At 45.1% G+C, this 243793-nt stretch overlaps 6 protein-coding genes across 22 annotated transcripts; 4 read left to right on the forward strand and 2 right to left on the reverse strand.

Annotated features, from left to right (window-relative positions):
• The first annotated feature begins 9234 nt into the window (after window positions 1–9234).
• SFMBT1 (Scm like with four mbt domains 1) lies at window positions 9235–129812 on the forward strand. Of its 9 annotated transcripts, XM_055558846.1 has the most exons (23): window positions 9235–9385; window positions 10817–10938; window positions 20684–20755; window positions 75064–75218; window positions 84568–84662; window positions 90031–90271; window positions 95984–96072; window positions 98622–98868; window positions 99591–99682; window positions 100543–100644; window positions 101954–102104; window positions 104309–104391; window positions 108144–108270; window positions 109530–109643; window positions 111400–111442; window positions 112282–112346; window positions 114894–115033; window positions 115781–115890; window positions 116617–116792; window positions 120592–120770; window positions 120953–121198; window positions 122075–122203; window positions 123345–124388. In XM_055558846.1, the coding sequence occupies exons 4-23, from the start codon at window positions 75191–75193 to the stop codon at window positions 123483–123485; spliced, it is 2598 nt and encodes an 865-aa protein (XP_055414821.1). In that variant the 5' UTR covers window positions 9235–9385; window positions 10817–10938; window positions 20684–20755; window positions 75064–75190; the 3' UTR covers window positions 123486–124388. The 9 variants fall into 9 exon arrangements, with proteins under 9 accessions (XP_055414821.1, XP_055414819.1, XP_055414826.1 ...); XM_055558844.1 differs by lacking the exon at window positions 10817–10938; XM_055558848.1 differs by lacking the exons at window positions 9235–9385; window positions 10817–10938 and adding an exon at window positions 9431–9549.
• Window positions 129813–131713: 1901 nt separating this feature from the next.
• Window positions 131714–185318, forward strand: STIMATE (STIM activating enhancer). 2 transcript variants are annotated; one of them, XM_055558621.1, is made up of 9 exons: window positions 131714–131732; window positions 131971–132007; window positions 167108–167156; window positions 168962–169057; window positions 172358–172479; window positions 177549–177661; window positions 178670–178747; window positions 179502–179651; window positions 181904–185318. In XM_055558621.1, the coding sequence occupies exons 2-9, from the start codon at window positions 132004–132006 to the stop codon at window positions 182018–182020; spliced, it is 729 nt and encodes a 242-aa protein (XP_055414596.1). In that variant the 5' UTR covers window positions 131714–131732; window positions 131971–132003; the 3' UTR covers window positions 182021–185318. The 2 variants fall into 2 exon arrangements, with proteins under 2 accessions (XP_055414596.1, XP_055414595.1); XM_055558620.1 differs by lacking the exon at window positions 131714–131732 and having other exon boundaries at window positions 131739–132007.
• A 1783-nt stretch (window positions 185319–187101) lies between these two features.
• Window positions 187102–188473, forward strand: MUSTN1 (musculoskeletal, embryonic nuclear protein 1). 2 transcript variants are annotated; one of them, XM_055558623.1, is made up of 3 exons: window positions 187102–187391; window positions 187797–187929; window positions 188136–188473. In XM_055558623.1, the coding sequence occupies exons 1-3, from the start codon at window positions 187383–187385 to the stop codon at window positions 188240–188242; spliced, it is 249 nt and encodes an 82-aa protein (XP_055414598.1). In that variant the 5' UTR covers window positions 187102–187382; the 3' UTR covers window positions 188243–188473. The 2 variants fall into 2 exon arrangements, with proteins under 2 accessions (XP_055414598.1, XP_055414597.1); XM_055558622.1 differs by lacking the exon at window positions 187102–187391 and having other exon boundaries at window positions 187499–187929.
• Window positions 188474–188600: 127 nt separating this feature from the next.
• Window positions 188601–218298, forward strand: ITIH4 (inter-alpha-trypsin inhibitor heavy chain 4). 4 transcript variants are annotated; one of them, XR_008706363.1, is made up of 27 exons: window positions 188601–190945; window positions 192105–192271; window positions 194314–194418; window positions 194565–194727; window positions 194866–194976; window positions 195460–195588; window positions 196254–196370; window positions 196633–196801; window positions 196883–197008; window positions 197193–197374; window positions 197473–197658; window positions 199294–199433; window positions 199645–199799; window positions 200075–200101; window positions 200378–200428; window positions 200865–200981; window positions 201873–201914; window positions 202111–202137; window positions 202223–202339; window positions 203130–203304; window positions 204853–205007; window positions 205142–205238; window positions 210315–210588; window positions 212136–212239; window positions 213053–213164; window positions 213881–214702; window positions 217128–218298. XR_008706363.1 is itself a non-coding variant. In XM_055558614.1 (23 exons), the coding sequence occupies exons 1-23, from the start codon at window positions 190859–190861 to the stop codon at window positions 205692–205694; spliced, it is 2751 nt and encodes a 916-aa protein (XP_055414589.1). In that variant the 5' UTR covers window positions 188601–190858; the 3' UTR covers window positions 205695–208766. The 4 variants fall into 4 exon arrangements, 2 of the variants coding, with proteins under 2 accessions (XP_055414589.1, XP_055414588.1); XR_008706364.1 differs by having other exon boundaries at window positions 213994–214702; XM_055558614.1 differs by lacking the exons at window positions 210315–210588; window positions 212136–212239; window positions 213053–213164; window positions 213881–214702; window positions 217128–218298 and adding an exon at window positions 205625–208766 and having other exon boundaries at window positions 201837–201914.
• Window positions 209398–223239, reverse strand: ITIH3 (inter-alpha-trypsin inhibitor heavy chain 3). 4 transcript variants are annotated; one of them, XM_055558615.1, is made up of 22 exons: window positions 223147–223239; window positions 222473–222493; window positions 221332–221498; window positions 221138–221242; window positions 220712–220874; window positions 220060–220173; window positions 218898–219023; window positions 218478–218594; window positions 218111–218279; window positions 217400–217525; window positions 216958–217139; window positions 215066–215251; window positions 214770–214909; window positions 213946–214100; window positions 213312–213329; window positions 212236–212259; window positions 211968–212003; window positions 211698–211811; window positions 211005–211209; window positions 210147–210319; window positions 209843–209954; window positions 209398–209527 (listed from the first exon to the last, which is right to left on the reverse strand). In XM_055558615.1, the coding sequence occupies exons 1-22, from the start codon at window positions 223237–223239 to the stop codon at window positions 209398–209400; spliced, it is 2676 nt and encodes an 891-aa protein (XP_055414590.1). The 4 variants fall into 4 exon arrangements, with proteins under 4 accessions (XP_055414590.1, XP_055414592.1, XP_055414591.1 ...); XM_055558617.1 differs by lacking the exon at window positions 213312–213329 and adding an exon at window positions 213780–213790 and having other exon boundaries at window positions 212236–212257; XM_055558616.1 differs by lacking the exons at window positions 212236–212259; window positions 213312–213329.
• Window positions 223240–230612: 7373 nt separating this feature from the next.
• On the reverse strand, window positions 230613–243061 carry ITIH1 (inter-alpha-trypsin inhibitor heavy chain 1). The gene is made up of 18 exons (XM_055557585.1): window positions 242900–243061; window positions 242255–242368; window positions 240047–240172; window positions 239846–239962; window positions 238995–239163; window positions 238780–238905; window positions 237698–237879; window positions 237251–237436; window positions 236187–236326; window positions 235268–235422; window positions 235156–235170; window positions 234698–234718; window positions 234057–234137; window positions 233833–233946; window positions 232630–232831; window positions 231588–231760; window positions 230914–231025; window positions 230613–230758 (listed from the first exon to the last, which is right to left on the reverse strand). The coding sequence occupies exons 1-18, from the start codon at window positions 243044–243046 to the stop codon at window positions 230629–230631; spliced, it is 2310 nt and encodes a 769-aa protein (XP_055413560.1). The 5' UTR covers window positions 243047–243061; the 3' UTR covers window positions 230613–230628.
• Window positions 243062–243793: the final 732 nt, after the last annotated feature.

Below are 243793 nucleotides of genomic sequence, written 5' to 3' on the forward strand. Positions count from 1 at the left end.
CAGTCACTAGCTCCTACCCAAGAAGTAACTACTACTATAGCCTTCTGACCTCCATCATCAGAAATTAGTTTTGCTGTCCTGCAACAAGTGAATGTGGCCACATAGCATGTTCTTTTTTTATGTCTAGCTTCTTTTAAAAAATATTTATGTATTTATTTGGCTGTGCCATGTTTTAATTGCAGCACATGGGATCTTCGATATTCCTCGTGGTGTGCAGGATTTTTAGTTGTGACATGTGAACTCAGTTGGGAGTGAGATGTGGGATCCAGTTCCCACACCAGAGATCAAACCTGGGCCCTCTGCTTTGGGAGCTCAGAGTCTTAGTGGAGCTAAGATTCAGGTACTGTGGACCACTAGGGTAGTCCTGAAGTTTCTTTTGATCAGCATGAAGTTTTTTAGATTCACTAGTTTTGCTGTGTCTAACATTTGTTCATTCCTTTTTATCGCTGAGTAGTACTCCATTGTGTAGATATACCACAAGTTATCTATGCTGTTGACAGGCATCTGGGTTGTTTCCAGTTCATCTATTATGAATAGAGCTGCTCTGAATATTCTTGTGCAAGTATCTGTGTGTGGGTGTGTTTTTATTTCTCTTGGGTAAATTTAACCGTAGAGTAGAGAAACTGGATCACAGGGTAAATGTGTGTTTAGCTTGATAGGAAACTGGCGATAGCAGTGGATGCGAATTCCAGTTCTTCATCTTGGAGGCTTCTCTGCTCGAGATGCTTGGTTGCCTCAAGGAACCCACCCCATTTCCCTTCTATAAGTGAGCCTGGCTTCTAGAGGTGGCAGCATCCTCTGGGAACCCAGAGTCCTGCTGCAGTGGAGGATCTGGCTGATGTGGGAGCCAGCAGGTGAGAAGGGAGCTCACATGTGGGACGCACCACCTACAAGCTGGGCACCACACAAGGCTTTTACTTGCCTGCTTTGACTTAATCCTCTGGTTGCTGGGGTCTCGCCAAGAATGGTGCACAGACGTTTACTACCTGCAGAGAGCCTGTCCCTACCTGCCAAGGTTGCCTGTCTCCAGCAGTGCCTCCTGGCTACCATATTGAGTCTTTTAGAGGGCCCAGTACAAAGGCACTGGGAGGGTCTGCAGAGTGTCTCCCTCTCCCCAGCCTGCAAGAGGAAAAGCCAGGCTCTGGGAGAGAAGGGACAAGTAGACCCTGATTTCCTGCTCCCAGCTCAGGAGAGGAAATCAGGCCTCCTTCTTTGGAGATAGGCCCTTTCTAGGACCCCGTTTCATTGAACCAACCAGGAGTTCACTTGGCTGGGAGCATTTCTGGGTTGGCCATTTAGTAGATCTGTGTGGGCGCCTCGGTCCCACCTGTGCAGGCACACAGCCAGCATCAGTGAGAGGAGGAATGCGTGAGTGATTTAGTCTGACTCTGCCACTTGGAAAGCTCCTTATCTGAAATAGTCACAATCGTGTTCACAACCCAATCCTAGATCTTAGAGCTGAAAAGAACCTCTAGGCATCTTTGAGTGTGTTGATCTACTTTCAACAGCCCAAATGTTACTAGCCACATTTGAAGAATAAAGTCACTGATATCAGGAAGTTAAAAGTAACTGTCTCAGTTTTGTGCTCCAGAACTGACTGAAGACAGTGAAGAACAGAAACCAGAGGCCTTAGGAGCAAGACCCAACAGGAATGAAGACCACACATCTCAGGAATCATAAAGTAAGTAATGAGAAAATTAGAATTCAATTGGTTACACTTCATTTTTGTACAAAGCTTCTGGGTAGAGCAGGGTCCACTGGAATTTTCTCCGATGTTGTGTGTATTATGCAGAAATCTCTTTTCACCCAAATCCACTTGGTGCTGACTAGCCGGAAACCAAGTTGGGGGCCTAGAAGTGGCACCATAACATCTGGCTGGAAGCCCAGTCAGGTAAGCAAGACTCTTGTTTATCAGGGAGATTAACCTTCCCTGTTGCTGTAACAGGTATCAAACAAACATAGTAAATGTCCCTGTTAACGTTTTATAGATTGACACCCATATCCTAATAGTTATTGAATGTAAGCCATATATTAATTTTAAAAAAGGGGGGGGTGGGAAATGGCAGCGTGGGAAGAGAACAAGGAGTGCACTGGAAGGCTTGGGACAGGAGGGAGCTCTGGTCCCCAGTTATGGCAAGCAGGTGGGGGTGGAGAATAGACAGGGCATCAGAAGGATGCAGGCCACCCTTGCCCAAGTCCAGCAGATGGCTTTGGGGAGAGGCTGGGAGGGTCCCATGTCATGTCTCCCTTTACTTTTTCCTCTCCTGGTGGGCTTGCCCTCCTAATTCCCTTCCAAGGGCCCAGTGACCATTATCTTTCATGAACCTCCCACCTCTGATCCTCCAGGAGGCCACAACAGGCTTGGAGAATGTTCTATGGCTGAGTTGGCCCTAATCTCTATTCCCCTGTGGCTCCTAGGCTGTAAGCAGCCAAATACAGGAGCCCTCGGCCAGCATAGTGAGCCTTGGTGTCCTGCTTCCAAATGCCAGCTCCTCAGCCCCAACGTGGACCCCCAGGTCTTGGAATTGGTCTCGCTGGGGTGAAGCCTGGGTGACTGCTTCTTTTTCATGTGATATACAGAACAAGTTGGTAGAGGACCACAGGGAATGAAGACTAAATGTCCCATCAAAGACATATGCGTTAGATAAAAGTACATATGAGTGTTTCTGTATTTACATATATACGTATGTGTGTGTTTTATGTATATTTATATATACTTTTTAATATGTATGACTGATGGGACATTTATTATATATTTTAATTTACATGTTATACATTACACATTTCAAATCACACATACATATTCCTATACATTTAGTATTTCATCTTGTTTTTTTATATGTTTTCATAGATCATATGTTATATTGTGCTTGTGCTAAGTCACTTCAGTTGTGTCCAACTCTTTGCAACCCTATGAATGGTAGCCCACCAGGCTCCTCTGTCCATGGATTTTCCAGGCAAGAATACTGGAGTGGGTTGCCATGCCTTCCTCCAGGGGATCTTCCCAACCCAGGGGTCAAACCAGCATCTCTTCTGTCTCCTGCATTGGCAGGCAGGTTTTTTACCACTAGTGCCACCTGGGAAGCCCCATATGTTACATTACTAATTAATAATTAGGAATATTTCTAATACATTTATTACATAATATATATGCTGTTAACAAAGAGGACTGAAAACAGACGTCCACAGATGGACTTATACATGAATGTTCATAACAGTGTTATTCATAATAGCTCTAAATTGGAAAGGATGCAAATCAACAAAGAGATGGATAGACAAATTGTGGCATATCTGCACAATAGAATACTATACAGTAAGAAAAAGGAATGAGCTACTGTTACATGTAACAACGTGGAGGAACCTCAGAATCATTATGCCGTGTGAGACTACCAACTATATAATTCCATTTATATAAAATTCTAGAAAAAGCAATCTAACCTGTAGCAACAAACGCACATCGGTGGCTGCCTGGGGATATTGGCAGAGAGAGGGCTGGATTGCAAAGACATGTGAAGAAACTTTTGTGGGTGAGGAGAATATTTGTTTTCTTTATTGTCATGATTTCTACATATATTCATATGTCAAAACTAATTGAATTATTAAACATGTAGTTATACTTCATCAATGTAAAAAAAGAAGCATTCTTAATCTCATTCCTTTTTAAAACAATGCTATTATTTTTAATATGATATATTTATTCAATATTGTTAAAATAATAATTTAATACTGTTTTGTGAGGACCAAAGTGATGCTACTCCATTGATAAAATGAAAATTATTTAATGTTTTTAATTATTTTTATTTTACTTTTTAAAAAAAAGATAGATGGTGCTTTTAAAATTAACTGATTTATTTGGCCGCATAGCATGTGGGATCTTAGTTCCCTGACCAGGGACCAGATCTGTGTCCCCTGCAGTGGAAGTGCTGAGTCTTAATCACTGGACTGCCACAGAAGTCTCTGAAAAGTATTTTAAAGTAGTATTTATCTTATCATTACTTCTTCCTTTAAAAATTTTTATGTATTGTATATGTTTATATTGCATGTCATATTTTACTAGGTAGACTACTATGTATGTATAAAATAATGATTTAAACATAAACATAGTGGAGGGTTTATGCTCAAAACTTCACTGATGCAGATAAGATGTTTTGAAGAATGGCACCCCACTCCAGTACTTTTGCCAAGGAAAATCCCATGGACGGAGGAGCCTGGTAGGCTGCAGTCCATGGGGTCGCTAGGAGTCGGACACGACTAAGCAACTTCACTTTCACTTTTCACTTTCATGCAATGGAGAAGGAAATGGCAACCCACTCCAGTGTTCTTGCCTGGAGAATCCCAGGGACAGAGGAGCCTAGTGGGCTGCCGTCTATGGGGTCGCACAGAGTCGGACACGACTAAAGTGACGCAGCAGCAGCAGCAGAATAGAGGTGCTGAATCTTCATTCCTTGGGCATTCTGTGTGATTAAAATAATGGTATTTAACCTGAAATAAAGGAGCAGTTGACCATCAGAGGAAAAAAGGAATAATCTTCTGATACACGTAACAACATGATGAATCTCAAAAACAGACACAAAAGGGTATTACTCTATGATGAAATTTTTTAAGAAACAGACAACACTAACTATGGAGATAGAAATCAGATCAGTAGTTGCCTGTGGGCAGGGGAATCACTGGAAGAGGACAGAAGGAACTTTCTGAGTGATGGAACTCTATGTATCTTGATTGTGGTGGTGGTTACCTCTGTCAATACTCAGAGACTACACACTTATAAAATGGGTACATTTTATTGTATGCACGTTATACTCTCCCCAGGAAAAGAATATTGCAAAAAGCCTCATTGTGCAGATCAAGGAAAGCACCTTTTGTCCTTGGTACCAGTCACTGCAAACTTTAATCATTCAACTTTTAAATTGAGATATTATTCACAAGGGCTTCCCTGGTGGCTCAGTCGGTAAAGAATTCACCTGCCAATGCAGGAAATGTGAGTTCTATCCTTGGGTCAGGAAGATCCCCTGGAGAAGGAAATGGCAACCCACTCCAATATTCTTGCCTGGGAAATCCCATGGACAGAGGAGCCTGGAGGCTACAGTCCAAGGGGGCGCAAGGGTCAAACATGACTTAGTGACTAAACCACCACCACCATTACTCACATACCTAAAATTCACCCTTTTAAATAAAGTTTACAGTTCAGTAGTTTTTAGTATATCATGAAATTATGCAACCATCACTATAACTAAATTTTTAGCATTTCACCACCCCAAAGATAAATGCCATCTTTGTTTTCCCTGCATTACTGAGTGTCCTTGGTTGCCTATTCTGTGCCCTTAAGCTCTTGTTAGCAGATAAGAAGTTGAAGAGGCAAAAGGTTTAGGGAAACTGCATGGCCCAATAATATAAAATTGACAACATTGTGCTAATTCATTTTTTCCCCTACATGAATTGGGAAAAGAGGGCAGTGGAGGTACAGAGGGATCCCAGGGCTTGTGACACTCAAGGATGGAAATGGGGTCAGGGAGCCTGTGGTTTTCCCAAGGTAGGTGACTGGGGAAAAGCAAGCTTAGTGCCTTAGGTAGACAGAGAAGGAAGTGGAAAAATCTTGGGAGGCCTCCTGGAAGAGGTGGCTTTGGACTATGCCAATTATTTCTCAAAATTCTGCTATGCTTATAGTTGGCAAAGAGTATTTGTGAAACTTCTGGTCTTGGATTCTTAGAAGCCAGCAAGATAGGCGTCTTTATTTGCATTTTTATAGAGATGAGGAAATTGAGGCCCAGAGAGATGAAGGGTCCCATATAGGACATATTATTGGGGAATTTCCCTGGCAGTCCAGTGGTTAGGACTCCATGCTTCCACTGCTAGGGACCTGAGATCAATTGCTGGTTGGAGAACTAGGATCCTGCAAGTCACATGGCACCACCAAAAATGAATAAATAAAACTCAATTAAAATTTAAAATAGTACATCTCATAAGCAGTGACTCAATCTGAACTTGACCCGCAATTGTGGGGAGAGAGAATCTTTTTAGGTGAAGTGGGCAAGGAAGACTTCTCTAAGGAGACCGCCTTCTTAAAAAATACTGGAACAATGAGATGGTACCAACCATGTGAAGGGCTGTGCATGAGGGGTGCGATGGAGAGTATCCCAGGCAGTGGGAACAGAGTGTGCAAGGGTCCTGAGGTGGGAAGGGCCTTGGCATACTTTAGGAATGGAAAGGTACAGGTGAACTGCAACAAGCAAGACAGGTGAGTAGTCCTGGTGAGTTTGTAGGATGACCAGAGCCAGTTTCAGAGGCCAAAGTATGTCTTTTGACTTTTTCAAAGTGCAATAGGAAGCCCGGGGAGGCTTTTGAGTAGTGGTGTGCCATGATCAGAAGTCAGTTTCCTCTAGCTCCTCTAGCACTGCCTCTGTGAATAACTACCATCCGAATTTCCAAGCAGCAGAGGGGTTGAGGAGCTGGCCCACCTAGTTTGTGTTCTAGCTCTGCCTCTCACTGAGTGATCTGGAAGCTCCCAGTTTGTTCTTTGTCCTTAAGAGAATGCCACGACCTATGCTGGGGGATGTTGCAGAGAGTCAAGATTTCCTGTATGTGCACACATGCCCATACCTACACAGGGCCCTGCACAAGCCAGACTTTTTTTTTTAATTTCATTTATTCCTTTTTGGCTGCGTTGGGTCTCTGTCGCTGCTTGTGGACTGTATCTAGTGGCGGAAGACTCAGGATTTGTGGCACAGGGGCTCAGTTGCTCCAGTGACATGTGTGTTTCTCCCAGACCAAGGATGGAACTTGTGTCCCTTGCATTGGCAGGTGGACTCTTAACTACCAGACCACCAGGGAAGTCCCACGTCAGACTCCTAAATGCTGTTCCTCGTGGCTCTCTGCTCTTCCTGTTCCTCAGGAGCAGTGGAGAGAGGCTGGAGTCAATGAGGAACCTCACTTCTGAGTTTTAAAATATTTGGATAAATGGAAAGATAGCACATGTCCTGGTTGGGAAAATGAAATAATATGAAATATTTGATCTGTTTAAATGAATTCATAGGTTTAATGTAACCCTATGCAAAATCTCAATTTTTTGCAAATATCAGCAATAGCTGATATTTACTGAGTATATATATGAATATGTTATACACATACATATTATATGTTATACACATACACACACACACACACACACACACACACACACTATGTGCTAGGCATCATGTAGCTTGTGAGGCATATGTTACTTTTATTCCGATTTTATAGACCAAGACCCTAAGGCCTGGGAATCATAAGCAACTTGCCAAGGTCACAGGACTGGTGAGTGTTGAAGCTGGATGATCCTGTCTCCAAAGTGAGCACTCTTAATTCCTGTATGATGACCCTAGAATGTGTATGGATTTATACCATTCTGTATATCAAGTGGTAAGTCTGAATGAAAGAAGACCCTATGAGGGGGGATTCTAGCCCTGCCAGATGTGAGAACCTATTTAAAGAGCCAGTATTTAACTCCACATGCTATTTCCTTAAACCAAAGTCTATGAAAGCAAATGGAGAATTCAGAAGTAGACCAACCAAAATCAATAGCCTAGCATGAAAGTAGATTTTACTAAGCAAAGGATAAGGGAAGAATTATTTAATAAGTGGTGATTGCATGAAGAACTGGTGATGACGGTGGTTACTTAAAATCCATATTTTACTCCCACACAGCAAAATAAACTTGCCATGGATAACCACCAAAGAATTAAAAATAAAATTTTAGAAAACTAGCAGAATGCAGACTATCAGATGGATGGAATAAAGCTCACTTTGTCAGCACTGAAGCAATTAAAAAAAAAAAAATCAAAAAGGACCAGAATGGTAGATTGAATAAAACAAAAAAGAACAATGGACTGGGAAATATTTGAATCACTGATGACAGAGGAGTAGCATCTGCAACATAAAAATTTCTTATTCAAAATTAGAAGAGGTTCAAGTCCCCAAAAGACAAATGGGTATGAACAGATCATTTACAGAAAGGGAAATTTAGGTAGTAAATGCATGGAAAAACATTTTAAAGTCACCTAAGAAATACTGAAGTAATCTTGAACTACCAGTAGACACTGCTAAAATAAAGGAGGAGAAAAGATGGTATCCAATACTTAGAAATGTGTATTGAACTCTTTACACTTGTTCTTGGCAGGTGCAGAATGAGTGGGGCTGCTGTTTGGAAAGCTCTGTGGCACTGTGGGCTAAGATAATCCTGCTGTTCCTTAACCTTCCACCTGGTTATTCAACTGCCAGGAGTTTGTCTAAGTGCTGAACTAAGAGATATACTAGCAAACAATTATCAGGGACCAAAGTAGGCAATATTAGGAGACAGAGTGAATGGATGACAATAATTGCACACATGAAAAATGAATGTGAACAAAACAAAAATGTTAGTGATGATAGCAAACACGAAAGAGGATGTGTGGTTGCAACTATGTAAAGACTTGCATATAGGTGGAAGGTTTCATGTTTGAAAAGTTGCATTTTGTAGTAGTATTACGGATACGACTTCGTTCTTTTTGCTTTTCTTCCTGGTTGTCATATTGTCTCTTCAGTGGCATTAAAAAAAAAAAATCTAGATTCAAATCTAGCCAGTGGCGTGACTTTGAGCAACATTGTTTGTGAAGTAGGGTAATATTTCCCAGCGCAGTGGCTGAGGTCTTTGGGAAGTGACTTGAGCCGCATTCGGCACCCTAGACCTCCTTCTTGCTGTGGGGGCGCCTCTTCCTTTCTGAAAGACAGGAATCATCAGAGCCCTGTCAGAGACCTCCTCCCAGGGCCCGGGAATCCGGGCACTCCAGGGTTTCCGTGGTGCAGGGAATCCCTTCTGCAGGGAACTCTACAAAGCAGGTGGGGATCCGGGTGTCTCACTAGCACCTGCCCTCGCTGGGGAAGGGGCGAACTCGGGGAACACAATCGCCCGTGGGCACCTCGGGTTTCGGGGCCGGCTTGTAGCCACCTTCGACCTTCTGTCCCAGCCCGGGGCCCCCTGCTCTCCCGCCGGAATTCGGCAGCCGTCTTGTGCCCCCTCGCTGGGGCCCCCGAGCGACAGGAAAACTAGGATTTACAGGGTGCCTCCTGCGGAAGCCCGGAGACACCCGGTGCGCCGGGAGCCCAGGGTCTGACTTCGCAGACAGGGGGCACTTGGGTGCTTTCCAGATCTCACGGGAAGGTCCCCGACGTGGGCCTGGCGGACGGACGCAGCCCTCTCCCGCGGCGACACGCGCCGATCTAGCATCCAGTTGTCGCTCTGTCCGTTCCTCCGCTAATGCCATCTTGCCGGAGGCTGTCACGTGCAGACGACAGCATCGCGCTTCACCTCGGACGCCAAAAACGATACCAGGACGCCACCAAGTTCCCTGGAGTCCGTCCTCAACCCGAGGTGAGGCGCAGGGGCCCTTCCCTCGTGGGTCGGAGCAGGGATTCGGTGGGTGCTGGGTCCCTGGGGCGCGCCTTCCCGTCGGGGCCAGTCCGCGCCAGCCTGCAACGCCGTCGGAGGTGGGGACGCAGCCGTTAGCTCTGCGCCGCGGCCTCGAGGTGTCAGCTGTAAGTTGTGGGCTGGGGGCACGAGGGGCCGGGGCGGCTGCCGGCGCGGGTCCCCCAGGACCCCCGTCTGCTGCCGCCTCGTCTCCCGTACTGACCCAGCTGGGCCGGAAGACGAGCGAGCTAGCTCGGTGAGGCCCGGCAGGGGGGCGCCACGCGCGCCGCGCGAGGGGCGCGGGCTGCCGGGAGGAGCGCGGAATGGGGGGGGGGGGGGGCGCGGGCGCATGCGCCCTGCGCCCGTGCCATATTGGAATGAGTCGGAGCGCGGAGCGCCGCCGCCGCCGCCTCCGCCGGAGCGCGGGTGGAGGGGGGCGGGGAGAGCTGCCGGCCGCCCCGCTCCGCGGAGCCCAGCAGGAAGGAGGGCGCGAGCGGGCAAGCGCGGGCGGCGCGAGCGGAAAAAGCTTCCGCGCGGAGGGAAGAAAAGAAGGAAAGAAAGAAAGAAAACGAGCGCGAGAAGGGAAAAGCAAGCGATTGAGCGAGGGCGCGCGCGAAAACTCCCGGCAGGTAAAAAAGCGGGGCCGCCGGCTGGGCCTTCCCGCGCGGCGGCCTGAAGGGGCGGCGGCAGCGCCGGGGCGGTGGACCGCGCGGCGGCCCCCTCGAGGCGGCCGCGCAACTTTGCCAACGAAAATCCACCGGGAGCCGGAGGGCGGCCGGCGCGCGGGCTGAGGCGCCAACGGGCGGCGGCGGCACGTTGGGGGCGGGGGCGGGGCGCGGGGTAGGGGGGGGAGCGCGGCGGCCGCGCGCGGCCTGGCGCGGCCCCGCGCGGCTGCCGGCCGGGCGGTAGGAGCGCGCCTGGGCGCCTCGCTGAGGCGGCGGCGGCCGGCAGTCCCGGGCGGACTCGCGCGGCGGGCGGCAACCTTCGGGCGTGAAAGGAAAGTGGCCGGGCGGCGGTACCGCGGGCGCCCAAGTTCCCCGGCGCGCTGGGCCCCTGGCGCGCCCCTCCCCGCGCGTCCCGCGCTCCCGCCCGCCGAGCCCCCGCGGACCCGCCCCCCGGGCTCGCTCCGGGCCCGGGGCGCGAACCCGCAGCAGGACCCGGGGGCGCGCCGCCCGCGCGGCGATCTGAACTTCGCTGGGCCGAAGCGGCCGCGGCGCGATGGCTGAGCGTCTAGCGGCCGCCGCAACCGGTTGCTTCGGGCCAGCGTATCGGAGTGCGCCGGGCCTCCCCAGCGCCGATCGAGCGGGCCGTGGGCTCGCCGGGAACGCGCTGCCCGACCCCAGGCGGACCTGCCGCTCCAGAGGTCCGTGACCGTTTCGATTTCTGTTCTTAAAGTCTCGTTTTGGACCCTGAAAAGGAGACTGGAGAGGCGAGCCGAGTGTCCTGAGAAGGCAGGCCTGCTTTGTGGGGAGCAGAAACGCCTTGTGAGAACGGAGATACATTCCCGCGGAAAGGATGTATGTTAAGTTTTTCACAAAATGTCAGCTGCTCACTGGGGTCTAAAACTGAGCCGTTAAAGGACAGGTCACCTGCACGTCTTGTTATACACCGGCAGTGGGGTAGGACACCCTTGCCAAGGACAGGCTTTTTATTTAGTGGGGGATATTCCCAGCGGGTCTCTCAAAGCCATGCGGGTGGACTGCCCCGAGCGAGGTTTCGTGAGCCCTACTTAGTCCTGAGAACCAAGAAACCATCAAAAAGATTGGAAAGGTAATAAGATGGATTTTATCAATCCCTGCAATGCCTTCTTCTCTGGAACCCCATTTTTAAGATGTCACACTTGATTGCATCGCAAGTAAAATGCCTGAAAACGTACTTGTTCGTTTGTCGACTGTCTTGAGATGAGGAAGGAAGATGAGTGTACTCTTGAGTACACTTTGGGGCCTGTCGGCCTGGTATTTTAAGGTATGTAGAATCTTTCTAGGCCACAGGTAGATTCGGAGTTGAGATTTGTTTACAATGTCAGAAAAGTAACGGCTTGGTGGAAACGGGAGTGGCCCCAGATCAGGAAACAATTCTGTTACTACTGTTGTCATTGACTACTGCCTTATCTTGGGTAAGTTTCTTTACAGATTTGTTTTTGTTTCTTTGCAAAATTAGTGGATGAATAGATGATCATTGTGCGTCCTTTCAGTTCTGGAATTTGGTGACTTCCTAAAGAGAAAGATTAAAAAAATTTAGGTTTGTACTTTGAAAGGTTGTACAAAGAAGTGCTCACAACCTGCATCTCTATTAAAATACATTTAGAAAAAAATACCTTGAGAGTTGTATCTTGGATGATTTTATATAACATTGTCTGGAAAGATAGTTACAAATGCATTTTAATATGTTTTAAAATTATATATTTTCATTTATTTATTGAAGCCTAATTTATAATAAGATCTCAATTTATGTACATAGAGTTCAGTGACTTTTTCATATGTATATGCGCTGGTAGCTACACTCAGATCAAGATATAGAGCATTTTTAGCTTCCCAAAGGGCTCTTTCTACATTTCTCCTTTTCAGTTAACAGTTTCCCTCCCCCAGGGTGACGCTGTACTGACTTTATCACCACTGGTGAGTTTTGCTTTACAGCACAACCCTTTTCTGGGTGAATGGGGGTAATATTAGTAAACTGAAGAACAACACATCTGTTAACTGGAGTTATGGTCATGGTCATTTTCTCCATGATCCTCATGCTTTTTATAACAGTTTTTACATTTTTATACTATTTAAAATGACTAAAATTTCTGACCTGGGAGACCTCTTAGTCAGAAGGTCACTTTTTAGTTGAGGCAGTACTGTGCACGTTGGGATCTGTGGTTCCGGGAATCCTTGTGAACATGGGCCCTGTATCAATCTGCTACTTCCCGTTTTTGGAATGCAGATATATTTGCAGACAGTAGGTTTAAAGGATGAATCATGAACTTTTCCCACAAGTCAGGTTTAAGTGTCAGTAGATGAATCAGTTCCTTAAAGCCTAGAATTTGCTGAGAAAATTAAATGAAAATTGATTTTTTAAAAGTTCATTGAATTAAAGAATGTGGGCATAAAGCTTTAACAACCTTTTAAATGACAGCAATTAACTTGATTTATATATGCAAGATATTCCCCTGGTTTGTCAGATCATTAAAACTCTAGCAGTGAAAGCAAAAACAAAAGATAACTAAAAATTATGTCAGGTGGTTTTTAATTTTTGTTTGGTTTTTGCTTTTTGTGTTAGACTTAGGAAGTTGGGCTTTTTATGTTTCCCACTAAAGCAAGAACTTCAGCAATTTACTTATCTTTCCCAAATGCCTTTTAGTATATTCTTGTATCCTTTCTTATTTCTGTTGCTAAAGGAGAGGAGGTAGAGGTTGTAACTGAATTCTTGTTATTTCTCAGGAAGGTCTGTGTTTTTTACTGCAAGGCTGTAGAAAGCTGAGAACTAAGTCCTGTGGTAGGGATGCATGGGGCATAGTCCACGAAGTTCAAAGGTTTTATTTTGTGAGATGATTCTGCTGAATAATTCTGTTTTTCTGTGACTGAGTCAGACAATTGGCCAAAAACTAAGCTGAATTTGCTACCCTAAGATTCATAGCATCATTAGCAAAGAAAGTAATTTATCACTTAGTTATTATTGATCCACCCTTTTTTCTCCTTTCTTCCTTCCTCCCTCCCCTTTTTTGGTGGCTCTTTTTAGATTTCTTAGCTTTTGCACTATCAGATATTTAACTTAAAATTTGTTAAATTTTTGAGCGATGTAACTAAAGAGATACAAAATGAGAAAACATTAAAGTGAATTCCGTCTTTGCTATTTATTTTTCTGTAAACTTTGATTTTTCTCTTTAAAAGTGCTTTTCTTACCTATAATCTTGCTGCTTCTCTAGGGTACTTTTGCTTTCACAGTGGTAACTAGACTGGTCTTTACTATAGAATGATGATGTAGAAGCTGCTGTCTTTTGACTCTCTGAAGTCTGTGGAAAAGCTGAATTGTCCAAACTTCATTGGCCTTTTTATTATGACTTCATGTCAGTGAAGTCGCTGAGTCGTGTCCGACTCTTTGCGACCCCATGGACTGTAACCTACCAGGCTCCATGGTCCATGGGATTTTCCAGGCAAGAATACTGGAGTGGGCTGCCGTTTCCTTCTCCAGGGGATCTTCCCAACCCAGGGATCGAACCCCAGGTCTCCTGCATTGCAGACAGACGCTTTACTGTCTGAGCCACTAGGGAAGCCCGACTTCATGTCATGTTCACATTAAATAAAGGAATACATCCAGAAAGCAGAAGACGTAAGGCAGACACTGTAAATGCTAAATATTTTTTATTAAAGCTTTTCTCTCTTGTAAATTCTTAAAACTTTTCTTTCTGAAATTATTTGACTGTTACCCAATGCTTCAGAATAATTTAAGTGAGAATGAAAAGATATGTAATCAGTAAATGGTATAACTTTCTTACGGGAGAGTACTTTTATTTCTGTAAATGGACTTTGTTTTCTAACTAGAATGTTTTGTAATTGAAAAAAATATTTCTTTTTGTACATAGTTGTTAAATGGGTGAAGCTCTCTGGGGATTTTGGTTACCTGGGAGATTTTGAACCATTAGACTTCAGGGAGTGGGATTTTGGTATGACTCTATACTTCTTCAAAAGGAATTGGCAAACAATTAAACATTGGAAAATATTTAAAATAGAAAGGATGTGGTCAGGTTGTTACAAGTTCATTTTTAAGCTTTACAGGGGTGGAAGAGAGGATAAGAAGGCAGGTTATTAAAAGAAAAATTATGACTTTACTGTAGAGGTTTTAAAATGTTTGATTGTAAACCTTTGCCTGTTGCTCAAAGGCACCTAAAGATTTGTAATTATTTTCTAGTCTCTTTTACTTAAGAGGATGTTTATAAATTTATTCAGCTCTCTGTATTTTTAAAATATTTTATATCCATATATATCTGCATTTTTACTTATTTGGCTGCACTGAGTCTTAGTTTGGGCATGTGTACTCATAATTGTGGCATGTGGGATCTAGTTCCTTGACCAGAGATGGAACCCGGACCCTCTGCATTGGGAGTGGAGTCTTAGCCAAAGACTGCCAGGGAAGTCCCTCTCTTTGTCTTTAGATCATTGCTCAGGGACATCGTTAAAAAAATGTTGTCTATATATTATCCTAAAGGTATTAGGTCCCCGCTGACTTCATGGTTTGATGGTTGAGTAACTTCAGAGCCAAGCACTGTGGATAAATACTGCATGGTGGCATTTCTAACATGGTGTATGTCCTGCATGCAGGTTCCTTTCTGACTTTTTTGCTTAATCTGGAGAAAGGTTAATTACTAGACTGATTTGGGGTGGATCAGGCAGTTGACAGTTACCTGCTTGGTCTGGGAAAGTTAGTTCTGGGATGAGATGATATTTGGAGAGGGTCTTAGATGAGAGATGGAGGGTGGTTTGTCAGCAGTTACAAGTACAGGTTGATTGTTTCTGGAATGACAACATGAGAGGACTGAGAAATTTAGTAATCATTAAAATACCTCAAGAATTTTTCCTGCTGAAAAATTAAGTTTAAAGTGTTAACCAGCAAGTACTTCGATTTGAATTCCAAATTACTATAATATTTTTCCAGAATAGGTTTTATTTGACGTGGCTGCTATGTAATATTTGCTCAGTGGTAAGGCCACCTGTGAGTTATCACTAATTTTCCATGTTAATTTCATGTTCATTCGGTACCCAGACTAGTGCTTTCTTGTCTCAGTTTTTGCTAGTGTTCTTTCTTGTTTGAAAAAACAAGAATTTTCTTTGTTTTTGAAAAAAATGTTTTTTCATGTTTCTTGAAAAAACATGCATTTTCCGTGTTAAACATAGTGCATGTTACTTTGGAATCATAATTTTAAGCCACTTTGGCTTATTTTTACTCATATCATTATAAAATAACCTTGGGGTGATCAATGATTACACAGATGCACTGACTATATCATTTCTAGAACACAGTAATTAATAAGGAAGCAAACTTACATTAATTTAAAAATATTTAATTTTGTAAGTTGTGATAAAATATACACAACATAAAATTTGCCATTTTAATGGGTACAATTAAGTGGCATTAAGAACATTCACAGTGTTGTGCAGTGATCACCACTGTCCATTTTGGCAACTTTTTCATCTTCCCAAACTGAAAGTCTGTATTATTGACAATAATTCCCCATTCCTGCCTCCCTGCAGCCCTTGGTGACCAGCGTTCTGCTTCTGCCTCTGTGAATTTGACCATCTGGCTATCTCATATAAGTGGAATTTTACAGTATCTGTCCTCTTGTGAGTGGTTTATTTCACCGTAGCGTAGTGTCCTCAAGGGTCATCTGTGTTGTAATACATGTATCAGAATTTCCTTTTGACAAAATACATTTCCACAGCAGGTAAAATAGGTCCTGGAACCCTGTATATGAGGGCTTGTTACCTCCTTTGGAGGAACTTGGTAGGTGCCAGCAGAACTGTGAGAACCAGATACCTTTTCCTTAGATATAGTTCTGACGTACATGGTTATTGGAACGAGAGAGGGATGGAAGCAGAATATGATGACAGGGAAAGTGTAAAGCAAAGGTTGCTACAGTCTTGGATTTCATTTGGATGAGGACAGAGCTTTGTGGGTCTTCATATACCCCCTTATTGTGTAATCACTGATGTTCACAGTGTTGGTCTGAGTCAAGTGTTTGGTCCAGAACAGTTAACCAAAAGAGTTTATGCGTTCTAAAGTTGTAAATAAGCCTTTGAGTATCTGAGAGGCATGATTATTCTGTGACTCATTCCCTAGCTGTTCTGGTTAGTTGAGGTTTTAACTGTATTTCAGTCTCATTTCTGTATTAATGGAAAACTAATTGAATATTTAAAGAGGCTTAATAGTTTACATAATAATGATACCACGTAATTAGTGCTCTATATTTTATGTTTTAGCTTTATTGTATTACTGTACCTCTGGATTTGAGAAATACAGATGTCCAGTCATAGAGAGAAAGCAAGTTGGGCACAGAGTGTGAGTTGAGCAGTTAGCCCTTTCAGAATAGCTAAACAACTGAGCAACTAAACAACAGCCAACATGTGTAAGTGTTTTTTAACACGCATGTACACCTGTGGCTGATTTATATCAATGTATGGCAAAAACCACCACAATATCATAGAGTAATTAGCCTCCAATTAAAATAAATTAAAAAATTATTGTTTACTGTTATTATTACTATTTTTAATTGATGTGTAGTTGATTTGTTGTGTTAGTTTCACGTGTACAGCAAAGTGATTCAGCTGTATGTGTGTATGTGTATATTCATTTTCAGATTCTTTTCCATCATAGATTATTATAAGATACTGAATCTAGTTCCTGGTGCTATATACGTCTTTACTGTTATTTTTGATTCCTGTATTAGTAAACATGGGGTGACTTTCCTGAATACTGTTTGTTCCAGGGTGGTGGGGGGACACTTTAGAGCATCTTTTCATCACCCCTCCTCCCCAACTTACTTCTTGACAAGGAGTGCTTTTGACTATCTTTGTGACAGTGAATGTTATGAAGCCTGATTTTTTTTTTTTTTTTTTTTTTTTGGTGCTTTAAATAACTGCTCAGTTCTTAAAATCAGAGTGATTAGTTGTTTTCTAGAGTTACACTGTTAGACATAATTTTCTTTAAAAAAACAATAGGTAGCTGTTCTTTCCAGGAATGTAGTTTCCTTTTGATTACTTTTTGTTTTTATTATTGAGCAAAATGGGCAGGAGTAGGTGATCTAGTAGCTAAACCTAGAAATATGAAAAACTTTGGGTATTTTGTTGTTATCATTTATGGGCTTTCCTGATAGCTCAGTGAAGCCTGCCAGTACAGGAGACATGGGTTTGATCCCTGGGTATGAAGATTCCCTGGAGAGGAAAATGGCAGCCCCACTCCAGTATTCTTGCCTGGGAAATCCCATGCATAGAGGAAACTGGTGGGCTACGGTCCACGCGATTGCAAAAGAGTCAGCCACAATTTAGCAACGAAGACAACAACATGGTCGTTTATGATTGGGGAATCCCTTCACCTCTTAGTGTAGTTGTTCAGTTGCTCAGCCGTGTCTGATTCTTGTGACCCCATGGACTACAGACCCTAGGCTTCCCTGTCCTTCACTGTCTCCTGAAGTTAGCTCAGACTCATGTCCATTGAGTCGATGATGCCATCCAACCATCTCATCTTCTTTCGCTCCCTTCTTCTCCTGCCCTCAATCTTTCCCAGCATCAGGGTCTTTTCCAATGAGTCGGCTCTTGGCATCAGGTGACCAAAGTATTGGAGCTTCAGCACCAGTCCTTCCAATGAATATTCAGGGTTGATTTCTTTTAGGATTGACTGGTTTGTTCTTGCTGTCCCAGGGATTGAATCCAGGTCTTGTGCATTATAGGCAGATTCTTTACTGTCTGACCCATCAGGGAAGGGCTTCTTTATTTTTGGCTGTGCTGGTCTTTGTTGCTGTGTAGGCTTTTCTCTAGTTGCAGTGTGCGGGCTCTAGGGTATTGGGCTTTAGTAGTTGCGGCACGTGGGCTTAGTTGCTCTGCAGCATGTGGGATCTTCCCGGATCAGGGATTGAACCCGAGTCTCCTGCATTGGCAGGTGAACCCTTTACCACTGAGCCACCAGGGAAGCCCAAGCATTTCTTAATGTAGGGCTGATGTTCATTACTTTCATTTTGTTTCCATTTTGAAGTTGATTTTAATCCTCAGTCATGGTTCATATTTGCATTTGAAATGTACGGAAGTTTTTATTATTGTTAATACAAGTAATACCACATGCAGACTGGCAAACAGAATCTGCTGTTTGGCGTTACTGCATCTGGTTTTCCGTAAGGGTTCCTGGGTGAACTGAGAGAAACTTTAAATGACTCTGCTGCCAGTAGTAGCTGTGACAGGGGACGCAGAGAGCTGGAGGGGCTCTTCTGGCCTTGCCTTCTAGGGTGGCTCTCCCTTCTTGCAGTGAATGCTTGAGGGCTCCAGGACTTTTGCAGCCCTGTCCAGGGCTTTGAGGCACAACAGGGTTCTGAAAACAGTCTCCTCCCCGCCCACCCCTTGACCTTTACCCTGATTTTGGCTTCCTATTAACTTTGAGAGGAGCTCTTTTGAAAGCAGCTATACTACTGAAATCTCAGGTTCTGTGGTGGTATTCTTTTTCCACAAGCTCTTTGAGAGGCTTCCCTACTCTCCCTGTCTCATCTTTGACCTTACTGTGACCTCCTTTTCCTCTCAAAGAGTTTCAGCCCCTTTGGGCCTGGACCCATTGTCCAATCTTTTGTTTGCTTCCTGGCCAGTACCCTCTACCCTGGCTCCTTTGCCCTTCTGCAGCTTCTGCTCTCTGGAGCACCACCCCGTCAGTCCAGCCTGTGCCCTGTTTGCTGTGGACACACCGCCTGGAATTCAGGGTCTCCTCTTGAAGGGGCCCTATTTGTGGCTGGTTCCACACAGTATTAACTTGAAGCAGACCCTTTTCTTTTTGCCTTCTGTGACCTTTGCAGCTCCTCCATTGTTCCTCTGTTTGCACCTCCCTTGGGGGATCCCCCCACCTTTCGACTTCATCTAGCCTGTGTGCCCCCCTAAACCTTTCTACTGAGCTTCAGGTCCATATATCCTCTCTCTCTGGGCCTGTCCAGTTTGGAGTTCCGCTGGCCCTTTAATCTACAGGTCCCAAACAATTCCTTAGTCTGCTTTAAAGTTACTCCTCTAGCCGACTCATCTGCCTAGGTCTCTTTTTCTTTACCTTCCTTCTTGGTGATGGTGTCCAATTTTTCTCCTGACAGCTTTTTTTCTCCCCACAGCTTTCCTGTGGAACTGAGCCGCCTTATTGAAAATTACCAACCTTTGACTTAAGAATGTGCTGTTCTGACTTCTTGGTTTTCAAACATTTTTATAAGCTCTGGGGCCCTTTGTTAAGTGAAATCTTTCCAGGAGGCCCAGTATGTAAAATAAGAAAGACTGGAGTTCTGGTGGAAGGGGAATGAAGGGCCAGCATCCTGTCCTGCCACTTAGGCCTCCCCATGCTGCCCTCTTCCTCCTCCGAGGCAGAGCTGGTGTCTGGTCCTCGGCCTCTGTAAGTGGAAGTCCCTGCAGTTAGTTGCTCAGGACTGCCTGAGGGTACTCTGCTTGTCCGAAAACCGCTTTATCTGTTCTGCACCCCGCCTCTTTCTCATTGGTTTTATTTTGTGACTGGTAAGTATAAAATTAATGCTGTGATGAAACTTGCCAAGGAAAAGCAGTGCCACTTTGGAAAGTGAAACTAGGTGGTAAAAAGAGCCAGCTCCTTTAAATGCTGAAAACCTCAGAAATGCCCAAGGGTTCCTTTCAACTTCTACAGAAGTGTTTATTGACTCTTATCTTTCTCTAAAGCTGCTCTTCTACAACATGAACATTCAAGTAAACTTAGTTTAGTTTTACTGTTTTTGTTTTGTTCATTTGCCAGTATAGCAGATTTGTTCAACATATATAACCAAAATGTTAACCATTTGCAGTTAAAAATGTGTTCTGTTGCCTCCAAATGGTTGTCCATCCCCTTTACCCCACCCTTCTCTGACCCATCTGATACACTGTGGACAGATAGCTCTTTTTAAACAAACTTGATTTTATCACATAAATTTATCCCGCTGCCAGCAGGGTAAAGTCCAGGCTCCTCAGGAATGTGCACAGAATCCTTGAGCTTGTCTGGTCACCTGCCCAGCCCAGCCCCCTCTCATACGTGCCCTCCCTCCAGCATTGGCCAGACCCTGGTCCTCCCCACATCCTCTTCTCCGCATGTCCAGTGTGTCCTCCACTAACATACGGCTCCTCAAATGTCAGTCTGGCATATACCAATCTCATACTTCTGGCCCTATTTGACTACTATAATTATTCTTTTAATATTTTAAAAATTTACTTCAAATTTGGACTTTTTAACTGAAATTTTATAAAGCATTATTACATTTTAGAAATAAAAATAATGAAATACAAATAATAATAAATTAATCATTTTATTAAAATACATTCCTTCAGTAAGTTTCTCTGTCTCTTTTCTTTTTGGCTGCACCACGCAGCTTATGGGGTCTCAGTTCCCCGACCAGGGATTGACTCTGGATCCTGGCAGTGAAAACCCAAAACCATAATTACTAGGCCACCAGGGATCTCCGAAAATTCTCAACTAAACCTTTTGTACTTAAAACTTTTAAAAACTGTGTACTTCTTAATAGGTGATATTAAGGAATTTTTTTTTTTTTTTTAGGTATGATAATGACATTGTGACTATATATGAGAATGTCCTTTTTCTTGGGAGAATCAAACTGAAGAGTTAAAGGTGAGGTATCATGATGTTTCAGCACTTTTAAATGGCCCATAAAATATGTATGTGTGTAATATGTGCACATATATATGGAAATATATATGCAGATACATATGCACATATATATGGAAAAATACAGCAAATCAGGAAAATTTTAATAACTTTTGAATCTAAGTGGAGAGAATTTGGAATTTTTTCAAAATCTCTGTGTTTGAAAATTTCGATAAAAGCTTGTCTTGGTTTAAGTATAAAAATGGCTTCAAAAGCTGCAAAAAAAGATTAACCCCAGTACACAGCGGGTAACACACGTGCATACACACACACACACACACACACATACATATACACGGAGAGCACAGACCCATTTGTTGAAGTGACATTTAGACTACTGTGTTTTCAATGTTGTGGGAAAACCAAATGCTAGTGAAGGGTTTTTTAAATAACTTTTAAAATTGAGGTATAATTGATATATACAGCATTATATTAGTTTTAAGTATACAACTGATGATTTGATATTTGTATATATTGTAAAATGATCACAATATGTCTAGTTAACATCTGTCACCATATCTAGTTACAAAATTTTTTTCTTATGACTTTTAGATACACTCTGATGACTTTTAGATACTTTCAAATGTGCAATACAGTATTATTAACTATAGTCATTGTGCTATACAATACATCTCCATGACTTACAATAGAAGTTTGTACCTTTGAAGTTCCTAACAAATCCTGTGTAAGCAATACCTGTGAAGTTGCAGTTGCATATTTTCTATGTTAACTCTTTTTTTCCCCATTCCACCTTAATGATGCTACATAAATTCTTTAAAAGAAAGTCTTTAGCAGCCCCTAAATTTTCTTATGTTCCAGCAGGGGTTTTTGTTGTATCTAGGGGACGACACTAAGGAGATTTCTTGTTTGTCCTGTAAGACTCAGGTTTCCTGTGGAGTTTTCCTTCCTGGACGCCTCCAAGCCAGGTTAACTACCCTTTGCCCTGGGCATTCAGCCTTCTGCATATTCTCCTCTTGTGAATGTTATAAATGTAATTACTTGTTCAGTGTCTGTACCAGATTGAGAGCTGACTGTGAGAGACCTTGTTATTCCTCATTGATACCCTGGATACAACATAGCAGAGTAGACAGTAGATAAATTATAGCTGAGAAAAGGCATAGAGGCAAAACTGCAGCAGCACCATTTGTAGCTTTGTTTCTACTCCAAAATGTATTATATTCTAAACAAAAGCTATGATGTTTAATCAGATCTGATCTAGTGACTCCTTGGTTTAGAGCCTGCCATTGGCTTTCTATAGCAATTACAATAAAATCCAAACTTCTCTTGTGGTCTGTAATACCCTTTGCAATTTGTTCCTTGCCCACCTCTGCCACTTTTCTGCCTGCTTTTCCGCAATCCGCTATGCATCTTTTCTGTCCCTCCAAGTACAGCAAAGTTTGTTACATTTAGTTCCTTTTCATCAGAGGGGTTAGCTCAGTCATGAACCCTTCCCTCAACATCCTTACCTCCACTCCCCTGGCTTTCCTGTCTCTTTACTGTTTGCTTTTCTTCATGGTGCTTATCACTTAATGAAATTATCTTACTTTTAGTTCATTTTAATACTTAAATTAAAAAATTTAATTTATCATTGATTGCTTTAAAGTCACAAGGTAGAGAACATTAAAACCTACTCCAGGACTGTTTCTCCTTGTTGTTCCTTGTGGGAAAACCAAACAGGGCACTAATGCACTGTTCTTGTGTTTACTGTTGTAAACTCTGTGAAGATAGGAACCAGTTCCTTTAATCAGCATGGCATCCCTGCACTAAGAATGGTGCATAGCAAATATATGTATGTTGAGTGGAGGTGTGAATAAACAACCAGCTTGTAAATGATCTAAGAAAAAAAGTTTTTTTTAAACTCCAGAGATTTGGGGGCAGTGTTATAGTTTAGCTCTGCCTGTTCTGAATTTTTTTATGAGAAGTCAATACTTTGTCATATTTTGCTGCCTGGAGTGCCTGTTTATTGTTCTAGGTGAGCATAATTCCTTTCTTCAACTTCTTTTTTTTTTTTAATCACATTAACTTATAACTTCACTTTTTTGAGGATAACTGCTCATCTTTAGATCTTCAACAAACGCATTCCTTTTCTTAAAAAATAATTTTATTTTTGACTGTGCTGGGTCTTCATTGCTGCTTGGACTTTTCTTTAGTTGTGATGAGCAGGGGGCTACTCTCTAGTTGTCGTACTTGGACTTCTCATTCTGGTGGCTTCTCTTTTTGCAGAGATCAGGTTCTATGGTGTGCCTGTGTGTATGCTCAGTCGCTTCAGTTGTGTCTGACTCTTTGTAACCCTATGGATTGTAGCCTGCCAGGCTCCTCTGTCCATGGGATTCTCTTGCAAGAATTCCCATGCCCTTCTCCAGGAGATCTTCCCTGACCCAGGGATCAAAGCTGCATCTCCTATGTCTCCTGCATTGGCAGGTGGGTTGTCAACCATTTAGCCACCAGGGAAGCCCTTACAAATGCATTTCTATTAGTAAACATCAAATTGAAGGGCATTAGCTCCAGTCATTTGCTTTTCTTTTCATGAAAGTAGTTCCAAAGAGGCAGTTACCAATCTGGTTTTTTATGGGCATGGGACAGGGCAATTCTACTTCCTTTGCCCTCATGTTCCTCGTGAGAACCTGTTATTTGCAGGTGTATGAGGCCCAGGTTGATCTGCAGAATAAAATCCAGTGAATCCGCTGTCTTCCCACCATTGTTAATTGAATCGACGTTCTTACTGTGGTGGGAGTGCAGATGATGATGTATCTGGATGGGAATGGGGGTCCCTGAGAACAGGGGAGGCATCCAAAGAAGGGAAATAGGGTTGACCAGACTTAGACTTTGCCTATAATCCCTCCCACCCCCTCCTTAGTCCTGGGAAATGGAAAAGCTTTGGAAATTTTGAAGCTATGGAGAAAAAGAAGCCCTCTAGTTTTTAATTAAAAAATTTTTTAAACAAATTTTTGAATTAAAAGTTTCTTTGTTGTTGTTTAATATATTTTGTTTGATATATTTTGGTATATTTTGTCCTGCTTCCATGCACAAACGAAAATGAGTTAGTATTCTAGTTTTTTGCTTAATTGATTTTTGGCGAGAGTTTAGAAAATTTGGACTCTCAGGTAATCCTGAAGTTAGAAACAAAAAGATATTTTGTAAAACTGGTTACTCATATTATAATTAGTATGTGATACTAACATATAAAATGTAACAATTTTAGTTGCAGATTTATTAGTATATTTGAATCATTTAAACTTGGATTACTGTGGCACCAAACATGTAAGGGATTTTTCCATCTTGGTTTGAGGAGAACCTATACATTTTTTTAGCATGGTGGCAAACAGTTGAAAGTTACTGTGGGTAAAATGGACCTTTTCCTATACCACTCTTCCACCAACACATTTTACTGAGCTCAAATTTTGTCACAAATAATTTAGAAATAGGTAAGAAAAATGAGATGGCTTTTAATAGGCATCACTTTTTCTTGCATTGCTCTGTTTTTATCAAATCATAAACTTAAGTATCAATACTTAATCTTTTTTTTTTTTTTTGGCTATGCCGCATGGCTTGTGGGATCTTAGTTTCCCAACCAGGGATCAAACCTGCGTGCACTCCATGCAGTGAAGCCCCGAGTGCTAACCACTGGACCACCAAGGAAGACCCCTGGTTCCTTCTGTAGGTCACTGTTATTCCTAGTTTTTTTTGTTTTCTGCCAGAAAAATTCTATTTGTATAAAGATACATATTTCCCCACCCACTTAAAAAATCAGTTGATAGTGCTCTTTTCATTTAAAATATCTTGGATATATCAAAGTACACAGCAGTGTGCCTTGTTCTTTTAGTGATTGCCTAGTAATGTGTTTATACAGATGCACCGTAATTTATTCAGTCAGTTCTCTGTATACTTTTGGGTTATTTCCAGTTTTTTATGCTATAAACAGCGTTGTGCACTAATGATAACTGAATTTGCTTGGATTAAGACAGCTTTCTAATACTGAAAGCATTTTTTCCCCCTGAGTTTGAGTATTTGTATAAATACTGTTCACCAGCACTGGGTGTGGTAGAGTAAGGGGAGCTGGAGGTGAAGTCCTTGCCACCCCTTCCCCTTTGGTGGCATAGAAGGGGTGGAGGGGACAGAATTCCCAGCCGAGTCTTGGGAGACCGATGTGTCTGAAGATGTCCACAGACTGTGAGGTCTTAATCATGCCTTTAAAGCCCAAGACCCGTGTGTGTGCTGCTTGTTATCAAATGATATTTGTGTTTTAGTTTTGAGAAAACCACAGCAGCGTGGATCGACTAACAAATTATTTTACTTTCTGGAAATTTTTTTAAAAACACCTTTTTAAATTTTCTTGACTGTGTTGGTCTTAGTTGCAGCTCTTGGGTTTAGCTGCCCTGCTTGGGAGATCTTAGTTGCCTGACCAGAGACCAAACCCATATCCCCTGCAATGCAAGGCAGATTCTTAACTGCTGGGTCACAAGGAAAGTTCCTGGAAATTTTTTTTGTATTCTTTTGTTCATTGGCAGTAGACAGCTAAACTTTTTTCTTTAATTTGCTTTTTATCTGAGCTACTTGATAAATTTTAAACAGAATGCTCTGGTTCCAGTACAGTAACTTCTGAAGAAACTGAATTTGGAATCTTGAGGCATTATGTAGCTGAATCTTAGAGTGGTTATTATATTTCAATCATCTGAGTTTTTAGTTTTCATCCCTTTGCTGAAGAACTTCCCTTGGAGCATACATTCATAATACCATGAGGATCTCCTCTGCGTATTGCTATTGCCTCTAAAGCATTGTCCTCAAAGGATGGGTAATAGGGTGATGGGCGGGAGGTCCAAGAAGGAGGGGACATATGTATACCTATGGCTGATTCATGTTGATATTCAGCAGAACACAGCAAAATTCTGTAAAACAAATATCCTTAAGTTAAAAAGTAAATAAAACAAACAGAAAAAAAGATGGGTAACAATTGACTGTAATATATCCTAACCCGAGGCTGTCAGTGCTTGCACAGAGGGCGTGCACACCCAGCCAGCGGTGGGTGGATGGGCGCTGCTGGTCCGCAGGCTCGGCTGCCCTTCCCTGCAGGGACTTGTAGCTGCTAAGTGCATTACTGGGCTTTCCAGAGTCAAGTGTGTTTGCTTTGCTGTGGCATTCTTTCTGCCATTTATTTTGTGTTCTAATGAGTAGTTTTGACTCATGAAGGCAGACAAAAGGATGCAACTTGTAGACTTGGGATTGTGGCAAAAAAACAGTATCACAGAGTGTGGCAGAAAGCAAGTTTTTGTGCACTTATAAGGCGCCTTCAGAAAGTGATCTGAGAAGTGTAGAAATTGGCAATTAGGATTAGTCAAGTTCTTTGTATTGTGAATAGCATTGTGAACAACAGGGAAGCCTGGCAAGTTGCACCACTTAATGTTTAAAGAACAGGTGTAAGAAAATGGTTCGAAGGCTTATTTTAACGTCAGAGGATTTGAAGAGGATTGTAGAGCAAGCAAATTGCCTGTGGATAATGCCTAATAAACTCACACAGGAGTTCTGCTTTTACGCCCTCTCAGGTGAAAAAGGCACTCGAGGTTGGCCCTTGTGCACACCAGGACTGTCAGTGGTGCTGGCCTTGCGGCAGATGATGGGCACTGAATTTCCTTCCCTTATGAGAATGACATTACCCCTCCCTGGAGGCAGGAATGTTACTGCTGCAGTAGAAAGTTCTGGTGTTTTCCTCTCTAGTGAATTGGAGGTATCATGATCTATTGACATAGAAATTTATTCAGCAGACTGTATAAAGTGGTGATGCCGTGAGTTTAGGGAATGCAAAGATAAGGGAATTCCCTGCTCTTGAGGAGCTTATAGTACCATAAGATGATGCCACACAAAATAGCTAGTGTTTAAAGCTGTCAGAAAGGTACAGAGTGCCTCCTGTGGAAAATACTTTGACAGGGGTTGGTGAAGGGGCTAACATTTTTGTAGGGTGTTATTTTGAGAAACAGATTTTGTGGAATAATATTTGTGGGAGTAAAGGTCAGGGAGTGAGTGATCTTTGAATACTTACTCATATATCGTTATTGTTAGTGTAAGACTTTCTCAGACTTAAAATATTTCTGTTTTTAATGGAGAAAAGGCCCAGTGTAAAATAAGAACCCTGGACTTTTCCTTTTCAAATCTCTTTCTAAACCTTAATCTTTTAGTGCTACTTTCTCCTAAAGTTGTTTAACTTTGGTGAGGGTCTCACCCACTCTCCTTCTTTGAGAACAGCAGAAGCAGCAAAGAACTAGCTCCAGTGATTTGTCGTATCTTAAGCTGTGGGCAGGCTCATTGGGACCTGCCTGGAACTGCAGTGAGCAGCAGTCGGGATATGGGAAGGGAAGGGAAACTGTTAACTTGTGTCCATAAGCACTCAGCTTGGCAAAAATGACAGTATTTCCTCAGTGGGCCCCAAACTTTTTACTTTTTTATCTGTTGAGTTCCCCTAATTTGCTCTTTAATTGCTGAGGGAGGTTATTATGCTGAATTCTTACATGTGAGTCACTTGCTGTTTTGAGTTATTAAAATTTTTATAACCCTGGCCTGTTATACATTAGTTTTTCCTTGTATTGACTATTGCTGAATGTTAATTTGCAGTTATTATGTTTTCTTTGGCTAATTATATGCTCAGTTGGTAGGAGTTTCTATTGATGTGGATTTCAGCAAGATTCAGGGACCAGCCCCTGACTTTTTTTTTTGATATTCTTTTTTGTTGTTGTTGTTGACTTTTTAAGAATCAGATAAGAGTTAAAGATACGTTCAGAATCTGCTCACCATCCTTACTGTCATTTCTTTGGTCTTACCTGTCGTCTCGTCTCATTTGGATTATTACAGTAGCCTCCTAACTGATTCCCCTCCTTCTGCCCTTGCCTGCTCCAGTCTGCCCGTGATATAGTGAGATTCTGTTAACAGGTAAATCAGATGATGTCACTCTGCTGAGAACTTCCTGCTTTCACTCAAGTTTTCTTCCTATCTCATAAGGCTCCCATGGCCTAGCCTTCCCACTTTTTAAGACTTCCTCCCCTTTATCTGCTGTCCAGCAAGCCCAGGGGACTCCTTCCTACGGGCCTTTGCACGTGTTGCATGTGTTCTTGCCTGGAGTGCCTTCGTACAGGTGTGTGCATAACTAGCTCTCTCACTTTTTTGGGATCTTTCCCCAAAAATAAGCTCAGTGACCCGTGTGATTGATTTCAGCCCTCCTGTTATTATGCCCAGCGAAATAAGTCCATCAGAGAAAGACAAATACTGTATGATACCTCTTATATGTAGAATCTAAAAAATAAAACAAACTAGTGAGTATAACAAAATAGAAATAGACTTGCAGGTATAGAAAACTAGTATGGAGTAGGGCAAGATAGAGGTAGGTACAAATTAAGAGGTACAAACTATTATGCATAAAATAAATAAGCTATGAGGGTATATTGCCCAGCACAGGGAATATAGCCAATATTATACTAACTATAAACTAGCAATAATATATACTAACTATATATTATTTTAACTGTACTTTTAAAAATTGTGAATCACTGTGAATTACCTGACATTGTAAATCAAGTATACCTCAGTGAAAAAAAGAAAATTTCACTCCTCCTCCAATATTTCATATCCCTGCCTCTGCTTATTTTTTTCTCCTTAGCATTTATTATCTAACACTGTGTGTTTTACTTCTCCAGCCTCTGCATTATCTCTTTCCTTCGCTTGAATGCTAGGTCTTTGAGGACAGGGATTTTTGTCTGTGTAGTGTCTCCAGCACCTCAAACTAGGTCTTGTCTTTAGTAGGTGCTCAGTAAGTTGTTGACTGCATGGATGGATGAATGTTTCATACCATAGCTTCCTACCCTGGTTTGTGAATTGTGTAAATTCTGAATGTGGTAGGCTGTCAGACAATGTCTCATCAAGAAACCTCTCCTAGGTCTTTAGTCAAAAGGGGGCTATGAATCTGTGTTTAACAGTCATTTTGTTATACTGCACAGATTGGCACAACATTGTGCACAAATCAGGTATACTTCATTAAAAAAGGGGGGCGGCTATAATTCTGGGAATTGGATACAAAAGGAATGGCTGGAGGAGCAAAGGGGAAGGTGGTATTACACAGAATCCACGCGCCACCTTTTCCCACTTATACTGCTGTAGTTCACTAACAGCTGAGCAGAAACCTATACACCTGCCAGGGCTGCTGTCGGAGCAGAGTGAGAGCCAACGGTCAGGGGGGCTGGCCGTGCAAATTCACGCATGGGATTCAGGGAGAGTCTGGGAGGATAAGTGTGGGGCTGACATGTACCAACGTAAAGTATCCAGCACAGGTGGTGGTTATTTAATTCACGTGTGGAGATACACTTAGATGTAGGACAGACTAAATTAATAACACGGGGTAAGATCTGAGATCATGAGTGAAAGATTAGAAAGCTAAGAATTAAATTCCAGCTTAGCCTAGTCACATCCATATGTTGAACCACAAAACTGAACTCAGCCTCTTGAAATGGAACACGACAGGAAACATGTCTTCACTGTGGCCATGATCTCTTAGTGTGATTAAGTGCTCATTTCCGTGAGTTCAGTAAATCTGTGTTTAGGCCCATTTGTGTCCCAGATTAGATCTCTGTCACCTAGAAGATCACAGTGGCCTCTCTTATTCTGATTATAGTCCTTCTTCAGAGCCCTGTTGTCACGTAAGATTCCAAGAGGTGACAGGCTTGTGTTTATGGTACCTCTGACTGAGTGCCTCCTCCCTTTGCTGCTCAGATCATTCTCACCTCTCCCACCCGCTCCAGGACGCATTGCCAGCATCTTGTTGCTCCTCTTCTGCCATATGAACAAGGGTACCAAGGTCTGTTGCTGCTGCTGCTAAGTCGCGTCAGTCGTGTCCAACTCTGTGCGACCCCATAGATGGTAGCCCACCAGGCTCCTCTGTCCCTGGATTCTCCAGGCAAGAGTACTAGAGTGGGGTGCCATTGCCTTCTCCAGTACCAAGGTCTAAATATACTTTATTGCAAACTATATTCATGTTCGGTGCTCGTTAATATTTATGACTTGAATCTGTTACTGATAAGCTTATTTTTGATTACGGATGGCAGCATTTAAATCTCTCAAGATGTGAAGGAAGATCACAGTGGAAATGGTAGGAATAAGTGGGACTTCTGCTCGCCTTGCCCAGTTCCCTGCTTCTCTAGGCCCCAGTTAAAGTTGGCTGAGGGATTTAGGTTTGATGTCTGTTCCTTGGGTGTGAGGTCTCTTACTGATAGGTCACAAACTACTACTTCCAGTTAGCGCCCTCAAAACGCAAGACAAAATGAAATCCAGTGCAGTGATTACATTTATAGATTTGGAATTCTATAATTTATTTATTTATGAAATTCACATCCTTTTTTTCATTAAAACCTGAAATTCTCAGGGCTTTTAATGTTAAAAGTTATCTTCAGGGAATAATTTATCATGCTTTTGGGGAATTGAATAATTTATGTTCAAATGCTAGCTTATTTCATTCATCAGATTATTTTGGATTTCTGTAATGCTAATTATTTTTCTTAAAAGATGATCCTGTGCTACTTAAAAACTAAATGAGTCTTTCATGTGCCGGTTTGGATCTGTCTTATGTTCATGGATTCACTTGTAAGGATATAATCAGTCTTAAAATGTGACTAGCTGCAGTCCCTTACTTTCCTAATACAATTATTTTCTTCAGTCCAAACAAACTAGAAATAAATTTCTATTTTTTGTTTTCCCAAAGACCATCATTTTTCTACAGCAAAAAAAAAAAAAGCTACCACCAGAGCAGCTCACATTTTTCTGTTCTTTGTGCCACTTGATAAATGAGGCCTTCACATCAGCATCTCCACCACCACCAGCAGCAACATGTTACCTGATGTCATGGAGGAGTACTGGAGAGGAGGGCTGCTCCGGCTGGGGATGCTGGCCTCTGGTGGATTTGCATTTAGTCTTCTGTATGAGCCCCCTTCAGAATCTGAAGCACTCTTTAGAAAGAAATATTGCCTCATCCAGATTCTAGGAGAGAAGTATTTAAATTAAAGCAAAAATAATTTATTTTCCCCTATTGCATGCTTTCACTACTTCCCCCTTTTAAATGGTTTTATCACTTCCATAAAGTTTCTATTTTTGAGCTGTGGTTGTTAGAGAACTCTCATAGAAAGGTACTGGGCTGGAAGCTTGTGACACCGAGCTGGTGGGAGGGCCCACAGATGCTTCTGAGGAGCTGATGTCTCATGAAAACATCTTTAGAGACTGTTATCAATTCATTTAAATTAAGTTTCCAGTGGGCAACAGAGTGTACTTGAGCCAGGCAAGTATCTGTGACCCAGAGGTACTTACTTGGTTTTGATTTCCTAGAGGCATTTATTTATTTTACTTTGTATTATGGTAAATTTTAAACATACACAAAGAGATAATAACATAATATGTCCCATTTACCAATCACCCCTTATTAACATCTTGCTCTTCTCGAGGCATTTCTAATGCATTTAGGCATAAAATGCTTGCATTTTATAATTATGTTTTTCTCCTTTTGGCATTGTGTTTTAAGCAAAATTTTCTCCTTGTTTACATTGGCAAATTGAAATGTGCACTAGTTAACTCCTGAGACTAGTTGTAGAGAAGCAATAATTTGATCTTTCAATAGAAATGCACTGAATACAAAACAAACAGACTGCTGTTAGGGATGTTCTTTACAAATTGGTTAAGTTGTGTGTAAAATATTACTCTTGCACTCAGCTCAGCCAACAGTGAACCTCTTCTACTTTCACTTATAGCATGGAAAAATCTGGTATTATAAAACTCTGATGGAAACTTGGATATAGATGGGAAATGTTTTTTTTTTCCTTCTTGTCTCTCCTTCCTCCATCCTTGATTTATTTCTTCTTTCTGCTACTCATTCTACAAATATTTATTGGCATTGCAGATACAACGTAAACAAAGGGATGCCTATATTGTGGAAAAGTAGGAGGATAATAAACTAGTAAAGGAAATAAATAGGAGCTGGTATTTGTGATAAGTTCTTGCTGGTAGGCTGAGTGATATGTTAGAGAATAAAATGAGGACATACTCAATAGGGTGATGAGAAAAAAATCTTTCTGGACTGCTGACTTTGAGATTTACAGTGTGAAGGGTGAGAAGCAGCTTGGGCAGAGGGATAGTCCTCAGGAAAGAGTCTGTGGTAGGTGGGTTAGGAACCAACAGAGGGAGTATGATTGGAAGGAAGATGGGGTGGTATGTAGGGACCAGATCTTACAGGGTCTTGTGGATCCTGGTAAGGAGTTTGGAGTGTATTATTTAGGAAGTTAGTGAAAAGCTTTACATATGATTGTGACAGAATCTGCTTTGTCTTTTTGGGGGTTGGTGGTGGTGGGGGAGGTCTGCTACAGGGGCTTGCAGGGTCTTAATTCCTAGGCAGGGATTGAACCCATGCCCTCTGCAGTGGAAGCATGGAGTCCTACCACTGGACCGCCAGGTAGGTCCTGATGCAATTTTAAATCACCCTTAATTCTTAGGGGTTACTTTTTTGGGGGTCAATTCTTGATTTTTTATTTTTTGCTGTTTCAAGGTATATATGTAATTAAAAATTCTTCACAAGATTTTTAGAAGTCATGACTATATTCTAAAACAAAAGGTACTTTTTTGGCAATAGTAGTTTGTAGGAATGTTTCTGATCAGGGGCACAAGGAAATGATAATAAATGCAATGTTTTATTTTCCATCCTTTTGTTGAAAATCATTAATATGCCCTTGATGGAGAAAACTGCTTTTTTTTTTCTATAAGGTAAGAAGATATCAAGTCATTTTGTAACAAATGAGGTTTGCATCTTGAATTAATGACTCTATAATACTGTTACACTTTGAAAGGATTTAAGAATCTATAAGGGACCCGTTTTCCAGAATTTATCTGGTGGCATAGTTCTTGAATTATGTTTGGTATTATGAAATTCTAAAACAGTGGATTTTAGTGGAACACTGCCTCTGTTCAGCTTTGAACTCATCCGTATTTAACACCAAGAGTTGTGTTAATGATGACACATTCTACCCATTCTAACTTTATGTTTTACTTGTGGTCCCCTGTATAGAAGAGCTTATTCTTCAGATGAAGGATTGAATGAGTACTTTTATTATTTTTAGTACCAACTAATGCGCAAATTGTTATTTAGCAAGTTTTATGGTTGGCTGGGACTATTTCTATGTAAGGCTCAACACTGGAAACAGATGAAAAAATATTTTGCATTGAACTAGTTTTGCCAACATTATAATCAAATTCTATAGCATTACAGTTCCTATACGAAGTTTCTAGATTATTGTGATTAGCCTTGCTGATGTTTTCTTTATAAAACATGGTTTAGGATTTCAAAAAAGTATGGGAAATACTTTGTAATTTTTTTTGTAGCTTAACAATCTCTTTGTGTTTTTGTTATTGGTCTCTTAGCAGTCAATGTTTTTCAGCTAGAAAGAAGGTAGAATATGTTGCAATCAGTATATGTTAATTTGTTATATTTATAGCTGAACTCTATTAGTTGGTTATGGAATTGAGCTTGCAAAGACTAAAATATATCTGTCATTTTCCTTTAATTCTAGCACCTTGAATAACAAGACCTATGGGCCCTAACCTTTGACTTTTGGATTTGCTGGGCAGTGTTTTCCTAATTACCTCAGTGAACAAAGGACTGTGAGAACTGCCGGGCGTTGCCGCCCTTTTAAGGGGCCTTAAATCTTGTCTGTTTGCTGCTTGTTCATTTTACACCTAAATATACAGCTGCTTCCCATTCGCTGCATTCACTTTGTGTCTTCACATTCTCATCTCTGCCACCCACATCACAGCCTCTGCTTCTGCCACAGCTCTCACACGTGGCCAGTGATCTTTGTGTTGGCAAGTCCAGTGCCCTTTTCTCAGTCTTCATTCTCCAACGAACTTCTTTTCATATTTGTTTTTTATTAAAAAAATTTTTTAAAGGAAAGTTTTGTTTATTAACTTACTTTTTGGCTGCACCCCATGGCATGTGGGATCTTAGTTCCCTGAACAAGGATTGAACCGACATTCCATGCATTGGAAGCCAGATTTTTAACCACTGCATCACCGGGAAGTCCTGTTAGGTTTAGTCTTTCCTCACAGTTCTAAGGTCTGCTTCTCTGAGTCAAGCCCTCAGCCTTTCATCCCTGGGCTCTTTTCTGCTGGTCTACCTCTAGTCCTAATTATCCTTTAACTATGTATATGTCAGCTAACCGATAAACTTTAAAATGTAGTACTCTTCAAGTCTTTCCTGCCTGGTGCCTTTTGCGTAGTATGTAACTTTCTGTGTATATGTACACCCTTCTGTGTGGCCTTGTCCTGTGCATCAGCAAACTGAACTCTCCTGCCACCTTACATGCAAGCACAGCTTCCCCTAATACACTCACACACTCGCACACACACACACATACACACAACTGTTGCCAGCCCTGAGCCTGCCTTGCTGCCTCTTGCATTCTGTTTGCCCTGCTAGTAATGTCTTCTACTCTTTCCTGTACCTTTCCAAGATTCCTTCTATCCTTTGAGATGAAGTTTCTTTACTCTTGCATGCCACTTTTTTTTTGGTAGCTATCTTGACTTACGGTGAACTTTTCCTTCTCTTTGCAGCTGATTTTCTAATAACTTGCATTTCAGAAATTCCTCCGGTGGCTCTGTCTCTAACTGTAAAATCCTTTAGGGCAGGACCGACCTTTGTATCACAATCTTCCATCCCGAGTGCAGTGCTGGGAATGGAGGAGGTGCTCAGTAGTAGGTGGAGGTCAATTGCGAGAAAAGTTGAGAAACCCACATCGTAAACATGTGGATTTCTGATTGCGTTGGTAAATATTGAAAGACAGTTCTAAAGATAAAGATATAAAACATATTTATAAGGTTGGTGGTCTTTCCCGCACATGGTTTTTATTTTTTACCTGGTGTTGTTTTGTTGATGTGGTATAAAGAATATTGTGGAGTTAAAATTTAGTGGGGAAAATTTGAGCCAGGTATTTAAACACTATGTTTTATAAGGTATGTTCTATATACAGAGAGAGACTTATTTGCCATTTTCTCAGCTACTGTAAAGCCAATACTGTGCTGTAAATAAAACGTCATTAGCCAGACAGACTGTATTTTGGTTGTACAAATTAAGTGAATGTCATCTTCTTTTTGAAACATGGCTTCACTTTACCCCCTTGTGCATTTTCCCATCTAAGTTATGTAAAGAGAGTTAAGAAAAGTTCTCGTTGCTGTAATTAATTTTCCCAAAGCATCTCTGTAATAGAAGGGGGCTACCAGTTCTACAGAGGGTTAGATCAGGATCCATGAGCTATGTCTCCCTGGCCAGGTAGCTATGTCCAGTCACTGCCCAGCTTCTCCCTCTTGAAAGCTGCTTACTCTGCCTTCCCCTGGGCCAGGGGGGTTCTACCAGAAGCCCCCTGCGCTCCACGCTGTAGGAGCAACCGAGAGCTAGAAGAATTTCTGATTCTTCTCCCTTTACTCAAATGTGCCTTGTTGTTTACTGAGAAGACAGAACCTCTTCTCTGAGTTCAAAGGTTTCTTTTGTCCTTCTGCTCTAGGCCTTAAGACATCTCACCTTGATACTTGTCTTTTTCTCCTTTCCCACTGCTGCTGCTGCTGCTGCTAAGTTGCTTCAATCGTGTCCGACTCTGTGCGACCCCATAGACGGCAGCCCACCAGGCTCCCCCGTCCCTGGGATTCTCCAGGCAAGAACACTGGAGTGGGTTGCCATTTCCTTCTCCAATGCATGAAAGTGAAAAGTGAAAGTGAAGTCGCTCAGTTGTGTCCGACTCTTAGCAACCCCATGGATTGCAGCCTACCAGGCTTCTCTGTCCATGGATTTTCCAGGCAAGAGTACTGGAGTGGGGTGCCATTGCCTTCTCCCACTAGTTTGAGGCAAAGGGGTAATTTTTTTTTATCTTTGTAGCTGTTTCACAGTACAGCACAAGAACCAAGTATTTGTTGAATAAATAAGTGGTTCATGTGTTTAAAAGCCAAACTTTTTTCTCTTTTCTTCTCTCAAATTCTCAGCAGATTAACAGCTTTGTTGTCCAGACCCAGGGGTTCTTAAGCTTTTTGATATTCAAATACTCATGTGCCCCTTTGGTAAGCTGGGGTTCTGTGGTGGCTCAGTTGGTAAAGAATCTGCCTGCAATATGGGAGACCTGGGATCGATCCCTAGGTTGGGAAGATCCCCTGGAGAAGGGAATGGCAACCCACTCCAGTATTCTGGCCTGGAGAATTCCGTGGACTGTACATGGGGTCGCAAAGAGTCGGACACGACTGAGCGACTTTCACTTCACTTCACTTTGTAAGCTAGTGAAGCCTTTTGACCATTCTCAGACTGCTGATTTTAAATAAATAAAATGAGTTTCCTTGGTGGCTCAGATTGTAACAAATCTGCCTGCAATGTGGGAGACCTGAAGGAAATCTTTATATATATCTGTGTCATCTATAATACAAAAATATGTGTTCTTTCTGTGGTGACACAGTTAGTTACTGTTAATATTGCTGTGATTTGTTGCCTGTACTCGTATTTGAAGGAAATCTTAAATTTCCGTTTGAGATCAGTAAAAAAAGATCTTCACAACCAAGATAATCACAGTGGTGTGATCACTCAACTAGAGCCAGACATCCTGCAATGTGAAGTCAAGTGGGCCTTAGAAAGCATCACTACGAACAAAGCTAGTGGAGGTGATGGAATTCCAGTTGAGCTATTTCAAATCCTAAAAGATGATGCTGTGAAAGTGCTGCACTCAATGTGCCAGCAAATTTGGAAAACTCAGCAGTGGCCACAGGACTGGAAAAGGTCAGTTTTCATTCCAATCCCAAAGAAAGGCAATGCCAAAGAATGCTCAAACTGCCGCACAACTGCACTCATCTCACACGCTAGCAAAGTAATGCTCAAAATTCTCCAAGCCAGGCTTCAGCAATACATGAACCGTGAACTTCCTGATGTTCAAGCTGGTTTTAGAAAAGGCAGAGGAACCAGAGATCAAATTGCCAACATCCGCTGGATCATCGAAAAAGGAAGAGAGTTCCAGAAAAACATCTATTTCTGCTTTATTGACTATGCCAAAGCCTTTGACTGTGTGGATCACAATAAACTGTGGAAAATTCCGAAAGAGATGGGAATACCAGACCACCTGACCTGCCTCTTGAGAAACCTGTATGCAGGTCAGGAAGCAACAGTTAGAACTGGACATGGAACAACAGACTGGTTCCAAATAGGAAAAGGAGTAGGTCAAGGCTGTATATTGTCACCCTGCTTATTTAACTTCTATGCAGAGTACATCATGAGAAACGCTGGGCTGGAAGAAGCACAAGCTGGAATCAAGATTGCCAGGAGAAATATCAATAACCTCAGATATGCAGATGACACCACGCTTATGGCAGAAAGTGAAGAGGAACTAAAAAGCCTCTTGATGAAAGTGAAAGAGGAGAGTGAAAAAGTTGGCTTAAAGCTCAACATTCAGAAAACGAAGATCATGGCATCTGGTCCCCTCACTTCATGGAAAATAGATGGGGAAACAGTGGAAACAGTGTCAGACTATTTTTTTGGGCTCCCAAATCACTGCAGATGGTGACTGCAGCCATGAAATTAAAAGACGCTTACTCCTTGCAAGGAAAGTTATGACCAACCTAGATAGCATATTAAAAAGCAGAGACGTTACTTTTCCAACACAGGTCCGTCTAGTCAAGGCTATGGTTTTTCCTGTAGTCATGTATGGATGTGACAGTTGGACTGTGAAGAAAGCTGAGCACCGAAGAATTGATGCTTTTGAACTGTGGTGTTGGAGCAGACTCTTGAGAGTCCCTTGGACTGCAAGGAGATCCAACTAGTCCATTCTAAAGGAGAAGTGGAAGGACTGATGCTAAAGCTGAAACTCCAATACTTTAGCCACCTCATGCAAAGAGTTGACTCATTGGAAAAGACTCTGATACTGGGAGGGATTGAGGGCAGGAGGAGAAGGGGATGACAGAGGATGAGATGGCTGGATGGCATCACCAACTCTATGGGCATGAGTTTGGGTAAACTCCGGGAGTTGGTGATGGATAGGGAGGCCTGGCGTGCTGCGATTCATGGGGTTGCAAAGAGTCGGACATGACTGAGCAACTAAACTGAACTGAAAAAGAGAAGTAAAAACTTCCGCTTAGTCATAGTCATGCACCCCTGAATTCTCTTCACAGACCCTGGAACTCCAGGTAAAGAACCTTAATTTTTCTAAAGAGTAGAAATAAAAGAAGCTATGTAAGGTAGGAAGACATTTTAAGAAATTTGACACCGTTGCTGGTTTTTAGTAAGAACTATGATGGGGGAGATCCAACTAGTCCATTCTGAAGGAGGTCAGCCCTGGGATTTCTTTGGAAGGAATGATGCTAAAGCTGAAACTCCAGTACTTTGGCCACCTCATGCGAAGAGTTGACTCATTGGAAAAGACTCTGATGCTGGGAGGGATTGGGGGCGGGAGGAGAAGGGGACAACAGAGGATGAGATGGCTGGATGGCATCACTGACTTGATGGACGTGAGTCTCAGTGAATTCCAGGAGTTGGTGATGGACAGGGAGGCCTGGCATGCTGCGATTCATGGGGTCGCAAAGAGTCAGACACGACTGAGTGACTGATCTGATCTGATGATGGGGGAATGGACAGGATTATTGTAAATTGGTGAGGATGCTGATGGGCAAAGAGTTGGGGGTTAAATAATTTCTGTGTTATAGTGATGACATGATGGGAATGGTTTGCCTTTTGCCTTGCCTAAATTCAAGATCTCATTTCCTTATCTGTAAAGCAAGGGTATTGGAGTATAGGATCCTTAATATCCCTTTAACCTGAAAAGTTGTTTAATAGTAGGAAGCCTACTTCTTAGGCTCACTAAGATGTAACTTATTAACTAGATGCAGCCTGTAAATAGATTGCTTAGAATTGGGAGAGAAGTAGTTTTGAGAATCTATAATCTAGAAGGCATTCTTAAAGGTACCATCTTATTTCATCCTCAGAGCCACCCTGTAAAAAAGATGGTATTCCCACTTTATAGATTAGGGGATTGAGACCCAGACGGGTGAAAAATGTTCCAGAACCACAAATTCATAGGTGATGAACTGGAGTTTGAAGTTGAGTTTTCGATGTGGAAAGCCTGTTTTTGGCTTTCTTTTTTTGCTATACAACACTGTTCCATCCTACTTCCCTAGTGATCCAATGCAAGACTCAGTTAGTACTCGTCCTACAGACAGAACATTTTTGTTGGAAAGAATACATTTGTATCTGTTAAGATTATATTTATTACTTTCATTTTGGAAAGAAAACCAGTCATTTAAAAATATTTATTAAAAATGCGAGGCAACTGAAAACAGGGAAAAGCTCTAAGTACAGTAGAGAAAACGGTTGCCCAATCCAGAACCCTTGGCCATAGATTGTCCATCTGATGTTCCGTCACTCCAGAACACCCTCATGTTTTACTTCTACAGTGAGGACGTTCTTCTTCATAATAACAGAGTAACCACGATATCTGGAAAGTTAACATTGAACACTATTACCATCCAATACTCCTCAGACTCCATTCATGTTTGACCAGTTGCCCCAGTAAAGTCTCCCACCTCCCCACTGCCCCTGTTTTTGGAAAAAAGCAAACGGATCCAAGGGAATCGTGCTTCACATTTAGTTGTTGTCTTCAGCCTTTCTTTTGATTTTCATGATCTTGATATGTTTGGAGATTATAGGCCTGTTATAGAGTAAGCCTCAATTTGGGTTTCTCTGATGTTTTCTGAGGATTAAACTCAGGTTATATATCTTTGGCAGGAACATCACAGAAATAATGCTGTGTCTTATGTACCCTTTCAGGAGGTGTAGATTTCAATTTGTCCTGTTTTTGATGATCAGCTGTTTAAGGTGGCATCTGCCAGGCTTCCCACTGATAAATTACTCTTTCCATTTGTAATTAATTAGTATTTTGTGAATAAGTACTTTGAAACTATGTAACTATCCCATTCTTTGTCAGACTTTTAAATTTATTGATTTATTAGTTTATGTAAGTATGGACTTGTGGTTTACTGTTTTATTCAGTGAGCTACAGTCTTGTTACTGTGTGTGTAAGTTGTCCCAGATTTGGCCAGTGGAAGCCCCGTCAGGCTGGCTTCTTTCCCTTTTTGACCTCTGTCTGTCATTGTTTGGAACATTTTCTCACTTTCTGTCACCAAGTGTTCCAGGCCAGGGTTTTTCACCTTGGGTACTGTAAGTGCTCATATGCCTGGTTATTAATCTTAGTATTCATTCCATTCTTCAAGAAAATAGAACACTTTTGAAAAAATAGCTACCAAATGTCAACCTTTTTTGTATCCTTAGTGATAGTGTCACTCAGTGGGACTTTCTGATGCTTCTGTGAAGGGGCAGAGAACTGATTTTCCCTTTTGTGCATGTTTCTTTTCTCCTGCACAGGGGGGAAAAGAGGTGTTCTTGTCCAGGAACTGCCAAAAAGAGGTATTGTAATTGTCAAAAATTTTCCATTGTCAGCGCAAACATTAAACAAAGCAAAACAAAATAAACATTTCAGTGTCATTGGTACAAGAGGGGAAGAGGATCAACGTGCTCTTCAGTGATTTGCTTGCTCATCTATCACGTATTTAATGAATGGCTTCTGGTATCAAGTACTGAGCAGGGCTCTTTGCAATGTAGCTGAAATTCTAGGGCATCAGAAATCAGTGGTTCCTGCATAACCTCAAGGAGCTTGCTGTCTACTGGTTAAGAGATGAATAGTCATGAAAAAGAAAAACATGGACTGACAGACAGTCATACAAGGAAATGCCCTGAGCAGCAGTTCTTTACTTATGAAATGTGACAGATGTTCTACTTTACAGATTGCTCTGAGGGTAAAATGAGCTCATTTAAGTGAAAGTCTTTTGTAAACTGCAGATATCTTATATAAATGAAGTGTTTCTTTCCTGTCACTCTATCTTTTGGTATTTCTGGTCTTTTTAGAATCATTAAAGTAAGCATCCCTGATCTAGCTTCTAGGCTGTTCTTCCCCACTCCATCCTGAGCATCACTGCCCATCTCTCTGTATGGCCACCACCATTTACTTTCATGGCACTTAACCCTGTTCAGAAGTTGAGTGTTCCCATATTTTGTTCAAGTTGAAGTCCAAACCTTCGATAAATAAGGCGTCCAGGTTAGCATCAACCTAGCTTTCTAGTCTTGTCACTTGTGTTGAAGCCCATAAGCCAAACCATATCGTCATTCGCTGTGTCTGAGGTACACTTGCACTTTTCCATCTCTGTGCCTGTGCTTTTCCTTCTGCCTGGAGTTATCTTCATTTTCTTCATTTTTCACAGTTACTTCCTCATTTTGGACCTGGTTCAAACCAAGGCCTTCCTTCACTTTGCTTCTGTTGTGGTCTTTCCAGAGCACTGGTAGTCATCCTTTGCCTTCTTAGGTTGCTGTTAGGTTTTCCCAGATGGCATTACATGCTCTCAACATATAGGGACCATATTTAGCATGTGTTTATATTTCCCATATTTATGTAAATTTTTTTCTGTTTGATAAGAAAAGTGATTAATTCATCCCAGCTCCCAAGAATTTAAAGGCAAAAACAAAGTCTGACTTTTCAAAAATACCAACTGAGTTTGCACTGCAAAAAAATTATTACTCTGTACCAATTTTATGTTAAAAGTTACAACACATCTGACTTAACTCGTCCCTTGCCTCTGCAAAAGATGGATACCTTTGTTCTGTGAGTACACTGTTGTCAAGAAGAAGGGCCCATTTTGGTACCAGGGAGAGACTGCTTCAACTTAGCAGATGGATGTATTAGCTAGCGTCAAGTGGGTGCCCAAGGCGATGTCAGTGGCTGCTGGTGCTGCTGAAATGGGCTCAAGACAAGATGCAGTATTTCTCATCTGTACATGAATGATAAAGAAGTTGTGTCTCAAAATCTGAGGACTCTGCCATTTAATTATCTACCTTAATTAAAAATGAAAACCGAGTGAAACTACTTACATCATTAAAAGCAATTCATTCTATTAAAAAAGAAAAAAAAAAATGCCCCTGCATGCTATGAAGGAAAAGTGTTTCATGCTGTCAGAACAAAAAATAGGAGGAACCATGAGTTTAGGTTTTAGTAACTGAAAGTAATCTAATAATTAGTGATATCACATGTTTTTGAGTTAAAATTCCATATTATTCTAGATGGATTTTCAGTGATGGACCATTTCCGCCCGCCCTTACCACTCCAGCTTCAACATTTACTGTTGAAAGAATAGATTGTTGAAGAAAAGAATGGTCAGAAATTGGAAATAGATAGCAATGATGATCTTTTAGTTAATACATACATGTATTGATTTTCAGAAAGATCTCTAAAATACAGAATGCATTTTGGATGTAATTGTTTTGGAGGTGATGTCATATAATTTGGGATATTAGTCATGGGAGTCGCCTCTCATGCTGCCGAGAATGCAGCAGGTTTTTTCAGAGTAGTAGCATCCACGAATATCAGGATATCAGTTACTATGCACGCTTTTTATTTCTGTGTTTAAAGCAATTAATGCTGTTGCTGCTGCTTTCTTGTAGCCTCTAAGAAGGCTGATTATCACTATACTTTTTTTATGGTTTACTTTTCATTATGACAATATTCAAACATACATAGAAAGTCCCACTGCTCGGTTTCTACGATTGTCAACATATGGCTGGCTTTTTTTTAATCTATACTTTTTTTTTCTCTGATACACACAATTTTGCCTCCCTCACTGTTTTGTTGTACAAAAAAACTTGTGTATTTTATCACTTTGTAAATAGTTCAGTGTTCATGATAACTACAATGATGACTTTTAAAAACTGTAATGTGTTTATCATGTGTAAAAATCAGTTAATTCCTTAATGCTATTGAATATCCTGTTGGGAATATGATATTACTTGTATGTGGAATCTTAAAAATACAGGTACATTTGAACTTATTTATAAAACAAGAAGAGTCACAGACGTAGAAAACAGACCTATGGTTACTGGGGGGGATAAATTGTAAGATTGGGATTGACATATACACACCACTATATATAAAATAGATAACTAATAACGACCTACTATAAGCACAGGAACCCTACTCAGTACTCTGTAATGGCCTATATGGGAAAGGAATCTGAAAAGGAATGGATATATGTATATGTGTAACTGATTCACTTTGCTGTACACCTGAAACTAACACAACAATCTATACTTCGATAAATTTTTAAAAATATAATTGGTATTATCACTACTTTTAAGTTCTCTTCCATGTGAAGATTAGCATTTGACTTGTGGTGTTGGCTCTTATGCAGAACCTATTTAGTTTTTTCTTTTGAAGTTGAGATATAAAAAGAATAGCTCTGTTTCTGAAATGAAAATTTAAATATCATAATTTTGTAAAAATATTTTGAGTTAAGACCAAAAAAAGCCCAAAGAACAACCAGCCACTGAAAATCTGTGTATAACAATCTTGACTAAATTCACTTGAATTGTATTTTTCCCATTGCTTCGGTACTTCATGAATGCCACGCTGCTGCTGCTGCTAAGTCGCTTCAGTCGTGTCCGACTCTGTGCGACCCCATAGAAGGCAACCCACCAGGCTCCTCTGTCCCTGGGATTCCCGAGGCAAGAATACTGGAGTGGGTTGCCATTTCCTTCTCCAATGCATGCATGCATGCTAAGTCACTTCAGTTGTGTCCTACTCTGTGCGACCCCATGGACAGCAGCCCACCAGGCTCCTCCGTCCACGGAATTCTCCAGGCAAGAATACTGGAGTGGGTTGCCATTTCCTTCTCCAATGCATGCATGCATGCTAAGTCACTTCAGTTGTGTCCTACTCTGTGCGACCCCATGGACAGCAGCCCACCAGGCTCCTCCGTCCACGGAATTCTCCAGGCAAGAATACTGGAGTGGGTTGCCATTTCCTTCTCCCGAATGCCAGACTACTTGTTGGAAAAAAGAGGAGGCTGTTTTGAAAATGTGTGCTCCAGGTTTAGCAGGCTGCTGTCGCTGGGTGAAGAATTTGTCAGCGGTTCAGTCGGGGGCAGTCACTGGTCTTAGACTGGGATTTAGGGTGCTCAGGACAGGCATCCAGTTACTCAGTATAGTTCATTTTAGCAGGTGCTTAAATGAGCACTTGCTCTATACAAATTAAACATGAGAATATCTTAAGTACTGAATGCTGAGTTCACTTGAAATAATAATTCTCTTATTTCTGTCATAGTTCAGAACTATCACAATAGTGCAGATCATGTTTGAATCTTTAGAGGTATAAACTAGACTACCTTGTAGAAAACACGTGTTAAAATAGATTATGGCTTTATTTTCTGTGCTTGTTTCTTTCCTTAGCTGGAGCAGTGTTGCTCCTATTTTAGAAATGAAGAACTGCTTGCTGATGAGAGCAGTGCGAGCTGTATCCACTTTGTATGGGATTAGAGATGTTTGAAAGTGAGAGATTTTTCTGTTCAGGATGACCTGAGGATTTAAGAAAAATTAAGATTTCTGGAACCTTATTATTTCTAAGCACCCATTTCTGTAGTAGAGAATCCACTCACCCATGTTTTTATTATTAATTTGGGAAAGAAAGGAGGCAGATTATCACTTGTAAAGAATTGTGTCCTTCAAATTTTGTATGGTTCTTTTTAAGAAAACCTTTCTGTTCTGGAGAATTTTGAGTATAATAGTAGACAAAACAGTAAAATGAATATCCATATACCGATGTCCAAAGATTGCTTCTGCAGTGATCAATTCACAGCCAGTGGTATTTCATCTATACCCTCACCTGTTTCTTCCTCCCATATTTTTTTTTTCCATTTTAACTGTTTACCTTTATTTACCAAGCCACATATTTATTGGTAGGTATTTGAATAGTTTCTGAATTTTTGTTTAACTGTTACAATGTTATAATAAATACCTCTCTTTCCTTGCACTCTTCAGTGAGTTTCTTGAAGATAAATTCCCAGAAGGGAAGTTTAGTCAAAGAGTATGCATATTTTTTGTTTTTATAAATGTCCTTAGTATTTAAGATGTCATATCATTGTTTTCCAATAAACTCATACCAATTACCATTTTTTCTAAGACTCAAGTTCTCATTTTTAATCCTTAGAATCACCACTTGCTTTCCCTCTCTCTCTTATTTATATGTACATATATGTGTGTATATATACATAAAATATTTTATATAATCCTGAAACATTTGAGAATTCATTGCAGACCTCATGACACTTCTAATACCTCAGCTTACAACTCTAAGAGTAAGATGTTTTCATACATTCCCTACAATACACTTATAACATTTGGGGAATTTAGCATTGATAAAATGCTAGCATCTTATTTCTCCATGTTAGCATCTCATTTCTGTATGTCTTTCATAGTTTTTTTCCTTCCATTATCTAGCTAAGGATCATGCTTTACATTTGGTTGTCTTGTACTCCAAATATTATTTTTATAAGAATTCCAGATATGAAGTCATTTCATTGATAAATATTTTTATATGTGCTTCTAAAAATTAAGGACTCTGTTGTTAAAACATAAACACAATGCTATTATCAGTCTGTATTTTTTCTTAATAACATTAAAATCCATGCACAGCTCAGTTCTTATTGTTTCACACATGCTATTATTTTTTTTTTAATGTGTTGCACAAAAATGTGAATGTACTTAATGCCATAGAACTATACTCAACAGTGATTAAAATGATAAATTTATGTTATGCATATTTTACCACAATAAATACATTTAAAATTTTGCTTGCAGGATCCAAAAGACCCAGTGCATTGCAATTGGTCTCTTAATGCTTTTTAAAAATTGTTTTATTGAAGCATATTTTATACCTTAAGTGAACAGCTTGTTAAGTTTTAGTAAGATTATACAGTTGTGCAACCATCATTGAAACTTAGTTTTAGAATACTTCCATCATTCTCCAAATGATCTTTTGACCATTTACTGATAATCTTTGCCTCTGTCCTGGCCCCAGGCAACCACTGATCTGCTTCTTTCTCTACAGTTTTCCCTCTTCTACACATTTCATGTAAATGGAATCAGTCAGTATGTAGCTTTTTGTGTCTGGCATTATTTCGTTCATTGTGTTGTTTCTGAGATTCATTCCTATCATGCATGTATTAGTAGTTCGTTTGTGTTTTGCTGAGAAGTGTTCCACTGTATAGCTATACCACATTTTGTTTATCCTTTCACTAATTGATGGACCTTTGGGTGGTTTCTAGTTTATGGCAATGAACACTTCTGTAAATGTCTTTGTATGGATATATTTCCATTTATCTTTGGTAGATACCACGAGTGGAATTGCTGCATCTGACTTTTCAAGGAACTGCCAGGCTGTTCTCACAGTAGCTGTATCATTTTATATTCTTTCACGTTGGTACCAGTGTTGTGTGAGAGCTGCAGTTTCTCCACATCCATTCTTTTTTTTGTTTTTTTTGTTTTTTTAATTTTATTTTATTTTTAAACTTTACATAACTGTATTAGATTTGCCAAATATCAAAATGAATCCGCCACAGGTATACATTTAACACTTGGTATTGTTAGTCTTTCAGTTTAATAATCTTTGTTGGCGTGTAATGATATTTCATTGAGATTTTAATTAGCATTTCCCTAATGACTAATGAAGTTGAGTATGTTTTCATATGCTTGTCATTCATATATCTTTGTTGAAGAGTCACTTCACATCTTTTGTCTATTAAAAAAATTGGATTGTTTACTGAATTATAAGCGTTTTTATGTATAAATCCTTTATCAAACATATTTTGCAAATATTTTTCCTTCAGTTTGTGGCTTTTCTTTTTCTTAATGAAATCTTTGAGTAACAGACACTAGAACTTTGATATAGTCAAAATTGATTTTTCTCTTACCATTTGTGCTTTTTTTGGGCATCATATCTAAAAAATCGTTATCAACCTAGGTCAAAAACATATTCTCTTGTTTTTCTTAACATGTTTTAAAGTTTTAGCTCTTATATTTAGCTTTATGATTCCTTTTGAGTTTTTCTGTACAGTGTGTGAGGTAAGGGTCAGGTCACCGTGATGTTTACCATGTTCCTATGACTTCTCTGTTGGATCTAGAAGCTCAGTCTGATTCAGGTTTGGTTTTGCTTGCTTGTTTGCAGTATTGTTTTTTCTTTGCTGTTATATTCTTCCATTATCAGGCACTTTGACCTTTTAGGTTGTTTTTTGTTTTGTGGTTGATGTAAACTGTTTGCTGATGGTCAGCACTTAAATCTGTTAATTGATTGTTTTAGAGATTCTGCCATTCTTTCATCAGGATTGCTTTCTTTTAAAGAAATCCTTATCTTTTTTGTTATCCAGTGGTACTGTTGTCTATGACCTCTAGTTACAAATCCAGTGACTCTTGTTATTAACAAGTCGTTTGGGGTAAGTATTTTACCTCCCGCATCATTTCCCAGATGACTTGGCAGACAGAGTTTCAACTAATAAGCAAGTTTTTTTTTTTTCTTCCTCTGTCTCTGCATTAATGGCTTATGAACAAATCCTCTTGGAAACGCTGTATAGAAGTGTTCTCCCTGGCTTCTTTGTAGGCAAAAACTGTATGTATCCTGAATTATGCTTTATAAGAGAACATGGCAAGCTTAACCTTACCTTTTTCCAGCATAGTATTTTATGAAGAGTGTGTAGTAATTGCTTGCCGTTTTTTAAACAGCTTTGATTTATGATACTGCTGTCTCTTATGCTGCTTTATTGTTATGAAAAGGTTTTCTGTTCTTTCCTTGATCTTAAGTGTAAATAAGAAAAGTTTCAAAGTTGACATGCTATTGAGTTTTTACTATTTTTTTTTTTCATCTTTTGTACCTTGGTTATTAACCCTTTTTTCAGCATTCTTCCCAAATGGGATGATTTTTTTTTTTTTTGGCTGTCAGTGTATCTGTTTTAAATACTAATCTACTGTCACAGTAACTCTAAAGTTTTGTGAATAGATGTACCTCCTAATAGGAGCTATATGTAGCAGATGTTTACAGTGGTTAGAACTAAGTGAATGGATGGAGCCAGGGGTGGGGACAGTTTCTGTACTAATTGATCAGCTCAAATTTAGTGACTTTGTTACCTTCCTTCGGCTTATACTCAGAAGTGTAATTGCTGGATTGTATGGTAGTTTTTTGAGGAATTCCCGGGCTGTTTTCTGCAGTAGCTACACAAATTACATTCTCAGCAACGTGTACAGGGGTTCCCTTTTCTTCACATTCTGACCAGCACTTGTTATCTCTTGACTTTTTGATAATAGCTATCTCAGCAGGTGTGAGGTGATAAGTCATTATGGTTTTGATTTTAATTTTTGTGATGATTAGTGATGGTGAACATCTTTTCAGGTATCTGTTGGCCATCTGTAGGTCTTTGGAAATACATCTGTTTAGTTCTATGATTGGTTAAATTTAAAGAAATATAAGAAGAAAGGAACAGTTCTTTATTCCATCAAGACTGATTACCAAGCCCTCAGTATCAAGCTCTAATTAACTGAGCAAACTTAACTTTGAAATATTTTGCCTGGTCACGTAAGTGGTAGACTGTGTAAAGTGAAATCAAAATTGTTTGAAGGTTTTAATTCTTTTACATTCCGTTGCAATACAGACATGGAAATGTGTTTCAGAGGAAGACGGGGATGGTGAGGGAGCCCAGGACCTGTCTTAGGAAGCAGCGTTGGATCTTCCAGCTGTGAAGGGCTCTTGTGTGTGTGAAGGTGCAGTCTCATTCTGAATGGGCAACACCTTTGGGTAGAAGCCATTGGAACTTGAGGGTGGTTCAATAACAGAGTGTGTGGTGGAGCTGCTCAGAAGTAGAACAGATTGTCACAGATGGTATTCATGGGAGTTTTCTGTACTGTCGTTGATGGTGTTGCAATGCAGAACGGACAGCTTCCTCAGGAGTGAATGGGGAAGGACTTGGTAGAGAAGCAACATAGGTTAATGAAGAGATCTTATCTGTGGAAATATTGGGGCATTAGAATGGTGTATAATCACAAAACTATGAAGGTCATTGAACTAGATGTGACCTGTTCAAATTTTTTCTAACTTTTAGACTTAACTAATAACAGTTATTTAGTGAGACAAAGAAAGATTAAATAAAAAATCACCCAGGCAGTCAGTATTGTAAAAGTATAGTGCTAGGTATGGTTCCTGATGGCATTAAACAGATGCTTGAAAATGAGACAGTGATGTGAGCATAAAATATTTAATTGTTTGGAAAAAATGAGTAAAAGGAAAAATATTTAAATGTTGAACTTCATTACTCATCATTTGAATAGGTGGAAAAGGTATTTTATTCTCTTCATATGTCACCTCGCTCCATCAATATCCCTCCAAAATTGCAAAGTTGACCAGGTAAGCCCACAGTAGTAATTTTTATTTATTAGATTTATTCACATGTTTTACAAGGTGTGCTGATGTCAAAATTCCCAAGGCCAAAATTGCATGATGTTTACTTCTCATCATAATATTTGTTAAAATGGGAAAGGCTTTTCCTCTCTCTCTCTCTTGACAAGACTTTTTCATTAAGGTGGTTCTTTCCTAACTGGCAGTCTGAATTTGTTTGACATTTGTTAAAAGATTCAGGCAAGAATAGTACGGTTGGTGCTTGAATAGCTTATTGATTTTTTTTTTTTTAAGATTGCTCTGAGAGGAATTTGAAGTTAGCTTATGACTTTTGGGTAGTTAGATTTGACATTAAGCCTCTTCCAGCATTGGATTTTGTTCCAAGTCAGCAAGGATGGACTGAGTATCCCATCTGTCATCTGACTGGTGGGCATGAATTTCCTACTTGATATGTCTAAACTTGGGATAATCTTCAAATTATCACTTTTGAAGAATTGAATGTGAGTTTAAACAACTGAATTGAGTTCTCTTTTATACTTTAATGAAGAATAATACTGTATTTATAATCTCACATCTTACAAGAAAATACTGAAGAAGCCCTGTTAATGACTGATAGGGTGTGCTTTGAATTGTTATCTTTATGATGTTTTTCCTGAGTGAGTGACTGTGTTCTGACCAACTAGTTCATTTATTTTCTGATCAGTTTAAATACAGTTAAAATAATAACTTTGTCTCTCTCGCTCATCCCTCATCCTAAAAAAACCCACCAGCCTTTGTATCGTAAATCAAAACAGTTTTCATAGATGGTGCTGAAAATGTTTTCCTCTGAGAGCTACATTAATAATCAGTTATTTAACCCTAGCCTACCTTTTGTTAATTGGAACATAGTGAAGTTTACTTGTTGGCTTCTTTTGATGACTTAAGGTGCTTGTCTCTGTTTCAAACTTAAATTTTATATTTTGTAAAAACTTTTTTTTTCTTATAAAATATGAAAATTAGCATAGCATAGTCAGTGGTGTTAAAGATTGATTATTATGTAGATAATTTTGAACTACATGCTAATCTTAGAAAATTGGCAATCTTTTTAGTATCACATTTGTTGTTGTTCAATCAACAAACAACTCTGCAACTCCACTAACTGCAGCACGCCAGGATTCCCTGTCATTCAGTATCTCTTGGAGTTTACTCAAACTCATGTCCATTGAGTCAGTGATGCCATCTATCCAGTCTCATCCTCTGTCATAGTTAGGTTTATTTAAATAATAATTTAATGGCAGGAAAAATAACATTTTTAGGGAAAGAATAGAAAAGTGGGGGAGGAAGCATTGTTTTTGTTAAAAAGGTGTAGAGATTTAACCAAAAATCTCTATATATTTCACATAGGCACTTCTAGTTTTTAGAGGATGTTTCATTGTGTATATTAATATATGTGGGTATTGAAGTCGAGAACAACAAATAACAAGCTACAACTTAATTCTAATACTGACCAAACAGGCTGCCAGGCCTCCTGCTAAACTCTAGAAAGACAGGTATGTGGACTGCTCTGCCAGTTAAGGTTTTGGTTTTACGTCTTGCATATGAATTTAATTGGATTCCTCATTAGTTAGCATAATTTAGGCTGGTTGTTCTTCTTATGCCTGTTTAATACTTCGCACTGAGTTATTTTGTAAATCTAACATATTTGCAGCTTATCTCCAGTAGTGATTAGAGGTTTCCTCTTTTTTTGGAGGCACTTATTGTTAAAGCTGGTAAAGACTTATTTTATTTTCTAAATAATTTATGATTTTTCTAAATAACTTATACTTGTTCCTTGTATCACTGTTATTAAGTGTTCAGCATGCTTCTTAGGCTTGTGGACCGCAGCATAACCTTAAGGCCCAGCCCAGTGTTTGGTAGTAGACAGTCACCGTCAGGCTGTTGCCCTGGGATTCCTCAACGGACGTCAGCATTGCCCTGGAGTTGGCAGGTGTCCTTGAGGGACTGGTTTTGTCTGATAGAACAGTATGGGTGTATAGTGACTCTGAGGGGTTATAGCCTATCCAGAGTTACTTGGCATTTACAACTGATCATCTTTCAGGGCCTTAAATTCTTTTTAAAAATTCTAGTGAATTAATTGTACAGCACATGTGATTATAGTTCAGGAGTCTGTAGGGTTTGATGTAAAGCTTTTACAAATACCTGTGTGCTTAATGTTACAAAATAAAGCGGCAAACTTCCCAAAGCATCCTGCCTTATAATCATGCCCTCTGTTGAATGCTTTGAGGAGAAAGAGTAGGAGTTCAAGTTTGGTGAATGATTGGACAAAGACAGACTCCCAGAGGTCTGAAGACATCAATCACTGTAACTTGCCCTTGGTTCTCTTCTCGAAGGCCTTGGGGAGAGGCAGAAGCCTCCTTACTCCCTTAAGGCAGAGGCTTTGTTTGTGTGCTTTCCTACTGATTCTACGGTTTTTGGTGATGGCTGTTTATCACGGATTCTTTTTTAGCCTTTTGACTGTTCTCTAACTCAGTATCATTCCAGTCCATCAAAGAATTAATAAAGAAATATAATTTAAAAAAATGTGTACTGTATAACTTTGCTAGGAGTTGGGAGTATATGTAATAAGAAAAATAAAGAGTTTCAACTCTGTATGGTCTGGGAATCATTTTAGAAACCACGAGTATCTTCATTCTAGTAAAAGAAGCAATAATAGCTTGTTAAGCAATAATAGCTAATATTCTTTGAGGACTTACTGTACTGTAAACGTATTAATTGATTGAATAATCAAAGTATTAATAGCTTTATGGGCTAGCTGCTGTTGTTAACATCTCCATTTTACAGAAGAGCCTACTGAGGTATAAATTGATTCTGTATCTTGCCCAAGCCACACAGCAAGCAGGTCATGCATCTGTCAGCCCCTTAGTCTGCTTTTGAGGCCGCATGCTTTCTTATCAGAACGGTCTAGTTAGTTTTCATATGGTGTTGGTTATTCATATACCTTGATTTTCTCCTTTTTTACAGGCCTAAATTAACCAATGAAAATATTTTATAAAACTTCCTGAGCTTTTGAAAGTTGTAGTGTAGGTTCAATAGTCTCTACAATTTATGACCCCTTTAACTTCCTTAGCTGGAAAGACATGGTTGTATGGAAACATAGCTCTGATGTAACGGACAGGATTCATTAGGTACCTTCTGTAAGTGTAAATGATATGCCATATATATATTCCCTATTTAACAGATAAGGAAACTGATTTAGTAAGTGGTGAATTTAAGCTGGGTCTCATTTTTATAGTTAGTCTGGTCCATCATTTCACTACCTGCCATTCCCCAGCATGTGAATTTTGTTGTTCACTATTCAGAGACGCATTTGCCCAACTAATGGAGACAAAGGCACAAAGTCAAAGAAGAATTCTTTTTTGGGTACCTCTTTTGGTTTTACCCAGTGACCATTTTCAAGATATTCGTTGGGCCGAACTTTGGGTAGAACACGTTTAGGTATACTTGGATCATTGAAAAAGCAAGAGAGTTCCAGAAAAACATCTATTTATGCTTTATTGACTATGCCAAAGCCTTTGACTGTGTGGATCACAATAAACTGTGGAAAATTCCGAAAGAGATGGGAATACCAGACCATCTGACCTGCCTCTTGAGAAACCTATATGCAGGTCAGGAAGCAATAGTTAGAACTGGACATGGAACAACAGACTGGTTCCAAATAGGAAAAGGAGTACATCAAGGCTGTATATTGTCACCCTACTTATTTAACTTCTATGCAGAGTACATCATGAGAAACACTGGACTGGAAGAAGCACAAGCTGGAATCAAGGCTGCCGGGAGAAATATCAATAACCTCAGACATGCAGATGATACCACCCTTATCGCAGAAAGTGAAGAAGAACTAAAGCCTCATGATAAAAGTGAAAGAGGAGAGTGAAAAAGTTGGCTTAAAGCTCAACATTCAGAAAACTAAGATCATGGCATATAGTCCCCTCACTTCATGGGAAATAGATGGGGAAACAGTGGAAACAGTGTCAGACTTTATTTTTGGGGGCTCCCAAATCACTGCAGATGGTGACTGCAGCCATGAAATTAAAAGACGCCTACTCCTTGGAAGGAAAGTTATGACCAACCTAGATAGCATATTCAAAAGCAGAGACATTGCTTTGCCAACAAAGGTCCATCTAGTCAAGGCTATGGTTTTTCCAGTGGTCATGTATGGATGTGAGAGTTGGACTGTGAAGAAAGCTGAGCGCCGAAGAATTGATGCTTTTGAACTGTGGTGTTGGAGAAGACTCTTGAGAGTCCCTTGGACTGCAAGGACATCCAACCAGTCCATCCTAAAGGAGATCAGTCCTGTGTGTTCTTTGGAAGGAATAATGCTAAAACGGAAACTCCAGTACTTTGGCCACCTCATGTGAAGAGTTGACTCATTGGAAAAGACTCTGATGCTGGGAGGGATTGGGGGTGGGAGGAGAAGGGGACAACAGAGGATGAGATGGCTGGATGGCATCACTGACTTGATGGATGTGAGTTTGAGTGAACTCCAGGAGTTGGTGATGGACAAGGAGGCCTGGCGTGCTGTGATTCATGGGGTCACAAAGAGTCGGACACGACTGAGCGACTGAACTGATTCAGCTTCAGTTGATTTTTCATTCTCTTCAAGAGAATAGATGGCTTTTAATGATATATGATTGTCTTTTATGTTGCTTCAAACAGTTCAGGAGCCAGAGAATTTGCAAATATAAGATCTAAGGCAACTAGGAATTTAGAGTGAGAAAAAAGTGGACTGTCAGACAGTGGTTTGTTTTGGTCCGGTTTGATGTCCCTTTTTCTTCCTGACGTGTGTGTGCACTTGGTATCTTCTGTCTGTAGCTGAACTCTTACAGTTAAACTGTATTAGTGTCTCTGGTTTCACGATGATCTCTTTTAAGTATTACTCTTTCTTCTGGCCAGATTCCCTTGTTTCTTAATGTAAATTTGATCAAGTGCTGGGAGTTTTAGGCCATTCCTACCAGATGTCCACTTTATAGTCATGTGACCTATTCTTTTTGATCATGGTAATTGGAGGGAGAATAGAGGAATAAGGATACCAAAATCCATGAATAATTTAAAATATTCATGATTTTGTTCCTAGCTCCACTTTCCCTTTTTATCTCTCACAATAGTTTTTGCGTCTTACGGGAGCCAGAAATCAGATTTTAAATTTTGACTTAAATCTTCATTGACTACTTCACTGTACTTACTGTTCTCTTTAAACATACTCCTTAAGAGGTATAGCAAAATTAATACTGTAGGAACACTTTCTCTTCCACTTTATACACTCATATTTTTGAGAAATCTGAAGTTTTCCAGTTTGCGTATAATAAGTATGACACCTACCAATACTTATTAAATAGTCTCTGGTATCAAATATATATATATACACACACACAAACACACACACACATATTTTAGCTGTGTAACAAAAACTACTTTGTCGAAAGGTACAATAGATAAAATTATCTGAATAGATCAAATTGCTAACATCCCCTGGATCATCGAAAAAGCAAGAGAGTTCCAGGAAAACATCTACTTTTGCTTTATTGACTATGCTAAAGCATTTGACTGTATGGATCACAACAAACTGGAAAATTCTGAAAGATATGGGAATACCATACCACCTGACCTGCCTCCTGAGAAATCTGTATACAGGTCAAGAAGCAACAGTTAGTACTGGACATGGAACAACAGACTGGTTCCAAATTGGGAAAGGAGTACATCAAGGCTGTATACTGTCACCCTGCTTATTTAACTTCTATGCAGAGTACATCATGAGAAACGCTGGGCTGGAAGAAGCACAAGCTGGAATCAAGATTGCTGGGAGAAATATCAATAACCTCAGATATGTAGATGATACCACCCCTATGGCAGAAAGCGAAGAACTAGAGTCTCTTGATGAAAGTGAAAGAGGAGAGTGAAAAAGTTGGCATAAAACTCAACATTCAGAAAACGAATGGCGTCTGGTTCCATCACTTCATGGCAAATAGATGGGGAAACAGTGGAAACAGACTTTATTTTTTGGGGCTCCAGAATCACTGCAGATGGTGACTTCAGCCATGAAATTGAAAGACGCTTGCTCCTAGGAAGAAAAGCTATGACCAATCTAGACAGCATATTAAAAAGCAGAGACATTACTTTGCCAACAAAAGTTCGTCTAATCGAAGTTATTTTTTCCAGTAGTCATGTATGGATGTGAGAGTTGGACTATAAACAAATCTGAGTGCCAAAGAATTGATGCTTTTGAACTGTGGTGTTGGAGAACAGTCTTGAGAATCCCTTGGACTTCAGGGAGATCCAGCTAGTCAATCCTAAAGGAGATCAGTCCTGAATATTCATTGGAAGGACTGATGCTGAAGCTGAAACTCCCGATACTTTGGCCACCTGATGCGAAGAACCAACTCATTTGAAAAGACCCTGATGCTGGGAAAGATTGAAGGTGGGAGGAGAAGGGACAACAGAGGATGAGATGGTTGGATAGCATCACCAACTCAGTGGACCTGAGTCTCAGTAGGCTCTGGGAGTTGGTGATGGACAGGGAAGCCTGGCATGCTGCAGTCCATGGGGTTGCAAAGAGTCGGACATGACTGAGCAACTGAACTGAACTGACTAGATAACAGTTTCAGTAAACTTAATATTTTACAGTTTAAGAAGGTATTCTAAAAAGAAAAAACCCCAAATAATTTAATTCTACCAAGGTGTTATTTCAGTAATTAATCATTTAACTTTGTAGTTCTTTAATTCAACAAATATTAATTGAGTACCAACTGTGTCTTAGAAACAGGAATTTTAATGTCTGATTTGTTCATTATTCTACCCTGCTGCCCAGGACAGAGCCTGGCATGTACTAGACATTTGTCGTCATTGTTGAGTTGCCCAGTTAAGTCCGACTCTTTGTGACCCCATAGACTCAGCTTGCCAGGCCTGCCTATCCCTCACCATCTCCCGGAGTTTGCCCAAGTTCATTGCATCAGTGATGCTGTCCAGCCATCTCATCCTCTGACACCCTCTTCTCCTTCTGCCCTCAATCTTTCTCAGCATCGGGGTCTTTTCAAATGAGTCATCTGTTCACATCAGGTGGCCAAAGTATTGGAGTTTCAGCTTCAGCATCTGTCCTTCCAGTGAATATTCAGGGTTGATCTCCCTTAAGGTTGACTGGTTTGATCTCCTTGCTGTCCAAGGGACTTTCAAGAGTCTTCTCCAGCACCACAGTTCGAAGGCATCAATTCTTTGGTGTTCTGCTTCTTTATGGTCTAGCTCTCACAACTACACATGACCACTGGGAACTAATCGAGTGAAGCAATGCATGTTCTTGTGGAGTTTACTTTCTAGTGCATGCCCATATCTAGCACTGCAGGGGCTGTAAAAGAAGTAGAATACATAGTCTGTACACACTGTAGTGGGATGTGTGTGCCTACCCTAGCTGTGCCTGTCCCCAGTGCAAGGTGAACAGTGGCTAATATCAAAGACTACACATTTTGAAACTGTCTTGCCTCTCTTATTAGGAATGAAAATATAGTTCCCAGAAGCTCCCCAGTAAACTTTTTCTTTCTTCTTTTCGAGCCAGGACTGGGTCACATGGCCACAAGGAAGACTCAGAACACAATGATTATCTGACAGAGTGGATGGGATGAGACTGACTGAGCATAATCCATTCTGTGACCAAATGTGGGTATAAGGGCGTGGTGGAAGAGATGGAGGGAAAGACATTAGGCTGTACTAGTTGTGACCATTGCACAATTGGAGAGTTGAATTGGACTGGGCTTACCTTTGTACAGCACTAGTTTCTAGGTATATAAAGGAGTAAAGTGGGAATTTAAACCTACTTGAGAAAAAACTTCAATCTTAACACTTTAAGCAAAAGCCTCATAAATCCTCTTGTTTGGAAGTTCATTTAAAGAATAAGAAAATTATGACTTCCTTGGTGGCTCAGCAGTAAACAGTCTGCCTGCCGATGCAGGAGACATTGGCTTGATCCCTGATCGCGGAAGGTCACAGATTGTGGACCACAACATCTAAGTCCATGCACTGCAACTGCTCAGCCCTCATGCCCTAGAGCCTGTGCTCTGCAACAAGAGATGCCACCACAGTGAGAAGCTCAGGCACCTCAACAAAGAGTAGCCCTTGCTTGCTGCAACTAGAGAAAGGCTGTGCAGCAATGAAGACTCCGTTCAGTTCAGTTCAGTCGCTCAGTTGTGTCTGACTCTTTTTGACCCCATGAATCGCAGCACGCCAGGCCTCCCTGTCAACACCAACTCCCAGAGTTCACTCAGACTCACGTCCATCGAGTCGGTGATGCCATCCAGCCATCTCATCCTCTGTTGTCCCCTTCTCCTCCTGCCCCCAATCCCTCCCAGCATCAGAGTCTTTTCCAATGAGTCAACTCTTCGCATGAGGTGGCCAAAGTACTGGAGTTTCAGCTTTAGCATCATTCCTTCCAAAGAAATCCCAGGGCTGATCTCCTTCAGAATGAACTGGTTGGATCTCCTTGCAGTCCAAGGGACTCTCAAGAGTCTTCTCCAACACCACAGTTCAAAAGCATCAATTCTTCGGCTCTCAGCCTTTTTCACAGTCCAACTCTCACATCCATACATGACCACTGGAAAAACCATAGCCTTGACTAGACGGACCTTTGTTGGCAAAGTAATGTCTCTGCTTTTGAATATGCTATCTAGGTTGGTCATAACTTTCCTTCCAAGGAGTAAGCGTCTTTTAATTTCATGGCTGCAGTCACCATCTGCAGTGATTTTGGAGCCCAGAAAAATAAAGTCTGACACTGTTTCCACTGTTTCCCCATCTATTTCCCATGAAGTGATGGGACCAGATGCCATGATCTTCGTTTTCTGAATGTTGAGCTTTAAGCCAGCTTTTTCACTCTCCTCTTTCACTTTCATCACGAGGCTTTTGAGTTCCTCTTCAACTTTCTGCCATAAGGGTGGTGTCATCTGCATATCTGAGGCTATTGGTATTTCTCCCAGCAATCTTGATTCCAGCTTGTGTTTCTTTCAGCCCAGCGTTTCTCATGATGTACTCTGCATAGAAGTTAAATAAGCAGGGTGATAATATACAACCTTGACGTACTCCTTTTCCTATTTGGAACCAGTCTGTTTTTCCATGTCCAGTTCTAACTGTTGCTTCCTGACCAGCATACAGATTTCTCAAGAGGCAGGTCAGGTGTTCTGGTATTCCCATCTCTCTCAGAATTTTCCACAGTTTGTTGTGATCCACACAGTCAAAGGCTTTGGCATAGTCAGTAAAGCAGAAATAGATGTTTTTCTGGAACTCGCTTGCTTTTTCCATGATCCAGCGGATGTTGGCAATTTGATCTCTGGTTCCTCTGCCTTTTCTAAAACCAGCTTGAACATCAGGAAGTTCACGGTTCACATATTGCTGAAGCCTGGCTTGGAGAATTTTGAGCATTACTTTACTAGCATGTGAGATGAGTGCAATTGTGCAGTAGTTTGAGCATTCTTTGGCACTGCCTTTCTTTGGGATTGGAATGAAAACTGACCTTTTCCAATCCTGTGGCCACTGCTGAGTTTTCCAAATTTGTTGGCATATTGAGTGCAGCACTTTCACAGCAATTCCATCACCTCCACTAGCTTTGTTCGTAGTGATGCTTTCTAAGGCCCACTTGACTTCACATTCCAGGATGTCTGGCTCTAGGTCAATGATCACACCATCGTGATTATCTGGGTTGTGAAGATCTTTTTTGTACTATTCTTCTGTGTATTCTTGCCACCTCTTCTTAATATCTTCTGCTTCTGTTAGGTCCATACCATTTCTGTCCTTTATTGAGCCCATCTTTGCATGAAATTTCCCCTTGGTATCTCATGCAGCCAAAAATAAATAAATGCAATTGTTTTAAAAAAAGAAGAAAATTGTATTTCTTTTTTCATGTGTTCATTAATTCAGAGTTTTCAGGCTTTTATTCTTTCATATGAATTTACCTGGTTAAGGACCTAGTAGAGTAACATTTTGAGAGAAATTCATTGATGGCAACACCTATCTAGGTACCATCCAGATGCCTGGTTACTTACAATTCTAGTAGAGCAGTGAAGAATCTTGAAGTTAAATACATGAATAAACAGAAGGACTAGAGGTAGATCATTTAGGGCCATTGCTTTGTGGTGCAGGAGATAGACACCTCACAGTCATCCTGAGCTCCAGGAAAAGCTGGGAAAACCAGGGGAGTTCAAGCTCAGGAATCAGGCCAGGGTTCAGATGCTGCTCCTGATGTTTCCTAGCTGTATAAATTGACAGATTATTTAATTTCTCTGAACCTCAGTCTCCTCATCTGTAAAATGAGGTTATCATGTATGTGATAAGAAGATGGTTGGTTAGAATTAAATAAGATATAGTTTTAAAATAGTTAACACGTTTTCCAAGTAATGTTGGGCAGTGTTTTATTTACCATATAACATACCAAATAAGTGTTGGTCACACATGTAGTAGGTACTCAAATATTACTTCTTCCCTTTTTTTAAAAAAAGATAGATAGCTAACAGGCATTTGTTGAGTTGAAATGAAGTTTCTGATCTGTCACTTGACATGAGCAGGCTGAGAGACTGCAACCATGAAATGATAGATAGTTTCCAGGCTTTCTGTAACCAGACAGTCCCTTCCTGTAATCCTTTAATAAAATGATTGCAAGTGGTGTATTTTGACAGTTTGTGTTGGTGAATCAAGTACCTCTATTTAATCAGAGTAAAGACATATTGACTACTTTAACTTGTGCTTGTGCTACTGGCTTCCGTATTAAAGCCTGTAATCAATGAAAAATGTGATAATGCTTACAAGATAATATAAGGATAAAGAAATGATTTTTAAATGCTTCTGTCATATTTTGGTACAATGAAAGATAGTTTCAAAACCTTGATTTAGTATTCTTGGTAGCTGGAGTTGTGTAGGTGCTCAGTATCCTGGTAGTAATTAACAATTGCTGACGAAACAGGACTGCAGAGTAGCCGTACTTAACATCTATGAAAGGGATTTATAAATTGGTTGGCATGAAATTTCCAACCTCTTTATAGTATGATTCAGTTTTTAAAAATTGTTTATCTCTGAAATTTTTGAAAGATGTGCTTTAAGCAAGGCTTAGAAAAATTGACATTTTAAGTGCCTTTAATGGAAAATATCAATAACCTCAGATATGCAGATGACACCACCCTTATGGCAGAAATTGAAGAGGAACTACAAAGCCTCTTGATGACAGTAAAAGAGGAGAGTGAAAAAGTTGGCTTAAAGCTCAACATTCAGAAAACGAAGATCATGGCATCCGGTCCCCTCACTTCATGGGAAATAGATGGGGAAACAGTGGAAACAGTGTAAGACTTTATTTTTCTGGGCTCCAAAATCACTGCAGATGGTGATCTGCAGCCATGAAATTAAAAGACGCTTACTCCTTGGAAGGAAAGTTATGACCAATCTAGACAGCATATTCAAAAGCAGAGACATTGCTTTGCCAACAGAGGTCCATCTAGTCAAGGCTATGGTTTTTCCAGTGGTCATGTATGGATGTGAGAGTTGGACTGTGAAAAAGGCTGAGAGCCGAAGAATTGATGCTTTTGAACTGTGGTGTTGGAGAAGACCCTTGAGACTCCCTTGGACTGCAAGGAGGTCCAACCAGTCCATTCTAAAGGAGATCAGCCCTGGTATTTCTTTGGAAGGAATGATGCTAAAGCTGAAACGCTAATACTTTGGCTACCTCATGCGAAGAGTTGACTCATTGGAAAAGACTCTGATGCTGGGAAGGATTGGGGGCAGGAGGAGAAGGGGACAACAGAGGATGAGATGGCTGGATGGCATCACCGACTCGATGGGCATGAGTTTGAATGAACTCCGGGTGTTGGTGATGGACAGGGAGGCCTGGTGTGCTGCGATTCTTGGGGTCGCAAAGAGTTGGACATGACTGAGCGACTGAACTGAACTGAATGGAAAATTTGTGGGTATTGAAATTGAGGTTTTAAAATAAGATAACAGGACAGCATAAATTACTAAATGGGTATGAGGAGGTGCCTTCATGGATGATTAGTAAACCTAGAAAGAAAGGTGAATTGTAAGAGTGGTATTGAAGGTGACAAGAAGGTTCCCAAGGTATAAAATAAGGATTGAACCCATCTATCTAGCTGTTACAATGAGTTGTTACTTTGCTCAGATGAAGTTACAATTTATAAAGAAAATAGCTTATAAATTGGAAACACTTTAATAGTAATAATTATCCTTTTGTTGATTGAAAAAAAGTTCCCCAAACACTCAAAAGAGTGAACCTTTAATAATGAAGAAAGCAATCATTTTGCCCTATTTGCATTAAAACCCTCTGGATTTTTCTCCCTCAAACCACTCTTCCTTTAGGCTGTTTTTCCTTCAAGTAGCAATTTCCTCCTTTCTAGGGGCTTCCCTGGTAGTTCAGCTGGTCAAGAATCGCCTGCAATTCAGGAGACCCCAGTTCAATTCCTGGGTCCGGAAGATCCCCTGGAGAAGGGCATGGCAACCCACTCCAATATTCTTGCCTGGAGAATCCTTATGGACAAAGGAGCCTGGCGGGCTACAGTCCATGGGGCAGCACAGTCAGACATGACTGAGCCACCAAGCACAACATTGCTTAGATCAAAGACTTAGGTATCAGCCTAGATAATGCTCTTTCTCTCATACCCCACATCCAGTCTCTAATTTACTCTTCTCAATGTTTTTGCTGCTCCTTACCTGGAGTTAGCCACCAACACCTCTCACCTGGATTATTCTAGCATCCTTTAAATTGGTCTTCCTGCTTCTGCTCATGCCCTTTGACAGTCTCTTCTCAACATAGCTTTCCTGGTGGCTGAGACAGTAAAGAGTCTGCCTGCAGTGTGGGAGACCCAGGTTCGATCCCTGGGTTGGGAAGATCCCCTGGAGAAGGAAATGGCAACCCACTCCAGTATTCTTGCCTGGAAAATCCCATGGATGGAGGAGCCTGGCAGGCTACAGTCCATGGGATTGCAAAGAGTTGAACACAACTGAGTGACTTCACTTCACTGAACATAGCTGCAGAATAACCTTTTCTTTTTTTAAAGGTCAAACTCTCTCTCTCTACTCAAAATCTTCCAGTGACTTCCCCCAAACTAAAACCTTCACATCAGTCTGCAAGTGTATATGTGATGTGGCTCCCTGGTACCTTTGTAAACTCGTCTCCTAGCATCCCAGCCTTGATCATTGTGCTGCAACAGCATTGACCTTGGGTGTCCTGCACAAGGTCTCACTGAGGGTCTTTGCACTTATCTTTTTCCTGCCTGTAATGTTCTTCCCCAGGTACCCACTTCCTCCCTTTGCTCAGGTGTAGGCTCATGTCACCTCATAACTAAGATCTTAATCACCTTTTTGAAAATAGTACTCTCTGTCCTTTCTTGCTTCATTTTCCTCCTAACATTTTGTTCGGTATACTATACCCTTTGTTTTTCTTTTTCCCCACTCTGGACTGGGAGATTCATGAGGGCAGGGTTCCCCCCTCTGTTTATTTACCTAACACAATATGTGGCAGGTGGTATGCAGTCAGTAGATATTTATTGATTAATTGAGAAAGCAATTCCATGGCAGTTCATATCTCTACTGCTGATCTATAGAAGTGAAAGTCTCTCAGTCTTGTCCAGCTCTGCGACTCCATGGATGTAGCCTACCAGGCTTCTCTGCCTGTGGAATTCTCCAGGCAGGAATACTGGAATGGGTTGCCATCCCTTCTCCAGGGGGTCTTCTTGACCCAGGGATTGAACCCTGGTCTCCTACATTGCAGGCAGATTATTTACCAACTGAGTCGTGTGAAAGTGAAAGGTGCTCAATTGTGTCTGACTCTTTGTGACCCCATGCACCATACAGTCCGTGGGAGTATGGGTTTGCTTATTCAGTACATTGCATATAAATGGAAGCAGACAGTGTATGGCCTTTTGTGTTTGACTCCTTTCACTTGGCACAGTATTTTCTATGTTATCTGTGTTGTGGCATGTGTTAGTACTTTGTTCCTTTTTATGGCCAAATAATATTCCATTGTGTTAGATAGCTCACATTTTACTCATTCATTAATCAGCTGGTGGACATTTGGCTTGTTTCCACCTTTTGGCATTATGAAAAATGCTACTGGGTACATTCATCTACAAGTTTTGGTGTAGACATACGCTTTCAGTCCTCTTTTGAGTATATACCAAGGAGTGGAATTGCTAGGTCTCATGGTAAATCTGTATTTAACATTTTCAAAAATTGCCCGACAGCTTTCTAAAGGGATTTCACCACTTTCCATTCCCACCAGCATTACCTGTATGTTCTGCCACCCCCACCCCAGAGGAGTAGGGTTGTGGTAAATATCATGGTTCCCTAAGGAATAGGTGGGAGACAGTCACAAAGGAGACTGGGAGTGTGGCAAACAGTGTGAAGTAGATGACTCTCTTGCTTTTCCTTTGCTCTTGTTTGCTTTTGAGGCCTCTACTACCCTGGCTTCCTTGCTAGTCTTAGAACACAGCTCACATGCCCTCGTTCTAAGGTCTTTGTTCTGGGTTTTCCCTCTGCCTGTCAGACTCTTTCCTTCCATTTGTCCTTCAGGTCTTTGTCCATCGTTACCTTTTCAGTGATGCCCCCCCTCCACCCTGTGTAACTTTTAGCCTATGGGTCTCCCCTGCCCAGCTCTGTCAGTTACCATATTTAGAAAAATAGTGTACTTTTTCTCCTTCCCACTAAAACATATGCCTCATGAGGGCAGAGATTTTGGCAGTGTTCTTCACTGATAGATCCCTAATATTTTGATAGGGCTTCACACAGAGTGAGTTTCTGGTAAACATTTGTTGAAAGAATGAATAACTTTTCATATCAGTAAATGCATTTTTTTCTTAAAATAAAAATTTAAGTCATAGAAGTATACATTCTTAAAAAATTTTATTCAGTGCAGATAAAGTACAAATTTCCTTTTATCCTGTTCCCGAATCTCACTTTCCTAGAAGTAACCACTGGTAGTGATTTGGATGTGATCTTCCAAGATCATTTTAAAGGTATCTGTAGATATATAAAGAAATATATATATTATAGAAATAATGTAGTTTTGAATATGTTTGAGTATGTTTTATAAATGTGCATACACACAAAGACTTCTATCTACACCCAAAACCTTTTCATCACTCCTAACATAAACTCTGTACCCATTAAACTAGCTTGTTCTTTTTAACTCTCATCTTACATATGTGCCCTAATTTACTGATTGATACTGAGGATTCCAATTTTTCCTTACAAACATTGTTGAAGCACGCAATTAGGCTTTTACACTTGGTGTACCCATGAGGGTGTTTTCTCTGTTTATGCTCTGAAAGTGAGAACAGTTTAATCTCTTCCTTGAAATTGTTATGCTACCTTTTTTTGGCGGGGGGAATAGTTTTCTGAAATAGATATTGGAAATTGAATTGCTCAGAAGTAGAGAATGCAAGTTAAATTCTTTGATGGAATAAAATTCTTTAAGAGTCATATCCATTTGTGCTCTGTAACTGGTGATAGCAGCATTCATATCTTTGCCCATCTGTGAGTGAAAAATGCCTCATTTTAACTGTTAAACATTTTATATGCTTATAAGTCATTTGCATGTCTTTTATAAACCTCCTGTTTGTATCTATTTCACCCCTGTAAGGGTTGTTCTTTTATCTTTATTGATTTATAGGTATTTTCTATAATTATGGCTATTCATTTTTTGTCTATTATTTATAGAGGTGGTAATATTTTCTTCTTGTCTGTAGTTTGGCTTTGGAAGTGTTTTATGGCATGTTTTTGCTAATCAGAAGTTTTAAATGTTTATGTACTCAAGTATCCATTTTATAGCTTCCTTGATTAAGGAAGTCTTTATAACCATATTCTCTTGTGTTTCGCTTTTAATTTGTTTGGAGTCTTAATTTTCATGTTTTGCTCTTTTAATTCACCTGGGATTTATTTTTGTTGCAGCATGAAATAAGGGTCTAATGTTTTTCTTCCCAAAATGAATAGCCTTTTCTTTATTAGTTTGTTCATCCTTTCACAATTGATATGAGATGCCATTGTATCACAAACTATTCTCTCATATGAATGGATCTATCTCTCAATCTCGGTCTATTTTATTGACGTATTTGTCTTTTCTTGTACTAATACCACATTATTTTAATATTTTGATAGAAGGAACTAGCTTCGTCATATATCATCTTTTACAAAAATGTAGCTGGATTGTACATTTCCTCTTCTACATGCATTTAAAAATTAGCTCATCAAGGTGAATAAAATACCTTATTGGTATTTTAACTGGGAAGGAAAACTTTTCTCTAGCACAGTTTTAATGGTCAGGTAGTAATAGATTGTATGCTGCTGCTAAGTCACTTCAGTCGTGTCCGACTCTGTGTGACCCCATAGACGGCAGCCCACCAGGCTCCCCCGTCCCTGGAACTCTCTAGGCAAGAACACTGGAGTGGGCTGCCATTTCCTTCTCCAGTGCATGAAAGTGAAAAGTGAAAGTGAAGTCGCTCAGTCGTGTCCAACCCTCAGCGACCCCATGGACTGCAGCCTTCCAGGCTCCTCTGTCCATGGGATTGTATGCTTATGCCATATTTTACTTAAAAATTTCTCATTGTTAGACCAAAATAACCCTTTAAAAATATTACCTGGTAGTTTGACTTCTTAAAAGATTGAGATATAATTGACATAACATTATATTAAGCCAATATAAAACTGTAATTTATGTATATATACATATACAGTGCAAAATATATATTGCAAAAATGATTTAATTGTATATGTTCATATGTATACACTATATCTTCCTCATCTCTCCATAGACACTTAGGTTGCTTCCATATCTTAGCTATTGTAAATAATGGTGCAATGAATGTGGGGGTGTAAGATATCTTTTTGCGTTAGTGTTTTCATTTTTTTTCACTTCACATAACCAGAACTGGAATTCCTGGATCATGTGGTAGTTTTGTTTTTCAATTCTTCAGGAAACTACATATTGTTTTCATACTGTGCCTTGTTGTTTAGTCGTATCCAACTCTGCGACCCCATGGACTGCAGCAAGCCAGGCTTCCCTATCCATCACCATCTCCTGGAAGCTTACTCAAACTCATGTCCATTGAAACGGTGATGCCATCCAACCGTCTCATCCTCCGTCGTCCCCTTCTTCTGCCTCCAGTCTTTCAAAGTATCAGGGTCTTTTCCAATGAGTCAGTTCTTCACATTAGGCAAAGTATTGGAGTTTCAGCTTTAGCATCAGTCCTTCCAGTGAATATTCAGGACTGATGTCCTTGAGGATTGACTGGTTGGATCTCCTTGCTGTCCAAGGGACTCTCAAGAGTCTTCTCCAACACCACAGTTCAAAAACATCAGTTCTTCGGCACTCAGCCTTCTTTATGGTCAAACTCTCACATCCATACTTGATTACTGGAAAAACCATAGCTTTGACTAGATGGACCTTTGTTGGCAAACTAATGTCTCTACTTTTTAATATGCTGTCTAGATTGGTCATAACTTTTCTTCCTCAGAGCAAGCGTCTTTTAATTTCATGGCTGCAGTCACTGTCTGCAGTGATTTTGGAGCCCAAGAAAATAAAATCTGTCATTGTTTCTGTTGTTTCCCCATCTACTTGCCATGAAGTGATGGGACCAGATGCCATGATCTTCGTTGTTTGAATGTTGAGCTTTAAGCCAACTTTTTCACTCTCCTCTTTCACTTTCATCAACAGGCTTTTTAGTTCCTCTTCACTTTCTGCCATAAGGGTGGTGTCATCTGCATATCTGAGGTTATTGATATTTCTCCTGGCAATCTTGATTCCAGCTTGTGCTTCCAGCCTGGCATTTCACATGATGTGCTTTGCATATAAGTTAAATAAGCAGTGTGACAATATATAGACTTGACGTACTCCTTTTCCCAATTTGGAACCAGTCTGTTCTTCCATGTCCAGTTCTAACTGTTGCTTCTTGACCTGCATACAGGTTTCTCAGGAGGCAGCTAAGGGTCTGGTATTCCCATTTTCTTTCAGATTTTTCCATAGTTTGTTGTGATCCATACAGTCAAAGGCTTTAGTGTAGTCAATGAAGCAGAAATAGATGTTTTTCCAGAATTCTCTTGCTTTTTCTGTGACCCAGAGGATGTTGGCAATTTGATCTCTGGTTCTTCTGCCTTTTTTAAATCCAGCTTGAACATCTGGAAGTTCTTGGTTCATGTACTGTTGAAGCCTAGATTAAAGAATTTTGAGCATTACTTTACTAGCGTGTGAGATGAGTGCAGTTGTGCGGTAGTTTGAGCATTCTTTGGCATTGCCTTTCTTTGGGATTGGAATGAAAACTGACCTTTTCCAGTCCTGTGGCCACTGCTGAGTTTTCCAAATTTGTTGGCATATTGAGTGCAGCACTTTCACAGCATCATCTTTTAGGATTTGAAGTAACTCAGCTGGAATTCCATCACCTCCATTCCACTAGGTTTGTTTGTAGTAATGCTTCCGAAGGCCCACTTGATCTCTTACTCCAGGATGTCTGGCTCTAGGTGAGTGATCATACCATCATGATTATCTGGGTCATTAAGATCTTTTTTGTATAGTACTTCTGTGTATTCTTGCCACCTCTTCTTAATATCTTCTACTTCTGCTTTAGGTCCATCCCATTTCTGCCCTTTATTGTGCCTATCTTTGCATGAAATGTTCCCTTGATAGCTCTCATTTTTTAAAGAAATCTCTAGTTTTTCCCATTCTATTTTTTCCCTCTATTTCTTTGCATTGTTTACTTAGGAAGGCTTTCTTATCTCTCCTTGCTGTTTGGAATTCTGCATTCAGATGGGTATATCTTTCCTTTTTTCCTTTGCCTGTTGCTACTCTCCTTTTCTCACTTGTTTGTAAAGCCTCCTCAGATAACCAGTTTTCCTTTTTGCATTTCTTCTTCTTGGGGATGGTTTTGATCACTGCCTCCTGTACAGTGTTACGAACCTCCATCCATAGTTCTTCATGCACTCTGTCTATCAGATCTAATCCCTTGAATCTATTTGTCACTTCCACTGTATAATCATAAGGGATTTGATTTAAGTCATACCTGAATAGTCTAGTGGTTTTCCCTATTTTCTTCAATATAAGTCTGAATTTAGCAATAAGGAGTTCATGATCTCAGCCATAGTCAGCTCCCAGTCTTATTTTTACTGACTATATAGAGGTTCTGCATTTTTGGATGCAAAGAATATGATCAATCTGATTTAGGTACTGACTGTTTGGTGATGTCCATGTGTAGAGTCATCTCTTGTGTTGTTGGAAGAGGGTGTTTGTTATGCCAAGTGCGTTCTCTTGGCAAAACTCTGTTAGCCTTTGCCCTGCTTCGTTTGGTACTCCCAAGACCAAAGTTGCCCATTATTCCAGGTGTCTCTTGACTTCCTACTTTGCTTTCTAGCCCCCTATGATGAAAAGGACACTTTTTTTGGTGTTAGTTCTAGAAAGTCTTGTAGGTCTTCATAGAACCATTCAACTTCAGCTTCTTCAGCATTAGTGGTTGGGACATAGACTTGGATTACTGTGATATTGAATGGTTTGTCTTGGAAACAAAGAGAGATCATCCTGTCATTTTTGAGATTGCTCCCAAGTACAGCATTTCAGACTCTCTAGTTGACTATGAGGGCTGCTTTGTTTCTACTAAGGGATTCCTGCCCACACCATGCCTGCACCAGTGTTGATTCCCACCAGTAATGCAGAGCAGTTTCCTGTCCTCCACATCTTTGCCAACACTTGTTACTTTTTTCTTTTGGATGATAGCCATTCCAATAGGTGTGCTGTGAGAGCTCACTGTGGTTTTGATATCCATGTCCTTAGTGATGTGATGTTGAGCACCTTTTAAAAAAAGGGTATTCTTTAGGGTATTCTTTTCTCTTTTTATGAACTTTTTATTTTGTGTTGAAGTATAGTTGATTAGCAGTGTTGATGTGATAGTTTCAGGGGGACAGCAAAGAAACTCAGCCATACGTATACGTGTATTCATTCTCCCCCAAACTTTATCCCATCTAGACTTGCACAGAACCTTAGGGTATTCCTGAGTTGTGGCTTTTGTTGAAAGCTTTTACTGTTTTTGTAAGTTAATAAATATTGATTTGTTCAACTAAGGTAGATATGCCCTGTGTTGTGTTTACATAGTCATGAAAAGTTAAGTTAGTGTCAAATTTAATTTAGATGATCTGAGTGGCTAAGATTTGTCAACTTAACAGACTTATTTTTATGTTCCTCGTTCAACATGTAGCAGTGGGTGAAAAACAACAATAACAAACAACTTAATGAAACAATAGAAATTTTCTACTCCTGATAATCAAGTTACATTGACGTTTGACAGATGTAAGATTTAATTTACATAGCCTGTCAAATAGGATGTGCACAAGGTCAGGGAGTGAAGAGTATCATATCCGTTGTGGGGAGTGAAAGACGGACTGAAATCTGCACGAGTTGGGGGACGAAAATACAGTGACTGCGCCACTAGCGTCTGCTGCTGGGAGCAAGCTTACCTTTGCAAGTCTGCCCCCAGTGGGGCATCTGATTTGCTGAATTGTTTGCCATATTTACAGCATACTTGAAATTATTACTGACCTTCCATTTGTTGAGTTGAGGGAGAGGAATGCAAATTCAAACATTTCAGTGGGAATTTTCTTTTTAACTGGTAAATATTTACTGAATTAAAACATTTTCTTGTAGCCACCATAAATAATAGGTTATATCCTTATAGTCACACTGAGTTTTGTCCTTCCAAAGTGCTTTAAAAGTTGTGTCCAGCATGTTAAATCATTTGGCTGAGGACTTAAGCTATAGAAATCTCTCTGGCATTATTGTAACTTTTCTCTGCAATAAATATTCTTACTCAATGTTTAATCTTAGCCTTGAAAATCAAGTGCATTATCGTGGAGCCTAGTAGTATAAAGGGAAGGGGAAACATCATGTAGCTGTTTGTTGTTCAGATGACTTTTAGATCTTTTAAAAGACCTATTAAAAAGTAAGTATCCCATGGTGGTTTTGTTTTACATTGATGTATCACTAAAAATGAAATAGTTAAATTCAGTTTTATTCTGCCTGGGTTTTGTTGTTTCCTTTGTGTGCCTGTGTATGTTTGACTTCAGAGCTTGTTTTGTACAATTAATTTTGCTTTTTAAATTGTTATTTATATTTCTTAGAGGTGTTTCATATTTTAGAATAGCTATACTTTGGCTTCAGTCTCTTTTATTAGAATCTCCTGTAATAGGCTCCTGTTTAGTTCACTGAAATAATTTTAAATAAGATGAGCAAGATCAGATTAGTTAGTTTATGGGAGCTTATTTACATAAATAGCTGTTAATGTATTCTGGTCACCACAAGAGGAATTCTAATACCAAAATCAGCAATAAAATAAAGGCAATAAAATAATTTAACATGAATAGGAAATAAATGAAAAGTAAATTAAATTTTTACATGTTTCAAGCTCCTGGATATTTTACTGTTTTTTTTTTTCCCCTCACTGCATGAAAAGACAGCAGACTAGCAATAAAGAGAAGGATCTGCCAGATGTTCTACAGCAAAAGGCTTCATCACTTTATTTCTCTTGATCCTATTAAGACTATGAACTGACTGTTTATTGGTTAAAAATCTAAGTGATGTTTTAAGATTGAAAAAATCTCAATCCTTTTTCACAACTTTGCATGGTGACAGATGGTAACTGGTCTTATTGCAATGATCGTTTCATATTGTATAAAAAAATGGAATCACTACACCTGAAACTTAACCTAATATTGTATGTTAATTATAGCTCAATTTTTTAAATTTTGTATTCTTAGTTTCACCTGCGTAAGAGTTGCATTTCCCCCAACTCATATCTTTTTGGCTCTGAAGATTTACTTATAATAATTATTATTATTGCACTATGTGGCTCACTGCACAAAATATGGCGGTGTATTTCAAGAGTTGATGAGTGCAAGCAGTGGGTGCTATCTGCAAAGCCTTGTAAGCTGACAGAAAATTTTGTTGTATCAGACCCATGACGAAGTTTCAAGACTATATGTTGAGATGACCACTAAATTGTTGCCGTAGAAACTTAAAACTGTCAACTGCATAACATTAACTCAGCATTTGCTATGTAACTCTCTGGTAAATGTTTTTCATGGTTTATCCTACTTATCTTATCAGCCGATGAGGTAGGTACAATACTGTTAATCCCCACTTTTATAAGTGATATCATTGGCACAAATAAGGCATTTGTTGAAAGTCACATAGCCGAGTAAACAATGGACACAAGATTTTTAAAAGTTGATATAAATTATCCTTCACTTGCTTTTTTTCCACTGGGTGTAAAGATGACACTCCCATATGGTTTTATAAATCTACCTATATTCTTCTAATGGATACAGAGTATTTCCTAGTGTAGGTGTTTCATAACATGTGTAGCCATCTCATTCACATTTCATGGTTTTACAGGCTGTTTCTGGTTTCTCACTGTTACAGATAATACTAAGGAGATTGGACATATTTTTGTAAGTTTTAACTCTGATATTTAATGTGAGTTAATTACTTAATTATTAATATTTTGCCCATTTTTATTTTTTCTTGGTGAATTATAGGAACTTGTATTAATTAATCCATTATCTTACAGTTTGCTAATATTTTCATCTATCTCAACTGTCCTTTTGTTTTTATTGAATATTAATTGACATAACATTATATTAGTTTCAGACACATAGCATAATGATTTGATATTTGTATACATTGTGAATGATTACTGCAGTAAATCTAGTTACATCTGTCACTAAACATAGAAAAAAATTTTTTCTTGTAATGAGAACTTCAGAACTACTCTCTTATCTTTGAATTTTGTTTATGGTGTCTTTTAGAAATTTGATACTCTTATGTTTTTGTCTCCTTTATGGTTTCTCTTTTTGGGTCCAGAGTGATTTTTTTTTTTTTCCGGAGTGACCTTTTTTAAAACAGATTTGATCCTTTCTCTGCTTAAAAAGGGCTTCCCTGATAGCTCATCTGGTAAAGAATCTATCTGTAATGCAGGAGACCCCAGTTCAATTTCTGAGTCGGAAAGATCTGCTGGAGAAGGAATAGGCTACCCACTCCAGTATTCTTGGGCTTCCCTTGTGGCTCAACTGGTAAAGAATCTGCCTACAATGCGGAAGACCTGAGTTCAGTTGAATCCCTGGGTCTGAAATATCCCCTGGAGGAGGGCACGGCAGTGCACTCTATGGAGAATTCCATGGACAGAGGAACCTGGCAGGCTACCTCCATAGGATCGCAGTCGGACATGACTGAAGTGACTGAGCACACACACACTGCTTAATTAAAGAAGCCCTTGGTTGCTTCTCATTGAGAGGTAGTATATAGTATAGTGCTTGAGGAATTAGAATATGGATGCTTTGCTAGGTTTGAAACCTGATTTTCCTTCTTACTAGCTGTAGGACACTGGCAGGTACTGCTTGTTCTGTGCTTGTTTCCTCATGGTGGCTGTGGTTACCTTGTCCAGTTGTTGAGAGTATTAAATGGCTTAGTATGTTTAAGTGCTTTGGATAGTATCCACACATGGTAAATCCTCAGTAAATATCATATGTGTTATTTCTTCTCTTCCTGTCCAGTTTCCTTGTGTGCCACTTACCTGGTTGGTTCCGATGCTTCAGCCACAGAGGCCTCCTCTCAGTTCCTCCCTACCTTAGAGCCTTTGTGTGTACTGCTCCCTGTGCCTGGACTGCACTTTCTTTTCTGTCCTTTTTGACTCGCTGCAGTTTCCCCTTTGTTGTTGATCATTCAGTCGTGTCCAGCTCTTTGCAATCCCATGGACTGCAGCACACCAGCGTTCCCTGTCCTTCAGTATCTCCTGAAGTTTGCTTGAACTCATGTCCATTGAGTCGGTGATGCCATCCAACCATCTCATCCTCTGTCACCCCCTTCTCCTCCTGCTCTTAATCTTTCCCACTATCAGAGTCTTTTGCAATGAGTCTTTCTTCACATCAGGGGACCACAAGTATTGGAACTTCACCATCAGTCCTTACAGTGAATATTCAGGAAATGTTGGTTTCCTTTAGAATTGACTGGTTTGATCTCCTTGCTGTCCAGTGGACTAAGAGTCTTCTCCCGCACCAGTTAGAAAGCATCAATTCTTCAGCACTCAACCTTTAGTATCACCTTGAATATCCCCCTCAGCGCCCCCCAGCCCCCACCCGCCGCCTCCAACCAGGGACCATGTCAGTGTCCTCTTATTTTAGGTTAGTTCTGCCGTAATGTTCTGTTTTAGCACCCACTGCTTTTCCTTCTTAGCACTTTAAATAATTGTTTTAAATTGTTAGCTTAAATTTTCTTCCTCCCATTGAAAATAAGCGTCATAATGCAGAAACTAAGTCTCTCTTGGTTACTTTATCTTTACTCCCTGGAATAGTAGATGGTAATGAACTGGTGTTCCATAAATATGGGGAGTGAATGAATTATAGGTGGAATGGTACAGTTTAAATGCTTTGGACTTGGAGTAGAAAAGGAAGCTGAGAGAAGAAAGCTTGTGCAGGGGGTTTAAATCTCACTACCAAGTTTATACTCAGTTGTTCCTATCTGTGAAAGTATGAGTTTCAGTGCTTAAGCTGTATGAAAGGACTTTGGATAACTGGTAGTTACCTCAAATGGGATATCCATAGTATTAACAGTTATTAAGATTTTCTCTATGCCCAGTAAGAAATTTAGTTTTAAAATCTGAAAAGGATGTTATGCTCATTTTACAGATTTAAAAAATGGACATAATGTAGTCTGTATAAGATAGCATATTTACCGTGGGTGGAGCTGGAGCTAGAATCTGTTTAAAAGGTTTTTATGAGGATCCATTCCTGGGGATCGAATACAGATTCAGAATCTTGTTGACAGGTGCGGAGGTGTTTGCTCTTGGAGGTATCGCAGGCAGCTCTGGCTGCTGAGTTCCTGCCCCACCGTTCTGGTTTTCTGCATTGTTGTCCTTGTGGGCTGTTCACATGGTGCCTTCAGGCAGCAGCTTCTTTCCTCTTTCTACTCTATTAGGCATATGTAAAGGCAGTGTCTGAGATTGTTTTGCATGTAAGTAAAGCAGGAATAAATAGATTCATCCATGTGCAGCATGGATGGGCCTCAAAAACATGCTGAGTGAAAGAAGCGAGATACAAGAAACCGCATACTATATGATTCCATTACTGTGACATGTCCAGAAGTGACAAAATCTCTAGAGACAGAAAGTTGATCAGTGGTTGCCTGAGGCTGGGGATGGAACAGGGAAGAACTGCAGGTGGGAAGGAAGTTCTTTTCCAGGGGGATAGAAATGTTCCAAAATTGGAGTATAGTGATGGTTACACAACTCTGTAAATTTACTGAAGGTAATTGAATTGTACACTTAAAATGGAACATTTTGGCATGTGAGTTATAGCCCAATAAAACTCTTTTTTTTTTTTTTTTGAAGAATAAATGATATCAGCTTATTTTGGAAGAATTTTGGTTTCTTTGTAAGTGTAATTGTAGACAAATATAGTTCATACTTTTTGGTTCTGCATAATATTCTAGGTAAATGAGATGGGAAACTAGATAAAATAATACATTGTATCCTGAATCTTACTAAGACAGAGCTTTGAAAGCTAAACTCCTCCCCCATTCCCCAGAACTTCATTAAGAATTGGAGTTTTCGTGGATAGACCTGCTCAGTATTATAATCTAAGTTGAAGGGGTAGTGATTCACATATATATGTTTATTTGTTGTGACTTTTAGATATCAAGATCTTAATAGCTTGCTCTCTCTGTGTCTACACACACACACACACATACCTTCAAAATTAGAAAAGGTGTCAATTTTTGTCTCTAATTACATCTATGCTGCCAGTGTGTTTTTATCTGCCGTTTCAACCCACCAGAGTGTTACGTCTTATGAATGAGTAAACACTGGACTGCAGCCTGTTAATGTGTTCTTTTTGATTTTTCAGCACTTTCACTTGGACCCTTCGATGCCCATTGAACAGATGCTTGAGAATTGCAAGTAATCTTCAGATTGTAGCATAACCATAAGGCCTGTCCTCTGTGTGGGGAGGAGCTTACCCATGTGCTGTGGAAATGAACGGGGAGCAGCAGACTGATGCAGGTATCGGTTTTGCTGAGCGGAATCTGTTTTTCGGAGTGCAGAATTCCATTACTCACCTGTGTTACATTGTCAGGCTTATCTTTCTACCACTAAATGGGAAGCTCTTTGAAGATACGAGTTATCTTTCTTTGTACCTGGCACCAGGGGTGCTCAGCCTGTTTGTTGAAAAAGTAAATAACTTTTATGAGCAGACATCGTTTAAAAAAAAGTTAATTTGTTTTGAAGTAATTATCAATTCATAGGAGCTTGCAAAGATTCTGACAGTCTTCATGTACCCATCACCTAGCTTCTACTGTAAGTTACATCTCATTTAAGTATAGTGCAATATAAAAGCTGGGAAATTGATATATGTATCAAATGTATGTATTTCTCTATGATTTGTGTAAATTCCTGTAACTGCCACTTCAGTCAAGATACAGAACTATTCCATCGCCACACCGAGCTCCTTTGTACTGCCCCTGTACAGTTACATCAACTCCTCTTCCCCAGCATTCCCTAACCCGAGGTAACCATTAATCATTTCTTCATATCTATAATTTTGTCATTTCCAGAATGTTACATAAGTAGAACCACACAGTATGTGACTTTCTGAGATGGGCTTTTTTTCACTCAAAATAATGCCCCTGAGATCCATCCAAATTCTTGAATATATCAGGAATCTGTTCTCTTTTATTGCTTGGTAGTATTCCATGGATATACTGCCATTTGGTTAACCATTCATCTGTTGCAGTACATTTTGGTTGCTTCCAGCTTTTGGCTTTTATGAATAAAGCTGCTATGAATAATCATATACATAAGATTTCATTTTTCTGGGATAAATGCCCAGGAGCACCGCTACTTTCCAGTGTGGCTGTACCATATACATTCTTTCCAGCAATGTATGAGATCTGATTTCTTCACATCCTCACAGCCATTTGGTATTGTCACTATTTTTACTGAAGTCGTGCTGATAAATTAACAGATCATCTTGGTCTTACTTTGCATTCCCCTAGTGGTTAGTGATGTTGAACAGGTTCTTACTTGCCATCCCTACATTGTCTTCAGTACCGTGGCATCGTAGTTTTGGCTCATTTATCAGTCATATTGTTTGTTTGCTTTTTAATTGACAACTTTATTGAAGTACTTTTTTTTGAGATACAATTCACATACTATAAAATTTACCATTTGAAAATATACAATTCAGTGGTTTTTAGTATATTCACAAGCACTACTACTTAATTCCAGAACATTTTCATCACTCCTCAGAAGAAACCATTGGCAGTTATTTCTTGCTTAATCCAGCCTCTGGAGATCATGTCTACTTTCTGTCTCTATGCTGCTGCTGCTGCTAAGTCGCTTCAGTCGTGTCCGACTCTGTGCGACCCCATAGACAGCAGCCCATCAGGCTCCACCATCCCTGGGATTCTCCAGGCAAGAACACTGGAGATAGATTTTACCTATTCATACTCTTTTTTTATTAATGTTCCCATGATATATCCTTTTCATCCTTTCACTTTCAACCTCTGTGAATCATTATGTTTGAAGTACGTTTCTTATAAAACCATATAGTCATTAAAAATTGTTTTTCAGTCTTGTAATTGGTGTGTTTAGACCATTTACAGTTAATGTAATTGTCGATATGCTAAGGCTCATGTGTGCTTTTTTTTTTTTTTGAACATCTGCCGGTTTTGTTCATTTGTTTTCTCTATTTTTTGTTCCTTTTCCTATCTTCCTGTGGGATACTTGAAAATGTTTTTAGAATTTTGTTTTGATTTGTCTCTACAGTGTTGTTGTTTTTTTTTTACGATTTTGTTTGCTGGAGTCTTTGTTGCCGTGCAGGCTTTCTCTAGTTGCAGAGTACAGGGGCTGCACTCTAGTTGCAGTGCACTGGCTTGTCACTGGGGCGGCTTCCCTTGTGGCATAGCACAGCCTTTAGGCACACAGGCTTCAGAAATCGCGGCTTGCGGGCTCTGCAGCACTGGGTCAGCAGTTGTGGCGCACAGGCCTAGTTGCCCCATGGCATGTGGGATCTTCCTAGAGCAGGGATCGAACCTATATCCCCTGAGTTGGCAGGCAGATTCTTAACCAGTCTATCATCAAGGAAGCCCTGTATACTGTTCTTGAGTGTATCTCTTTGTGTAGCTTTTTTAGTGGTTGCTCTAGGTATTATGTATACCTAACATATCCCATCGGAGAAGGCAATGGCACCCCACTCCAGTACTCTCGCCTGGAAAATCCCATGGATGAGGGAGCCTGGTAGGCTGTGGTCCATGGGGTCGCTGAGGGTCGGACACGACTGAGCGGCTTCACTTTCACTTTTCACTTTCATGTGTTGGAGAAGGAAATGGCAACCCACTCCAGTGTTCTTGCCTGGAGAATCCCAGGGACGGGGGAGCCTGGTGGGCTGCCCCCTATGGGGCACCCCTATGGGGTCACACAGAGTCGGACACAACTGAAGTGACTTAGCATAGCAAGCAACATATCCCATTCTGCTGATGTTATCATTTTGTTAGAGTGAAGTGTAGAAATTTTACCTGCTTTTTCTATCTCCTTACCTACTCTTATTTATAATAAAACTTGTCTTAAATATTTCTCTACATATTTTGAGAACCAGATTAGATATTGTTAAAATTTGGGGGAACTTTCCTGGCTGTCCAGTGGTTAAGACTGCACTGAGATCCCACATGCCTTCTGGTATGGCCAAAAAAAAAATTTTTTTTTGGCTTCAGCTGTCATATATAGTTTAGAAAATTCAAGAGAAGAAGGAACATGTTTCATAATAATTTTTTCCACTATTTTTATTTTTTGTTCTTTATTAATTCCTGATTTTCCAAGATTCCTTCTACTAGCATTTCACTTCTGTTTATAGAATTTCCTTTAGCCATTTTTCTAGTGTAGGTCGGTTGGTGATAAAATTATTAGTTTCCCTGTCTCTGGTCACTTCCCTTAGAAGAGGTACTGTTTCTCCTGCTGCTTTCAAGATTTAATGTCTTTCATTTTCAGCAATTTGACTCTGTGTGTCTGTGTACAGATTTCCTTGGGTTTATCTTGTTTGGGGTTTTCTCAGCTTTTTAAAACTGTAGGCTTATGTCTTTTGACAAATTTGAAACATTTTAAGCCATTATTTCTTCTAGGACTTTTACTGCCTTGTTCTTTCTCTTCTTTTGGAACTCTGAAGACACTTTTGTTAAATCTTTGTTATTGTTGCACAGCTTTATGAGGCTCTTCTCATTGTTTTCTCTGTGTTGTTTAAATTGAAGTGTTTTCCATTGCTCTTTAATTTTAGTGATTCTTTGTTCTCCCCATTCTGCTTATAGAGCTTATCTATGGAGGGTTTTTTTTTTTTTTTGGTTATATTTTCAGTTTTAAAATTTCTTTTTTTAGCTGACGAGGAATGAGAAATGGGAATAGGTCCAACTTAAAGTGCCACAGTCCCACTCTTCTGACAGAGGTTCAATAACTTGTCTTGAATAGATGCTTTTCAGTTTGGGGTGTTTTTTTTTTTCCCCCTTCAGTTAATTTCAGAACTTTGAAATGGTCAAGTTTCATTGTTTAGCCAGTATTTATGCTGCTTTTCTGAAAGAGTAAGGTATTCACGTTGCTATTTAGGAAGTTGATTTGTTTTGTTTTAAATGTTGTCATTAACTCATACAGTATATATATTACATATATACTATATATTACATGTGAATTTAAATCCGTTGCTGTCATCATTCATTTGATGATCAAATTGTTCCATTCTCAAGCAGTGAGAGCTGTTTCAAATTGGTTCCTGTGTTCTTTGGATATGATGTCATTATATCTTTGATAGTTTTAGTCCTTGCTTTCTGGCATAGTAAAATTCCAAGGTTCCTCCTATACATTTCCTGCCCCAACTTTGCAATCTGACATTTCTCTGAGAAGCTCTTTTTTTTTTAAGTGGATATGATGTTTATCGGAGAAGGCAATGGCCCCTCACTCCAGTCAGTACTCTTGCCTGGAAAAATCCCATGGACGGAGGAGCCTGGTAGGCTGCGGTTCACGGGGTCGCTAAGAGTGGGACACGACTGAGCGACTTCACTTTCACTTTTCACTTTCATGCATTGGAAAAGGAAATGGCAACCCACTCCAGTGTTCTTGCCTGGAGAGTCCCAGGGATGGGGGAGCCTGGTGGGCTGCCGTCTATGGGGTGGCACAGAGTCGGACACAACTGAAGCGACTTAGCAGCAGCAGCAGCAGCATGATGTTTATAATCTACAGCCCAGATGCTGGAGTGCTCATTGATAGTAGCTTGCCTTTTCTTCTAGGTCTCATCCATAAACATAGCTGGAAAATGCACATCATTTTTTTTGTTTGATGCACGATGTGGGGGATCCTAGTTCTGTGACTAGGGATCAAACCTGAGCCCCCTACATTGGAAGTGTGGAGTCTCAAGCATTGGACTGCCAGCAAAGTCCCAAAATACACATCTTTTGAAGAGAAAAAAGAAAATCAGATGGCTTCATCTGATATCTATAATTTTATAAAATTATAAATTTTATATAATTTCATAAATAATTTTATAAAATTACAGGGATTTTCTTTCTTTGATTTTATATCTTTTCTTTTGAAAATGTGTTGTTTTGTAATCTTTAGTATCATCACTTATTTGTTTTTATCCTTATTTAAACTTGTTTAAATTGTTTCATCCTTATTTAAACTTATTTATTTATATAATATTCATATAATTTTCTCACAATAAGAATACCAACATTCCAGATATCAATAGAATAGTAGTGTGTGGCTTAAGATTTCATTGTTTTGTCTTTAAATATATTCCACTCAGGTTTGCAGTCAGAATTCTGTATTTTAATAATGACTTAAAGGGATTCTGTTTTCTTTGTGGTTTTTCCACCAACCATTAGGCATGTTTGTTTAAGTTCATTTTCAGTTTTTAGAATTTTTAATTTAAATATGTTTCTAAATTGTGTAAAGAATATATGTAATTATAAAGTCAAATTATATTTATAACAACATTCCCACTTTCAGGCTGATAGAATTCATGCTTTTTATTCTTCTCCATATATAAAGAAGGTTTATTACATTTTATCCTGTTGTTCATTTTTTAAAATGTAAAAAGATAGATGTGAGCATTTGCATATATATTCATATCTCTTTGACCTTATGCAAAAATTAGAGCTACAAGAAAAACTGCTCTGTGTTTTGCTGTTTCACTTAATATGTACTGAGGATTATTCCACATCAGTATGTGGAAATCGTTCTCATTCCTTTTTACAGCTGTATAATGTTGGATGTGTATACTATATTTTATTCACCCAGTTCCTTACTGATGGACATTTGGATTAATTCCAGTCTTGGTATTACATATATAGTACTACAATGAGTAGCCTTGTACATACGTCTTTTTGTATTTTTGCCAGCATATCTTTGGGATAGATTCCTAGAAGTGGGATTGCTGGATCAGAAGGTAAATACATATGTAATTTTGTTAGCTGTTGCCAACAAAAATACAACCCCTTTCACCAGGGTTGTATCATTATACTTTACCTGCCTAATTACTTGCCTCACCATGAAGTGTGTTGTCAAACTTTTAGAATTTTTCCCGATATCTCAGTGTAGTTTTCATTTGCATTCTTTTAAAATGAGTAACTTTGCACCTCTTTCCATATGTTTAAGGACTATTTGCAATTCAAAAAATTCTCTTTTCATGTATTTTGCTCATTTTTTTATCAGATCATTAATTAGTCTTGTTTTTTCTCAGTTTTTAGGTAGTTTTTTTGATGTATGGGAGATTTTAGTCCTTTAATTCATTGCTTTTATTGCTCCTGTTTATTTATTTATTTTTTAATTAGCATGCTGCTTGAGGGGCTAGGGTTCTTGCCAAGGACCATGAATACAAATTGTCTAGCCTTGTTATGTTCTAGTGATGGAAGTTGGCTTTCTATTGACTCATGCTTCCAGGATGCTCCCAATAGTCTTTATTATTTGTTTTATTTCTAGTGAAAAATTTCAAATATGTAGAAACGAATGGAAAACATATAAGGAATACTTCTGTACCTACCATACAGAATTTAAAATTAATAAATAATAAATTAACTTTGTCCAAATTTGTTTTCATGTTTTTAAATTGTGGTATATTATCCATAACATAAAATTTACCATTTTAACCAGGTATACTGTTCATTCACATTGTTGTGCAACCATTAACACCACCATCTCCAAACCTTTTTTATCTTCCTGTACTGGAACTCTGTACCCATTAAACACTAACTCCACATTCCCCTCTCCCCACCAGTCCTTGGAAACTCCCATTCTTCTTTCTGTCTCTATGAATTTGACTACTCTACCTCAAGTAAGTGGAAACATACAATATTTGATCTTTTGTGCTTGACTTATTTAGTGTAATGTTCTCATAGTTCATCTACATTTTGTAGCCTGTATCAGAATTTCCTTCCTTTTTGTGACTGAATAATATTCCATTGTATGCATATACCACATTTTGTTTATCCATTCATTTGTTGATGGATACCTGGGTCAGTTACTTCCACCTTTTGGCTGTTGTGAATATTGCTGCTCTAAACAATCATGTACAGATACCTGTTTGAGTCCCTGTTATCAATTCTTTCGGATATATACCCAGAAGTGAAATTGCTGGATCATATGGTAATTATATTTAAAATGTTTTGAGGAACCACCAAAAAATTTTCCACACTGACTATACCATTTTCTATTCCAAGACCAGCAATGCACAAAGATTCCAATTTCTCATTTCCTTGCCAAAGCTTATTTTCTGCTTTTTGATAATAGCCATCCTAATGAGTATGAGGTGGTGTCTTTTTGTGGTTTTGATTTGCCTTTAATGATATTGAAGATCAGTCCTGGGTGTTCATTGGTAGGACTGATGTTGAAGCTGAAACGTCAATACTTTGGCTACCTGATGTGAAGAGCTGATTAATTTGGAAAGACCCTGATGCTGGGAAAGATTGAGGGCAGGAGGAGAAGGGGATGACAGAGGATGAGATGGTTGGATGGCATCACTGAGTCAATGGACATGGGTTTGGGTGGACTCTGGGAGTTGGTGATGAACAGGGAAGCCTGGTGTGCTGCAGTTCATGGGGTCGCAAAGAGTCAGACACGACTGAGCAACTGAACTGAATGATGTTGAACACATTTTCATGTGTTCCATTTTTTTAAATTAATAAAACATAATACAGTTTAAGTCTCTCTTACTTTTCTTCTAACCTTCTTTGCTTCCTTCCATCCCCAAAGGTTATTGAAATGCATGTATTTATAAACATTATATTGCAGAGTTTTGTTTTGAGGCTTAAATTATATCTTGTACTTTTTATTCTGCACCTGCTTTTTTTTCTACTTGATGTGATTTTTTTTTCTTTCTGAGATTTATATGTCAATCCGTTCATTCATTTCAGCTGTTACATAGTAGTGCTCCATTGTAGGATTGCCATCATGTATCTGTTCTCCTACTGATTGCTTCTGTCTGTTGCTGTTAGAAACAGTGCTGTGGTGAGTGTCCCTGTGTTTGCTTGCCTCCTTGTGTCTGTGTGACACATAGACTCCCCAAGGGTGTACTCATTCAGCAGCTGTTTATCGTAGACCTGGTAGTGTTAGGCATGGGCAGTGGGAACGCGTCTGAATAAAGCCCTGCTTCTAAGCAGCTTATGTGAATTGGGGTGATTGGGTTACAATGAAGTGTTTGAATCTTTGCTCCCTCAACAAAAATGTGCTGAGTCTCTGCTATGACAGAAATAGAGCATTTTCCAAAACAACGTTCCTGTCTTCATAGAGTTTGTTGTAGAGTGGGAAAGATAAAAAGACATAAGGTATACTTTGAGGTAGGAATGAATGCCTTGAAGATAATGAAAGCAGAGGCTGGGGGCTTCTACTTTAGATGTGCACTGATGGAAAGCCTTTCTGGTTGGTGGAAGGTCTTTCTGAAGAGGTGTTTGAGTAGAGATTGAATGAAGTAAAGCTGTGAATGACACAGGGGAATGAGCCTAAGCTGAGGTAATAACTAACATAGGGGCTTTGAGGAGAGAACGTGGTTAGAAAGTAAACAAACAAACAAACCTCAGTGTTCTTCGAGTGCAGTGAGCAAGCAAGAGGCTGGTTGGGGATGCAGTGGCAAGGTCAGGAGCTAGGAGTCAGATCATATAGGGCTTTTGTAGTCTCCCAGAGATTTTAGGTTTATTGTGTGATTAAAAGGTAAAAGGTATTGTTGTTAGACCTTGCACTTAGAGCAGTAGAAATGGTGGGAAGTGATTAGACTTGGGGTATTTTTAAAGATAGTACCTACAGAATTTTCTGATGGATTGAATGTAAGATGTGAAAGAAAGAGAAAAAAGTAAGAATAACTCCACAGTTTTTGGGTTGAGCCAAAATATCAGCCAGTGGTATCTTTTACTCAATTTGAGGACACTAAGGAAGAAGAGATTGAAAATTTAACTTTGAAATGCCTATTAAAGATCTCAAATACTTGGCAATTAGATACCAACTTACGGTCCAGAGTTATTATAATAGTTACACTCTCACCAGCTTTATATGATCCATTTAGGTGAATCCCAAATGGATCCTAGCAGGAGAGAGCATGTCACACGCTATGGTGTTGAGATTCATTCATAATCAGTGCATTAAGTGGAAATAAAAGTGTTAGTTGCTCAGTCATGTCCAACTCTTTAGGATCCCATGGACTGTAGTCCACCTGGCTCCTCTGTCCATGGAATTCTCCAGACAAGAATACCGGAGTGGGTAGCCATTCCCTTCCCCAGGGGATCTTCCCAACCCGGGGATCAAACCCTGGTCTCCCACATTGCAGGCAGATTCTTTACCATCTGAACCCCCAGATCAGATCAGTTGCTCAGTCGTGTCCTACTCTTTGCGACCCCATGAATCGCAGCATGCCAGGCCTCCCTGTCCATCACCAACTCCCGGAGTTCACTCAGACTCACGTCCATCGAGTCGGTGATGCCATCCAGCCATCTCATCCTCTATCGTCCCCTTCTCCTCCTGCCCCCAATCCCTCCCAGCATCAGAGTCTTTTCCAATGAGTCAACTCTTCGCATGAGGTGACCAAAGGACTGGAGTTTCAGCTTTAGCATCAGTCCTTCCAAAGAAATCCCAGGGCTGATCTCCTTCAGAATGGACTGGTTGGATCTCCTTGCAGTCCAAGGGGAATCTCTGAACCCCCAGGGGAGCCCAAATCAGTGCATTAAGGGAAACTGCTATTTAAAAAGAACACTTAGTTATCCTGGGTGTAAAGTAAATTAACTTGTGAAGTAAGTTGTAAGTTAGGTTTACTAAGTTTATATTTTTATATCTTGAGTTTTCTCTAATTGGGTCTTGCCTGTTTTGTGTTGTTTTGTTTTAATTCCAGATGCTGGATCTGGAGTGGAAGAAGTGGAGTTAAGCTGGGAAGACTATCTAGAAGAGACAGGGTCCACAGCAGTTCCCTACGGGTCTTTTAAACATGTAAGTGGTGACTATATTGCTTGACTGCCTGATCCTTTTTCATTTAGAAAAAATGAAAATCTTTTTTCATTTGATCTTTTTTCATTTAGAGACCTTATTGTATGGATCAGTTTTAAATTCCTGATATGATAACATCTCTGCCATATCTGAGCTTGGTTCTAATATCTGCTCTGTCTATTCAAACTGTGTTTTTTGTCCTTCAGTAGCTCTGTAAGTTTTTGTTGAAAGCCGGATATGTTAATAATATACTGAGTAAAAAAAAAAGAAATAAATGAGTTTTCATTGTTTTCTGTTTATCCAGATAAAAGTTAGGCTGATTTTACTGTTCGTTTTAGCTGTGGGTGTGAGAGGCTAAAAGGTACTTTGCTGTTGTTTATTTTGCCTCACCTTTTGTACAGGAGCCCTCTTGATGTGGTGGTAAGGTACGAGGGGAGCAAAAGCATTCGCTAGTCCTGTGATTTGGTCTCAGTGTTTTAGTGAGCCTGAGTTGTGTGTATTCTTTCCCCTATTTTGGAGGCTAGAGGGGGCTGGAGTTGGGTATTTTCCTTACCTTAGATCAGTAAGGTTCTGTTCACTGTAGTTGTTTAGGACCTAGTAAAATAGTTTTTCTTGAGGGTTAGTCTTGTTAAGAAGAACAGAACACTTTGGATGTATTTTGCGGTGCTGCTTTCTTCTCTCCCGTATTGCAGGCAGATTCTTTACCATCTGAGCCACCAGGCAAGCCCAATTTTTGTTATAACTTGTCTCAAAGAATTTTCTAATTTCCTTTGTGATTTCTTTTTTGATCTGTTGGCTAACTGTGTTTAATATGCACATATTTGTGAATATTTTAGTTTTCCTTGTGTTACTGAGTTCAAGTTTTATTCCATTGTGATCAGAAAAGTTACTTTGTATGATTTTTTATTTTTGTCCTGATGTTATGGTCAGTCCTGGAGAATGTTCCATGTTCATTTGAGAGGAATGTGCATTCTCCTGTTGCTGAGTAGTGTTCTCTTTACATCTATTAGGTCTCATTGATTTATAATCTTGTTTAAGTCTTCTGTTTCCTTTCTGTCTGGTCATTCAATCCTATATTAATTGTAGGGTACCAATTTGTTTAGAGATCAGCACAACCTTGATACCAAACCTAATAATTCAAGAAGAGAAAATTACAGAGATGTGTCACTTATAATGACAGATGCAAAAATAGCTTCATACAAAGTAAACTTTGTATACCAAGCTGAATGTACCTATATTTAAAAAGGATAATACATTAATAACCAGTTGATTTTTTCCAGGAATGCAGGATGGTTTAACATTTGAAAATAAACCAGCATAATTCACCATAGTAGTAGTAGAGTAAAGGAGAAAATTTTTACTATTATCACAATATATAAAGAAAATTATTGATAAAATTCCATATCCACTTATGATAAAATTCTTAGCAATCTATAGATGAGAATGTCCTTAATTTGATGAAGTGTATATATACAAAATCTACAGAAAACTATTAATAGTAATATGATTCATATTTCTTTTTATTATGGAAGAAGACAAAAATTATGCTGGTTAACATGATTCCTATTTGATAATTGTATTGGAGGATCTAACCAATACAATAAGGTAAGAAAAACAATTAAAATGTTTAAAAATTGAGAAGGAAGGGGAAAAAAATCATTATTTGCAGATGAATAATATATAAAATAATGTACAACTATATTATTAGAATTAATGAGTAATTTTTGCAAGATTTTTAAATATAAGACAGATATAAAAAAAGATTATATTTCTCTATACTAGTAACAGACAAAAATGGAAGCTGAACGATGTGATTTACAATAACATAAAAAACATCAGTAACAGATATTTGCAAAGAGACACAAATCTTTATTGAAATAAGTTAAAATGAAGGAATATGCCTTGTTCATATAATGGAAGACTCATTGTTTTAAAGATGTCAGTTCTTCCCAAACAAATCTGTAGATTTACTGCAACTCAAATCAAACACCAAAAAAAATTAGGTAGAAATTGACAAACAGATTCAAATAAGTAAAACCTGACCTCAATCTAAGACCACAGATAGAGATTAATTCAGGGTGGATATTAGTTCTCAATATGAAAGGCTTCTAGAAAATAATATAGTAGTATTGATATATCTTATGACCTCTAGGGATAGGGAGAATTTGTTTAAAAATACAGAAAATTAATTAACCTTTTAATGGAAAAATATTGATGGATCAGAGTATATGGCAATTAATGACTTCTGTTTATCAGACAACACTATCAAGAAAATGATATTTGTAATACAAGTAATTAGCAAACTGATATCTAGAATATTGAGTCAAAAGTTGGCAAAAAATTTAGGCATTCCCTAGAAGAAGAAATCTAAGTGGCTAATAAAATATAAACATTCTCAAGTCTATAAATAATAATACAAATTAAAATCACAGCAAGATAATATAATACATGCTTCAAGATGGTTAAAATGAAAAAAGCTGAAAATACAGTAATATTGGTTAGAATGTTGGAGCATGAAGGTTTCTTGTACACTATTGGGAGAGTACATTGGTGCAGCCACTTTGGGAAACAGCTTGGCCGTATCTTTTTAAGAACTCATGTAGGTATGCATCAAGTGACATACGGATCTATTCTTATAATCATGACAGTGTTATTAGTAGTCTTCCAAAACTGTGAACTATCCAGAGTACCTTCTCCTAGAAGAATTAGAATGGATAAATTATGACATATGTGTATAATGGAACATTATACAGGAGTGAAAAGAGATCAAGTACTGTTATGTGCAACAGCACAAATGAATCTCATAAGCAGTGTTGGGCAAGAAAAGCATTCATACTGCATAATTTTGCCCACATAGTGCTGAAACACAGGCAGTGTTAAACTGTAGTGGTATAATTTAGGATAGTGATTACCTTTCAGGAATACAGCAGGTTAGTGATTAGAATAAAAAGGAAGTTTTACACAGGATGTATACTTTCCCTTTCTGGCTTCTCATTTGCAGAAGCCCCCTCACTTCCCAGTGGTTATGATGGCCACATTGTACTTTGTTGTTGTGTTTCCATGGGCTCCTCCAATGCATGACAGTTCCTCATTCTCTCTGTCTTTCATGGTGTGGATACTTTTGAAGTGCAAATCATATACTAGTTATTAAGCTAAGCTAAGCTAAGTCACTTCAGTCGTGTCTGACTCTGTGCGACCCCATAGACGGCAGCCCGCCAAGCTCCCCCGTCCCTGGGATTCTCCAGGCAAGAACACTGGAGTGGGTTGCCATTTCCTTCTCCAATGCATGAAAGTGAAAAATGAAAGTGAAGTTGCTCAGTTGTGTGGGTACAAAAATAATTGCAGTCTTGCATTGTTGAACTTTGCTGTTTGATATCAGAATACGTTCTTTTATTAATGTGGTTATGTTATACCATCATTTTAATACACATTTCTCACTTTATATTTTTTTGCTAGTGACTTATTATTTGCTGTTTATTTTATATTTATTTTAAACTAGGGAAATGATGTTAGATGAAAGGCAGATTCGAGCAGTTTTCTTATTCGAGTTCAAAATGGGTCATAAAGCAGTGGAGACAACTCACAACATCAACAACACATTTGGCCCAGAAACTGCTAACGAATTTATATTGCAGTAGTGATTCAAGAAGTTTTGCAAAGGAGATGAGACCCTTAAAGATGAGGAGCTTTAAGCCACTGCGCTCCTCAGTGACTGGCCATCGGAAGTTGACAATGACCAATTGAGAGGATCATCAAAGCTCATCCTCTTAAAACTACACAAGAAATTGCCGAGGACTTCAATGTTGACCATTCTGTATTAGTTTGGCATTTGAAGCAAATTGGAAAGGTGAAAAAGCTTGATAAGTGGGTACCTCGTGAGATGACCACAAATCAAAATACCGTCATTTTGAAGTGTCATCGTCTCTTATTCTATGCAATAGTGAACCACTTCTTGATTGGATTGTGACGTGCAATGAAAAATGGATTTTATATGACAACTGGTGATCACCAACGCAGTGACTGGACTGAGGAGAAGCTCCAAAGCACTTCCCAAATCCAAACTTGCACCCAAGAAAGGTGATGGTCACTGTTTGGTGAACTGCTGCCTGTCTGATCATTACAGCTTTCTGAATCCTGGCAAAACCATTACATCTGAGAAATATGCTCAGCCAGTCGATGAGATGCACTGAAGACTCACAAGGGTCGAACACGACTGAGCAACTGAACTGAACTGCACAGAAAACTGCAATGCTTGCAACTGGTGTTGGTCAACAGAATGGGACAAATTCTCCTCCACAACAACACCTGACCACACGTCGCACAACTAGCATTGGGCTATGAAGATTTTGCCTCATTTGCCATACTCACCTGACCGCTTGCCAACCGACTACCACTTCTTGAAACATCTTGACAACTTTTTGCAGGGGAAATGCTTCTACAACCAGCAGGAGGCAGAAAATGCTTTCCAAGAGCTTGTTGAATCCCGAAGCATGGATTTTTGTGCTACAGGAATAAGCAAACTTATTTCTCATTGGCAAAAATGTGTTGATTCTAATGATGCCTATTTTGATTAATAAAGATATGTTTGAACCTAGTTATAATGATTTAAAATTCATGGTCCAAAACTGCAATTACTTTTTCACCAACCTAAATGTTTTAGGTTTCTTAGTTGGGCTTTGGTTTTTCTCGTGATTAGCTTGAATTTATGCATTTTGGTTTATGCACTTCTTTGTCCCACAGTAAGAAACCTGGCTCTCATTATTTAGTACATACGTACAGGATTTTCAGAATTGCAGACTGCAACGTTTGTGACTGTATAATTTGTCATTTAAATTAGGGCACTTTTGAGAGAGATAGGAGGCATTATTAGTTATTATTCAAAGATAACAGGTGTAAACACAGACTGTTTTAGGGAAACTGGGAAATATGGCTCCCTCTTATGGTACATATTATACATATTTATTATCAATTAACTTCTGTTTGTCCTTTACTTTTTCTAGCTTCATAAATTTTCTTCTTTTGAATGATTAAGAAATCACTCTTGAAATCTTAATGTGTTGAAGGTTGTTAAAATGGTGAACATTCAGTGGTCTGTATATTTAATAGAAAGCATATTCTATAATCATGATAGACAGCTTTCATGGAATACTGAGTTCTCTTAAAGCTCCTTCAGGGTTGATGGGACAGAACAGCATTGCTAGTCCCTGTTTTGTTTGGATCACTCCTGTGAGTTAGAACTGAAATTTCTCAGATTTCCCTTGAGAAGATTTTATTGCATTTAGTGCTTTAGAATGGTAAGTCTTAAAGAATGTTGACCAAAGAAGTACTCATTAGATGTTTTTCTGGTGGTTAATAACATGTCTATGTTCAGGTGGACACACGTTTGCAAAATGGATTTGCTCCTGGGATGAAACTGGAGGTGGCTGTGAAAACTGATCCTGAAACCTACTGGGTTGCCACCATCATTACCACCTGTGAGCAGCTGCTCCTCCTCCGCTACGATGGCTACGGGGAGGATCGCAGAGCAGACTTCTGGTGTGACATCAGGAAAGCTGACCTCTATCCCATTGGGTGGTGTGAACAGAATAAAAAGACCCTCGAAGCCCCAGAAGGTAATGGCAATACGTCATATCCAGATGTGATGTGGTATTGATATAAGAAAATTTAGGCTGTCCACAGTCTTAAGATTTTCACATCTCCTAAGCACATTAGTCTTCCTAACTTCTTTGGGTTAGTATTTTGAATGAGAATATTTGTAAGGAATAATATAAATTTCCATTAGAAAAAATTATTTTCTGTGCTCCTTATAAGCCTCAATCTTTTATGACATTCATAGAGAGCATCAGTTGTTTACCATCCTGTGGGTGTCTGAGGCTCTCTGAGTTTAACTTGTAGTTCTGGCTGTCTTAGAGTACATTGGGCCAGGTTGTTTCTCTTCCTGATTTTACTGTCCTCCCTCCTATTACCTACAGACAGTCTGGGACCTGTGAGCTTTTAAAGTAAACCAGCTGAAGCTCCCTTCGAGGAAAGAGCCCTACTGGGAGTAGAATCCAAATTAAGCAGGACAGAGACAATAGGACAAAAGGAAGAGAAGAGTCATATAAACATGGAAAAAGGAAAGAGATGGCCTTAAGAAAATTCTAGACCTTATATGCTTTTCTTCCGGCTTCTTATTTTGTTACATTGATAATTTTAGATTTACAGAAATATTTCAGATTTGCAAAAATATAGAAAATTCTTGGGGCCTTATTGTCAGCTTTCCCCAAATGTTGGCATTGTACCACGTTTACTTTATCCTCCTTTCCTCCCTCTCTGTCTTTGTCTCTCTCTTTCCTCTCTCTCTGTCTCTCACACTCACACACACACATGCATGCACGTGTATCTTTTTAATGAACCATTGAGAGTCACTTGTAGACACAATGCCTTTTTTATTTTTTTTCTTTTTACTCTTAACATGAGAATATATCTCTAAAAATGAACATTGATGAACACAGTAAAATAATAAAATCAGGAAATTAGCTTTGATATAATACTGTTGTTTAATCTATAGAGCTTGTTCCGTTTTTATCAATAATGTTTTTATAGTAAAATGTTTCTATGGTAAAAGAAAATCCCAAGTCATTTGTTACATTCATTTATCATGTCTCCTAAAGATTCCTTTAATCTGGGGCAGTTCCTTAGTCTTTTGTTCCAAAGTCTTCCATGACTTTGACATCTTTGAAAGTTACGGGCCAGTTTTCCCACTAATGTTCATTATGTCTTGGATCCAAAAGATTCATTATTCCCCGTGTCTTTTCCTTGTCCAAGATTTCAGTATGTTTGGCTGTCATCTTTTTAGTTTCCTTAACCTTTCTTTGTCTTCCTTGATGTTGACATTTTTGAGGAGTATAGGCTGATTATTTTTTAGCATGTCTCACAATTTAGGTTTGTCTGATGTTTACTTACATTCAGACTGTGGACATTTGGTAGGAAAAAATGCAGAAGTAATGCTGTGTCCTTCTGGTGCATCATGTTAGGAGACAACATGCTGTTAATTTGTCCGGTAACTAACTTGTGATATTAACTTTCATCACTTAAGTTGGTATATTCCAAATTTTTCCACTGTAAAATTACTTTTACCATTTTTAATTAGTATCTTGTGGGAAGATACCTTAAAATTATGTAAATATCTCATTAGTCTTCAAACATCACCCACTATTTTTGGCATCCATTGGTAATTTTTATCTGAAACAGTTATTACTAATGCTTAGCGAGTGTTTTTTTCTAATTCCTTCTACATTTCATAATTGGCTTTCTACTACAGAAAGGGCTTTCCCTTTTCTCCTGTTTACACACATGCATTTGTGTATGCATCTGTATTTATGTATATATGTCAGTGTAGACTCATGAGTCTTACTCAGTGGATTACGATCCTTGCTGTCATTATTTATTTTGATGATCACACTGTCCTAGATTTGGCCAGTGGACACCTCTTCAAGCTGGCAGATGTGTCCCTTGCTATGTTCCCATTATTCTTTGAGTAGTTTCTTGTTCAGGAAACTTTCCCCTGCCTCAACCCTGAAATCAGCCATTTCTCTAGGAATCCCTGGTGGTTTTCTTTTTTTTTGTATTTTGAAGGATGATATTTACAAATGAAGATCTGAGTGTTTAGAGTCCTGGGGTTTTGGTGGGCTTCTAGCTGATCATTAACATTCTGTGAAAAAACAATGTAAGAGAAAGTTCTGGAGACATGAAGTTACCTGGCCCACTATCTCAAGAGTATAGCAAAATCACCTCATTTAAACATGAACAACAGGAAATTATTTCTCTCAAGTCTCATACAAGGTCAAGTTATAATTTTTAAAAAAAGGCAAAAAGGAAGAATAAAATCCTTCCAGAGAAACATAATCACAAAAGAGGTGAACACTGTGTCAGACAAAAACATTTCAAAACAGGATAAAAGAAAATAGTAACTATGATAGAGCAGTGAGAAAAACCATAAATAAAATTTATAAAAATTAGAAAATGAACTGACTGGAGAAAAGGAAGATTTGGAGAAAAAAAATAGAAGTTAGACAAGAACTAGAAGTTTAAAAATAGTTGAAGACTAAGATGAAAACAGGAGTGACTCAAGCATGAGTAATGGAACAGAAAGAGAAGAGGAAAAAGAAGAAAAAATTTTAATTAAAAGAAATAAAAAGGACTTGGAGAAAATAATATAGGTTGGCAAAAATAGACGTCCCTGAAGATAAGAACCAAAGCAATGAAATAATAAAATACTGTAAACTACAATTTAAGAAAACTTTATGGAAATCAAATAGGATGTAAAAATACATATTGAAAGGTTTCACTATGTACATGGAGAAATCAAATGAGAACAGCTACATCAAGATGTGTATTAAACTCTAAAGCAGAAATGGATCCCTTGATCATTTAGGCAAAAAACACTTTTAAGTTTCTTGAAAAGTTAAGAAAACAAGATTGTCACCAGACTGATCGGCAACATGCTTTATGCCAAAAGATGACAGGGTAACATATTTAAGAAATTCAGTAAAAGAATATACAAGGCCAGGATTTTATGTTTAGCCAAACTGAGCTTCAGGTGTAAAGGCCACATGTGAACTGTTAGGAATATGTAGAGACCCAGGGAATATTGTTCCCATGAGCCCTTCCGAAGAAATCCACTAGAGAATGAGCTGCAGATAATCAAACAAATGAAGAAATGTTAGTGTGACAATGGTTAGTGAAACCCTAAATGACTCTTGAGAGTCCCTTGGACTGCAAGGAGATTCAACCAGTCTATTCTAAAGGAGATAAGTCCTGGGTGTTCATTGGAAGGACTGATGCTAAAGCTGAAACTCCAATACTTTGGTCACCTCATGTGAAGAGTTGACTCATTGGAAAAGACCCTGATGCTGGGAGGGATTGGGGGCAGGAGGAGAAGGGGACGACAGAGGATGAGATGGCTGGATGGCATCACCGACTCGATGGACGTGAGTTTGAGTGAACTCCGGGAGTTGGTGATGGACAGGGAGGACTGGCGTGCTGCGATTCTTGGGGTCTCAAAGAGTTGGACACGACTGAGCAACGAATTGAACTGAAATGTATATATGGCTGTAGAACTTAAAGCTAAAAGATGGTTATAAGAGAGACAATATACTATGTAATGATACATGCTCTGACAACATAAATACAGTATAGCTGTAAAAAACATGGGACCACAGTGGAGAGAACAGGTGAATAGTGGTATAAGCTTAATCATCCTCCCTCCCCCTTTGAAAACAGGGTTATTGCCTAATAATTTAACTGATTACCTTTCGTGTGTGAACTGGGAGTAAAATGCTGTTACGTGAAATGAGATGCTGAAAGAGAGGAGAAAAAGGAGGTTATTGCTAACTTTTAACGTTGTTTGTTAAAAAAAAGAAATAGAAAATAGTCTAAAATTAAAGAGGACTAGAATTGTTACATAAAGATATTAGTATAAAGATAACCAGAAGGAAAAAAGAACCATAGACTTTTCTAAGTGCCAAAAGATAGATTTTAAAAAGAAAAAGTATATATTTAAATAAAATATATCACATAGTGAAAGACTATAGATCCACACAGGTAATTTATGTAATATTAAACAATAAGTCAGCATTGAGGCCATATCTTTGATAATGTAAATAAATTATGTTTATAAATAAATTATATATAATTAATGGGCTTTCTCTTCTATTAAAAGTAAACAATTCAGGTTGGCTCACAAAGTAAAACCCACTTCTGTGCTATTACAGGAAACATACGTAAATGGAGATATTCTGAAAGAATAAACAGAAAAGGATGGACAAAGATACGTAGACCAGGTGCAAATAGAAAGCAGGAGTCTCAGTCTTGATATCTGACAAAGGTGGAATTCAGATCAGAAAGCACTGTAAGAGACAAAGAAGGGTATTTTATTGTTATTTTTTTAATTGAAGTATAGTTGATTTACAATGTTGTGTTGGTTTCAAGTATTCAGCAGAGTGATTCAGTTATACATATTATATAGATTCTTTTTTAGGTTCTTTTCCATACAGGTTATTGCAAGATACTGAATATAGTTCCCTGTGCTGTACAGTGGATCCTCGTTGTTTCTCCGTTTTGTGTGTGCTAATGTATATCTGTTAATCTCAAACTCCTAATTTATCCCTCTCCCTCCCCTTTGATAACTGTAAGTTTGTTTTCTATGTCTGTGAGTCTGTTTCTGTTTTGTAAATAAGTTCATTTGTATCAATTTTTTAGATTCCATGTAAAAGTGATATCATACGATATTTGTCTTTGACTTATGTCACTTAGTATGATTAATCTCTTGGTCCACCATGTTGCTACAGATGGCATTATTTCATTCTTTGTTTTAACTGAGTAATATTCTGTTGTGTGTGTGTAACAATAGATGTCACCTTTCCAAAGAAGACTACTTTATAGTGACAGAAGGTACAGTCATTAAGAAAAAGAAACAGTCTATCTACATACATCAAAGGAGTGGTCTCCAGATGCTTTGTTACATGAATAAAGAAAAATCCATATTGAATGAGGGAGGAAGAAGATGTATGAATGTGTGTGTGAATTTCATTTTTTAAAAATGAAGGAATAATTTTTTTAATTGAACAACGGTTGAATAGCAGTAAGGAACACACCGTTTTAAAAAGTTACCTATAGGAAAAGGAGGGAGTAGGATGAAGGGGACAAAGACAAAAGCCAGATTTTCTGAATGTAACTTACTTTGTAGATTTGAATTTTGAACCATGTAAATATTCTATATAACTTGTGGGAAAAAGTTAAAAAAAATGCAAAAGCAAATAAAGAAATCTGTGTTTGGAGCTTGTGAATTAACTACCCAAAATAGAAAAACTATTTCAATGATTTTGAAATACAGTAATTTAAATGTATGTCCCTGTGGGGAAAGTTACCTGTGGGGAAAGAAGGGAATAGGATGAAGGGAACAAGGATAAAAGGCAGTTGTTGAAACTACCGTACATGGGGATTCATTATATTATTTTCTCTACTTTTTGGTATGTTTGAAAATTTCCACAATAAAAAAATAGAGTAGCTCATTTTTGAATAACATTATACTGACAGTGATACTTACAGTGAGTTGGGCCCGTTCTCTTTTTTTTTGGATACAACTCATTAAACTAACCAGGAAGTAACTCATATCTACAGGAGTATTATTTTTAAGCTCTCAAAGAATCAATATGTTGGGCTCTTACATATTAAAAAGATAAATGCACCTCTAAACCATTTTCACAGAGTTAGTTTTTCTGTATTCTGTGTGGTTTACTTTCTTTGTGTTTCGTGGCTGACAGTATGATTCCGTCATCTAGGCATCAGAGATAAAGTGTCTGACTGGGATGAGTTTCTACGGCAGACCCTGATGGGAGCATGTAGTCCTCCTGTTCCGCTGCTAGAGGGCGTGAGTATTATTGCTTCCAGAATCAGGATGGAAAACTAATCTTCCTCTTCAGGGAATCTTAAAATGGCGGCTTATTTACCACTCTGAGTCAGTTCAGCAGTACTACTACAGACCCAGGTGTAGGTCTTAAGGGCTGTAAACTTACGCTCAGAGGTTGTAAACTGGTGGCTTGCTCAGAGCCTAGAATGTTTTTTAATTGGTTGCAAACACATAAAACGCTATAGTTTTCCAAATTCTTTCACACAGCTTGGAAATGTGGCCTTTTTCAGCTCTCACTTGGAACTGAGCCAGGGTTGAATCTTTTGGTGCGGACATGTGTAACGCCCACACCAGGTGACTTGAGATACCCCTTTTCTTTTTCCCAGAATATCCTGCAGCACTACCTACCTACTTTCAGCAGTTCTTTTAAATTAGTGTAGCTTTTGGGCTTTTTGGTGAATATAGATATCTTATTTTTGTGAAATGAATTTATTGGTTATGATGTTTCTAATTTACATTTTGTCTCTGTTATACCAGCAAAATTGTTTGTAGCATATGTGAAATGTGGTTTATGAAGGTTCCAATGTCTTTACATCCTTACCAACACCTGTTGTTCTGTTTTTGGCTATAGCTGTCCTATTGTGTGTAAAGTGGCTTCTCACTTTGAGTTGCATTTCCCTAATGACTGGTAATATTGAAAATCTTTCTATGTGCTTCTTTTTTGAGAAGTATCTGCTCATTTTAAAATTGGGCTATTTATCTTTTTATTATTGGCTTGTACAAGTCTAGATCAAGATATATGATTTTTAAAATGTTTTATCCAGTTTTGTAGATTGTTTTTTCACTTTCTTGATGATATTGTTTGTAGAACAAAAGTTTTTTTCGATGTAGTCCAATTTATCTTTTTTTGTCTTAATCTAAGAAGGCTTTGCTTAACCCAAGGTCATAAAGGTTTGCTCCTATATTCTGAATGTTTTATAGTTCTAACTCTTATATATTTGATTCTGTGATCCATTCACAATTCCCCTTTTAAGCTTGATTGTTGAATTTGTTTCTAGGTGATCTTTATATTTTATACACGCATACCTCAATTTATTGTGCTTCACTTTACTGTGCTTTACAGATACTGCAGTTTTTACAAATTGAAGCTCTGTGGCAACCCTTCTTTGAGCAAGTCTGTTGGCACTATTTTTCCAGCAGTGTTTGCTTACTTTGTGTTTCTGTATTACATTTTGGTAATTCTCACAATGTTTCAAACTTTTTCATTTTTATTATATTTGTATGATCTCTAATCAGTGATCTTTGATGTAACTATTGTATTAAGTTTTTTGTTCTGTATTTTTAAATTAAAGTTTATGCATTGTTTTAGACATAATGCTGTTGCATACTTAATAGACTAACTATAGTACAAACTTAATTTTTATATATACCAGGAAGCCAAAAAATTAGTTTGGTTCACTTTATTTCTATATTTACTTTATTGCTGTAGTCTGGAACTGAACCTGCAATATCTCAGAGGTGTGCCTGTACTCTGACACATTTAATTACATTTAGTCAGGGTCTAGCTCACCACTCAGTAACATATGAATAAATTAATTAATCTGCTCTGTAATGACTTTGATTCAGCCATTTTTATCTTTAGTTGTGAATGTGTGCCTTTATTTGTTCATGTGTTCTTTTGCACATATATAAATATGTAATTATCATAGAACAGTTCTTAGGAGGAAAAAAATTAAGTTTGAACATTAAGAAATGATTAAATGATATATTGAAATCACCCTTTTTTACTTCTTTTTTCTAGTTTTTAGTAGTATATCTAAAGAATGAGAATTAAACTTTTCCTTTCGTTGAGTGTATTCAAAACACTTACTCTATTATTCGTAAGAGCATTGTTGTGAAATGAGTAAAACATCAGAAATAACTGAAATCCCATCAGTATGTAAGTGGTTAAACTACTGCCCAAGTATAATAGAGAATATCAATAAAGCAGATTAAAAGAATGAGGAAGATTTGTATGTGCTGTAATAGAAAGATAGCTATAAAATATTAAGTGATACAAACACACTAAAAAACAATATATAGTTTTCAAAAAATACAAGAGAGAGAAAAAGATAAGACATGGATGGATGTTGACTTGGGTGTAAAAAACCTATTTTCACAGAGTGTTTGCCAAAGCATTTATTGTGTTCTTTCCTGGAGGTGGGTTGTGGGTGATTTTGACTTTTGTCATGTTTGATTTTTTTTTTTTTAATGATGATCATACTTGGCTTTTACAAAGACTAAGTAATGATGATATTTTAAAAATTCTTTCTAGATGAAACTATGCAGCATAGTCCTAGAGATAGAAATCTTTTAGAATAGTTCTATTGCTTTATAGTAAATTTTCTTTAAGGTAGATATTTTCACATCACCAGAAATAATACTATACAGACTTGTCTAATATTAGGCGGTTCAGTGTCCCTAGCTTTGAATGGATAAGAATATAAAAGCTAGTTTGAGTTCATTTAAAACTTGACTTTTAAAAATATTATGTTACCTCTCATAAAATCATTTTGCTTTTTTACCTATAGCTCCGTAACGGGAGGAATCCTTTAGATCTCATTGCTCCAGGTTCCAGGCTGGAATGTCAAGCTTTCCAGGACTCTTTAAGTACTTGGATTGTTACTGTGGTAGACAACATTGGGGGAAGGCTGAAGCTGCGTTATGAAGGACTTGAGGGTTCTGATAATGTTGAACATTGGTTGTATTACTTGGATCCGTTTCTTCATCACGTTGGGTGGGCTGCTCAACAAGGGTACGAGCTTCAACCCCCATCAGGTGAGGAGCAATACAACATTTTTCTTTTAATATTGGGCATTATTGTTTATTAATATCAATGAGACTGAAAAATACATTATTCTGCATATTACAAAAGCCTTTGTTGATTTGCATAATAGAAGTATTGCAAGTGTATATGGAATATGTAAATGCCTTTTTTTTTTTTTGGAAGGGGGAGCTTTGTTGCCTTAGTAATTTGCCACATACTGATATACCTTCTGCCCCAGCTTTTACTGACTTCTGCCCTAAGTTATACTGACCCCTTACCAAAACTAAAGAAAAGTTCTCTAAGTAGCATTCAGATAGATATAGGAGTAGGACAGGTCTTGAGTTCAAAGTGGATTATTGATTAAAGATATTCCAGTTTAAAAAAATAAAAAACTTTTTAAAAAAGATATTAAAATAGGAGTTAATGTTGAAATCACTCGCATTCATTATTATATACCGCAATTTGGATGTTGTATTATTTTGTGGACTAGAGTAATCCTTATGGTCTCATGATAGGTGTTTTTACTCAACTACTACCCAGGTTCTGAACAGAGGACACAAGGTACTGAAGTTTAAGTGGGATTTCTCTGAGTAAAGATGGTATAAGTAGGCTTGAACCCCTCCCTTTTCCCAGGGGAAAGTGACTTTTTTGTTTATGTGAATGATTTCAGAGCAGTTATAAAATTTGTAAGTTCTCAGATCACTTAAAGCATCCTGTCTTGTTTTAACTAAAGCCATCAGACATCTGAAAAATGAAGCTGCGTGGCAAGAGATCTTGGCCAAAGTGAAAGAGGAGGAAGAGCCATTACCATCTTATTTGTTTAAGGTAAAAACAAAAATGTGGTAGATAGGGACTTGTCTTCTCACAGTAGAGTACAGCAATATGAGGAAGCTGCAAAGTGTGAAATAACCCCTGGTGTCAGTGAGAGCGCTGTGATGACTGAAGGAGACGAAGAGGTTTCAAGGCTGGAGTGATGATCATCCTTCCTTTTTACCTGAAGGTAGTCTAGGTTTTCTCCCGAAAGCTCTTAAAGCATTCTGAGTCTTTTCTCTTCTGCTTTTAACTACATAGCCCTGACTTGTATTAAAATAAGCTTGTTGTTTTCTGTGGATGGTCCTTGTGTTCCAAATGTAGTGAGTAGGAGTGCTTGCTCCCTTTGGTTTTCTTTTTTTCCTGAATAGTTTTTTCTAGGCTAGGAAGAGAATTATAGGACTAGATTATTTAATAGAAGCTGGACAGTTTCATTGTTTTAATTAAGAGTAGTTTTCAGGACTTCCCTGGTGATGCAGTGAATAAGAATCCACCTGCCAATGCAGGAGACAAGGGTTCGATCCCTGTTCTGGAAAGATCCCACATGCCATGGAGCAACTAAGCTTGTGCACTGCAAGTACTGAGCCTGTAGTCTAGAGCCCAGGAGCCACAACTAATGAGCCTGCATGTTAGAACTACTGAGGCCTGTGTTCCTAGAGCCTGTGCTCTATAACGAGAAGTTACCACAGTGAGAAGCCCACACACGACAAGGAGTAGCCCCTGCTAGAGAAAGCCTGTAGGCAGCAACAAAGACCCAGTACAACCAAAAGCAAGTAAATAAAAAATTCAAAAAATGAGTAGTATTCAGCTATATGTTAGCATACAGTAAATGTGAAAATACTATATTTTATTTCCTCTTGGCCTTTGCATTTCAGGACAAGCGAGTGATCGGCACTCATTCATTCTCTGTAAATATGAAATTAGAAGCTGTGGACCCCTGGTCTCCTTTTGGCATCTCTCCTGCTACAGTTGTTAAGGTAAAATGGAGGCAACTCTCTTGGTAAGAATTCTTGTCAGGGTGGCTGTTTTAGGAAATTGGTGGTGTTTTGATCGTCAGACTCTGGTAATCCAATCCATTGTTTCTCCTAAGCTGCGAGGTTAGAATTAGTTCTGTGCACATCTTACGTTTCTAATGTCCAACTTTTTGTGGTGCATTCCTTTTTCAGAGCTTGGTTGCCCCAGTTAACCAAAGCCTGGGTACCAGAGGAGTAGGGTGCACATTCTTTGGGGGCAGTCCTAGCTGTGTCCTATGGCAGTCCTCCATAACTAGAGGAGATCTAACCAGGAGGTAGCCCATGGTATCTGAAAAGTTTGGAGGCAGGCAGTATCATCAATGTCCAACTAGGTGCCAGGCTCGTTGGGTGAACAGGTGTGTGGAAAACAGTGGTCTTAGTGTCACAAGATTGAAAGTAGAGTTGTTCCAGGCATGGATTCCAGACGTAGACTTTTAATCTTTTGGAAGACTAACGAAAACAGGCTCTGGTTAGGAGTATGCACAAGAACAGGGCGGGTTGTCTGTGACGGTAACAGGCCCAGTTACTCGTTACGAGAACTGATGCATAAGGCAGAGGATTTTGTTTTAGGAGTAGAGCAGAAGTCCGTTTACTGAGAGTAGAACCAAAAGTCAGGTGTGACAAGAGGAGTGGTTACTTGGAAGCTGAATCATCTGACCTATTGAGATTTGAATTTTCCTTGTCTCAGAAGAGGATAATTCTTAGAACAAGAAGGGATCTTGAACCTGCAATGGGGCCAGAAAGTCCTTTCTGGAGTCTGAATGGCAGGTGGTAAGGAGCTAGGGGAGGTTCATAAAACCTTTATGGTATTTGAAACTAGGCTAGGATCTGATCTAATAAACTAGTGTAGCTGACTCCTCTCTAAGTCTGAACGAAGCTTTGTTCACAGCTCACACACTTGGATTTAAATCTAAGCTCTGTTTCTACCTGTCTGTGTAACATGGTGCAAGTTACTAACTTTTTTAAACTCAGTTTCCTTTTCTGCAAAATAGGGTTGATAATGGTACCTCATTAGATTGTTAGAAAGATTAAAACTGAATTAATATTACATGAAAAGCATTTGATTAAAACAATACCTGACATAAAGATAAGATTTATTGAGTGCTTAGTAGTAGTATTAAAACAGACGTAACGTTACTATTAATGTGGCTACGAACTTTTATAACATGTTTATTAGCTACACCAAAGAAATGGCATGTGTGTATGTGCACACGTATGTGTATATGTACACAAAAAAAGTTTATCTATTTTGTGTGTTAAATCATACATACAGGTTTTTGATGAAAAGTATTTTCTGGTGGAAATGGATGATTTGCGACTGGAGAATCGTGCGCAGCGATCCTTCGTGTGTCACACCGACAGCCCTGGTATTTTCCCTGTGCAGTGGAGTCTGAAGAATGGTTTACACATCAGCCCCCCTCCTGGTGTGTATTCATTCTTTTCTCATTTGTTTGCTTGGGAATGAGATTTATCATGAGATTTATGAGATAAATGAGATTTATCAGGTGGCTTTACCTGGATCTTTTGTCCCCCGCTCCTCACACCCAGTCCAGTCCTTAGTGGTTTGGGGGCACAAGACAAGTATAAACAAAGACCTAGATTCCAGTTTCTACATATTTAAATGTTACAAATTAAGCTTGTGCTGCTGTGCTGTGCTTAGTCGCTCAGTTGTGTCCAACTCTGCAAGCCCGTGGACTGTAGCCCCTCAGGCTCCTCTGTCCATGGGATTTCCCAGGCAAGAATAAAAGTTTGCCATTTTACTCCAGGGGATCTTCCTGACCCAGGGTTTGAGCCCATGTCTCTTGCTTACCAAGCAGATTCTTTACCACTGAGCCACCTGGGAAGCCCATAAATTAAGCTTGAAAACTAGGAAAGTATGTCCCACTACTTAGATAAATATCTTCATGACAACCTGGGATTCCATGCAGCCTCCATCTGTGTCTGTCGGGAGGCAGTAGGGGTGAGGGTAGGATGCAATGAGCTTTGGGAGCTGGCTTACAAGAAGCAGCCTGAGAGCCAGAGTGAGGAGGTGGATTGATGACTGTTCGGTTTCTGGACCTCCTCTTAGAAGGAGATGCTTTGGACTTCAGAGGGAGGTTTTTGGTCAAGAGTAGAACTCAGGCTGTAAGTAGGAAAGTAGCAGCTCATTTTCCTCATGTTTGCAGCCTTGCAAAGTTTAATCTTTGACCCTTTAATTAAGGCTACTAAATATGACTTATTTGAGCTGAAATAAAAAAAATTTTAATTTAGAGTATCTGGAAGTATAATATGTTTATCTGATTTTTATATCAGCAAGTCAGATTATTTGGCTGGCGATGTATTATACTTTATTGGCAAGTCCTTGGTAAAATGTATCTTCACTTTCCAAATGGTGACTGCTGGAACACTGGACTGGGAGTGTTCTTTTCTGTTCACAAGAGTCACAGACTGAACCTTTGTCTTCCGTTCAGCCTTCATTTATCCAACAAACATTTGTGGAATGTTTGCGTTGAGCCAGGCCTTGGACTTGTCACTGGAGAAACAAAAGTGAGAACGATAGTTCCTGCAATGCGCAAATAGGGGAAAACAGTAGCAGGAGCCCCCTGGGTCTCCCTCATCAGTGACCAGACAGTGGGGGTGCCTGCCTGGTGAGGATGGAAGGGGTGGGGTACACACCTTCAGGAGCAAGTTCTTTGCGTGAATGCTCTGAACACCCCAAGTTCCTTATCCTGTCTGCCGTCTTTTGTGAGAAGATAAAACATTTGTATTAAAGACATCAGAGCTCTCAGCATTTTTATAGACAATGCAGCTGTCTTTATAAATAGAAGGAAAGTAGTGGGTTTTGAATTCAAAATGGCAGGTGATTTACTGTCAGGAGTTGAAGTGGAGGCAGAGAAAACACGGTGCCAGTCTGAACCTGGGCAGAGGAGCTGGCTGCACATTGTAGGCTGGCGCAGTCTTATAGCCTGCCATGTGCCTGTGGGGCACTGAACTCCGGGGACCAGAGAGGAGCACAGACCCAGCGGGGCAGCAGAGCTCAGTCAGCTCCTGGCAGAGAGCCAGTGCCGTGAGGGTGTCGGTTTAGAGGGCTTCTGCCAAGAGCCCTGTAGACTGAAGCGAGGAATTAAGCTCAGCTTTTTTTGTGAAATTAATTCATGACTCAGGTTATGAGAACATTGAGATTTTGTAAAAAATGAAACTATTAAGAGTATTAGTAGTAGCTAAGACATGTTTTAGGAAATAACTTTATGAAAGAAGTCTTCACTGATTTAACTAGTGCTGTAGGTTGTTTGCTGTCTCTTTTCCTTTAGCGCCTAAGTCATACTAGAAGGATAATGAGACTGGAATTATTAGCACAGATCAAATTCAGTCATAACTGTTTTAAAGTCTTTTGTTAAATTGTCAACAACTAATCATAAATACTGCTCAAATAAATGCTTGATTTAAAGTGTGAAAGTTGAAAATTCTCTCCAGAGTTGCTCTATTTTATAAAAATCAATAATACTTTAGATTTGATAGGATGTTTTTTCCTCTAAAATGATCAAGTCCTCAAATTAGCAAAATTAGAAGTTGTGGGTGGATACCAGCAGAGAGGTAAAGCCAGGCGAGCACGTGAAGTGTGAGTCATTGCTCTTTTGTCCCTGCCTAGGCTACCAGGGCCAGGACTTTGACTGGGCCGACTACCTCAAACAGTGTGGTGCTGAAGCTGCTCCCCAGAGGTGCTTCCCTCCGGTGAGAATCCCGTGCCCGCAGGGCCACTGCTCCGGGGCTGCAGGGGACTGCTGCCTTCCTGCGCTGTAGTGATGTTTACTCTGAAGCCAGTTCTCTCATGCAACCCAGAAAAGCCTCTTGTTGCTTGTAATAAAATGGTCCAAGGAAAAGTTCATTTACTGCAGAAGTTAATTTGTTAATTTAATTAGCTTAACAGTTTTACTGGTTTATTTTTTTCTTATTAGCTGAAATTATATGAATTTAAAATTTTAGTTTATGATTAGTTTTGATAGTCCATTAAATATGAAAATATATTGAAATATTAAGGGGTGAAAATTGTTAAACTTATTTATGGTTAACAAGGGCAAATAACAGTGAAAAGCTTAGGACATAAAACAATAATTTCTTACTCTATCCAACTTTCCATGGCTTCCCTTCCCAGAAGTATTTACTTCCTATTCTTCTCACTGTTATTCTCATATTTATAGTTCTTTATTTATAATACACTGCTGTCTTTTGAGTTAATTTTAGATGTGTCTCTTGATTCTATATTATGATAAATGAGTAATCTGGCTATTTTACTACTTTTCTCCTCTGTCTTTCCTGTTTCTTCTTCCTATTAGGGTGATTTTACAATTTTTGGTTAAGTCTGAATTTGAGTATTTATGTTACCATGGACATTTAAGTGTTATTCACGGATTGTTGTTGTTCAGTCACCAAGTCCAACTCCCTGCCACCTGCATAGACTGCGGCATCCCAGGCTTCACTGTCCTTTGCCATTCCGGAGCTTGCTCAAATTCCTGTCCATTGAGTTGGTGATGCTATCTAACTGTCTCATCCTCTGCCACCCTCTTCTCCTTTTCCTTCACTCTTTCCCACCTGATGAGTAGTCCATTATTTTATGATTGCTTTCTCTTTTAATTTGTCCTCAAGTTAATACCTGCCTTGATTTTCATAGCTTAATTTTCTTTGTTTCTTTGTTATAAAACTACCTTTTCCCACACCATTCAGTAGATTCTCAAAACTGTTTGCATATCAGGAAATCTGTCATTTAAAAATTTTTTTTTAAAGAGACACCACTCTTAGCAACCCCTTTCTAGACAGGTTACTCTCTTGGCTTGCTGTGTAGTTTTAATTCTGGAAACTGCTCTTCTCTGTGTCCCAAGGAATTGCCTCTCCCTTTTCTTTGGACTTGAAATTCCTGTTTTGTATATCTCATGGCCTCCTTTTTTTGGTTTACTCCCTTGTTTTTGATGGAGTCTGTCTTTCAAAAGCTTCCTGAAATGCAATGCAAGAGACATAAATTTTAGTAGACATTTTGTGTTTGAAAATATCTTCACTCAGCTAACTTGACTCATCATTTGGCTTAGTGTGGAATTTTAGGCTGAAAGTTATTTCATTGTAGAATTTTGAAAGCATCAATTGTTTTCTGCCTTCAGTTCAGTTCAGTCGCTCAGTCCTGTCCGACTCTTTGTGACCCTGTGAACTGCAGCACCCCAGGCTTCCATGTCCATCACCGACTCCTGGAGCCTACTCAAACTCATGTCCATTGAGTCGGTGATGCCATCCAACCATCTTATCCTCTGTTGTCCCCTTCTCCTCCTGCCTTCAATATTTCCCAGCATCAGGGTCTTTCCAGATGAGTCAGTGTTTTGCATTAGGTGGCCAATGTAATGGAGTTTCAGCTTCAGCATCAGTCCTTCTAATGAATATTCAGGACTGATTTCCTTTAGGATGGACTGGTTTTATCTCCTTGCTGTCCAAGGGACTCTCAGGAGTCTCCTCCAACACCACAGTTCAAAAACATCAATTCTTTGGCGCTGAGCTTTCTTTATTTATAGTCCAGCTCTCACATCCATACATGACTACTGGAAAAAGCACAGCTTTGACTAGACAGACCTTTGTTGGCAAAGTAATGTCTGTGCTTTTTAATGTGCTGTCTAGGTTGGTCATAACTTTACTTCCAAGGAGCAAGCATCTTTTAATTTTATGGCTGTAGTCACCATCTGCAGTCTTTTTGGAGCCCCCCAAAATAAAGTCTGTCACTGTTTCCATTTATTTGCCATGAAGTGATTGGACTGGATGCCATGATCTTCGTTTTCTGAATGTTGAGTTTTAAGCCAACTTTTTCACTCTCCACTTTCACTTTCATCAAGAGGCTTTTTAGTTCCTCTTCACTTTCTGCCATAAGGGTGGTGTCATCTGCATATCTGAGGTTATTGATATTTCTCCCGGCAATCTTGATCGCAGCTTTTGCTTCATCCAGTCCAGCATTTCTCATGATGTACTCGGCGTATAAGTTAAATAAGTTTTCTACCTTACAGTGTTGGTATTGAGAAGTTAAAAGACATTCTTATTCTTGGTCTCTCATATATGACCTGCCTTTTTCTCTGTTCCTGGAAGATTATAGAATCTCTTTTGTCACTACATTTCAATGTGAAACCATGGCTTGGCCCATCTTCACCCATGTGCTGGTGCGTGGAGAGCGGATTCTCTCTGGACCTTTGCCTCTCTGTGCTGGGAAGCTGTCTTGAATCTCTTCTTTGATTCCTTTTCTCTCTCTCTTTTTTCCTTCTGAAATTTCTCATTTTGTTGGCCCTCTGGATCAGGCCTCTAATCCCCCACACCGCCTGCCCCGTCCCCAGCACCTTTCCTACTTCTTAGGATTTTTTTCCCTTGCTTTCTGAAAGATTTCCTAAACTTTATGTTTCAACCCTTGTTTTGAGTTTTTAATTTTTGATATCACATTTAAAAAAATAGTTTATTTTTGGCTGTACTCGGTGGGTTGCACGGGCTTGTCTCTCGATGCAGCAAGTGGGGGCTGCTCTCTGTTGCGTGCACAGGTTTCTCGTTGTGGTGACTTCTCTTGTTGCAGGGCACATGTGCTCAGTAGTTGCAGCTCTCGGGTTCTAGAGAACAGGCTTAATAGTTGTGGTGTATGGGCTTAGTTGCTCCTCAGTTTGTGGGATTTTCCCAGACAAGAGATCAAATCTGTGTCTCCTGCTTTGGCAGCTGGATTCTTTATCACTGAGCCACTAGGGAAGCTCTGATATCACATTTTTAACTTTTAAAACCTATTTCTGATCTCTGAATATTTGTTTTTAATAACATGCTATTCTTATTTTAAAGATGTGGCAATGTTTCTTATCTTTCAGAGGATGTTAATTACTCCTGCTTTTTTTGTGATGATTCTTCTTGCATAATCTGGTTTCTCCAAGTTGATTATTTTATCTGTTTTTGTCTCTAGCTTTATTATCTTTAGATACCTGTTAATTCCTCGGTAGGATTTGTTTGATTATATTTAAGAAATCGGGACTAAAAGAAAAGGCTGATTGGAAGCTCTGAGCATGTAGGTAGTGCTTGTCCATCTTGAACTACCCAGTTGGGAAGGATCTGGCTGGCCATTTGTTGGAGAAACCTAAATCCATATCTTTATGTGTTCCTTCTTGTGCTTGTCATATTAACACAAGAAGTCTCTTTGAGTCCATTGCATGGCAGGTAGAGGCAGAGGCTGGGCCTCCTGGCATTCCGTATGGTAATCCCTGTTTTGGACAGCATGCACACCCTCAACTGTTCCTGTGTCCTCCTGCCCAGGGATCTGATGTTTTACTGCCTAGAGGATAAGTCTCATCTTCTATAGGGAGGGGAAGGGACAGTTATCCTGGGGTGTGGAATAGAGGAGTTACTCTGGGATTAAATGTTACTTGGAAAGATCTCTCAGATGAGCACATGAGTGAATATTGAGTATGTTATTTGATGAATTTATTTTCTAGTCAATTTCTGAGCATGAGTTTAAGGAGAACATGAAGCTTGAGGCAGTGAACCCTCTTCTCCCTGAAGAAGTGTGTGTTGCCACCATTACTGCAGTGAGAGGCTCCTACCTGTGGCTCCAGCTGGAGGGTAAGTGTCAGCTCCCCTGAGAAGCCTTCCTCTGAACACTCTTGTTTGCCTTCCTGTTTACCCCTGTAATGTGACTTGTTCAACTTAATTGATTAACTAAATAAGGTTCTTGTTCAGAGACTTCTAATTTATAATTTAAGACCTAAAAAGTTGTCTTCCTGTCCTTGACCTTCAAATTTTAGGAAATGAACATGAATAAAAGCCTTCACTTATAGGGTCCCCTGTTTTCTTGAAGGGGAAAATATAGATTAAATAATATACATTTTGATATGACCAAAATATATGAGCTTGAGCATTAATAACCAGCTTATTCAAGAGATTATACTTTGGTTGTCCCCAACTAGAAGTACCAAAAAGTATGTGAAATTGACAAGATATATTATACTAAAAGTAATACTCAGTGATGGAACAGGTTTGTCAGCAGAAAGTAGTATATGAGTACTCATCTCTACAACTAACTATGTTTGGCCTGGATTTTTTTTTATTACTATTATTCGTTCCCGGAGAGCCAGACTCAGTTCTTATGTTGTTCCCAGTTTGCAGAGTTAGTGTCTAACACAGGGATCAAGAACCATATTAGGTATACATGTTTATGCAGCCCCTTCTGAGCAACTTGTCTTTATCAGTTTCTGATTTGAGTTACCTTTTCTACTTCCTGGCTTGTGCCTGAGTACCAGAACTGATGTTTTTTAAATGAGTAGAACTATAACTTTTGCCTTTTATTTTCCAGTTATTTCATGGAATTCACTACCATATTTGTCCACTATCTGAATATTACTAGTAGTTCTACTAGCTTATTTGCTGTTCCTTAACTAAGGGTCACCCTGTACATTCACTGCCTGTTTTGATCATTATTGGGGGACACTTTACTTTTTTATAAATGTTTGTTGCACATGAAAAAGTATGTGTGTATTTGCTCTGTTGTGTCTGACTCTTTGCCAGTCTATGGACTGTAGCCCACCAGGCTCCTCTATCCATGGACCTTTCCAGGTAAGAATACTGAGGCAGGTTACCATTTCCTGCCGACTGCAGTGACTCTTCCCGACCCAAGGGCCTGTGTCTCCTGAATTGGCAGGCGGATTCTTTACCACTATGCCACCTGGGCAGAAGTATGACTTTTGTAAAGGAAACTTGCTAAAGAAACTTTGTGTCCTTTGCAACAGTAGAACACTGGATACTGTCTACTAGAACACTGTCTAGGAAGTAGTTTATGAAGAAACTATTCAGTGGTCTTAAAATTGTTTTTTAAATCTAAACAGGTTCTAAGAAGCCCATACCTGAATTTATTGTGAATGTGGAATCAATGGATATATTTCCTTTGGGCTGGTGTGAAACCAATGGCCATCCCCTTAGCACTCCTCGCCGAGCACGAGGTAACTGTCTACTTCTGAGTCAAAGGTTTAATTGTTAAATAGTATGTTGTTTGGCTGTTATCAAGTAGGATGAATCTGGACATCTGAGAGAACAATAAAATTATATTCTGGTTATCCATTCCTGCCTAGGAAATTATTCATTGCAACAAAACATTTATTATCTCACAGTTTCTATGGGTTAGGAATCTGACACAACTTGGCTGGGACCTCAGCATCCAAGTCTCCGGTGAGGCCACATTTCAGGGTGTCAGCAGGGCTCTTGTCATCTCAAGGCCCAACTGGGGGAGGGTGCTCTTCCAAGTTTACTCAGATGTTTGTGGGCAAGAATTCATTTCCTTGTGGGCTGCGAGGCTGAGGGCCTCTGTTCCTTGCTGGCTGTCAGTTGGAGGCTTAGTTCAGTTTCTTCCCATTTGGGTTGCTTCATGGGGGCGCTCACAGCACAGCAGTTGGCTTCCATCAGAGCCAACAACTGTGAGAGGAAGAGATTGAGCAAGATGCAAGTGCCCATGTTTAGTAACCTAACTCTAAAGTGTTCCTGCCCCTTACTTTTAAAAATTGAAAGATATTTATATACCATAAAATATCCTCCTTTAAAGTACAGTTGACCCTTGAACAGTGCGAATTTAAACTGTATGGGTCTACTTATACATGGTTTTTTCAATAAATATATACATCAGTACTGCATGAGCCCTGGTTGGTTGAATCTGTGGGTGAAGAAATGCACCTGCAGAGACTGGAATGTAAATTTATACATGGATCTTTGAGTGCATGGGGGTTGGCACCCTAACCCCTGCATTGTTCAAAGGTCACCTGTTTTTAAAACCTAGTTCTGTGTATACTTAAGTAGCAAATACTAGAAATAAGTATTTATAGGTCTTTATACAGAAACCCAAAATAATATTTTTATGCCTCCCTAGGCCAGCTAGCTTCATTTTATATCCAGAGGATATAAAATTGTATAGCTGCTTTGGATAACAGCCTGGCAGATCCTCAGAGTATTAAATATAGTTATATACTCATGAGAAATGAAAACATATATCCACAGAAAAACTTGTACACAAATGTTCATGCTGGAAACAGTCCAAATGTCCATCAGCTGATGCATGGATAAACAAATGTTATATCTCCATACTGTGGAGTAATCTGAAATATAAAGGAATGAGGTATTAATACACACCAGAACGTGGATGAAGTCTGAGAACATTATGCTAAGTAAAAGCCAGTCACAAAAGAGCACATGTTGCATGATTCTATTTATAGGAATAGGCAAATCTAGAGAGAGGAAAAGTAGATTGGTAGTTGCCTAGGGCTCAGTGGTGGTAAATAAAGAGGTGATTGCTATGGGGTACCAGGTTTCTTTTTGAGATAATAAAAATATTCTCAAATCGACTGTGGTAATCATTGCCCAACTCTCTGAATATACCAAAGACCAGTGAACTGTGTGTGGTTGTCCCTCGGTATACACAGGGGATTGGTCCCGGGATCTGCCGTGGATACCAAGATCTGTAGCTGCACATGTCCCATAGTTGGCCCTCTGTCTCTGCAGTTTTGCGTCTGAGGAACCGGCCAACCTCAGATGGTGCAGTACTACAGTAATTACTGTTGAAAAAGTCCCTGTATAAGGAGACCCGTGCAGTTCAAACTCATGTTGTTCAAGGGTCAGCTGTAAGCGAATATTAGCTTAATGCATATGTAACTTTCCTTTGTCTTTTTATTTTTCTTGACATTTATTTATGGATTTTTTTTCTTTGTACAGTACACAAACAGAGGAAAATTGCAGTGGTTCAACCAGAAAAACAGTAAGTAATAAAAAGTATGTTAAATAGAAGAAGGAAACATAAAAGTGTTTCTGTTCTTCATCTGTTAAAAAAAAATGAGTACAGCTCTTCCTCAGCTTACACTGGGATCATGTCCCAAAAAAGGTAATGTGTAAGTTGAAAATATCGTAAGTTGAAAAATGCATTTTACATCCTTGACCTACCAAACATTGTAGCTTTGCCTAACTTAAACATGCTCAGGACACTTATATTAGCCTCCAGGGTGGAAGAATCATTCACCACAAGGAACACCCAACTAATATATTGACTGCTCTACTGAAAGCAAAGAACAGAATTGTTTTAAGTGTATTGATTGTTTACCTTGTGATCTCCTGGCTGCCGGTTTGCTGCCCAGGATCATGGATCATCCCGCATAACATTAGCCAGGGAAAAGATCAAAAGTCAAAACGTCAGTTTTGATCAAAGTCAGTTTCTGCTGAATGCATATGGCTCTTGCACCTTCATTAAGTTGAAATATCATAAAGTGAAACCACTGTCAAGCAGAGATCATCTGCAGTTTACTTGTGTTTTGAGAGGCCCACAAGGCAGTCTGTAGTTTGCTGCTCACATAAATGCAAGTTCGTTTGAACGTGCAGTATCACAGCACTGTCTACATACTGTTGTTTTCCCCTTAGAACATATAAATAGCTTTTAAAACAATTGCTTTTTTTAAAAAAAGTATGATCAAGGAAGCACTTTTTGCTACAGATTTTGCAGTCTGCCACATTTGCTTTCTTCTTAGATTTGAAGGAAAGTAATCCTCACATTTTACTGACCTTAAGGACTATCTCATTATATTTTGTTGCTTTTTCTTGATGCAGAATACCATCCTCAAGGACTGTCCATGAGGGTCTGAAGAATCAGGAGCTGAGCTCCACAGACTCAGGTATAAGTTCAGACAGTCTTAGGAAAAGATGACCTTTAATTTCCTGTAGTGGACTTTATCTAAAAATAACTTAAATTTATTGGAGTAGCTTCATAGAGGGATCTCTTAATTGTGATTTTAAAGAGTTACAACTGTCTTAAGATATATTCAGTTTACTAATTATCTTTAGGCTAGTATTTCTGTGTGTTTATAATATTTTAGCTATTATTTACTGATCACTTGGCAGTGTTAAAGGCTCTGGAGGTCAATATATTATCCCTGAGTTTCATAAAGAACCTGAGGCTCTCCAGGTTGTGCTCTTTTTTTAAACTGGGTGGTTGAAAGATAGATGTTTATTTTTCTTTAAAACCTTTCTATGATATACACACTATATTTTGTCTATATTTTGCAAAAACAGACAGACAGACAGCAACACTGAAAAACATCCTGTAGGCAATACCTGTTAAATGAGACAGGGCTCCTTGTTGGAGGCCAAGCTGTTGACCAGGACTCCTTGGCTCCCTCTTGCTGGTTGTATGACACGTAGCATCTTGGCTCTGTGTTTTAGCACACCTTAGGCTTTTGGGTGGTATTCAGTGAATGCCTTGGAAAGAAACCAAAGCACAGAGAGGTCACACAGCTTATAGTAAAAGGGTGAGAAAGGGAACTCATATTTCTCAAGTTCAAAACTTGCACTTTTGTCTTTTCTACCCACTGCCTTTTTGTAACATCATGGAGGATCAGGGCTGTGCGTTTCTTTATTTTTGTTGTATTACTGACCATTCTAATGCCCACTAAAACCACAGAATTAAGATATTAATATCTCATGTGATCATAGCCAAAGTCTTTTTGCTTTGGGTTTTGTTGTAGGTCAAGTTACCTTTGAAGCAGAGCCTGAGATTGATATTTGCATGTAGGAGTTTCAGGGGAGTGCTTTTGGGAACACTTCTGGGAAGACTTGAAGGACACAGGACTGGGCTGAGGGAGAAGTTGAGTCACAGTGCAGTTATAATAGAATTCCTTTCCAGCCCCACAGGGAGCCCTGGAGCTGGTGGAGCCGCTGAGTGTTGCTAGCAGAGGTGTGGTGGCCATACCCTAGTGTTCCCTCAGTGGTCAGCTATGGAAGTGAGCTCTTCCTCCCTTCCCACCTCACAGAGGGTGGGGCCTTGGGCCAGGTAGCTCTCTCCTCCTGAGGGGCAGTTCTAGACTGAGGGTGATTCCAGGATAGACTCACAACTCAGAGCTGTAAACTGCCAGCATTTCCAGGAGCAGGGTGCATCCCCAGAGGGGACCTGGGTGACAGAGATCAAATGGAAAAGTGGGCCCCTACATGTGCTAAGACTGGGTTCTTGGGAATTTCCTGGTGGTCCAGTGGATAGGACTCCATGCTTTCACTACTGTGGCCCCAGGTTCAATCCCTGGTTGAGAAACGAAGAATCCTGCAAATCATGCAGCGTGGCCTATGAATAAATTAAATAAATAAATAAATAAATAAATAAAAGACTGTGTTCTTAATTAAAGTGTGAACACTATGTCCTGCTGGGTGCTGTCGGCACTGGGCAAGGGACTTTCCTAGTGGTCCAGTGGCTAAAACTCTGGGCTCCCAATGCAAGGGGCCTGGGTTCAATCCCTGGTCAGCGAACTAGATCCCACATGGTGCAACTAGGAGTTCACATGTGCAACTTAAAAGAGATCCTGCATTCTGCAACAAAGATGCAGAGCAGCCATATAAACAAATATTTTTAAAAAACTGGACAGTTTACATACACTTTTCCTTTGGGTTAACAAGGCTGTCATCAGAAGAGCTTCTCTTTGCGTTGTCTGAAAGTAGATGTTATAGTGTTTTTGAATTTTTTTTTATATTTAGTAGCTGAATTGCCAACTACTCAATATGAGGGGTTAAAAAAACATATTGGAGTACAGTATTCATACAAAAAATAGTTGAACAGAGGGTTCTCTAGGCCCAGTTACACCCCACAATACCTGAAGAATTTAGAGATGGGGTTGCAGCATGCTTTTAGCCCTCTGAAGAATCCCAGTGATGGGAGGGCTCCTGCATCATCAGAGGCTGCCAGTGTACTGGTGCTAAGTCACTTCAGTCGTGTCCGACTCTGTGTGACCCCATAGACGGCAGCCCACCAGGCTCCCCCATCCCTGGGATAGTTCAGTGGTTTTAAGGGACAAACCGTAGTTCTGGATATTCACCATCACTGTTTAGAAATATTCTAGAACTGATTGTTGAGTAGTTGGTCTTCAGAAATTATCATGAGTTCTCAAAGTAAATCCTCCACTTCCTGTAGTGATAGAAGCATGGGGCTCTGGAACTATATTGCACTAACCAGGAGTTAATCTGCAGTAAATCAGGATATTCAATTTCAGCAGAGTGATAGCCCTATAATAGACTTTTTGTTAAGTATAAGGTATTTCACACTCAGACTGCATGTTAAGCTTCAAAATAAGTCCTAACTTTATATAATAGTGGATATACTGGTTTTTTCTTCAGTAATCTTGCTTTAGAAGCGTAGGGCAGGATTCTGTTCTGAATATTTGTTTTTCTTCATTTCTCAGTTATGATTAATGGAAAATATTGCTGTCCAAAGATATACTTCAACCACCGTTGCTTCTCAGGGCCATATCTTAACAAAGGAAGGATCGCTGAGCTGCCTCAGTGTGTGGGACCTGGGAACTGTGTCCTGGTCCTCAGAGAGGTAAGGTTCCTGCCTAGAGTATAAGAACTTAAGAAATTTCACAGCTGTCTCATAGACTCATTTAGACAAGGATCAGCATGCCATACATGTGACACCTTCAGGTTTTATCAAAAGTGACTCACATTTCTCGTGTCTTGAACAATGAACCAGGCATGTGAATATTTTTTGCTCCATAGGGAACATTCAGTTCAGCAGTTCTTCACGTGGCAGTTCATCTCTGTCACTGTAGAAAAGTCTTCTGTTAGAGCCCACATGGTCCTCATGCGTGACCATGAGAGGTGTCTAAGCCTGAGAGGCTGTGTGGCGTTAACCTGGGACCATGACAGAGTTACATACATACCTGCTGGGCTTGTGCTTCCCCACCAGCGTGCCACACTCCGGGCAACAGATGTGAGGTTATCAAACCTTTCAGGCCTTAGGGTGGCGAGGCTGCGTCTGGAGAGGCTGAAGCTTCTGTGTGTCTTATGACTGGTAAAGGATTGGGAAGCATATGCTAAGAGTAATTCTTGGTTTGTTGCGCCTATTCTTTTCTGACCATAATGTTTAGAATATTTAAGAGGGTCTCATTACTGTCTTATTTGCAACTGTGGTCAACTGTCATATCTTCAGTATTATTATTTTGTTAATGCTTATTAATTAATATGACTAGACTTAATCACCTAGGTGACATTCTAGGGGATAGGAAGGTTCTAATGGTCTGCTTTGCTTTTTCCCAACCCAAATTTCTGCCTTAAAAATGGAGCACAGGTCCTCACTTTACTGATCAATGCAGCCTATAAACCCAGCCGTGTCCTTCGGGAGCTGCAGCTGGACAAAGACTCTGTGTGGCATGGATGTGGGGAGGTCCTCAAGGCCAAGTGAGTAGGCGCCTCCGCCCTTTTTTCTCACTCATCCTTAACGGGTGCTTCCGCGGAAAAGGTTAGGGTGCTTCTGTTCCCTGGGGCAGTCCTTCCTCAGCTCTGTGGTAAAGGACCAGCTTTGTTTTCTTTGTTTAAGTTGACATCCTATTGTGAGCCAATCCTATTATAAAATATAGTAAAAATGAGTTACAGGAAATACGGAATTTAGAAGATATAAAATGCAAGAACAGCTTTTTTGTTATCAGATTTAAGAGCCATAAAATTACTTTGGCAAGTTACTGTGAAAGTTTGTAAACATTTGCTTTTGTTTTCTGACCTGATCTTGTCATGGATGGGGGGGTAGGGCAGTTGGCTGGTTTTATTGGTCTGTGGCTCATACCCGTGTATCACTGCTTCAGGATCAAGGAAGACTCAGTAAGAGTCACTGTTTTTTTAGTAGTTAGTGTAGAAGTTATTATTTGAAGACCCGAAACTTAGAAACAGAAAGCAGGAACTTTATTTTGCTAATTTAAAAAACTAGCTTTTAGCTGTCACAGCTTACTAGATTATAAATTTGATTTAAGTACAATATAAATTTCTCATTGTTTTCAGAATCCTCAAGCTGTAAGGGACATATAATACTCTAAGAAGCAAAAATATTTTTCAGGTCTGTTAATATACTTGGTTTTTCTCTGTGGAATCACTTGCCCAATATATTTGGTGTCTGATGTGTTCCAATGGCAGATACAAAGGAAAGAGCTATCGAGCTACTGTCGAGATAGTGAAAACAGCAGATCGGGTGACTGAATTCTGCCGGCAAACCTGTATCAAACTGGAGTGCTGTCCTAACCTCTTCGGTCCACGAATGGTTCTGGATAAGTGTTCTGAGAACTGTTCTGTTCTTACAAAGACTAAATATAGTGAGTCAACTTTTTCAAATTTGTTCACTAATAGCAGCTGACCATACCTCATCTCCTGCAAACTTTAAATTTTGCAGATATTCAGATATAGCTGAGGGACACAAACTTCCTGTATAAAGGGCCAGATAATATTTTAGGCTATATTTTGCATATTTTAATATGATTAGACTTAAATCACCTAGGTGACATTCTAGGGGATAGCAAGGTTCTAATGTTCTACTTGTCTCCTTCCCAACCCAAATTTCTGCTTTAAAAATGGAGCTCAGGTCCTCACTTTCCTGATCAACACAGCTTATAAACGCAGTCATGTCCTTCGGGAGCTGCAGCTGGACAAAGACTCTGTGTGGCATGGATGTGGGGAAGAATATGCTTTTGCATATTCTTTTTCTGTTTTATTTTCATTTTTTAAAAGAACACTTTTAAAAATGTAAACCAAAACAGGCCATGGCCACATGTGGACTATGGGCCCTAGTTTGCCAACTTTTATGTACAAACGGTGTATAAGTTAGCGTTTGCCTTTAATAGGATATATGATCCATTTTTACAGTCTGCAGCTATTTATGTGTCCACTGTGTGCCACTACTGTTCTAGCACTGGGATACAAATGTAAAGAAAACAATTCCTTCTCATTGAGTTTACATCTTAATGTGGGAGACAGATAGTAAACAAGTGAAAACACAGAAGTACTATGGAGAAAAATGAAGCAAAGTAGGAGAGTGAGGAAGGCCAACAGTTGGGATGTTGTTCATACAGGTGGCCAAGGAAGACTTCCTGGCAGGTAACAACCTGAAGGAAGCAGCCAGCCATGCAGACTTCGAGGGAAGAGGCAGGAGCGTGTTGTAACAATACCTGCTACCTCTCATTGCTTATCTTTTCCCTTGTGAAGCTGCAAAAAGAAAAAATCACACAGAATGAAAATTTTAAAATACTGATTTATTTTGCTGCACGGGATCTTAGCTGTGGCACACAGGATCTTTAGTTGTAGCATGCGGGATCTAGTTTTCTGACCAGGGATCGAACCCAGGCCCCCTGCATTGGGAGCTCTGAGTCTTAGCCACTGGACCACCAGCTGCCGCTGCTGCTGCTGCTGCTAAGTCACTTCAGTCGTGTCCGACTCTGTGCGACCCCATAGACCACCAGGAGGTCCCCAAAATGAAGATCTTAATTTGGAGTCTTGTCAAGGCATTGTACCCAGAGACAAAATTCTGATCCTACTTTTCCTTAAATCCTACAAGCCCTGGTATACTTAGGAGAATTAATATAGAGGTGGATTTTACCCTGTTAAACTTGAAGATTTCTCTTAAGGCACTCTAATTTTGTGCGTCTTTAATTTTACATGTGGGCAAATCACCTAAGGATCTTGGTGAAGTGGAGATTCTGATTCTTCAGGGTGTATCTGGGGCCTAAGTGTCTGCATTTCCAACAAGATCCCAGATGCTGGTGATGCCGCTTATCCAAGGTCCATATTTAGCATGACAGGTTTTCTAATCAGTATATGAATCACAAAATCATATGAGAGTCTCACCTTCTTGTTTCCACTTACATTTATTGGAATGTAAACTTCTTAAGAGCAGGGTTTGTCTAGCTTATTACTATTGTGTCAGATTCAGTACTTAGTTAGGCAGGTTGCAATGATTAGGAGCTAAGTGAAATGTACTGTTCATATAAGCACATGTTTTAAGTACACCAATTTGAGCCTTCGGTATTATTTGGATTATGTTACACTTTTTGTCTGAATTTATTTTTCACAATGAGATAATTGAAATTAGCCTAGATTTTAGGAGTCCTTATAATTTTTTCCAATTAGTAATTTAAGTAATAGCAAATGGATTTATATTCTTTAGTATTCATTTAAAAAAATTACATTATATTTTGATATTACTTTATATAGCTCAGAGTTAAACTATATATGTGTTATTTTTTGAAGTATTTTTACATTCTATAATTTATATGAAAATACAGAGGACCTAAAAATAGTCATAACAATTCTGACAAGAATAAAGTTGGAGGACTTATTCTGACTTCAAGTTTTACCATCAACTATAGAAATCAAGAGTGTAGTATTGATGAAAGCATAGTCAAATCGAGTGATGGGACAGAATAGAGGGTCCAGAAAGAGAGACAAACATGTAGCTACAAGATTTTCAACAAAAATGACTAATGGGAAAGGAATTTCTTTCAACAAATGGCACTGGTACAATTGGACATCTAAATTGAAAAGGCAAAAACAAAACTCCTTAGCTCCACCTCACTATAGACAAAAATTAATTCAAGGTATGTCATAGACCTCTTGTAAAACTAAAACTATAAAGCTTCTAGAAGAAAACAAGAAAAGTACTTCAAGATTTTGAGCTAGGTAAAAGTTGCTTAGAGAGGACACAGAATTCACTAACTAACCTGAAGGAAAAACTAATACATTCAACACTACAAAGTTAAAACTTTTGCTCTTTTAATGATAGTGTTTATAAAAAGGAAAAGACAGTGCACAGTCTTGGAGAAAAACTCTCATTTATTTGTTTGTTTTGGCATCCCTGAATGGCGCAGAGGAGAAAAGGTTCTTAGTAGGCACATCCAACAAAGAACTTGTCTCCAGAATATATTAAAAACTCACAACTCACTAAAAAGAGAAGTTTTGAAACTGGAGAAAGCTGGTAGTTGTACAACATTGTGACTACATTAATAGGACTCAATTGTACGTATTTATATGTTTAGTTGTCATGTGATTTATCTCAATTTAAAACTAAATAAGGAATTAATCTGAAATTAGTGGTGGTGGATTTATCTGTGTCTAAAAACCACTGAATATGTACACTTACAAATGGTGGGTTTTATGTTATGTGAATTACATCTCAATTTTAAAAAATGAAATAAGCAGAGAAAACTGTTTTTTAAAAAGTGAATAAAAGACTTGAATAGGCATTTCACCAAAAAAGTGGCCAAAAGCACATGAAAATGTGCCCAGTAGCATTAGCTGTCAGGGAAATGCAGGTTTAAACTATGATGAGAAATTACTATGTATCCACTAGATTGGCTGAAATGAAAAAAGACTGACAGTCCCACACATTGGCAGCAGTGAACTGAGCAGCAGCAGTGAACCAAGCAGCTCGATCCCTCGAACGTTGCTGGTAGGAGTGTAAAATTATATAACCCTCTTGGAAAACTTGGCAGTTTCTTCTATGTCTACCATATGATCCAGCAATTCCATTCCTAGGTATTGACCCAAGGAAAATGAAAACCTGCCCACTAAAAGCCTTGTACAAGAATGTTCACTGCAATCTAATAATTGCCAAAACTTGGAAACAGCCAGGTGCCTGTCGGCAGGAGAATAGATAAGCCAGTACATTCACACAATAGCATGCTATTCATCAATATGAAGAAATGAACGTCTCACACATACAACATAAATGCAACTCAAAAACATTCTGCTGAGTGAAAAGGAGCCTTGTTGGAAAAAGTACTTACTGAATGATTCCTTAGATGAGGCAAAACTAACCTATAGTGAGGGAAATTAGAATAATGGTTACTTCTGGTGAGGGGGACTGATGAGGGAGTGACACTGGGAACTTTCTCCATTGATGGGGATATTTTATATCTTGATAGGATTACCTAGGTTTATGCATTTGACAGTTACTAATTGAACTATACATTCAGAATCTACACAGTTAAGATTATCCCATTATATGGAATTGAACCTTAAATACTCTGTATCCATTTTGTGCTATGATAGTAGAATCTCTTGTGGTTTGAGGTACACAAAAATAATGAAACTACTTCATTTTTCTTTGTCATACACATTTAGCACACTACTACGGAAAGAAGAAAAATAAAAGAATTGGGAGACCACCTGGTGGGCATAGTAACTTAGCGTGTGCCCTGAAAAAAGCGAGTAAGAGGAGAAAGAGGCGAAAAAATGTTTTTGTTCATAAGAAGAAGCGCTCCTCTGCGTCTGTTGATAATACACCAGTAGGCTCTCCCCAGGTACGAGATCTGTGATATACCAGTAATGTCTTTAAGCCAAGAGATCCCTGCTTTACAGTTCAAACAGAAAGAATATTTGCAGGTCTTTTTTAAATTCGAATCTCTAGCCAAGGAAGATGGTTTTGTGGTCCAAGAACTGATTTGTCTGGAATTTCAGTGACACGTCTTCCCTTGTCCTCTAGGGAAGTGGGGGTGAAGATGAGGAGGACCCAGATGAAGGGGATGATGATTCCCTAAGTGAAGGCAGTACATCTGAGCAGCAGGATGAGCTCCAGGAAGAGTCAGAAATGTCAGAAAAAAAGTCATGCTCCTCCTCCCCCACCCAAAGTGAGATATCCACATCACTGCCTCCAGACAGACAGAGAAGAAAAAGAGAACTTCGCACTTTTTCATTTTCTGATGATGAGAATAAACCTCCTTCACCAAAGGTACCCATTTTAAAACTACAGTGTTCTTTTTTCTCTCTCAACAATTACCCTTGACAATCTAATGGTGAATGATATTGGCATTATACTTATTTCAATATGGAGTCAGTTGAATTTCCTGAGTCTCTTTTTAAAAGATCCCAAATTCAGATTTACTTGCATTTCAAGGATTATTTGGAGGTCAAATAATAATAATCCTTATCAGGAGGAAAGTCCTTCAGAATGACAGCTTATTTTAAGTTACAGAAGTTTCATTGGTAGTTTATTAGCAGTCTGTTAGTCATTTAGTTTAGGGAAAACTGTCTTTTTGATACATTTTAGGATATATATGGTTTTATAGAAATAAAGTATTTATCTTTTTGGCTCCTGTTAAACCATTTTGTTGGTAGATTCGTGTATGCATATTATATAACACATACGCACATTATGAGAATGAAAGTTGTTAGTGTTTTAAACTTGGATTGCTTGTAAAATATAGTCTTTGAACAGAAGTGGTTAAAAATGATTTCTCCTGATAATTTAGTTAAGCCTTCTCTTATTGGAAATACCAGCCCATTCACTTCTGCACCCTGACAGACTGTGAGCTAAAATAAACCAAGGAACAAATGGAAGATTTTAAAACTATTTTCCACTGTTAAATTATCCACATTATTTGTATACTTTGAGATACATTCTTGTCCATTGATAGTTCTTATTACAAAAGACAAATAGTTTCTCAGTGCCTAATGTGTGTGGACCTTTGCATATTTGTTGGGAGAAATCATGTCCTAAAAGCACTTTGAATTCTGCCTTTTAAAGGGTTATGACTTTCTGTAGAGACTTTCTTAGAATGAAGTAGCTCTAATACCATTTGTTTTGCTTTTGTTGTGGGAAATGAAGGAAATAAGGATTGAAGTTGCTGAAAGGCTTCACCTGGACAGTAACCCCCTGAAGTGGAGTGTGGCGGACGTTGTGCGGTTCATCCGATCCACAGACTGTGCTCCGTTAGCAAGAATATTCCTAGACCAGGTATCACAGAGACCTTTAGTTTTTAGTAATGCGTCTCTTTAGCAAAGGACTGTGGATACAATAGCAATAGCAATTTATTTACAAGTCTTAGGAAAAATACTTCTATCCAAACATAAAAAATTATTTCCCTGTTTAGGAGTAGAAACATGATAAAAAGTTATTTATCTGACTTCCTTCACAGTTGAAGCAGATTGTTATTGCAGTCTTATTTTTCCTAAGAGTTTGTTTGCATCCTCCATTAAATAACTTAAAATCAAGCATGCTATACTTAATTATCCTCTTATGCCAAAATAACAATTTGCTTGTTTTAAAAAATAATTAACATCTATAATATGTTGGGATCTAACAGAATAGTCTGTGACCTTAAACAGTGAAATAAATTTTGTTTTGATAATTGAGGAGATTCACAACTGAACATCTTTGAAAATCTTCTCAGTTCAGTTCAGTTCAGTCGCTCAGTCGTGTCCGACTCTTTGCGACCCCATGAATCGCAGCACACCAGGCCTCCCTGTCCATCACCAACTCAGGAAAACATTGTAGTTTATAGGTAATATTTTCTTTCAGATTTAGGAAAGTTCCTCTAAAAAGATGATTCTTTTGACACATTTAGTTGTCAATTACAAGGCTAGTTATTTTACTGGATTTCTGCAGAACAGAATAGATTCTTACTTGTGGTAAAACTTTCATTATTCATTCTGAAGATTCATTAGTATAGAGGACCATGCTGCTGCTGCTGCTAAGTCGCTTCAGTCGTGTCCGACTCTGTGTGACCCCATACACCGCAGCCCACCAGGCTCCCCGTCCCTGGGATTCTCCAGGCAAGAACACTGGAGTGGGTTGCCATTTCCTTCTCCAATGCATGAAAGTGAAAAGTGAAAGTGAAGTCGCTCAGTTGTGTCCGACTCTTAGCGACCTCATGGACTGCAGCCTACCAGGCTGCTCCGTCCATGGGATTTTCCAGGCAAGAGTACTGGAGTGGGTTGCCATTGCCTTCTCCAAGAGGACCATGAGAGGTATTTAAAAAGAAATAATGAAAAGCACAGGGACCCTGATTTTGACAAAACGAAGTGAACCAGGCTATCATGGTTGAGTTGCCATTCATGTGCACATCACAGATAATTTGTATTTTATGCTTTAACAGGAAATTGATGGGCAGGCCCTATTGCTCCTTACTCTTCCCACTGTTCAAGAGTGCATGGACTTAAAACTGGGCCCTGCTATCAAACTTTGCCATCACATAGAGAGGATCAAGTTCGCTTTTTATGAACAGTTTGCCAACTGAGAAGGACAACCAAAGTAGGCTGTATCTTTGAAGCACAAAATGCAGCAAATCCTTCGCCCTGCTCTACAAGTGGAGCTGAAATAGTCCCAGGGCTCTGGGCCTGCAGGTGTCGGCTTGCTCTCTTTGCACTTTCAGGGAAGGAGGACCCACGCTGAGGAAGCAAAAACTGCACAAAAGTGGCTCTCCCACCAGTGAAAATGTGGGCATCTCTTGTTCATCAGATTGCAATTTAAAAAAAAAGATTGTGAAGAAAAGACTCATATAAAGAAGAATAAGCATTTCCACTGGTGTGGCCTGGAAACGAAGAATAATCGAGGCTGCTGGCAAGCACCCTTTTGATTTTCTTTTTGTTCTCTCTGTTCCTTCCCATTGTAGATGGAACTTTGTTCTCTGCTTTCTCTTTCTTGGGAAGAGAGGACATAGCTTTAAGTCAGCACTGATTTGGGACTGTGCCTCAGGCACATCAGTGCTTCATTGTCATGTGTTTTAAAGCTTTTTTAAATTAAAACGGTTCATTTTGGGGATGATTATGTGGCTCTAGGGTTTTGAATGTACAGTCACACTTTGATCCATTTTAAAATCTATTCTTAGGAGTTCCTTTGTTTACTACCTCTGTTGATAATTGAGCTCGTAGCCCTGTCTGAGGTTTTTTTAAATGATGCCATTTCTACATGAACACTAAAACTATGACAGAAGTTGGAGGAAAAGACACTGTTTTCTTTCTTAAGAGTAATGTGTGGCACTCACACCAGTTCCTTAACTGACTGATCTAAGAACTCTACTGTCATCGTTTTCCATCCTAACCTCGGTTGGGCTGCCTGTTTCAAGTAATATCTCAAAGACTGTTGCTGTTTTAAGTTGAATTGCTCTCTCCCCACTAGTTCTCAGAGGGACTTCCATAGCTTTTATTTTGTATTTACTTTTCTCTACAGTTGTTTGTCCAACTTTCATTTTGAGAGTCCTTACTTTGGGTAAAAATCAGTAGGTGTTTCCTGGACCCACAGTAAAGCCCATTTCCCCATTTTTCTCAGTGTCTCTAGACAGATTGTATAGAAGCACAAAAGAGAAAATACGTTTTGGGGGAGGGGGGAAGTGATGCAGAACATCAAGTTTCTGTCACAGTATGTCCTTAGTGGCCGGATAAAGATTGAGAGATGGTTAAGGATTCTAGAAACATCTTTGACTAGTCACATTTACATTTTCTTTGATCGAACCTTTAAATTGAATGTATTCTACAGTCAGTTCCCACTCAAAAACTCAGTTTCCTTTTAACTGTTTCTTTTGACCCAGCTCAACTTGACATTAAACAGAAAAATTTTCACTTATGATTGCACTGGCTGTTGGCTGTTATAGAAGAATAGCATTTACTATACTGTTTCTGCCATGAGGAATGAGAAAAGATACATACATAGGTTGCTTCTTTTAAATGGTTTGCTTTGCTGAATGGTTTTTATTTTTTTTAATTATCCTAGTTACCTACAAATTTATAACCTAATCATTCCTCTAGAAGATTTGAAAATGTTTTAAAACTACAAACTGGGTAAATTCTAAACAGTTATACAAATATAAGGTAATTTTGTTACAAATTTAAACTGATTGTGCTTTTTTTTTTCCTTTTCTTCCTGCTATTCCACCTTTTTTTTTTGGACCTTGGCAAACATTTTGTAGTCTGACTCTTCTCTTTATTGGATAATTTATGAACCACTTGAGTTCAAGCCCTTCAACCAAACCCTATATTAAAGCATCAACTCTTTGCTTAGATTACTACCAGCTATACCTGGAAAGAAGATTTAAGTAAAATTAATCTGTTTGAATGTATTGGGAGATCCAGTTTTTAAAGTTTTGATTGATTCTGTGCCACTGCAAGAGAAGCATATGTAGGATGCTTGGGAACAATTAGTCTTAAGTAGATCAAGTTTGGGGAGCAGGTATCTTGCATAATAATATTTTCTGAGAGCGTAGCAGTCAACACACTATGGCAAGGAGTTCCTTGAAGTAGATCAGTGGAATAGAAAAGTCTGGAATTGATTAACATTGTTGTCTTATTTAGGAAAGTGGTATTTATTTTCTAAGAGAGAATTTACCAAATGTAATGTAACAATGAATATATTATCTCTCTTTTGACCTCTTCAGAAACCATAGAATTTTAAAACACCTCCCTTCACAAGTGAGAGGGCAGAGCCCCTGAAAGATGAAATGCACGGACCTAAGTACAGTCTCTGATCAGAGTCAGACCCTAGCCAGCTTGTCTGTTTACACCATGATTAATCAAGCTCAGCTTCCTCCTAGAGAGAAGCTGACTTTAAACTGGACAAGTCAGTAGGGTTTTCGTTAATATTGTTTTGCATTCTCATACCAAGATAATAGTTTATCAGGCAACTACAGTAAAGAAGCATGATATACCCCCAGCCCCTCCTCCCAGATATCACATAAGAGAGGATAATTATTTGGGAATTTTAAAGTAGGAAAAGCTTCCCTGATAGCTCAGTTGGTAAAGAATCTGCCTGCAGTGCAGGAGACCCCGGTTCAACTCCTGTCGGGAGGATCCGCTGGAGAAGGGATAGGCTACCCACTCCAGTGTTCTTGGGCTTCCCTTGTGGCTCAGCTGGTAAAGAATCCGCCCGCAATGTGAGAGACCTGGGTTCGATCCCTGGGTTGAGAAGATCTCTTGGAGAAGGAAAAGGCAACCCACTCCAGTATTCTGGCCAGGGGAATTCCATGAACTGTATAGTCCGTGGGGTGGCAAAGAGTCGGACATGACTGAGTGACTTTCACTTCAAAGTATAAAAAGGGCTTTTAAAGTATAAACTCCATTTGCCTCAATGTTGCTGGGGCTGGACTGGACAGCAGCGATGGTCTGATTCTTTTGATTCTAAAACAGATGTTAAACCTGATAATAGCTCACCATGTTGGGTAAAATGTTTGTGTATTGCCCATAGGTATGTGAACTTTGTTTTTTAAAGATACCAACCTCTTAAATTTGTGAGAGGTACATTATGAGGGACTGCATTTATCTAAATTTCACCTTCAGCTGGCTCAATAGCCTCCCTAAAGTCAGAAAGTTTTCCAGCATCAATTTTTGATCCTGAGTTGACAAGCTTGGAAACAGGTGAATGGATTATATCATACTTCTGGACTTTGAAGTTGATTAACCAACATAGACCTCTTATTGTAGTGTCAGTGTGTTAGGGAAACCTTTTACCACCCGTGAAGATTTGCTATGACATTTTGACTTTATTTGGTGGGCTTCTGGGAACTCATGCTATTTTTTATTTGTAAACTGCCTACCTCCATCTCTCAGTTGAAGCAGAATTGAGGTGGCTAATGCAGGAAATGCGCTAATGGGGTGGGAGGACACTTTTGTCCTGTCTGCCTTTCTTTAGTGATGTAGGTGGCACCCAGCATACATGAGGTCAGAAAAAGGTAGTTACCAACCTCTGGAAGAGTTGGGCTTCTTGGGTAAATATTTATTGAATTATGATAGAGGCAGACATGGAATGCCAGTTCAGAACTTGACATTTATATATTTCTTCTCCTGAAAGCAAAATTATTCTCACTGTGAGAGAGAGGGCATTGGACCAAAGCTTCCTGAGGACTTGAATACATTTTATTTGTTCTCTTATCGCAATTGTCGCTAATACAACACCTGAATACAGAGTGAAAGCTTTAGGAGGGCTCAGGTTAGATAGTATTCATAACCATCCCCTCCCTCAAGCCAAAAAGTATCTCTGGGGCACACACACAACATCAGGGAACTGTAGGTGAGATTTAACTAAATGGGGACATTGGGAAAACTATCATAGGCACTTACATATACTTGGCACCTATCACCAAAGACTTTGCCGTAAGACACCGTGTGCTGGTTTGATTGATGCCCACAGATGCTCTGAGAGAGTTATTAGGAGCATAGCCTTGACAGTGGAAACACACACCAGGTTTGAACTTCAGTGGTGTATATTGGGGATTTTGTGTAGTTGTGTATGTACATGGAAGTTCAAAAGTGTTCAATGTTATCAGTTGGCCTTTTGAAGATGGAGAAGGCAGCACTAACAAATGAAGTATAAATCTTAATGGGGACTGTGTACCCCCTTTAAAAATTTGAATGTCTTTGGTCTTTGGGTCCAGTGTAAATAACCATGTATCATAGTCATGATGCTGGCTCAGAAACCCTGTAGGACAGAGGCTCCTGCAAAACAGAAGAGAAATCAATCACTTTCATGCAAGTGTAATTCTTCCTTGATTTTATTCACTTTGCAGTGTTTTGCTAGTGAATTTTTATGATTCTATCCCATTGTGTGAGGATGTGCATACTTTAGAAATTTGAATTTATCTAAATGAGCCTCCTATGGACTTGGAGTTTTGGAAGAAGAGTTCTAAAGTCCAGCGCAGTCCAGATGGATCTGGTTCCAAGCCTGCTTGCCTGGGATTTCCTCTGTACCTGTTTCAGGTTTCACAGGTAGTTCTGTTTCTAAGGGGAGCCTTAGGAGTGAAGGTATAGAAGCTGATGGGCCCTAAGTACACTGGAGGTCAATTTTCTTCATTCTTATGTTTCAGAAGTCTTAAGATTTTTGCAAGAACCAGCAAAACCAGGAGTAGGGGTTGGAGGAATGGAGAAGTAGGGCTTAAAACTCCATTCCATTTTGTCACTTCTGACTTGATGCACCATTTGGGTCTGTCCTGGTGCCAGGACCTATCACAAAGGACTGTCTTCAAAGGGAAACAAGCCACAGCCTTGTTGGACACGTCTTTAACTCCAGCAGCAAAACTGGGACCCAGAGCTCTCGGGAGGCAAAGGATGACACTCACTAGTGAAATGAAGCTTTAATACCATTTCTAATGGTGTGCCTGTTCACAAGATGTGTGGGAACTCATTCCTAAGGGTTTTTACATGTTTTAGTTAATCTAACTATGCCTAGCTAGGAAGAATGGATATGGGCAAATAGTGTTGAAAGAATGAGGGTAGGCTCTTGGATGTGGGCAAATAGTATTGAAAGAATGAGGGTAGGCTTCTTGGGGCAAATCCAGTCACAAAGCAGATGACTGAGGAAGATAACAGAGTTAAGACATAGTTAAAACTGGGCAGTTCCTTAGCTTCTTTTGCAAGAAATCTCTAGGGAAGTGGACTTCGTTTCTCTTGAGATTTTAAAATGCTTGTTTATTTTCCTCCTCTTCTTCTTTTTTTTTTTTTTTTGGTTGAATACTCTCTGAAGACAATCAGAGGCCTGCCAGGGTGGGACTTCTGGCTGGTTCCAGCACTGTCAGGCCTCTTTCTAACACTAACTCATTGGAATTGATGCACTTTGTTTAATGGATATTGTCCTTTTTTTTTTCTTTCTTCCTTTTTTTACACTGCTTCTTTGGAACAAAATGAAATGCATATTGCATTGTGTCCTTCCTTGCTGTTTTTCTCTTAAATTTAAAAGTTATGCATTGAGGATAAAGTACATTTAAGAAATATGCGGAAGAATACCTATTAAAATAACTCCCATCAAATTTGATGGTATAACTTCAAGGGATTAAGAAATAACTATTTTGGATGAATATTTTGCTCAGTGGGTTTTTTTTTTGGGGGGGGGGTTTGTGAATAAGAGTGTATATAAATGTGTGGTATATTACGACAGTTTTAAGTGGTCGTCAGAAAATTAAAACAGGTCTTAAGGTATATATTTAACTTCCTTTGACAGCAAGGAAGGCGTTTGACCAGAGTAAATCCTTCAGAACTTTGCAGTGGGACCTCAGAGAATCATCTCTGAATGGAGGAGAAAGTTCGTGCTTCAATAAAATTAGCCTTTCCAGAATTCTCCCCGTCTCTCCTGCTGTCTGATCCTTTCCCCTCTGGATTTGGGTGCTTTTTAACTGCCGTTCAGAAAAGATAGGGAGAGCAGAATTTCCCAGAGTGAGCTTGCTCCTGTCACTGGGGACTCTGCTCCTGATCTCTGAAGACTGTTGGTCTTTACTTTTGCCTCGGTACAGCAGCAACTGGCCTTGGGATTCCTCCACATCTGGATGTGCAGAGCACTGCTTTGTCAAAAAGTGCGTTTTTCAGCTCTCTGTGCAATTTCCCTTGAGCTGTGTCTTCAAGCGATCAGTAATCTCCTTGAAATGCCCAGCTGCAGTCTCTTCTGCTCTAAGTTCACATCCTACTGTTTGGTTCTCTCTGAACAAGAACTGTACCTTGAGCATACATACCCATAAGGGACCTTCGTAGACTTAAGACAACGGCAATGCAATTTTTCCTTACCTGTTTATTTTCTTAATTTTCTGTATTTTCCCATGGTCAATACTTGTGGAGAGTTTTAAATTTTATAAATTAAAAATCAGTGTAATTTAAAAAGCATTTTGTTGCATGCTGTCTGTGCCAGGCACTATACTGGATTCAAAAGTGTGAATAAAAATCAGTTCCTGCCCTCAAGAGGCTCACACTGGGCTGGAAGAGAGGTGTGTACAGCCGTCTAGCAGTCTAGACTGCTAAAAATTTAGCAATCTGAAAAGTTCCAGTGGAGCAGCCAGCCCACACAAAGTAATCTGGATGCATGAAGCACGGGTAGCAGTTCGTGACGCAGGGAAAAGGAAACTGTTCCATATAGCTAGAATGCTATGTATAGGCACAGAGGTGTGGAAGTACATTTTTTAAGAGAAGGGCTGGAGAATTGCCTCTAAGGAACCAATTAGCATTTGTGTTCCCCAGATAATCAAGTTAGTATTCCTATTAACCAAGAAAGCTTTTGGATAGCATTTAACGTTTTATGTAATTGGATTTTTTTTTAATTGAAATTTCTTGATGGCTATCTTATGGGAAAATTTCCCTAGATTTGATTTTTATTGTTCAACAAATGTACCCCAATGTCTACTGGAATAATAATGTGTACATTGGCATTAAGTGGATGCAATCCTGATCAGGGACCTAAGAACACCAAGAGATGTCTGGAGAAAAGCCAGAGGTGACTGAGAGGGTAGATGACAGAATGGGGGCTAGAGGTCCTAGTTGAGGAAGAGAGCAAGTTCCAAGGAGTCAGAGTTGAATAAGAATAAATGTGTTTATGTGGAGGGAGGCTCTGGAGACTGAAAATACCAGCAACTTGGTTTTCTTTTATGAATCACGTTCAAAATTAACAAGATGGGGATATATTCACATGTTTACAGTATATACCCCATATATTTCTAAATGAAGGCAGTTGGATTGAAAGTGACTATGTAAATTATGTTTATGGGGGAAAAAATGGATTGGGGCCTGACTGATGAATTTAAGCTATGCCTCTTGGGGGCTTCCCTGGCTCTCCAGTGGTCAGCACTTCACCTTCCAATGTAGGGGGTGCAGGTTCCATCCTTGGTCGGGGAGCTAAGATACCACACGCCTCCTGGCCAAAAACCCAAAACATAAAACAAGCAATACTGTAAAACATTAAATAAAGACTTTAAAAACAGTCCACGTTCCCCCCCCCCCCCCCCCCACCAAAAATCTTAAAAGATTAACCTTTGGCCAGTATATTGGTACTAACAAGGAAGGTAGGACGCCGAACGTGTGGGTTGAAAGGAATATCAGTTTTCCTCAACGACCTTGCCTCAGAATAATCCAGGCTGCTTGCCGAAATGCAGATTATTGGCTACCTCTCAGAACAACTGAATCGGAATCTGAGGGAGGAATTCAGAACTATTTTTTCACAAATTCTTCAGGGGTGAGGGGTTTATCTTGGAGGGGAAAAGATTTTAGATCTTCGGAGAAGGCAATGGCACCCCACTCCAGTACTCTTGCCTGGAAAAGCCCATGGATGGAGGAGCCTGGAAGGCTGCAGTCCATGGGGTCGCTGAGGGTCGAACATGACTGAGCGACTTCACTTTCACTTTTCACTTTAATGCATTGGAGAAGGAAATGGCAACCCACTCCAGTGTTCTTGCCTGGAGAATCCCAGGGACAGTGGAGCCTATGGGCTGCCGTCTATGGGGTCGCACAGAGTCGGACACGACTGAAGTGACTTAGCAATAGCAATTCCCTGCTTCTGCCCTCAGGACCAGGAGCTCGGGGTCCAGGGCGGGACTCTCAATCCGGTTTGAGCAGCCCGCCTCACCTGGTCCGTCCTACCTGTGGTGGGGACCCAAGACACCGCCCCCTTCGCCGACCGGAGCCCCGCCCTTCGGGAGGTAGAGCGGGAGCGGCCAAGGCCCGCCTCCACGCCGGGTCTGGCCAATCAGGAGCTGCGGTCTCGGACGTCACGTTACGCGCGGCGCTGAGTCGGCCGCGGGGCTGAGGTACCGGCTCCCGACTCGGACTTGGGGTTCTGGGCTCGGTGGCGTGGCCCCAGCAGGTTGGGAGGCCCGGCGGGCGGGCGGGCGGCGGCGCCCAGCGCCCCTCGCCAGGCCCGCTATGCAGAGCCCTGCCGGGAACTCGAGCCACTCACTGACGGGAGGGCCGCCCTCCACAGTCGCGTCCGGAGCGGGCCGCTGCGAGAGCGGCGCGCTCATGCACAGTTTCGGCATCTTCCTGCAGGGGCTGCTCGGCGTCGTGGCCTTCAGCACGTTGATGCGTGAGTCCGGGACCCCCGCCCTTCCTGAGGCCTTGCGCCTCAAGCTTCTGGCCCACCGGCCTCCGGGACCCTCCTGTCTGAGGAGTTCAGGCCTTGGGCCCTTTGACGAAGGTTCCTTACTCGCGCGAGCCCAGGCTGGACATTCCCAGACAACGGGGAGCTCTGGCACCAGACCCAGGGTCCTGAGTTCTTCACCTTATCGCGTCAGCCTCTAGTCAGGGGTCACTCCTGCTCCTCTCTTCACACCACGCACGCCTCTCTTCTGAGATGTCCCCCTGCAACCGTATCATCGCGAATTAAAGCTACCTCACTTGACAGCCTACGGCCATGACCCGCAGGTGGCATATTCCTTTCAGCCCCCTCTTAAAGTCTCTTCTTAGCCTCCTCTTCACACTTTGAATCCCCATCCCCCAGTCTGATACTGAGTTTTTTGTTTTTTCTTCACCTTTACGTCAGGATTTACTATCTCCCGTTTGCATGTAAATCCTGGCCTGTCACCTTGCAATACCGGACTTGTTAGCTCGTGCGTTCCGTTCCCAGTACTGCCTGCCCTATCTCCCCTTCTCCCTCAGCCTAATTTTCTGTTTTGGTTGGAGCAGGACCCACCCAGACTGCCTTCCTCGCATCTCCTTTTTTTTCTCTCCTTTGCCTGAACGGGCTCACCTCTTCCATCTCTGTCCCAAGCTTTCCTAATCAAGTTGCATCTCAAGTCTCCCCTGACTGTTCCCTTTCCCAGCCCAGTTTTGTTTGTTTCAAGTATTCTTCCTTTCTGTGAGACTTGGGCAACTTTAGAAACTTAATAGAGAAGCAGCCTCAGAGAGTCTGAGGAGGTCTTAGAATTTCTGCGCTAAATCATCAGGGGCCCTTCCTGGAGAGTTTGATGATGAGGAAGAAGGTCCCAGATAGGCCCTCTGGAAAACCACAAGTTCCAACTTGTTGTCAAGTGTACCACTGGTGACGGGTTATGTTTCCTAGGTGCACGTCCTTCCTTTTATTAAAGTGTGATTGCATTTCAGGGAAGGGAAGGGTTATAACTATTTTTTACAGAGGTATTCATTCCGAAATGACTTCTCAAAACTTCCTCACTATACTCACGTGGGCAGAATGGGAAGTTCCTGCAAAAACTGTGCTCCTTAGCATCTGGGAAGGAGCCTGCAGCCGTGTGTGTCTTGTGGAGTCCAGTTGCTGGTGTTGCAGATTTGCTTGTTTATGATGCAGGCCTTCCTTATTTGGGTGAATTCTTCCAGGCTTTAAGTAACCCTGAAGAGGCTGTTCTTGGACACTACTTTTTTTCTGGTTGCCTGACCATCGTAAGTCTAGCAGCAAGTCCTGGATTGTATATGTTTGCTACATTTTCGCTCCATTTCAATCTCTAGTTGCTTTGCTATATTTTCCCCGCTGAACAAATACCCACTTGTTCCCACAGTAATAATATGTGACGACTTAGCCAAAATCAGCTGCTGACTTGAGTGCATGAACTGTATGTGTATGTGTTCGAGACTTTGTGTGTGGGTCTGCGCTCCTCTCCCCAAATCTCTCTCCTCCAGCTGGAACTCTAGGCTTAGGTTTGTTCCCTAACCTTTCTTAGCATAGCCCTGGCTGTTTTCATGGGTTTGATTGATACTGATGGCCCCGCTTATTCCCTGGGGTTTGATACTTGTGATTCAGAGAGGGAAATGTGATTATGACAGGGCACAGTTGCTCACAGCTGAGAAGTGTGCCAGGTTGAAAGTTCAGAGTGACAGTACTGTCCCTGTGAGTCTTCAGGGACACAAACACTTCTGTACTTAATCTTCAGTGTGAGCACAAGTGCAAATCTCACTGTGGTTGGTATATTCCGAATGCAAAGGCAGGACTAGAAGTAGGGGTTTTTTCGCTCAGTGTGAGCTAGACATGGAGGAACTTTGTGGCAATGGGTAGTAGGTCTTGGGACAATGATGAGTAGGGGTAATGAGGAGAAGAGTTGGAAAGGCTCGAGCTGTGAGTGCCCTGGACACAGGCATGAACATGAATCGAGAGCCTTTTTCCCCCCACCTAGAAACAGACAGCAGGCCGAGGAGAGTCCCACTGGCCAGGACCAGTCCAGGGAAGTACTTTTCTTCTCTCTTAAACTTGTTGGTTCTATTGAAATAGAACTGTAGGGCTTTTCCATTTTGCAGAGGTAGGAAGAGGAGAAGTCATTTAGAAGCTGCTTTACATTTTGAAATGAACTTTGCTGGGGAAAAGGAAGGGGAAAGAGATGGTCTCAAGGAGGTTCTCCTGCTTGGGTTTGGCTGTCTTCCTGGTCACAGGACCTGTTCCTCAATCTAGCACAGCTGCTGTCAGGAGTGCCAGGCTCCCACAAGACTGCTCATCTTGTAACCCTTTGAGGGAGATCTGGGTATGTTGAGAAGAGGCCACTTCATTCTTTATCAATTTCATTATTAGTTTCTTCAAGCATAGTTCATCTCTCTTTTTTGGAGGGAAGGGGGGCACCATTCAACATGTGTTATCCTAGTTACCCGAACAGGGATGAAACCTGTGCCCTCTGCAGTGGAAGGGCGGAGTTCCAACCACTGGACCACCCAGGAAGTCCCCAAGCATATTTTTAATACCAGTCATCTGTCCTCAGCAGTCAAAACTAACAGCCCCTGTCCTCTTTGGAGTTCCAGTCATTTTCCTCGGGTGCTTTCCTCCTGTGTGGTGAACTCAAGACACTTCTGACAACTTCCCAGTTTTGAGGGCTGGTGCTCTTCTGTTTTCCTCTTGGATCAGCTTTGTTCTATAGGATGGACCTATTTCTCTGCTAGACAGGCCATATACAGTATGGTTACCTGGCCTTCATAAGTCTTGCAGCAAATCTTGGACTGTATATGTTTGGTACTTTTTCTCTCCTTTTCATTCTCTAGTTGCCTTGCTGTAATGTTTTCAATCCCTTCACATCCTGATTTCAGTGAACTGTCAGACCACTGTTTCTGTGTTTCTTTTTCTATCCCCCAAATCACTTTTTTTCTCCATTTACAACTTGCTGTGTTTTTTACCTGAAGGAACACCCTCTTATATCTCAGGAGAGGATTTTGATTCTCATGGGGATTTCTCATGCTGACGCGTGGCTCACTGTGTAGGGCTTTTCAGGCGTCTCAGGCCAGGCAGTTGGGAGTTGATGTGATAGTTGATACGTATAGCTGATCCTTTAAGCTACATAAACATACAAGCCACCATCCACAGGTGTGTGCCAGTGTCAGCATCCCCTTGTTCAGGTGGTGAGCTTTCCAGAGGCTTCAGATAAGGTACCTTCTGTGTGCAAGGAAAGCCCAACAAACTCAGAGACAAGCTTTTAAAGGGCCTTCCCCCTCTGGGTTTTCTGATGTGTTTCTGAAATGCATTGGGTGTAGAAGTAGAAGGAATTGCTTTAAACGAGGGACCTTTGCCATGCTCTACCTGCTAAGCAGTTCCTCTTGTTTTGGTGACTTTACCTATGGTCTGTGATTTAATTAAGTCACAGCAGAGCTGAGCAGTTCTGGGGCTGCCTTGTGTGTTCCAGCCCAAGCAAGTGGCCCAGCCATCAGCTGAAGGTCGTTATTGACCAATGTGTATGTTGGCACTAGGGTTATTTACTCTCAGGACCTGTAAGTATGAAGCCCACTCAAGCCTCCTTCACTGTGCACCATCAGAATCCTGGCTGAAGTGTAGACAGGATTGCTCTTTTAACAAAAGCATTTATAGAGTTTGGATAAACCTACCTGCCTATTTTCATGTGACAGATTTGGGCACTAGCCAGTTAGGAGAAGGTGTCAGTGTTTTATGAGGACACTGCTGGCGTTGAGAAATTATAGCTTTTTTCCTGAGGTCCAAAGTAACATCACAGACTTGTCTACCCAGCTTTGAAATCTTGATCTCACATAAGAGTCCCTGCCATTCTGTCAAGCAGTGAGCTGACCCCCCTGTGTGTTCTGTACAGATATATGCATGTTGGGACAGCCTTCCCTGGGATCACCCCTCTCCACCCCTTTCCAATATTTATCTTAAAAAATGTCAGATATACAGAAAAGACAATAATGCAATGAATGCATATGTGTCCTCCACCCAGATTCAGAAATTGTTCACCTTTTGCCACATTTACTGTATCTCTCTATACGTTTTTGGGGAAAAGGGGGTGATACATTTAACGATAACTTGAAGCCAGCATCACACTTTGTCCCTAAAAGCTTCAATTGAGTCTCCTAAAAATAAGGACAGTTGCCTTCATAACCACAGTTTCATGATCACACCTATGAAAATTTATAACCCTGTAAGATCATCTAATAGCCAATCTGTATTCACACAAACACACAAAAATTCCTCCATTGTCACACGTCTCTTATAGCTGGGATTTTGCAAAAACTCTGATCTGATCAAGGTCCACACATTGCGTCTGGTTATGTTTTGGGGTTTTTTTTAATGTTCATTTATTTGGCTGCCGGCTTAGTTGCTCCAAGGCATGTAGAATCTTAGTTCCCTTACCAGGGATTGAACCCATGTCCCTTGCATTGCAAGGTGGATTCTTAACCACTTGACCACCAGTGAAGTCCCTGGTTATGATTTTAAGTCACTTTTAGGCTGAAAGAATCTACCCTATACGTGCGCATGCGTACACACACACACACACGCATGAGTTTTCTGTTGTTGTTTACTGACATTGCCTTTGGAAGAGTCCTGGCCAGTTGTGTATGGCACCCCATCTTCTGGAGTTGTCTGGGTGTTACCTCATTGAGGTGTTTGGGGGGTTTCCTGGACCCCTATGTTTCCTGAGTTTGGTGTGGTGGGATCATTAGCTTATGATGACTTTTCTTTGCAGCAAGAACACTGTGTGAGCAGTGCTGTATGCTTCATGTTACATGGTACCAGGCAACACATGACATCAGGCAGTCCCATGGTTAGTGATAAGGTTACTGGGCATAGAGGGCGTGTTTCTAGCTCCCTCCCTTGTAGGGTGCATTGTCCCCTTTGCAGTTAGTATATTATCTCTTTGGTGGTAATGCTTAGAGATCTTGTGGATATCCTGTTCCCCGGTCACTTCACTTCTGGTAAAATAATGAAATTCAGTGATGGCTGGAATGGTGCTGAAGCTCATGTGTGATGGTGCCATCTCTGGGCCTATCACCCAACACGCTCTCGATAATGTCGCTTTCTGTTCCCTCCTCCCCCACACCTGGAGTGTCAGCCAAGGCACAGGAAGAGCATTCTGTCACAGGCTGGTATTGTATCCAAGGGGGAAAGAAGTGTGGCCAACATTAGCATCGAGGAAGATGAGAGCTTCTTTTGAGGGGTGGGGGGTCATTATTTTTAGAAAGTTTTTGGTTTTCTAAATGCTGATTCATCTGGTAGCATTTATCAATAATGGTGATCTACTCCTTTAAAAAATTTATTTATTTATTTTTGGCTGTGCTGATCTGTGGAGCTGTGTGGGCTTTTCTCTAGTTGCAGGAAGCAGGGGTTACTCTCTAGTTGTGGTGCTTAGGCTTCTCATTGCCGTGGCTTCTCTTGTTGCAGAGCCTGGGCTCTAGGGAGCACGGGCTTCAGTAGTTGTGACACATGGGCTCAATAGTTTCGGCACCCGGACTCTAGAGCACAGGCTCAATAGTTGTGGCACACCAGCTTAGTTGCTCTGAGGTATGTATGATCTTCCCAGACCTGGGATACAGCCCATGTCCCCTGCCTTGACAGGCAGATTCTTTACCATTGAGCCACCAGGGAAGCCCTACTCCTTTATTTATAATGAAACTTCACCAATTTGGAGTAAAATTGGGGCAAAAGGGAGTTGTCTGAATTAGGGGATAATCTGAGTTGTAATGAAATGCATCTTTTTAGCCTTTTAAATACCTCTGTTTTTCATGTTGCCCTATAGGGGCCTGTCAAGCCTCTGCTGCTTTAATGAGCTGTTTAAAATCCTTTGCAATTAGTTTAGTACTTCGACGAAGTCTCCTGTTGAAGAAATTTTACAAATAGTTAAAAATAGCAGGATGCCTGGCTCTGGAATCCATCTGACTTGGCTTTCATGCCTGCCTCTGCCACATACTGCCCTTGAAGTGAAAAAGTGAAAGTGGCTCAGTCATGTCCAACTCTTTGAGACCCCATGGACTGTACAGTTCACGGAATTCTCCGGGCCAGAATACTGGTGTGGGCAGCTTTTCCCTTCTCCAGGGGATCTTCCCAACCCATGGATCGAACCCAGATCTCCCACATTGCGGGTGGATTCTTTACCAGCTGAGCCACAGGGAAAGCCTAAGAATACTGGAGTGGGTTGTCTATCTCTTCTGCAGTTGATTTCCCCAACCCAGGAATCAAACTGGGGTCTCCTGCATTGCAGGTGGATTCTTTATCAACTGAGCTATCAGGGAACCTTGTGGCTCAGCTGGTAAAGAATCCGCCTGCAATGCAGGAGACCTGGGTTTGATCCCTGGATTCTCCTCTCTGCAGGATTCTCCTCTTTTAATCTGTCTTTATGGGCTTCCCTGATAGCTCAGTTGGTAAAGAATCTGCCTGCAATGCAGGAGACCTGGGTTTGATCCCTGGGTTGGGAAGATCCCCAGAGAAGGGAAAGGCTCCCCACTCCAGTGTTCTGGCCCGGGTCGCAGAGTTGCACATGACAGAGTGACTCACTTTCACTGCCCTTGAGCAGCCCACATGTATCTCGAAGCTTTGGTTTCTTCCCCAGCAAGATGGGATGGATGATTTTTCTGGGACTGTGGGGATTAGAAAGAGTGTGTGTAAGGAAGCTGGATCAGTGCCAGGCACATGTTGGGCCCTTCGTAGTGGGAGGGGGTATCATAATCCTCATTGTTATTACAGTGTTCTCATTCAGAGTTCAGTTAAGAACATCTCACAAGTGCTGAAATAACTTGTTTTCTGAATCAGGTTAAACATTTTCCTTTCTGTCTTGTTTACTCAACATCTTTACCTTTAGCCCTCTTTTAAACGGTGTGAAGTCAGTTTAGCCAAAAAGTTCATTCAGTTTTTCCTGTAAGAGTATACAGAAAAACCTGAACAAACTTTTAGTAGTAAAACCTGAATGAACCAGTAGTAAAAAATTGTAACCCAGCCAGCACAGTGATTGCTCATTCCAAGTTAGTGTGCATCCAGACCGGGTGGCTTTGGTGTAAGTAATAATCTCCTTCCTTCTTCTTCTTGAGTTTCTGCCTGTGGAGTCTCATGTGGGCCGTGAGTGGGCAGTGGGTGGACTGGGACAGCCCATTTACAGGTGACAAGGTTAGAGTCCCTGACTTCATCGCCCCAGGTCTCGTGGTAGCAGGTGGTGGCACTGGCCACTGGAGCCTGCATTCCTACAGCTGGCTCTTTGCTGAGTCCCTAGTGTGCCGGCTTTTGTGCTCAGCTCTTGACGTGCTGCACAGGAACCTTGGTTGTTTTCCCTTTACAACCAAGGGCAGGGAGCAGGTGAAGTGTGGAGCACTGGGCCCCTGTCCATAGGTACAGAGCTGAGATGTGAGCCAGGTCCCTCAGGCCCGAGTAGTTCTCAGCCACTTCCCCTGCCCTCTTTCCACAGGCACGCTTCTGATTACTCTTTCCCTGTCTACTTCACCTCATTCTTTTTTCCTGTTGGGATAATTCCGAGTTTCTTTCTTAATAATTCTTCTTAATGTCCAGAGTATTATATAGAACTTCAAACTGTTTTGTGGCTGTTGATAACATTAAGCATGTAAATTTGAAATGACCTACCAGTCCTTTCATGTACGTTTGACTTACATCTTATGTTTGCTTTTCTGGCCTGGGCCTTTGTGAAGGGTTTCCCTGGTTGTGCTGGGATAGCGAGCCCACCCTGGGACCAGGGTCTAGCGTCTGAGGCACAGCCTCCTGGGGACCCAGGGGAGCCATACATGAGTCCATTTTGTGACTGGTGAGGAGGGATTTCCAGGGCCGTTGGTGATTTCAGGTAACCTCAAGTTTTCACAGAATTTGTTTCCCTGGTGCTGTATGACTATAAGGAGAATAGTTAATAATCACAAGAGTTGGGGATGACCCTTAAGAGTTATCCTTTTCTTCGTGTATATGTAGAAGTGGTCTGTACACCTGTTTTAGTTCATGCCACTGCTCAGAAGTTATCCATCTGACCCAGGGTTTTTCAGCTTGACACCACTGATACCTTGTGCCAGGTAATTCTTGGTTTGGGGGGCTGTTCTCTGCATTGTAGGATGTTTAACAGCCTCTCCAGCCTCAATCCACTGGATGCCAGTAGCTCCCCCACCGCCACCCCATTGTGACAGCCCCAGAATATCTCCAGATACTGCCATTGACCCGTGGGGGGCAAAATTGCCCCTGTTAAGAACTACATTTGTTCAGTTTGTGGATTACTCAGCAGACTCTCTGTGGACCCTAGTAGAATGGATCTGTTAAATAAAGACCTGGGTGCCAGGAGTGGTGTTGGGTGCTGCCTTGACAAAGAAGAGCTGAGACCTAGTCCCCTGTCCCTGAGGGGCTCACAGCTGGAGTGGACTGTGGGAGCCCTGATGGGTCATCCCAGTGCAGCGTGAAGAGGGCTGTTGACGTTTGAACAGGCTTGAGAGGAGGGATGAGAGCTTCTGCCAGGAGACCTTGGGAAGTGTCCCTAAGGAAGACCTGCTTGGTCCCAACACTGGAGGTGAAGGAGAGGTGAGGGGCTCTGGATACACAGGGAATGGTGAGAACAAGGTCCAGATAGGAGATCACGAGCGTGGCCATCGGTTCTGGGGGCTGGATAGTGGGGGCAGAGGCTCCCAGAAAACGAGGCAGTGTGTTTGGAGGGGTTCCAGAGAGCTGCCTTTTTTTTTTTTTTTTTTTTTTTTTTTTTCATTTTCAGGCCTATTTTCTACAGCTTACACTTAAAAAGGGTGGTGAATTAAATCATTGGGTGGCAAGTCAGGTTCTGCATTCACCTCAGGCTCCTTTTGGATTGTTTCTTTGAGAACCTTTAAAGCAGTTTCATCACATTCCTTTTAGATCTCATGGGGTCCCCCCAGGGAAGGTCTGCTGTTTGTGTCTTTGGGGCTGTAGGAGAAGAAACAGGACCTAGTGACCTTCTCCCAACCCTCTGTTCTATTGGCAGTGCCTCCTGAGATAGGTGTTATGATGATGTGGGCAGACCTGCTGGGCCTGCTCGGTGCCAGGCATCGTGAATTAACCTGATTAGTTCTCACAGTCATCTTGAGAGGTGGGTGCTGATATTGTCTCCATCTCATAGGTAAGGAAACTGAGTCACCGGGAGGTTAAGTAACCTGCCCAAGGTTACACAGCCTGTGAGTGGTAGAGGCAGGCCGCGTGGCTCTGGAGACACTGCTTTTATCTAATAAGGGAAACAGTTCCTTATTGGTAACTGGCTTCTGTAGACTGTCCGCTGCACTCCACACAGATAGACACAGTGGAGATGCTTCACCCCTGGATTTTTGGTTCAGGCTCAGTTGTGGACAGCTGTCAGGGGTGATCTCAGAGACCCAGAGGGTAGGCCAATCCTGGGAACTTCCAGCCCCTCTGAGTGGGGCCGCAGGCTGTGGTGACCTTAGGCTTTGCTAACAAACCTCTCCTATGAGAATTCTAGTCCTCAGTACATGCTGGAACTCCTGCACTGATGCAGTGGGATCACCAGCCCCTGAAATCACCTGCTTGCCTATTAGGAAAAGGCTTCTCACCAGAGTTACTGTAGCCCTGTCGATGTGACATGGCCTCCCCTGTGTTTCCTTTGATTTAGAGCATCCTCTTCATTCTAAAGGGTGTCTTGCGCTGTAGTTGGGTTCCACTCAAGCTGCTTTTCTGGTAGAGGAGGCAGGAGCTGGCGAGGCTCAGCCTGCCCTCGGGTGTGGTGTCACTTAGGGCCTCGGCGGAGGAAGGGTTGCTCAACTAGTGTTTTCTTGGCTCTAAAATTGCTTTTAAAGACTTGATGTTGAGCGTTTGTGGCTTTTGCTATTAACAAGTGATAGGTGTCAAGAACTCTAATGCCTTTTCTCTATTTGGGACACATATGTTTTTTACATGTTCACCTTTCTCAAAATGCTTTACCCCCCACCTCCCAGTCCCAGCTTATATTCTAGTCCATGGAGTTATCCAACCTCTTAGCTCATCAATGTTCTTCACAGGCTTTTCTGTTTTCTTAGAAGACTTTTTCACTTAATAACATGAAAATGACAGAGAGGTGAGGTGGTCACAGCACCTGGATTAAATGACACAAGCCAGGCTTCAGTCCTGCAGGAAGAGATGAACCTTGGCAGCGTACACGCACCTCTTGCCAACCCCACATGCACTGGGACATCTTGGCCCAGGCAGGCTCAGAGCACGAGCACAGGTTTTCTATCTGGGCAGCAAGTTTGGGTCTAAAGTATTTGTAAGTGGTCCATCGAGGTCACGCATGGAGTGGAGACTCACTCATTGCTCCCTTGAATGCCTTGCAGCACAAATGTGCTACTCCTGCCTGCCGTGCCTTTGCTTCTGTGGTTTCCAGGTAGCAGGCTTGAGGACCATAGATCTGCCATTTCCAGCTCTGCTGCACCTCTGGCTGGTGGTGAGGGTAGGTATTGGAGTCCTGAAGACACAGTGTAGGGAGATGTAAATGCATGTATTTTTTCCTGGCAAGAGGCCTGCTTTTATAATTTTGTCCCCAGATTCTCTGTAAGACATCTCATCAGTTACTAGCAAAAAAAAGATTCCAATTCTGTTACCTGAAATTAGAGTAAACAGGAATGTTCAGTTGCCCCTCAGCTGGCTTAGCAGATTACATAGTGATTTGTTTTTCTCACCATGTGTTTAGGTAAATAATTTGCTAATACACCAAATAGGTCAGACTCTCCGAGGAAATGTCCAACAAGCACTGTAGTCTTGCTAAGGACCTGCCTGAGTTCAAGGGCCACTGCTGCGGATGGAGCAGTGTCCTGCGTGCAGCTGTTTTATAGTGCTCTTGTTCTCCCAGCAGTGGAGCTTCTCAGGCCTGGCCAGCATGGACATGGCCCAGGCTGAATTTTGGTCTGTGGTGACGTGAGGTGTGACTTTGAGGAGAGCTGGGGCCAGGGGCCACTGTCTGACCCTGTTCAAAGCAGGTAACCGTTGAACCATACCAGGAACTCCTGGATTCTTGCTCCCACTGGTCATGGCTGCCAGTGGTGTTATTACTATGGGTCCACCTTTGCCTGGGACTAAGGTAACATCTTGAAGGACATCCAGGCTCCAGACCTGTTTCTCCATCTTTGTTTTCTGAGCTCTTTCTGTGCTGCAGACATTCCAGCCACCACTGTCTGCGCTGTAGTCCAGGCCAAGGAGTACAGCCGTGATACCAAACACTGGGCTGCAGCAAGGTGCCACCTGCTGCTCTTCTCTCAGCCCCCACACCTGCCAGACCCATTCCTGCTTCATCCCTTTACTCACAGGCCTCTTTCCCCTAAATGCTTTTCTCCTTCCTTCCACCTTGCCACATCCTCTGCATCTTCTAATAGGTGCTCCCTGACCCTTAGCCCATACTGCTCTCCTTTGAAGTTGCAGGACAGAAGTCTGAACTGTACATGTTAGGTCTCTGCGTGGCACTAGCTGAGCTGGACTGACTTGGCTGCCAAGCAGGTGCTGGTGCCCTGGCTGGGTGCTCAAGGCCAAGGCGGAAACTTGTCCCCTACTGGGAATCTGGTCAGAGAGAGAGCTAGGAGGTGGGGAGATTGAGATTTTTTTCTTCTCTAATCACCGCATGGTTCAGAATGCATTTTCTAAGAAAAACACAGATGTTCTCTTTTAGAATTGTGGTACAATTTGTCAATGCTGGAGAAATGTAACATTAGTATGCTATTACCAATTCACAGTCCATATTCAGATTTTATAAATTGCCTGAATACTGTCTTTATAGCTATTTTTCCCTGGTCCAGAGTCATATTTTGGATTCAGTTGTCACATCTCTTTAGCCTGGAATCATTCCTTAGCCTTTCTTTATCTTCTTAGCCTTGGTACTTTTGAGGAGTATAGGCCAGTGACTTTATAGAATGGCCTAGATTAGGTTTGTCTTATGTTTTCTCAAGATTACATCCAGGTTATGTGTTTTTTGGAGGGAATATACCCTAAGGATTTCTGTGACTTCCTCAGTGTATCAAACCCTCTGGCACCTGATGCTGGTTTGTCCCAGCATTGGAATAAGGCAACACCTGACACCTTGGGTGAGGTGGTTCTTCCGGATCTCTCCACTAGGAAGGTAACATTTTCTGCTTGTAAATTAAGTAAATTGTGGTGAGATACTTTGAGACCATGTAAATATAGGGTCTGTTTTCAGTCTCTCTTGTAAAGCCTCCCCTGGGTGGGAGGTAAGCGCCACAGGCTCTGAAGGTGCTTTGGCCAGTTAGAGGCCTGGTGGCAATACTGAGTCACATTTATAGGTTGTTCATTATGTGCCAAGCCCAAGTACATGCCTTACTCATTTTCTTCTCACATTAACCACATGAGGTGGGTACTCATGTATGCCCTATTTTATACCTGGAGAAACTAGTGAATTATCTAACGATAAGGCAGTCACCAGGTGGGGTACTGGAATTCAGACCTGGTGGGTCTTACTCCAGCAGTGGGGCTTCCCACTGTGAGTGTGCAGTGTTCCCATGTAGTTCGTGGCACAGGGACACTGCTCCTCCAGCCTCTGGGCTTCCCATGTCTTCTGTGTGTGGAGTTCTTCAACATCATTTGGTTCTTATTGTCCCTCATCGGCTTGGTTTTTCCCTGAGAGCATCATTGCAGTTATTTTTTCTAGGCATGATAGATGGACCAGGAAAAATCCAAAGGCTTTTCATCTTGAGATTGGAATCCAGGAGGGCATATCATTGAAGCCAGAGGAATCTTATGTGGATAAATTTAACACTTGAGCTGTGCAAAAGTGGATGAAGAGGCTTTTGCCACTGAGGGGACCACCAGTATAGAACTTGTCCTATATTTTGGTAAGGAATCAGAAAACAGACCAAAATACTATATGAAACAACTATTTGCAGAAATTGAACATTGGGTAGTTCAGGAACCATGAGGGAAAGGAAATAATGAAGTGAGCCTTCTGGTTCTCCCCCTCAGCTTTCCCCTGGAGGCAGTTTCCAGGTCTCAAAGTAGTGAGGAACAACCCAAACAGAGCCCAGCAGCCTTGCTGAGTTGAGAAGACAAAGTTGAGGAAGCCAGAGCAGCTGGAATTTTCAGGGACAATATGGAGAAAAAAGAGCTACATAGAGGAAAAGCTCAAGACATTTGTTCAGAGGTCCCCATAAGTCCTTTTCTATTGATAGATGTTAGTCTCTGTGTGTGCAGGTGAAAATTCAAAGGCAGAGCAAGGAACTGCTGGGAAACTGTGAGCTGGACTATTTAAGACAGGAGGTTTTTCTTTCCAGTTAGAGTGAGAGACGTTGAACACTGAGGGCATTCAGTAGAGACCTCAAAAAAATCATGCCCTATCTAGCCCTAGAGAAAGGGTACATGACTTAAAAACAAGCCTTGATACCATATACAAAAATTGAGTAGAAATGCACCACAGATCTAGATGTATTGTAGAAGTGAAAACTATAGCACTTCTAGAAGAAAACGTAAGAGAAAGTCTTTGTGACCTTGGGATAGGGAGAGAGGGAGGAGAATGGCTGGTTGGTGGAGTCATCAGAACCTACTGTATTTATGGATTTAGTTTGCCATCTTATATGGGTGCTGCTTGTAGTGCCCCAAAACAGGTGCAACAGTGAAATCAAAGGTCACTGATCACAAGTCACCATAATAAATATAATAATAATTTTTAAAATATGAAATATCAAGAGAATTACCAAAATGTGATGCTGAAACATGAAGTTGAGCAAATCTTGGAAAAATGGCACCGATAGACTTGTTCGACACAGGGTTGCCACATACCTTCAGTTTGTAAAGAACGTAGTATCTGTACAATGAGATCTGCTCACATTATGTTTGCCTCACCTTTAGCAAGCCAGCCTCTTTGCTCATTGCTTGTATTTTAACTGGTAGGAAATTGGAACTTCTGCGTTCCACACAGATTGTTGATACAGGATGAATTTCAGACTAATTTGCTATATAATGAGCCTTTGAATTATGTGTGGGAGTCAAATAGGGGCTGATCTTTTAAATGGAGCCTGCTCATCCTGTGCAGGTGACTTGCTACATGTTTTCAGACTTCTCAGCTCCTTTTTTGTAAGGAGTCAGTTAATGGATCTTTCTTTTTCTCCCTCTTTTAAAAAGGGGCTGTTATCTCAATGCTAAGTGAAAGGAAGTGCTCAAGTTCTAGCTTGTATATAGTACAGAGCTTTGTTCCATAGAGTCTTTGTATAGAATTTTTGCTCAGTGCCCTGAGTACTCAGTCTCTCCCAAGCCACCTGCTCTTCCCTTGCCCGTGAAGGTACTTGGGCACAGTTGGCACTTTCCTGGTTCTTGGGTCACATTGTTTGGTCATTTCCTCAGCAAGTGAGTGGGTTCTGTGCTTAAATACCCACATCAGAGGTCAGCCTCTAGCTCCTCTTGCACAGGGTCAGGTGTGGTGAGACACCTAGCTCAGTCTCCTGCCGGTAGCTTGGTTGAGGAGCAAGCCCAGAGGAACCATGTTCCTAGCACTATTGTTGGGCTGAGTCTGAGGACAGGTAGTCAGGCCAAAACTGTGCTTCCATTTTTCCCAAGGTCTCATAAATTGTGCCTGGCCTTTCTGATCAGGAGTTGGCGTTGGTAGGCCTATTTCAAGTCAGAAATCATATGATCAAGGCATGTTGATTCTCTGGGGTTGCTTTATGTTCATTCTAGACCTCTAGAGATGCCAAAGAATGTATAGACTGCCATACATTTGTGCTCATTTTGCAAGCTAGTAAGGCTGTGCTCAAAATCCTTCAAGTTAGGCTTCAGCAGTACACAAACCAAGAACTTCCAGATGGGGTTTAGAAAAGGCAGAGGAACCAGAGATCAAATTGCCAACATTCGGTGGATCATAGAGAAAGCAAGGGAAAAACAGAAGAACATCTACTTCTGCTTCATTAACTACACTAAAACCTTTGACTGTGTGGATCACAACAAAATGTGGAAAATTATGAAAGAGATGGGAATACCAGACCACTTTACCTGTCTCCTAAGAAACCTGTATGCAGGTCAAGAAGCAACAATTAGAACCAGACATGGAACAACGGATGGGTTGCAAATTGGGAAAAGAGGACGTCAAGGCTGTATATTGTCACCCTGCTTATTTAACTTATATGCACAGCACATCATGCGAAATGCTGGGCTGGATGATGCAGAAGCTGGAATCAAGATTGCCAGGAGAAATATCAACAACCTCAGATATGCAGATGATACCACCCTAATGGCAGAAAGCAAAGAGGAACTGAAGAGCCTCCTGATGGGGATGAAAGAGAAGAGTGAAAAAGTTGGCTTAAAACTCAGCATTCAAAAAACTAAGATCATGGCACCAGATCCTATTTGCCACTTCATGGCAAACAGATGGGGAAAAAGTGGAAGCAGTGACAGATTTTATTTTCTTGGGTTCCAAAATCACTGCGGACCATGACTGCAGCCTTGAAATTAAAAGATGCTTGTTCCTTGGAAGGAAAGTTATGACAAACCTAGACAGCATATTAAGCAGAGGCAGCATAAAAAGCAGAGACATCACTTTGCCAACAAAGGTCTGTGTAGTCAAAGCTATGGTTTTTCCAGCAGTCATGTATGGATGCAAGAGCTGGATCATAAAGAAGACTGAGTGCTGAAGAACTGATGCCTTTGAATTGTGGTGCTGGAGAAGACTCATGAGAGTCCCTTGGACAGCAAGGAGATCAAACCAGTCAGTCCTAAAGGAATCCTAAATATTCATTGGAAGGTCTGCTGCTGAAGCTGAAACTGCAATAGTTTGGCCATCTGATGGGAAGAGCTGACTCATTGGAAAAGACCCTGATGCTGAGAAAGATTGAAGGCAGGAGGAGAACAGGGAAACAGAGAATGAGATGGTTGGATGGCATCACCAACTCAATGAACATGAGTTTGAGCAAACTCCAGGAGCTGGTGAAAGAGAAGCCTGGCGTGCTGCAGTCCATGGGCAATGAGTCAGATACGACTGAATAACTGAACAACAACTTTGATCCACACCTGCCTTTCCTAGGGTGGCCTGGTGCTCCCTGTCCTGAGAGTTTGGGATACTGATGTTGTCTCTCCCCCTTCACTAGCATACACACTTCTCATTTATAACGCCATCCTTTTACCCAGGCCACCTGTTGTTCCGAAGTGGGGAAGAGCTAAAGATAGCTGTGAGAAACCCCAGGTGCCTGAAGCATCTGTCAGACTACTCTAGATGGGATTCATGCTGCCAGCCACGGAGGACTTACAGATATGTTAGTTCATAGGAGACGGATGAATTCTCTATGGTCCCAAGGCTCCTTGGATTCAGGTTATTATTGTAAAGTTAAGGCTTCCTCAGCTGCTCTCTGCTGCTCTGACACCTGATTCCCAGACTTTGGGACTAAGAAAATGAACTCGGTTGGTTCTGTTCTGCTTAGACTCTTGTTGGTTACACAACATATGTTGTTGAAGAAGAGAAGATTCCATGCCAGCTGCCCTGAGTTGAGAAGCTAGGGAAAAGGTCTTCAGCGTTGGTTTATAACTGTGGTATCAAGAGAAGAGATGACCTTCTATTAATTTCTCTGCTCAGGGTGCTTATCAGTTCACTTCCATCGATAAAGTTAGAAGGTGTAGCCCCAGTGCCTCCCAGAGGAGAGTCCTCTGCTGGGCAGATGTGTGGTGCTGTCACAAAGCGGTGCTGCCTCTCACTTGCCTGGGCGTTGGGAGCCTCTCTGGTCTATGAACATACCTTCCTAACTGTGCCACTTGGTGCTGACAGCCGGGGAGCACAGAGCCATGGGGAGGGGGTGCAGGGCCGTGGGGATGGTGAAGGGATGTTGCGCACACTAGGGGACCTGGGGCTTTCCCACTCCCAGCTGTAGCTGCTGGGGCTGTACTGTGGGAGGCCGAGCAGTGGCAGGAGCAGTCAACCTTGGACAGTGCTTGTCAGAGGAGGCCTGTTGTGGCCTCTCTGTGCCAATGAACTTTGCCAGCCAGTCTGAGTTTCCACTTGCATTAAGACTTGAGTTGACTTCTTAACTGTAAGCCTTGAAATTTTGGATAATGCTTGTATTATAAATATATGCACTATTAGCTACCATCAGTATAGAACAAAGTTCTTGAATGATTTTTCTACCTATACTTAAATTTTCTGAGCAAACTCTTTTGGAGGCTGTTCTTGACTTGTTAATGCTGTCTGGATTACACATAGAGGTTTGCGTTTCACAAGCTTTGCATTTAATACCAAGGGGCCAAGCCCAGTCAGTCTTGATGCTGGAGCTTGTTTTGTGGGGGTACAGGTCAGCAGTGGCCTGGATTCTGGACCTGATTGCTGCTTGTCGCCTGTGAAACTTCAGCAAGTTCCTTAACTGCACTGAGATTCAGTTTCTTTATCTAAAACATAGGATAATACTGTCCTTCCAGGGTAGATGTGAGAAGTGGTTCAGTTGGCATAGCCCACGCCTTCAGTCCATGGTGGCTCAGATGGTAAAGCATCTGTCTGCAATGTGGGAGACCCGGATTCGATCCCTGGGTTGGAAAGATCCCCTGGAGAAGGAAATGGCAACCCACTCCAGTATTCTTACCTGGAAAATTCCACGGATGGAGGAGCCTGGTAGGCTACAGTCCATAGGGTTGCAAAGAGTTGGACACGACTGAGCAACTTCACTTTCTTTTTAGTATTCTGACGATGACCATGATGATGCCATTCCTGATGAGGCTTTCCCAGAAACACTTGTAGGAACTCATGTGAATAAGCCTCGCGTGTTGGGTTTAGTAGACGAGGCTGTTTTTCTTCAAAGATGAGATGGGGTTTGGTTGGAGACCCTTTTGGGTGTAAACCTGTCCTGGGCCAGTCGGCCTCACATAGCTTCCAAACTGTTCACAGGGGCTGCTGGATGAGGGAGATGGGGGCCAGGTGGCCACTTCACCACTGCTAGGGAATAGCCTGAGCGTATATGACCTGCAGAAGGCCAGAGGGCGAGTGGAGTCATCTTTATGAGTGAAACAGTACACTGGGGTTTTCCTCCTAGTGAGATTCTTGAAGTTGAATGAGCCACGTCCTCAGCTTCTGTGTTTAACTCTCCATGAGTGGATGTATAGCTGTACCTGTACCCTCTCCTTCCAGGCCCAAAATGTGAACACAGCGTCCCTATATATCCATTATATGCTCTGTTCTCTGCCACGTTTGGACCACCTAAGCAGCTGGAATCATTTTGGAGCCTTGGATTACAAGGATGAAAACCCACTCTGTAGTCTGCAGCTCATCACTGAGTAGTTGGGCAAGCGGGTGTCTCCTCTAACTGTCAGAGGCAGTGTTGAGACAACTTTCCATGCCAACAGTGATGGGCCAGTGGTCATCTTCCCTGGTGGGACTGGACCCAGGCTGCAGATGTTCCCTCTGAGAAACTCGGATTCTGGGGCCACACCTTTTTCTGTTTGATTAGCCATGAGGTGCAGTCCTTTTAATGCAGTCAAAGCCTCTTCTCCAGCACAATCAGGATTGCTATTTGTTGGTTAATTTTTAAAAGGCAGAGAATCTGGGAAATCCTATAAAATGTAAATGTATACGATAAACATTTTACTTTAACTTATGCATGTAAGCATCAGATGTGAGGGGAGCCCTGGCATGGCTCCCAGGAGCACAGGGACACATATCATCCACCAGGGATGGTAAATAGTGCAGTAGTGATCGTGCCCCTGTTTGAAGTGGACTAAATGGACTGAGGTGACATATTTCCCATCTCTAGTAAGCCCTGCCAGCTGGAAGCTTTTCTGTCAGAAGGAAATTTTCTGAACAAGTTGGGTTTGAGGAAGGCTATAAATTACCTAATATGCAAAATTGTATTATTGTTGTTTTTAAATTACTGTTATTGGTAACAGAACTTTTTTCTCAGTTGTTTTTAGACCTTTTTTGTTTTCTTATCACAAACTAATACATGTTCTTTGTAAACAAGTAAAGAAAACAGTATGGAAATTTGTAGCATTAAAAACAGAAGTTCCCTACAATTCCATCCTCTAGAAAGCTACCCATGGTAACAGTTTAGTGTGCACCTTCAAATTTCTATATGTATATATAATTTTAAAATAAAAATAGGCTCACAGGATACATTGCTATTATGGTCACTGCTTTTTTCCCCCAGGCTTCTCTGTCCTTCACCATCTTCTGGCATTTGTTCAAACTCATGTCCATTGAGTCAGTGACACCATCCAACCATCTTTATCCTCTGTCGCCCCCTTCTCCTCCTGCCCTCAGTCTTTCCCAGTGTCAGGGTCTTTTCCATTGAGTCCACTTTTTGCACAGATGGCCAAAGTATTGGAGCTTCAGCTTCAGCATCAATCCTTCCAATGAGTATGCAGGGTTGATTTCCTTTAGGATTGACTGGTTGAATCTCCTTGCTGTTTAAGGGACTCTCAAGGGTCTTCTCCAACACCACAGTTCAAAAGCATCAATTCTTTGGCCTCAGCTGTCTTGATGGTCCAGTTCTCACATCTGTACATGACTGCTGGAAAAACAATAGCTTTGACTATAGAGACCTTTGTCAGCAAAGTGATGCCTCTGCTTTTTAATACACTGTCTAGGTTTGTCATAGCTTTTCTTCCAATGAACAAGCATCTTTTAATTTCAAGGCTGCAGTCATGGTCCGCAGTGATTTTGGAACCCAAGAAAATAAAATCTGTCACTGCTTCCACTTTTTCCCCATCTATTTGCCATGAAGTGGCAAATAGGGTCTGGATGCCATGATCTTAGTTTTTTGAATGCTGAGTTTTAAGCCAGCTTTTTCACTCTTCTCTTCCATCCTCATCAGGAGGCTCTTCAGTTCCTCTTCGCTTTCTGCCATTAGAGTGGTATCATCTGCATATCTGAGGTTGTTGATATTTCTCCTGGCAATCTTGATTCCAGCTTCTGCATCATCCAGCCCAGCATTTCGCATGATGTGCTGTGCATATAAGTTAAATAAGCAGGGTGACAATATACAGCCTTGATTTACTCTTTTCCCAATTTTCAACCCATCCATTATTGTATGTCCGGTTCTGTTGCTTCTTGACCTGCATACAGGTTTCTTAGGAGACAGGTAAAGTGGTCTGGTATTCCCATCTCTTTCATAATTTTCCACATTTTGTCGTGATCCACACAGTCAAAGGTTTTAGTGTAGTTAATGAAGCAGAAGTAGATGTTCTTCTGTATTTCCCTTGCTTTCTTTCTCTATGATCCACCGAATGTTGGCAATTTGATCTCTGGTTCCTCTACCTTTTCTAAACCCAGCTTGTACACCTGGAAGTTCTCAATTCCTGTACTACAGAAGCCTAACTTGAAGGATTTTGAGTACAGCCTTACTAGCTTGCAAAATGAGCACAAATGTATGGTAGTCTGTACATTCTTTGGCATCTCTAGAGGTCTAGAAGAACATAAACCAACCCCAGAGAATCAACATGCCTTGATCATGCAGTTTCTAACTTGAAATAGGCTTGCCAACACCAGCTCCTGATCAGAAAGGCCAGGCACAGTTTATGGGATCTCAGGAAAAATGGAGGCATAGTACAGGGCCCAGTTGTTGAAGCCTAGCTTGAAGGATTTTGAGCATTACCTTGCTTGCATGTGAAATGAGCGCAATTATGCAGTAGCTTGAATGTTCTTTGGTGTTGCCATTCTTTGGGATTAGAATGAAGACTGACCTTTTCCAGCCCTGTGGTCACTGCTGAGTTTTCCAAATTTGCTGGCATATTGAGTGCAGCACTTTCACAGCATCATCTTTTAGGATTAGAAGTAGCTCTGCTGGAATTCCATCACCTCCACTAGAAATTGTATTGTGGCATGATTTACATAGCATAAAATTCATTCATTGCAAGTGTTCCATCTCTGCCTCACTTTTTAACTGTTGTATTCCGTTGTATGATAACTTACATGTAACCCCTCCCCTGTTGACAGATGTTTACCACTTAAGCCTTACACTCTTGCAGAGAAAACGGCAATACATTCTTGCACAGAGTTTTGGATATTTGTGTGAGTGTAGCTATAAAAGAAAATCCTAGAAGTGTATTTTCTGGGCCGCAATGTATAAATATTTAAAATCGAAGCAGAAATTACCAAAACATCTGCTGTAACTTTGTAAGTGATCTGTGAATTGATAGAAAACGACACACATCTTTGTCCACCAGGAGATTAAATGAAGCTAATAAATGTACTTGGCCAAGAAATCTGGTTAGCAGTGCAGTCACAGCAAATCTCTGATTTCCCTAGACCTTCCCAGGGACGCTGGCTCACAGAGTAGAGTTCCACTTCCCCACATTTCCCTAGTGGTTGTACATTTACTTCACTTTTTCTGCTCTTTAACTGAGTGCCTATGTCCTAATATCCTCACTAAATGTTTTAATCTTTGCTAATTGGGGCAAGAATAATTAATTTGCATTTTAAAAATCGGCCTTATTGGGTTGCATATCTTCTTGTGGGCTTATCAGCCGTTGGCATTTCTTTCCATCCAGTGGTTCCCCATGGAACTCTCCCACCCCTGCTGAAATTATCAGCATTAGCAGATGGCACAGCCACCCTGATCCCAGGGAAGCTGTGCTTCTAATGAGGCCCCATGTTTAGAAGGTTAAGCATTTTTATTTGCTAGACAGTTTATTCTCTCGCTTTTCTCTCAACCTTTGACAGAACCACTGCTTGGGAGGATTAAAGGTAGATAGCTTAGAACCTAGGCTTTGTCTGTAAGAGTCCAGTAAGAGTTAAGAGTCCTTACAAAAGGTGTTCATGAGCACTTAAACTGATTTCAAACCCAGAGTGTCTGGTTCTTGCGTCTAAGACCAAATATGAGGCCTTGACGGGCCGGTTCATCCTGCTTCGTCGTTAGTTAGAAGGAAGAAAGCTTAGGGGTAGTGTCCTCTGGCAGTCTTGCTGGCAGATTACTTTGTCCAAAGCCAAAGAAAAAGCTTAGCAATTTTGGTCCTGTTTCAGAACTAATGGTTTATAAACTAGTCCTCTGGAAGAACTCATTGTGCAAATTTTTGGAACTTACTGAATTAAAAATAGATACCTGGACAGTCCTCAATAACGATGTCTTAAGTGACAGACTGGATGAACTCCTTTGTTCAACAAATATTGTGTAGCAACCTGTTAGGAGCCAGGCACCCTCTTGGGTGCTAAAAATGTGAGGATAAACAGAGCAGAAGGTCCTGGTCTTACAGAGCTTACTTTCTAGTTGGGAGAAAAAACAACAGCAGTCAGGAGAACGCCTAAGAATTTCTGAGATGAGAGCTATTAGTGCTGTGAAGAGAATGGAACAGGAACGTGAGATTGAAGGACGGGAGTAATACAGGATGTGCACATCTCAGGTGAGATGGCCAACAGGGGCTTCCGAGGAGGGGACCGGGAAACTGGGAAGAGAGGGGCCTGACACTTGGCCAGCTGGAAGCAAACTGGGCAAAGAGAGTTCCAGACATTTTGAAAATACAGCTGTGGCAAGATGAAGCCTGGTGAGTGTGGTATGTAGTGAGAAGGCCAGAATGGCCAGAGGGGATGAGGGGAGGAGGTCAGGTGGAGCCATGAGTCATGTATTCCCTGGGCCTTGAGAAGGAGCCTGCGTTTTTTTCTTCTGTTGTGGGAAGGCTTTGTGTTTGTTTTGTTGTTTTTAAAATTCTTTTAAAGTACACAGCTCTAAGGTATGAAGTTTGACTTTTGGCAGATTTGTTTGCCATGGGAGTTTTAGGTGAAGAGTGGCATAATTTTATGTTTATGTTTAACTATATATATTTTTGAGACTTCCACAAAGAGCTCTGTGGAGGATGGATGGATGGATGGATGGATGGACAGACCAGCAAACGGTAGTCTTTTTTTTAAATTAATTAATTTATTGTCTGCGTGGAATCTTGTTTCAGCACACGTGATCTTCAGTCTTTGTTGCGACATGTGGGATCTTTAGCTGCGGCATGTGGGATCTAGTTCCCCCACCAGGAATTTAACTGGGGCCCCTTGTTGCTCAAGTGCAGAGTCCCAGCCACTGGACCACCAGGGAAGTCCCTGCAATAGTCTTATTGTGGAAAATAGTGTAACTTTCAAGTGGGATGTGTAGAAAGAGACGTTGCCGGTGGCCTTTGGAGCTGCTGCTTTGCCACCTCTGTCCCAGGTAAAGGCTAGGAGGTGGGGCAGGAGTGGTGGGTGTGAAACCCACAGCCGTGGGCAGATTAACTTTGGCTCAAGCCTGCATGGACGGAGGAGCCTGGTAGGCTGCAGTTCATGGGGTCATTAGGAGTCGGACACGACTGAGTGACTTCACTTTCACTTTTCACTTTCATGCATTGGAGAAGGAAATGGCAACCCACTCCAGTGTTCTTGCCTGGAGAATCCCAGGGACAGGGGAGCCTGGTGGGCTGCCATCTATGGGGTCGCACAGAGTCAGACACAACTGAAGCGACTTAGCAGCAACAGCAGGCTCTGCAGGCCCCCAGCAACATTTGCACTGGTTTCTGCTCTGACAAGGTGCTCACTGTCTTCGTGATCAGATCCAGTCTGGGTTCTCGACTGGGCCCAGCTGACTCAGCCTCCTCTCTGTGAATCATGTGATTGAAGGGGTGCTGGGGTTCACCCCTGGGGTGTGATTTCTGAGGGCTGTTAAAAAGGTCTCTTTTCAAAGATATCTCTTCCATCAACCTGAAATTCCACCCCTAGAATATCTGGATTTTGAGTATATGAGGGCACCTACAAGTCACTCCCTATATAATGGGAGGCAGCAGAAGTTGACTGTATTGCTTCCCCAAGTGACAGTGGAAGGAGTGGGGGTATAAAGCAGGTAAGTCTGTAAGGTTGCTTGGGGACTGAGAGAGACCCAGGACCTGAGGCCCTGTGTTCCGAGTAGACAGCTCAGGGAGGGGCTGCACAGAGGTCCAGCGAGCCTGCTATGGGAAGGGGGCAGCGGCCCTCGGGATCACTGAAAAGACACTCGGTCCCCTTGCCCTCCCATCTCTTGGCAGTGGTTCTGGGTGAGAGGAGGCAATTTCATCAGAGGCCTCTCACTTTGTGGGGTGAGCACCACCAGCTGAACTCTGACCACAGCGCTCCTCACTGCAACCGCCTGCTCAGCCAGCCCTTGGGACAGAAGCACTGACCTGCTCTTCCTCCTGAGTCACAGCGTGATGATGGGGGTCTCATTCCAGGGTGTTGCTTGAATCAGTCAGCGATGTGTCAATTCAAATTCTTTTCTCACTCTGACTCTAGAAGAAATTCTGCAGCAGCCCCTAGTTGATTTCATGGTGCATTTCCCATCCTTAGCCAAGAGCAGCATGAGATGTCTTGACAAGAACCAGACTTGACTTTTCCCCGGTGACCTTCAAAGCCTTTCAAGTTGGTCTGGAGTCCTCTTTCCTGACAGTTCTTCAGTGTTTCCTGAGCGTGTCCTGTGTTCCCTGCCTGTCTGTGGTGAGGCGGGAGGCCCAACCCTGCCTGTCTGTGGGCTCCTCCTTCCTGAGCTGTGCCCTGCCGCTCTGTGCAGGGTGTCCCTGTCACCGCTGTTTGGTGCTCAGCTTTCAGAGCACCACAGTCTGGAGAGTTCTTCCAGTGGCCATCCTGCGGGGCTGATGGAGGCTGGTGGACCAGGGAACCGCAGCCGCTGTAGCTTTGTTCTGGTCCCACGTGGGAAGTGCAGGCCATAAGGAGATTTGAAACCGGAAGTACAGTGATGCAATGGCTAGTGATCTTGGTTGTATTTAGATGATGGCATTTTAGGTTATTTCACTTTCTCTAGTTTCCAAACTTATCACAATGATCTATTATCTAAAAGAGAAAAGAAAGACTTTAGGGAGGCCCTGCATTCACAGCTTGCAGGCGGAGGAGTGCTTTCTTGCTGTGCGCAGGTGGGCCTGCACCTGAAGGCACATCTTCGTCTCACCGCGGTGCCTCTGCTCCTCCTTGCTGCGACATGCTCACTACCTGCTAAGTACAGAGCAGCTTTAAATACTGTCTTGCGAATGCTCTAGTGAAGTGAATGCTGCAATTTCTTCCATTTTATAGAGGGGCAGATTGAGGGCCAGGAAGGTTAAGAGCTTTCTTGGGCCCCACCTAAGTTGCCGGCATGAGGTTTTGAGCCCAGAGCTTGCACGCTGAGTGCTAAGCCGTCACTTCCTCTGGCCCATGACAGAGCCCGGTGTGCTCCGCTCCATCTGTTCAGGTCAGTGCCTGCTTCCTTCTAGGTGCTGGGCTGGCTGTGAGGGTGTAAACACAAATGAGTTAAGGAGGTGTCTGCCTCCTTAACTAATTGTCTAGTGAGAGAGAGAAACAGATCCTTAGCCTTGCATGTGAAGTGTTAATCTGAGGGTGTTCATAGGAGACTTTGGGGAGCCAGAGGGAGGAAGGAGGCTTAGCTCAGTTACCAAGGAGGCGTGTCTTAGAGTGGTCTGAACTAAATCTTAGAGCTATCCAGGAGAAGAAATATGGGGGCCCTCCCACACCAAAGGGACTATGTGAGCGATAGCTAGGTCGGGAGATGCCAGACCATGGGGACCTTGTGTTACCAGCTTGAAAATTCACAGTTGTGTTCCCTGAGGGGAGGGAGATAGGGTGGACTCTGTAAAGTTTTAAGCAAGGCGTGGCATCTCAGCTCACTCCAGCCATAGTGTGGGGGTGTTTATGGGAAGAGGACCAGAATCAGAAGGACACATTGATGGCAAGAGATGGTCCTTGACCTCAGGGAGCCTCCAGGGCCCTCTCTGCCCTTGTGGTCCAGCCCTGCCAGAACCAGTGTTGTCTTGGATTCAGCGTCCTCAGGAGATGGGCTCTGGAGTGAGGCAGGTGTAGACACACACCCTGGTTGTGCCACTTTGGACCTTCAGCAGACACTCTGACCTTACCTGTCAAATGTGAATAATACACTTGGCCGTTGTCGCAAAGATGACAAGTAGTGATGTGAAACCCTGGACTGAATGCCTGAAGCAGGTAGCGGTGAGGCGGCCAAATAATACACATCACCGTTGTTGTGAAGATGAGAAGTAGTGATGTGAAACCCTGGACTGAATGCCTGAAGCGGGTAGCGGTGAGGCGGCCACACCACTCGCCCACTGCAGCTGTTTTGTTTTCACGTTGATCCTATGAAGTCGACAACGGAGGATGCTCAGACCCAGAGGAGTTAAGTGACTTGCTTCATATAGTAAAACTTTTGATAAAGCAGAGACTAGATTTCAGGTTACTTACCCCTGAATGGACTGCCTTTTAGTTCCTTGCTGTAAGAATCACCTGCCTCTTCATTTCTCCTTGAAAGGTGGCACAGTTCAGTTCAGTTCAGTCGCTCACTCGTGTCTGAGTCAGAGACTCCGTGGACTGCAGCACACCAGGCCTCCCTGTCCATCATCAACTCCTGAAGTTTACCGAAACACATGTGCATTGGGTCGATGATGCCATCCAACCATCTCATCCTCCGTCATCCCCTTCTTCTCCTACCTTCAATCTTTCCCAGCATCAGGGTCTTTTCAAATGAGTCAGTTCTTCACATCAGGTGGCCAAAGTATTGGAGTTTTAGCTTCAGCATCAGTCCTTCCAATGAATTTTCAGGACTGATTTCCTTTAGGATGGACTGGATGGATCTCCTTTTAGTCCAAGGGACTCTCAAGAGTCTCCTCCAACACCACAGTTCAAAAGCATCAATTCTTCGGCGCTCAGCTTTCTTTATAGTCCAACACTCACATCCATACATGACCACTGGAAAAACCATAGTTTTTTTTTTTTGAAAAACCATAACTTTGACTAGGCAGACCTTTGTTGACAAAGTAGTGTCTCTGCTTTTTAATATGCTGTCTAGGTTGGTCATAGTTTTTCTTCCAAGGAGTAAGCGTCTTTTAATTTCATGGCTGCAGTCACCATCTGCAGTGATTTTGGAGCTCAAAAAAATAGTCACTGTTTCCACTGTTTCCCCATCTATTTGCCATGAAGTGATGGGATCAGATGCCATGATCTTAGTTTTCTGAATGTTGAGCTTTAAGCCAACTTTTTCACTCTCCTCTTTTACTTTCATCAAGAGGCTTTTTAGTTCCTCTTCACTTTCTGCCATAAGGGTGGTGTCATCTGCATATCTGAGGTTATTGATATCTCTCCCAGCAGCCTTGATTCCAACTTGTGCTTCTTCCAGCCCAGCGTTTCTCATGATGTACTCTGCATATAAGTTAAATAAGCAGGGTGACAATATACAGCCTTGACGTACTCCTTTCCTGATTTGGAACCAGTCTGTTGTACCATGTCCAGTTCTAACTGTTGCTTCCTGACCTGCATACAGATTTCTCAAGAGGCAGGTCAGGTGGTCTGGTATTCCCATCTCTTTCAGAATTTTCCAGTTTGTTGTGATCCACACAGCCAAAGGCTTTGGCATAGTCAGTAAAGCAGAAATAGATGTTTTTCTGAAACTCTCTTGCTTTTTCCATGATCCAGCGGATGTTGGCAATTTGATCTCTGGTTCCTCTGCTTTTTCTAAATCCAGCTTGAACATCTGGAAGTTCACGGTTCACATACTGTTAAAGCCTGGCTTGGAGAATTTTGAGCATTACTTTGCTAGCGTGTGAGATGAATGCAATTGTGTAGTAGTTTGAGCATTCTTTGGCATTGTTTTATTTGGGATTGGAATGAAAACTGACCTTTTCCAGTCCTGTGGCCACTGCTGAGTTTTCCAAATTTGCTGGCATATTGAGTGCAGCACTTTCACAGCATCATCTTTTAGGGTTTGAAATTGCTCAGCTGGAATTCCATCACCTCCACTAAACTGTCCTAGGCTAGCACTTGGTCACTCAGCCACACCCAGCTGCAGGGGAGGCTGATAACGCAGTCTACATGCTAGCAAAGGGATTTCCTTAGAAAGAGAGGGTCCAGGGGGGTTGGGGGGCTGGTAAACAGCAGACTTCCTCAGTGTCTTCCTGGACTTTTCTCCCTGCCCAGAAGACACTGAATACATTTGGGGTTTTCACACCACTATGGGGTGTTAAAGAGGCTCAGTTGTTGGGGTGATCATTTATAATTTAGAGAAAGTCCAGACACACTTCTGGGCTCTTCCTTGACTGCTGGTGAGGGTGGATTTACTCACCCCACCCCCAAGAGTTTCTGTCCTTTGGGATTGGGGTCCTGGGCACTTAGAACCAGCAGTTGGTTTGAGGTTACTGAAGAGCCACCTGTCTCAGGCGGCTTGTATTTCACCCCGGCTCCTCTGCTAAGGACCTGGTGATCTGGGACACATCACCTCTTCCCCCCACCATTTTCCTCACCCTTTATGCTGAGGGTGTTGGCCCCACCAGGACCCTTCTGGCTGTGACTCAGAGTTCAAACTACCTAGTTTATTCGGCGATCCCCAGCTGGCACTGGTGGGCCTGCCTTGCTGGGCTTGCTGTGGAGTTGGGGATGGGGCTGCTTGCTGTTTGTCCCAGTAAACAGTTGGTTACCTTTGACAGGAAGCCTGTGTCACATGAGGCCCTAGGCCATGGTACAGTTTGAGAAATGAGGCCGTCAGAGGTGTCATCCTGGTCAGCAGCCTGTCACTGGGTAGAAGGCTCCAAAATTATGGATTTTTTTTCTTGGCTTCAGGTCACTGGAAGGAGAGTGTTTGCCCCCAGGAAAGAACAAGAAAGCATGAGCTCACAGTCTCTGGAGCTCCCCCACCCCAGAGGATAGAAGCCTGCTCACAGAGGCCCAGGGTCTCACATAGGGACCGGTGATTTTGTGGTCCCAGTGAAGAGCCTGTGACTCTGATTTCCGTAGCCTGTAACACAGCGCTGCCCGGGATGTCTTCTGTTGTATCACTTTGTGAAATGCCAGACCCTCAAGTGGTCACTTTGTGGTCTGTGATCATCTTCCAGCTTTAAGAGTATAACTTTAGTCATAAAAATACACACATGCCACACATTTTATTTTGTAATTGAATTGCCTCGGTGGATTTTCCTGGCCAAGAGAAGCTCTCTGCCAAGAACCCTGCCCCATTCATCAGCCTCTTTTGTACTGTGTTCACAGCAAGGGGTGATTTTATACCCTCATCGTGCTGGTTTGGGAAATACCATGAGATAAAGAGGGGCACAGGGGAATGCCACCCCCTGGGAACCACGTCTGCAGAAGCCTAGGTTGCCCCATCGTCGTTCAGCCTTGAACCCTGCTTTCTCTTCCCCTGGCAGTCAGGAGCCTCTTACTGCCCCTTACACGCCTCTCACTCTCCTTCACTCAGGCTGCGCCTGGCTTGGACCACACATCTCTCTTAAATTGTGTGGTTTAATTTCAAAACGGTTGCACTTTTTACTACTCGGTTTCTAAGTAGAACTGCAGCTGCTCTGTGGAAATTATTTCCCTTCCAATTCTTGTGGTTTGACTTTTAGTGCCACCTCGTATGTCTTCTTGTGACATGAAACGCCCTGTATAGAATCCTAGCTCTCTTCCTGCACCCAGTAAGTCCTTGGAGCATCAGCTGGGCAAGGCTCCAAGGAGGGTGGGGAAAGGGGGTGCCTAGTCCGTGTCTTCTAGGTGCTGACTCAGAAAGCTGTGTGCGAAACCACATGACAGCATTACATGAGCAGTGACGAGGCTGCCTGTGCAAACAGGCAGAATCCACTCACCCCTGCTGCCTTCCAGTTGTGTGGCACCAAAAGCGCGAGACTTTAAAGCGTGACCACTGTGCCCTGGTCCTCTCAGGGGAGGGTGTGAGCTGAAGCGCAGAGCAGGTGGGCAGAGAGGAGGGCAGGTGGGAGTCTTGCCAGCCCGACTTGAGCATGCCTGGGGGCCCGTATGCCCTCATGAGTGCCCCCTGCAGCCATGCTGGGGCTGCCTTCCAGTGACCACACTGTCAGAGCAAAAAGTTTCATAATACACAGTGCAGGCAGGGCTGTGGGGAAATGGGCACTTGTATGAGTTGCTGTAGCCTCTCTGGAGGGCAGTATGACAGAGTCAGTTGTACATAAGCTTTGATGCAACAAGTTCACCCCTAGGAGTGAACCCACACAGGCAGAGACAGCGCATGGCTTGGACATTCGCTGCAGTGGTGCTTGTAGAATTGACTCAGAGATGACACAGCCACACCAGGGGATACCACATCACTTCTAATCTAAGAGATGGAGCCATGTGTACAGTAGGTGAAGCTCCAGGGTGCTTTTCAATGAGCGCAGTGAGGATCTGACTCTATGAGGTCTGAGACCATCTGTTTCTCTCTTTAAAGAGACATCTGTCCATCTTCTACTCACCTAGCACGTCTTTGGAAGAACCCACAGGACTCAGGTGACAGGGGTTGGCCCTGAGAAGGGAAACGGAGTGGGATTTCAGATGGAAGGGAGTGTTTTGAAATCTGAATTTTTTTTAAGAAGTAAGGGGAATTCCACTCTTTCACTGCCAAGGCCCCAGGTTCAATCCCTGATTGGGGAACTAAGATCCAGCAAGCCATGCAGCATGGCCAAAAAAAGAAAGAGAAAAAGTTTAAAAATTGCTTTGTTAGTTTTCTAGGAATGCCATAACAAATAATCACAAACTTCTTGCCTTAACAAAAACTTATTGTCTCACAGTCCTAGAAGCCCAAAGTCCAGAATCAATGTGTTGGCAGGACCACAACCCCCTCTAGGGGAGAATCCTTGCCTCTTCCACTTGTGGTGGCTTCCGAAGTTTCCAGGCTCCTGTCTTCACAAGACCATCTTCTCCTCTGTCATAAGAGTACTTGTAATCAGATTTAGGGCCCCCTGCATAATCCAGGATTATCTCTTCTCAAGATCTTTAACTTAATTATGGTTGCAAAGACCCTTTTTCCAAGTAAGGTCACATTCACAGATATTGAGGATCAACCTGGATCATAGCAGCCCCCCTTCTACTTTTTCCTTTTACGTAAAGTCACATGACTGGTAGCAGAGACAGGACTCACAGCCCATTTCTCTGGCTCTTGGCCCCTACTGCTTTTCTTTAGATGGCGCCCCATGCCTGTCTTCAGGATATGTGTGCTTGAAGGCAAGACAGCCTGCTTGGGAGCCCGTGAGGGCTCCGTGTCCTGATGGCCCCTTGTCTGTCACCACTCTCCACATCCTTACTCTCTTCTTTGTCGCACGAAGGTCTCTGTTAGGTGCTGCTCTGTCAACCTTGGGTTCCAACTCCAGTGTCACTTCTTATCAGGGGCTTGACCTACCCTTCAGGTTTGCCTGCTTCCCCTCCACTAGCCCTCCAGCCTCAGGGGATATTGGTGGATATGCTGGAAAGGATGAATTGCATGCTGCTTTGGCCTCTTGCTCCCTCTGAGTTCTCTCCATCCTGCAGGAGCACTAGGAATTGAGGAAAAAATGGATTGTCCCAGGGCTGTCCCTGAGAAACTCTGTGGAGCTTCTGAGGGGGCAGCTGCCAGACCCCTGTGGGAGGCAGATCTGTGTCCATGAGACTGGTTATCTTTCTCACCGCCCATCAGGGACTCAGAGGCAGTTCTTTGTCTCTTCCCTGTAGAGAAGTGTGTCTCCCCAGTTTTCCATTTCTCACCACCCCCAAACCGAAACCAGAAGTGCAGTGGAACCATGTAAGTTCCCAGCTCTGGAGTCATCCTGGACTGTTTTCTTCGTCTCATACCACCCCCACCCCCAACCCTGTCGGCTCAGTGTTGAAGATAAACAGCCAGGAGCCCACCGCCTCTCGTCCTCTCCTGCTACCAGCAGGCCATGCCACCACTGCCTCATCCTGGGCCCTCATAATGGTCTTTGCCTGCTCTCCCTGCTCAGCACAGCACAGCAGGGGCTGAGCCTGTTGGACTGTGGGCCACAGCCGTGCTGCCCTGCTACTGCCCGCTGGTCACTGTGGGCAGAGGGGAGCCTTCACCCTGGGAGACCTGACCTCGTGTCCTGTACTTCCTGCAGTCCCTGGCCTCAGCCCTCTGCCTGATGGCTCTTTCGCAGACACGGGTGATTCTCAGAGAGCGATGCTCACCTGCTGGGCCTCCTCAGCCGCACCTGCACACCCGCCTCAAAGGCCCTTTGCCTCTTTCCTGCTCTCTATTGTTGCTATCTGACATGCTCTGTGTTTACTCCTCTCTCCCCACTAGAGTGTAAGGAAGATGGAAATTTTTATTTATTTCATCTCGTGCCAAACGGGTCGTCTCACATGGCAGGCCCCTCAATAAAACAGGGATGGGTGAACGGGTTCTTCTGTTCTTGTCCAAATTAGATCTGGAGTAGCTTTCTTAATGTTTCTTCATTTACTTAAATATATCAGAGTCTAAAATACATGTATTTTAGACTCTGATATATTCTAGGGAAATGGGGTGGAGAGGGAGAGAGAGAAAGCAGGAGAATCTGAATGCACTGTACGTCCCGCCGAGGGCGCTCCTGGGTGAGACTGTTCCTAGGCATGGATGGCCTGCATATACTCTTCCTCTCCCTTTCTTGTCGCAGAACCTAGCCAAGAGTCACATCACTTTTCCCCATTTTGCTGCATTAGTACAAGTCTGTGATATGGTTGTGGTTTTTTTTTTTAATGAAAGCAGTATGAACGTGGAAGAGTGTTAAGCCATTCAGAATGATATAAAAAGTCTACTCCCTGATCCATAATTCCTTTCATCAAAGGGAGCCCTTGTTAACAGTCACTTAACATTAACCCTAGGGGAAAAAAGCAACCCATGTGTTATATCAGCATAAATGTATATTTTTAAAACATGGATCTGAACAGAATCATGGTAGGCATACTATTCTGTTATTTGTTAATATAATTCGTTATTCTTTCCATATTAATCCACGCAGACATACCTTGTTTCTAGCAACTGCCTGGTGTTGTGTCGTACTGTGATGTATGTACTCGGCCCCGTATTGATGGTGTTGGCTTTTTCCTGGGTTTTTGTTTTGGTATTTCAGTGAAGACCTGTGCCTCTTGGCACATGCTGCAGTAAGACTTGCACAGCATGTACCTGGCCATGCACTGCAGGTTAGGGGACTGTGGGCATCACAGTTTTGATAGTTAATGCCAGATTGCCCTCTGAATGCAGGCACTGGTTCATTCTTCTAGAGTGTGTTTTCCTCCCAACTTTTTATTTCAGAAAATGTTAGACTCATGGAAAACGTCTAAATAACGATTTCATGAATACCGAAGTGTCCTTCCTCTAGGTTTACCAGTTACTGTGTTGCCCTATGTGTTGGTGTGCTAAGACTGCCAGAACAAACTACCACAGAAAGGGGGATTAAACAACAAACATTTTTTCTTCACAATTCTGGAGGGTGAAAGTTCAGGCCAAGGTGTTGACCAGCTTCGTTTCTCCTGAGGCCTCTCTCCTTGGCTTGAAGGTGGCAGTCTTCTCACCGTGTCCTCTCATGGTCACCCCTCAGTCTGTGCGTGTCCATATCTCCTTTCCTTCTAAGGACACCAGGCATGGTGGATTAGGCCCACCCATGTGACCTCGTCTTACCTTTATTATCTCTTTTAAGGTCCCATCTGCAAATAGTCACATTCTGGGGTTCTGGAGGTTAGGACTTCTTCACAAGAATTGGGCATGTGAGAGGAGGAATACAGTTTGGCCCATAACATGGTATTTGCTTCTCTTTATTTTTTATATATCATATTAATAGAATTACAAATACTTACTATAGAATCATCACTTACATTTGTTTTTTTAATCATATATAATTATAATGTAGGGCTTCCACATTATAAATTATACCATTTATAATGTATCTATTATATATAATTAGTATATATAACATAATTTCCCCCTAAACCACTTGAAGGTAAATTGCACCCATTCTGGTACTTCAGCAATGTCTCCCAAGAATGAGGGTGTTCTCTTTGGTTGTTTTAACATCCCTTATTTTATGCTATTAGGGACCGATTCCCCTGAGGAGCCAAGCAAATGAGCAGGAGGTACCCCAGCCCTGCCTGTGGGCCTTCCCTCTAGACGGCTTGTCCTGGCCCAGCTCCCTCCACCTGTCTTTCCTGAGCCCCCAGCCCTTCAGTGAGCCTGGAGGTTGCTCACGGAACCTCTGGGCCTCCCTCAAACTCCAGATTTTGTGGCCTTGTTGATGTTTTAAATCTGAGATGTGTCAGTGGGGTGACAGAGCTCCTCACAATTTCACCTGCTTTTTGGTCTATCAAAATGTCTCTAAAAACACCAGAAGTTTCTTTTATGTGGATAGGTAATCCTTGCTTTGCAGACTGGGGGCTGGCTGTATTTATTTAGAGAAGTAGGGCTTATTGATTCGGCACCGGTTTCTCCCTCACTGCCTCCTTCCTCTTCATGCATCCTCATTGCAGCTTGGGACTCTGCCAGAAGTCGATTCTTGCCTGCTACCGTCGTGTCTATTTCTTCCACAGTACTTTGTGTAGGAAAACCCCACACACATGGCACTTGCATTGTTTGTTTTAGTAGAGTCATTGTGGAAATAGTCTGCCTGAGGCTTCAGCGGAGGACTGGACACTTAGCACATTTTTGCTTCCATCTGTATAAGCGGTTGTGTCTGCAGACCCGCCTGAGGTCAGGATGTCAGTCTGGGGAGCCCTTTGTCATCCATCGTGGTCCGGCTGTTGCTGAATGAGCATACCATCCCCACTGTCCTGGGCTGGGAGGGCCCCTGCCTGTTGCCTGGGGCTTTGCTTTGTCCATCCTGCCCTCGGAAACCCACCATCTACACCATTCAGAGGTGGTTTTCCACCTCTGTGTCTTTCTGTGTCTATGCCTCTGTTTAGCTCTTTCCCTTAGGTTTTCCTTTCCTCAGAACTCATTCCAAGCTCCATGGCCTGGCACTGAGGACCCTCCCCTCTCTAGCTCCTGCTCAGCCTGTCTTCCTGGTTACGTGCTGTATTAAAGTGTTAATCACTCAGTCGTGACTCCTTTTGACCCCACGGACTATAGTCTGTCAGGCTTCTCTGTCCGTGGAATTCTCCAGGCAAGAATACTGGAGTAGGTTGCCATTCCCTTCTCCACTGGATATTCCTGACCCAGGGTTCGAACCCATGTCTGCTGCATTGCAGGCAGATTCTTTACCATCTGAGCCACCAGGGAAGCCTGAGCAAGTACCCTGACTCAGTGGTGTGAACACTGAGTGTGCTGAGGATCCCCAGCTTATTAAATGCACTTTGCTTCCTTATCACTGTGGCAAGCTATTGAGTATCTGCTCTTTTTTTTCCTTTAGTCAAACGCTTCAGAGAACCAAAGCATGAAAGACGACCATGGAGGATATGGTGGGTATTTAAATATTAACTCATTCCTAGAATACTTTTGACTTTTTTGAGGGAGTGGAGGGGGCATGGAATGTGACCAGTTATACGTAGCATAAAGTGTTGAAATCTATTAGTCCGGTTTATCGTCATGAGCTGTGTATAATATGAAAGTACTTTTGTTTCTCCAGATAAATGTTGAGCCCACGATAGGGTTAGTGACAGCCAGATGGTGGTGCTTCTGTCATCACTCTGCTGTCCAGTTTTAGGAAATGGAAGATGACACAGATGTGTCCATCCACACTGCAGGCTTTGTTAGTTACTTCTCCCTGTCGACGGACTATGTTAAATCCTTGAATTCTCTATGTGTAAGCAAAAAAGTAATCTAAACGTGGAGATGAGTCAAATATACCGTGTACATGCTCCTCGCATCAAAACTGTAGTCTTTCTTGGTCCTAGAATGACTTTGTGGCAGCAGTTTTTCCTTCTAAATACGCTGGTGAGATACTCAGACATAGCCTCCAAAGACAAAACTCCAAAAAAACTAAATTCCTCACAAGGCAACAGGCAGCTCCTCAGGACAACATGATGCCCTCAAGAAGCTGTCGTTCTTGCACCTATCCTAACCATAGGAACTTTCCCTCCGAAGGAAACTTGTGAGAAATCTCTATGGTGAAGGCCCTTTAATAACATTTTAGCCGTACTCTTGATTGATCTTCAATACATTGTTTCTGAATGTTGATAATCTTCTCTCAAGTCTTGAGTATTTATCTTGGCCAGGGGGCCTGGGGGAACCTGGAGCTGAGTTTTCCACATGGTCCCCTTTGGCACCTCCTACTTTACCATGATTTTAGGAAATGATTTTCAAGCCTCAGTAGCAGGGTTGGTCTGGATAATCTGTAAGGTCCATTCCAGCCCTGAGTCCCATGCCCATCATCCCATCAGTGGCCTGCCCAGTTCTGAAGGCCCAGCCTGGAAGGCCGAGAGAAGTGGCCGCAATCCAGAGGTCCCTCAGCCATGGACTACAAGTGGTCTCCAAGTGCTCATGGTTGAAGGGAGACTGAGGGCCCATGTTGTCTCCACCATGCTCCTGCCATGTGTCCCAGAGACTACAGAACTTGTTTTTTCTTTTCTAAAACTCCTCTCCTCTAGCTCGGGATTGGCAAGTTATAGCCCACAGCCTCAACCTGGCCACTGTCTGTCTCCACAAGTAAAATGTCAGTGGGGTGCTAGTGACCCTGGCTGCCCTTGCGCTGCAGCAGCAGAGTGCGTAGTCACGCAGAGTACGATGACTCTCACAGCCTAAAATATCTATCCTCAGACCCTTCACAGGAACACATGTCCACCTGGGTCCCACCCATTGTTTAAGCTGCAGCATCTGAAGGTTGCTCAGGGTTCTGGCAGCAGTGCGGATTCATCCAAGTCTTGTTAAGCTCACATGTCACTGAGTTTGTGCATGAAGTCAGTTGGGGGCTCTTTAAAGTAGAAGCACCTTGGACCTCATCCAAAGCTGTGATTGAGCATTTCGTTTTGAAGTAACAAAAATGAAAAGGTAGAGACACATATTTTAAATGTGTTTTGTGTGTTTAAATCTGTTATCAGTCAGCGGCCTCTCAGGGCTGCACTGATACTGGTGGTTTTGAAAGATAGCTGAAAGGCCAAGCCCTAGTTAGTACCAGTGCCCCCAGAGGAGGGGACTAGTCACTGGAAGGAAGGTTGGGGGTCTCCCCAGCAGCTTTGTTTGTCTTATTTCAGACTTAACGTTTCCCCCAAATTGGATATTACCCTCATGTCAGAGTGATAACAAGTGCCAATTCTGTTTTGTACAGGTTTTTAGACACTTCCAAACAAGCCATAGGAATGCTATTCATCCATTTTGCAAATGTATACCTAGCAGATCTCAACGAAGAGGACCCTTGTTCACTGTAAGTGGACCGTATTTGAGTATGAACATCGCCTGGCCCTCCATGCCTTTCCTTCTGCTGCCGGTCATGTTCCCTCTGGCTTGGGGAGGGGGCAACTCTCCTTCATCCCCTGTTCCCCTCTGAGAGATCGTCGTGTGTATGCTGGGTGTTAGGGTTTTGCCCAGTGATGGTGGCCCTGTGCACTGGCTTTCTGCTTATCAACCTAAGTTCTGTCCCTTGGCCTTCTAGTGCCCTCATGTCTCCCAGTTTCCAAGCAGCCCTTGCACAGCAGCTTGGAAGGAGTGACTGTGCTGAAACAAGACACACGGGGGCTTCTCTGTCATGTCAGCCACTCGGGGTCAGAGCCATTGTTGACCACCATTGACCTCGATGACCTGAAGACCATGAGTGGTTCAGCCTCGTCCGTGCAGTCAATGTGCCTTCCACACAACCCCCAGAGTCGTCTGCCTGAAACCCCAGTTGGGCCACATCACCTGACCTCTTTGCTAACAACACTCAAACAGTGCCATGGAATGGAAAAGGTCGCTCCCCTGCCTTATCCTGGCTCCATCTGCTGCCTTCCTTGCTCAGACTTGGTGCTCCAGCCATGCTGGTCTGCTCCTGGTGGTCCTCAAGCCCACCAGCTGTCTCCTTCCTCTGTGCCTTTGCTTGCACCGCCCTCTGCCTGGAATGCCCCCCAGCCCTGCCCTGCCGTGCCTCTGAGGAAGAGCAGGCTGGAGGGCTGGTGAGTCCCTTGCCAAAAGATTTAGCATATATTTAAGACCATCTTGACTAGAAGATTCCTTTAAGCTTCTCTTGTTTGGTGACAGTGTGCAATTCTGAGATTTAGTCCAAGTCCAGGCTCAGAAGGAAGTTGTAAAGTCTTCCCTCCCCAGGGTTTTTCCTGAAGACCTGGATAGGTTCTCATCTGTTTGGGTGTAGTCCCAAAGCAGGGGACTGGAAGGAGGATCGTCTGTAGGGGAGTTGGTTAGGAAAAGGCCTGGTCCTTCCAGTCCTCGAGCCCAGCAGCAAGCTTGTGTCATTCTCTGGTGAACCATCTTGGTTGGCTGAGATACACTGAGAGCCAGCTGCTCACCCTGGAGGCCTTGGGGTGAGGAACCGTATCTCCTGGTCCCACTGTGGTCATTGTGGGTCGTTGACAAACTGAATCACAGCCAGGATGGAGAAGGGGATGTTAGCTGGTGACAGATCTCAGGTGCTCAGCCAGAGGAGGAGAGGCCCAAAATGGAGTTAGGTGTTGTGGAAAGAGCCCTTGGCTGGGAAGCCACGCTGTCGAAAGGTGGCTCAACTTCTCTGAGCCTCTGTTTCTTCATCCAGATACCCAGGATCAGTGCGAAGGTTTCATGAGGTGATGGGTACAGGCACCATTGTAAGCCACTGGGGCACTTATCAATCAGAGGATATTGTCGTTAGAGCTTAGGAAAGATGTGGAGCTCCAGCAGTTGCTCGAGGAGCTGTTGGGGAGAGACTGGGCAGGCAGAGCAGGAGAGCGCGCACCTGGCCTGTGGAAGAGTGAGTGCCAGAGTGGGATCTGTTCCAGCCCCACCGTCCTTGCTTTGCCCTGTGACTCTTCACAGATGGGGGAAGGGTTGGGCTGGACCTGGGCCATCTTGGGTTTTTGCATATCTACAAGGGAAACCCATCAGTTCAGGGAGAGGAGAACTTAAAAACAAAGGAGGACGAGCTGCTCCCGATGGCAACAGGGGTTCCCTGTGCTGGGGGTACTGTTCTGGGTGGGAGTTTGGTCCATGTGATGTCTCAGGGGCTAGGATTCTAACAGACATCTGTGTAACACTTACTATGTGGCAGACTCTGTTCACCTATATTGACTCATTGGATCCTCATAACAGCCCTGCAATATGGATATTTTGATTATCCTCAGTTTACAGTTAGAGAATTGAAGCAGAGAGATTTTTATAACTTAATTGAGTTCACACAGCTCAAGGGTGATGGAGTGGGAATTTGAACCCAGCCAGTCTGGTCTGAGGCCCACAGGATACCCTGTTGGCTGCCAGTCTCGCCTGTGTTGAGGGGAGGGTCTAGAGCTTCCTGTCTGTGTTCCCAAGGTCTGGTACACAGTAGGCTGGAATCAGTGTTGGTGAGGGAATGAATGAAATAATACATACATCTGTGTCAGGTACTCTTGATATTTTCAGGATGGGTCCCAGATGTCAGAACTGCTTGAAACCAGTGTGGTCTAAGCATGAGGGCAGCGTTAGCCTAGGGCCAGAGCTCAGTGTGACCTTGGACAAACTGCTTGGGAAGCAGTCAATATGCCGTCTCTAGTCTCTGGTCTGAGAGTGACCCCTTGTGATTTTAAAGAGGAAAGGCAGGCAGGAGGAAAAGGCCGTTGTCCCCTCCCTCTGGTTCTCCCGCCACCCCAGGGTGCTGGTTCCAACGTGCTCCCTTGGGTTTCAGAGTACTGTGCATGTTATTGAGGCCAGGCCTTGGGGCAGGGGTATGGGGCTGCCTAAGTATCTCAAGCCTCTCAACTTGGAAGTGCCGCAGTTAATCTGTAGTATCTGCAGCTTCTCTGGGGGTTTCCAAGCTATGTGGCATCCAGGAGGGCACCTGACCCCATGACTGCTTATCTCCTGCTCTGTCTAGAGAGAGGCCCTCAGGGGAGGGCTAGTGGGCAAGGGGCCAAGTGAGGGAAGAGGTGTGTGTCAGACAGATAGAAGCAGAGCCCACAAGAACAAGAGGTCAGGGTGGGCGTGGTCTTCTGACCTCCTCTGCTTCCTGCATCATCTTGCCCTTTCCGTAGGTGTTTGCTGGGGCTTGCCTCCGCGGCAGGCCCTGAAGTATAGGGATGAGCGAGGGCACATGGCCTTGACCTTTCTGGTCTGAGAAACCCTAGAGGCCATTTCCTGCCCTGCTCTGTGCAGCAGCCCTGTCTCAGGGCCTTAGGAGGGCTGGACCTTCACGGAGTGAGCAGTTGTGGAACAAACTATTTTTGTCGATTAGGTTCTATTTTCCTACCAGCCTTCTGGCTGCTCCCAGTCACTCTCTCCCAGTCTCTGTTTGGCAGGAATACTTGAGGTCTTTTGAGTCTCTTGTCGCTCTCCCACCTTCCTTGAGCAGGGCACTGTCCTAGGGTGGGAGGCCTTCCTGGGCTCCCTGAAGTGACCCCTACAGCCTCCCCGGCGTGGGCTCGCTGGAGGCTCCCCCTCCCAGAGCAGGGCCAGACAAGCCTGGGTCCCCAGCCTTGACCTTGACCCAGGAAGCACATGAGGCCTGGCTCCCTGGTGGCTGCTCCCCAGGTGGTGCTTCCTGACGGTGCGTCGTGTCGTCTCCTCACAGGTACCTCATCAACTTCCTCCTGGATGCCACCGTGGGCATGCTCCTCATCTACGTGGGCGTGCGCGCCGTCAGCGTCCTGGTGGAGTGGCAGCAGTGGGAGTCCCTGCGTTTTGGCGAATACGGTAATGTAGCAAGGACACCGGACGGGGGTGTAGAGGGGTCGTCCTGGAGGGGCTCTGCTCCTTGCCCTGTATAGCCCTCCAGGCCGCTGGTTTGGAAAAGGTTCAGGAGCGGTGGCTGTGTCCTCTGTGTGGTGGAAAGGCTGGTTCTGGAGCGTGAGCTCCATCCTCCTATGTGAGGCAGGTGGGTGGGTGCCTGCTTCACTGCCAAGTCCCCAGCCTTGCTGGCAGGAGCCATAGGGTTCACCCTGAAGACAGGGAGGGGGCAGGGCCCTCCTCCAGTAGAGGGCACCAGCAGCCCTACCTGTGGGGCAGTAAGGCCACCTTCCTCCGCCATGCTTCCCACTGGCCTGCCTTGCTGGAGAGACAGGGGTGGCTCTCAGTTTGGGAGCTGCTCTTTTTTCTGCTGTATGTCCGTACTTGTCCTGTCACTGGGCCTTGTTCCACTACTGGAGCTCACAAGGTCAGGACTGGAATATCCATCCCCAACCCCAGGGCCAAGTCACCTTGCCATCACCTGACCATGGGCTGGCCCCCCACCTGGTATCCCGCAGGTACAGTCACCAGGGACAGTAGGGGCATCCTCACTCACAGAGACAGAGCCTAGAACAGGTGGCCTCTGGATACTGGCACAGTGTTGACCCACTCCATCTTGTCAGACCGTGGGGATACAGTGTTGGTAGGAAGCTGCCCTCATGCTGGCTCCAAGTGCACACGGGGTACCTTTTACTTACTACCCCCAGAGAAAGAGCTGGATGTGGCCTCAGGGGCTGCTGGTAAGAGGGGCTTCTTTGATCCTTGCCCCGCTCTGGGCATCCACCTCTCTCCCACCTTCACAGGGGGCCCTGCTGTCTGTGGCCGGGAGCTCCCATTCATGGGCATGGCATCAGTGGAGCCTTTGTCGTGAGGGGCACACGGGCCAAGATGGGGAGGACCCACAAGAGACTGGCATTTAAAGGGAGAGCCAGTTCGTGGAGCTGGCCGTGAGCGCCTGGGGTATTTCTAGAAATCTTAAGTAATCGTTTGTCTCCATTGACGGGAGGTGAGCTCAGGGGAGGGCTTTTCTTAGCCTCGTTACTTGACGCCTAATGAGTCACTGACTTAAGATAGTGTCCGACACACAGCGGGTGCCCCTGTGACTCGGGGTCTTCCCTGCGGAGAAGCTCCAAGTCATTGATTCCTTAGAATGGAGGACAGAAATGGACCATGCGCACGTGGACCAAAGCGGCATCATCCTCATTTATAGGATGGGCACCCACAGGGGTTCAGTGACGCTCACCCAGGCAGTGCACAGCTTGGAGGGCCTCTTGGCTGCTACACGGGGATACCCGATCTTCCCACCAGCTCCAGGAACAGTGCTCTGCTGATCGTCTCTGCTGTTAAAATCCCTCCTGGAAGCCAGGACTCGCAAGTCAGCTGTAGCTGAGCGGCGCTAGGGAGAGCCGCTCATACCCAGTCATGCTACTCAGTGGCCTGGGAGTGGACACCAGGCCGGGTCCTGACACGGGGGCCATTATGGTTGCACCTGTTCCCAGTGTGTTCTGTTTGCATCGCTAAGAGAGATGGAAAGAAGGTGGCAGTGGTTGTTTGAGCCTCTTGTCTCTGTGCCACCTTCCTCTACCCACGTGCCTCAACCCCTGCCCTTGGGTCATCCCACCCCCTGCGCCTTTGGGAACCGGAGTCCTCAAGCCAGGGTGTTTCCAGGTGAAGCTGCCGTTTATCAAGGAGCATCTGGGTCCTCCCTGCCCAGGCGGAGGAAGGATAGTGGCTATTCTCAATTACCTGGTTCCTGTTGTTATTGTTTTCTTTTGCTGCTGTAACAAATTACTGCAAAATTATTGGCTTCAGTTCAGTTCAATCGCTCAGTCATGTCCGACTCTTTGCGACCCCATGAATCACAGCACGCCAGGCCTCCCTGTCCATCACCAACTCCTGGAGTTCACTTAGACTCACGTCCATCGAGTCAGTGATGCCATCCAGCCATCTCATCCTCTGTCGTCCCCTTCTCCTCCTGCCCCCAATCCCTCCCAGCATCAGAGTCTTTTCCAATGAGTCAAGTCTTCGCATGAGGTGGCCAAAGTACTGGAGTTTCAGCTTTAGCATGTTTTCTTTTGCTGCTATAACAAATTACTACAAAATTATTGGCTTAAAACAGCACAAATGTATTATTTTACAGTCTGTAGTGGAGAAGTCTGATCAAGGGTCTCATGGACTAAAGCCAGATTGTCAGCAGGACTGGTTCCTTCTGGAGTCTCTACAAGGAGAACCCGTTTCCTGGCCTTATCCAGATTCTGGACAGTGACTGTATTTCTTAGCTTGTAGCCCCTTCATTCATTTTCAGGGCCAGTAACCACAGGTTGAGTGCTTCCAAGTGGCACAGTGGTAGAGAATCCTCCTGCAATGCAGGAGACCTGAGTTCGATACCTGGATCAGGAAGATCCCCTGGAGTAGGAAATGGTAACCCACTGCAGTATTCTTACCTGGAAAATCCCATGGACAGAGGACACTGGCTGGCTAGAGTCCATGGGGTCACAAAGAGTTGGACACGACTGAGCAACTGATCATACATACACACAACTGCTGGTTGAGTTCTTCTCATATTATATCTCTCTGGCCTTTCACACCTTCTCCACTCGGAAGTGCCCTTGTGATTACTGGGCCACCTGGATAGGCCAGGATGCTCTCCCCATCTTAGGTTAGCCACTGTTACTGCACTTGCAGCCTCAACTCCCCTCTGCACAGTAGTTGCATAGTCTCAGGTTCTGGGGGTTAGGGTGTGGACATTATTCTCCCTACTGTACCTGTTAACTGGCCCCTCCACTTGAGGCAGTAGTTCCAAGTAGGGCTCAGAGCTCTCTTCTTAGGCTAGTGAAGGAGAGGGGCTTGTTTTCTGGGTATTCCTGTGGTCCCTAGAAAAGAAGGTGAACTTACTAAGAAAAACATGGGATGTGGGGAATAGACCACGCAGCCCTGAGGGATAAGGTAAGGTACAGGGAGAGGTGGTGTCCGCAGTCTGAAGACTAGGCTGCTCTTCCCTAGACAGAATTCCTGGAAGTGGTCTGTGTCCCTCGGGCACCTGTTGCTTGGGCTTTGCTACCAGCCTCTGTCCCAGTCCTCCCTCTGGAAGCCTTTCTACATACAGATGAGTTCCATCCTTTTGGTCCCATTCCCATGATTTATCCTGAGGAAATAATCCAGCAAAAACACCCAAGTACCTGAGGGTGTCCAGTGTGGTAATAAAAAGCAGGGCACACGAGAATGCCTGGCTTGTCTCTCCTTGAAAGATGAGGCTGTGGGGAATGCCAGAAAGACTCTCAGATAAAACAAATCAGAAAAAACAGCACATGTGCTGGTGGTTATGTGGCTATGTGCTGGACGCTCAGGGGACATGGTCTGTGACAGTGGGGTCACATGTGACTTTTCTTTTTTTGCTTTAAAACTTTCTTATTCAAGCATCTACATTGAAAAAAAAAAAAAGGCAGCTGCAGCTAAGTGGGGTGACTCTGAAACTCAGCAGTGAAATTCAGGGCGTAGTGTGAGGACAACAGGAGGAAAAGCATTTTCTTCTTCTGTTGCCATTAAGACTTAGAGCAAATGGGGTGAGCATGATGCAAGCAGATTTTCGTTTGATATTAAATTTGTTGCCACTTGTCTTGTTGACTTTTAAACACACTAGTCTCACTTCATTTGTCTGTCCTACCAGTGCTCTGTCTGACCGTCCCCCATTTCATTGAACAGTTTTTAGCAAGTATTTTGAGCTGCTGTTTTTGAGAACTTTCCTCAATAACGTCAGATAGTTTACTGAAAGGATTACAAAACTCCAGTAAAAATCTAGGAGAGATTGCGCTTCTGAAATGGCTTTTTGGCTCAGATGTGTCTTACCCAGAAGTGAGAGTAAATAGGACACTGCAGGAGACGCACTGAGGTCTTTCTGCATGTTTTCTGTGTACTTCTCCCGAGATTTTCCAGAAAAGGGAATGACCTGGGGTTGTGTCCATTACGGCTGTGGAAGGCTTCCCCTCAGGCTCCACCACGCACAGCGGGTTGGCCTGGGGACTGCTGGCACCCACCCCCAGACAGGGATCGCTGCGGACACTGTGGAAACAGAAGCCAGAGATCCCTCCGGGCCTGGATCAGGGCCTTTGTCTCCCCTGAAGTTACTGTCCAGCCCCCTCCTGGCCACCGTGATCAAGCAGCTCCAGCAGGGCTTCCAGAGTGGCTGGAGCACACCCCCCGCCTCGGGTCTCCTGCACTGAAGGTGTGTGGCTCCCCAGGGACCCATCTCATGGGTTCTCCCTGTCACTGAAGATGGAGGATGTTCACTGGAGGGGTCCTCCACCCTTCATCAAGTCCTTTTTGAATCATTCTGGAGGCATTTGAGGGGCCAAGTGTCCCCCAGTATGGACTGCTGGCCTCTTCCGTTTCTCAAGCACAGTGATTGACGGGATCACAGACAGACGTTTATCACAGCCTCCTTACCTGGGGGGCTTCTCTCTTTGTTTCCTTGTCCCCAGTCCAAGGTGTTTTGGGGTGCCCCTAGACAGAATCTGAATACCCCCCAGAGTCAGGTTTCTTACTTGCAGGGCTAAGGGCAACAGGAAAGTGAGGGGGAGTGGGGAATGGCGGCGGAAGTGGGATAGGGGTGAGAGGCAAACAAAGAGGTTGTTTACTGCCTTCCTGATTCAGAAACTGTAGCCCGTTCATGGATGGGGAGAGGATGGATAGCACCACAGCCGCTGGAAACATCAACAATGGATAATAATAGCAGTCTTGCTTAACACAGCTTCTGCTGCCAGTGGACAAAAAGAGCCAGCTTTTCTCAGCCCCAGCAATGGGCACTTACTAACTTTAGTGCCTTGTAATTATATCTTAGAGTCTCTTAAAAGAAAGGCCACTTTGGTATCTCCAAATTAGGAATTCTCTGATTTTTGTTTGTTCAAGACAAGCTGATTCTTGGCGCTCTGGAGGGCTCATTTAGGAGCTCATGGGTTGGAGGCGGGGATCAGGGCTCATGGGAGCTGTGGGTGATGGGGGTGGAGGTGACTCAGTGACCAAGCCCTCTCTCCCTGCAGGAGACCCTCTGCAGTGTGGAGCCTGGGTTGGACAATGTGCCCTTTACATCGTGATCATGATTTTTGAAAAATCTGTCGTTTTCATCGTCCTCCTAATACTTCAGTGGAAGAAGGTTTGCCTCTTGTTCCCTTCTTTACCAACTCCTTGAGATGTCAAGGAAGACAGTATTCCCCCCTTCCCCAATCCCCACCCTAGCCCTGTTGGGAAACCAAATTGGTTTTCTTTTTAACTACATGAAGGTACCTGGATTTGGTCTGATGGGGCAGCTCCTGGCCACGTATCAAGAGCAGTAACTTGTCCCTTTTTCATATAGCATCCTTCTACCTCCCTTATACACATCTGCTCTAGATTAAGCCTTGGACATATGTAAAGCCCATGAAGATACAGTCCCTGCCCTGCAGTTGCCTATATCATCAGGTAACTGTTAAGTGTTGTCAGCAGATGTTCTCTGCATCTGTGGGTGCCTCCTCATTCACCTCTCTTGGCCAGTGGTTTAATCGAGCCTTTTGGTGGCAAAGGCAGTGGTTGGTCATATGTTCCTGTGGTTCCTAACACTGCCCTCTGGCCCCAGGGCTGTGCAGATAAGACTCCACTGCCCACAGGAAACCAGCCAAAGTAGCTCAGATCTTTGGTTTTATTTGTGGCCAAGTTTTATTTTTTAAAAAAATAAACTAAGGCTTTTGGGAGCTGTTGTTGAGGAGGTGGTTGGGGTGCAGGATTTCCATTAGAAAGTGGTCGGCACCTCATTGCTAGTATCTGTGATGACTGTCCACCAGCCTCACTCTTTCCAACTTGCTGAAGCCCACACTCCACCCTGTGCCAGCTTTGCAAAGTGCTTCAGCCTCCAGTCCCCCTACACTTCTCACTTCCACAGCAAGGGAAAGCTGCTCAAGGATTACCTGCTCCTAGTGGGCTCCAAAGGGGTCCATCACTGGAAGTCAAGTCTGGGGACTGTGTGGCCCTGGGTGTGAGGTGCAGTTCTCATCAGGGCTCTGAGGGAAGTGTCTCAGCAAAGCCTCCTCTCAGGGCCTCATGGGCCATTTCCCTGCCACTCCCCACCCCACCAGAAACTATCTTTGTGTTCTTCCCCCAACCTCACTAAGTCTGCTTCTCTTTACAGGTGGCCCTGTTGAATCCCATTGAAAACCCAGACTTGAAGCTGGCCATCGTCATGCTGATCGTCCCCTTCTTTGTCAATGTCAGTGCCTTATTGCATTTCGTAACCTCTGTTTGCTCCATGCCTTCCCGTGTTCCTTTCAAAATTCTGACAGAGAAAACACCTTCTAGCATTTGGGTGCCTCCATGCAAGTATTTGCCAATTCTCATCCCTACCCCAGACCTAGAAACATCCGAATTACTTCCTCAACATGCAGATCCTGCTCCGGGGCCTCTGTGCAAAGTGGAGGGTCCTGGGATCTTTGTCGTGCCCTCCCTACCAGGGAACTGCCACATATGTAACAGTGACTTCTAGATTAAGACCGTTAGGAATGAAGACTGTCAGGAATTTTCCTGACCGCAGGGCTCCTAGAGAAACTTTCTGACCGCAGGGCTCCTAGAAAAACTCATAAGCACACTGGCTAGAAATTAGGAAATAAGAAAAGAAATGGCCAAGGAACCTGGGGGTGACAGATGTGGTAGGTTTGCCGGCCAGCGACTCAGCTCAGGGGAGGAGCCCCTACCAGGAGTCCAGAGACCTTGGCTCAGCCCCTGCTCTGCCGAGTGCATCAGTCACCAGCAGAGAACCCCTTGCAGCGAAACTCTTAGAGGGCGCAGGGATTGGAAGTCTCTTCCTTGACTTCTGAGAGGGAGCAAGGGCCTGCATGATGTCTTCCTCTCCCCAGTTCTTAATGCTGTGATCTGGAATGGGTCTGAGGAGGATGGGTGTGGGAGCTGCTTGCCTTTGCTTTCATAAGTGTGTTATCCCAGAGTGACCTGCATTTTTCTTCCCATAGGCTCTGATGTTTTGGGTAGTGGACAATTTCCTCATGAGAAAGGGAAGGACGAAAGCTAAGCTAGAAGAAAGAGGAGCCAACCAGGACTCGAGGAACGGGAGCAAGGTCCGCTACCGAAGGGCCGCATCCCATGAGGAGTCAGAGTCTGAGGTAGGGTTGAGCCCTCGTGCTGCTGACCCAGGAAGGGTCTGGTCTCGTGTTCGAACGTGGCCGTCTCTTGAATGCTGAGTCACAGCCCCACCAGTGGGAGGGAGAGGAAGCTGACAGCTCCCGTCCAGCTGGGACCCATTCCTGCTGTCCCCTGGTCCTTCTTCGGGCTGGGAGCTGAAGCGTCTGGTGAGGGATGGCCCTTTTCCAGCAGCCCCTCCATCGGTGGAGCAAGACAGGGAAGGGAGGAGTGGCACTGTTCCAGGGAAGCTGGCAAGGACTAGTGGGCGTGGTTGTCCTTTAAGCATCAAGGCGTTTGAATCCCTGCCCGTCTCTCCAGAGCAAGGGAAGTGTTGGCTAAACTGACTGGAAACTTCTGTGGGGGTAGCCAGGCCTCCCAGGGAGAACCTCATCTCCCCTTATTTTCAAGTTTCCTAAGTTGAAACATTTGGACCTCAGGGAGATTGGTGGCCATAAATAGGAGCCAGGAGGCAAGGTTGTATGTCCAAGGCAGGCCTGTAGGTGCATGGCACTATGGGTGTGGGTGACAGAAATGGCTGAGGATGTCTTCTCGGAGAGGCCTTCACACTTGTGGATGAGGTGACAGCCAGCCTGCATAGCCCATCTTAGCAGGCAGTGATATATTTTGAGATTGAAGTGAAGTGAAGTGAAAGTCGCTCAGTCGTGTCCAACTCTTTGTGACCCCATGGACTACATAGTCCATGGGATTCTCCAGGCCAGAATACTGGAGTTGGTAGCCTTTCCCTTCTCCAGGGGATCTTCCCAACCCAGGGATCAAACCCAGGTTTCCCGCATTGCAGGCAGATTCTTTACCAGCTGAGCCACAAAGGAAGCCCATTTTGAGATTGAGGCTTTGCCAAAACCCTGTGAGAACTTGGAACAGTTGGTTTAGCCCCTTGGGGCGTCCTGGAGAGTGCTTTGAAAACCACCTAGGTGGAAGACAGAGGGAAAGCCTGCCTCTTCTCTAGCTGAAAGTGAAGTCGCTCAGTTGTGTCTGATTCTTTGCGACCCCATGGACACCAGGCTCCTCTGTCCATGGGATTTTCTAGGCAAGAGTACTGGAGTGGGTTGCCATTTCCTTCTCCAGGGAACTTCCCAACCCAGGGATCGAACCCAGGTCTCCCACATTATAGACAGACACTTTATCGTCTGAGCCACCAGGGAAGTCGCCTCTTCTCTAGGCGTCCCCTCAAATCTTGCATGAGGCCAGCCTGTCGGGTTGTAAGAACATGGTGAACGTTATGAAGGACAAACAGCGTTTTAGGCAGAAGCAGCTGCTCCTGAGGTGTCGTGGTCCTGTGGTTTGGTATTTGGGTAATAATGTGAAATTCATTGTGGCCAGAGTAGCATGTATTCCGGAGGGTAGGGTAGCATGACAGGAAGTGGGTTACAGGCCAAGGTCTGAGCTAACTGGGCTAGGTGGTTTGTGATCCAGAGCAAGGAATGGGCATGCGTTTGTACAGGTTATAGGGAGCCAGAGAGAGTGTTCGATCAGGGGACCAGGACTGGGGGCAGGAAGCCCTGCAGGGAGGGTAGTGAGAGCACCCTGCCCTGGAGGAGGATAAGCTGCCCCTGCACAGCTGTGCTCTGGGCCTCTCCATCTTGGCCTGGGCTGTCCCCATCCTTCCCCAATGCTCCGAGGCCTGAGCAGCCAGGCAGGTGAGCAGTGAATGTTGTCTGCTCCAGGTGCCCTAGCTGTGTGGCCATGTTGTTCTAGGGGCTGAGAAGAGCAGAGGGCTCCTGTTTGTCTTCAGAAGTTTGTGAGGTTGGCTCATAGCAGCCACTCTGAAATGGTCCTGCTGTGTGTGCCCCACAGGTGTTTTCCTTTCAAAAAGGGACTTTTCAGTACTCTTGTGCTATATTTGAACCAATTTCAAGGACCTGGGACTCCATATGCCAACACTGGGCTTTTTTGGCCAGTGTGACCTAATGCAAAGGTTGCTCTGATGGTGGTTCGGTGCCAGCCGGAGGTTGTATGGAGAAGCAGGAGCAGAGGGGAGGTGTGTCCACTCAGCACTGCTGTTAGCACCCGTGGGTGCACATGGTGTAAACAAGGTCGGGCGAGGGACAGCTCGTCTCACTCTGTAAAGGGGGACCTCCCCATCTCCCTCTGCTAATAAACTTGACACTTGAGGCCTCCTGGCCAGGTTGGCGTTCTAGATGGGGGTCCAGGGTGGCCAGGTGAAGAGGGCATTGCTGGCGGTGACTCAGGGCCACGCCTCTCCACCGCTCAGATCCTGATCTCAGCCGATGACGAGATGGAGGAGTCGGACGTGGAGGAGGACCTCCGGAGACTGACGCCCCTGAAGCCTGCGAAGAAAAAGAAGCACCGCTTCGGGCTGCCTGTATGATGCATTCCCAAGCCAGGATCGGGTGGGGGCCCGCGGCCGGCCACCGGTCAGCCGAGGGTCGCTCGGCCGCGTCTTCCCTCCCCTCCTCTCTCTGCCCCTCTTCTACCTCCGCTCCTCCCGCGGCCTTGGCCGCTCCCAGATACTGTGACGCAGGGAGGGGGGCCGCCAGCTACGCGTGGCAGCTGGAGGTCCCCTCTCAGTTGCACTACAAACACTGACCAAATATGCAAGCGAGGTGTTCTGTTTGTGTGTTGTCGTCCCGGTGGTGTTGCGAGGGACCCGGAAGCCCTGTCCCGCGTCCGGCCGTGTGGCCTTGAGGCTGAGGACTTACCTGCACGTGGACCGTGGGTGGAACTTCTCGTCAGGGCTTCGGCGGGGAGCGTGAAGACGGAAAATGTTTGGGGGCTGAGTTACTCATTGACCAAGTTGAAGCCGTGACGCTTTCTTACTCGAAATGGCTTTTGTAACTATTGATTTCTATGGCTGGTTTTATGAGCTGTCACAGTGTTAATGTTTTTTGAGTATGTGTTTATTTCCTATGGGACTAATGGGCAAAACATAGATTTTTAAGTCTTCCGTATGCTGTTGACTTTTATATGTTTAAGTTATATTTTCATACTATTGTATTTAAAAGCTCTTTTTTACCCCCAAAGAAATGGGTTTGTTTGCCTTTCATGGGACGTGAACTGGTGGGAGGAAAAAGTTGGGAGTTTTTTTATTTGGAATATCATTAGGTAATTTGTGATCCGATGTGGTAAATAATTCCAGTAGGAAGGGAAGTGGGCCCTTATCTGAAATCAGCAAACCCAGTCAGTGGTTCTGCAGAGGTCAGGCCTGAGCAGGAGGCAGCTGGTCCGAATGTGGATCCAGGGCCTGTGAGGGTGGAACAGGAAGGGCTTTGCCCAGGGCCCAGCAGCACTTGGCACTTACTTCAGCTGGCAAGTTAGAGTCTTGGTGAAATGTGACTGAAAAGGGAGCATAAGAGGATATTGTGTCCAGAGAAATTGAGACTCCAAGGCCACTCCTGTTTGTCCCCTGCATCTCTTCAGAACCTCCAGATCTGAAGTTTAAAGCGCAGTCTTGGCCTCCCCGCCTCCCATGATGCAAGCTTCAGAGCCAGACTCTGGACCCCCCCTCTGGGAGCGTCCTCTCAGGCTACCCCGTGCCTGTCGGCTTAGTGTTGTCTTCTTGTCTTGTGCAGCAGTCTAGAGAACGCCTGTCTGACCATGAGATCCTGTTGTTTACATCCTCTAGAGCAGCAGGGTGGCTGGGCATGGGGTGGGGCAAGTGGAGGTGAGTGAGCTCGCTGTCTGCATCCACAGGCAGGACGAAGTGCTTCTTTCTAAACTTGTGGCCCCCACTCCTCAGAATGAGCATAGGCCCCATGGCTTTGGGAGTCTACTGCCCGGCAGTGGAATGGGCTGACCCAGGTACCTGCCTGCTGTGGGAGCAGCAAGGCAAAGCAGCCCGGTGTTTTGTCCCAGCCCAGAGTTGGCCTGAAAGTTTAGGAATAGAGAACTTTGTGGCAAAGTTGCGAGCTGGAAGTGAGATCAGTGCAGGGAGCCCACACCACCCAGAACCTTCCTTTTAGACCTACATAACAATGTGTTTCACTCAAGCAGGTTGGGTCTGAATTGTGACATGTGAGCCACAGTGTTAAACCAGGCATCCTGGGTCTATCCTCTGCCTCCTGCAGTCCCACCTGTGTGGGTCGTAAGGGCACAAACTTTGGAGAGGACTTCTCAGCTGTCATTGTCTTAAGAGTCCAGAAGCAGGAGGGCCAGAGGAACCTGGACCTGAACTGCCATGGGCAGCGATTCTGCTTGGGTGGGTGCCAGTGGCCACAGGAGAGGAAGGTGAGATTGCAGCCCATCTCCACTCTCCCTTCACCCTGTTCTCATCCCATGCTCTTCCCTCTCCAACCTTCAGCTATGTTAGTGGGCAGCTCTGCACTGGGAAGACCAGGCCCAACTCTGGTCCTGGTAGGTGATAGGCATCGCTGACTCACCTTACTTTGTCTTCCCGTTGCCTTTCGTTTTTAATAACCTGTGGTCACAGCTGTTTCCTGCACCTCACTGAGCCCAGAATCTGAGCTTTTCTTTCAGTCTTCAGATCCTGATGTTTCCAAACTAGCAACAGTGGGCAGGAGACACACAGGCTGTGAAGGATAGAGACTGGGTTATACAGATCCCAGATGATCTGCTTATCCCAGTGCCTGCTGGGCAGTAGGTTTTGGGGACTAAGAGGTAGTGCGCAAGTGGTGGTTTCTCCCTGTATCCTGATTTTCAAAGGAGTTTAGTCTCTGAGTGGCAGTTGTGTGGTAGCTGGCTACCTAGGGCATGGACATTTACCAGAGTCTAGTTATACAGGGCATCGTTGGCATGCTTGGCCTTACCCTCTGTGCACACTCACACGCACACAGTTTGTATCCCCCAGGAGTGCCTCCTGCAGTTACTGAGGGCTTTTCTGTGGTGCACTGTCCCGAGATAGTAGGTACGGTGGGCCATGGCCAGGACTTAATTCCCGGCTGGCCTCCCTCCCTGGGGTAAGCTTTCTCTCCAACTGCTCCAAGGTGCCTTATGAGGTGCAGCCCTTCACCTGCCCCAGGGCAAGCGTTGTCATGTTTGAGAAGCCACAGAACACCAGCTGGATGTTGTGCGCTGTCCATCTGGTTTGTCTGAATTTGGACCTCAGACAAAGGCGGACCCCATGCCACCTTTCATGGAAACTTGTAAGTCAAGGTCAGGAACAAGTTTCTTGTAACTGAGGGAAGTAACCCGATGAAGTAGAATTGTCACATCTCCCGTCTGAATGAAAGAGACCACCATTGCCCATTTTCCCTTTGGCTGCCAGTGGGTGTTGTCAGTGGCAAGGAGGAATGTTGATGAGATCCCTGGTGACAGTGGCTTCTTGGTCTGCTCAGTCCAAAGGCCTACCATGTGAAGTCCCACTAATTAGCCTTCGGGCACGCTGGTGGCCTCCAGCCTCAAGCTTTAACTTGTGTCTCTTCCGGACAACAAGGAGTCACGGGTTAATGTTGACCATGCCTGTAAAAGGAATATATGTAAAGGTTCGAATTCAAGTTGTTTCTTCCCCTCGGCAGTGTGGGCCTAGAGGCTGCAGCCCGGAGTCCCTGACTGAAGGCTGCCCCAGGAGCCTGGAGGGGGCAGCAGGTGTCAGTATCTCATTCTGCCCTCCAGACGGCAGTCCACTGGCCGTTTTGCAGCCAGGTGAACCTGGATGACTCTGGGAACTTGCCCTCAGCCAGAGCAGCCACCCTGGAGGGGACAAGGCTGGCCTTTAGAAGTGTCGCACACTTCCAGCGAGGAGCAGAGAGCTGTCTGTTTTACCCTGCAAAACATTGGTAGCTCCAGGGGCTTTGCTTTGGGGGAGGGCCTTTGAGCTCCTGAGTGGGTGGGTGGGTTGTTTTAATTTGGTTTCTCTTTTCATGAAGTTTGTTAGGAGTCAGACCTATGTGAGCAAACCATGGCCTCCCAGTGGAGGTGGTTCAATTTGTGGTGTTATGAGTCACAGAAACACATTTTTGAAGTGAAAGGGAAGATGATGTACTTACACTGTAAAATGGTTTACAATAAAGTTTGACATCTTATTACAGTTTCTAAAAAAAGAAACTATCACTCTTGTGGTTGTTGGTTGTGTGTTCTGTGGAGCTGAAACAGCTTAGTGGGGTCAAGAAAATGTCCCCAGTGAGTTAGAAAGTTCTTCCCAGAAAACAGGGTGAGAATGAATCTGACCTCTCCTTATGGTGGACGTGGGAGCCAAAACCTGCCGAGGGGAAAAAAACAAACACGCTCACGCCGTTTCGTCTTTCCTGCTAATGCGAGTGAAAGCTCCTGTCTCCCCCCAACCAGGAGCGTGGTGCCTTAGAGATGGGGTGTAAGGCGTGAACATCCCACATCCTTGTTCCTAAGGCTGCAGGGCTGGAAGGCAGGTGCCTCCCTGGGCAGCGCTGGCTGTGGAGGCAGAGCTGAAGCACCGGGAGCTGGCAGCACAGGCCAGGCCTGTCCTCAGTGCCTCTTGGCCCCTGTTTGGAGTCCTGGATTTGTGCCGGCAGCTGTCTGAAGGCATTCCTCATGTCAGCACTCGTCTCAGATGGAACCTGGCAGGGCTCGCGTTGGCCTCCCAGAGCCAATACCAGGCAGGGGGAATTAGGGTGGGATGAGATCTGACAGCAATGGAGTGGCATTCCAGGTAGCCAAACGTCAGTGCCTGGTTGGTTCCGTCTGCTTGGAGCCTTCAAGGATAAAAATGTGCTCTATCACAAACTGACAAGGAGCCTGGGTATGTTCGACCCAACACGGCAGACCCTGAGCGCCCATCCACGTCACATTCACTCCTGCCCTCACCCCAGGCCCAGAGCCCTGCCATGTGCCCTGGGGGTCTCCCCTTCAAGGACAGGGTGTTTGAAACTAGCAGAGGAGAGTTAAGTGACCTTCAGGGTCCCTGTCCGTCTGTCTATGACTGGAGCGGGCTTCACTGTTGCCCACCCTCTCATAACCTAAATATCCTTGGGCCAGTTGCCCTTCAGTGACCTCATCTCAGTCAGAGGCTCTGTGCTGTTTCCTCCAACTCGCCTCATGGTTTCCTCCCAGCCCTTCCTGGGCACTTTGCCCCTTCCTTTATCCCTCTCCTAATAAACTTGCACTGGGAGCTGGACAGAGAATGGGGGCATCAGCAAAACTGTTGATGGGGCAGCTCTCAGGCTTCCCTTGGCCGCAATTTCTCCACCTGGGAGCCAGGTGCAGGCCCCATGCTCTGAGTGTGATGGCTCAGCAAGCTGGCCGTGAGCACACGCTCCCCAGCGGCAGACGCAGGAAGCCTCCTCCCCGCTGCCATGTGGAGCTGGAAAGTCTCTTTCCTGTGAAATACAGGGAGAGGGTAGAAGAGAGAAAAACAAGCTCAGAGTTGTCCACCCTGGCCCAGGGCCCTCCCTTTCCTTGGGGACACCCCCACGCTGGGATGGACTATCGCAGATAGACAGCTCGGACAGCCACATGTATGTTACAGGACCTGCATTCGTAAACACAAGTTGCTGCCAGGCCCAGCGCCTCCCTCCCACAAGAGAGCAGCTGTCCCCGAGGGTACGGGGTCTCCCCAGCTGTCTACTGTCGCCAGGACTGCAGCCCCCCAGGCAGAAGTGCTCAGAAGCCCCTATCATCTCCAAGAATAAACTCTGAAGCCAGCGGCTGCGAGGATCTGAATCATCGGGGAGCTGTCAGAGGAGGGGGAGTGACTTCCCGGGACAGGCAAGCGGACTATATAAGCCCCAGAGGGCTGGGCGCTGCTTAAATCTCTTCCACAGCCACTGCCTGCCAGGGAGCAGCTCCCCACAGCACCCACCATGTCCCAGGTAGGAGGGCCCAGCTCAGGGCCTGCTGGTGCCAGGGGCGGGGGTGGGGTGGGGGAGATAGACACTGTCAACTCTGGCAACTGTGTCTTGAGCTGAGCTCAGGGCATAAACACAGGAGGCTCTGCCTCCCCTGGAAGGCCAGGGCTCAGGGAGGTCAGGCAGACAGATGGTATGAGACTGTAACAGGCACGGCCCCAGAGCTCCTGGTCTTTGGGGAAAGGATGGAGACTTGGGGTAGGGGGTGTGTGACATGCAGTCAAGAAGGCTTCTTGGAAGAGAAGTGATGCCTTGAATTGACTGGAGTTAAGTGAGCAGGGAAGAGGGGTCTGGGCCAAGGCGTGGTGGTGGGAAAGGGCCCTCAGCCTCTAGGCCTCAGGTTGTAAGATGAGGCTTGGGCTCCCCGAGGCTGGCGCTCAGGAAGCCCCTATCAAGAAGAAGCGGCCCCCTGTGAAGGAGGAGGACCTGAAGGGGGCCCGAGGGAACCTGACCAAGAACCAGGAAATCAAGTCCAAGACCTACCAGGTCATGCGGGAGTGTGGTGAGTGTTCTCAGGACGATGGGGGCCTGGACGCAGATGTGTGTCTGTGGGAAGGAGGATGGGTTGGGGGCGGGAGGGTCCCACGGGTCCTTGTTCTAAGAGTTCAGAGCTTGTGGGCTCGAGGTGGTGCTTACCACAGCGGGGGCCTCTCCTCTCTAGGAAGCCAGGCCTGCCCCTGACCCACCTCCTCCCCATCCTTCCCGCAGAGCAAGCTGGTTCTACCGCCCCGTCGGTGTTCAGCCGCGCCCGGACTGGCGCTGAGACCGTGTTTGAGAAGCCCAAAGCTGGGCCCGCCAAGAGTGTCTTTGGCTGAGAAGTGCATGCCACCCCATCCCTCACCACAGGCACCACTGCGACACAGGAACTTTTCCCAAGAAATGTTTTTTTTTTTTTTTTTTCCCCAAGAACTCTTTTTTTTATGCTAGAACACACTTTCTCACCTGCCGCCTTGGGAAATGCCACCCCTGCCCCACAGCCCTGGCCCCTCAGCCCAGAAACTCTGTACTCACACCTGGGAAACACCAATAAAGAGAATGCCCAAGTGGCCCCAGCATTTGAAGGGTGTTGGTTGGTCACTGGCCATGGCCACTAAATGCCAGGGAGGGGAGGGGAGGGCAGGGCGGGTGTGGGGCACATTTTCCACCCGTCTCGACTTCTGGGAAAGTCCCAGAGGATAAATGCAGGTGCTGTTATGCCCACCGCCACATGCCACAGAGAGCCTCGGGTGTGGAGACCTGGTGCTGACCTGTGTGACTTCAAACCGTCTCTCCTTTTCTGAGTCGCAGTTTCCCCTAGTATGTGACAAGGGGCCCTATTGTGTAGGCCATGGTCACAGTGCTCAGAGTGAAGCAGGTGGGGGCCTGGGGCTCACCCTGTCCCCACCCTTCACAGAAGCCATCGCGATGCCTCCAGGGACCCCAAGGTTCGATGGAACTCAGGGTCCTCGAATCTCCCTCCCCCTTGGTCACATTGCCCACTGCCATCTCGCATCCCCTCAAAGACACAGCCAGGTGGAGGCTCCTCTCCGGCCAGTGGCCGTCCACTCCCTGAGCCACTGTCCCCTCACCCCAGCTGAGTGAGCCTCCCCCTCGCCACTCCCATGGCTCTGCCTGAGTCACGGAACACCAGGGTCTCAGGTCTTGTGTGATTCTTCCCACTTCAGGCCTCAAATGTCCCTGAGCACCTGGAGCTGTCGGATTCAGGGCACTAGAGAGGCCTGTCCAGCTGTGACAGCAAGACCCCAGACAGTCCAGGCTAGTCGTGCAGGGCCTGGGCTTACAGTGCCTGGCCTGGGGCCGATGTCTGCAAGCAAGTCTCGCCCATCCCCTAAGCAGGTGGAGCGGGCTGCACAAAGCCTTTTGCATGTTCCCAGCCAGCCCTGCCTCCTTATATAGCTTTTTCAGGCTGGGCCAGAGGGAGCAGACCTTCTGTGGGGGCCAGGCCTGGGCCTGCCCACTGGGCCCCTTGGGGAGGCCCTTCCCACAGATTGCCGAAAGGCTGTGTTCTCCCGTGTCATTCCGATCACATCCAGAGGCAAGGGGCAGGCGGTGCAGATGTGCACAGAGGTTCAGCTGAAGTCATATAAAGAAAGGGAGTGTTTACTTGTAGCCACAGACCCAGCTCCCTTCCCTCGGGGCAGGTGCTGCTGGCATTGACAGAGGCAGGGCTAATGGAGGAGCCCCCTTCCTGCCCTGTGAGTCTCCCAAGTGGGACCTGAAGATGGCACCCTCCCTCAACCCCTATCCCCAGGAGAATGTCACTGAGCCCTCCTTCTCCGACCCAGGGTCTGGCACCTGGCCACTTTTCTGAAGCATCTTTAGCCCATATGTGGCCCGAGACTCAGGAACTGAGCTCTCCCAGATCCACAGGGAGACAAGCACCAGCTGTGTCCCCACCCCCTAATACTTATTTGCTTTATTGCTGTTACGAAAACAGTCTTTCAACTTTATTACAGAAAAATTGAAAAAAGCCATCCTTAATCCTACCGCAGGCCCTCCAGCCATCCTCGTGTGGCCTGGGCCCGTGACAACAGCACTGCCTTGGCGGTGGCTTGCTGACAGATCGGCGTTCTGCCCTTCCTCACTCCAGGAGTGATTCACAGGCTCCCTTGGCACCACTGACCTCCACATAGGCCACTTGAGCGCACACGCCACCACCCTGAATCGCCCCCTCAGGAACTCCATGCTTCCCTCTCAGGAAACTTCCCCACAGCCTGATCTCTGGGCCACAACGCGGGGCATCTTGGTGACTCTCGGTTTGTATTGCCAAGTGCAGATCTAGTTTTGGAGGCCTTGCTGGAACTGCACCAAGATTCCTGGCTAGAATAATGGGGCCCGAACAGCATCCTGGGCACCCCCCCAGCAGAGAGAAGGGGGGCCCCTTGGCCTAGCCCCCCTCCTCCCATAAGTAAGGCGTATCCACCCCGCCTTAGCCCCAGCAGATCTTGCTCCACTCAGGTGCCCCGAGGGCTGCTTCGTGCCCTTGGGTCCCAGTGACCAGTCACACTGACCTGATTTCCAGGCCCCCTGCTTCCCAGAAACCATACTTTGGCCCTCCTCTTCCCGGCCATGCCTCTCCTCTAAGGCTGGGCTTACAGAGAGCCGGCCAGTTCACTGCTGTGCCCCCCAGCCCTGGGGAGCTTTTTGGTGGGATAACGGGTATGAGGGGTGGTGGTGCCTTGCTTAGATTCTGGACCTTTCAGAAGGGGCGCCCATACTAAACTCCCACTCAAGCCTGCTCCTGGGTTCCCATCTCCAGCCAAGGTCCACAGGACATTTGCAGTCTGCCTGCTTATCTTGAGGCCCCTGTGGTGTTTGGCTTTGCAGATCCCAGTTTCCCAGAACCTGCCCCCGCAGGGGCGGGGCGGTGAGCAAGTTATTAATTCCGCACTTCGCCGTCTCACGTTCAGAAGCGACCAGCCAGAGCCAGAATGAAGACCCCAGCCCCGGGCCGCACCCACGGCATCATGCTGGTCCTGCTCTCGCTGGCTGTCCTCCAGACCAGCAAGGCCCAAAAGGTAACATCCGTGGGGGCCTGTGTGTGTGCACCCTAGTGTGAATGGGGCAAATGAGTGAAGGCGAGGAGAACATGGGTCTGTGTGAGCATGGGTCAGTGTGTGTGCAGAGAAGGGGTGCTGCCCTAAGGGGTCTATGGAGAATCCCCCATTTACTGGGAGGGGTGATCCTGTTATTTCCCAGTTCCCTGGGAGGAACTACAGCCTAGCAAGTTGCCCTGGAGGGCGGCAGTAGGTAGGGTGGGTAAGAATGCACCTCAGGAGCCCAGCTTACCCCTCCTGTCAGCCTGACCTCGCGGAAGTTATTGATGCTTTCTGTGTCTCTTTTTCCTCCTCTGTAGAACAGTAGCAGAACAAGGTTACAGTAATAGAACTATTCAGAGGTTTGTGGTGAAGAGGAAACCTTTAGTATTACGAAGTGCTGAGTACAGGGTCTGGCACCAGGCAGACACTCACTCACGTGTAAACAAGGCGCTCAGCCTGCCGTGCACCTCTGTGCTGAACACAAGTATGCCATGTGCAAGCAGGCAAGAGCCGTGTAGGCTCTGCCTGTGTACACATACCCTTCCTTGGAGACAGCACACCTGGGGCAAAATACACATACTTGGGGGAGTGCCCCATGGGATGGATGGAGCAACAAGGGCAGCCCCATGGCTGTGGAGAAAAGGACAGAGCAGAAGATGCTCAGCCTTAGAGGTGGACCTTCCCTACCTCCAAGTCTCCCAGCTCCCGCAGGCCCCTGGGAGGAGGCTGGTGGGCACTGTTTTCCCAGTCACCGGACTTGGGCACTGCCCTTCCACTGGGCAGGGCTAAGATGGCATGGAAGCTGCTGCCACTCCTCTCTGCCTCAAGGATAAGTCCCTCCCAGACACAGTGGGGCTCAGGCTCCACCCCCCACCCCTTGCCTGCTTTTTCTCCAAGGAGCACTGTGGCCCCCACTAGACAAGACAGGCCGGTCCCTGCCCAGTAGGGTCTCTGCACTATTGGGTGGGGAATGAAACACACAGCAGCCTCTGATTTGAGATCAAAGTTCACAGTGCTGCATGTGATTCTTCTTGGTCTGAGGCTCGGTTGGGGTTGGGGGCCAGGGCTTGGTGTGGGACCAAGGTCAAGACCCACTCTTGAAGAGCGTTAAACAGTCCCACCCTTTCCTCCTTCACAGGTCCAGAATGACATTGACGTCTACAGCCTCACTGTGGACTCTAAGGTCTCCTGCCGATTTGCCCACACAGTCATCACCAGCCGGGTGGTCAACAAGGCTGATGCCGTGCGGGAGGCCACCTTCCAGATGGAGCTGCCCAAGAAAGCGTTCATCACCAACTTCTCCATGTAGGTGCCCTCCTGCACTCTTCCTGGTCTCCGCTCCCCAACCCAGCAGTCTGACACCATGGCCCCTGTGTTCTCTTCCTGATGTGAGATGTGCCAGGATATAAGCCTGAGGTGTGTGTGTTCCACCTGTGGGCAATGCAGAGGCCAGAGGCTTCTAGGAACTTTATACATTCTCAGAGACCCTTCCTTGCCTCCATCCCTTTATCCCTTCCTCTTTCCCTTTATCCCTTCCTCCTTCGCATTCTGCCTCCCTCATTCCACCCCTCTACCCATTCCTACCTCTTTCCCTCCATCTATCCCTCTCTCCCTTCATCCCTCCCTCCGTTGGTCCCTCCTGCCTTCTGTCTCTCCATCTATTCATCCATCTGTTTTCCCTGAGTTCTGCCCAGGTGCCAGATGGAGAACCACAGCCTCTTTATGTCTTTGCCTTTGAGAAGTACAGACTTAGGGCATCCTGAGGCCAAGCCCAGGCAGAAGGGAATCACCAAAAGGCAGATTCCAACTCAGAACACAGAAAACTTCTTAACTTCTTAAGCCCCTACAATGAGGCAATGCCTCAGGGAGGGCGATCACTTCCTTGTCACAGAAGTTCTGACCCAGGCTGGTCCACCTGCCCCATAGTGGGATACTGCAAAGGATGGTTCTTCTCTGAGCCAGAAGCTGTGTTGGGAGGCCCCTGGGGTTTCCGTAAGCTGGTGACTCTGTAAACTGGTGATGATCGTCACTTTGTCCTCTACTTTCCTCCCCCACCCTTCCCAACTGAGTTTTGCAATGTTTGCTAAATGCCAGAGAACTCTCTGTCTCTGGCCCTGCAGGAGAGGCAGTGATTAAGAACAGGCCAGAGAGGGGCTGATCCTAGAAACTCAGGGAGGGTGAGAGAGCTAGAGTCTCAGGCAGAGTCCCCATTGCACCCTGGGACCTCTGAACACCTGCAATGGGGGCAGGGTTGGTTCCTTAGCTCTCTGCCCAGCCCCCTCCATCAGCCCTTCTTTTCCTAACCAGGAGCCAGGCCTATGCGGCCCAACTTGCAGTGTAAGCTTCATAGGCTGCACCCCACTTCCCATGTGGGTGCTGTGGCTGGCAAGCTGCAAGGTTCCAGGCCCATTTCATCTTCTGAAGGCCCAGGACATGCACCCCTCTCTGGGCCCAGCTCCTGTGGCTGCATGAGATAGGGAAGCAGGGGGCAGGGCAGGGTGCCTTGCTCCCCAACCTGGCTAGGAGCCCCATTTGGGCATCTGGAAGGAGGAGCCCTGCAGCCCAGCACCAGCCCCACTGTAGCTCAGGGTTAAATTGTGACCAGGAAGGTGCGGAGGAGGGACACTGGCCCCAACATCCTGGCTGTCCCCTCCCGCCTGGAGACTCTTACACTTTCACACCACCCCCCAGATGGAGCAGACTTATGTTTGCCTGCCGCTTCTCTCTCTGTCCCTCAAATGGCCACTAGGATTGTTTCTACCCGTCAAGGAGCCCCATCCCCTAGTCATCCAAAACCTTCCCCAGGAGCCAGCCTCTCTGCAGTGTGGCCTGCCCTTTGTTGGTGAAAAGAGGGGCAGCCGTGGAGAGAAGGGTCAGAGCCTTCAGCCCTGTGTCTCCACTGGCTTGGGAGCCAGCATCTCCCTCTTCAGCCTGCCCCACCCAGCTGGACACAAGGCTGAGTGAAATGAGGCTCAGAGCTCTCGCTGGTGGCTGATTGGTTCCTCTGGAGACAGTCTGTAGGGTGGAAGGGGCAACTGGAACATGGAGCCAGACAGGAAGGGAGGAGAGAGGCCAGGTGCTTGCTCAGCCCTGCCTCCTCCTTCATCCCAGTAGTTCAGGAAAAGGCATGTCAGCCAACACACTGCATAGCTCAGGGTAGATGGAGGTCTGCTGAGCCCCGAGCACCCCGGGGCCCCAAACAAAGCTGTGTCCGCAGTAGGTGTGTAAGAGACACGTGGGCTCAGGTAAAGATAGGAGTCACTCTGGGCATGGAAAGTCCCAGAGAAGGTGGGATTGCAGTGGGCCTCACCCTCCAGGCTCTCACAACTCACTCCCTCCTGCCCCAGGGTCATCGATGGTGTGACCTACCCAGGTAACATCAAGGAGAAGGCTGCAGCACAGGAGCAGTACAGCGCAGCTGTGGCCAGGGGCGAGAGTGCTGGCCTTGTCAGGTGAGCCCAAGGGGGTGGGAAGATCCCTCTGGGGGTGGCGTCAAGGCTGCCCCCGACTTCAGCTGTTGAACGTTGCTCCCCCTCCAAGGGCCATACCCACTCCCACCCCAAGTCTGAGGGGCACATCCGATGCCCTCGTCCCCCAGGGCCACCGGGAGAAAGACAGAGCAGTTCCAGGTGTCCGTCAGTGTGGCTCCTGCTGCCAAGGTCACCTTCGAGCTGGTGTATGAGGAGCTGCTGTCCCGTCATCTGGGAGCATACGAGCTGCTGCTGAAAGTCCGGCCCCAGCAGCTGGTCAAACACCTGCAGGTACATGGCACCACTTTCTCCTAGAAGGCTTCCTTGATGACCTCACTCTGCCGAGGGCGGACCCAGCTTCCCCCTCTACCCGCTGTGAGGGCCAGCCCTGGCTCCCAGCAGACCCAGTAACCCACTTCTTGCTTCTAGATGGACATTCACATCTTCGAGCCTCAGGGCATCAGCTTTCTGGAGACAGAGAGCACCTTCATGACCAACAAACTGGCAGAGGCCCTCACCACCTCACAGAACAAGACCAAGGTGGGCCTGCTAGGGTCTGTGGATGAGGGTTCCCAGGGGCCTGTCTTGAGGCTGGACTTCCAGAGAGCGGAACCGCTGATCAGAATCTCTGAGCTTGAGGGACTTGTGAGGTTCCTATGTCCGTGCTGTCATTTGGCAGACAGGGAGGGCAAGGCCCAGGGACGGATGGCGGGTGCCGGTTTGAACCCTGAGCTCAGAAGAGAAGACTTATGTGAGGGTCCCCAGACCAGGTAGAGAGGAGAGGCTGGCTGGACCGCACACATCCTGGGCCCAGCCTCGGCTTGCACAAAGACGGGAGCAGGAGATTCACTCACACCCGCTCCCCTATATGGAGGTCATCTGGCCGACAGCTCAGCCTGAGAGAAAGTCTCCTGAAACTTGACCCAAGACTGCCTCCTGGAATTCTCTCTTCAGATAGGGATGAGGGGTGTTGTTAACACCACCTTGCTGCTCCTTCCAACTTCAGCCAGGTCATTTTTCCAGGCTCACGTCCGATTCAAGCCAACACTGTCACAGCAACAGAAGTCTCCGGAGAAGCAGGACACGGTCCTAGATGGCAGCTTCGTTGTCCGCTACGATGTGGACCGGCCTCTTGCCGAGGGTTCCATTCAGGTATGTGGGCTCCAGGCAAGAGCTGAGCCACCAAAAAGTCCATTCACCCTCAAGGACCTGAGCCTGGGTGTTCTTGAAGAAAAGACAGAATAACCACCCTGGTTATCAGTGTGCCCCAGGTATTGCACAGAGAGAACACAGGCAGTTTGATTGTGTTGTCGCTGAAACTGTTCCCTTCCAGAGGGGGAGAAAAGTTCATCTCTGCTGAAGAGATATTGGGTGGGGTTTCCCTTGTTGCCCTGGCTGCCAGGAGGCTCACAGTTCACTTTTACGCTCAATCGCAGTAGCTTCTTTCACATAAGTTTCTGGCCACATTGTGCTTCCCTTTTACCTTTTTGATGGGCCTTGTTTTTGGAGTCTTCACTTCTTTGATGGATCTCAGGTGTACTATGTCTGAACCTTTTAGTATAAGCTGCTTCAAATAATTAAATAGGTAAAGTAAGGGTAGAGTTCTGGTGAGCCAAGTCTAAGCAGAGAAGCCTTTGTAAGGGAGGCACTGGATCAAGCCAAGCAATATGGCGAGAATCTGGGGAGGTTCATGGTGGAATAGGGCTGGAAGGAGCTGGAATAAAGAGTACAGCAGAACCTCAGGGTTGCGGGTGAGGAGGCTGGTTGGGTGCAGAGCTGCAGCTCTTACACCTGGCTGTGTCTCACTCTGGTCACAGATTGAGAACGGCTACTTTGTGCACTACTTTGCCCCTGATAGCCTGTCCACAATACCCAAGAATGTGATCTTTGTCATCGACAAGAGCGGCTCCATGATGGGCAGGAAAATAAAGCAGGTAGGTCCCGTGGGCCAGGTAGGAGTTCTGAAAACTCGCAGACGTCTAACACCATCAGCTCTGGTCCAGCAGGCCAACCAGACGTGCCCTCCCTCCTCATCCTAGGTAGGGGGCTCCCATGGATTGAGGTTGGTCTTGCCGCTAGAACATTCCCCACGTCCTCATTCCAGCTGGGAGCCTTAAGGTGCTGTCTAAGGGCACAGGAGCCACCAGGGAGGCCCCACTGAGACACCCACCTTGTGTCCCCCTTGCCCTGACCCAGACCCGGGAAGCCCTCATCAAGATCCTGGATGACCTCAGTCCCCATGACCAGTTCGACCTCATCAGCTTCAGTGCGGAAGCAACCACGTGGAAACCTTTGCTAGTGCCAGCCTCGACTGAGAACGTGAATGAGGCCAAGAACTACGCCACTGGCATCCAGGCCCAGGGAGGTGAGTGCTTGTGCAGCCCTGCGTGGTAGACACTTCTGGGGCACCCTGCTGGGAGCCCCGCTGAGGGTGTGTGCCCCACAGGGACCAATATAAATGACGCGATGCTGATGGCCGTGCAGCTGCTGGAGAAAGCCAACCAGGAGGAGCTGTTGCCTGAAGGGAGCATCACCCTCATCATCCTCCTCACTGATGGTGACCCCACTGTAGGTAAGGCACTGCCAGCAGCCCCCTGGCGCACTGCCCAGAAGGAGAAGCTGGGTTTCAGCCTGGCGTGCTGTGGAACCTGGGGCAGGGAGAAGGGTCTTTTAGGCCTCTTTGGCTCTGAGATTCCAGAAATATCCATTGAGCCAATCACCATTTTCTCACCCCTTTCCGAAACCACTGGGTCCAGGGGAGACCAATCCTTCGAATATCCAGAAGAACGTGCGGAAAGCTATAAATGGCCAGCATAGTCTCTTCTGCCTGGGCTTTGGCTTCGATGTCAGCTACGCCTTCCTGGAGAAGATGGCACTAGAAAACGGCGGCCTGGCCCGGCGCATCTATGAGGACTCAGACTCTGCCCTGCAGCTGCAGGTGCCCACACACCCTGACTGGGCTCTGTGAGCAAGGGATGGCACAGCCAGGTGGGCAGACCCCAGCCCGGCCCTCATGAAACCCTCCCTGCCCTGCAGGACTTCTACCAGGAGGTGGCCAACCCACTGATGACGTCAGTGGCCTTTGAGTACCCGAGCAATGCTGTGGAGTCGGTCACGCAGAACACCTTCCGGGTGTTCTTCAAGGGCTCCGAGTTGGTAGTGGCTGGGAAGCTCCGGGAGCAGAGCCCTGAAGTGCTCTCAGCCAAAATCCGGGGGCAGCTGGTAAGTGTGGCTGGCCATTCTGGAGGGGAAGGGCAGCTGGGGCGGGCAGTCAGAGGGGCTGGCCTCAAACCCCAGCCCTGCCAGGCTCCAGCCCATTGACCTTGAGCAAGTTACAGAGTGCCCTCTGCCATCTGTGGGTGACGCAGCCCCACTGTGTTGGCTCCCATGGAGATTATAGAGATGATGTAATTTTCTGAGGGCGCCTGCGCAGCGCTGGCACGTGGTAGGCACGTAACGGTCAACCAGTACAGCTGCTGCTGTTGCTCCTGAGGGCACCAGCTGCTTGACATCCCCTCCTGTCCTCACCCAAGCAGTCAGGCAGGGAGGGCTGCTCCCATTTCACAGATTAGCAGTCTGACCTCCAGGCAGAGCAGCCAGTTTGCCGCAGGTCCCGCTACTGCCAGGTCAAGAGCCCAGCCCACCAGGTGGTGTCCTGTCCCTGCACAGCCTTCCCTGCCTCTCATTCCACAAAGAGAATCACAGCACCTCTCCAGGCCCTGGGGGTACTGCCCTCATGAGAGAGACAGCATGGGTAAATTGTCGCACAAGCAAGGAGCTGCGGGCTGGATAAATTTGGGGAGTCAGGGAAGGAGCGTTGGAAGCCCCAGCTTGGCCTGGAGATCAGGGAGGGCTTCTGAGGGAGACTCAGCTGATACTGAGGGGTAAGTGGGAGGTGGCAGAGGTCAGATGTTGGAAGGCCAGAGGAATATTTCATGATTTTGTGGCAGGCAGACAACATGTGTGGGGAGAAGAGCAGGTGGGCAAGGCAAGTGGGCATGGGGGTGCCCAGGGCCTTGTCTCAGAAGTAGCCAAGTGTCAAGATAGGCAGAGCACATCCTATGGCGAGCCTGCTCAGCTTCACACCCAGCTCTGGCACCTCGCAGAGTTGAGACCTGGAGCATGGCACTAAACCTCCCTGTGCCTCAGTTTCCTGCTTTGTAGCCATGAAAATAAGTCAACCTTACCCACCTCATAAGGCTGTGTTGGAGATTAAGGTTTTGCCCTGTGTAAACACTCCCTGTGTGTCAGCTGCTCATATTGTCCTGGAGTCCAGGAGTTCTTAAAGTGCAGAACCCAAGGTGACTTAGTGTAGTTCACAAACAAACATGTCTTTCTTTTAGTAGTTATGTAGTTAACGTGTTGTGAAAAATAGCTCAAACACCAGACCTAAGGTTTCACAGGTCTTGTTGCTTGGGGCAAGAGTGTTAGTCTATTTAAAATTCATCCAAGGGACTTCCCTGGCGGTCTAGTGGTTAGGACTCCATGCTGTCACTACCAAGGGCCTGGATTCAATCCCTGGTCGAGGAACTAAGATCTCACATGCCACGTGGCACAGCCAAAAACAGAAAAAAATAGCTGTATGTGTGGAGAGGGCAAAAAATTCAGGCAGCTCCTGGTTCTGCACCCATTGTTTTGCACCTGGGATAGTCTTCTCCATGTTTTCTCCACCTCCTTATCATCTTTGGAGGCTCCAGGACTGAGCCTCTCACACCCCTAAGCATCCTCCGTACCCTCTGCTCTACTTGCAACCAACGCCACCCCAACCAGGTTTCTCATGGCGGGCTGGGCAGCACCAGTCCAGGTGCTGGCATCACGCCCTCACTGCTCCTGCCCTCCCTGGGCCCCTCTTTCCAGCACAGGGACAACATCACCTTTATGATGGTGTCCCATGTGGCCGAGCAGGAGGAGATGTTCCGGAGCCCCAAGTACATCTTCCACAGCTTCATGGAGAGACTCTGGGCATACCTGACCATCCAGCAACTGCTTGAGCAAATGTGGGTGAAGGCATCCTCCAGGGCCCACTGGGGTGGCCACCCACGGCCTCAGCACCTCCCCAGGCTCTTCACTGGCAGGGCTGGCACAGCTGGCACAGGCATCTCCTGGGCAGGGAGACTTGAGGTGGTGGTAACCCCAGAAGGGTCTAGGAGGGAGGGAGACTCTGGGCACCTGGGGGCTTGCCAAGCCACTGGCCTCCTCTACCTGCAGGGTCTCTGCGTTAGATGCTGAGAAGCAGGCTCTTGAGGCCCGTGCACTGAACTTGTCACTCAGCTACAGCTTTGTCACCCCCCTCACGTCCATGGTGATCACCAAACCTGAAGGTCAAGAACAGTCTCAGGTTGCTGAGAAGCCTGTGGAGGATGGTGGGTGTGGCAGCAGAGTTCTGACCCAGCATTCTCCCCAGCCCCTCCCCAACATCCCAACCAAGACTCCCAGAAAACTCATCCCTGTTTCATTGATGAGGAAACTGAGGCTGGGCCTCCTGACCCCCTCCCGCCCCCCACCCCCCGCCGCCGCATGTTTACTGTACCCTGTATAGCGCTGGGGTTGGGAAACAAAGTTAAATAGAAATACTTCAGATGTATCCAAACCACCCTGACGGTGTGTCTCTCTTTCTCCCTCTTTTTGTCTTATTCAGAAAGCAGAGACAGGAGAGTCCACTTAGGTAAGAGCCTAATGCCCTCTAAGGCTGGCCTTGGTGACTCTTGGTTGACACAGGGCCTATGGTTTGGCGACCATATGGCGACTAGCCAGCACCTCTCCCACCCAGCCCTCCTCAGGAGGGGTGTCGTCTGCCCAAGCACGCTGGTGCACTCAGTTACCTGTTCATTCAGATATTGGCTGTCACTCAGGCCCTGTCCTGGGCACTAGAGACACAGAGACACTGGGGGTCCCAGAAACATGCATTCAAGAAGCAAACTCAAGTTTCTCTGATTTCCAGGGCCCATGATATTTGGTCATTCTGTGGGGGACAGAGCATCCAGGAAACCAGGTAGCAAAAGAGGAGAGGGTAGAGGAAGGGGATACTGACAGAACATTTACCCTGGCTACAGGCTGGTCTCTGCCCTGGCTGTGGATAGGGGGAGTGACTTACTAGACTTGCCTAGCCAGTAGCAGGGCTGGGACTCAAATCCAGTTGTGTCTGATTAGGAGGCAGCAGTGCAGACCCTGTCTTTGTCTTTTCTAAAAGAAGAGGCTGGAGAGGAAAAGATAGTTTGAGGGGCACTACCAGAGCGGGGAAGGAGGGCCAATATTCCAGCAGGGAGGAGTTCGAGAAGGGCCCTTCGTTCCAACCCAGAGTGATAGGGGAGGGGAGGGGACCCACCTGCCCCCTCCATGTCCCTCTTCTGGGGTTAGTCCCAGCGCCTAGGCTGTGGGGACCCATGACTCTGCTTGAGAAAACAATGCTTGTGTGAACTTTGCCAAAGGCGGAGGTTTTAAAGTGTTAAACGGCACTCCATTATTCGGACCACCTGGACCTCCTGTTCCTTCTTCTCCATTCCACCGTATGTCCTCGAGATTGGTGCTACCAGAGCTGACGTTACGTAAGCCACTTTCTGAACTTCTGAGGGCCAAGTTTCCTCAAGATGAACCTGCCCATAGTGTTGGATGAGATAAATCACCAAGCCCAGGGCTAAGCAGAGACCAGGGAGGTTTGCTGTAAGGTATGACATTAACTGGGCTTCCCAGGTAGCTCAGCTGGTAAAAAATCTGCCTGCAATGCAGGAGACCCTAGTTTGATTCCTGGGTCGGGAAGATCCCCTGGAGAAGGGATAGACTACTCACTCCAGTAATCTTGGGTTTCCCTAGTGGCCCAGATGGCAAAGAATCCACCTGCAATGCGGGAGACCTGGGTTTAATCCCTGAGTTGGGAAGATCCCCTTGAGGAGGGCATGGCACCCCACTCCAGTATTCTTGCCTGGAGAATCCCCATGGACAGAGGAGCCTGGCGGGCTACAGTCCAGAGGGTCACAAAGAGTCGGATGCCACTAAGTGACTAAGCACAGCACAGCACATGACATTAAATAGCATGTCCTTTATTTTTACTGAATTGAATTCGTTACATTCTGGAGGCTGGCTCACTAGAGAGGGAACATTCTAGAAAAGGAAGGTTTCCTCCATTCCCAAAGCCAAGAGTAGTCCCTTGAGCTGTTTTCTGATCTCCAAACCTAGACTCAGACACAGCTGCAGGGCCAGGCTGGACCCCATCTCCTCAGTTTTTTCCCTGACAGCATGCTCTTCTGGTTGGAAAAATCTCTTTGCAAAGGTAGTTCTAGACTGGGTGTGTGTTTGTGGCAGGGTTCGTGGAGTTGGAGCTTGGTGGGTGGCAGGTAGCAGTGATGGCTGGAGGGCTTGCCGTTTGCTTCGAATCCTGACTGCCTTCTCCCTTTCTGTTCCTGCACTCACGCCTGCTTCTGCACCGTCACCTACCTCAGGTCCTGGTGGAGCATCTCACGACACGGATTTCAGAATCAAAGGTGCCCCCAGGCTGCAGTAGAGTCTGGCCCTATGGCAGAGAGACCTGGAAGGGGAGGGCCCGGGGAGCTGTATGAACCCATAACATAGGTTTCTTGATGGAGAGGGAACCCTGAATATCCATTGGCTTTTCCATTCCTCAACCCTGCCCCTCCCCAGGAAAAGGCTGCCTAAACGGAGACTTTTTTTTTATTTCAGAAACAACCCCGACAGCCCTACCTTTCGGTAAGTGCCACCCCGTCTCAGCCTCCCTCCCCATCCTTGCCCCTAGCCAGCTTTACCTACCCCCAGAACACACCTGCTGTCCCAGCTCCCGTCCAGGCTCCTTCTGTCATCCTGCCACTGCCTGGGCAGAGCGTGGACCGGCTCTGTGTGGACCTCCGGCACCCTCAGGAACTAGTGAACCTGCTATCGGACCCTGACCAAGGTGAGAGGCACATACCCCGTTATCCACCCAGAGAAATCTGGTCACAGCGCACCCCCCAGCTTCCTACCTCAGAAACTGGGACACCTACCCACAGACTCCCAGGCAGGCGGCGTCCCAGGCAGGCGCTGCCCGAGCTCCAACACTTGCGCTCATACGTCTGCCCCACGACCTCTCACTGGGCACCATTTATGTGGGCCTGAATGACCTACACCCCAAGGTGAGCAGAGGTGGGCTTGCCCCTAGATACTGCCGTACTTCAGGGTGAGGAGACACCTGGGCACAGCCTGTAGTCAGCGCCCAAAATGTAGTGGAGATGAGCCCAGGAGAGGAGACGAGCTGTCCGAGGGCCAGGACGTAGGGCTGCATGGGGTTGTATGGGGGTGATGGGGCCTTGGCGGAGAAGTGGGGGTCCGTGAGGCCGAGAAAGGGGTAGGCAGAAGCACAGAGCCCTGAGGGAGGCCGGTGGAGCTGGAAAAGGTGTGGAGGAGGGAGGTACACTGGCCAGACCTGCCCTCAAGTCCCCAGAAGGTGGAGCTGATCTGGTCATCTGAAGGTGGCCATCACTGAAGACCGGGGGCCCCTCCAAAGCCAGGGGTACCCAAGGGATGAGTGTAAAGATGGTGGGAAGCAGGCCTACAGCATGAGGGGAGGCGGGGAAGGGGACCAGCAGGTGAGTGGGTGAAGAGCAGCTCTGGGGGTTGTAGCCGGGGAGGGGCGGGGGAAACCTCCTGTTCAGGCCAACGCCCAGCTGGAGCCACAGCTTTGACCTCTCTGCTCCTGGCCCTCTCAGGGGTTGAGGTGACTGGCCACTTTGAGACAGCGAAGGCCCGCTTCTCGTGGATTGAGGTGACCTTTGAGAACCCCCAGGTGCAGGTCCATGCGTCCCCTGAGCATGTGGTTATGACTCGAAACCGAAGAAACTCTGCATACAAGTGGAAGGAAACGCTGTACTCGGTGATGCCCGGGTGAGCATTAGGCGGTGGCCACTTTCCACTTTTATGGGCTGGGCACGAGTGCTCTGCAGTGAGCCGCACCCACAGGAGGGGCAGCGATGTGAGAGTCCTTCACGTCCCCCTCCAGCTCTGGAGGGTGCCAGGGGTTGACCTGGGGACCTGGCTGTGCTCACACCTAACCCGGGTCACTGTCGGGTGCAGGGGACAGCATGGTTTGGAGCTGCTCTGCTGCTAGCCCTGAGTGACCATAGGCAGGGTGTTCTACACCCCCTCATCCCTAACTAGGGCTAATCATCTGAGCCCTCGGCCAGAGGGCTGAGGCTCCGGTCTCATGAGAGCATGTGGTCAGAGAGCACTTTGCCCATAGATGGTGCAGTGCCCACTGGGCACACAGGAAGCTGCGCTCTCTACATGATAAGGTAACCATGATGATGAGAGTCTGGATGGCACTGTCCACCAGGGGAGGTTAGGAATGTCACTCTTAGCCTTGGAGCTCTGACAAGGAGACAAGTCCCTCTGACATCAATACCAGGCAGCTAGAGGGCAGCAGAGGTGGATTGCAACTTCTTCTTGTGGGGCTACCTCTCTGTGGAGCCCAGCAGAGCTGTGTCCAGCTCTGGGAGTCATGAGCTGGGGGGAGAGAGTCCAAGGACCCAGGCCCTCTTCAAGCAGTGTCCTCTGGACTCCCCGCCCATGCTGAGTACAGAGAGCCTTGTCCACTCCCTGTCAGTCAGCCCCTCCAGAGAAACTGGTTCCCACTTGGTAAGTGAGTACAGACCTTGGGAATCTGAGGGGCTCCCCTTTAAAAGCTCCCAGTTTCATAAAAGGTCTTAAAGTCTCCTGTTATCTGGTAGATACAGAAAGATCAATAGCATTTCTGTGCCTTGGACAAACATACTAGAAGATGGAATAAAGGATTCCTATCAGTCGTGGCGCTTGAACATTCACATACTTTCATGAGCTCAGAAGATCCACATAAAAAAAAAATAGACCATAGCTTTTACATTGAACTGTGTTAACAAGACAGTGTAAGTTTAGGGAGATTCCATTGAAAATAACCTCAGAGTCACAGCACGGGTTTATTCAACATGTAACGTTCCTGCGAAAATGAAAACAGTAATAACTCCAGAGATTATTCTAAGTAAAAAAGGAAGTCATTCCAGAGGGACTTGTCCTTCTAGATCTTAAAACACACAATTAAACACTAATCATCAGAAGAAAGTGGCACTGGCCATATGAACAAAAGGGACAGAGGAAATGTATTCATGAACCCCTAAGTCACATAAAACTACTTTGGGAGAAATCAAATCTAAGAAAGCCAGAGGGAGAGGAACCATTAATTTATGTTATACATAATGCCAGGATAACCAGGTGTCAGTGAGTTAGCCCTGGTCCCAGGTTCCCAGGTGACTGAGGAAACCGAAGCCCACAAGACTGAGGGCCCTTGCCTGGAAGGCCACGCTAGGAGATCCTGAGGACAGAAGGGCAGCCCCCGCCCGTGGCCACCCCAGGTCCCTGTTGGGCCTCTCCACGATGCTCAGGACACGGCTTTGCCCACAGCCTCAAGGTGACCATGGACAAGAAGGGGCTCCTGTTGCTCAGCAGACCAGACCGAGTGACCATTGGCCTGCTGTTCTGGGACGGCCCTGGAAAGGGGCTCCGGCTTCTCCTGCAGGACACTGACCGCTTCTCCAGCCATGTCAATGGGACCCTTGGTACGTGGCCCAGGCTTGGGAAACCCTCAGAAGCCACCTCTGCCTGTGAACAGGAAGTGCCCTCTCCTCAAGAGGGCGTGTTCCCCAGCCTCCCTCTGTCTTTTTTCTTCTCTGACCCACCCTTTGTATCTCAGGTCAGTTTTACCAGGACGTGCTCTGGGGGCCCCTGGACACGGCAGATGACAGCAAGCGAACACTGAAGGTCCAGGGACGTGACTACTCTGCCACCAGGTGACTCAGTACAACTCTCCACTGAGCCCAGCCACGGATTGCGGCTGGGAGCTAGGCTCTGGGACCCCCACTCCTCTGTCCCTCCCCAGGAACCAGACAGTCAGGTGTCAGGTCAGACAAGTCTGACCCAGCTGTCAGTTACCCCACAAAGGATGGTCAACTCAGACCCACAGAAACACATTAGCCCAGAGGTCACTGGGAAACTCTCCCTGAATTCCTGGACCCTAGGGACCACACATCACTGGGTCCCCTTGGGTGACCTGTGCTGGAGGGAAGTCTCAGAGGCCCCGAGACCCTTCACCCTTCACATTCCTATCCCCAGCTGTCTCCCTTTCTTCCTACCACACCTGACACATGCTGACCATCTGTCTGTCTGTCCATCCAAGAAAGCTCAAGCTGGATTACCAAGAGAGCCCCCCAGGCAAAGAGATTTCCTGCTGGTCTGTGGAGCTATAGTTCTGGAAGGAGCTACACCCACCACCCCCTGCCGCCGCCCTGTGTGCAGATGACTGCCACCCAGTGACCACAGGGCCACTCGGTCCTGGAACATTGTAGGGAGAGGTATTTGCACTCAATAAAATAAAGAGAGGTGATGTGAGCCCAGGGAGTGGGCATCTCTGGTTTCATCTGGCCAAATCCCCAAGCATCAAGGTCATGTCCTAGACACGTAGTGTCGTGTACCATTAGAATCATCCACCGTCAGCCACTCAAAGGCCTGTGGCCAGTAAGGCCCACAAATAGCGTTCAGTCCTATCCCTTCACTTTACAGGTAGGGAAACTATGATTTAGAGTGATTGGAACCGTTAAAATGTTGCTCTTGCTGGGGCCCTGGAGCCAGAGAACACTCTGGGGAACAGGTTTCATTCTGCTTTTTGGTGACACAGGGTCTATGAAAAGAATAAAAGGGTGACCTGGGTAGAAGTTCGTTACAGGCCAACTCCCAACATTCTCAGCCACCTGTGGGGCCCTTTTGCAATAGAATTTGCAAGATACAATTTGGTGTTCACACCTGTGCTCGGAAACAAGCCTGTCTTCTCACTGCCTTGGCAAAGAAGGTGGCAGTGGAAGACCAGGGAGACAGAGATGAGGCCCTAGTCCCAGAAGGGATGCAAGGTCTGTTCCCAGGAGCCTGGGTCACTGAGGGGCTTCTGTCCAGGCCTAGGGTTAGACACCCCAAACATCCCACCGAATTCCTGCACAGGCAAAGCATACTTTCAAAATATTTGTAATTATTTCACCTACTTCTTCCAAAATGACACAAGTATTTGGCTTACAAATAAAAGGTACATAAAGAGAATAAAACAGAATATATATATGAGAATGAACAGGAGAGAAGAGCCAAGAGGAGGAGAGTTGAATCAGAGACACTGATTCAGGAGGGGAAGCTGCAGCAGTGGGAAGCTTTGCTTCGAGCTTTCTGGAAGCCAGGGCGAAGCAGAGAATGAGTTCATTTTAACTTGCTAAGAGGGAGCAAACCAGATATGGAAAACATTCTTTTCCCAGCTCGAGTTATACAGGGTATTTTCTGAATGAGTCTTTATAGGAGGGTAGAGGACAGGCTGGTGGGAGGAAGGGGTTTCCAGCAGCAGGTTTTCCAACACTCAGGGACACTTTCCTGCGTTGCTGCCTCCCCATCAAGCCTGGTGGCCGGCAGGGGCCTCGGACTGAGTCACTTTGTGAGGATCACTTTCAGAGGCTCTGAGATGAGCTCGGCGAGATCAGGGAATAGCATCAGAGGCTCCATCAGACTCGCTGTGGGCTTGCTCTGACGTACCAGGACAAAACACTGGCCCCTGGGCTGGGCTGTGAATTGGTGCCCCTACAGAGGGGTCCTAGGTGACTTTCTGGCCCAGCCAGCACCTGACAGCCATGCGTTGTGAACCATTGGAAGTAGGTCCATGCCCGTCTTTGTTTTGTTCACCACGTGCTTTCCAGCACCCCTTGGGCCGAGCCCCAGCAGAGTGCTGCAGGTACCCTGGGCACCTAACAGAGCTGCCACCCAGATAACAGGCGGGTGCCACAAGGAGCCCAGAGGGAGACGACTTGCCCAACCTGAGGAATAGCAGGGAAGGCTTCCTGGGCATGGCGTGGGTGGGACTGGCTTGGGATTGAGTTTTGAAGAACTAAAAGAAGTTCACCCAGTGGAAAAGGAGAGCAAGGACGCTAGGCCTAGAGCCAGGACACTGCACTGAGTTCAGCAAGGTGAAGGGAAGCCGTGTTGTGGGGTGAGGTGGAAGGGGATGCTGGCAAGATGCAGAACAGGCCCAGGCCAGTGCCAGCTGCACACACCTCGCCATGGAGTTCTGCTGCTATCCTGAAAGCTCGGGGAGCTATCAAAGGCTGTAGGCAGGGACAGACCCAGCCAGAATGACGTGGGACTGGGGAGAAAACAGAGTCTGCCTAGTCCTGGCCTCTGTCGAGAGACCCCCTAATTATGTGTTGGAAGAGGGGGCAGAATTCGGGCTGGGGAAGTCTTCCTGCCTTTCTTCCAACCCCCTGGACTTGGTCATCAGTGGGAGCAGCAGGACAAATAGAGGTGTCTCAGGAGGACCAGAAACCACCATGCTGATGCCTCTTTACATGCTCCATCTGGCAGGACCCTTCTTCCCATTTCACAAATGTGAATACTGACCTCAAGATAACTGGTTTAAAGCTGCATGGCTTCTCAGCCAATTTGGGACTGAATGAGTGGTAGGGTCTGCCCACTTCAGGGTGTCCCATTCCAGGCTGAGCCCTTTCTGCCAGCCCAGCCCAGGCCTCTGCTACATGCAGTCTGGAGCTGTGTCTCATGTCACCCTCTCACCAGAGCAGTGACAATGCCTGGGGAGCTCTTCTGGGGATGGATGTTTCACCCTGGGTTGGGCCCTGGGCCAGCTGTGTTCCAGCTCAGACAGAAGGGCCCCTGGTGTGGGAGGCAGCCGAACTTCCTGGTCACCCACAGCCAGACCCCACCCCAGCCAGCCCCACTGGCATTAGAGACCCTTCCCAACCTGGCTGCAACCTCCTCCAGTCTTAATGCTTCCCCTGCACCACTTCCTTCAGCGGGGTACCCTCCACCCTGCATGCCCTCCACCCCTCAGGCAGTGAGAACAGCAGGAGCTGAGGGTCTGGGGAAGGAGGGATTATGTTGCAGAACTGAAAGCAGTCTGTGTGTCTGGAATCCAGACTGAAAGGAAACCCCTGGTGTGCGGGGCTGATGAAACTGGAGGGACAGCAGGGAGGACTTTTGTCTTTGTCTCAAGAATCCTAGGTGGGAGATGTCATTTATAGGGTTTCAGGCAGCAAGTGATAACCAGTCCTGCTCTGTAAAAGAGCTCTCTCTGGGAGCAGGAAGGCCAGGCAGGGAAAGGTGCTGTTGCTCAGGTGGGAGAGGCTTGTCCAGGCTGACAGCCTGCAGAGCTGCTTCTCTAGGAACCTCTGTCTGACCCCCACCCCACCCAGGACTTACAGGGTACAGCAGCAGGTGGTCACCATAAGGAGTGATTGGAGGATCCCAGGAATCCCCAGTGAAGCTGAAGACAAACTGGAGCACCCATGCAAACAGGAACTGAGTTACTAAGCTGTGTGCCCCCAGATCCTAGCCCAAAATGTTGGGTTTAGCTGCTGAATGGATGGGTTGTGGAGGGGTGGGCAGGTGGATGAACCATTGGATGGATGGTGAGATGATCAGAGAGTGGAGAGATGGATGGCGCAATTAGGGGCAGGCTGAATCCGCCTTGGAGCATCTCTGCTCCTGTATCATAGAACAAGCTTCAGCCCTGATAAGAGCTCCTGAGCCAGGGACCCTTGACTTTTCCTCCATCCTTCCTAAATCCTGAAAGGCAGTCAGTCCTTCCCAACTTCTTAGAGGCCCTTTGTTGTGGAATCGATTCTTTATTTTTTTCCTTCCCCCACTGTCCTGTGTTTGACTCCTGTAGTAACCCCCCAACCAGCTGCATTGATGGAGAGGCCCAGGAAGTTGCCTTCCTAGCAGCCAACCCTTCCTTCGAGCTGCCTATCCCCTGGAGCAGGGGCTGATGGAAGCAGACAGAGGCTGGGGGCAGTGCAGTTCCTCCTTGGCCTTTACTGTCACAGCCTTGTATCACACCCCATTCTGTGCCTCTGTTCCAGACGCCAGGCAGGCTGGGCTGGCCATCTCAGCAGGAGTTGGCGTGTCAACTCAGAACAGGTTGGGGACAATGTAGTCTCTGTGGATGCCGTCAATCAGCCCTTGCCCATTGTTGTGGACGAACCAGCAGGCAACATTCCTGCCGACGCTGATGTCCTTCCTATAGTCCTTCTGGGAGCCCCTGAAAGAAAGGAGAGAGAGGCTGTGATGTGCAGGGTAGTCAAGATGGCCACGTTCATGGACCTAAACTTGAAAGGGGGTGTGAACTTGCCAATTCTACGAGTCCAGACTCAGGTCAAGAGTGAGGTCATGTAGTTACTCCTTCTAGGGGGCCAGATTTGGCTTTTTCCTGATTAGAGGGAGCCAAAAGCCCAGAGGGAAACAAGGGAATCCCATGGAAGACAAGAGCCAGCCAGGCTGATGTGCGTAGGTGGAGAGAGCTCTTCCCTCCTATCTCATACCCAGCAGTCTGAGGACATCAGCAGGGTCCCCTCACCTGGTGACTGTCAGCTGATGGTTCTTCACCACCATTGTGGCATCTGGCTTTGTGGGGTCAGAGCCTGGGTGGACGTCAGACACTTGAAAGTCAAAGGGGTGGAAGAATTGTCCTAGGAATAAAAACATTCACACTGTCAACCCTACTTCTGCCATACGTGACAAGGCCACTGGCCTTCCAGGATTGATGCAAAGGCTGGGTGGGGTGTTGAGTGCTGGGTCCAGGGTGACTAAGATGGCCCTTTCACGTGGCTTTTTCCCTCCACCATGTGGCCTGAACGACCTGAAGCTTGAAGATTTCATACCCAGCAACCCATGTGTCTGTGCTGACATCCCACGACTGTTCACCACATAGAAGCCGAGGAAGTCATGATGGGCAGGCTCTTTCTTCCACACCTGATGCAAGACAACCACAAAAGTAACCCCGTCTCCAAAGGAGACCACCATGTTCTTCTTCCTGTTGATCATCACAGATAGCCTAGAAGAGAAGAAAAGGTCAGCAGTGGGGCCCAGTGGCCATGATACCAGGCGTCTGAATCAAGGGCAGAGCAGGAAACGTGACATCTGAGAGCACACAGACTCCAGAAACTGTCAGGGGTGTTGGAGAGAAGATGCTTATGGACAATGACTTCGCCCTGCACTGAGTGGGTTCCTGCTACTCCATAAGCAGACAAGGGGCTGTCCTGGGGGTCTGGAGACCTGGGATCAAGCCCCAGCTAGGCCACTGGGCTTCCTGTGTGACGTTGGGTAGGTTCTGCCCCTCTCTGAACCTCCATGGGACTAACACTGTAGCCCTGCCCACCCAGCTTGGGGGTGACCTGAAGGTGCAGGAGAGGCAGAGGAGTTTGAGAACAAGTGAGCTCAGCCAGAGCTGATGCACACAGGAATCTTTGTCATCATCAGCCTGCCAGGTCCACTTAATGCTTTTGTCCACACAGCCCTTCCCTCAAGTTGTCCTGTGAATTGTCCAGCCACCTGTCTGCCTGCCTTTGGTGGGGAGCCCCGGGGTTGGGCTGGGGGCCTCCATGTTCACCTTTCCCAGAGTGGGGGCTGAGGCCACTGGTCTCTCCTGTTAACCCCGTGGATCTTCTGGGATTTGTTCAAATTCCCCCTAAGACCCCCGCACTCCATCACCCCTCAGAGACCCAGCAGCAGGGCTTTACCCGTCCTGTGTGACCATGACCGTGTCTAGCCAGCTGAACGTGCTCAGTGAGTCCCCATTCCACAGGGTGATATTCTCTGGTGTCACCTCAATCCGGAAGTCCATCTGAGCACTGGCAATGCCCAGTTTGCCAAAGTAAGTCCTTCTGGTCTGGGAGTCTGAGCTGCCTGTCTTCTCACCAATGATCTGCCCGTTAACTGTGAGGCCTGCCAGATGGGCGGGGCAATGAGAGACCAGCAAGACCTAAGTCCAGACTGGTCTTTTAGGGTCACAGCTTCCCCTTCAGCCAGACCTCCTGAGGGATAACCCAGTGGGGGACCCAGGTCTCTCAATTGAGAGACCAGGATTTGAGAGCCAGTCCTATCTGTTCCTAGACATATTGGGATCACACTGGTGGCTGAAGGCTCACCTTGTGGAACTGCCCCTTGTCGGGGCCAGGGAGTGTTGTCCAGAGAAACACTATTCCTCATGCCCAGGGTGAGTCCTGCCCATAGGCCCAGGCAGCCCTTAACTCTAACCGTCTCCCCATTACCCCTGGCCCTGTGGCTGTGGATGGAATATGAAATCCCTACAGGATGGAATCTACCTTTAAAGATGGGTGCATTTGGGGCAGAGTGAGCCTGGCCCATGTGTCCACTCTGGGGGCTCCAGGCCGTCTCAGGAAGGGCCCCTGGCCCCAGTCCATGGCCCCCACCTGTGACAGGGTCCTGAATGAGGCGCAGCACTGTGCCTGGGTCTTCATCAATATTGAAGCAGATGGCATCGTCCTTCTCTGGAATTTGGATGATGAAATGGGGGTCCCCATCCACTGAGAACACATAGAGAAGAGGCTGGCTCTCGGGATCTTTCACTGTTCCAGGGACCTCCCCTTGCCTCCTAGGCCCTGTGGGATGGACTCCTAGACAGGCAGGAGGTGCTCAGCCCTAGGCCCAGAGCCTCGACCTGGGGAAGCTGGGAAACTCACCGTAGTAGTAGGGTGTTTGGGGAGCCTGGTAGCTGGCTGTGGACGAAAGACAGAGGGCTGAGTGAAACAAACAGGCCAGGGGAGGCACCAAGACCCCCACCCAGAGTTTGGTTCATGCCCCTCACCTTCAGGCTCCCTAATGCTCTTAACCTCCCCCCATCTCCTCAGGACCCCCCAGCCATCTGCCTGTTCCAGAGAGCTGATTCAGGAAAGACTCCCGAGGGGAACGACGCAGGGCCGCGCTCTGTGGCAGCTGGCACATACTCACTCAGGTAAGCCATGGACGGGATCTCTGAAAAAAGAAGCCAAAGGGCAAGTGTGAGCAAGGTCTAGGGGGTTCCCTCCCCTGAACCCCAGGCCTTCTGCCTGTCTTGGGGCTGCTGTCCCCAGTGGGGCCCCAATGCTGACAGAGGTGGGAATGTGACCCCCTAAGTTTAGGCTTCAGAAATGGGGTGCCCCCAAGGAATCCCTTTCTAGGGCTGGTGGTAGTAGGGGCCTAATGTTAATGCAGGGGGTCGGCACTTCCAAGTGGCTAAAATGCAAACCATTAGGTTATCAGTGTCTCTGTCACTAGCAATTCTGTCTGCCACCCTGAACTACAGTCCCGAGGCTGGAATAGAATGAGGCTCACAGGTGACTGTTGTCCTCAGTAGCAAAACATGCACCAACATGCACCTACACACACACTCACACACACGTGTACCAGTGACTACATCTCACAGGGCTGTTCAGAGGGCAGAGCCATGACCCAGTCGAAATATACTGCTTGGTTAGAACAGCCTGTGTGGATAGAGACAAGGCAGGCCGGTAGGGGCTGGGGACGTCCTGCCTGATGGTGTGGGGATGAGGTTCCAGTTCCATAATGAGACAAGCACAGAGTGCTGTGAACTCCAGAGCCGGTGCCAAAACTAGGCTGCCTGGGCCAAAGTCCTGGCTGGGTCCCCTGCTGTACGAGTCCTTGAGCAAAGGAACTTAACTTCTCCGTGCCTCAGTTTCCTCTCTGTAAAATGGGAACCGTAAGAGGCCTCCTTCAAAGCTTTGCTGTGGGGTTACTGAGTAACTAACTGAGTTACTCATTTTTGCAGGTCACAGAATACTTTCATCCCAATTGTCTCTCCTTGGGCAGGGGAAGCCCCCCTTCGTCAGCTGATGAGAACCCTGAGGCTCAGAGTAAACAGAGCCCTGCCCTGGCCCCTGGTGAGTTGGCAGTAGAGCTGGGAGATGAGCTCCGGTGTCCTGATGGCCCCTTCCTGGGTGGTGGGTTCCCTGGGTGATTGGAAAGGCCTCCTTGGTCCTCTCTTGACCTTCTCCTGGGAAACTCACCAGCCGCTGGCTGAAGCTCACCTTCTGCATCCAGAGGCCCTGCAAGGGAGGAAGAGGAGACCATGGGGTTGGAGGCCACAGAACCCCAGTGTCAGGGCCCTTGTGACTGAGTCACTGCCTGGCCGGCCAGCCATGGGCCATGTGTGCCCCCACAGGAACCAGGAGCTCCTGGAGGCAGAGGCCTGGCCCAGACTGGCTCTTTACCTCCCATATCTCCCAATGCCAATTGCAGGGACCCTCAGGACACTGCATTTGTGGCATCTGGTTGACCAGGCCTGGTCCCAGCCTCCAGCTCTCATGGCCTCTTACTCTCACAATCCCCAGGTGCTGGCTCCAGGCTGAACTTTTAGGTCGGAAGTGCTTCGTCTTATCTAACAACACTTCCATGCTGCAACCTCAGTCCTTTTCCTAGAAATGATCCTGGACACCCTGCCCCCTTTAGAGACTTCAAGGCTCTTCCTATTCATGCCTACACTCCACTAGTCACACTAATGGCTTCGCTCCCTCTATAACACCCTCCCCGGTCCTTGGCCAGTTTTCCTCTGATGCCTCCTAGACCTGCCTTTCTCAGCAGGCCCACTTCTTTTCAGGGCACCCAGGGTCAGGGGCCTGGAAGGAGGCATCCAAGTTGTGGCCTCCCACCGTCTGTGCCTACCTTCTCCGGGCTTGTTGGCAACGGCCGTGTGGTTCTCGTTGTCCTCAGGCTTGGTCACCACCATGGAGGTCAGTGGAGTCACGAAGTGGTACTTGAGGGACAGCTCCAAGGCCTGGGCCGTGAGATTCTCCTTCTCCTCACCCTGGGCGTTCTTGCTGTGGGGACGGGCAGGGTGGGAGGGTCAGCCCAAGACCCCCTCCACCTCTCCCAGTGGGTGTCCCCTAGGATGGAGCCCACTAGCAGTCAGAGAAAATGGTTTCATTAGCTCCCTGGGATAGATGGACCTGCCCTGATTCCTCTCTGGGCCTGTTTCTCCAGGTGAAAGCCACAAGGGGCTCAACATGGCCACAGACAGTCGGTCATCATGGTGTTCACATGCTGAGTGCCAGCATCTTTCCCAGCCAATCCAGCCCAACAGAAGGCTGACACGGCCCCCTCGCATGGCCAAGCTCTGCCCCCTGGGGCTGAGGGCTGGGGTCTCAGCCTTCGGTTATGTTTCTCCTCAGCATCTCTGCAGACCCGTGCTGGGTGTGGGGGACAGGATGTCAAGGCTCATCCCTGCCCTCAAGATGCTCCCAGGCTCCTGCCTGAGGCCCCCATCACAGACCCTCTCTGCTCCAGGAAAAACAGGCCATGGGGGCCTGGTCAAGAGGAGGATTGGGCAGCTGCAGTGGGCATGGAGGTGCACGTCCCAAGGTGAAAGTTTCCTCCTCTTGGGCTCTCCTGGAGCATAGCCAGCATGGGGGCTGGTGCACAGGTAGGTGCTGGGGCAAGGCTGGGGGTCAGGGCAGGGCCTCGCTGTGTGAGGGGTGGGCTAGGGTCACCGTTTGTCCAGCAGCTGCTCGATGGTGAGGTAGGCCCAGAGCCGCTCAATGTAGTCCCCAAAAATGTAGTCCCGCTCCTGCAGGGCCTTCTCCATCTCCTTCATGTCCACCTCCTTGGTGAAGGTCATGTCGTTGATGGCCTGGGATGGGGGTGGGAGGAGGAGAGAGGCTAGTGGCCTGGAGCCAGGTGGGCCTGGTTCAGAGGCTGCTTCTGCTGAGCCATCAGCCAGGAGGCTGGAGCCCCATCAGTAGGTCCCCCACCCCCAGCGCACAAGAAGGCCCCCGGCTCAGCTTACCCCGTGGCCTTTCACAGCTGCCTTAAAGCTGTTCATGTCCTCATCCGCCAGGCGCCCGGCTACCACAATCTCAGAGCCATCATAGAAGTGCTGGTAACTGTTCTGAGTGAGGTCCAGGATGGCATTCTGAGGGTACTCTACCTCCACGCCTGTCAGCAGTGGGTTGGCCACCTCCTCATAGAAGCCCTAGAGTTCAGATGGGGGCCCTGATCATCTCAGGCCACCAGCGCAGGCAGGGAGGGGACAGGGTGGGCAGGTTCCCACTGGTGCCTCTGCAGGTGGTTGGATCTCTCAAGCTGGGCCAGTCCAGCTCCTGATCTCCACTTCCACCTGGCCCTGACTGTGTCCTTCAGTTTGGGGAACCTCCTCCTCAATGCCCCCCCCCATCCCAATTAGAGACTGGGAAGAATAGAAAAGGAAAGGACAGAGTTCTTGACACATAGGATTCAAGAAATGCTTGTTTGTTGAAATGAAAGTAAAAAGGAGAAGAGGAAGGGTGGAGGCTGACTAGAGAAGCTGACGTGGAGTGAGAGCGTGGAGACCAGGAGACTCAGGAGGAAGGCCTGGGGCTCCACTGCAGAGGTGGAGAGGCACTGCCTGTGCTGGGGAGGAGAGGGACTACCAGATTTAGCAAATGAAAATGCAGGGCATGACTTACATTTGAATAACAGGTAAGTGACAGGTTACTTTTTAGTATAAGTACGGCTGTCATAGGGACACATTTTGTAACCCCAAAATACCCAGGTGAAAATCCTTACTCCCATACTTCAGGACATGACCTTAAATTTGGAGAAAAGCTCTTTACAGAGATCAAGTTAAAATGAGTTGTTTAGGATGGACTCCAATCCAATATGACTGGTGTCCTTGAAAGAGGGAAATTTGGACCCAGAGGCAGACATGCCCACAGAGAAAATGATATGAAGATATATAAGGAGAAAATGGCCATCGACAGGCCAAGAAGAGAGGTCTAGAGTAGAGCCTTCCCTCCCAGCTCTTACAAGGAACCAACCCTGCCAGCATCTTGATCTTGGACATCCAGCCTCTAGACATATGAGACAATAAATGTCTGCTGTGGAAGCCACCCAGGTAGGGCTTCCCTGATGGCTCAGATGGTAAAGAATCCACCTGAAATACAGGAGATCCAAGTTCGATCCCTGGGTCAGGAAGATACCCTGGAGAAGGGATGGCAGCCCACTCCAGTATTCTTGCCTGGAGAATTCCATGGACAGAGAAGCCTGACAGGCTACAGCCCATGGGGTCACAAACAGTCGGACACGACTGAGCAACCACCACTAACAATGGCCTATGGAAGCCGCCCGGGTATGGTAATTTATTAAGGCAGCACTAGCAAACTAAATGTGGGGCTTCTTAGGTGGCGCTAGTGGTAAAGAACCCTCCTGCCAATGCAGGAGACATAAGAGACAGGGGTTCGATCCCTGGGTCAGAAGATCCCCTGGAGTAGGGTGTGGCAACCCCCTCCAGTATTCCTTCCTGGAGACTCCCATGGACAGAGGAGCCTGGTGGGCTAGAGTCCATAGCGTCACACAGAGTCAGACATGACTGGAGCAACTTAACACAGCACAGCAAACTAAGTACAGTGTCCTATTCAGTGTTTGGAGCATGCTTGCTAAAAAATTATTCGTTGTTTATGAGAAGTTCCTATTTAACTGGAGGTCTTAGATCTGATATGGCAGTCCTACGGAGGAAGTAGGTCTGTTCTATGCAGCCTGTGGACAAAATCAGAACCTGTACTGATGGGTAAGAGGTGACCAGAGATAGATTTCAACCCGAGAGGAAGTTCTTTCTAAGAACTTAAATCGTCACACAGTGGAACAGCTTCTTGAGGATGTAGTGAGCTCCCCATTCCCAGAGGGATGTGAGGCAAGGCACACCTGCAACTGCAAGTTGGCATCAGAATCCTCATAAATGCGCCGGGCAAGCCCATGGTTCTCCAGGGCCATATTTTCCAGGAAGTTATAATTCAGATTGTTGCCAAAGCCCAGGTTATACAAGGGGAACTTGCCGCCAATGGCATTCCGCACATTCTCTTGGATTTTCTCAGGTCTGCTTTCACCTGCGGGAGAAGGAGGTATTTACGCTGCAGCCATAGCCCCAGCGACTGTCTGGACCAGCTCTGTCTGCAGAGATCTGATCCCTGCCTGTGCAGAGCTGGCAGAGTCATGGCCACAAGCCTCAATGAGCAGACATTGGGGCGAGCAGAGCCCTTCAGGGGCTCACAGATCACAGGGGACCCTGGGGAGAGCTGCCCAAGGTCGTGCAGCACGCTGGCTATAGCGCCAGGAGCGGCAGCCAGAGCCACACACGCGGCCTCACCCACATTGGCGTCCCCGTCGGTCAGCATGATGATAATGGAGGTGCTCCTCTCTGGGACTGCATGCTCCTCCCGGGCCTTGTTCAGCATACTGATGCCCCTCAGCAGTGCGTCATTGATGTTGGTCACTGGCACACAGACAGAGGCACCGTGAGAGGGGATCCTCAGGGTGCCAGGGGGAGGCAGTCGAGACAACAGTCCCTGCTCATGTGCCCAAAGACCCTGCCTGCCTGTGCGTGGTGGTACTCAGTAAATATTGACTGGATGACTCAGTGAGTGATGAATGGATGACTTAGTCTTTCAAATGAGTAAGAGGACCAGCCTCTCAGGGCTGCTGCAAGGATAGATGCACATGGTGACTGTAAGAACACATTGTGATTGGAGAACAGTTAAATGGACTGCCAGCCCCTCTCACAGGGAGGAGTGGGGGGTGGTGTAGATGTCACTTGTCATCTTTCATAGGAAACTGCCAGGGATAAGAGTTCTCTGTGTCATTACCTTGTGGAGATCACAGGTTGGAAAGAAATGGGTTTCCCTAGACCACAGAGAAGACACCACAATGTCAAGCCTGAGGACTCTCCATCCCACCTCTATCCACAGCTTGGATCTGCAGGGCCCAGACCAGCAGAGTCTCTGCTGCCAAGGCAGAAGGGAAACAGGCTGCTCAGGCAGAGAGGAACGGCAGGATGTAGCTCCCTCCCCTCTGTTCTTACATCCTCGATCTTGAATATCCATCACAAATTTCCTGGCTTCCTGGATGTTCTCAGGAGTGACTGGAACTAAACTGTCTTTCCAAGTGGTCACGTCTCCACTGAACAGGATGAAATTCAAGTAGTCATCCTGTTTGACATCCTCCAGAATTTTGAGGAGGGCATCCTTTGTCTGGGAAGGAGAAAGACAAGCAGACAAGAAGATGTGTTCCCGGCCCGGGACCCTGCCATCTGCAGGAAAAGAGGCTTTGTGCCTTTTAAAAATCCCGCCCTCCTTCCTTCTCTTTCACTGGAATATTAGCTTCATCCACTTTAAAAATATCTCCCTGTGTCTCCAATCCATCACCCACTCTTGCACCAAGGAGAGTACCTGCTCCATTTTCCGACCCTGCATGGAGCCGCTGACGTCAATCACGAAGACCACGCTCTTGGGCACCACCGGAAGGCCTTGAGGTGCAAAGAAGTGCACAAAGTAGCCATTGACAATCTGGAAAGGGGAGAGAGATACTGGAGACCAGTGGCCTTTCAGCAACCCCACATTGGCTACCCTTGAAAATAGAACCCAGACTTTTAGCAGCCCCAAATAAAGATGTCCTTTCTCCGCCTCCAGGGGGCACCACATAAAGGCTCTGGTCCGCCTGTGGTCCCCATGCCTTGCAGGAACTTCATGCTTGGGCTGAAGATCAAGGTTGTTTTACTAGATGAAGCTGCAGTCCCTCCACACATCAGCCCTCACCAGAGCAAAGTAGGGGATGGATCAGCCTGGCAGAGCCAGTTGGCAGGTACCTACTTGCACATTGGCGGGAGACTCTCTGTTCACATCATAGGTGATGATGAAATCTCCTTTGAGGAGGGAGTCTGTGCAGGTTGGGCAGGAACGCTGTTGGTCCAAGCTGGGTTTGAAGGACACATGGCCCTGAGGGAGGGTGATGGAGGGCCTCTCTCAGCTTGGGCAGGGACTGCCCTTTGCAGACCTCAGCCTGGGGCTGCCCTGGGCACTCAGCAAAGTGCCTGAGTCCTGCCGCCCTCTGGGGTGCTCTGGCCTTCCTGAGCACCTCTCTCCGCCTCAGAGATCAGGAGCCCCTTGGAGGCTAGAGGCCTTATCTGAGCCAGGCTTTCACTCTCTTGGTTCACTGGGCCTCACAAGTCCCTTAGCTCTGCCTGCACCTAGAAGCCACTTAGGGAGGAGAATTCTGCACTATGAAAAGGAACTTCACATTGGGTGACACTGTGTGCTTTTTGTCAGGAGGAGCAAGGAAGGAGCAGAGTAGAGAGTGAGGAGGGGACCCTGGGCGGGGACACCGCCTGCAGAGGTCATCAGCCCTCTTGCGAGTGTGCTCCTCGAGCCTTGCCCTGGGAGTCCTGACTGAGGTTTGCTGTCCATGTAAACATGTATTCATCCACTACCCACGATCAGCAAGACCCCTGGAATTGCTGGGGACCTTGGGGTCCAGAGCCAACCATGAGCACCAAGAATGAATTTCCCTTTCTTTCTCCACTCATGTGGAGTCAGATCTGAAAAACTCCCTCAGGTCTCTGTCTCCTTCTCTGTAAAACAGGGACCAGCAGCCTGCCCTACCTTCCCGAAGTGAAACGGGATCAGGCTTCATAAATGGTTTCCCTGTCCCCTCCCCAGTGCAGTTGAGACCCCAGTTCTTCTGGCAGGTCATCACCAGCAAGCAGCCCCCTACCTCCAGCATCCTGACTCCTGACCCAGATGGCCTAGGAGAAAGGGGATGTTACAGACTTCTCCCCTTCCCTGACCCCCGCCTCGTACCTACACACACACACACACACACACACACACACACACTCTCTCTTTCTCTCTCTCTCTCTCTCTCTCTCTGTCTCTCCCTTGCATCTGTCAAACCCCCAGGTTCAAACTCACCTTGCTAGACTCAGTATTCCTGCCCCTGCTCCCTCCCCCCAGGCCCCAGAGGCATCTATACCACCTTTTTCCCTGAGAAGGACTTGGTGAGGGTGCTGCCCAAGAGGTCATTGGTGATGAACGAGGCTTCAGCATCCAGGGTGCTGATGCCCTGTGGCTCGAAGATGTCTACCGTGATCTGAAATGGCCAAGTGTCAGGAGATGTCACTTAGTGACAGTGCTGAGCCCCGCCTCCAGGACAACAAGGGCGAGGAGATGGGTCAGTGTGGTGCAGGGACCAGCCACTAGGACAACTCTGTGACGCCCAAGCCTGCTGCCTCCCAGCAAGGAGATGACCACATGGGTTTGCAGCTGGGTACTCTGACCCTAAAGCTCTTCCACTCCCTGCCATATGGTGCCCCAGAGTCTACCACTAAAAGCATTTCCTTTAGCTTTGCACTCTGATGTAGGTAAAAATGCCCAAGTAACCAGTTACCAGCATTACAGAAACACTTGGTGATGTTGCCCTCAAGGGCCCAGCACCCAACCTGGATAGTCCAGGTGCAGTCTGGCCTCCTCCCTTTGGCCCAAGTGCTGTGGGCAGCACCACTGTAATTCCCCCACGCCTCCTTGGCCAGTTGCTGGGGCCTGGGCTCCTATACTCCTCCTGTGGGCTCTGCCCAGGGCTCTTTCTGGCACCCCATCCCCTCAGGGGCTACAAGCGAGTGGCCAGTTACCTCAAAGTGCTTGACCAGTTGCTTGGGCTGGACCTTGAGGTACATCTCGTACTTGCCCTTATGCCTCTTGAGCAGCTCCTCGTAGTTGAGCTCAAAAGTGACCTTGCTGCCTGCAGCCACATTGACTGAGACCGTGAATTTCTCCAGCTTCCGCCCAGAGGCCCTGAATGGGGATGAAAAACAATGACTGCCCCAGAAAGAGCACAGCCCCCTGCTTCCTGGGCCTCTGGTTTCCAGTCCCTTCCCCCTGGGGGAGCCCCCTACCCACACTGAGCCTTGGTTGCCTCAACTTCAAAGTAAGACAACATTGTAAGAATTACAGCACATTTTGCCATGTAATAATAATAGCTGCTGTTCTCTTGTTAGTGTCTCTGAGGGCCCTCACAGCCCTGACATTCTCCCCAAGGCCTGGGGGTCCACACTTACTTGACCAGGCCAGCTGTCTTGCCCTGGGACACGGCCTTCTCATATTGCTTCTTGGCAACTTCCTTCTCCTTGACCTTCCCCGGGTAGCTAACACCATCAATGGTCCTGCAGAGATAGAGAGTTGGGGAAGGAGGGGCTCAGGCTGAGCCAGACTCCCCTCCCTGCCCAGAGCCAGAAGCTGTGGTGACACCCACAAGGTGAAGTTGGTGATGAAGGCTGTCTTGGGCAGCTCCACATCGAAGGACACCTCCTTGGCCGTGTTTGCGTGGTTGACAGCCCTGGTGGTGACGACATTGTGAGCGAAGCGGGAGGTCACCTTGCAGTTGACCTTGGTGCTGTAGACTTCGATGCCATCGACTGCCTGCGGGAGAGGGACAGTGTATCAGCGGATGGTGACCCGCCAGCCTGAGGCCCCTGGAAACCAGGACCTCCTCCTGGCTGCTCCCCTTTAAGCTCCTCTTTGTGGGCTCCAAAGCTCCTGCCTGGTAAGCGGCCCCTCCAGTCTCCCAGTCACACACGTCAGAAGCCTGGGCAGTATCTTTGGTCACTACCTTTGACTGGCCACCACTGTTGTGATGGCCACTCTGCCTCCTTAGCTCTATAATCTGGTTTACATGCAGCTGTAGCCAGTGAGATGGTGTAAAAACTCAAATTTGACCTGTCCTTCTCCTGTTTAAAGTCCTTCTATTCTCCCTACCACCCCCAGGACAGCCTTCCCCATGGCTCTGGGGGCCACTGGGCAGGTCCTGCCTCCTCTGCTCAGTCCATGTCCCTACCATGCTGGCTCCTAGCTCTTCCCGCTCATCTTCCAGAGCTCAGCTTAGAAAGAGCATGTCCACACACACTCCAGTCTGCTCCCTGTGTCCTTTGGTAGCTGCCTGGTTCTGTCTCCCGAACAGGCCCTTATTTCCTGCACCAAGGGCGATGCATGGGGAGGGCCTTCGCGCCCGCCAACAGCCTCTTTCCAACGGGATGATGGGCCAAGGGATGTTCTAGGGAGACATCTGGATTGAACATGAATATAAAGATGCTTCGTGAAGGCATCACAGGGTCATTCACTGTGTGTCTCTTGCCCCATGCATGGGGTCTGATAAATACTCGGTAAGCGTTTGTGGGAAGAAGGACCCGTGGAGGGGTGGTCCTCCATTGCATCAGCGAGTCCGAGGGGCATGGTTCCCTGGAGCTCTCTCCCAGGGCTCAGGAGGCAGCAGGGGTCTGCCAGGGCAGGGGGCCATGAGGGGGTTTGCCAGCTGGAGGGACCTTCCCCTGTTGCCCACTTCTTCTGCTGTTGGGCAACCAGCTCTGCCCTGCACCATCTCTTGTGAAAGTTCTCACCCCTTCCGGGAGGCTCCGTTTCTGGAAAAAAACAAAGACAAACACAGGGGTTGGGCCAAGGCCAAGGCTACCATGGCCTGGGTAGAGGCTCTGGGCTGAGGCCAGGGTTCAGCAGTGACCACCTCCCCCAGCACACACACACACCTTGAGGTGCCTCTGGACAGAGGACCCACCGAGAGCCACATGTCAGAGTAGAAAGGGCTCTGAGTAGATGGAGAAATTGAGGTCCGGGGGGAGGTCTAGGGGAGTGTGTCAGGGAGGACCGAAGTCAGTGCTCTCCCCCTGCACCATATATACCCCGACTCATTCTGCCCCTCCCTAGGCCCCAGGCCTCCTCCAGACCCCACCACCACTGTACCGCATGCAGCTCAGCTTGGCCATTCCTAGAGGCCTCTCCCCTTGTCTATATATGAACCTCAGAGCCTCTCAGTGAGGTGAGCTGATCGTGGTGCATCACCCACCTGACAAGTCAGCAAACAGAGGCCCTAGAGATTTAAGCTCCCCCGGGGAAGCTGTCTCATCAGATTTGACAGCAGGTCTGGGGCCCAGGTCCCCCTACACCCTGCCCTGTTCCTTGCAGCTCACTGCCCAGCCTCTGCCTCCTCCTCATTCTACAGAGGACTGTCCAGTGTGGCCTCCCTGCCTGCCTATTGGTGAATAAGGGGCAGACTTACCCCAAGCAGCAGGGATGGGTTTCTAGGGAAGCCAGAGACTGCCAAGCCGGAGAGCAGGGCCAAGATGAGGTAGGGCCACTGAGCCAACGCCATTGCTGAGCATGCTGGCCTGGCCCCGGGCTCCTTATATGAGCAAGCCTGATGTTTTCCCAAGTGGGGTCATTGACCTGCATCGGGGGCAGGAGGAGCAGGGAGTGGGAGGGGCAGGAGGCGGGAGGTTTCCCTGGGGAAGCTGGGCATGGGTGGAGTGATGGGCCTGGATCTACCTGTACCAAGGTAATGTGGTGGGTATCATCCACAGTGTTAGGGCTTCACACCCAGTGGCCGCGGGACACGGAGCCCCATGGGGAAACCAGAAGTATTGCGTTGACAAACGGGCCCAGAGACCCTCTGGGAGGGGGCGATGATAATGGAATATGGACTCACATTTAAAACAAAGGCATCTCAGCATTGTCACCACATCATGGGCACAGCCTCTGGTCTGGCCTCCTGGATCACAGTTATCTCACCTCCCTTCTCCAGGGCCCAACTTACCACCCTGAGACTCGGATCTCCATGGCTGACTCCTTCCTCATTAACCTCTATGATTCCTGTGCCCCTTGGGAAAGACAATCCCCAAGTCCTGTGATCCAGCTCCAAGTTGCTTTCTGAAGGTAACTTTTCCCACCTTCCACTTCTCTGTACCTCACATCTCTTCTCTCTGCCAGCCCATGTCCCTCCAAATGTCGTCTTCCTTTTTTTGTCCCCTAGCTGAGCACAGACAGCCCTGCTCCAGGCTCCAAGCTCCCAAAGGGCCTACATTCTACTGTTAATGTTTGGTTGAGGTTCGCATGTTTGGATCTGATCACTGTCTCTAGACTCCGAGCACCTGGAGGACCAGGCCATGTGTCGTGTTCCTCCCTGTGTTCTCAGTCTGACCAGGAACTCAGCTGCCCTTGGCCCTTTGGAGGATCATTCTCCCAGAAGTCCCCAGTGAGGCTGGAGTTGTGGTCCAGGACCATGGCAGCCTCAGAGGCAGGGTCTTAGTGCCTCCCAGTGGGGGCTGGGTCCTTCTGGGCCATCCCAGAGCCCTGCCAGCCCCTAGACCTTCCAGAGTGGCCATTATGTGCTGGCCATACTTTTCTGAACAAAATGACCCAGTGACCCTCCCACTTGGCCACCATTGAGCGGAGATAATGAGAATGCCTAGTCACAGGATAGCTCATGTATGGATCAGACTATGGTCTTGACTGAAAGCCAAGACTTCATTTGACTGTGGTATGTACAGAGAGAGTTGACTCCTGGGAGCAGAGAAATGGAGTGAGGAAACAGAAGCTAGGAGGCAGCAGAAGCCACAAGGAAAGAGGGGACTAGTGACTGGAAGTGGCAGCAGCCACAGAAACAAAGACAGAGAGTTGCCACCTTAGCAAAATGATGGTAGATCAACAAAGGGAACTGCTGATGCCCGGCTGGGGGTCCCTGCTCTCCTCCGGTGTCTTGAATTCTTATAGTGACCCCTACTACCACCAGGCACCCAGCTCTGGGCTGACACCTGGGAGCAGAAAGAAGAAGGGCCCTTCCACATGGTTCATGCAATCACCTTCAGTGTCTGGTCACTGACCACTAGGCCCTGGGGCTGTTGCAGAACTGTTGTCCTGCCAGCATTGCCCAGCAGCCCCTCCTCATGCCCAACCCCAGCCCCTTTCCTCCAGGCTACCACCTCATCCCTCACTACTTAGAGCTTTGTGGGAGGAACAACTCATAATAGGAAATTCTGAGGTTGCTCAAGAGGCCCCTGAGGGACATCTAGGGACTTGAGGGAGCCAGAGTCATTAGACAGAATTTGGAATTAAATGGAATCTAAGACATCTTCAGGTTCACCCTATTTCTACTCTATAGGATGGGAAAAAGAGGCCCTAGTTAGGCAGGGCTTTGCTCAGGATGACCAGCCAGCTGGCAGGCCATGGCCCTCCCTTAAGAAGCCCAGAATACTCCAGACAGTGGGCTAGGCTCTGAACCTTCACGGGCTGTCCCTCAGGGCTCTATGTCCCTGGGCCTGGGGCAGCCCTGGGCCTCAGCCTCTGTGCTGTCAATCTGAGTCCTCATTTGGGGCAGGAACCAGACAGAAGACCAGAAAAACAGAAATGCTCTGGAAAGAAGGGAGTAGAGGCCCATCACACTTTGCCAGAAGGGCCAGTGGCTCCCCAAAATACAAGGTCATCTCCCCACACCCTGTAATGTCACATATCAACTGGGCCCCCAGACAAAGCCAGGAAAGAAATTCTGAAGGGGTCATTCCAGGCCCCATTGCGAGGAGTCAGTGGGCTGCTATTCATGAAGTCAGAGCTTCTGGGCAGTGGCTGTCTCTGCTTTGGGGAGATTTGCCTGCTCCCAGAAGTGCCAACCCCCAGCTGGGAAATCCAGTGGAGGGTGGAGGCCTGGGAACTGCTTCCTGAGGCCGTGACTGCAGTGAGTGAGCCTCTAGTTCCTGGCAGGACTTCTTCAGGACTCCAAGTCCATATATTACATATATATATATATATTTTTTTTCACATGCTCATGGTAAGTAATACTTAGAAAGATCTGGATCTGGAGTGGCAGCTGCGTGGTGCTGGAGCGACTTTGAGGAGATACCCCACTTCCAAGGGCAAAGGAGAAGTCTCAGCCAGATGGTAGGAGGGGTGAAATCACGAAATCACATTTGGAATCAAACCCCATACCCAGCAGAGACCCTCAGAGGGCTCAAACAAACCTTGGGCGCACCAGGACCCAGAGACCCGACAGAGACTAAGACAGAACTGTGTTTGAGTGTCTCCTGTGGGTGCAGGTCAGCAGTGGACTGCTGCAGGGGCAGGGGCTCTGGGTGCAGTACACCTGGGTCTGGCATAAGCCCTCTTGGAGGAGGTCACCATTAACCCCACCATAGAGCCACCAGAGCTTACACAGGACTGGGGAGACAGAGTCATGGAGCACACAAACACAACCTTGTGCACACCAGGACCCAGGAGAAAGGAGCAGTGACCCCACAGGAGACTGACCCAGACTCGCTCGTGAGTGTCCAGGAGCCTCCGGCAGAGGTGTGGGTCAGTGGTGGCCTGCTGCAGGCTGGGGGCCCTGAGTGCAGCAGTGCGTGCCTGGGACCTTTTGAAGGAGGTCGCCATTATCTTCATTACCTCCACCATAGTTTGGCCTCAGGTCAAATAACATGGAGGAAACGCAGCCCCACCCATCAACAGAAAATTGTATTCAAGATTTACTAAGCATGGCCCTGCCCATCAGAACAAGACCCAGTTTCCCTCTCAGTCAGTCTCTCCCATCAGGAAGCTTCCATAAACCTCTTATCCTTATCCATCAGAGGGCAGACAGAATGAAAACCACAATCACAGAAAACTAACCAATCTGATCACATGGACCACAACCTTGTCAAACTCAATGAAACTATGAGCCATGTCATGTAGGGCCACCCAAGATAGACGGGTCATGATGGAAAGCTCTGACAAAATGTGGTCCACTGGAGAAGGGAATGGCAAACCACTTCAATATTCTTGTCTTGAGAACCCCATGAATAGTATTAAAATGGCAAAAAGATAGGACACTGGAAGATGAACACCCCAGGTTGGTAGGTGTCCAATACGCTACTGGAAATCAGTGGAGAAATAACTCCAGAAAGAATGAAGAGACAGAGCCAAAGCAAAAACAATACCAGTTGTGGATGTGACCAGTGATAGAAGTAAATTCCAATGCTGTAAGGAGCAATATTGCATAGGAACCTGCACTATTGTTAGGTCCACGAATCAAGGCAAATTGGAAGTGGTCAAACAGGAGATGGCAAGAGTGAACATTGACATTTTAGGAATCAACAAACTAAAATGGACTGGAATGGGTGAATTTAACTCAGATGACCATTAAAGCTACTACTGTGGGCAAGAATTCCTTAGAAGAAATGGAGTAGCCCTCATAGTCAAAAAGAGACTGAAATGCAGTACTTGGATGCAATCTCAAAAATGAAATGACAAAATAATCTCTGTTCATTTCCAAGGCAAACCATTCAATATCACAGTAATCCAAGTCTATGGCCTGACTAATAATGCTGAAGAAGCTGAACTTGAATGGTTCTATGAAGACCTACAAGACCTTTTAGAACTGACACCCAAAAAAGATGTCCTTTTCATTATAGGAGACTGGAATGCAAAAGTAGGAAGTCAAGAAATACCTGGAGTAACAGGCAAATTTGGCCTTGTAGTACAGAATGAAGCAGGGCAAAGGCTAATAGAGTTTTGCCAAGAGAACACACTGGTCTTCACAAACACCCTCTTCCAACAACACAAGAGAAGACTCTACACATGGACATCACCAGATGGTCAACACCAAAATCAGATTGATTATATTCTTTGCAGCCAAAGATGGAGAAGCTCTATACAGTCAGCAAAAACAAGACCGGGAGCTGACAGTGGCTCAGATCATGAACTCCTTATTGCCAAATTCAGACTTAAATTGAAGAAATAGGGAAAACGACTATATCATTCAGGTATGACCTAAATCAAATCCCTTATGATTATACACTGGAAATGAGAAATAGATTCAAGGGATTAGATCTGATAGAGTGCCTGAAGAACTATGGACAGAGGTTCATGACATTGTACAGGAGGCAGTAATCAAGACCATCACCAAGAAAAAGAAATGCAGAAAGGCAAAATGGTTGTCTGAGGAGGCCTTACAAATAGCTGTGAAAAGAAGAGAAGCAAAAACCAAAGGAGAAAAGGAAAGATATACCTATTTGATTTCAGAATTCCAAAGAATAGCAAGAAGAGATAAGAAAGCTTTCCTCAGTGATCAATGCAAAGAAATAAAGGAAAACAACAGAATGGGAAAGACTAGGGATCTCTTCAAGAAAATTAGAGATACCAAGGGAACATTTCATGCAAAGATGGGCACAATAAAGGACAGAAATGGTATGGACCTAACAGAAGCAGAAGATATTAAGAAGAGGTGGCAGGAATACACAGAAGAACTATACAAAAAAAGATCTTCATGACCCAGATAACCACGATGGTGTGATCACTCACCTAGAGCCAGACATCTGGAATGTGAAGCCAAGTGGGCCTTAGGAAGCATCACTATGAACAAAGCTAGTGGAGGTGGTGGAATTCCAGTTGAGCTATTTCAAATCCTGAAAGATGATGCTGTGAAAGTGTTGTACTCAATATGCCAGCAAATTTGGAAAACTCAGCAGTGGCCACAGGACTGGAAAAGGTCAGTTTTCATTCCAATCCCAAAGAAAGGCAATGCCAAAGAATGCTCAAACTACCTCACAATTGCACTCATGTCACACGCTAGCAAAGTAATGCTCAAAATTCTCCAAGCCAGGCTTCAACAGCATGTGAACCATGAACTTCCAGATGTTCAAACTGGTTTTAGAAAAGGCAGAGGAACCAGAGATCAAATTGCCAACATCTGTTGGATCGTTAAAAAAGCAAGAGAATATCAAAAAAACATCTATTTCTACTTTATTGACTATGCCAAAGTCTTTGACTGTGTAGATCACAACAAACTATGGAAAATTCTTTAAGAGATGGAAATAGCAGACCACCTTACCTGCCTCCTGAGAAATCTGTATGCAGGCCAGGAAGCAACAGTTAGAACTGGACATGGAGCAACAGACTGGTTCCAAATTGGGAAAAGGAGTACGTCAAGGCTGTATATTGTCACACTGCTTATTTAACTTATATGCAGGGTACATCATGAGAGTATATCATGCTTCCTTCAGTCCAGCATGAAGCACAAGCTGGAATCAAAATTGCCGGGAGAAATATCAATAACCTCAGATATGCAGATAACACCACCCTTATGGCAGAAAGCAAAGAACTAAAGAGCCTCTTTAGTGATGAAAGTGAAAGAGGAGAGTGAAAAAGTTGGCTCAAAACTCAACATTCAGAAAAGTAAGATAATGGCATCTGGTCCCATCACTTCATGGCAAATAGATGGGGGAACAATGGAAACAATGACAGACTTTATTTTTGGGGGCTCCAAAATCATTACAGATGGTGACTGCAGCCATGAAAATAAAAGACACTTGGTGTTTGGAAGAAAAGTTATGACCAACCTAGACAGCATATTAAAAAGCAGAGACATTACTTTGCCAACAAAGGTCTGTCTAGTCAAAGCTGTTTTTTCCAGTAGTCATGTATGGATGTGAGAATTGGACTATAAAGCTGAGTGCCAAAGAACTGATGCTTTTGAACTGTGGTGTTGGAGAAGACTCTTGAGAGTCCCTTGGGGAGCAAGGAGATCCAGCCAGTCCATCCTAAGGAGATCAGTCCTGAGTGTTCATTGGAAGGACTGATTCTGAAGCTGAAACTCCTACACTTTGGCCACCTGATGTGAAGAACTGATTCATTTGAAAAGACCCTAATGCTGGGAAAGATTGAAAGCGGGAGGAGAAGGGAATGACAGAGGATGAGATTGTTGGATGGCATCACTGACTCAATGGACATGAGTTTGAGTAAGCTCCGGGAGTTGGTGATGGACAGGAAGGCCTGGTGTGCTGCAGTCCATTCGGTCGCAAAGAGTCGGACACAATTGAGCTACTGAACTGAACTGAACTCAGAAAGATCTAGAACAAACTTTGGCCATCAGCCGCCAGAAAATTTACATGGAGTGGTTAAGCACATAGATGCTGATGCCAGATAGAATCGGTTCAAATCCCAGTTCCACCACTTAAACCATGAGGGATTTGCGACAAGTTACCTAACCTCGGATATAAACAGTCATGACAAAAGTGTCCCCTAGGGCTGTTGGGAGCATGGAAGTGAAAGTATGTCAGTCAGTCGTGTCCAACTCTTAGCAACCCCTTGGACTGCAGCCCACCAGGCTCCTCTGTCCATGAGATTCTCCAGGCAAGAATACCAGAGTGAGTTGCCCTTCCCTTCTCCAGGGGATCTTCTCAACCCAAGGTCTCCCGCTTTGCAGGGAAATTCTTTACCATCTCAGTCACCAGGGAAGCCCTAGCGCTGTTGGGAGTGTATATTCAGTTAATTCAGCAAAGACACTGAAAACAGTACCTGACTGCAGGAAGCACTGGGGCAGCTTCGGCCATTGTGGGTCATTCCTATACAATCCGCCAGCGTATTCTTTGGTCTCTGGACCAATAGGGGAAGCCATGTGCATGGGACACTCGGGCATTCAGAGGGCGCAGGGCCAGATGGCTACAGAGAATGGGGGTGGGGGTGGAGGCAGAGTTGGTGCAGGCTCCCTCCCGGCCTCCAGGTCTGCTGTGACTCCTGAGCCCTTCTGAGGAGCAACATCTTGGGTTGCCTCCTTGCCACCCCCTGTTCCCCAAAAGCAGCCAGGCTGAACTAGACATAGCTTCTCTTTAATGGAAATCATGAGTGCTTTGACATAGGAGACCAGCTTGGACAGGAAGGTGTGGCCAGTGCACAGGTCAGGATGCTACCCTGCCCCTCTGCTGTGGTCCCAAGGGAGGATGGGTGTGCCAGCTGGAGCTCAGAAGATATCAGGGACGATATAGTCGGTGTGGACGCCGTCAATCAGCCCATCCCCATTGTTGTGAATGAACCAGCAGGTCACCTCAGCCCCATGTCGGGGGTCCTTCCTGTAGTCTTTTTGTGAGCCCCTGAGGAGAAACATGCCAGCTTGGGTCACCTTTTGGATCCAGCAGGGCTGTACCTCCCCAGGACGCCCACCCGACCCATGTGACACCTGGAAGAAGACCTGGACCAATGATGGAGAAGGCCAAGGGCAGAGATGCTGGGAGAAAAGTCCACCCACCTGGTGACCGTCAGGCGGCGGTTCTTCACCACCATTGTGGCATCTGTCTTTGTGGGGTCAGAGCCTGGGTGGAGGTCGGACACTTTATAATCAAAGGGGTGGAAGAATTGTCCTGGAAAGGCATACAGGAGACCGTGGTTACCATCGGGGTCCTTGCTGCCTTGTACTCACTAGGTACTCCCTGGAGGTTTAGAGTTATTGGCACAATTTTTTCCCAAGGGCTTGACTGTTTCTGATAAATTTTAACATCCAAAGCCACCTCTAGTTCACTTACTATAAAGAAGCAGATATGTTGCTTCTATAGGAATTCCAAAGGAATATGGCTGGGGAGAGGGGAGTGAGGGGTAGAGAGCAGGGTCTGCAGGAAGGCCACAAAGAGAAGCAGTGTGGCCATGACCCATCCCACCCAGGAGGTGTCTGGGAGTCCACTGGACCTTTCTATTTTCTAATTGGACCTCTCCTTACACTCTCTTAGGCTCACTTAAGCTTTAGTTTCACTGTGTTTGATTACAGCCTCTTTGAGGGACAAGCCGTCACCAGGACCCTCTTTGGAGCTCTGAGCCTTGGAGGCCACATTGGAGGTGCACCTGTCCTGGTGCCTCGCAAAGCTGACCCATGGTGAGTCCTAACACCCCACCCCCCACAGCTCTGCCAGCCTGGCCAGCCGGACATACCCAGCAGCCCGTGTGTCCGTGCTGACATCCGGTGACTATCCAGCACATAGAAGCCCAGGAAGTCCTGGCGGACAGCACTCCCCCTCCACACCCGGTGCAGGACGACCTCGAAGGTGCCCCCGTCCTCCACAGACACCACCAGGTTCCTCTTCCTGTTGATGGTCACCAGCACCCTGTGGGGCCGGGTGCCATGAGGGTGGATGCGGCTTCACTGCACCTCTCCGTTCAGCTGCTCTTGTCCTTGGGACCCAGCTCTTATGACCCCCTCTCCTCTGAGATGGTTGAGTATTTCTTGCTCCACACTCCTTCCCACATGTTGCTGCTGGGTATATTCTGTACAGGCCCTGTGCTAAGCCCTCCATTGAAACTATATCATTCAATTCCCACTTTGATCCTGTGAGGACCACAGCTCAAAGAGGTTAAGAAGTTGCTCGAGTTCACATAGCTGGTGAGTGACAGAGCCAGGACTTCTACTCCAGCCTGTCTAGTATGAGTCTGTGTTCTTTGACTCATCGTATGATACACTATACTGGACCCTGCCCACCTGTCCCTATAGCTCCACTGCCCAGCACTGGGCTCTGATGCTCAGCAGTGTTTACAGATAAATGAGTGAAGGAAAGAACAAACACTAAACAAGTCATACTAAGACAGTACTGAAAGACAAGCCCAGAGAACACAAGTTCAGCAGAGGAAGAGACCAGGATGGGTTCAGGGCAGAGGTGGCCCTTGCGCTGGGCCTGGGAAGATGAGTTGCTTGGTTTGGTGGAGACAGGACTGTGGGGCAAGGGTGCCATAGGAGCTCAGGCAGCCAGGCCCAGAGACACGCATCCCGGAACCAAAGGAAATTGGGAGTGAGGGGTTGGGAATGGTTCACAGGGCCCAACATGTCTGCACGGAGGCCTTATGACCTCACTCACAGACAGAGCTCAGGGAATGAGGGTCCACAGGCTCGGGTGGCGGGGCTGGCTCTGGGGCTTCATGCCTTGGTCCTCACCACACTCACCCCTGCCTCCCTTCCCAGGCCCCCGCCTAAGCTGGTTACTCATTTTGCCGCAGGAAGGCCTGGTCCCTCCAGGAGAACACGGGCCCACCAGACCCAGGGTTCAGCGTAATGTTCTGAGGAGTCACTTCCAGCTGGAAGTCAGTTGCGGGGTTTGCGATCCCCAGCCGCCCGAAGTACGTGCCCTCATGCTTCCCAGGGCTCCCAGCCTCATTGCCGATGAGCTGCCCATTCACTGAGAAGCCTGCAGTAGGGTGAAGGGTCATCAGGTCTGGGGCCAGCTCTCACCAGAACCCTGCCAGCCAGTCTTTGCTCCTGCCCTCCCTCTTTGGTCACTGAGAGCCTCAGCACCCAAGGAGGTAGGCCTTCAGGACAGGTGCAGGCCACACAGCACCTGCCTCCCTTCCCACCACCCTCTCTGAGATTTAGAACGCTCCGTTCTGTGCTCTGAAGGAGGTTTCGCCTCCCCAGGACAGGCCTTGGGGCTGCTGCTTCTCCATGACACAGGGCAGGTGCTGTAGGTGAATCTTGGGGCCTCTCCACAGAGGCCTCCTCTGAACTGGGCAGCCAGCAGCCCCCTCCCCATTGTCACCATCCCCAAACTATCCTTGTCTCATGCTCTGAAATGTTCAGCTAGGAATCATTTCACCTGTTTATCTCCCTTCCCTAAACTCCACGAGAGCAGGGACTTTGTCCGGGTTTCCATTGTGTCCCCAGCCCTTTGGATGTGCTCAAGAAATGTATGCAGATGACCTGAATGGACTGGGAGGGTGGGAGAAGTGTCCAAGATATGGAGAGGGCGTTGTTCTCATCACTGGAGCCCGGGGGGCAGCGGGGAGGTCGACTCCAAGCCCCCTGCAGCTATGCAGGGCCAAGGGAGGGGTATGCAGCAGGGTCACAGGATAATTTACAGGACTTGGTACAAAATGAAAACAAGGGGCCCCTCCTTCAAAAATTAAGAATTTCAGGATGCAACAGCGGAGCATTAAATCAAGCATGGAGCCCTTCCCAGTGCACGCTTCTGTGCACCTGCACAGGTCACATGCCCACGAAGCTGGCCCTGTATAGCGCCCAGGCAGGTGGATGGGGTGTGATGGCGGCAGGCTGAGCCCAGCCAGGTGGCGGGTACACTGGATGTGGGCAGTGGAGGCCACAACCACTGTCCTTCCTGGTTATGGCTGAAAGTTGAGGGCAGAGGAGCCCGGGCCCCACCCTCTCTGGCAGAGGGTGTGATCTCACCAGTACCTGTGTCAGGATCCTGCACCAGGCTCAGGACCACACCAGGCTCCTCGTTGATGTTGAAGCACAGCGTGTCCTCTTTCTGGGGCACGTGGATGAGGAAGTGCGGGTCAGTATCCACTGAGGGCACAGCATGGAGTCCATTAGACTGAGCGTTAGGCAGATGGGGCCAGCTGGGGACAAGGGTTCAGCCAGGCAGGAGTGTCCCTCAGACCCTCCCAAGGACTCACCGCTAGTCACTTGGTCTGGCAACTTCTTGATGTTGAGGCTGGAGTGCGTTGGAGCAGGCTGAGAGGCCGCTAGCATGAAGGCTGAGCAGCAAGAGTGAACGGCCTTTAGAAGGGAGGTGGCCAGGCCTTCCCTGGAGCTGGTGGCTCCTTCTCTGGGGCCCCTCCCACCCAGGCAGGCTGGCCTGAGGCCACGGGTGCACGAGTGGACATGGAGACTTTGACACCTCTCGGGATGTGGGAATGGAAGTTTGGCCCAGAGCAATGGCCTGGCCTGGAGAAGAAAATGGCAACCCACTCCAGTATTCTTGTTTGGGAAATCCCATCGACAGAGGAGCCCAGTGGGCTATAGTCCTTGGGGTTGCAAGAGTCAGACATGACTGAGCAACTAAATCACCACCACCAGTGTCCTGGCCCCAGCTCGGTCTCCTTCCTGAGGACCTGGTGGGCTGGTGGCTCCGGGGTTGGGAGGCCAGGCCCAGGTCAGGGGGAGAGTTCTGAGGGCTCCCAGTGAGAGGGAGCGAGGAGCACTGGAGCAGAGAGAGACAGCCTTAGATGGGCAACACCCTGGGCTTTGCTCAGGACTGAGGGTGGTCCTGTGGAGCAGAGGTAAGACGTGCGTTGTCAGGGTGACGGCCACTTACTCTTTCTGGGTCCCACCATCTCTGTAGAGGACAAGGACAGAGGACAGTGTCACCCTCCCTGCTCCAAGGGCAACTGGGCCAAAACATCAGTCAGGCCTGGGCAGCCCTCTTCCTGGGGGTCCCAGCCCTCCTCCTGTGGGACTCAGCCCTCTCCGAGGGGTCCCAGCCCTCCTCCTGGGGGTCCCAGTCCTCCTTGCAAATGGATGCTCACACTAAGGGCCCCAAAGAAGGCCCGGGAGTGGAGGGGTTCAGGCTGTGTGAGGGCTCCCCAAACACTCAGGTGGCAACAGTTTGGTTACAACAAAGTGGGGAAGGGCATCTCAGGGAAGGAAGAGACAAAGAAAGGCTGGAGTCGGGCAGGTGTGGGGTGGGGAACTGTGTGCCTGGTGGCCAGAACTGCGCCACTTGCCCAGCCACCCAGAGCCCCTTGCAAAAGTCAACATGATTTAAAAACTCACCCAAGGGCGGAGAATCTAGAAAGGAGAGAAAGGAAAGAGAATTAACGCCCTGGAGGCTTTTGGTTCTCAGAAGCCTCCCCATGCCCACAGCCTCCCCTCAGCCAGCCCATACCATCCAGGGGCTTATCAATGATGGGCTCCAGGCCGTCCTGGTCTGTCATGCCCCTGACGGTCATGGAGGTCAGTGGGGTCACGAACTGATAGGCCAACGACATCTGCAGGGCCTTTGCTGACACGTTGGCCTTCTCCTCGCCCTCCAACTTCATCCTGCGAGACAGACACCGGCTCCTGCAGCTTGGACAACAGTAAACTTGCATTCCCTTGTCCTTTCCTGCCATTGTTCACTTGTTCAACAGGCATGGAATAAGCCCCTGCAGTGGCCCCACTCAGGGGCTGCCTTCAAGGACCTCATGATTTAAATGCCTCCCATAGAGAAATGGGTTTCCTTGGTGACTCAGACGGTAAAGAATCTGCCTGCAATACGGGAGACCCAGGCTCGATCCCTGGGTCGGGAAGATCCCGTGTTCTTGCCTGGAGAATTCCATGGACAGAGGAGCCTGGAGGGCTATAGTCCATGCGGTTGCAGAGTCGGACATCACTGAGTGACTAACAGTTTCATAGGGAAAACCTGGAGGTTTGGTAGAGCTGGGGGATGGGCCCCAGAATTCAACAGCTGTGACATTCTGGCAAGTGGTCTAGCCTCTCTGAACCCCGGTGTGCTCGGCATGTTGTGAGGATGAACTGAGTGTGTCTGGACACAGCAGCCCCACGGGCAAGGGCAGCATCGCCCACAGAGCTAAGTAGGAGCAAATGGCAGGCCGCCCTGTGCCCCCCTGCAGGCCCCGCCCACACATCGACTGCCTGGTTGATATTAACTTAGAGAGCAAAGTCAGAGAACAGTAAATCTGACCTGCTCACACGCTTCAAGACTCAGAACCACCCCTTCTTAGTTCAGAGACCCAGGGGTTGCGGGGGGTGGTGCTCTTGGGTGGTTGTGCCCCCATTCCCCTAGGCAGCCAATGGGCTGGTACCGCTTGGCCAGCAGCTCCTGGATGGTCAGGTAGGCCCACAGGCGTTCAACGTGGTTCTCCAGCATGTGGCCCCGTTCTCGGAGCAGTTTCTTCATCTCTTCCTCATCCACCAGGCAGGTTGTCATGAATTCTTGGCCCTCCTGAGAGAGGCGAGGGGGAGAGAGGCTGTGAGCCTTTGTCAGCATTCCATCCCGTCTTCCCTAAGCCTGCACTTCTCATCCTCACCCATCCATTCCTTCCATAAAGGTTGCCAAGCACCCTCTGTGAGCCAAGTTGACCCAGGCCTTGGGATCCCAGGGGAGGAGGATCAGGCTCTGCTCTCATGGAGTTACTCTGTCTGGGGGATGCCAGCAAACAGCTGGCCAGTCCACCATGCAACTGTGTCCACCCCACCCCGCTCCTCCAGATGCCCATTCAACTCGCCGCAGCACACAAGTGTGCCTTTTCTCCTCAGCTATGATATGGGGGCACATCTTCCCAGGGGTTTGCCATGCACCAGGCACTGCATAAGCCTACTACATGGATTATTCCATTTACTCCACACAACTCTCCAGTGCAGTTTTACCCTCATAGTACAGAAAGGCCTAGAGACCTGGACCCATTTGATCAATGTCACCCACCTGGAGCCGAGGTCTAGCTCAGCTTTCCTCACTGAAAGCCGGAGTCCTGAACCCTCAGCTACACCACATGGCTGGACTCCAGGCCTCCAGGACCCCAAGTGTGCATGTGCACACGTGCACTGCACTGTGGCACAAAGCTGAGTGCGTAGTGGGTGCTCAGGAAATAGTGTCACTTGAAAAGGAAGACGCTAGCCTCTCACTGCCTCATGCTCTGGGGGGAATGACATGGGGAATAACAGGTGGTCCAGTTGGCTGCAAGGGATGCCCACTTATCAAGGCCACTTGAGCCTGCCCTCAGGATGACTGTGTCGGGAGAATGTTCAGCGCTTGGCTGTGTGTGGCCTGGTGGGGTGAGGGCACTCCTCTGGGGAAAGAGAGGCTGCCAGGGGCACAGGGGTGGGGAGCTTCTGAGTGCCTCTCCACCCTTTGCAGCCCTCTATTTACCCCGTGAGCTCGCACGTCCGCCTTGAAGCTGCTCAGTTTGTGGTCAGCAATGCGCCCCGCCACCATGATTTCCGAGCCTTCGTAGTACTGTTTATGGCGGTGCTGGGTCAGGTCTGAGACGGCTTCCCGGGGGTACAGCAACTCCACATCCCTCAGGAGGGGGTTGGCTACCTGCTCATAGAAACCCTGCAGGAACGGGGAGGGGTGCAGCCTCAGAGCTGGTGCATCACCCTAGGCATCCAACAGGAAACCCCCTCACAAAGTGGTATGTCAGGATCGCTGCCTTATAGAAGGAATTGCAGGCTCAGGGGTTAAGGAACTGGCTCAAGGTCCCGCAGCTAAGTTGAACTCTACACCAGGGCTTTATCTGCTCTGGGCTGGTGGGTACATGGCTGCCAAGGCTCTGATCCCCATGGCGTGACTTTAATGGGCTGTGGGGGAGGAGACCTGCAGCTGCTGGGTGGCGTCATGGTCCTCGTAGATTCTCTGGACACGTCCATTGTTCTCCAGGGACATGATCTCCAGGAAGTTCAAGTCCACATCATGGCCAAAGCCCAAGTTGTAGAGTGGGAACCTGCCCTTGATGCCATCTCGGATATTCTTGAGGATTTGGGTACGATCCGTCACCCCTGCAGCCACACAGCCAGGTAGGGATAGGATGCGTGTGGGGCATGAGGGCACTTTGGGGCACCCTCTGGGGGCCAAGCCTCCCATCTCAGACCATCTCCAGTCCCCACTAGCCTCTTGAGGCCACGCCTCTTGCTGTCTCCCCTGGGTGATGCAACAGCTGCTAACAGAGCTCCTAGAAGACTGTCCATTTCCATGGATCCATCATGAGCAAATCTGATTTTAAACCCTCCACGGCTCCTCCCATGGCCTGTGAGGGCCTGCTGACCTTTCCGCTCTGTTTTACCTGCTTTATACATGTCTGCACTTCCTGCACAGGCCTTGCCGGTGCACAAACCTTGTTTTGTTCAAGCTGCCCCTTCTGCCAGGGATGCCTTCCTGCTTCTCCTCTCCTCCTTCCAGACGGAGCTCAGGGCTCACCTTCCTCCAAGAGGCCTTCTGAGACTCTGCATGGGTCAGGTGCCCCTTGTCTGTGGTCCTTTGGCCTCCTGGCACCCTGTTCTTTCAGAGCCCTTGACAGAGCATCTGTTCTTGGGTCTGCCTCCCCCAGTGGACCCTGGACTCCTTAAGGGCAAAGATGTTTCTCGTTCTCTTAGTGTCTCTTCTTGGTCCCTACTCCTGTGCTTGGTGAGGTACTGAAAACACAGTTCATTAAATTCAGCCTAGGAGTCCTGCCCCTCCTTCTGGGCCCTGTCCAGCCCTGTGTCATGCAGAAACTCTCCCAGTTCCCCACCTCAGGACAGAGGAGCACCTTGGAGCTTCTGCAGACTTTATGGTATGAACTCTGCTCTTAGACAAGTGCTCAGCTTTACCCTTAGCCTCCCTGCCCCCAGACGGCATCCCCAGTGCCTTCCATAATGAGCAGACCCAACACCTCCCAGGGTATCCCTGACGGCACTTACCCTCTGTGGGCTCGCCATCTGTCAACATGATGAGAATTGAGGCGTGGTTGCTGAGTTCTGGGAGGCTTTGCTGAGCTTTGTTCAAGATCTCAATTCCCCTAAGCAGACCTCCATTCAGGTTTGTAGCTGTAAAAAAAGAGAAAGCAGATCAGTGTGTGCCTTCAATCTGAGGGGACAGAGGTGGCATCAAGGTGGCCCCAGACCCCTGCCCCTACCCCCGGCCAGGGAGAATTGCTGCACGAAGTTCTGAGCTGCCTCCAGGTTGGCAGGAGATGCCTGCACCAGCGAATCCTTCCATGACTGCACTGCAGACCCAAAGAGGACCAGGTCGAAGTAGTCCCCTGGCCGCATGTCCCCCAGGATTTTATGGAGTGCCTCCTTGGTCTGTAAGGATAGGACAGTCAGTGGAGGGACAGGGCCCCAGGATAGTGCCTTTTGTAATCTCCAGATGCCTAGTTAAAAGACCCACAGGGTTAGAGGCATGTGGCAGACAAGCAGGAGGGACAAGAAAGCCAGTGGTGACAGGAGAGGAGCCTCCTGCTGAGTGAGCCCTGGGGTGGCTGAGGGCGTGGAGAAGGCAAAGGGACGCAGTGGGAAAGGGAAATGACCAGGAGTTCAGGGGGGCAGGGTTACGGCAGAGGACCCCTGGAGGCTGAGTTTATAAAACCCTGCTTGTCCACCAATGGTTTCACTGCGCCATGGACAGGGCACAGAGCATGCGTGTTGCGGGGAGGCTGCTGCCAGCTGCAAGCCATCTCTGGGACCCCTGTAATCGTCCCCACGTGCCTAGAACACAGGTCTCATCTTCCAAGCCCTCCCCCACTGGTAAACGTCACGACTCTGTGGGCCCTGTCACCTTGCTCCTATTTTTGCCATCGAGAAGTGAGTGTACTTGCTCACGGCTGCACAGTGAGAAGGGGCCCTGACCACTGGGATTTCCTGTTAGATTACCCTGCCTCTGGCCAGGGACAGAAGTCCCAAACCCAGGCTCTGCGGGCAAAACTAGTTCGGGGTGGGCGATGGGGTTGAAGAAGCTCCCACTGGGCTGTTTAAAGCCACCATTTACCTGCTTCACTTTCTGGCCTTCCATGGAGGAGCTGATGTCAATCACAAAAACCACATTCTTGTTCAGTTTTTTTAGGTTTTGGGGAGCAAAGAAGTGGGCAAAGTAGTTATTGGCGACCTGCAACACAAACGGGTGAGTGAGGCCGCTCTCACAAGGACCCCTGTCTGCCCTGTAAGTCTCAGGCTAGAAGTTCAGACTCACCAGGAGATCGCAGGCATCGTCCCGATTGACATCGTAGGTCACCTTGAAGTCCCCGTTCAGCAAGGTTGTAGAGCACGTGGGGCAGGTTTGCTGCTGGCTCACTGTGGGGCGGAAAATCACGTGACCCTGGAACAAGCGAGAGTGTGAGGCATTACTGGTTTGCAAGGACAACGTAAGATGTGTGCATGTGTGTTTGTGTCGTATATAGCCATAGGAATGAGTCTCATGCGACCCTCACCCTGCTGCTGAGAGTGCACGCCTGTGCAGAGTAGGAGAGAAGACCTGTTTCTTTGCTTACATGCTTCTGAATCATTGGAATTGTCTACAATAAGTATCGCCATTTCGGGTACACAATGAAAAACAAAATAACAGCAGCATGTTGGAAATTCCCTGGCAATCCAGTGGTCAGGACTCTGAGCTTTCATTGCTGGGGGCCCAGGTTCAATCCCTAGTTGGGGAGCTAAGATCCTGCAAGCCACATGGTGTGGCCAAAAATTTAAATAATACCAGGATGAGAGACACTGGGCATCTCATACTGTTCAGTGAAAAAAGAACACTGTGCTGGAAAATGGAACCTGCCTGGATAGACAAGGAGAAGGAAGGGCCCAGAGTGGGAGCTTCAGCCTGGTTGAACTTGGTGCTGGTGCTCAGGGAAATTGGGGGTGGTTTGCTGGAAAACTCAGCAGTGACCACAGGACTGGAAAAGGTCAGTTTTCATTCCAATCCCAAAGAAAGGCAATGCCAAAGAATGCTCAAACTACCGCACAATTGCACTCATCTCACATGCTAGTAAATACTCAAAATTCTCCAAACCAGGCTTCAGCAATATGTGAACCATGAACCTCCAGATGTTCAAGCTAGATTTAGAAAAGGCAGAGGAACCAGAGATCAAATTGCCAACATCTGCTGGATCATCAAAAAAGCAAGAAAGTTTCAGAAAAAAAACATCTATTTCTGCTTTATTGACTATGCCAAAGCCTTTGACTGTGTGGATCACAATAAACTGCGGAAAATTCTGAAGGAGATGGGAATACCAGACCACCTGACCTGCCTCTTGAGAAACCTGTATGCAGGTCAGGAAGCAACAGTTAGAACTGGACATGGAACAACAGACTGGTTCCAAATAAGAAAAGGAGTACGTCAAGGCTGTATATTGTCACCCTGCCTATTTAACTTCTATTGCAGAGTACATCATGAGAAACACTGGGCTGGAGGAAACACAAGCTGGAATCAAGATTGCCGGGAGAAATAACCTCAGATATGGAGATGACACCACCCTTATGGCCGAAAGTGAAGAAGAGCTAAAGAGCCTCTTGATGAAAGTGAAAGAGAAGAGTGAAAAAGTTGAGTAAGCTCCGGGAGTTGGTGATGGATAGGGAGGCCTGGCGTGCTGTGGTTCATGGGGTCGCAAAGAGATGGACACGACTGAGTGACTGAACTGAACTGAACTGTCCTCAATACATTTCTGTACCTCCGTATTTTCCACATTTTTCTTAAGGACCCTTTCTTTTTACATTTTGTTTGTTGGTTATAAAAGTAAAATATGTTCATTAAAGATATTTGAAAAGAATTACTAGGAAGACAAAGACCATTCCCTTGGTCCCCTACTGAAAGCAAGCGCGTTTGATAGCACTCCACCGTGTCGCATTTTGTTTCTAAGGAACCCCTCCAAAACTGTAGGAAACATTTCTTCTAAGTGAACTGTTACAGTCACTACCAAAGGTGGGTGGGGAATAAACGGTTTGCTCCTGGCTCTAGTTGAGGGCAAGTTAGGAAGCGGGGCACTAGCTGGGTATCACCCACCCATATGCCGCACTCCTCAGGAACCGGGGTAGGAGCAAGCAGGGTGCTCCTGGAATTCTTGTAGATGGGTGGGAAGCGACAAGTGGTAAGTGACTGGGTAGGCCAACATCCTTGCAAAACTTAATCATGTTTCCAAGAACACTGGGGCTTGGAATGCTGAGGTTTACACATGTGCCCTACATACCATGAATGCTTTCCCTGGAGTATGAGATAAGCAAAGAGGAAACTGAGGCTTAAGCAAGCCAGCAACTCGCTGCAGACCAGGCAGACAGACCCTCCCCAGCCTTAGGCTTTTGAGAATCAGAAGTGCTGAGTTCTCCTCTCTCTCTCCCATAGGGCAGCCTGCAGCCCCTGCCTGGTTGAGCTAGGCTGAGAAGTCTCTGAGGGCTCTGCCATCTGACGCACCTTTTTCCCTGAGAAGGACTTCTTGATAAGTTGGGCAGCCAGTTCCTTGGGGAGGAAGGAGGCCTCGACATCCAGCTTCCTGATCCCCTGGGGCTCAAAGATGTCCACGTCGATCTGTGGCATTGAAACAACTCCTGCACCAAGGCTCGCATTTGGGAACCATCATCAAGTCTCAGCCAAGAGCCAGCGTGTATCCTGGCCCCCCCACTGTATGCAGCGCCCACCCAGCTCTCAGCACATGTCACAGGCATTCCAAAAATATTGGCCAAATGAAGATGTGCATGTCTGTGCCCCTCAACTCAGCCACCACTTACGTGCCAGCCACAATGACAGCCCCTCAGGCTGCCTGGGAGTTTCCTATAAAATCCCTGAACATTCACTATCTCTCATGGTCTTTGCGGCACTTCTGGGACACACAGAACCCCCATTTAACAGATGAGCAAACTGAGGCTCAGAAGGAGAAGGCTGGAGGGTTCAGGGAGCCACAGAGAGCCACTGGAGCCCACCCGGAAGAGTTAGTACCCTCCCTGTGTGCCCAGGACTGCACACACAGGGTGCCGAGCTTACATGTGCAGCCACAGTGAGGGAAAGGCAAGAGCCTGGCTCCCGAGACCTCACACCTGCCTGTGGTCACCCGTGAGCTACCTCAAAATGCTGCACCAGCTGCTGGGGCTTGACTTTGATGACAATGTCGTACTGCATGAGCTTCCGCCTCAGCACCTCCTCGTAGGTCAGCTGGAACGTGGCCTTGCTCCGTGGACCGACGATGATGTGGATGGAGAACTGCTCCATTGTTCTCCCTGAGGCCCTGGATGTGCCACCAGGGCCAAAACCAGACGCGTCACATGGTAAGTGACGTGTGGGTCCTTGTCACTTAAAACATACTCCTCAGAATCAATTTCTCTTATTTTTAGTGCTTCCCCCAGCCTTCTTTGACCCTCACCCTGCCTTAGCTGACTGGCCAGAGTCAGGGCCCCCTTCTCCAGAGGTCTTGTCCAGCACACCTGTGCCAGCAGTGGGTTTGACCAGTTTACTCCCATCCCCTCATCCGGGGCTGCCCTCCACCCAAGACACCTTGCAGCCTTCAGATCCATGCTGGCAGGGGGTGGGTGGCACCAGAGATTGGGCCGGCAGGGCCCAGAGCTCACCTGACAAGTCCTGCATTCTCTCCTGAGATGGCTGCTTTCCGGTATTGCTTCCATGCGGTCACTTTGTCCTTTATGTCTCCGGTGAAGGCATTTTCATCTGCTGTGCTGCAGGGAGGAAGAAGCCATCAGGGCAGTGCCCCTACCCCACCACATGGGGCCTTGAGTTGGGGGCGCTCCCAGCTCGGGGGCGGGGGGGAATGGAGGTGGGGGGTGGCACTGAGGAGGCCCTGTCCAGGTGAGCGCTTGGGGAAGGGCTTCCCCTGCTGGTCTCCCGCTGACCCTAGAGTTGCTCAGGGACCCTAGCACGGAGGTGGGCAGCCCCGGCCACAGGGTCCAGCTTTAAGCCTTGGGTGCTGGCCTGTTCTCCTGGGCCCTTGGCTGAAAACATACT

The sequence above is a fragment of the Bubalus kerabau genome, chromosome 20, assembly GCF_029407905.1.
Source record: "Bubalus kerabau isolate K-KA32 ecotype Philippines breed swamp buffalo chromosome 20, PCC_UOA_SB_1v2, whole genome shotgun sequence".
NCBI lineage: Eukaryota > Metazoa > Chordata > Mammalia > Artiodactyla > Bovidae > Bubalus > Bubalus kerabau.

What these genes read in the sequence shown, in the direction of transcription:
- SFMBT1 (XM_055558846.1), top strand. Translation starts at nt 75,191, where the DNA reads ATGAACGGGGAGCAGCAGACTGATGCAG. An exon ending in CCTACGGGTCTTTTAAACAT is followed by an intron (nt 84,663 to 90,030) that starts GTAAGTGGTGAC and finishes GTCTATGTTCAG; the next exon opens with GTGGACACACGTTTGCAAAA. An exon ending in GTGTCCTGGTCCTCAGAGAG is followed by an intron (nt 115,034 to 115,780) that starts GTAAGGTTCCTG and finishes AATGGAGCACAG; the next exon opens with GTCCTCACTTTACTGATCAA.
- STIMATE (XM_055558620.1), top strand. Translation starts at nt 131,848, where the DNA reads ATGCAGAGCCCTGCCGGGAACTCGAGCCACTCACTGACGGGAGGGCCG. An exon ending in GAAGAGGACCCTTGTTCACT is followed by an intron (nt 169,058 to 172,357) that starts GTAAGTGGACCG and finishes GTCTCCTCACAG; the next exon opens with GTACCTCATCAACTTCCTCC. An exon ending in TAATACTTCAGTGGAAGAAG is followed by an intron (nt 177,662 to 178,669) that starts GTTTGCCTCTTG and finishes TTCTCTTTACAG; the next exon opens with GTGGCCCTGTTGAATCCCAT.
- MUSTN1 (XM_055558622.1), top strand. Translation starts at nt 187,776, where the DNA reads ATGAGGCTTGGGCTCCCCGAGGCTGGCGCTCAGGAAGCCCCTATCAAG. An exon ending in CCAGGTCATGCGGGAGTGTG is followed by an intron (nt 187,930 to 188,135) that starts GTGAGTGTTCTC and finishes TCCTTCCCGCAG; the next exon opens with AGCAAGCTGGTTCTACCGCC.
- ITIH4 (XM_055558614.1), top strand. Translation starts at nt 190,859, where the DNA reads ATGAAGACCCCAGCCCCGGGCCGCACCCACGGCATCATGCTGGTCCTG. An exon ending in CCATGTCAATGGGACCCTTG is followed by an intron (nt 205,008 to 205,141) that starts GTACGTGGCCCA and finishes TTTGTATCTCAG; the next exon opens with GTCAGTTTTACCAGGACGTG. An exon ending in CGTGACTACTCTGCCACCAG is followed by an intron (nt 205,239 to 205,624) that starts GTGACTCAGTAC and finishes TGTCCATCCAAG; the next exon opens with AAAGCTCAAGCTGGATTACC.
- ITIH3 (XM_055558615.1), bottom strand. Translation starts at nt 223,239, where the DNA reads ATGGCGTTGGCTCAGTGGCCCTACCTCATCTTGGCCCTGCTCTCCGGC. An exon ending in AGTCCTTCTCAGGGAAAAAG is followed by an intron (nt 219,024 to 220,059) that starts GTGGTATAGATG and finishes ACCCTCCCTCAG; the next exon opens with GGCCATGTGTCCTTCAAACC. An exon ending in CATTCAGGACCCTGTCACAG is followed by an intron (nt 211,210 to 211,697) that starts GTGGGGGCCATG and finishes CCCATCTGGCAG; the next exon opens with GCCTCACAGTTAACGGGCAG.
- ITIH1 (XM_055557585.1), bottom strand. Translation starts at nt 243,046, where the DNA reads ATGGAGCAGTTCTCCATCCACATCATCGTCGGTCCACGGAGCAAGGCC. An exon ending in AGCTGGTGCAGCATTTTGAG is followed by an intron (nt 242,369 to 242,899) that starts GTAGCTCACGGG and finishes TCAATGCCACAG; the next exon opens with ATCGACGTGGACATCTTTGA. An exon ending in GATGGTGGGACCCAGAAAGA is followed by an intron (nt 234,138 to 234,697) that starts GTAAGTGGCCGT and finishes CTTGCTGCTCAG; the next exon opens with CCTTCATGCTAGCGGCCTCT.